Raw genomic sequence first — 288,358 nt, forward strand, 5'->3', positions numbered from 1 at the left:
TGCAAAAATATCCAGTTTTAGGGCAAGAGAAAGAGATTTCTCAGGTTTGCTAAGAAATGTAATGTTTCGGTTATGATTTCTGAAATCAGAATCCATGCTGGGGACAGCACACAAACAGAAATGAATATCTGAGCTATCTTCTACTTTTTTATTTATTTATTTATTTGTCAATCATATGAGTCCTTCGGGAGAAGGGCGGTATAAAAATTTAATAAATAAATAAATAAAAAATAAAAATATATAAGATAACAGGTAAAAATCTAAATATAATTTGGATACATGAAAAGAGTAAGTAAAAAGGAATATTAGGACAGGGACGGTAGGCACGCAGGTGCACTTATGCACGCCCCTTACAGACCTCTTAGGAATGGGGTGAGATCAACAATAGACAGTTTAAGCTTAAAGTTTTGGGGGTTTGGGGAAGAAACCACAGAATCAGGTAGTGCATTCCAGGCATTGACCATTCTGTTACTGAAGTCATATTTTCTGCAATCGAATTTGGAGCGGTTTACCTTGAGTTTGTATCTATTCTTTGCTCGTGTATTGTTGTGGTTGGAGCTGAAGTAGTCATTGACAGGTAGGACATTGTGGTAGATAATTTTATGTACTATGCTTAGGTCAGACTGAAGTCTGCTTAGTTCTAAGTTGTCTAATACAAATTAGATACATTAATTGGGGTGGAGGCAGGCCCATGTTTGCAGCAAGATTGTATTGCTCTAGTTCAGAAGTCTTCAAACTCCACAGCTTTAAGACTTGTGGACTTCAACTCAGCTGGAAAATTCTGGGAGTTAAAGTCCACAAGTCTCTAAAGCTGCCAAGTTTGAGGACCCCTGCTCTAGTTCAATGGGAGAAAAACCTTGGCAGGGAAAGAAAAAAAAGTTGCCATTACAAGTGTGCTTTTTTCCCTTCAGCCATGCACTAATCATAATAAACAGAATATCTACCCCATGGTATTTTACAATGCCGTAATTCATTGCCGAGCCTGATTAGAGCTTAACCTGCTGATCTCATGGTGCATTTTCTCGATAACTATTTTCATGGCTGCCACTCCTTCCAGCTACAATGTTTTTCAACTCCCTAAAGTAGCCTACATTTCTACTCTTTCTTGCTACTCTTCCAAGTATTAATCAGGTTCAGCTGAGGCTTAAAGACACTTAAAAATGGAGTGCCCCACCAACACAGCAAGCCACTTGAATATAAACAGATGAATTGCCTGTGGTCAGATTCAGAAAGCAGAAGCAGATGAACTATTGTAAATCTTCCCAAACATTACATTTCTCAGGATTGGAGTATTGTTCCTTGCTTGTTTGTCTGATATTACCCCCCACCCTCTTCAGCATGGATGGTGTTACATAGTTGGGTAATAAAATATCTGTGTGAGATGATAGGCTGCCTGCAAAATAGTCAGCACCTGAGGGCGATTGTATAGTTTTGAAGTTTCCATAGTTTGTAAATCACCAGGAGTCAGCAGGAGATACATGTTAGAAATGAAATAAATGAATGAAATTCCAGATTATGTTCCCTTCCTGCAGGATGGGAAAACAAAGCTACTGTAGCTGGTATGTTAAAGCAGGGGTCTGCAAACTTGGCTCTTTTAAGACTTGTGGACTTCAACTCCCAGAGTTCCTCAGCCAGCAAAGCTGGGAGTTGAAGTCCACAAGTCTTAAAAGAGCCAAGTTTGCAGACCCCTGTGTTAAAGCAAAGTGATGGCTACCAAGTAAAAGGCATGACGGGATACAAATTAGGGTCTGGCCATATTTCTGAAAGGATTGGAAGAAGATTTTTGAACTTCCCACATCTTTATTTATTTATTTATTGAAAAATTTTATTAGATTTAGAAACAAACAAAAACAATGGACGTCGCTCCACGTCTCTGGTTTCTAACATTTACGTCAAGTTCAAGTTACTATATCATATATTCCTCAGTCTATATACAAATTTACATATCTCCTAATTCCTTATATATCAAGTTTATACTATATTACTACTACTCCTACAACTATATACATATTTTATAAATCTATTATACCCTCACAAGTACAATATGCATTGATATATACATTTCCAGACACTCATTGTCTCTTGTTTTGGGCATTTTTCCTCCAAGCCATTTGTAGAATTTACTCCAGACCTCATAGTACCTTGATTCGCTTTTATCTTTGAGTTCTAGAGTAGGTCTGTCCATCTCTCCACAGAATCTTGTGATTCTTGATGCATTTATCACGTTTTTCCCCACACTTCCACACAAGAGGGTCAAAAGATGCAGATGCATTAAGAATCACGTTAAAGATGTCTCCTTTCATTATTTTATTCATTTAAGATGACTCTTGTTTTTTGGGGTTTTTTTAGGTTTGGGCAGATGCCTGGGAAAAAAACCCATAATTTAATGAGTAACAGAGGGGTGCTATATTTGCGCGAAGCCTGAAGCACATCTGCCTAATTGTCCTCCAAGTATACAGTGTTATATTACCTGATAACACTCTTCAAATATTTGAAGAGCTGTCACACAGAGGAGAAGAACAAACTTTAGCCATTCCCCGCATCTAAATTTAATGTTTTGTTTTGTTATTCAGTCATTCGGTTGCTTCTCACTGCTTGGTACTAGAGTTTCTCCACCATTGTCTCTAAGTCAGGGATCTCCAACCTTGGCAACTTTAAGCCTGGAGGACTTCAACTTCCAGAATTCCCCAGCTAGCATTGCTGGCTAGGGAATTCTGGGAGTTGAAGTCCTCCAGGCTTAAAGTTGCCAAGGTTGGACACTCCTGCTCTAAGTTACTGGTTCTCTGAGTTCTTGGTCCCTTCACACTTCCTTCATTAGTAGTCCCACCAAGTGATTCCACCAAGCTTTGTCCTGTTGGCTTCTTTTTCAATAGCCTATAATTTTCCCAAGCATCAGGTCTTCCCCAAGGAGATTCATCTTTCATATTATGCACATCCAAAATGATTAAGCTGTATTTTCACCGTTAGTGCATCCAAAGGACCAGTCTGGTTTTACTTTCACATCAGATGACTCTTTCTATTTGCAATCCAAGGTATGTTCTCCAGCACAATTCCAAGGCATCAAAATGTTTCTTCATTCAGTCTTTCTGATGCTCCGATTTCCACAGCAGTGTATTTTAACATCTGGGGTGAAATCCAGTAGGTTCTGACAGGTTCTGGAGAACCAGTAGCGGAAAATTTGAGTAGTTGGGAAAACCGGAAGCGGAAATTTTGAGTAGTTCGGAGAACCGGTAGCAGAAATTTTGAGTAGTTCGGAGAACTGGCAAATGCCACCTCTGGCTGGCCCCAGAGTGGGGTGAGAATGGAGATTTTGCAATATCCTTCCCCCAGGAATGGGGAGGGAATGGGGATTTTGCAGTATCCTTCCCCTGCCATGCCCACCAAGCCATGCCCCAAAACCAGTAGTAAAAAAAATTGGATTTCACCACTGAATACTACTTCTTAGGCAATATATACTTCTACTTTCAGTGGGATATGTCTGTACTTTACGAGATGGTAACTTTCAGCAGAAATATTAGGAAAAAATATTAAGCACAGTATGAGGATGAAAGAAATGGTGGTCTCTCTAAGACTCTAAGTATCTTTAAAAGTTGGGTGGTCACTTGGGATGCTATAGCGCTGAGATTTTGGTACCCATAAAGGATTCAAGGAGAGGACTTCCAATGGCCATTTATGCTATTTTTATTTTATTAATTTGTTTCATTAATATCTAAGCTTTGGGGGGAAAGAATACCAGTCAAAGCGAGTGAATATCAAGGCAGTGTGTGCATTAAATCAGGGATGAAATCCAGCAGGTTCTGACAGGTTCTGGAGAACCGGTAGCGGAAATTTGGAGTAGTTTGGAGAACTGGCAAATATCACTTCTGGCTGGCCCCAGAGTGAGGTGGGAATGGAGATTTTGCAATATCCTTCCCCCAGGAGTGGGGAGGGAATGGGGATTTTTCAGCATCCTTCCCCTGGAGTGTGGTGGGAATGGAGATTTTGCAGTATCCTTCCCCCAGGAGTGGGGAGGGAATGGGGATTTTTCAGCATCCTTCCCCTGGAGTGTGGTGGGAATGGAGATTTTGCAGTATCCTTCCCCCAGGAGTGGGGAGGGAATGGGGATTTTTCAGCATCCTTCCCCTGGAGTGTGGTGGGAATGGAGATTTTGCAGTATCCTTCCCGTGCCATGCCCACCAAGCCACGCCCACAGGACCGGTAGTAAAGAAATTTGGATTTCACCACTGCTTCACATTTTATTAATAGATGAAGAAAGTAAGATTTCTGTCAAAACTCAAAGCAGCTTGACGTGTGAATGAAAAATAGCTTTTGACAAAAATGCACCGGTCTAGTCAACTAATAAACAAGGTGCGAGGTAATAACTGTGTTCCAAAACCATCCAAGAATGCATTAGATATGAATGTTGGCTTGTTTTGTGTAAATGAAACAAAAACACTGTTTTCAAGGAAGGTAAGAAGATTTGCATATTTTGCTTGCTAATGTAACAGGATAGAAAAACAATTCGAAATGCTGAAAACTGAATTATCCAGTTCAAGGATGATAGGTACACAAGCTCCTGTTTTAGCAATGTCAAAATCTTTTTCATTAAAAGGAAAAAAGGTTGCTTAAATCAGAAAGACTCTATTGCCAACTTCATTTACTTGACGTTACAATTGTTTTTTCAGAAGTAGAAAAGAAACTCCTAGAAATAGAAGTAGAAAAGAAACTCCTAGATGTTTTTTTTTTCTTAATGGAAGCCATGCTTAGAGTTAATTAGCCCATTAATGGATTAATGTAGTGGGCGTAAGAGTCAATAACATAGGCTATCCTAGGTAAACTGTCAAATAGTTAAGTGTAAATGAGAATCCAAAATAAAAATAAAAATGAAAGCAAATGATATGGAAACAAAAATAGGTGGTTTACAGGTGTGTAGAGACCTCTAGTGTCCTTTAAAATATGAGATTCAAGGATGCCTCATTGCTTTATAATCCAGCTTTTATATTATTACAGGAAACTATAATGATCTGTCTGAAGACAAATGGAGAAACACTTGTGTTGAGGTTCTTTTCCTTCTTTCTTTTTTGTTATATTTTTTTCCACTTCTGAGATGCTACATTAATCAGACCCAAAAGGGACGGAGAATGGAAAATAGGCCCACAGCAAGGTTTACTCAATCCTAGTCTGTTGAATAAACCACAATGTTTGCAAGTCAGAAACTAATATGATTTGTTAGCACAGCCAGTAAGCCCAATCTATGGTTTTCTCTAGTATTGCATCCCAGAAGAAGGGGTCTCCAACCTTGGCAACTTTTAAGACTTGTGGACTTCAACTCTCAGAATACCTCAGCCAGCAAAGCTGGGTGAGGAATTCTGGGAGTTGAAGTCCACAAGTCTTAAAGTTGTCAAAGGTTGGAGACCCCTGTCCCAGAATATCTCTTCTTAAAAGCACAGTTATAACACAGCTACCAACAAATGTTAAGGGGGGAAAATTGTTTCGTATAAGTTCTCCTGCTTGATCGGGGGCTGGACTAGAAGACCTCCAAGGTCCCTTCCAGCTCATTCTATTCTATCTTGATCCTGGATGAATTAAATTCAGGTTTCCCATCTACTTCAGTTAATAATTATCTATCTATCTATCTATCTATCTATCTATCTATCTATCTATCTATCTATCTATCATCTAATTTCTTAATCACCTATCTCCCTCATTATTGGGTATCAGAAATGACAAATTCTAAATAAGAAACTTCATAAAACCATAAGACACAGATTGTTTTCTGTCACACAAACAAAAACGTCCCTAATAATATCTCTCCAATATTTCATTCAGACCTTTCATGAAATATTTCCAATATCAAAACAAAGGCCAGTTGTATCGCAAATATCATGCAGCCTTGCCACAGCATTTTACTTAAAATAAATTTAAATTAAATTAAAACAATTAAATTGTCCCAAAGACCAAAAATACTAGAAATATAAGGCCCCCAAATTACCCACATTACTCCCCCTTCAACCAATTTCTATCAACTGGGCCATTCATGCCTCATCGGCCATTTTGTCTAACATTAGCCCACCTGAGGAAATAAAAGTATTATCAAACTCTGAGGTTTCTCCTTACCTTGAAAATTCACTTTTTTTTCATTTCTGAAGAGACCCACATGAGCTGGGAGAATTAAATCCCCAAAGTCAGTCTTTAATTTTTGTATTCAGTGACTAGGTTTCAGAAAACTTTGTCCTGACCTAGCTTTGTGCTGTTAATAGCTATTTGGTAATCAGAAGGTGAAACTGTTCACAGCTGAAAGCAACGTCTTATCACCTACAGACATCTCTAGAAGAAGCTGATGTTAAAACCTGGGAACAGAGCAGCTTTAAAAAAATAATAATAATAATAATAGAAAACTAGGCAAGCCTGCTTAGAGCATTAAAAATTGCTTTGCTGAATCAAGCAAAGGATTATCTAATTCTTAAATCTTATCTCAAGGGCTATCCTCAGCTGCTGGGAAATATGCCAAGAGAACATGAAGTTGATGGCTTGACTTTATCTTTCATCCCTATTTCTTTTATTCCAAAGAGCATTCTGGTTGTACCGAGATAGAAGCAATGCTTATGACAGAGTTTAGTGCATTTATTGCCCTAACCCACTGCAATGTATAAACCACAGCTTATGGTTTGCAATGTTCTGTGAAGACAGTTTCTATGTTGAACGGAATATGATTTAATAGAATAGAATAGAATAGAATAGAATAGAATAGAATAGAATAGAATAGAATAGAATAGAATAGAATAGAATAGAATAGAAAATATGGAGTGGAGTGGAATGGAATAGAATAGAATAGAATAGAATAGAATAGAATAGAATAGAATAGAATAGAATAGAATAGAATAGAAAATATGGAGTGGAGTGGAGTGGAGTGGAATAGAATAGAATAGAATAGAATAGAATAGAATAGAATAGAATAGAATAGAATAGAATAGAATAGAATAGAATAGAATAGAAAATATGGAGTGGAGTGGAGTGGAGTGGAGTGGAGTAGAGTAGAGTAGAGTAGAGTAGAGTAGAGTAGAGTAGAGTAGAGTAGAGTAGAGTAGAGTAGAACAGAACAGAACAGAACAGAACAGAACAGAACAGAACAGAACAGAATAGAATAGAATAACTCTTTATTGGCCAACTGTGATTGGTGCATATGCTCTCAGTGTACATAAGGAGAATAAAATACATTCTTCAAGAATAAAAAGATACAACACTTAGTGATAGTCAAGGTTACAATAAGCTATCAAATCGTACTAGGAAACAAATAAAAACAATATAATTGAAAGATACAAGCAACATGGTTATAGTAATAAGTGGGAAGAGATAGATACTAGTAAAGAAGACAAGAATAAAAGTAATAGTCTTCAGTAAATTATTTAAAGAAGGGTTTGAATCACCTGAGTCTTATTTGCATTGGGAATTCTATTTATTTATATCCTGCCTTTATTGTTTTTATAAATAAGGCAGCAAACATATTCAACACACCTTCCTCCTCCTATTTTCCCCACAACAACAACAACAACAACAACCCTGTGAGGTGGGTTGGACTGAAAGAGTGAATGTCCCAAGGTCACCCAGCTGGCTTTCAGCTTAGGTGGCTTGGTGGCTAAAACACTGAGCTTGTCGATCAGAAAGGTCGTGGTTCGAATCCCTTGTACAGGTCTCCTGCGCGAGCAAGGGGTTGGACTAGATGACCTCCAAGGTTCTTTCAATTCTGTTACTGTTACATGCTTTTTGATGTCGTGCCCTGAAACTTGCAACACATGACATAGAAGCACCTAAGAAATGGAGTTTACATTGCTGTGGGCAGCATTCGTTTTGTTGCTCCTCTCTCACCATCGTGGTCAACTATTGGGATCATCAAATCACATATGGTAATAGGAACATGGTTTGCTCAATCCAATTTTCCGGTTTCACACAACCAAATGAGCCATTATAGGGACTGAAACTTCTGGGAATACCATTAGAAAATATTCAACGGATATAGAAAAATGCTGCCTTTCCTGCCCTCTAGTGTTTCGCTGAGGTTTTGCAACCAGGTAAAATAGAACCCTGTTTGTTAAATAGGCAGTCGCTGACAACTTATTAGAAATTCTCTCTCTTTGCCATTTCCTTCAGTAGGCTATATGTAATTGAGAGATAATTCTACCTTACTACAAGTAAACCTAGCAGAAAGATTGAATAGCCCACTGTAGTTGACTATTTCAGGGTCTTGTCGAAGTATTTCAGCTGAAGTATTATCAAATTGAACTCAAAAGATACTCAGCCAGCTCTCTAGGTTTCCCTCTCTGATGTAAGCTAAATTTTTTTAGAATTATTACTAATAGTTCCTGGAGAAAGGAGCAGTTTGTCAAATATGTATATTTTAACAAGTATTTCAAGAAACTGTTCCCGGTCTCCATCACATTTGCTACAGATAGTCTCACACTAGTGAGACTAGACTGCCACCTACTGTTTTTCAGTAAAATAACTTTAACAGGAAGGGGGAAAATCAGTTTTAAAACCCTTTTAGTAATATCTAGGGTGAGGAGGAGAGGGGATTGGTCTTTATGTATCCAATAGGAAAACAGATCTGGTCTACAACTCCTCTGGAGCTCTATTTAGTGTTTCAGATCTAATATTAGAGAAAGGGTACCCCTATATTCTTTTAAGCCTCAAATTGAAGATAGCCCTCTTCATCTCATTTTTTAGCCCATGATCACCATAAACCTGTGTTTCTCAGCTCTCATCAACTTTAAAAGCTATAGATTTCAGCTCCCATAAATCCCCAGCCTTGCTGAGGAGGGAGAAAACTTGCTAAATCCGAGTAATAAGCAATCCTTGACTTCATTGCAACTATTAAAGTATCAGGATTCATTAAAAAAAAACCAAACAGCCAATTAACAGACTATTGCTTGCAAACAATAGTCTGTTAAGAGGATTGAGGGTGCATTCCGGTCATAGCGGAAAATGACCAATTCTCATCCTCAGAAAAAAATTCACTGCCGTTTTTACAGGCATGTTAGAACCTTTACAAGACAATGTATTGGAAAGAAATATCCCAGTGAAGCAAGGAGAGCTCCCAGCCTGCAAACCATCATCATCATCATTGATCTTTAAACGATGCTTTTCTACCTTCTACATATCCCTATTTGAGGGAACAGTATCATAATTAACACTCTGTTGCTTCCAAACACTCAAGAGTTTTGAGAGTATATCTAATATCATGAAGGTCCCATAGTGAAAAGTTATTTGTCTTCCTTTGAAACCCATAGTCAGATATGGTGGTGGTGGGGGAGATGTTTAGCTATAATGCCCACAAAGTCACCTCTGAGCATAGAAGAGCCCTTGACTGAAATTCTCAATAAGGGAAGAAAAGAAAGCAAGCTGAACTTCATTACATCGGCTCACTCTTCATAAAGAAGCATTTTCAATGTCATGAAATATGTCACTATGCTCTAGTAACAAGAACTCTACAGCTTCATGACCCTCCTGAGTTTTGTGGAAAGAGTCATTTGGAACAGTTACCGCTTACTCAAAAGAAACATGAAGCATAACTCCATCCGTTTAGTGAATTATTCATTAGAAGGAATACATAAAAATCTGTCTGTGGTTGAGAAACAGAAGATCTACACGTGAGAGGGGTGGGTGGAAAGAGTTATCACTGAGTGCTTTTTTTCTGGCATTGGTTTACTACTTCTTGTATTTTAATTTTGTGTGGAAAGTTCCTGTTGTGGTCCATCAGTAGCCTACGGAGCTGGCAATGGAGTCAGACAGCGATGAGGCTGAGGTGAGGCCAGGGCCATCGGGGAGTGAGGTGTGGACTCCAGAGCCTCCAGAGGCTGATAGTAGTGAGGCAGAGAAACAGGAGGAGCCTGTTCCTAATGTACGCATGTGAAGAGCTGCCAGAAGGCAAGAGCAGCTCAAGCAGAGAGGACGACTTGGGAGTAGGGCCAAGAGATGATTGGCCTCTCCTATAAGGCTTAAAATAGACCAGCAGCAGCGTTTGGCTTTGCCGGAAAACAACGTTGTAGCTGCATCTTCTACTTCGTCTTCTGCTTCGTATACGTCTTTGTTTTTGTGGCTTCTGGACGTTTGCCAGGAAGGGCCTTTGGCAGTTTGCCTAATTGGGCTAGGGTTTGTGAAATAACTGAGGAATTTGTGTTGGGAGATTTGTTTTACTTTGAGTTGAACGATGCTGGGAATAAAGTAATTCCCAGCTGTTCGAATAAAGTTTGTTTTTCCACGGACTAAGTTTATTACTGCCTACTTGGGCCTGGGTGATAACAGTTCCTTTCTCTTTACTGACAGCCATCATTTAACAAAAAACCAAAGATACAGTATGCAAACCCCAGACATTCAGGTTTTCCTGGATGAGTAAGCTCCCTTCTTTCGATTTTTTTTAAAATTATTATTATTATTATTTTAACAGGAGGTTAAAACATGCCTTTGAAAACACACCGAGAGTAAATAAAAAAGCCAGGAGAGTGAGTGGAAATTATTCAAGGGCTGGAGGAAAAATTGCTGCAGGCGACACTTTTCACACATTGTTGCTCAAATCAGGATTACAAGATGACAGTTCTAACTCTCCTGCCGACATTCATGGTGACTCTATTACATTATTTACTTCTCGTAAAATAACATTCTATTACAGCTCCGGCAAGTTGCTATTCTGAGTTCAAGGAGAAAAGATTGTCTTCGTCTGTAATTTGGGGCTCCCAACTCACTAAGATAGATCTGTGGAGACCTTTATTAAGAAGATATGTGTACAAGTCTCCATTTTACTGCCTCAGGAAAAAAAAACAAAAAAAGGAGGGGAGAGACTAATTCTCAGATCATTGGATCCTGCTAGCTGTGATTAAAATTGGTTCCTATGTCAGAGGAAAGTCACTCGTGCCCTAGTCATCTCTCAGCCAGATTACTCTAAGGTGCTGTCCTGGCCAGAACCTTCAGCTTGTTCAAAATACAGATGTGTGGGCAGTTATATGTGCTTGTAGAAAAGCACAGATTGGTTGCCAACATGCTTCCGGACAGGGGTGGGCCTCAAGAATTTTAGCAAGGGGTTCTCTGCCCGGTTGCTGGGTGGATGTGGCCATGGTGGGTGTGGCCTAGTCAGCCTCCTGCACCATGCGGGGTGGGGGGTGTTCTGCCTTCCCTGGGCTCCAGAGGCTTTTCTTGAGCCTCCGGGAGGTGAAAATGGCCTTCCCAAACTTCCAGTAGGCCTGTTTTTTGCCCCCTTCTGAGCCTCCATGAGCACCCTGTTCTTACCTGCATCCAAAATGGGCCACGTGGGGACTCTTGGGAGGGGCAGGGTGGGGAGGGCAGGGCCAGCTGGGAGTGGGATTTGGGGGTTCTCTGAACTACACATAATCTTAGCTAGAGGTTCTCCCAAAGCCCTGCAAACTCCCAGCAGCCCACCCAGGGGTGAAATGTTGCCGGTTCGGACCGTATCGCGCAATCCGGTAGCGATCGTGACCAGTGGTTCGGCAATCCAATAGCGATAGTGGAGCAAAGTTCTGCCCACCCACCCGGGTGCCAATACTTCCTGGTTTTAACCAGAAAGTAATGTGTTTTTTACCTTATGCGCATGCGCAGAAGGTTTTGTGCATGCACAGGTTTTGCGCATGTGCAGAAGGTTTGCGCACCCATTTGACGCATGCACGCGCACTTTCTAAGGAAGGTAAGTAGATATCACCCCTGAGCCCACCCCTGCTTCTGGATCCTAATTAAGGTGCTGGGTTTGACCTTAAAGCCCTACAGGGTGAGGGACCAGGAACTCTGGTCTGAGTCCTTCGGGAGAAGGGCGGTATAAAAATCAAATAAATCAAATAAATAAATAAATAAAATAAAACTCGTTGTTAATTGGTTCCAATAGGCACAAAGAAAATAACGAGTACCAAACACACTACTTGACTAAGGGGTGACCCTTTGTTTTGGCTTGAAAGGGTAATGAGTCATGAGGCAGCTGACGGTGACAAGTTCTAGCCTCTGTGTCGAGTACCAAACAAACAATGAGTACTGGGACAAAATTATTGCATTAAAATGCATCAAGTACTACATTTGATGAATTTCAAAGTGATCAAGTAGTGAGGTACCATTATATTTGAGGCACATGATTATATCTGCCCATTCCTTCAGATCTGGAAGAAGAAGGCATGCTACCCCTGAACAAACTGGGTTAATGAAACACCCCTTGTGCCCTTTGCTGAATGGGCTACCCCTGAACAAAGAAACTAAGCTTTTGACTTCTTGTGATGGCCTAGCTCCGTGATGGCAAACCTATGGCATGTTGGAAGTGGCACGCAGAGCCATCTCTCCAGGAATGTGAGCTGTCACCCATTGTTCTTCTAAGTTCCGGTGCACCAGGCAGCTGGTCTTCATGCGCACGAGAGGGCCGGAAACTGGAAGAGCAGCTGCCCAGCATGCATGCATGTGCCAGGAAGATGATCTTCCAGTTTCCGGTGAGCGCATATACACCGGACTGCTGGGAGTGCTGGAAACAGGAAGAGCAGCTGCCCAGTGCACATGCGCGTGCCAGGAAGATGATCTTCCAGTTTCCGGTGAGCGCGTATACACCGGGCAGCTAGTCTTCACACGCATGGGAGTGCCGGAAACCGGAATAGCAGCTGCCCAGTGCGCATGCGCATGCCAGGAAGATGATCTTCCAGTTTCCGGTGAGCGCATACATACCAGACTGCTGGGAGTGCTGGAAACAGGAAGAGCAGCTGCCCAGTGCACATGCGCGTGCCAGGAAGATGATCTTCCAGTTTCCGGTGAGCGCATATGCACCAGGCAGCTAGTCTTCACACGCATGGGAGTGCCGGAAACCGGAAGAGCAGCTGCCCAGTTTGTTTGTGCATGTCGGGAAGATGATCTTCCGGTTTCCAGTGAGCGCATACGCACCGGGCAGCTGGTCTTTGTGCACACGTGTGCCAGAAACCCGAAGACCAGGTGCACATACGCACCAGAAATTGGAAGATCATCTTCCCAGTGCACGCGTGCACACTGAGTGGCTGCTCTCCTGGTTTCTGGCACGCGTGCGCACGCACCCTCCGTTTCGGCACCCAAAAAGGTTTACCAACACTGGCCTAGTTCATATCTCATGCTAAGACAATAACTGGATTTCTCATAACATGATGAGCTACAAACTGCCTCATCCCATTTTAGCCTAGCCTGGCATTTTGTGCAAACCCAGTCATTAAGTCAGAATGAAACGTTGAATGGATTCTGATACGTCCTTGACAAGAGATGGGAACTCGCCTGCATGGCGCACTTTAAAGCACATAGAATTGACTCTTGGCTGAAATGATTCAGAATGCATTTGCAGAATTCGCTAGAGTGAGATGCCATGAGAGGCACCCTAGATACTCATTACCTCCCCTTCCTTTTCCGTCATTGTTATCTGACTTGTTCTCTTGAGTAGCAGGCATTTAGAAAGGAGCAAGGTTGAGAAGCAGCTGTTCCCATTTCCTCCTGTCTTTCTGGGTTTTTAATCCATTCATTTTTAATACACTCTGTTTGTGGGGTGGTCTACATTACCCAGTGGCATGTTTATCCCTTGATAACTGCTGCCAGATTATAATTAGCTGGAGAAGAGACAGAGCGGGGAGGACAGAGCTGAGTACAAGAAGTTTGGGTGACAGTTGTCATAGCATTGCCTGGCCTTCATGATCTGACATACAAGATGAATTCCAGCCTTCAATAGCACTTTAGACTTCACAGTGCTGTACTGCCCTCTCTAAGCAGTTTACTGAGTCATCAGCCTATTGTCCCCAACAATTTGGGTCTTCATTTTAACCACCTCAGAAGGATGGAAGGCTGAGTCAATCTTGAGCTGCTCAGAATCGAACTCCTGGCAGTGGACAGAGTTAGCCTGCAAGGCTGTCTTCTAATCATTCATGGATGAATGGTTGAATGGATGGATGGGCAATAGCACTTAAACTTATATATCACTTCACAGTGCTTTACAGCCCCTCTCTAAGTGGTTTACAGAATCAGCCTCTTGCCCCCAACATTTTGGGTCCTCATTTTACCCACCTCGGGAGGATGGAAGGCTGTGTCAGCCTTGAGCCTAGTAAAATTTGAACTGCCAAATTGCAGGCAGCCGGTGATCAGCAGAAGTATCCTGCAGTACTGCACTCTAACCACTGCGCCATCTGGCAATATTTACATAATTTATTTTATTTATTTATTTATTTATTTTTCGCATTTTTATACCGCCCTATCTCCCTAGGGACTCAGGGCGGTTTACAGACAGATAAAACATACATATAAATACAGAATAAAACCACAGTTAAAAAACTTATTAAATAAGGCCGAGTATTTAAAATACAAATACAAATAATAAAACCCCATTAAAAACCAAATTCAAACTTTAAAATTCTAGTCCAGTCCTGCGCAAATAAATAGATGTGTCTTAAGCTCGCGGCAGAAGGTTCGAAGGTCAGGAAGTTGGCGAAGTCCTGGGGGAGTTCGTTCCAGAGGGTGGGAGCCACCACAGAAAAGGCCCTTCCCCTGGGTGTCGCCAGTCGGCGCTGCCTGGCCGATGGCACCCTGAGAAGTCCCTCTCTGTGAGAGCGCACGGGTCGGTGAGAGGCAATCATAATAATTTTTAGATTGATAAAGATAGCCAAATCAAAAGACTCAAGATCAGGAGCAGATGAACCTCCTAGGAGATGGTAGATGACAGGAACATGTTGGCATGGATTTCTGAAGTTGAAGGATAAGCCCATATGGGTTCACAATACTTAAACCAGAGGTGGTATTCAGCAGGTTCTGACCAGTTTTGGAGAACCGGTAGTGGAAAATTTGAGTAGTTCGGAGAACCGGTAAATACCACCTCTGACTGGCCCTGCCCCCATCTATTCTCTGCCTCCCGAGTCTCAGCTGATTGGGAGGAAATGGGGATTTTGCAGTAACCTTCCCCTGGAGAGGGGAGGGAATGGTAATTTTGCAGTAACCTTCCCCTGGAGTGGGGAGGGAATGGGGATTTTGCAGTATCCTTCCCATGCCAAGCCCACCAAGCCATGCCCACCAAGCCACGCCCACAGAACTGGTAGTAAAAAAAATTGAATCCCACCACTGAGTTAAACCCAAGGCCAGGTCATACTTTTTCATTAATTCTAGCGAAGGACTAGATGACAGTCTTCTTCTTTTCATTTCATTTATCCTCAAGGTAATAGAAATGTGAGAGAGCATAGAAGGATAATTTGTGTAGCATATATTGTTTTATGGACCAACAACAAGGAGACAAGCTAAGAAGAAGACTTCCTTCTCTATGGTCTCGGGACCGTTGCAGTTCACTTTATAGTCTGCATTCATGCATCATGCCACGCCATAAAGGAGTTTTTGTTTATTTGGGCTGTGAACCCAGCCAGCTTCTTTTCAAAATGATCATCCGTCATGATAAGTTACACCCTTTGTATCTTTATATATTCAAATTCCAGTTGCAACTCTCACAAATATAATAGGTAATGTAAATTCATGGCGAGGGTTTAAAAAAGCCTGCTGAATAGTGATACTGTAGACAAACCTGCAAATAACATTTATGTAATTCGATATGTAAATGCTAGCAACAGGAATCCTTTTTTATTATTTATTGCAAGGGTTAGCACATTCATCAACTTGCCTAATTAAAATTTAGCAATTAATGAGTAAGGGGCCAAATGGCACAGTGAAGTCAGAAGCCGCCTAAGCAAACTTATCATCAATGTGGAGTAGAGTGGAGTTTCTAAAAAGTTCAGACTTTGCTTAATTAACCAATCTAATTACAGCCTTGACATCACCAAATGTAAAATGTTCTCATCAAAAGACAAAAAGTCAAAGGTTTAATAGAGCAAACAACCTTTTTTTTCCCCTCCCTAGGAAAGCAAGACAAGTAACTCTTGAGTGGATGGCAAGAAGCTTTACCAGGCAATCAACTGAATCGTTGCAATATTTTTGACAGAAATTAAAGCTAAGCAAGAGAGAAGAATCCCAGCGCAACAAAGGAACTATAAGGGAATAAAAACTCATGCATATCCTGGGACATGAACTAACACCAAGTCAAGGCATTTAATAATCATCGTTCTTCGCAAGATGTTAGTTTTTATTCCGTGGCCTCAAGCGGCTAGTTGTGAGGGGGGAGAAAAACATGTCCATCTACAAAGAAAGCAAGCTTTGGGATTATCGTTTCATTGATCCAAAACGTAAAAAAACCCAAAACAAAACCCAGAAGCAGAAATATTGTTCTTGCTCTCTTTTCTGTATTAAATAAAGAATTACTGGGGACTGGGGCAGGGGCAGAGGAGGGGAGCACTGATGCTTGCCGACTACAAGGATTCAAAATCTCATTCCAAAAGAGATTATAGGATATTCAGTTTTGTCCAGATTTAGCTGTACGGTCTGGGAAAGAGAAACAAAATGCTGGTTGAAAACGGTCAGAATCAAGGAACGATCTTTGGTTGAGTTGTCTTCGTACAAACCAGGCATATAGATGGAGAGAGACAGAGAAAAAGATGATGGATGGATGGATGGATGGATGGATGGATGGATGGATGGATGGAAGGAAGGAAGGAAGGAAGGAAGGAAGGAAGGAAGGAAGGAAGGAAGGAAGGAAGGAAGGAAGGAAAGAGAGAGAGAAAGCGAGAGAAAGGAAGGAAGGAAGGAAGGAAGGGAGGGAGGGAGGGAGGGAGGGAGGGAGGGAGGGAAAATCAGAACAATGAATATAATGGAAATCTGATGGTTGGTGATAAATCTATAGGTTGGTTACAAACCAATAAAACCTATTTCATGACCAAGCTATTTCTCTAAGCTTTTTTTTTTTGGAGGGGGGGTATCAAAAGACTGGCCAATTAATTCGACATGATTGAATTCCTAAGAAGGATTCCAGCAAGAGAATGTCGATTTATCTGACAAGCATAAAATTGCCTTTTAGCCTCCTCCTCCTCCTCCTCCATCATCATCATCATCATCATCATCATGGTAATCTTTCTAAATTAGGTAGTGAATTGAAAACCCCACTGTGGTGATTTAGTTCTCTAAAGATAAAGATTTTTTGTAGAGAGAGATTGTTTGTAAAAGGTAATTTATTACCTTTTTTGGCATTTATACACGGGCGAGATTTCTTGCCAATTCTCAGACAAGAGGAGAGCCAATGAGAGTATCACATTGGTAAATCCATACACATCCCTCGTTTTTTAAAGGGAATATTTAATAATGAGTACTATTTAAAAACATCAGATCAAAATGTTGTAATGGAAACGCCTTGGGAACAAAGAAAAAAAGTCTCAGATCATAGCAACATGGTATTCAAATGAATCTCCTTTTGGAGAACATCCTATAGTTGAGAAGCCAAAGCAAGTACAGTAGTTGCATTATTTCATATAAAAATACAGAGGAAAGTGATGCTTAAGAGTCCAGAGGCCACAATGTGTTCCTATTCACTTTCTCTGTAATTGTGGCGACAGGAAAAATAGACAGATCTCTTTTTTGAAGTTACACCAATTTTCTTTTCCCTATCCAGAGCCCAAAAGGAGATTCATGCACATGTGGTCTGCCAGCAGCCCGCAGAGCTGGCAGTGAAATCGGGCAGTGAGGAGGCTGGGGAGGACCATGGGCCAGTCCTGGACTCTGGGGAAGGCCCAGACGAGGGCTCTGCATTGGAGGCAGAGATGAGGCCAGGGCCATCTGGAAGCAATGCACGGACTCCGGAGCCCCCAGAAGCGGACAGCAGAGAGCCAGAGGAACAGGAGGAGCCTGTTCCTAGTGCATGTATGCAAAGAGCTGCCAGAAGGCAAGAGCAGCTAAAGCAAAAAGGACGACTCAGGAGTAAGGCCAGGAGATGATTGGCCCCTCCCATAAGGCTTAAAAGAGCAGCAACTGGGTTGGGTTCTTAGTAGGAAAGCAACATTGCTACAATTGTTTCTTGTCGGCGTCTCCTGTGTCTGAACTTCGTGGGGTTCTTGCCAAGAAAAGCCTTTGGCAAAGTGCCAAAGAAGACAAAGGTTTGTGATAAGGCTGTAGGACTTTTTCTGAAGGACTTTGTTTTGGATTTAATTTGGACTAAGCTGAGTATGAAGTAATTCTCAGCTGTTCTAATAAAATATGTTAGTTTAGGACTGATTGTGTCTGGTAATAACTACTTGGGCCTAAGTCACAACAGCACACACCCAAAGTCTGCAATTTTGACGGCATAATTTCTATGGTTAATGTATGAGTAAATAAACTATGTTTTTGATTCGTGGCTAAGAAGTCCTTCCTTAATCACAATAGAACATGGTTTGGTCACAGACAATACCATATGCCATGTGGAGATTGGGGTAGCAAAACCTGCTAATGTTGGAAGCTAGCCCATTGGAGATTTATCTGAGTCCAGTACTATCCACTTTCCAGAAAAATCTGAAAACAGTTTTTGTGAAAGGTTTCTGCGTCCTGATGACCTCTCATTTGTATTATTATGTTTCCCTATTTCCATAGAGTCTTATGATTGCAGCAGAATACTGTTTGAACAAGAACAACAACAGTATTCCTCAAATGATTTTGCATTTTGTGTATGTGTGGGGGGAGAAACCAGCACTATATCCAGGAATCTGTGATTCGTGCTTGAATTATTTTCCTTCAAATATCTGAAAACTATCTGAAGGTGCTAATCATGATAGTTATAAATCTAGGAGAACAGCTGTTTGATATCTCAAATTTCTTAAAAAGGGAAAAAAAAAATAGCTAGTGTTATCCTTTCTCTCCCCCTCTCTTTTTCTGGCTTTATTTTCTGGTACTAAAGAGTTTTCAATCTTCAGATAAGATCATTTATTAATAGTAATCCAAACAAGCAAAGTTGTTCACCATAACGTATTGCCCAGAAAGGGTATAGGAAAGGGCAATAAATTAGTCTTTGATGAAAAAGTACCAAAAGAGCAAGAAGAAAATCTTCACATTTAATAATCCAGCAGTTTTAGCGCTTGAAATTTATATACTGACTTTGGGCAATAAAGCAAAGATAAAAGATTCGGTCTCTTCATTGACAATCCCTTTTGTAAAGATGCAAACAGGGGGAGTACAGAAGAAGGTACAGAAGAATGAAATGTATTGTTCGTTTTTTTTTTCATTTTTCTTTTGTTTCCCCCTGGAGAGTAGAAAAACAGAGAAATGGAAGGCAGGCATAGAATGCCTTCTCAAAAACATCACCTTGATTTTAGGACTCCTTATCCTTGCATTTGAATGCCCAAGACAGAACACGTGCAAGGTGTTTTTTGTCTTGACAAGGTGTGCATTCTTGTAAAGAAAGAAGACAGAACAGTCGAGCCTTTCTAATTTTTTTTCCTATTATTTCTAATTCCTCCAAAGCATTACAAATTTGGTTGTTATAATTGCCCTTGTTCTTGAAGGTGAGAATGGGCAGAAGGTGTCATGAACTAATCAGGAATTGTTTCGAGACAACTCTTTTGTTCTCTCGTTCACTTGATCTGCTCAATCTGTATCTCGGCTAGCTCAGCCACAGTTGTGTCAGACTCCGTGAGAAAAAACAAGCCAACTTGGTTTTCTTTCCGATAGTGACTTCGTTTATTGGGTCTGCTACAAACTGGGTCTCAGTAAAAGTTGAGGTCTCTCTGTATAAAGTCAGTGCTGAGAGCTTCTGCCTCTCAGCCCCTTTAAACATCCTGCGCTGCTCATGCCCCACCCCATGGCTGAACTGCTCCGTTGATTGGAAGCCCGGCCGCTCTCTCCCTCCTCGTCTGACAGCCTCAGCTGCCACGTTATCTGCTAAATCCCGGAACTAAAGCAGCTCTTCCCAAAGTCCAGCCCTCATCTCCCTCTATCCTGGCCACCAGTATGCTGATTCTTTTCTCATGCTTGCCAAGGGCAGATCCCTGCAGCCCTCAGACAAGTCCTTGATATGTCATCCCTTTGGATTTTTGGTAAGGGGCTGCTCCCATGATCCGTATCCCTGCCGGAGCTGGGCTTAACACTGTACTTTGGATCGGGGTAAAATTTACTTACCTTCCCTACCAGTTCGCCAATGTCCACGTGCCGCGCAAGTGTTCACTCCACTCGCACATGCCATCATCTGTGTATGCGCAAGGCCTTCTGCGCATCCGCAGAGGCTTAAAATGTCACCCAAAAGTGATGTCATGATGTCCTCGCAGGTGGGCGGAGCCTCCCGCAGCTGCTGCTACCGGTTCGCCCAAGCCGGATAGAACTGGCTGGATTTCACCCCTGCTTCGGATTCTGTGAATGAGAAGATGGTGCAACAACAGTTCCTCTTCTTCCATACAGTTGGATACAACTGTGTGCAGAGCTCAGAGGTGAGTGATCATCAGCGCCTTCGAGGTAGGAATTACCAAAATCTGATGCCATTGTCTCCCGTCTACAATGCAGCCCTTTCAGCAGGTCCAAGAAAATTCCACAACCAATTGCACCCTGATTCATGTGACCATGAGGGTATAGACAAACCCCCAAATGGCCTCAACAGCTCTCAGAGAGAGTGCCAACAACCAGATGACTACAAAGAGATACAATCCTTCCACACACACAAACAAACACTGCCCGCACCATCCTATCAGACCCACACATCATTTCACCATCAGAACTTATGAAGGTTTTTGGATGAGAAGCAAAACATTTTCTTCTCTCCCCTCAAGGAAAAACCAGTCCAGTTGCCTTTGGAAAAAGCACTTTTGAGATACCAGTTCAATCAGTTGGATATGCTAGGTCAGGGGTCTCCAACCTTGGCAACTTTATGACTTGTAGACTTCAACTCCCAGAATCCCTCAGCCAGCAAAGTTGGCTGAGGAATTCTGGGAGTTGAAGTCCACAAGTCTTAAAGTTGCCAAAGTTGGAGACCCCTGTGCTAGGTGACCCAAAACACTGAACACCATCTCAGTTCTTCAAACGTCTACCAAAGTGCGTACCCAATATTCTACTTTTTTAAATAATATTTTTATTATACAATTTTCCTTCATTTTACATCACAATTTCTATTTTGGAACAGCAATATACTGGTTGCGTTGGCACCTTTTTAGATATACATGATGTTATACATCCAAATTATGACCATTTTTCTCTTATTCATGCAGTATAGTCCATTAAAAAAATAGTAACTTGATATTATACAACATAAAGGTAAAGGTTCCCCTCATACATATGCTAGTTGTTCCCAACTCTAGGGGGTGGTGCTCATCTCCGTTTCAAAGCCAAAGAGCCAGCGCTGTCTGAAGATGTCTCCGTGTTCACATGGCTGCCATGACTAAAAGCCAAAGGCGCACGGAACACTGTTCCCTTCCCACCAAAGGTGGTCCCTATTTTTCTACTTGCATTTTTTGCATGCTTTCGAACTGCTAGGTTGGCAGAAGCTGGGACAAATAACGGGAGCTCACCCCGTTACGCGGCACTAGGGATTTGAACTGCTGAACTGCCAACCTTTCGATCGACAAGCTCATTGTCTTAGCCACTGAGCTACAGCTCAGTATCACAACATACTTATGTCTATTATTTCCATGGTTATAACATAACTTTCTATGCATTTATCACTCTATATATTTTGATTTACAATTATGTACAGTCTAGTACTAATATTGCTTACCATACATATTCTTCTATGTAGCTTTATACCTATATTTGTTTCTAGCTTGTTGATCCTCTTTCATCATTAATTTTCTAATCTTTGCATCTGTTTTCTAGCCTTTTATACCATAGGTCCCATATTAAGTAATACTCTTTTCTCCTTCATCTTTAATTTCCATCGTTAACCAGTCCATTTATAGAATAGATCGAATTTTTTATTGGCCAAGTGTGATTGGACACACAAGGAATTTGTCTTTGGTGCATACGCTCTCAGTGTACATAAAAACAAAAGATACATTCGTCAAGAATTCTAAGGTACAAGACTTAATGATAATCATAGGGTACACATAAGCAATCAGGAAACAATCAATATCAATATAAATCATAAGGATACAAGCAACAAAGTTGCAGTCATACAGTCATAAGTGGAAGGAGATGGGTATGGGAATGAAGAGAAGACTAATAGTAGTGCAGACTTAGTGAATAGTTTGACTGTGTTGAGGGAATTATTTGTTTTGGCACGTTCTAATTTTTTCTTTATCACCATTTCCTCTGTAGGCATACTTCCGGGGTTTTTTTGTGTGTTTTTTTGCACACCCAACATTCTACTTTGTGAGTTATCTTTGTCATTATATAGTATATTTTACAATTTCATTGATTTCGGACCAGCATGCTGAGAAACCGTCTATGATACGGAAGTTTTTGTATCACTTTTAGTGCAGGAAAAAGGAATCCATTTCATTATGCTTTGTTGTTAGTGTTTTATTTCCGGCGCAGATCTTATTTCTTCTTTTCACTTTCTTTTTTTAATTTTTCCTCCCGCTCCCTTCTTTTCTTTTCCACTTAGTTTTAGGCAGGCAAAGCCAAAAGTTGTCACTCTTTCAGCTAAGCTTCTCCCTCACTCTTTCTCTCCTCTCTCTGCCTCCCCGAGACAGCCTCAGGGCGATGACACATAAAGGAAGAAAATGACCCAATGGACCCAATGAACTTATGGACTCTGATGTAGAACTGCTTTGCCATTTAACTGCAAGTGTTACAAAACAGAACCAAAAATAATCTCCAGGAAAAAGCAGCATTGTTTTGCACTGCCCTTGTTCCTTTATCTTCCCTAGCCGCTGTTCAGAGTCTTCTTCCAGGTGCAATTTAAAAGAAGAAGAAGAAGAAGAAAGATCCACAGTGTTATGACATTTAAGCTGAAAAAAAAAGAAAAGAAATAACAATGACACCTTTGTTCTGTCTCTCCCAACCATGATCTTGAGCAGAGTGTAGAAAAGGCTACAGGCTGAAGATAAAAAAGATCAGAGTAGAGTTTCTCTTTGTCTACCCATCCATTCATTTTATTGCTCCAGTCCATCTGTCTTTTAGCGGCTTCCTGATTGTATCAGATGTCACTTTAAGTGCTGTTGCTAAATGCCAAAGAATCCTTTCTGCATAGGACTGTGCTTGCCTTACATTGTTTTTGCACTGACGTTAGAGGAGCTGGTGGATTTCAGTGTATTAAGCCACAACTCTAAATATATGAACAAAACAGTTCTGGGGAACTTAGTGTTGTGGTCCGCCATTTTGTGGCTACCAGTCAGTGGTGAAATGTAAAATTTGTTACTATCGGTTCTGTGGGCGTAGCTTGTGTGTGTGGGGGGGGTAATGTGACTGAGTGGGCGTGGCCAAAGAGGTTGTAGAAAAAATGCTTTTAAAAGGCTCTGGTGATCCCAGCTGAGCAGCACAATCATCAGAGGCTTTTTTTTTTACTTTTAAAAGCATTTTTTCAGCCGAAGAAAAAATACTTTTAAAAATAATAATAAAAAAAAACCTCTGATGATCGCGTGGCTCAGCTGGGCATGGGGGAGGGCAGGGATTTTTGCTACCGGTTCTCTGAACCACCTTCACTACAGGATCGGGCGATCCGGCCCAAACCAGGAGCATTTCACCCCGCTACCGGTTCACTGACCACACGCACACTCGCTTCGTGCATGTGCACACCCGGTTTGCATACATGCGCCCTGCCTTCTGCACATGCACTGTGCTCATGCATGCACCTTTTGCGCATGTGCGCGGCCTAAAAAACATGCCTAAATAGAATGGCATAGAGCTGGGGTGAGTGGGCAGACCTACCTGCGATTTCTGCTACCAGTTCAGGCGAATCTGTCCGAACCAAACTGAATACCACCTCTGATCTGCAGGAAAATAACCAAGCCCAGAGAATACCAAGAATATAATAGTGAATCAATCTCCTTAGCTTGCCCTTACAAAAAAATAAAATGTATTTAGGACTGTACGAATCTCTGGAAAGATTTGGGTTAAGCCATCTATTAAATAAGATCTAAATATAAATATGACCTCACGGAAATGTATCAAAGATGTGATCCTATTGTCTGAATTGCATTGAAGCGCAATTCAAGAACTCATCCAACTTCTACACATGGATCAAAAGAGCATCATTTCCTCTTGGATTACTGAAGTATTATGTCCTTATCCTCCTCTTCCTCATGTCTCAGCCTTCCTTTGTAAGCAAGTGAAAGGAGTGGGGAGAATGCCTCTACTCTTCCATCAAGTGAATGTATGGATCCAGCCAATGGTTTTGTGATTGCCATGCAGACTTGGTTCTCCTTGCCTTGTACTCCTATAACAGAACCTTAAGAACAAGCCTGATTAAGTTACAGTTTGGCACGAAAGCATTGAACAGATGGACACAGGTAGCTCGGGGCTGCATAGAGGGGTGAATCAGGAATATATATGAAGGTTGCTTTGGGTTTTGAGGACTTGCTTCCCATACGAAAATGCCAGCGCATCTGTCTGGCTCTTGTGGGCTCAAGAAAGAAATGTCACCTGTAATCTAACTCCAATTTGCTTTCACTGGTATCAGGAAAACAAAAAAGTAAAATAGCATCTGCTATAACATAAGACAGGCTATTCACCCTCCCCGAGCCAAGGAGAGTGAATGGAATGAATAGAGAGAATCAACGTTCCTAGCAAGATTAGCAGTTGTTGGAACTGGATGGATTGTGTGTAGAACTGAACCTGGGGACATCAAGCAGAATTTTGCACCTTTGGGAAAAGAGGCAAAAACACTAAAAAGGAAGGTGAAGGTAGCACTAATCTGTTTGCTGCTGCTCTGACCTAGGCTCCCTTAAAAAACAAGAAGCAGAGTCTTGTTGGGACTCTGGGAAAACCTCTTTTATTTACATGACTGTGAATTACTTTCATTCACAGTCAGCAAGGCTTGTCCAAACAGTTTTTCAAAGGAATATTTATCAACACATCTTATCTTGCTCACTGAAGCTCTGTTTGGGTTTTTTTTTTCTGAATCTCTGTTTTGAGGCTTCTTTTCTGAAGCTTCGTTTTTGATGCTTTTTTCAGCCTCTGAAACCTCCATTTGAGAATCTACATTCGGATTATAAGACACACCCAGATTTTCACCAACTTTTTTTTGGGGGGAAGGTGCATCTTATACTCCGAAAAATATGGTCCCCAATGACATTTGATCTATCCACTTGAGCTTACATCATGCATAGTTCTTGTCCCCTCTTAAAACTGTGCAACCTATCATAAGTTCCCTCAGGACTTACTTACTGGCTCTAAAAGTTGCATAAGCAGCATCTTTGGTTCTATAAATACCATGAAAGTTGCACACATAGTTGGTAATCCCAAAGGGATGGCAGGCATTCTAAAAATACAAATTGTAAAGTTATGTCTTAGAATACTCTGATCAGTGTGCGACAAAGACAGTATGTATCTGTATAGGAATGTAATGCTGATCACCTGCAAATGATGGTTGGATTAGAACCATCCTGCATGCAATTGGCCGACAAGCTTCTTACTTGATCTGATTAGTTTGTTAATATATTAATGACTATATATCTAAGGCAATAAGGAGCTGCCTTTTTAAGTTTGGTGGTCAACCTTGCAAATATTATGATATTATATGATGCATTTGTACCCCAGGCAACCTGAAACTATCGTCAGTAATTTTGAAACTTATGGAAGGGCTTGAACAAAATGTTATGTTTATTTCTGGAACAAGTAAGCTCTCTTGAAAATAAATAAATAGTGGGGGATAACTGAATGGTTTTCTGTAACCTATAGTGATTGCTAAAGGGGAATTCTGTCATTAAGAAATTGCCAGAAAACATTTTTTTCTGAAGAAAATGTCTATTTCTCTGCTCACAAATGTGAGAAACAATATGAGCAGAGGTGGGTTTCAGCAGGTTCTGACCAATTCTGGAGAACTGGTAGCGGAAATTTTGAGTAGTTCAGAGAACTGGTAGTAAAAATTCCGACTGGGCCCACCCCCATCTATTCTCTGCCTCCCGAGTCCCAGCTGATCGGGAGGAAATGGGGATTTTGCAGTAACCTTCCCCTGGATTTGGGGGGGGGAGAATGGAGATTTTACAGTATCCTTCCCCTGGAGTGTGGTGGTAATGGAGATTTTACAGTGTCCCCTACCACACTCACCAAACCATGCTGCACCCACCAAGCCACACCCACAGAACCAGTAGTAAAAAAATTTGAAACCCACCACTGAATATGAGATATAATTTGTGTCCACTTCTAATTTGTTTGTTGTTGTTGTTAGTTGTGAAGTTGTGTCCGACCCATCGCGACTTCATGGACACCTTTCCTCCAGGCCTTCCTGTCCTTTACCATCCCCTGGAGACCATTTAAGCTCATGCCGACTGCTTCAGTGACTCCATCCAGCCACCTTGTTCTCTCTCGTTCTCTTCTTCTTTTGCCCTCAATCTTTCCCAGCATTAGGCTCTTCTCCAGTGAGTCCTTCTTTCTCATTAGGTGGCCAAAGTATTTCAGTTTCATCTTCAGGATCTGACCTTCTAAAGAGCAGTCAAGGTTGATCTCCTCTAGAACTGACTTGTTTGTTCGCCTTGCAGTCCAAGGGACTCGCAGGAGTCTTCTCCAGCACCAGAGTTCAAAGGCTTCAATTAGTGATGATCATTGTCTCAGGGGAGAGATATATGTGTCCTATGATTCTAGATTACATTTTCATCAATTAGGTCAAAAGTTCTAATCAAGGATGAATTTTTTTGGCACTGTTGAATTCTCAGTATTCTTTTCAAATACAGCTGCAGGTAAAAATTCCTTGCTGTTATTCCTTAACATGACCACATGATAGCAGCCTAGGAAAACCAATGATTCTTATCCTAAACTGGAATGACAGTGAATGTTTTAACTTTTGTTTTTTCCAGTTATACAGTAGAGGGCAGCAAATGAATGGACTGCAAATAGAGACTATGCTCTCACATGGGCAATCCTTGACTTACGACCACAGTTGAACGCAAAATTTCTGTTGCTGAGACATTTTTTGAGTGAACTTTGCCCCCACGTTACGACCTTTCTTGCCCCAGTTGTTAAGTGAATCACTGCCGTTGTTAAGTTAGTAAACATGGTTGTTAAGTGGATCTGGGATTCCCCATTGACTTTGCTTGTTGAAAGGTTGCGAAAAGTGATCACATGACCACGGGACATTTATGCAGCCGTCATAAATACATGCCAGTTGCCAAGCATCTGAATTTTGATCACGTGACCATGGGGATGCAGCAACAGTCATTAAATGTGAAGATGGTCATAAGTCATTTTTTTTAGTGGCATTGTAACTTTGTTTGTTTGTTTGTTTGTTTGTTTGTTTGTTTGTTTACATTTATACCCCGCCCTTCTCCGAAGACTCAGGGCGGCTTACAGTGTATAAGGCAACTTTGAATGGTCATAGGCTTATATATTGCTGTTTGACCTTAATAAGCAAAGCGGAATATTCAAAACTTTAGTACATAAGGGTACAGATGTTCATACATGGATATGACAGGGACATATGCAAGTTTATATAAAAATTCAGAAGGAACAAATGCTATTTCCTTGGATCCTTATTTTAGCTGATGGTTCCACTCAATATACCTACTAATTCATTTAGGAATTTCTTTCAATGAGTTGCGAAAAATTAACACCTGTTTCAAAATGTAAGGAAGGTCTTCTTACACTATCAGCAATTTAGATGGAATTCCCTAAGAATATTAATAATTGAATCAAATGATTCCTCCGGAGAATACAACTTCACAATTTCTTATGTCTCATTAAGGAACACTAAGCAGGCGGTTAGCGGTTACTAAGCAGTTGCAATGTATGGCTATGAAAGTTAGACCATAAGAAAGGCTGTGTGCCAAAGAATTGAGGCCTTTGAACTCTGGTGCTGGAGAAGACTCCTGCGAGTCCCTTGGACTGCAAGGCGATCCAACAGGTCAGTCCTAGAGGAGATCAACCCTGATGGCTCTTTAGAAGGCCAGATCCTGAAGATGAAACTCAAAATACTTTGGCTACCTAATGAGAAGGAAGGATTCACTGGAGAAGAGCCTGATGCTGGAAAAGATTGAGGGCAAAAGAAGAACAGAACGAGAGAGAACAAGGTGGCTGGATGGAGTCACTGAAGCAGTCGGCATGAGCTTAAATGGTCTCCAGGGGATGATAAAGGACAGGAAGGCCTGGAGGAAAGTTGTCCATGGGGTCACGATGGGTTGGACACAACTTCGCAACTAATAATTACAACAAAACAGGCAGTCATGTCTGGACCTTCAGTGAATAGTGGATAGGATCATAACTAAGAAGAAGGCATGACCATCATATTAATTTAATTTAATTTAATTACTCCCTGAAGTCTCCTATAGAATTTTCAAAAGCTTTCTTCCTCTCTACAACAGGCTTTTTGGTTTTTCCCCTACCTTATTCCCAGAGTATTTGAAAAATTGCTTAGGAGCCCTTCTTTGGCCTTTAAAGATGACAAACAGCATTGGCAGCTATTTTTTGTTAAATATTTTTACATCACTCCAAAACTGTCCAGCTGCCCTCACCGAAAAATGGCAAAAGGAACTCCTTCCTTAAGTCTTTCTGTGAGATTTTAAACATGGAAAAACCAAGGAGGAAGCAGTCAGCTGGAAAACAGGAATACAGTGAAATATACTTCTGCATAACCCTACTGTTTTCTGAGTTGAAAGTCACCAAAAGAAAGAAAGAAAAAAAAGAGAGAAAGAAAGAAAGAAAAAGAGAGAAAGAAAGAAAGAAAAAGAGAGAAAGAAAGAGAGACAGAGAGAAAGAGAGAGAAGGAAGGAAGGAAGGAAGGAAGGAAGGAAGGAAAGAAAGAAAGAGGAAGGAAGGAAGGAAGGAAGGATGGATGGAAAGAAAGGAAAAAAGAAAGAAAATAAAGTTCATTTATCATATAAAATAATTTTCAAAAGTAAATTATCTTTTGTTAAATCAAATGAAAACCTATAGAAAAAATATGTAGGATCATTTTTCTGCAGAGCATTGCTATTGGACATTGGCTTTTTTTTTTTTTTAAGTTGCACTACTCACAAAATACTGCTATTCTTGGCCCTAAAGCCGGTGAATTTATGTGAAAAATTAAGCCATTGATAATGCAGTTGATTAAACCCTTCTGAGACATCACTTGAAGGAAATGTTTTCTCGGAGGAGTCCTAAGATATGTTCTCAATCTTCCTCCTCCCTCATTAAAGACGACTGAAGAGCAGCTAGCGAAGCAAGTCTTAGACAGAGCTTGAAGTTCAGAAGGTAGCGGCTAAATTGTTGTTTCTAAAGCTATATATTTGGAAGCAGGAGAGTTTGCCTGTCAGAGTGAATTAAGGCAGGCTTGGGAATAAAATCTTTCCCAAGAAAGAAAGAAAGAAAAATGTCTCAGTGAGGAACAAGGCAAAGGAAATAAAGAGAGGAACCCAAAAAGAGCTTCACTATCTATTTAAAATATTTTGCAGTGGGAATTTTTTTTTTAAATTTATATCCCGCCCTTCTCCGAAGACTCAGGGCGGCTTACACTGTGTTAAGCAATAGTCTTCATCCATTTGTATATTATATACAAAGTCAACTTATTGCCCCCAACAATCTGGGTCCTCATTTTACTTACCTTATAAAGGATGGAAGGCTGAGTCAACCTTGGGCCTGGTGGGACTTGAACTTGTAGTAATTGCAAGCAGCTGTGTTAATAACAAACAGACTTAGTCTGTTGAGCCACCAGAGGGAAAAATTTGGTTATTGGGCACAAGTCAACAGTGAAATGCACTTCCCTTCGCTACCGGTTCGGGAATGTGAGCGTGCGCGCCTCTTCTGTGCCTGCACAGAGCCTTCTGCAAATGCTCAGAGGGTAAAAAAATGGGAAATAATGATGTCTCAGTGGGTGGGTGGAGCCTCTTGCCACCAGTGCTACCGGTTCGCGCGAGCCGGATAGATCCAGCCGGATTTCACCGCTGGCTCAAGTGCATGTTATCATGAAAAATACTCTACTAAAGGGAAGTCTATGCCTTTGTAAGTGTATTTTTTTAAAAAAACAAGTTTTTATTGATTTTTTAATTTCCCCCCCTACACATATACATAGTTTATGGACAGAGTATTGGCCATATCATATCTTATACAATTTAACAAATACATTTCATTTCATTTTATTACAGTTTCTGCCAAAGTATTCTTTTTCCATATTTTGATCATGTCTTAATATTTCCATGCTCATTTATATAAATCACATCATCCTTCGCCCTCCAGTTCTAATTTCTCCATTTTTACTAATATTTATTCTCTTTTATTATTTTTTAAGCTATTTCAATTTTTATCCTGATATATTCAAACATATTTGAGGTTGTCTTTCTTCCATTTCATCTTTTCCATTTTACAGCAATCTTTCTTCTCCTTCTCATTCCTCTCCCTCCCTTCTTTTATCCTTCCTACTTTCTTCTCTCCTCTCCTACTCCTTCTCTGCTTCCTCTTCCTGTCTCCCCCTCCTCCATTCTTCCTCCCTATCTATCCTTCTCTCCTACTCTTATTTCCCCTCCCTTTCTTCCTCTTCTCTTGCCTTTCTTCTTTCTCTCTCCCTCCTTCTCCCTTTCCACCTCTCTCCTTCTTCTTATCTCTCTCTATTGCTGTATTAATTTTCATTTCAATATTTTTAACTATGGTGTCCAGACAACCCCAATTTTCCCATTTATTAAGTATTTTTCTCAGCATTCCCCTCATATGTTTTAATTATTAACACTGTCTTCATCTTATTCGATTTTTACCTTACAATCTTTTAATTACTACAACTTTATAAGTGTATCTTATGCGTAAAATAGAGTGTTTGAAAAGCCTGGCATGATTCCAATCAACATTTGGTTCAGGAAATTTTAAGACAAAAAAAAAATCAAGAAAAGACATGTATGAAAACCAGCCTCAAGAATAACAAACTTCTCCAGCTACGTTCCAACCAACTCAAGAAATGAGAAACGGTTACCATCTCAAAATCAGGGAAGCAGGGTAATTAAATAATTTCCGAAGAAGGAAAATATGGGATGTTAACAAAGAGATAAGAGCTTTGAAATCTTAATTCTATCTGTTTTTAAATAGACTCATTTTAAGGAGCCAAGAGTTTTGTACACCGCATTCCTATGGAGGGTTGGATTCCCTTCCCTTCCCTTCTTCCCTTCTTTTCCTTTCCCTTCGTTTCCTCTTTCCCTTCCCTTCCCTTCCCTTCCCTTCCCTTCCCTTCCCTTCCTTTCCTTTCCTTTCCCTTCGTTTCCTCTTTCCCTTCCCTTCCCTTCCCTTCCTTTCCCTTTCCTTCCCTTTCTTTCCTTTCCTTTCCCTTCCTTTCCTCTTCCTTTTCTTTCCCTTCCCCTTCCTTTCCTTTCCTTTCCCTTTCCTTCCCTTCCCCTCCTCTCCTCTCCTCCTCTTTTGGTTTTCCTTTTAACTACTTTTCAGCATCAGGACCACAGTCTCTTTCTTGGGCAGGTGGATGTCTAGAGAAAGGGGGGAACTTGGAATAGTGATTTCAAGAACAACTTTAATTCCTGGGGATGCCCTGTCTTTCTCTCTAATGTTCATTCAAGCTCCATTTATATTCTGGTAGTCCAAATCCTATCCTGGAGGCTGGATCAAAGAAGCTTTTAAGGGCAGGCCATCAATGGCAAACTGACTCTCTCTCTGCTGGGCCTACGAGCTTTAGTGCCTGCTGAAGAGAAAAACAGGAAAGAAGGTAGCCAAGGCATCACCATAGGAATTGAATTCTAAACTAATCAGGGCAGAGAAAAGGAAGTATTTTTTTACACAACGCATAATTAAATCTTGGAATGCAATACCACAAGATATGGAGCTGGCTACCAGTCTAGCGGGCTTTGGAAAAATGGTTTGGACCAATTCATGAAAGCCACGGGAACCTGTGGTATTGGCCTTGATGGCATTGTGATTGGGTCAGAGTTTGCAGTGGCAATCACATCCAGAAAGCACACACCAGTAGCTGTTTAAGCAGGATTCAATAACTTCTCTTTATATATAATATACACATGAAGTATATATACAATACCAAAAGCAGGTTTTCCAACATGGTAGTAAATACAAGCAAAACAATACAAGCGGAAGAGTTTCAGTTTCAGTTTTAGAGCTCAGCACAGCATGCAGCTTTAGTACAGAAGCTAAGCTAAGCCACGCCCAGGCTCCTTGCTGTCTGAAACAGCAAACAGCCCCCATTGGCTGATCTGTTGCCTATGAGTATTCATACTCTGGCAGATTGCCTCTGCAATGGTCACCTGTTGGAGATTAGTAGGCTTCTTTTAAAGATGGTTGGCTACTGTGAAAATGAAATGATAGACTGGATGAACCAGGAGTCCAATCCAGCAGAACTTATGTTTTTATGTTCTTATGAGGTCTCATCCCTTCTGTTTGTCTGCCAATGCTAGACAAGACTTTAGATTACAATGCTGTGACCACTACCTTGCTTGTTTTCTCCCATACACCAAACAAAGCTGCTGCTTGTAAGGGGACTTAAGGTTTGTCTTACAAATTTCTACCACCAGAAATGTAATGTGCATTAGGCTTACCGTACATTAATATTCTACCCTCTGAATCATTTCTGACTGGTTTATAGAATTTATTCAAAGAAGCAGATGAATAGATTGATTGGATTCACTGAACCGAATCAATTCAATCACCTTCTATATATATCTCTGCATACATTTAATTATTGGAATGGATGGAACTGGAATAGAGGTGGAGATCTGTCCAAATCAATTCAGATTTTTGGATTCAGTTAATTGTAAGAATCAGTCTGAGCAGTCAAACTGGACAGAGCATTCATATTTATTTGAATCTTCAAACTGAATTATATACCTGGAGGTTTTCAAACCCCCGGTTTCTAGAGTTGTATTCGTTCTCCTTCATGAAGGGCAATTTAATTTTTTTTAAAAAGTTCTTCAAAGAACTATCAATATTCCGGAGGTGGAGGTAGATATCAGGAGGATCTTTAGATAATCAAGGAGAGATCCAACCTAGAAACAAGGAGAAACTTCCTGACAGTGAGAACAATTAACTGTTGGAACAGCTTGCCTCCAGAAGTTATGGGTACTCCATCACCGTAAGTCTTGATGAAGAGACTGGACAGTCATTTGTTTGAAATAGTATAGGGCAGTGGTGAAATCCAAATTTTTTTACTACCAGTTTTGTGGGCATGGCTTGGTGGGCATGGCAGGGGAAGGATACTGCCTCTGGTGGCTCAGCAGATTAAGTCTGTTTGTTATTAACACAGCTGCTTGCAATGACTGCAGGTTCAAGTCCCACCAGGCCCAAGGTTGACTCAGCCTTCCATCCTTTATAAGGTAGGTAAAATGAGGACCCAGATTGTTGGGGGCAATAAAGTTGACTTTGTATATAATATACAAATGGATGAAGACTATTGCTTAACACAGTGTAAGCCGCCCTGAGTCTTCGGAGAAGGGCAGGATATAAATTCAAAAAAAAAAAAAACCTCCATTCCCATGTCACTCCAGGGGAAAGATACTGCAAAATCCCCATTCCCTCCCCACTCTGGGGGAAGGATATTGCAAAATCTCCATTCCCACCCCACTCTGGGACCAGCCAGAGGTGGCATTTGCCGGTTCTCTGAAATACTCAAAATTTCTGCTATTGGTTCTCTGAAATACTCAAAATTTCTGCTACTGGTTGTCCAGAACCTGTTAGAACCTGTTGGATTTCACCCCTGGTATAGAGTCTCCTGCTTGAGCAGGGGGTTAGATTAGAAGACCTTCAAGGTCCCTTCCAACTATTCTGCATCTAGAAAAAAAAATGGCTGAAGAGAAATACAGATGACAAATTAAGAGAGTGACTTGGAGAGTTTTATCCTATTGCATTTATCAAAGAGGCTTGTTAAAACCTTAAAGAACTCTGTGTGATGGGAGAAAGAAGAAATGAAGATAAATAAACCCAACAACAAATCTGAATGAAAGATGAAACAGTTGAAGAAAAAGTGATCTAGTCAAAGTCACAGATCTCTGCAAATGTTAAATATAACTTACCACATTGATAGATGTGTAATTTTAGATTATTTTTTTCCAGGGAAAAAAAACCTCTAGTATTTTAGGAATTGACAGGGGGGGAAAAGCCACTTATAATAAAATGGGAAGAAGAACACTTTATGCACGACTATATTTAAGAAATCTGAGCCTCTAGGTGTGGTTTTTGTGTATACCAGTTACACTTCCACTAAACATTGTTGGTTTTGATAATAATGGCTGTGCTTTATTTTTAAGAACAAACTTGCATGGTTATTTGTTCTTTAACGTACTGGTGACACTCCCTTCCATGTGTACACAGCATCAGCTACAGAAAACAGGGCCACAAAGTAAGGTTTCACAATTTAAGGCAAGGCACCGTCCCTACTTGTGGGATATGTAATTACAGTGGTGTTCTTTGAATGGTTGTCTTGAAAGTTAAATGCCAATTAATGAATGCCAAATTGGAAGGGTGTGGCAGAGATGATAGAGGGGATTGGGGTTGGGTTGTTCAAGAAGCCAGAGACACAAATGAACACATCTCAATTTCTTTTCTTTTTTTTTTAAAGAGAGTGTCAGCGTTCCAGAAAAACCCCTCCTGCAGAAAAGACTCTGAAGCAAACATCTTTCAAAGTTCTTTTACTAGCATAGGTAAACTGGCACAGCTGGATAAACTCCGAATCTGGGGATCCGGGTTTCTCCCTCAGTAAGACAAACTCCAAAATCCCCATCCTCATGACCCCTCTGCCGATCACATGCTCCAATCGCCAACCGTCCCATCTCGAGACATCACTCCAACCACTCCTTCTCCAGATATAGGCACGGCCTGACCTTGACCGGTAGGAAGAATGTTATTATGTCTAATGGCCCCTTCTACCAAATCCCCCCTCCTACTTTCCCACATATTGGAAGGTCCAAGGTTGACTCAGCCTTCCATCCTTTATAAGGTAGGGAAAATGAGAACCCAGATTGTTGGGGGCAATAAGTTGACTTTATATATAATATACAAATGGATGAAGACTATTGCTAAACACAGTGTAAGCCGCCCTGAGTCTTCGGAGAAGGGCAGGATATAAATTCAAAAAAAAAAAAAACCTCCATTCCCATGTCACTCCAGGGGAAAGATACTGCAAAATCCCCATTCCCTCCCCACTCTGGGGGAAGGATATTGCAAAATCTCCATTCCCACCCCACTCTGGGACCAGCCAGAGGTGGCATTTGCCGGTTCTCTGAAATACTCAAAATTTCTGCTATTGGTTCTCTGAAATACTCAAAATTTCTGCTACTGGTTGTCCAGAACCTGTTAGAACCTGTTGGATTTCACCCCTGGTATAGAGTCTCCTGCTTGAGCAGGGGGTTAGATTAGAAGACCTTCAAGGTCCCTTCCAACTATTCTGCATCTAGAAAAAAAAATGGCTGAAGAGAAATACAGATGACAAATTAAGAGAGTGACTTGGAGAGTTTTATCCTATTGCATTTATCAAAGAGGCTTGTTAAAACCTTAAAGAACTCTGTGTGATGGGAGAAAGAAGAAATGAAGATAAATAAACCCAACAACAAATCTGAATGAAAGATGAAACAGTTGAAGAAAAAGTGATCTAGTCAAAGTCACAGATCTCTGCAAATGTTAAATATAACTTACCACATTGATAGATGTGTAATTTTAGATTATTTTTTTCCAGGGAAAAAAAACCTCTAGTATTTTAGGAATTGACAGGGGGGGAAAAGCCACTTATAATAAAATGGGAAGAAGAACACTTTATGCACGACTATATTTAAGAAATCTGAGCCTCTAGGTGTGGTTTTTGTGTATACCAGTTACACTTCCACTAAACATTGTTGGTTTTGATAATAATGGCTGTGCTTTATTTTTAAGAACAAACTTGCATGGTTATTTGTTCTTTAACGTACTGGTGACACTCCCTTCCATGTGTACACAGCATCAGCTACAGAAAACAGGGCCACAAAGTAAGGTTTCACAATTTAAGGCAAGGCACCGTCCCTACTTGTGGGATATGTAATTACAGTGGTGTTCTTTGAATGGTTGTCTTGAAAGTTAAATGCCAATTAATGAATGCCAAATTGGAAGGGTGTGGCAGAGATGATAGAGGGGATTGGGGTTGGGTTGTTCAAGAAGCCAGAGACACAAATGAACACATCTCAATTTCTTTTCTTTTTTTTTTAAAGAGAGTGTCAGCGTTCCAGAAAAACCCCTCCTGCAGAAAAGACTCTGAAGCAAACATCTTTCAAAGTTCTTTTACTAGCATAGGTAAACTGGCACAGCTGGATAAACTCCGAATCTGGGGATCCGGGTTTCTCCCTCAGTAAGACAAACTCCAAAATCCCCATCCTCATGACCCCTCTGCCGATCACATGCTCCAATCGCCAACCGTCCCATCTCGAGACATCACTCCAACCACTCCTTCTCCAGATATAGGCACGGCCTGACCTTGACCGGTAGGAAGAATGTTATTATGTCTAATGGCCCCTTCTACCAAATCCCCCCTCCTACTTTCCCACATATTGGAAGGTCCAAGGTTGACTCAGCCTTCCATCCTTTATAAGGTAGGTAAAATGAGGACCCAGATTGTTGGGGGGGGGCAATAAGTTGACTTTGTAAATATACAAATAGAATGAGACTATTGCCTTATACACTGTAAGCCGCCCTGAGTCTTCGGAGAAGGGCGGGATATAAATGTAAACAAAACACACAAAAAAGTGGCAGCGCCGAAGTCTTCGGCCTAATATGGCTTCCAATGCTGACAGAGAGATTTAGATAAAATTAAGAAGAGACTTTGGGCTCTCCCTCAGTACAGATTTTTATGAAAAACAAATGGATAGCAACCTATATATAGGAGCAGAAGAGAGGGTGGCATTAAGAGAGTTATCAGTCTAGAGTCAATATGTTATCACAAGCAATCCCCCTTGGATTCCATTGATTCTTATCTAGCACCAATTTAGTACAGGCTGTTAGTTGACTGTATTTTTATATATAGGCTTCAGCAATAAATCAACTGAACCACAACTTCATGTATGCACCTGATTCTTTGTCCCTGATATTATAGGAAGTATAGTAATAAGCTCTGTATTTTTGACAAAATTGCAAAAATAAAAATAAAAATGGTGTACTTCTGTTAGTCTGTTGTAAGCATCATGAATTCTATTTAGGTTTTCATTGGAATTCTTTGTCCCACAAGATAGATAGATAGATAGATAGATAGACAGACAGACAGACAGACAGACAGACAGACAGACAGACAGACAGACACACACACACACACACACACACACACCACATACAAGACATATATATATATATATATATATATCTTTATATATATATATATATATATATCTTTATATATATATATATATATATATATATATCTTTATATATATATATATATATATATATATATATATATATATCTTTATATATATATATATATATATATATTTGTTTTCTGAGGTTTTCACGGGTGTTTGTATATAGGTCTTTGGTTGTTCGGGTTTTCTCCCGTGTAAAATTGGAAGTGTCTTGGCGACGTTTCGACGAAGTCTCATTCGTCATCTTCAGGCTTCAGCTTCGTGCTTCTGGGAGCAATGTGTGATCGCAGCTGTTTCTTCCTTTTAACTGCTAGTGGGGGTTTGAACTCCCCCTGCAGCACAGATTAGACTGAGCACAACCAAGCCCCCACCAACACAGGACACACCCCCATCCAATCAGAGCACAGAAAAAACCCCATCCAATCAGAGCACAGCCAAGCTCCCACCCAATCAGTTCAAACCCCCACTAGCAGTTAAAAGGAAGAAACAGCTGCGATCACACATTGCTCCCAGAAGCACGAAGCTGAAGCCTGAAGATGACGAATGAGACTTCGTCGAAACGTCGCCAAGACACTTCCAATTTTACACGGGAGAAAACCCGAACAACCAAAGACCTATATATATATATATATATACTGTATTGTGGTCTGCCAGCAGCCTGTGGAACTGCCAGCGGAGTCAGACAGCTATGAGGCTGAGGAAGAACATGGGCCAGTCCTGGAGGCCAGGGAAGGCCCAGATGAGGACTCTGCGCCAGAGACAGAGATGGGCCCAGGGCCATTGGGAAATGAGATGCGGACTCCAGAGTTTCCAGAGGCTGACAATACAGAGGCAGAGGAACAGGAGGAGCCTGTTCCTAGTGCATGCATGAGAAGAGCTGCCAGAAGGCAAGAGCAGCTAAAGCAAAGAGGATGACTCGGAAGTAGGGCCAAGAGATGATTGGCCCCTCCCATAAGGCTTAAAAGACCAGCAACGGCTCTTGGGCTCTTTGTCAGAAAACGTTGGTAGACTTGTTTCTTTTCTTGCTGCATTTATTTCTTGTCGCCACCTTCTGCTTCTGAACTTTTGCCAAGAAAAGCCTTTGGTATTTTGCCTAATTAGACCAAGGTTGGTGATAAGACTGAAGAATTGTGTTATGAAGAATTTGTTTTGAATCAGTTTGGACTATGCTGAGAATGAATTTAATTCTCAGCTGTTCTAATAAAGTCTGTTTTTGAACTGATTGAGCCTAATAATACCTATTTGGGCCTGGGTCGCAACAAACAGCCACATAAAATCATTTTATCAATACCAAACAATTAACATTTGTACTGGAAGAGACAACTCATTTGAACTTTTTTTTTTTAAGTTGCATCTCAGCATCCTGGAGGTTTGAGGTTCCTTTGTTCCAAGGGGTTTCTTTTACCATGGTAGAAAAGGTATAAAGTGTATTGTCATCCAAGGTGTATTATCATCCAAAAGAAGGCATGGTAAGCAAAAAATGTATACCCATCCATTTGAGAGAAACCTCTATTATTAGTTTCCTCGTGTTAATACAATTTATGTAGTTGAAGTTATGGATTGCTGCTTCTTCATAAACTTCAGAAGTTTCATTTATTAAGCCTGGAGCCAATGTTCTTGTTTCATCTATTATTTAAATGGTTTGTTTTAAGTTTTAAAAATACATGTAGATTCATTGCTTCAAAGCAACGTGCCATCTTCCTCCCCAAATACACTATGAGCAGCTATCATCTAGTTCTTCCTTTAGAAGTACCATCAACTTTCCCACCCACCAAAAAGAGATAATGAGAGATAATCTGATAATTCTGGGGAGCAGTCTCAACAGTCATATAGTAAATTGGACTGGCTACACCCAGCATTGCAGTTCTTGGGTGAGAAAACCTTTGTGTCCTCTGTACCAAATAGCAATAGCACTTAGACTTATATATCGCTTCACAGTGTTTTGCAGGCCTCTCTAACCAGTTTACAAAATCAGCATTTTGCCCCCAACAATCTGAGTCCTCATTTTACTGACCTTGGAAGGATGGAAGCACGGGTGGGATTCAGCAGGTTCGAACCGGTTCAGGGTAAACCGGATGTTAATTTTAATCTGGTTCGCCGAACTGGTTATTGCAAGGACTGACTGACCCCTCCCACCACCCTCCCCCGCCCCTCCCAGGAATTTCCATGCAGCCCGTTTTGGATGCCAGGTAAGTGCAGGGCCCGCACAGAGGCTCTTGGAGGGTGAAAAAAGGGCCTGTTTCAAGCCTCTGGAGGGCCTCTAGAGCCCGGGGGAGGCCGTTTTTACCCTCCTAGAGGCTCAAAGAAAGCTTCCAGAGCTTGGGGAGGGCAAAACAGTGGACCTACTGGAAGTCTGAAAATAGGGCCATTTCCGGCCTTTGGAGGGCCTCCGGAGCCCGGGGAGGGTGAAAATGGTCTCCCCCGGGCTCCAGAGGCCCTCCAGAGGTCCAGAAAGAAAGCCTCCGGAGTCTGGGGAGGGCAAAAAAGGCCCCCCATTGTGCAGGAGGCCAAGTAGGCCATGCCCACCATGACAACATCCACCCAGCAACCGGGCAGAGAACCAGTTGCTAAAATTTCTGAATCCCACCCCTGGATGGAAGGCTGAGTCAACTTTGAGCCACTCAGAATCGAACTCCTGGAGTGTGCAGTGAGTTAGCCTGCACTAGCAGTACTGCATTCTAACCACTGTGCCACCACAGCTATTACAAAAGAGACCACTGGCTAATGCAAGTTTTAAAAGCTTATCAAAGGCAGACCCTCCACAGCAACAGGCCAGAACACTAGAGAATTCCATATACTGATTCCAATATGGAGCAAAAACAAAAGCACAAAGATCTGAAGTTGGACACAAATCTCTGGGAGGTGCTCTGATATAACCCTGGGTGCTGGCAAAGCTTGATTAAGGATGTTACTGTCCTCTCAAGAAGACATGCTAGTCATCTTTGTTGCTGCTGGTTTGTTCATGGGCTGGGCAACCTGTCAGAATCCCACTCTCTTTATCTGAATTGGGTCTTATCTGGGTCAAGCTCTTTGTCTCTTGAAGCTGCAACAGATATCTGACTGCACTAAAGGAGAATATTGGTATTTCAGGGTTGAAATGAGGGGTCTTTGGTCAGGGGTGGGCTTCAAAAATTTCAGCAACGGTTCTCTGCCCAGTTGTTGGGTGGGCGTGGCCATGATGGGTGTGGCCTAGTTGGCCTTCTGCACCATGGAGGGGGGGGGGCATTTTTGCCTTCTCAAGGAAGCTTTCCTTGAGGGCGAAAACTGCCTGTCCTCGGCTTCGGAGGCCCTCCGGAGGCCGGAAACAGGCCTATTTGGGTCCTTGAGTGGCGCAGACTGCTAAAACAGTCTGTTATTAACAACAGCTGCCTGCAATTATTGCAGGTTCAAGTCCTACCAGGCCCAAGGTTGACTCAGCCTTCCATCCTTTATAAAGGTAGGTAAAATGAGGACCCAGATTGTTGGGGGCAATAAGTTGACTTTGTATATAATATACAAATAGGATGAAGACTATTGCTTAACATACTGTATTTATTTTATTTATTTATTTATTTTATTTAAATTTTTATACCGCCCTTCTCCCGAAGGACTCAGGGCTGTGTACAGCCAAAGATAAAAACAGCAAGTATACAAAGTTAAAATATCAATTTAAAATACCTATTCCACAATGGCCGAATTAAAACCGTCAAATTGACCTAACCTAAAATACCCCATATAAAATTACAAAGAATTAAAACTTTAAAATTTAGAATTTAAGAAATCAGTCCAATCCCGCTTGAATAAATAAATGAGTTTTTAATTCCCGGCGAAAGGCCCGAAGGTCAGATATTTGGCGCAAACTGGGGGGAAGGTCGTTCCAGAGCGTAGGTGCTCCAACAGAGAAGGCCCTCCCCCTGGGGGCCGCCAGCCGGCATTGCTTGGTGGACGGCACCCTGAGGAGACCCTCTCTGTGAGAGCGTACGGGTCGATGGGAGGCATAAGGTAACAGCAGGCGGTCCCGTAAGTACCCGGGCCCTAAGCCATGGAGCGCTTTAAAAGTGGTAACCAAAACCTTGAAGCGCACCCGAAAGACCACAGGTAGCCAGTGCAAACTGCGCAGGAGCGGTGTTACCCGGGAGCAACAAGGAACTCCCTCGATCACCCGCGCAGCTGCATTTTGGACTAACTGGAGTCTCCAAGTGCACTTCAGGGGTAGCCCCATGTAGAGAGCATTGCAATAATCCAGGCGGGAAGCAACGGTAAGCTGCCCTGAGTCTTCAGAGAAGGGTGGGGTATAAATGTAAATAAATAAATAAATAAATAAATAAATAAATAAATTTCCAGCATTCTGGAACTTCTGGGAGGCCCGTTTTTCCCCCTTCCTGAGCCTCCACATGGGCCCTGCACTTACCTTGCATCCAAAATGGGCTACATGGAGACTCCTTGGAGGGGTGGGGTGGAAGGGGTGCGGTGAGGTGGGTGGGGCCAGCCAGAAGTGGATTTGGAGGTTCTCCAAACTGGCCATAACATTACCCACGGGTTCTCCTGAACCCGGGCGAACCCGTAGCAGCCCAGCCCTGTCTTTGGTGCTCTCCAAGCTCTTAGCTAGACTAGCACTGATGATGTTACCTAGTTTGAGTGATGAAAACATCTGTAAAAAAAACAACCAAGCTCAGAGAGCACCAAGGATCCCTCACATCTGATTGCTTTCTGGCTTTACAATCTGGTCGGCCTCTTTTGTCTCAAAGAGGTCAACAAGACCTCAACACCATGATATGTTCTTTGAATTAGAATATGTTTCTATCAAACATTTGTGACCTAGGGTACTTTTTTTGTACAATGTCATTATCTGCTTTCATTAGCCGTTAACTCATCATTAGCTTCACAATGCAACAGACATTGTGCTTTCTGTGGCTCATTCAAGCAAGATGAAGGTAACGTTCCTCAGTTTTGTAGCTAACACTGTCCTCTTCTGCTAATTGGTAGCCTGAAGTGGGTAATTCAGAGATCAAACCGTGATACTTTCTAAACAGGATGTTCAAACCATCCCTTTTTAATGAGTTTCTTACACTGAACTTACTTATTAAAGGCATACAGTTTCCAACAAAAATTAGGGCAAAAACACTCCAGAAGAACTGACTCACTGTCAGTTTGATTTATCACTAGCTTTCAAAATGATGGAGTAAGGGGCATAATCTTGAATATGCTTTCCTCACCTCTTGAGAAGTTTGATGAAATTCATGAGTTTTTTTAAAAAAATGAGCTAGCTTTCCTAATTTGGTAGAAAATATAGGAACACTGCTGAAACTGAAACATTAATGGAAGGGAACATAAAATGATGGTTTGCTATGCTTATTGGAAGATGATTAGATTATTTTTTTGAGTCCTACATTCGTCTGATGGAGGGTAGAAAGGTAACCCTGAATTTTCCCTCAAAAAGAAGAATAGAAAAAAGAAAAACACAGATTTTTTTTAAAGAAATCCCAAGACATACCTATTACCTTTTGCAAAGTATAATTTAGACCGTTTCCCCTAAAATAAGACATCCCCTGATAATAAGCCCAATCGGACTTACACACACACACACACACACACCTGAAAATAAGCCCTCCTCGAAAATATTTAAACGCACGCACAGCCGGTCCCCACCATTTCCCCTCTTTTCCTCCATGCACCCCAAAATAATAAGATCTCCCCGAAAATAAGGCGAAGCGCTTATTTCGGGGTTCAAAAAAATATAAGACAAGGTCTTATTTTCGGGGAAACGTGGTAGACATACTAAAACCAGAGCTGAAGATTTCTTCTTCTTTCCAATAAATGTGTTACATTACAGCCTAAGTATACTTTGTTTCCCCAAAAATAAGACTTGGTCTTATTTTCTTTTGTGTCTCAAAATAGGCACTAGGGATTATTTTTAGGGAGTATCTTATTTTTTTCCAATGTACAGGAGGCCCAGTACTTCTACTTGCTCATGTTGGAAGAAATATCCATCTGGGTTCAGTTCCAAGTGGGGACAAAGACACTGGAAACATGGAGACTGCTTGGAAAGATGGTTTAATGGTGGTCAGGATCACATGGCTTGAGTTCCTGAACAGAAAAAGGGCTGAGATCCTGTGTGCTCCCTGGCTTTATGCTTTTTCTGAGCTTTGAACTTTCTGGGGCACAGGAAGAGTATCCTGATTGGTTGTCAGACTCCCAGGTGGTCTAGGGGTCTTAGCTAACATTGTAGATTGTCCCTCTAGCTTGCCTGAGCCTTGCCATGTGGTGAGTTTCTGTTCTATTGTGTTGCAAATGATGGTCCATTGACGAAGGTGGGGGGATTGAGTGAGCTTGGCTGAAGCCTTAATTGCCCATTGACAAAGGTGGGGAGAATGAGTTTCTACCTTTGACCCATTGACAAAGGTGGGGGGGTGGCAGGAAGTTGCAGTGAGCTGCTTTGTCTTTAAAACATGTTTCTCCATTTCTCATCCAGGGAAATATATTCTGCCTTTTAAATATTTTCTAAAATATTTCATTCTTCTAGGAGTGGGGTGGATGCTAAATTCCTACACTCACAGTGGGGCAGGAGGCTGGCTGTGCAGGCTCTTAAGTAGGGCTTATTTGGAGGATAGGACTTATATTAGGCACATACATAAAAACCATGCTAGAGCTTATTTGCAGGCTAGGTCTTATTTTCAGGGAAACAGGGTATGTACACACACACATTGCCAGCCTATGTAAGTATTTCTCTTTCTCTCTCTCTCTTTCAGAAGCAGAATTCAAGCAAGGGGCAGAATGAAAGGTAAATAATTACAGCTGAAAACTGCCTTTAAACAAGATACCCAATTTAAGAAAAAAAATAATTTCATCCCATCCCAATAATTCCATATCTTTCTCTCATACCCAAATGACTCATGCTCAAACACATATCCGTATATAGCCTGTAGAGCTTCTCAGTCATCCAGGCCATGGATGTCCCAAAGGGTTTCTTTTGAAGACGTTTTGCTTCTCATCCAAGAAGCTTCTTCAGCTCTGACTGGATAGTAAGGAACGGGAGGATTTATATTCCTGGCAGACATCTGGTAATCTGCATTCTTTTAGATTTGGATCTGCATCTTTTTAGATTTAGATCCCTTTTAGAGGGTTGTTGAAGCACTTGGAGGTTTATCTGTGTCCTCAGGGTCACCTGCGTAGTGATCCTGGTTACTGTATTACTAAGTTGACCCTGAGGGCACAAATAAATCTCCAAGTGCTTCAACAACCCTCTAAAACAGGGCTTGTCAAATTTCCGGCCCGTGGGCCGGATGCATCATGTGCTGGCCATGCCCACACCCGGTTTAGCGAAGGGGGAAAAGTCCCGATAAGTCATGTGATGCCACCGTCACAACCTGAGTTTGACACCCCTGTTTTAGAGGGTTGTTGAAGCACTTGGAGGTTCTCTCAAACCCCTGCAAACTCCCAGCAGTTCACCTTCGGTCTCTGGGCCAGAGAAATAAGTTAAAGGGAATTTAAAGTTTCCTTTCATTTCCTGCATTTTAAACAACAACATAAATCTTTCTGAAATTGCTATCAGTATTTTAAACAAAGCTTCCTTAACGCCTTTGGGAGTTTTCTATGAAATGCAAACAGCAGTTTTGAATGAAAAATTTAATCAGGACAGTGAACGAGAGAAAAGGATGAATTTCCCCTCTCCAGAGGTCTGCTAAGGTTCCATTCGCAGAATAGCAGTTTAACCTCCCACTGTGTTTGGATTCAAAATCATAAAGTCAACCCAATGTGGAATTTCATCATTATCCCTTTAACTTTAGATAGGATCTAAGAAATCAAGAGAGTTTTGATTTGTTCTGTGTGGTGATAATTGATTAACTACAAGGTTGAAGGCTGAAAGGAGTAGTAAGTTACCCTGATTAGTGAAATTGGTTCAGTTTGTTTAGCACACATTTTTTTTCCCCTTAAGCTAAATTATAACCTTTTTGGTGGCATGTAATAAATAGCTTTGTCTATAAACCAATATGGTTGGAGGCTAAATAAAGAAGGAAGGAAGGGCATGGTTCCCCAGGGCTGTGGTTTCCTGACCATGTTCTGAGGCCAAAAAAAAAAAAAAAATTGTAACTCATCATGAATATTGGAACAACTATATCAGCAGAGAACTCAAAAAAAACCCCATCAATGTGTGGAAATTAACTGCTCTTTGCCCTAGAGGTTGAAAATTGAGACTATTAAAAGTCTCAATTTTTAAAATGTGCTCAACTGAGCAGGTTTTAAGCCCTCGACTTACAACCACAATTGAGCCCAAAATTAATGTTGTTAGGTGAAACCTTTGCCCCATTTTGCAAATGTTAGTAACACGGTTGTTGAATGAATCACTGTAGTGGTTAAGTTAGTAACACGGTTGTTCAGTGAATCACTGTAGTAGTTAAGTTAGTAACACAGTTAAGTTAGTAACACGGTTGAATCTGGCTTCCCCATTGACTCCACTTGTCAGGTCGCAAAAGGTGATCACATGACCCTGGGACACTGCAACCATCATAGATATGAGTCAGATGCCAGGCGGTTCTGAATTCTGATCATATGACCATAGAGATACTGCAATGGTCGTAAGTGTGAAAAACTCTTTTTTTCAGTGCCGTTGTAAATTCAAATGGTCACTAAACAAACTATTGTAAGACAAGGACTAGCTACACTGAAGTAGCGCCCCCAACATGGGTCAAAACCTGACACAGAATAGGCTGGGCAGAGATCCGATTAGTAAACTTGTTATTTTTTCAGTGACTCACATTTTTCAGTTGGACTGATGATTCAGGTTGAATTGTTAAACCAGATGCATTCATATCGTCTGATGATTTAGAAAGACCTTTGACCTGAGAAAAATAGAATGACTCAATTTTTGGAAGCAAGTTGGAATGATCAAACCAAGCAATGATCTGAATCAAACCATTGGTCTCATCTGAATAGGTCCGAAACCAGGGGTGGGCTTCAAAAATTTTAGCAAGGAGTTCTCTGCCCAGTTGCTGGATGGGCGTGGCCTAGTCAGCCTCCTGCACCACAGCGGGCGGGGGGGGATTTTTGCCCTCCCCGGGCTCCAGAGGCTTTCCTTGAGCCTCCAGGAGGGCGAAAACAGCCTCCCCAGGCTCCGGAGGCCCTCTGGAAGCCGGAAACGAGCCCATTTTGGGTCTTCCCAAACTTCCGGTAGGCCTGTTTTTCACCCTCCCTAAGCCTCTGCGCGTGCCCTGCACTTACCTGCATCCAAAATGGGCCACGTGGGGATTCCTGGGAGGTGTGGGGTGGAAGGGGCCAGCCAGGAGTGGGATTTGGGGGTTTTCTGCACGGAATCTTAGCTAGAGGTTCTCCTGAACCCCTGTGAACTCCCAGCAGCCCACTCCTGTCCGAAACCAGCTTGCAAACCTTAGCAAAGCCTTTAAGAGGAGGGGGGGCGGAAATAAGACACATACCTTAATTGATGGCATCGTAGAGGAGCGAGATGTACTACAGGGAGTTAAATCAGGGTTTGTTTAACAGAAATCTGATCCCGAGAGAACTTTGCCTGTCATTACAATAGTGAAGATGCTTGAACAAGTCATGCATTCTTCACTCACATTCATAATATATGCGTTATTGTTAATTGACTGATATACAAAAAAAAAGTAGGAAAAAAAGCACAATAAAAAAAAGACTACATTTAGATTTAGAAAAATACTTTTTAAAAAAAGATAAATCGCTTTCTAATGATGCTTCCAATCACTCCCTTCCATTTATATCACCAACCTCTAACCATTGTTTAAATATTTAAGCTTTGCATTAAACATTAAGTAACGATTGCTAGTTTCTATTTAAAATCTTAGAAACCATATTGCAGATGTCTAAATCTGCCTTGCTCTGTGATATATTTTACCCTGCTTCAAATTGGGTGTTTTTTTTTAAAAAAATGTCGTGGACATATACTATCAATTTTGCCATTGTAGCTTAGGCTCCAGTCTGATACAGTAGGTAAAGTATCTCTTTTCCAACTGGTTTAAAATATGGGCCATTAATGGTGTGACGTGGGACTGCAACATGAAAAAGTGCCATGATTTGATACTCTATGAAATAACCAGTAAGGCTGAAAAAGCACAAGATCACAGATATGCAAATAACATCGAGTACAGCTTCCATAGTTTATTCAAGACTTTTACAGGTACCAAAACATAATGAAATAGAGTATTTTTTATTAAAACTTATAAAACAATTAAATAATACAATTTATGCTTTAAGTTTGTTCATTTTTTTTTCCTTTTACATCACAATCTATACTTCTATGCAACATTTCCTTGCATTGCCATCACTTACTTGGGAAGCCAGTGATAAAATTAAAAAGAAGGGAGAGCTATGCATTAATAAATTAATATTTTTTACATCAAATAATAAAATAGGACAGTTGTAGAACAAAAATTGGTCAACACCTTTTTGGAGAGAAAGATCTCTGTCTCTCTCTCTCTCTCATTTTAAAATGTTCAAGGAAAGTCTACTCAGAATTCAAGATCGTTGGAATAATCATTTCTTAATGCATCGCATTTCATGTTGTTCCTTGCAAAAGAGGAACTGCTAATTTTGACTGACCACTTTCTGACATTAATGTTGACATGTCTAATTTTAGATCAGAAATGATAGTTTGGAGAGCCATAAATCTGAAACTACATTCATCCGGGGATGATGTGGGATTGGCTGGAATGAGGACAAAAATGTCCAGTATAGCCATACCCCAGAAAATTCCATCAAAATATAAGCTTCTTTAACTGTATTGGTTTTAGCGAAGAGATCTCCTTGTACTCTAGTTTACCATTTGAGCATTCACAATCTATTCTTTCCATAATGGATACAAGTTGTTTCTACTTATTCCACGAATGGTGAATCCACTAATATCAGTTGTACTGCAAACATGGGCTGTGACTGTATTTATGTGCCAATTGTCCTAGATCAGGGGTCTGCAAACTTGGCTATTTTAAGCCTTGTGGACTTCAACTCCCAAAGTTCTTCAGCCAGCTTTGTTGGCTGAGGAACTCTGGGAGTTGAAGTACACAAGTCTTAAAAGAGCCAAGTTTGCAGACCCCTGTCCTAGATCAAATGGGGGAAAATATTTTCCAGCAGAGAAACACAAGTATACAGGACCACCAGTTTGACTAATTAATACAGAGCTTCTTTTTCTGATAAACACATATATTTTTTTAAAAAAAGCAACAACCAGACAGCTATCCCTAGCTCAATTGTCATGTTCGTCAATTTCCTTTAAGAACAGGTTTCTGACTTATCATGGTAGACTTAATAGCTATATTTGCACAATGCTTAACATGACTGTATGGTATGATTAGTTTATGGTTTAACGTGTTCCATAAAGAGGTTGGGTTTGTATTATATAGCAAATAATAAAAAGAACACAAGACAAGGATAAAATTAACCAGACATAGCATGTTACTGTAACTGAATGCAGTTGGTAGATCTTTAAATAACCTGTTCAAAATGTTATACAAAAATAGGCAGTGCACTTAATCCTTGAACCTATAAATCCGTAACTGTGTTTGTGTTTAGCATGACTGATCATATCTGGAACATAGAAAAATGCAGGTTTGTTTTCTGGCCCTGTTTATATAAATGAATCCATAAAGAAGGAAATTTCTTTCAAGTGGTTTGCAGATGGAATGGATAAAAAAAAAAAAACACTATTTGTCTGCATAAAAGTTCAAGTAATAGCAGTTTGCATTTATGTTTGAATTCAGCAAGATCTGTCTGAAATGGTTTAATGCATTTCATGCAATTCCTACTATTTCAGCCATAGTTGCAAATTTCCTTTTCATTTCTTTTAATGTTTGAATAGAAAAAAGGTCTGGTTTTTACAAGGGACACCCAAGTTCTTAAACAGTCAGCAAAAATCAACTTCAATGTTTAATGTAAACAAGAAGATGGTGGAATTTTTGAATGCCTGTCAACGTGAGCGCTAATAAGGCAAAGCCCATATATAAGTGGTGAAATTTTCACAATTTCATTCTACTTTGCTCATACAACACAGAAATGCTATGTTAAAAAAAAAAAATCAATGGGGGTTTTGTTGGATGAATACCCCAAGGAATGCCAGTCCATTCAAGTAGCTAGTAAACTATGACTGATTTATTGCTAAACGTGGAAAGAGTAACACGATAAAGCAAGGAATTCCATTTTGATATGGCCCTTAGTTTCCCAGAAGCACCTGAAATAGAAAAGCACCTTTAGTCTTGATTGCAGCATAGTGTTTGTCTAGCTATCACACTTCTGTTGTGTATAGCAATTCACAGTCTCAGCAACCACCATTGTAATAAGCCTAAAGGACATGGTCCTTCTTATGAAGGACTCTGCTGACAAGCACAACATTAGCTAACATGTCTCCATAGAATGTTCTACTTCTCTATTTTAGGCTCTCTGTCTTGACTCTATAGTGAAAAAGTTGGACCATCGTGTCAATATGCCAATCCAGCCATGAAGTGGGAAGATTTCTTAATCTTATTCCATCCTACGTTCAAAATCCAGTCCTAGAAGATTCATTGTAAGGTTTACCACCACGATTACTGCTCCATGTTAGAAAGTTACTGTTTTCCTTGACAATCTGGGTGACGTTTGGTTCTCTGGAAAACTCAATCTTGACAAAAAAAGAATCAACCTGTTGAAGCCTCAGCCTGACATGTTTAAGTCAGTTCTTCCACGTGCAGGATTTGCAACACTGTTTGCCATAAAATTTATGGTTGCAGACACCATGTTGAGGAACCAGATGGCACCAAGCGAAGAAGTCCACACAAGAAGGATCGTCTGTTTTGATGAAATCACAGACAGTAGATTGAGTTTGCAATTCAGATTAAACACAATTAACATTTCACTCAGTGTGCTGTATAGCCTTCACGTTCTATCAGATTTTTTTAAAAATTGATGAGAACTGTTTGAGAATGTTTCAGGGACTTTGGATATACAACGAAGCTGTTTTCTGTGGATTTACGTGCTAGAAAGAATCTATCAGCTAACAATTTCCGAAATTAGTATTTTGCATTATATAGTTATTTAGCAGAGTAGTGCTGAGCTAGTTGAGGAATGGAAAGAAAAGGACTTCCATATGCAGTACACAAAAAGAATGCCCACAGACTGTATTTATTTTATAAATTATCTTTTCACCTCAAATCAGTTGTTTTAAGATACTGCACAGCCAAATAATTGATTTGTGGTTCATGTTCTCTTCTTAAAGCATGTAATCATGTAGGTCCTATATATTAAAAAGCAAGCTACATGAGCATTAATGTGCTGAAAGGAGTTAGGAAAGACTGCAGCAAAAGTCAGCTGTTTCTGAAATAAAAAACCACCTTTCAGTTTCTTGTTAATAAGGTAAAGGTAAAGGTTCCCCTTGCACATATGTGCTAACCAGGAGTGAAATCTACTTACCTTGCCTACCAGTTTGGAAGTGCACATGCAGCGCATACCTGCCCGCGTGACATGTGCATGTGCATGCGCCGACCCTCTGTGCATGCACAAACCCTTCTGCACATGCGCAAGGGTAAAAAACAGGTTACTTCCTGGTTTTGTGACAGGTGGGCAGAGCCTCAAGCTGCCATCGTTACCGGTTCTCCAAACCACCGGCCATCATCGCTACCGGTCTGGCCAAACCAGGCCGAACCAGGAGCATTTCACCCCTAGTGCTAGTCGTTCCCGACTCTAGGGGGTGGTGCTCATCTCCATTTCAAAGGCAGCATTGTCCAAAGATGTCTCCATGGTCATGTGGCCGGCATGACTAAACCAGCCAAAGGCGCACGGAATCCTAGTCCCTTCCCACCAAAGCTGGTCCCTATTTTGCTACTTGCATTTTTTACGTGCTTTTGAACTGCTAGGTTGGCAGAACCTGGGACAAGTCACAGGAGCTCACCCTGTTACGCAGCACTAGGGATTCGAACCGCTGAACTGCCGACCTTTCAATCAACAAGCTCAGCGTCTTAGCCTCTGAGCCACCACATCCCTCTTAATATTCTTAATAGCTTATAGCGAAAAGGCAGAGGAAATTGCCAACATAATACCAGAACATCTAGTTTAGTATTGTCTGTGCTAGAGATGGGGGCTCTTCTGGACTGAGAGATACCCCAACAGTTATGAGAACGAAAGAGCCTCTGGATGATGATGGATGTTGATTAGGGTATTTCTCTCCTATCCCACACAGCCCCTTTTCCTGGGCACTTAGAATAGGTTTGACCATTTTCCTTCTTACCTCTGATTTCATTAAGTTCCAGTTCCCCAAAATGGTATTGGTTTTTAGCCAAATGTAGTCAAAAATGTGCTATGGTTCCAAAAGTGGTGGTGTGCTTTCCTGGGGCCACATTATGTCAATTTCTGCTTTCTAGTAACCAATTCCAACTTCCCAGAGTTGCGGATTAAAAGCAAAAATTAGCCTTATCAAGATTGGCATTGACCCCCCACCCCCACCCCCGACAAAGCAGAGGTAACATAATAAATATAAATAGAATGAGACTATTGCCTTACACACTGTAAGTCGCCCTGAGTCTTCGGAGAAGGGCGGGATATAAATGTAAACCAAAAAAAAAAAATGTATAACTTTCCATAGTTTTTTGCTTAGAGTCTCTAAACTTTAGAGAAAGAGAAGAAAAACCCTTGGCTGATAACAGCTTCTCCAGGGGAAAAAAGCCAGACATTATGAATTCATTACAACTCATCTTCCACATAGGAGCATCCTATAGGACTGGAGAATTGAACCATTTCTGCACCCAAAACTGTTTGCTATTTGTGTTCAATTCTGGAGGAGCAGCAATGAAATCTGAAGCTTGGTCTTCTTTGTAAATAGCTCAGCCAGCCACACCATGCATGGTTTTCTTCCAAGAAGACTAAATTGACTTATAGTTTTGCAGTTTGCAGGACAAAACAAGATACTCCAGATGACCAGCTGAGCAGACCAGCTTGTCTAGGGAAGCATGTTCATTCTCCCTAAAAAAAAACCCACTCGGCCCTCCTCTCTTTTTGCCCCCATCATCTCTCCCTAATGTTTCACGGAGCAACGTGGTGGGTGAATGAAAGTGTTTGGCTTCAGTGCCGCTCAAGCACAGCTGGCCTTATTCGCCGGTGGAAACGAATTAAAACCACAGTGAGGAAATAATTGATCTCTGGAGTCCAAAGATCTAGTTGTGAGAAAGCAAAAAAAGAAAAAAAGGAAAAAAAAAAGCTTTTTGCAGCTGGGAAAGGAGAAGGCTAAACCAAAAATGAGTAATAGGATCCATTCAGAGGGGTTTCATTTTTCTACTTTTGCTTCCTTGTATTAGATGGAAATTGTTTCGGTGTGTATAAAAAGGCTCCCCTCACACATATGTGCTAGTCGTTCCCGACTCTAGGGGGCGCTGCTCATCTCCGTTTCAAATCCAAAGAGCCAGCGCTGTCTGAAGACGTCTCCGTGGTCATGTGGCCGGCATGACTAAATGCAAAGGCGCACGGAACGCTATTACCTTCCCACCAAAGGTGGTCCCTATTTTTCTACTTGCATTTTTTACATGCTTTCGAAACTGCTAGGTTGGCAGAAACTGGGACAAGTAACGGGAACTCACCCCGTTATGCGGCACTAGGGATTTGAACCGCTGAACTGCCAACCTTTCGATTGACAAGCTCAGTGTCTTAGCCACTGAGCCACTGCATCCCTATATCAGTGTGTATAGGGCAAGGCTAAAAATGGGTAAAAGGAACCGCATTAATTTACTGGAATAATACTTTTTTCAAAGGTCCATGTTTCTGTGCATATTCCAGAAAGGCAATATTCAGGAAAGAATCAGGCAGAATCTGTAGGAGGAAAGAAGTTCCGGAAGGAATAAGAAAGCCATGACTTTGGATAGAGAATATTTCTTTCCTAGCTATGATGCAGAAACTTTTGATGGCTTAGAGCCGTGATGGCAAACCTATGGCATGCGTGCCAGAGATGGCATGCAGTGCCCTCTCTGATGTCACAAGAGCCGTTGTCTCAGTTCAGCTCTGCTGCGCATGTGCATGAGCCTCCTGCCGGCCAGCTGGTCTTCGGGTCTCTGCCGCGCATGTGAGTGGCTGTGCACCCATGCACAGGGTGGCGTTGCATGTGCAGGGGGCTGCATATGCATATGCAGGGGTGGGGCATGTGGGGAGGTGCATGCACATGCATAGGGGTGGGGTACATGCAGGGGGCCGTGTGCATATGTGCATGGGGAAGGGCACATAGTGCATATAGTGCATGGCTTAGGGCCTGGGTACTTACGGGACCGCCTGCTGTTACCTCATGCCTCCCACCGACCCGTGCGCTCTCACAGAGAAGGACTTCTCAGGGTGCCATCCGCCAAGCAATGTCGGCTGGCGGCCCCCAGGGGAAGATCCTTCTCTGTGGGGGCTCCCACCCTCTGGAACAAACTTCCCCCGGGTTTACGCCAAATACCTGACCTTCGGACCTTCCGCCGCGAATTGAAAACACATCTATTTATTCGCACGGGGCTGGCCTAAATTTTATTGGTTTTAAATTTATTACTAATTTTAATGGGGTTTTTAGTTTTATATATTTTTAAAGTTTTTAGGCCAATTATATAATAAGTTTTTTAATTTGTATTTTAATTGTACATTTTTGTATCGTTTTGTTTTATTTTGGCTGTACACCGCCCTGAGTCCTTCGGGAGAAGGGCGGTATAAAAATTGAAGAAATAATAATAAAATAATAATAATAATATGTGGGAGTGGGCCGCATGTGCAGGGGTTGCATTTTGGAGGTTTGGGTGCATGCGCATTGGGCACTCGGTACGGAAAAGGTTAGCCGTCACTGGCTTACAGGAAGGTTCTGACAAATCCACCCTTCAAAAGCCACACTGGGATATACAAAGGTGGTAATCCACTGGTGGGATTCAAATAATTTAACAACCGGTTCTCTGCCCTAATGACCGGCTGGATGGGCGTGGCCATGGTGGGCGTGGCCAGGGGGTGTGACAGGCAGCACTCGGCCTCCTGCAGCCCCCTGGAAGCAAAAATGGGCCGCGGAGGGGACGTGCTGCCCCCTCCCCCCTGTGCATCCTGTTTTGGGCTCAGTAGGCCTTCCTGCAGCCTCCTGGGAGCAAAAACGGGCCATGGGGGGTGCATTTTGGGCCTAAGAGGCCTCCCTGCACTTACCTAGGAGCCAAAATGGGGCATATGGGGACTCCTGGAAAGGGTGGGGTAGGAAGGGATGAGGCCAGCCAGAAATTTAACAACCGGTTCGCCCGAACCGGCCCAAACCGACTGAATCCCACCACTGGGTAATCTCACCCTTCAAATTGGTTACAGTGAGCATGTGTTAGAAATGACCGTACACGGAGGCCTTTCTTTGCTGACTCTTCCTGTTCCTGCAGAGGCAAGATGAGTAGGAAAGAAGACCTCATTCCATTGGGTGTTAGTGGCAATGGTCAGAGGTACTCTGGTTTCCTTTGTAGAAGTTTAAAAATATTCATCTTCCTGGGCATTTGTTGTTGTTGCTGTTTTAGTCAGAATAACATGACAACAGAATAACAGAGTTGCAAGGGATCTTGGAGGTCTTCTAGTCCAACCCCCTGTTCAAGCAGGAGACCCTTATAGCATTTCACACAAATGGTTGTCCTATCTCTTCTTAAAAACCTGCAATGCTGGAAGACCCACAACTTCTGGAGGCAAACTATTCCACTGATTAATAGTTGTAACTGTCAAGAAAAAAAAACCTTAATTCTAGGTTGGATCTATCCATCTATTTTTCCATCCATTGCTTATGGTTCTGTATTCAGATGCTTTGGAGAATATGTTGACCCTCTCTTCTTTGTAGCAACCCCTTAGATATTGGAAGACTGCTATCATGTCATCCCTAGTCCTTCTTTTCATTAAAAAGGTAAAGGTAAAGGTTCCCCTCACACATATGTGCTAGTCGTTCCCGACTCTAGGGGAGGTGCTCATCTCCGTTTCAAAGCCGAAGAGCCAGCACTGTCCAAAGATGTCTCTGTAATCATGTGGCCGGCATGACTCAAAGCCTGCTACCTTCCCACCAAAGGTGGTCCCTATTTTTCTACTTGCATTTTTTACGTGCTTTCGAACTGCTAGGTTGGCAGAAGCTGGGACAAGTAATGGGAGCTCACCCCGTTATGCGACACTAGGGATTCGAACCGCTGAGCTGCTGACCCTTCAATCGACAAGCTCAGCATCTTAGCCACTGAGCCACCACATCCTTTTCATTAAACATACCCAATTCCTGCAACCATTTACTAAGTCATCTCTGACTCTTCGTGACCCCGTAGACTATAACACACCAGGCTCCCCTGTCATCCCGATTCCTGGATACCTACATTAAATTGCCTACACCTCTAATCAAGGCTATTGAGGTGGCCACATTTTAACAACTTGGTATGTATCAGGCAACTCTGTGGATGCCTTGGGGATAAACCGTAGCTCAGGTAAAGGACACCTGCTTTGCATGCAGACAATCCAAAATCAAGGATGTTCACCTTCATTTAAAACAAATGTGCCACCTGCAGGCCTGTGGCTATCTCTGGCCCCTGAAATCCAGCACATTGTAATTTGTACAGGGCAGAACGGAAAACATGACTGGGAAAGCATTCATACAAACTGTAGTGAATTCTTAAGAAATGCAATCCAATTGAGTTTTTGACCTGGTCTCAAACATCACTTTTGGACAGCAAATTGGCTGAGTTTGCACAACACACTCAATTCAGCTATTATATTAACACTGTGTGTGTGTGTGTGTGTGTGTGTGTGTGCGTGTGTGTGTGTGTGTGTGTGTTACATATATCACCACACCGTAACAAACCTAACAGGTTGGATTCACATAATACGCTCAGCCAAAAAAGTTAGCCAAAGTTAACATTAAGTAAGCTTTGCAAGTTATGAGAATGAAGCCATTAGGTCTTTAACTGGTCCAATGGTTGAAAACCCCGTCAGTGTTTTAGATTTTTGGTAAACCGTTTTTTTACCTTTCTTCTCAGGAGCAAGGCAGAAATTAGTATTGCAGGCTTGTGACATTGCAGGTTTCTGATGAAGCAGGCACCCAGATGCTGGCTGGCCTTGAAGAAGACACTGCACACTCCTCATCTGTACTCCCCCACCGCATGTCACTGTGCACTGTACGTGGGATGCAGGAAAAAGCAATTAAACCTTCACCCATTCCCCATTTTCTGTACACAGGCAGTCCTCAACTTATGAGCACAACGGAGCCCGGAATTTCCATTGCTAAGTGAAGAAGTTGTTAAGTGACTTGTGCCACCTTTTTACGATTTTTTTCTTTTTTTTTTGGGCCACAGTCGTTGAGCGAATCTCTGCCATTGTTAAATTGATCGTGCTGCTGTTAAAGCAACTCTGGCTTTTCCCATTGACTCTGCTGGTCAAAAGCCATCTGGGAAGATTACAAATGGTAATCTGGGGTAGTGCGATTGATGAAAATACATGTCAGTTGCCAAGTGCCTGAGTTTTGATCAGGTGACCATGGGGATGCTGCAACTATCATAAGTGTGAAAAATGCCCATGACATTTTTTTTTTTTTTAGTGCTATTGTAACTTGGAATGGTCACGAAACAAATGCTTGTAAATTGAGGGCTGCCGGTAATCTTTAGGCATACAGTTGCAGGTTTTACCTGGATCTAAGCAAATACAATTTAAAGTTCCCTATAACCAGGGGTCTGCAAACTTGGCTCTTTTAAGACTTGTGGACTTTAACTCCCAGAGTTCTTCAGCCAGCTTTGTTGGCTGAGGAACTCTGGGAGTTGAAGTCCACAAGTCTTTAAAGAGCCAAGTTTGCAGACCCCTGCCCTATACAGCAGTTGAGTTCATAGGATGAATTTGGGCCATTGAGTTTCTCCATACTCATAAACTCCATAGAGTGGTTGTTATGAAAATAAAGTGAAAGGAAGGCACACTTACATCATTTTGACCTTCTCCAAGGGAAGCTACAACTTATATACAATGAAAGCTTTAATAAATTCTTCTCTTTTCAATGATCTCTTTATAGAGATTATGACTATCTCCAAAGCTACCAAAATGTATTTTGGCTGAATTCAGGAACATTTCAATACTCTTTAAAAACAAAAAAACAAATAGTTGCCATAGAAATTACTCTCCATTCCCATGTCTATTTATAGTCAGTGATATATTAAAGTTAATACCAGTTCATTAACAGTTTGTTTTAGGTTGTAGACGTTGTGCTCTATAATTGATAATTTTCAATAAACATAGGAAGTTATTTAGTAAGATATACCTACTTTGGTATTTTTTTCCCCTCTATGGACTTAATTATTATAACTGAGATTAAGCCAAATTTTCTCCCTAGTTAGCACAGTTTCTAGTTAAGACTTGAAATCTAGAGACTTCAATCTAGATTTTAGTGATCCAAGTATTAACACTATACTATACTTGCTCTCCTTGGAACATGACTCCATCTAGAACTTTCAACATCGAATAGGGTTAATAATAGGGTTACAAGAGACCTTGGAGGTCTTCTATTCCAACCACCTGCTTAAGCAGGAGACCCTATATCTGTGATGGCGAACCTATGGCATGCGTGCCATAGATGGCATGCGGAGCCATATTGGTGGGCACACGAGCTCAGCTCTGGCATGCATGCGCTCGCCAGCCAGCTGGTTTTCAGGCCTTCTGGGCCCACCGGAAGTAGGGAAACAGGCTGTTTACTGCCTCCAGAGGGCCTGGTGGGGTGGGGAAGGGCCGTTTTTTCGCTCTCCCCAGGCTCCAGAGTCTTTCTAGGAGCCTGGAGAGGGCGAAAACAGCATTCCGCACCCCCCGGAGGCTCTCCGGAGGCCAGAAACAACCCATTTGCTGATGTTTCAAGCCTCCAGAGGGCCTCCGAGGGGTGGGGAAGGCTGTTTTTGCCTTCCCCAGGCTCCTAGAGAGGCTCTGGAGCCTGGGGAGAAGAAAAAAGGGCCTACTGGGCTCACTGGGCCATCGCTTGCCAAAAGCTGGGGGAGTGCGGGGGGTCATGCATGCATGCGCGGGGACGGGGCACCTAGAATTATGGGTGTGACACCACCACACATACACACACACACCGCTCCCGTTGCTTTTGGCACGTGATGGCAAAAAGGTTAGCCATCACTGCCCTATTTCTTTCTTTCTTTCTTTCTTTCTTTCTTTCTTTATAATTTAATTTCTATATTGCCCTTCTCCCAAAAGACTCAGGGCGGTTCACAGCCATATTAAAACACAGAATATACAAAGTATAAATCACAAATTTAAAACGAAATATTTAATAGGCCCAATTAACAAAAACAGTCATAGACCGATAAAATTTAAAATTTAAAATTATCAATAAATTAATGAAAACACACTTAGGCTAGTCCCGCCCGATTAAATAGTAAAGTCTTTAATTCCTGCTTGAAGTTTCGGAGGTCGGGGAGTTGGCGTAACCCCGGAGGTAACTCGTTCCAAAGGGCTAGTGCTGCCAAAGAGAAGGCTCTCCCCCTGGGGGCCACCAACCAACATTGTTTGGATGATGGCACCTGGAGCAGGCCCACTCTGTGGGAGCGCACAGGTCGTTGGGAGGCTATCGGTGACAGAAGGCGGTCTCGTAGATAACCCGGTCCTAAGCCATGGAGCGCTTTGAAGGTGATCACTAACACCTTGAATTGCACCCGGAAGGTTACTGGCAGCCAGTGCAGGCCACGCAGGATAGGTGTTATGTGGGAGCAACGTAGTGCTCCCTCAATTACCCGCGCAGCCGCATTCTGGACTAGCTGGAGCCTCCTGGTGCTCTTCAAGGGGAGCCCCATGTAGAGAGCATTGCAATAGTCCAAGCGAGAGGTAACGAGGGCGTGAGTGACCGTGTGTAAGGAGTCCCGGTCAAGAAAGGGGCGCAACTGGCAAATCAGGCGGACCTGATAAAATGCTCCCCTGGCGACTGCTGTCAGATGTTCTTCTAGGGACAGCCGATCGTCCAGGAGAATGCCCAAGTTGCGCACCCTTCCCCTGGGGGTCAGAACTTCACCCCCAACAGTCAGCGAAGGCGTAAGCTGACTGTACCGGGACGCCGGAACCCACAGCCACTCTGTCTTGGTGGGGTTGAGCTGGAGCCTGTTCCTCCCCATCCAGATCTGCACGGCCTCAAGACACCGGTCCATAACCTCGACAGCTTCGCTGGGGTGGTTCGGGGTGGAAATGTACAGCTGAGTATCATCAGCGTACAGATGATAATCCACCCCTACATCATTCCAGACAAATAGCTGTCCTGGCTCTTCTTTAAAACCTCCAGAGATGGTGCAGCACAACTTCCGCAACTAAGCCATTTCATTCAGTAATGGGATTCAAATCCCGGCGCTACCGGTTCGCTATTGGTATTGTGTGGTGCTTCTGCACATGTGCAGTAGTTTTTGTGCATGTGCAGAGCGTTTTTTATTATGTTTGGGCAGAGCCTCCCGCTGTCACCACTACCGGTTCTCCTAAACCGGAGTGAATCAGGAGCAACCCACTATTGGTTTCATTAATTGTTCTGATTGATTTCTTCTTAGTTCTAGGTTAGAGTTCTTTTTCAATTATCTTTGTCAGGAAACTGTTATTTGCCTAACTAGTTGGCCGGGCAATATATAAACTAACTATGTATGTTTGTAGAAAGGCATGATATTGCTTTAAGGCTGTGCTGCATCATTGCAAGCATCCTGATTGGTTGAGCTCTGTAGCCAATGTACAAAAGGACTACTAAATTATGGCTTGTGGGGAATCTATAGGGACGCTATAGCATTGTAACCTAATGACATGCTGCAACTGTATATTTGAGCTTTATGATCGTTGCTTGATCATGGCTAATTACTGATTCCTCAAGATACTGACTGTTGTGAATTGAACTGTGTTTTGCCGAACTGAAAGAAGACCTTGTTTGTTGTCCAAGTCTACGTTGGTAAGATGACTTGGAATTAACATCCCTGACTGACTGGCTTTATATGTGTATGACATAGCCGCTCGTGGCTCCCATGTAACATCACTGCTCCGCAGTCTGCACTGGCTTCCTGTGGTCTTTCGGGTGCGCTTCAAAATTTTGGTTACCACCTTTAAAGTGCTCCATGGCTTAGGACCCGGGTACTTACGAGACCGCCTGCTGTTACCTTATGCCTCCCACCGACCGGTACGCTCTCACAGAGAAGGTCTCCTCAGGGTGCCGTCCGCCAAACAATGTCGGCTGGCGGCCCCCAGGAGTAGGGCCTTCTCTGTGGGAGCAGCGACGCTCTGGAATGAACTTCCCCCTGGCCTACGTCAAGTGCCTGATCTTCGGACCTTTCGCCGTGAGCTAAAAACATATTTATTTATTCAAGCTGGACTGGCATAATGGTTTTTTAACATTTTAATTGGGTTTTATTGTTGTGGGGTTTTAAATTTTTAAAATTTAAAATTTAAATTTTTAAACATTGGCCTTTTTGTAATATGTTTTATTTTAAATTTTGATTTTAATTGTATATATATTGTGTTTTATTTAGGCTGTACACCGCCCTGAGTCCTTCGGGAGAAGGGCGGTATAAAAATTTGATAAATAAATAAATAAATAAATAAATAAATAAATAAATAAATGACCTGGATTGTTTTTGGACTATGTCTTTGCCTTTTCCCTAAAAGTAAATGTCTCAAAGTGACTGTTATTGTATACAACCAGTCTCAGTTGTTTTCATGCATAGGGTACTTTGCTCAACAGTCCACAATCTTGGTTGTGAACCCAGATTACCCTTAACAATCTTCTACCCCCATTACTTCTTGCCTGCCCCTCAGTTACTTTGTAGGATACGTTGAGCTCTTCTTCTGTGTTAGAGCCCCTTAAGCACTAGAGTTTTTTTTCAGTCTGGTTCAATATTATCTTCTCTCTTGACATCGGAACTCCAAAGATACAGAAGTACAAAAAGTGGCCTTTTAACATTTTTTTTTACCTCTTTCATCTAGAGTCACTTGATAGCAGAGAATAACTTTTTGTGGGCAAACTGTCTGCTGTCCCAAAAACTTCTCATCTGCTTTTGCTCACTGCCAAATCTGAAAACCCCATCAACTAGGCTGAACTTGCTGAGAGATAAGCACACTTTAAATTATTTCTTCTTTGCTTCTTTGTTGGAATTCACATTGCCATGGGCAGTTAGGAAATTTGAGGAACTTGCTCTGCTATTCTATGCAGGAACAAATAATGAGTTACTACAAGTCTACTTAGAAGAAATTCCCTGAAGCGCTGGGGATGTATGTGAATTTGTCTACCAATGCTGTGTCCACCAGACAAATAACAATCATTTCCATCAGATTATTAAACCTGAGCATCCTCTATGGCCTGTCAAATGAATCCAAGAGACAGGTGACCCATGCAATGCAATAAGTTCCAAAATACAGAAATTGTTTGCAAGGCAACACACTAATCCAGACATCACAGTAGTTAGGGAAATCCAGACAGCCTTTGTTGATCCTTCAATACATGGATTGTGCCTGAAAACCTAAACGGTTCAAGTACAGTGCAAGTTTTTGAAGAATGTGTTGGGGGAGGGGAAGGAATAAAATGCATAGGATTACAACTGCAAGGATTTGGTGAACTAATGTTGTGGTCCATCAGCAGCCCACGAAGCTGGCAATGGAATCGGACAGCGCTGAGGCTGAGGTGGGGCCAGAGCCATCAGGAAGCAAGGTGCAGACTCCAGAGCCTGAGAGTAGTGAGGCAGAGGAACAGGAGGAGCCTGTTCCTAATGCACGCATGAGAAGAGCTGCCAGAAGGCAAGAGCAGCTCAAGCAGAGAGGACAACTTGGTAGTAGGGCCAAGAGATGATTGGCCCCTCCCATAAGGCTTAAAACAGACCAGCAATGGCGTTTCAGCTTTGCTGGAAAACAACGTTGTAGCTGCATCTTCTGCTCCATCTTCTGCTTCGTATACGTCTTTGTTTTTGTGGCTTCTGGACGTTTGCCAGGAAGGGCCTCTGGCAGTTTGCCTAATTGGACTGAGGTTTGTGAGATAACTGAAGAATTTGTGTTTGGGAGGCATTTGTTTTACTTTGAATTGAACGACGCTGGGAACGAAGTAATTCCCAGCTGTTCGAATAAAGTTTGTTTTTCCACGGACTAAGTTTAATTACTACCTACTTGGGCCTGGGTCACAACAACTAAGGGACAATCTTCAATTGCAACAACTTACTTAGCTCACTAGTATAATTTACAGGTAATCCATAAATTACGATGGCAATGGGGCATGCCCACCATGGTCGTTAGTTGTGATAGACGTAAACCAGGACAGCCTGATTTTATTACTATTAGATAGAAGTTAAAAATTGTGAAAACAAAGTCTCCAGATCTATCTATGGGCCTCCTGGAGGCATCCCATGGTGGTTGTAGAAAAGGCAAGCTTGATCCAAATGGACATTTAGTTGATTCTCATGTATCATCTTATATGCCTATTGCTTTTAATTATTACTCCCTTCCTAGCTAGGGAAGTACCCAAAGGTCCTTTTTCAAAACATTTGCCCACAACCCCAAATTTGCAACGAAGAAGCTGGCATGATTATAGGCGTCTATATGTTGGCCCTTGTACAATGATGATACATTTAGCTCTTTATTTCCCAGTTAAGTTCAAGGACTTCTTTATTCATAGCCTCTTGATCTGCTCCTGAACATCCTTACCTGCTGCCAAGGTGAAGAATACCACCCTGATATCCTATTGTACAGAGGATGCATAGGACATGGTCCTTGGTGGCATACTTCTTCCAAATCAATGCTTGCCTTCTTAAGATTTCGACAGCGGCGCAATGGGAAAGTGATCAATTTGCCACCAATGCTTTTCTCAATGCACTGCATTTCTCGCCTCCTAATACCCGGCCCACAGGTAGAGGAACACTGGGAATAATAAGAGACATACACAGGTTCATTTAAAGCTGGTTTGCAAACATTCAGCCCACCACTAGACACATTGCAAGACTACAGATCAGTGGTGAAATCCAATTTGTTTTACTACCGGTTCTGTGGCCTTGGCTTGGTGGGCGTGGTGTGGCTTGGTGGGCGAGGCTTGGTGGGCGTGGCAGGGGAAGGATACTGCAAAAATCTCCATTCCCACACTACTCCTGGGGGAAGGATATTTCAAAATCTCCATTCCCAACCCACTCTCAGGCCAACCAGAAGTGATATTTACCAGTTCTCAGAACTACTTAAAATTTCTGCTACCGGTTCTCCAGAACCCATCAGAACCTGTTGGATTTCACCCCTGCTACAGATCCTTCCAAAATTGGACTTTTTGTGGAAATAAGAATATGAATTCTTTCAGAAGCTGGGGGAATCTATTTTATCCTTACAATCCTTACCAATGAGGCTCCCATTGGGTTCTGGACTCATCAACTTTTGGAATATGGCTCTTGACATGTTAAATAAAGCCCACAATGGCTCTTCAGTTGCCCAATAGTGCATGTGTCTGATTCCAAAGGTATGTCCATTTCTGGTGATTAAGACCACTGGATATTTTCAAATACCTCACATCAGGTTATACTATCGATCCAATCACACCCATTTTGTCTACACAAACCCCATTCACATGGCAAGCTCCAATTTCTTAAATCAACCAGTATCACACCTCTAAAAAGTTTTGCAGATACATGCAGTAATTATGACTTCTTTGACCAATACTTGGGGTTTTTTTTCTCTCTTTCCCTAAAAAAAAATGCTATCTTTGGAAACTTCTGGAAGCTTCCTCATCGCCAATGTTAAGTTGGGCAATTGAGGAGGCAGGAGACAGGTCGTGTGTAACAACAGCTCTTTATTGTATGGTGTGAACCCAGCAAAAGAACTCCAGGAGAAGCTCTCCTTATATACTATTCTGGCTGAGGCACCAGCCAATCATTAACGAGTATTTTCCCTCCAAAAGTTCCCTCCAAAAGTCAGATACATTACAGATTAGTCTTAAAAGCTTGGACAAGATGCTCATGTGTGCCTTTGGGTCAGTCTTGTCTTCTGGCAATTTTGGTGACATTTTCAGAAGTGGCTTGTCATGATCTTCTTTCTAGGTCTGAGACAGTCACTGGTCCAAAGCTATCCACGTGACTAGGTACCCATGGTGGCAGGACAAACTCACTAACCCAGTGCTTTTAATCACTATTCCAAATGGCTCTCTAACATAAGGGTCTCCAACCTTGGCAACTTTAAGCCTGGTGGACTTCAACTCCCAGAATTCCCCAGCCAGCAAAGCTGGCTGGGGGATTCTGGGAGTTGAAGTCCACCAGACTTAAAGTTACCAAGGTTGGAGACCCCTGCCGTAACACATCCTACTTAATGTCTTTACTGATGATGATAGCAAGTTGCATTTTCCATGTTTTGCATTCATTTGCTTCAGCTCTTTATTCCCCTAAATTTAATGTCCCAAATCTTTGTTAAATAGGGTGCTTCTTCTGTTTGCCTTTATCTATTAGGTTGTAAATAGCTTCTTAATGCAAGAATAATGAGAAATAAGAAAATAATCCCTGAGGCTTTTCTCAATGACTCCTAATATTAACCATGGACCAAGTCTTAAGTTAGATCCAGCAAAGTTCCAAGATTCCTAAATCTATAAAAGGGTAGGTGGGACATTTTTAACAACCGATTATGTATTGTTGTACATTTTTTTCATGTTGTGTTTTATAGACAGGTTTCATGACACGGCTCAAAGAAGCATCGTTGCTCTACCTCACTCCAAGCGGAGATCACCCATTGAAGGCGCTCGTTCTTAGGGCATCGTCCCAACACGCAGGTCTCTTGCATTTCTGGCTTGGTTTCACTGTTGCACAAACTCTCTGGCACGATTTTTAAGACGGATGTTCCAACACTTTTGCAGGAAACCTCACGTTTCATTGTGCCTCGTCCACAAGTTTTGGAACACTATGGGATTGGGAGAAAAATCTGAGGTTAGTGACCTTAAAACTGAGCCTGTACTCCTGTCATAGGGCAATAAATCAAATAAATTTCATCCCGCCCTGAGTTATACGCTACATATATAATCTCCAATCTTCCCTCCAACATATTAAATTCCCAGAAAGATTTCCAGTGCAGCTAATTATTTATTTTATTTCCATCCTACTTTTCTGTTTCTTCAACAACTGTAGTAGTTTAAGGTAAAGGTTCCCCTCACACATATCTGCTAGTCGTTTCTGACTCTAGGGGGCGGTGCTCATCTCTGTTTCAAAGCCGAAGAGCCAGAGCTGTCCGAAGACGTCTTCGTGGTGTGACTAAACACCAAAGGCGCACGGAACGCTGTTACCTTCCCACCAAAGGTGGTCCCTATTTTTCTACTTCCATTTTTTTAACGTGCTTTTGAACTGCTAGGTTGGCAGAAGCTGGGACAAGTCACGGGAGCTCACCCCATTACACAGCACTAGGGATTCAAACCACTTAACTGCCGACCTTTCGATCGACAAGCTCAGCGTCTTAGCCACTGAGCCGCCACATCCCTTTTATTGTAGCAGTTTACAATGCCTTAAACCAGGATCCTTTAACTTCATCATGGATCTTAAAGCTATGCTCCCATTATATCTATCTACCAAGTTTTCTATCCGGCCAGATGAAATTATAGTCATAATTTCATGGGCTTTTCTAAAACAAGGAGAGTGTCGACCATTTTCACCCCACTCAATATACTCCAGCAATTAGGCAGCTTTTGTGAGTATTTGGCAGGAATTAGCTACCAGTTTAGAACCACCGACAGCCCTCCGATTCATCCGCAAGCTCTCCAAAAAGCTGACTTTTCGATTGCATTTTGCAAAACAAACAAACAAACAAACAAACCACTGCATCTTCGTCCTGCAATCTCTACTGTATCCCAAACACAAAACAACTATTTATTTTATTTTATTTTTGCTAGTTACTTCTAGCCTATAACTCGGGCTAATGATAGATGAAGTGATGTGTTTCAGAAAAGTAAGATAATACTCTCCTGAGGGGGGAGGGGGGAGAATTGGAGGGAGGGGTGGAGGGAGAATTTGCAAAAACTTTGTAAAACTTTTTAATAAAAAAAAAAAACTTTTCAGCTTTGCCCCTTAAAAAAAAAAAAGAATGTTCATTAAGAGAAAGAATTTGACAGGGGGTGCTTTCATAGTTGGAGCTCCCCCTCCCCCCTCTCTTTCTCTCTCTCTCTCTCTCTCTTTTTCTAGAAGAGGCTGAAATATTTTTTGCAACAGCATATTCGCTTAAATGAAATCTGTGATACGTCTGTCTTGGCAAGTGTACAAAACAGCAAGATTTTGTTTCACTCCAGTGAAAAGGCTGTTAGACATTTCATAACTTTCAGAGAAGGGCTGTGTGTGTACCTATTGGAATTTGCCTGAGGCCCTATGGTACCAACTCTGCTTTTAAGAGCAGGTTTTTACTATATTATGATATTAGATTGCTTGAAATGATACATTATCTAAAGGGGAGGGGGAAAAAAACACATCCTTCATTTTGCTCTGTGCTGCTAATCATCACTGAACATTGAGCGTCTACTTTGGAAAAATGAATTGACATGCGCTTAGTGAAGTAATTAATAATAGCTATCTATACCTTATTTGGTTGGTTTCTTTAAATTATTCGCTCTTAGTACTCTGCTACGGAAAGTTTAATTTTGCCCAGCTATATGTCCTTTGTCGCCTTACCTGAGGGGTCTACGACAACTCAGCAGGGCCAACTCGCTTCAGCCAACTCACTGTGGGGTGAAGCTTGCCGTAGCCAACTTGCCGTGGATAAAATGAAATGTATATGACAAAAATTAAAATATTTTTTTTAAAATTATTGTAAATACCTAAATTGAATTGTTGGATTGTCCTGCAGAGAGTTGTCCCAGAGAGTTGGCCATGGTGAGTTGGCTGCATGAAGTTGTCCCATTCCACTACCTAGAGCATGCAGAAATTGTGAAGGTAGCCCAAGCTCATATCATCATTTTTCTCAACGGCTGCAGTGAGCTTTGTACGGAGCTACCCATGAAGATCATCTGGAACCATAAAGTGTCACAACCCAATGGAAAACTAGGTGAAACTACAAGACAATATGATCCTGTGCTTCAGGCCTTCCAGTGGTTTTCTGTAGGCCCCTTACTACAATTCAGAGTGCTGGTTTTACCCTTTAAATCACTATTGGTTTGGCATTGAGGCATTCTGATCTAATTTTGACCCACCTGACATAGGTTAATGCAATGATTCAGTGGCTAAGACGCTGAACTTGTTGATCAAAAGGTTGGCAATTCAGCAGTTCGAATCCCTAGTGCCGCATAACAGGTGAGCTCCCATTACTTCTCCCAGCTTCTGCCAATCTAGCAGTTCGAAAGCATGTAAAATGGAGGACATATATAGGATGATTTCATAATCAAAAATGGACAGTCCATTCTTCTTAGATTATATGGTGATTGGCTCCCAACCATTTTTTTTTTAGACTCAATAGAAGATTGTGGCAACTTTAAGAAAAAAATTACCTGTGACCAAGGCCCAGGATTCCATTCCGGTGGGCAGTCCTGGTTATTACATGCCTGTATTTGTGCCGGAGTGGTTACTGGGCAGAGAGCATGAGCCACAACCTCTTCCTTATGAAAAGCCTTTTTCTGGACACATTGGATATGGCGGCTTTGCTGTCCCCCACCACAGGACTGGCTGCAAATGCTCCATTCACCTGCTGACCAACTGAAAAATAGATAGACATATATGACATATCCCCCTTGTGATCCTTATTAGTAACAGAAGTCTTCCTCAATTGCAGATCTTCCACCAGAGCTCTGGGAATTTGAGGATTCTGTGCATAATCTTAGCTATTCCTAACACTGGAACACTCTTCAGGATAGAGAGCTCTGATGTTCTTGGAATCTGTTGGGAGTCACTTTCCCAGCTTAAGGGTCACAGCCTCAGTTGCTCCTACCACCACTAGGATCACTTTATTTTCAACATCCTCCCCAGTTCTTCCATCAGGGCCTGGGACTTCTCCAGCTTCTCATACACCTTCTTCCTGAAATTGCTGTCACTTGACACCTCTACTTCTATCACTACTGCTCGGTTGTTGTTGTTGTTGTTGTTGTTTTGCTCCTTGTCTAGTGCCACAATGTCTGGTTGAGATACATGTATTCTAATTCTGAAGCAGAGGTTGAAGCTGTAGATATCATCTCCATATGGGCAATTTTAGACAACTTAAGACAATTTAGAACTATGCTGCCTTCTGTCTGACCTAAGCGTAGTTCATAAAATTATCTGCTACAATGTCCTACCTGTCAATGACTACTTCAGCTTCAACCGCAATAACACACGAGCACACAATAGATGCAACCTTAAGGTAAACCGCTCCAAACTTGATTGCAGAAAATATGACTTCAGTAACAGAGTGGTCAATGCCTGGAATGCACTACTTGACTCTGTAGTTTCTTTCCCAAACCCCCAAAAATTTTAACCTTAGACTGTTGATCTCACTCCATTCCTAAGAGGTCTGTAAGGCATGTGCATAAGTGCATCATCATGCCTACCGTCCCTGTCCTACATTTATTCATATCCTGATCCTGTATTCATAATCATGTTTATACATTTCATGTATTCATAATCATGTTTATACTTTTATCTGTAATCTTATATATGCTTGACAAATAAAATAAAATATAAAATAAGAGTGCAGAGAAGAGCAACAAAGATGATAGGGGACTGGAGGCTAAAACATATGAAGAACGGTTGCAGGAACTGGGTATGTGTAGTTTAATAAAAAGAAGGACTAGGGGAGACATGATAGCAGTGTTCCAATATCTCAGGGGCTGCCACAAAAAAGAGGGAGTCAAACTATTCTCCAAAGCACCTGAGGATAGAACAAGAAGCAATGGGTGGAAACTAGTCAAAGAAAGAAACAATTTAGAACTAAGGAAAAATTTCCTGACAGTTAGAACAATTAATCAGTGGAACGACTTGCCTGCAGAAGTTGTGAATGCTCCAACACTGGAAATTTTTAAGAAAATGTTGGATAACCATCTGACTGAGATGGTGTAGGGTTTCCTGCTTGGGCAGGGGGTTGGACTAGAAGGCCTCCAAGGTCCAATATAACAACTCTGTTGTTATATTATATTAAAATAAATTTGTGGCTCTTGGTCTATTTTCTTGCAATTTTCTGAAGACCTAAGGAAGATGTGAAGCCAAAACTCTGGAAATAATTCTTTGTCCTTTTTTTTTTCCCCAGCTGAGGAGGGAATAACGAAGGTGCTAAGCACTGATTGCTTTAGACTCATTTAAAATTATTCCTGGGCTATGTTTTTAATTAGCAAAATTATTCAATCCAGGAGCCAAATAAAAGTACCTACATACGTTTTTGTCTAGTTTATATTCTATTTTATATGCTCTGTTCAAAAAGGAGGAGAAATCTGTTGGGACAGGAAAAGACAGGGAAAAAATACACTATAACTTTACTTTAATAAGCCATTGGGGGGGTGGAATGTCCATTAAGCCCAAATGTCTTTTCAATCTGAATGCATGTAATTGAAGCCGTGCATGACATTTGCATAATGGCATGCTTGATGTTTTTATATATTTTGATGCCACTTGCATCAAATTAAATAATCTGATGAAAATTAGATATAAAACACCAATTATGTCATTACACAGATAAGGTAATTGGTGGAAATGATGAAGACTTCAATTAGGTCATTACAGAAATGATGTAAATAACATTAATTGTTTGGATAGACTTCAGAAACAAAGGACTTTGTTATTTTGTGGGGGTAAATTTTGCATGCAAATCTAGCCTGTTGCATTCAAAGTCCATTAAAAAGAGGTCATTGAATGGAGATTTTACTTGAAGTGCATTTTTTTTTCACCATAAATGCGATCATTGTGATCTTCAACTCCTCCGCTTTAGAATTTTGCTTTTGGTAAATATACATGATGTAAAAATTACCTGTTTTAAAGATATGCAAACTGTTTTGAATTCAAACTACTTCCAGTTATAAATGGTTTGTATATTTTTTTTTTCATAATTGTTGTAAAACACTCAGTGGGTTGAGATTGGGGTGGAGAACAAAGTGAATTAGGAGAACAAGTAATAAATAAAGAAAGCAATTACATAAAATGGGCTGTACAGATCTCACTCAAATTCATATTTGTACTATTTTGCTTCACTGTCTCCCCTCCCCATTTTATCCGGTTTGCATGAATTTTGATTTTTACTAGAGATTCCATCTATGGCTGTTAAGGTAAATAATTTGGACAATGACATTGATTTTTGCACATTAGTCTAAGGATTGTGATATGAATGTTTTGTGTCTGATATGTTGAAAATGTTAGCGTTTTGTAATCTCGGGGCAAAACAAGAAAGTTAAGCCAATTAAAATTGAATCCTTACATTATTAACTCAGGCATAATTAATTAATGCAGGCAAACGTGACTTCCTCAGAATTAAGGGACACTACTAAAACCCTCTTGCCTTGGCAAAACTCTTCCCAAACTTCATTTGAAATGCTCACTCCTGAAGAACTTCTTCAGTCCTATTACAAGCCATGACCTACAGCCATTCCCCTATCTACAGGTATATTGTACCTGTCAGGCCTGGAAGCCATCTTTTGCCTTGGGACTTCAGGCTCGCTGCACTTACTACTGTGGGAAATTGGGAGGGAGATGAGTGATATGTAGTCATAATAACATTCCTTTCTTAGAGAGTCAAGGACATCTTGCCCAGCAACTGGACGGCTGGAACTGGGAGGCATCTCTAGTTGGGACGGTGTCTTGATTGGACCACATGATGGATACGTGGGTGCTGGGCAGGGACTTGGACTTTCCTTTCGGCAGGGAAAACCTGGAAGCTTTCAGATTCGGGTTTTCCCAGATGTACCAATATGGCATCTCTAATAAAATGGAACTTTGAGGAACTTCCAGCCTCAGAGCCTTCTTTCGTTTGGGCTGTTACTTGGAACCCTGACAATATCTTGAAACTGGGAAGGAAGCCTGCCTCCATGATGTATTAACCACATGGAAGAAAAATCAAATTATGAAATGCACATGGCAGAGATGCAGTAGATGTAGTTCATGGATTTCAAAGGATGTAAAATCATGTCGTTCTAACTAAAGCCTCTCCTTGACCTGCTTCCCTTTCTGTGGCCAACAGAGCTGGACAAGCCAGCCTTGTCACCAAAACATCACGGTTGGAAAACAGTATCTTCTAATGATACATTGAAGATTCATCCACCAGCTTCAAAGTACAGCTTGTCTCTGGCACCATAGCTGAGGCATGCCACGATAGCTACTTGTGTGGTTCTTTCACCAATTAAAATAAATGCTCCGTTTTAGAAGCTTCCAGCCACAATTAAAAGGCAAAACACAAACATCTTACAGGGAAGGCTGAAGGAAACTTAGTGGAAAGCTTTTCTCTCTGAGAGAAAGCAGAGCCCTGGGTACAGAAATAAGCCTTTGGCAGAGGATTAGTCACACCCAGACAGAATCCTTGGCTAGTGAGATTATCTCAAATTAGTTGTCAGGCAATGGCATGGCTCAAAGCAAGGCAATAAAATTGCTAAAACTATCACATGATACGTTACCCTAATTAAACCTTATCTCTGCCTTTTTGTGATTCTCTTACAGTTTCCTCTGTATCTCCTGCGGTGTGTGTGTGTGTATCTGTGTGTATCTTTGTGTACATGTGCATATGTGTCAGCTCCAGACTCCTTATTACACAGGAGCAGAATGTAAGAATGCCAATGTAGCTTGGTGCCACAGAATTGGAAGTCATCAGGTTACTTTGTTTTGACCTTAATGTTAAGTATTAACAATAATCTCCACCACTCTTTACACCTACTCTTACTTTTTTCTGGCTGATTTTGGAGGACACCACACCCCTCCCCTTGAGAAAGTCACTGAAAGGTCCAATATGGCTCAGAAAGTGTGGGTCATGATGACAGGAAGGAGCATTGTGACTAGGAATTTGTGTGCAGTGTAGAAACGCCATTGGTGGAGACTCTCAAGTAACAATTTGTGGAAGGTGCAAAATAATTACCACATAGTAAAGGTAAAGGTTCCCCTCGCACATATGTGCTAGTCGTTCCCGACTCTAGGGAGCGGTGCTCATCTCCGTTTCAAAGCCGAAGAGCCAGCACTATCCGAAGACATCTCCGTGGTCATGTGGCCGGCATGACTCAATGCCAAAGGCGCACGGAACACTGTTACCTTCCCACCAAAGGTGGTTCCTATTTTTTCTACTTGCATTTTTTACGTGCTTTCAAACTGCTAGGTTGGCAGTAGTTGGGACAAGTAATGGGAGCTCACCAGTGGTGGGATTAAAGTAATTTAACAACCGGTTCTCTGCCCTAATGATTTCTTCCAACAACAATTTTACCAAACTGTTCAGAAAGTTAGCAACCGGTTCTCCCGAAGTGGTGCGAACTGGCTGAATCCCACCACTGGAGCTCACCCCGTAAGGTGGCACTAGGCAGTCAAACCGCTGAACTGACGACCTTTCGATCGACAAGCTCAGTGTCTTAGCCACTGAGCCACCACACCCCTAAATAGGGCTGGGAAAATCTTCACTGTACAGTGACGCTGAATTTACAAATGGTAAAACAGAGCAGCTCCCCTGATTCTCTTTATTGGGTATCTTGACGCATGGATCGTTCTGGTGGTTTCTCCACAAATCACCTTTAACTATAGAAGAACCTCTTTAAGAATTCAGAGCTTTCTCCGTCTGGCCTGCAATTGTCCAAATTTACTGAAATTGTTCAGCACAAGACACTCGTTATCTAGAGATGCAATCCTCAGAAAGGTTTGCATACAGGTGTTAACCATATCAAGGTTCAACTGCAGCTTGATTTCTGCTGATTAGGACCTTGTTTATTCCACAAGCTGAACATTTTATCAATTCCTTGCTCTTATCTAGACCAAAGATCCCTTTCTAAATTACTACGGATTTAGGAATACTGAATTTCAAGAGAAGCACTTTCGCTACTCAGTTTGCCTCTTGATGCTTCCACTGGCAGCAATTCTCTTAAAGCATTTTAAAGGAGAGGTTTCCACCAATGTTGTTCCCATGACTCTCTTTTCGATTGTACTGCCCCAAATTGGTAACTTGGTGACAAAATTAATGACTTCTAGTTTAACAAAAAGAAGGACCAGGGGAGACATGATAGCAGTGTTCCAATATCTCAGGGGCTGCCACAGAGAAGTGGGAGTCGGGCTGTTCTCCAGAGCACCTGAGGGTAGAACAAGAAGCAATGGGTGGAAACTGATCAAGGAAAGAAGCAACTTAGAACTAAGGAGAAATTTCCTGACAGTTAGAACAATTAATAAGTGGAACAACTTGCCTTCAGAAGTTGTGAATGCTCCAACACTGGAAATTTTTAAGAAAATGTTGGATAACCATCTGACTGAGATGGTGTAGGGTTTCCTGCCTGGGCAGGGGGTTGGACTAGAAGGCCTCCAAGGTCCCTTCCAACTCTGATGTTATGTTATGTTATGTTATGTTATGACTTCTCAAGGAGGAAGGGAGAAGGAAAGAAGGAAGGAAGGGGAAAAAAAGGAAAGAAGAAAAACAAAGGTATGTTCAGCAATTAGATCTCAGAGCAGATAACAATAGCCCTGTTTGCTTAGACATCATCACACCTGTGATGCTTTCACCAAGCTCATAATATTAAAAAAGTTAAGTTTCCTCTCTAGCTAAAGTATACTAAAGTACATGTATTTAAAGCAGGGGTGACATTAAAATAATTCCCCTACCGATTCTGTGCGTGTGGCTTGTTGGGATGAGGTCATGTGACTGGGTGGACATGGCCAACTCAACATCTCTTACATCGAGGGATTCCTCACCGGCCCCTCCCCCCAGCCACTCCTTATTGCGCACGGCAGGAAAATGGGGAGGGGAATATTCCTGCCTACCATCCTTCCCTCAGTCTGTGCTGAGATTGAGGAATGGATGACAGGCAGGAAAATCCCCTTCCCCATTTTCCTGCCTTTCACAAAAATGGCTCCATTCCAGCTGCTCCCCCATCCCCGTCCCCCACCCTCCTGGGGACTACCTTAAAAGGGACAGACTGCAGCAGCTCCATTGTGAATGGAGGGAGAAAAGTTAGCATTTTCTGTTGTGCCTTGTCCTCCCTCCTCTCCTCAGCCGGGCCCCTCCCATCTCCTGCCCGGCCTGCCTTGTCCTCCCTCCTCTCCTCAGACAGGCCTGCTATCAGATTCAGAGACTGATAATGAAGAGGAACGGCCTGGCATGCCTCCAGCCCCCAGCCCTGGCACCATGCCCGGACAGAATGTCAGGAATGCACAAACAAACCTCACTCCTACAGCGTGTGAGCACGAAGCCAGCCACGTGTTAGAATTGCCGGCAGCAGATCCAGAGGAAGAGATCCCACAGTGGACGGATCCCCGCTTCCGGAGAATTGAGAGGCCTGGATAGTGCTGAGTCATGGAGCCACACCCCATGGCCTATATAAAAGACCAGCTTGAGTCAAGCAATTTGAGTCAAGCAAAGTCTCATCTGGTTTGCTGAAGTCACACCTTGGATTCCTGCCTGCCCTGAGACATCTGAAAGGAATTTGGCAAAGCTGCAGAGGTTTCGTGGCCACGCTTGATACAGACTTCCCAGACCCGGTCGTTGGAGGGGGAGGGGGACACAACATTCTCTCTGCTGCATTTAACATTTAATTCTGTGGAATATCAAGCCGCCGGAAGAGGTGAGCAGCAACCAGCCGGCCGTGGGTGGGGCCAAGGAAGGGTAATTATTACTGGTTCAGTGAACTGATGCCCATAATCCCAAACCATTCTGAACCGGTAGGATTTCATTCCTGCTTTAAAGTATACTAAAGAAGATTATAACCCTTTACAGAACACAGAATGCAGAGAAACAAGAGTTGGAAAGGACCTTGGAGGTCTTCTAGTCTAATCCCCCTACTCTGTATCATTCCAAACAAATGGTTGCCCAATCTCTTCTTGCAAACCTCTAGGGATGGCGCACTCTTTAGTGCAGTAGTTTCTGAAGGCAAACTACTACAACAGTTCATTGTCCTCACTGTCAAGAAATTTCTCTTTAGTTCTAGATAAAGATGGAGCAAGATGGGGCTCCTCTTGCCATCTTACCTGATTTCCAGCTCTGCGTTTAAATATTTTTGGTGAGGGCTTATTTTCAGAGGAAGGCTGATTTTAGTGCATGCGCTCAAAAGCCCGATTGGGCTTATTATCAGGGGATGTCTTATTTTCGGGGAAACAGGGTCAGATATTGGAAGACGACTATCATGTCACCCATAGTCGTTCTCGTCATTACACTGGACAAACCCAGTTCCTGCAACCATTCATCTTATGTTTTAGCCTTCAGATCATTTATCATCTTTGTTGCTCTTTCTCTTCACTCTTTCTAGAGCATCTTACTTACTTGTAATTGTGTTGTATTATGTTGGTCATTGTATTGTACTATACCTCTAGTTTCTTCAGTGCAGAGACAGTCTAGGAAGGTCAGGTTGCTCAGATTATGCCTACTGAGATTCAGCTGCTCCAATCTGAATCAGAATTCAAGCTTTTTGCTCTACTGTTCATCTGTGCAAGCAGCACAGCTAAATCTTCAGAGTTGCTCCACAGCCAACCTTAAACTCTAGTCACATTTGAGGATTGTCAGCTAAAGTAAAAAGTCTATACTTACTAGGCTGGGCAAGGATTTGCATTGCAAATCATTGTTTCTGTTAAAGGTTTTGTCCTTGGGCCGCAAAACGAAGAATTTACACGGGTTTGATGATCCTGTAAACACACAGCTTTGGCTATCAAGTGCCCTGCAAGGAATTTTGTGGGGGGGGAAAAGACAATTTAAAGGAAATACAGAAGATACTAAATAATTATCGCAAAAATATAAAGAGTATTGATATTTGAGTGTTTTACCATTGGTTTAGTTCTTTCTTCATGCCTATTTTTTCCCCACTCTCATTATTTAGATAGTGGTAGATAACATTGTCCTAATGAATCCCATTCTCAAGCTTGCTGGTTCTTTATGTTTATTCTTCTAATGTCAAAATGTTATACCAACACAGGTCCCATGGTGCACAGCCAAGCCGGACTGGTACTTCCAACAGTGCTTCTAAGAGGCCTCAGAGGCATTCTTAATATATATATATATATATATATAAATACTGGGTTTCTGATTACTTGTTTAGAAACATTATAAAGGTATGCTAGAGTGGCCACAAATATTCTAGTGGGAACCCTGAGGAGCAATCTCATTAACTTGTCTTCTGGTAAATGGATACGCTGTAATTGCCCATATCCATCATGGATCAATTTTATGAAGAGGCAAGCCCCCACATGATAACCATTTTGTGAGAAGCACAACCTGACCTCATAATTGTATCCAATATCTCGCCGTAAAAGTCTCCCTCCCCATCAAGTAGGAGGAAGTGTTGATGCATGCCTGCCTTTTCATTAAAATAATCTTTTAATAAAAGAAAGAAAGCAATAGAAAAGTTACATGGGGAACAAAGAGTGACAGAGCCAAAGATACAAAATGCCTATCTCCGAGTTAAAAGACAATACTAGCAATTCCAGAAAATTGTTGTTTTTTTTAATGTGGTCTTTGGCTGTAAACCCAATGCCAACAGCTACGGGCTTTCTCACAGGGAACTGTTTTTAATATTACCAACAATGGACATTCTTCAAACTCCTGATTTTATGAGCTAACAGGAGGGGAGTTAACTGACTGAGGAAATCAGGTTTGTCAGAAGGAATTCAAAAACAGAAAACCAAGAGGCAGGAAGGGAAAAAAAGAAGCAGTCTAATTCCAGGAACTAGAAATATAATTCCTCTGCTTTGATTTATATTAGACTGACAGACAGATAGATAGATAGATATGGATAGATGGATGGATGAATAGATGGATGGATGGATAGATAGATAGATAGATAGATAGATAGATAGATAGATAGATAGATAGATAGAGATGGAGAGATGGATGGAGAGATGGAGAGATGATGGATGGATGGATAGATAGATAGATGGATAGATATGAATATAATGGATGGTGGATAGATAGATAGATGATGGATGGATAATGATGGATGGATGGATAAATGGATAGATGGATACAGATGATGGATGGATAGATAGATAGATAAGGATAGATGGATGGATGGATGAATGGATGGATAGATGATGGATGGATGGATGGATAGATAGATAGATATGGATAGATAGAGAGAGAGAGATGGATGGATAGATGGATAGAGACAGAGATGGATGGATGGATGGATGGATGGATGGATGGATGGATGGATGGATGGATAGATAGATAGGTAGATAGATAGATAGATAGATAATGGATGGTGGATAGCTAGATAGATGATGGATGGATGGATGGATAGATAGATGATGGATGGATGGATGGATGGATATGGATAGATGGATGGATAGATAGATAGATGATGAATAGATTGATTGATAGATAGATGATAGATAGATATGGATAGATGGATAGAGAGAGAGATGGATAGATGGATGGATGGATGGATGGATGGATGGATGGATGGATGGATGGATAGATGATAGATAGATAGATAGATAGATAGATAGATAATGGATGGATAGATAGATGATGGATGGATGGATGGATGGATGGATGGATGGATGGATAGATGATGGATGGATGGATGGATGGATAGATAGACAGGTAGGTAGGTAGATAGGTAGATAGAAATTCTAGGCGGTTTACAACAGTAAAAATGGGGAAATGAAAAGAAATGCACATAACAGTAGCAAAAAAAATGAAAGAAACAAGGAAAACACAGCAAGATGAGATTAAAAGATGGATGGGGGAATGCTGGGGTGGGGTTGCTATCAATCTAGTAGATACCTCTGGTGTAATGACTGCATCTCAAACCAAAGACTGACAACGATCAGCCTTTATAAAATATCCTCTGAGAAATCCAATAGACTCCAATAAGTAAGTAAGTAAACCTTGTTTTAAGTTAATAATACAAACATGTAATACTGGTTTTATGATAATAATAAATGCATTTAGAGCTCCTTAAAACCTGAGGGTGTTCCTACTCCAAATTTCTTGGATAGTCTTTGTGTGTATTTCAGCCTAGTTGTTTAAATTGTCAATAAAATGTAAGCTTGGTCTCTAAAAATACTTTCTCTAACACATTCAAACCTGTAGGGGTTTCTGAGGCAGCCAACACATCTGCTCCTAACAAAAAAAGTAACAAATGCTTAATATACTTCCATTCAGCTCTTTTTGGCAAATCATATTCTCTGAAAAAAACAAAAAATGTAAGAGATTTTCTGCCTCAATCTATGAAAATTCTGAAGGCATCTTAGTGAAAGACTTGTTAGAAAATTTTGTCCCTCGGTATGAAGAGTTGAACTACGTACATACATCAGTGGTGGGTTTAATTTTTTTTTACTACTGGTTCTGTGGGTGTGGCTTGGTGGATTGCCATGGCTTGGTGGGCGTGGCAGGGGAAGGATACTGCAAAATCCCTCCCTACTCCAGGGGAAGGATACTGCAAAATCCCCATTCCCTCCCGATCAGCTGGGACTCGGAAGGCAGAGAACAGATGGTGGGGGGGAGTCAGAGGTGGTATTTACAGGTTCTCCGAACTACTCCAAATTTCCACTACCGGTTCTCCAGAACTGGTCAGAACCAACATCCTCTCATTCAGTGATGTTATGATGGTGTTGAAAAAGGGGGACTTAGAAATAGTCTTCAATTTATTGATTTTTTTGCAGCCATTGTAGTGCTCCCCGTAGTTGTGTGATCACAGTCTGACTGCTCAATTGTCCAGTTTACAATTACGATGGTCGCACAATCTCACAGAGGCAGAATTATGACTTGCAACCTTCACCGCTGGCTTCCAACAAGCTAAGTCAAAGAGGAAACCTTCAAGAGATTGGAAACGGTGATGCGACATTGCCCTTAACAAGAGAGGAAATGGTTTTTCCATGGGAAGAAAAATATCGAAGTAATCCAAGCATTAGAAAACAGGGAATTTAACCGGAAAGGAATGAATTGAGGGCCAATAATTCAGTAAATTCAAATTAATACACAGTAGATTTCAGTGTTAGATTCTGCCGTTTGGTACAGTCCTAAATAAATAGGAAAAAGGAAGATATATTTTGGGCACATTTGACATACTCACCCCTACCACAGGTCGCTGAGCAATCTGACTGCACCATCACCCATGAGTAGCTATGTCTTTTTGTGAATATCTTGTTCTCGTTATTCAGGTTAGATAAGGTATACCGCCACAGAATGCCAGGATTTTTCCCTTGTAACAGCACCTAATCACCATAAGAGGGGGGGAAAAATGATGGAGCACCTGTAACTTCAGAAGGCAATTCATTCCACCGATTAGTTGTTCCCACTGATAGAACATTTCTTCTTAATTCTGGTTGGATCTCCCTTTAATGAGTTTTTTTTTTAATTGAAAAAGTTTTAACAAACAAAAACATTTTCCCCACTTTTCCCCCTCCTCCCCCCCTCAAAACCCCCTTCACCCCTCCCTTCACCCCCCCCACCCGGCTTCCTGGGTCAATCACAAGGTATTGTTATACATAAACCAAACATAGAATAAAATTTTCCCTTCTAATCCAATTAACCTCATCCAAGTCTTTTCATTTCCTAACTCCCCCATTACATAAAATAATACATCCTAATTATTCAAAGGCAATCTGATATCTCTTAATCTGATATCTGTTTTGTAAATAATCAATCCATTTCCTTTAATGAGTTTTCACCAAGGGTGAAATGCTACTGGTTCATTCCGGTTCGGGCGAAATGATAGTGATAAAAACTAACGGTTCAGGTGAATCAGTAGTAAAAAAAAAAAAAAAAAGTTCCAAAAATCTCAGCTGTGCCACGTACTTATATAAAGCATTTTTTTTATTACTGGTTTGGGCAAATAGGTAGTAAAATATGCTTTAAAAGTTTTTTTAAAAAAAGTTGGCCACGCCTACCCAGTCACATGACCACCCCCACCAAGCCACGCCCACAGAACCAGTAGCAAGAAAGTTTGCATGTCACCACTGATTTTCACCCACGGTCTTTTCTCCTGCAGTTGGGTTCCTCCTGAACTTTCATCCTAGGAATTTGGTACAAATGGAAAAGGAAACATAGCCTATTCCTGGTTTTGCCCACTTCACTCCCTGTTCATAAAGGCAGTACAACCGGTTCATTTTGTGGACTACCCACATCTGTCTTTTTCATAATGACCATGTAATTAGACAGATGTCAATTATGAACATACTAGACAACTAACGGGAGGTAGGGGTCTACTCATTTTCAGTTGTGGCTCTTCCTGGAGAGAGGCTCTGGCATCCATAAAACTGCCTTGATTGCCTTCTATTTAGATTACTGCAATAAATTCTATAGGGAGCAGTCAACTAGGGTATTTTCCTGTCAATGAAAATTGTGATCTCAGGTCTTGACGTATTACTATAATTTCATTAAGTATACGGACTGTTATAGTTCCTGCTTTGGAGTGAGAGCCCTTTTTATTCACACTTGTCCATCTCAGATGTTACAGAAGAACTCAAGAAAACAAGTTAAGATTTTGGTGATAATAAGTTTGAAATTAATGCATTAAGAGTGTTTAATGATATGCATTGATGCAACAGATCTTTTTTTTAAAAGAGCCAACAACAAGATGTTTAAACAGGTTTAAACAACAAGATTCTGCAAAAGACATTTGTGTTCATTTATAACCTAAATGTAAACAATGGAAGTTTTTGTAAACACAATTACTTTAAATTAGGGACAACTCTCTTTCTCATTTCTTTCCCATATGTTCATTCATAATTCTTATTTCCATTATTCATGAATGAATTGATAAACAAATCCACTAAATCTTAGGTAAAGGTTCACAGTAGTGACCAAAATTGTGGAAACCTTTTGGGGGAAAGTGTATTTTCTAAAACTAGCTAATAACACCACTTTTTGGAGGGGAGTAGTAGCATAAAATTATATATCAATGGAAAGATAATTTAATCAAGAATGGAATGCAATAACTTGTATGAAGGATTTGCTATTAGAATAGCAGTTACAGTATAAAGAAAAAAATGAAACATAGAAAAAACAAAATATACAAAAATTATCACCATAGAAAAAACGTGATATACAAAAATTATCACATCAGTTAATACTTCAACCTTTCGCATGAATTACAGCCTTACAATGTCTTCCCATGAAGTGAACCAAGTCTTTTAGTTCTTCAGCTGTTATAATGTGAAACCAAGACTGAAGGATTGCTTCTATTAATTAGGTTTTATTGCTGGGTCGCTTCTGACTAACAAGTTTCTTTAGTCGGCTCCAGTGGTGGGATTCAGCCAGTTCGCACCACTTCAGGAGAACCGGTTGTTAACTTTCTGAGCAGTTTGGCAAACTGGTTTTTGGAAGAAATCATTAGAGCAGAGAACCGGTTTTTAAATTACTTGAATCCCACCACTGGTCGGCTCCATAGATTTTCAATTGGGTTAAGGTCTGGGCTGTTCCCAGGCCATTCCAGCAGTGGAATAGGATTATCAAAAAAAAAAAAAAGTGGCGTTATTAGCCACCAAACCTCAAAAATACTTTTCCCAAAAGGTTTCCACAATTTTGGCCACTACTGTAAGAATAATTTATTTGCATTGTATTTTTCTTTTTAATTGCTTTATAAAACTATAGGATTTACTTCCTCGAGAGAAAAAAAGCTATAATATCAATATTTTAATATTCAAGCCTCCCCATTTGATTAATCTGTGAAAGGTTAAAGTATGAATTTCAATGATGTCTTAGTTTTGAAGATGGATCTAATGGACAGAAACATGATCCATTGCCAATATCAATGGGACTAAATCTATGGAGAGATGCAGGACGTAAAAGAGAATGAATAAGGAAACGTTTCATAGGAGAAAAATCAAAATCAAAATCAATTAACATTTTTAAAAGTCAAGACATTCAGACTTGAAAAATCTATCTGGAAGTGGAGGTGGAGATCACAAGTGGGGGAAATGGTCTAACTCTAAAATAAAGTCAATTGTTACTCCAAAAAAAAAAAAGTGGTGTTATTAGCCACCAAACCTCAAAAATACTTTTCCCAAAAGGTTTCCACAATTTTGGCCACTACTGTAAGAATAATTTATTTGCATTGTATTTTTCTTTTTAATTGCTTTATAAAACCATAGGATTTAGCTACTTCCTCGAGAGAAAAAAAGCTATAATATCAATATTTTAATATTCAAGCCTCCCCATTTGATTAATCTGTGAAAGGTTAAAGTGTGAATTTCAATGATGTCTTAGTTTTGAAGATGGATCTAATGGACAGAAACATGATCCATTGCCAATATCAACGGGACTAAATCTATGGAGAGATGCAGGACGTAAAAGAGAATGAATAAAGAAACGTTTCATGGGAGAAAAATAAAAATCAAAATTAATTAACATTTTTAAAAGTCAAGACATTCAGACTTGAAAAATCTATATGGAAGTGGAGGTGGAGATCACAAGTGGGGGAAATGGTCTAAAATAAAGTCAATTGTTACTCCCCCCCAAAAAAAAGGAGGGGGCGTCCATGTCCAGAAACACTGAACATATAACATCTGAGTAGTTTGCTATTGACTACTTGTACAGCAAATTGTGTGGTTTGGGATGGGAAAAGGAAAAAAGAAAAATTGGAAGAATGATACGTTTTCCAGTTCTATTAGCCAGCTTCTATTTCTATTTCAGTCCATGAAATTCTGGGAGAACTCCAACATGGATATTCATGACTTAGTCCAGCAGTATACTGTATATCCATTCCGAAAAACTAATAGTTTGGCTTTCTGATTTATTGCAAGACCCAGAATTGAGAAATCAGGCAGAGGTAATGTAACATACGAGGGTATTATTATTATTATTATTATTATTATTATTATTATTATTATTATTATTATTATTATTATTATTATTATTATTATTTACACAAAATGACAGTATACACAGCAAACGAGATAACTATGCTGGATTTCGTATCACAGATCACTAGTCGAACACTTCCCAAGCGTTTAGGACTGCGTGATGTATCGGCGAATTATGCGAGCAGATCCTAGTAAGGTGGCCTTCTGCAGCTGACCATTGGTGATCTTGTCAGCGCCAATTGCTTTTAAGTGCTTGCCTAGGTCTTTAGGCACAGCTCCCAGTGTGCCGAGTACCACTGGAACCACCTGCTCTGGTTTATACCAGTGTCTCTGCAATTCGATTCTCAAATCTTGATATCTGGTGACTTTTTCAAGTTGTTTCTCATCAATTCTGCTGTCACCAGGTATAGCAATATTTATATATTTATATATATTTATACATACATACATACATACATACATACATACATACATACATATATATATTGTTTTCTGAGGTTTTCACAGGTGTTTGACCTACATACATACATACATACATATATATATATATATATATATATATATAATAAAATTATTATTATTGTTGTTGTTTTATTATTATTATTATTATTATTATTATTATTATTATTATTATTATTATTACTACTACTACTACTACTACTACTACTACTACTACTACTACTATAAAAAATGAATGCTTCTCATCCACATCCACCCTCATAAGGGGCTAGCCTAGGTGACAATACAGACTATAAAACATTCAAAAGTGGTTGATTATTAATTGCATTTCAAGGTTATGAAATATAGATTTAGATGGTATAAAGATAGATGTCGATGTAGTTTAAATATAAATATGAAGAGGAAGTTTGGTGCAGTTGTTAAGGTACAAGATTAGAAACCTGGAGACTATGAATTTTAGTCCCATTTTAGGTATAAAGCCAACTGGGAAACCTTAAGCCAGTCACTTTCTCTCAGTCCTAGGAAGGAGGCAATGGCAAACCACTTCTCAAATCTTGCCAACAAAACTGCAGGGACTTGTTCAAGAAGTTACCAGGAGTCCACATTGTCATCACAAAAAGATTAATAGATATAGATATTGCTATAGATAATTTAGGGATGCGGTGACTCAGTGGCTAAATGCTGAGCTTGTCGATCGATAGGTCGGCAGTTCAGCGGTTCGAATCCCTAGTGCTGCATAATGGAATGAGCTCCCGTTACTTGTCCCAGCTTCTGCCAACCTAGCAGTTCAAAAGCACATAAAAAATGCAAGTAGGAATGGGTTGATTATATGTTTCACATCTATCATAAAAGACTAAATATTTGGATTTATATTGGATTTTGACGAGGAAGGACTAAAGTTGAATAGATACTGTAATTTCTTGTATTGAAATTATATAATGTGTTGTGTTGAATTGCAAATAGAATATTTTTGAAAGGTCTTATGTAAGAAAGATTTGGGGGGGAAATTATATGGTTATAGAAACTATAACGGAGATATTTTCTGAATTGGATTGGATTTTTATGTATTAGCTGGTTTTAAATACTTTAGGATTAATTTGTTTTATTGATTTATATATTTTATTACTGTTAATTGTTAATTTTTTATTTTTTTTGAAGGATTTTGGTTATGTAAGGAGGAAGTCAGAGTTAGAGGGGGAAAATTGGTATAACAGTTTTGGGGGGGGGAATTTTTTTAGTATATGTTTATTTTATTTTTAACTATACCTTGTGTTTGTTCCGGGAAGTCAGGGGGAAGGGGGAGGGGGGTTTGGGAAGGGAGATGGGAGGGGGGCTGGGGGAAAGGAGGGGGGAAAATTTTGTAAAACTTTTTGAATAAAAAAAAAAAGACTTGTAAAACCCAGAGCACTTTGTAAAGCAGTTATAAAATATTGCAACTCAAAAAAAAATGCAAATAGGAAAAAAAGGGACCACCTTTGGTGGGAAGGTAACAGCATTCCATGCGCCTTTGGTGTTTAGTCATGCTGGCCACATGACCAAGGAGACGTCTTTGGACAGCGCTGGCTCTTCAATTTTGAAATGGAGATGAGCACCACCCCCTAGAGTCGCGTACGACTAGCACATATGTGCGAGGGGACCCTTTACCTTTACCTTTATAGATAATTTGATTCAATAAGATAGTGCTTAATTTTTTTATGAGAAGCATCCTGGATATTACAGTGTTGTGTCTCGCCCGCTTTCACCGCAGCCGGGGCCTTCTTATCTGCTTCCGAACGCTGAGGAATGTCCTAGTATGCCTCCCAGCCCCAGCCCTGGCTCCATGCCCAGACAGGCTGAGGAGGAAGAAGTACCTCCAGCCCCCAGCTCTGGCTCCATGCCCAGGCAAACAGAGCAACTAGACCCCTCCCCCTCCCCCTCCCCCACAGCATGTGAGCCTGAGGAAGGTCAATTACCAACAGCTGCAGACTGGAGTGACTCTCGCTTCAGAAGAATTGATAGGCGGCGGCGACAGAAGGAAGGGAGGGGCAGGCCTGGATAAGTGCTAAGTCATGGAGCCACACCCCATGGCCTATATAAAGGATCTGCTTTCTGGCATTCTCTGAGTCAGGCAAAGTCTAACATATCTTGCTGAAATCACTTTCTGGTCTCCTGCCTGCCTTGAGAACTTTGCTAGGACTTTGGCAGAGCTGCAGAGGCATACCTGATTCGGATTTCCCTGACCCGGTTGTCAGAGGAGGAGTGGGACACAATATCCAGCAGCTTTTAATATAATCCATTTTTAAAGTCAAAACTGGGGGTTGTGATTCTGTCATAGTTTTACTCAGGGGTGAAATCTACTTATCTGTCCTACCAGTTCGGAAGTGCGTGCATGCTTGGACCCTCTGAGCATGTTTTAATCAAAAACAGGATACTTCCTGGTTAAAATCAGGAAGTAACGAAGTCCGGACAGGTGGGCGGAGCCTCATGCTACCGGTTGTCCGAATCACGCATCACCGCTGCTCTCCAAACCACACACCACTGCCGCTACCGGTTCAGCCAAACCGGTCTTAACCGGTAGCATTTCACCCCTGGTTTTACTCCTATTTCACAAATAGTAGCATACCTAAGGGCAGTAATCCTGGGGGACCACTTCAGTATCAAAGTTTGAATTGGACTAGAAGACCTCCAATTCTGTTACTCTATTATTCTATTATTTAATGTCTTAGTAAGTCTGCTGGGAGCAGCAGGAATTGCACAGGGCTGGGTCAAAACTTTATGCGGATTACTCTTTTTATCTTCATCCAGAATGCCTGTTTCCCTGATTGGCACCATCTGATACTCGATTGCAGTCTAAATGAAATCTAACCAATTAAAATTTAATCCAGACATCTAAGCATTGGGTGAAGGGAGTTCAGGATCAGAGATCCTGTGCTGTTCCTGAACACTCAGAATAGGGGTGATGGCCAAGAACATTTATGATTCCCAACTACACCCTGTCTCCAAAGGCTAACTCTTTTCCTTACATTGTTTACTCCCTATTTAGATTTGTAGGAGCCTCCTCATCGAGGTATCTTTAATTTGCAGTGGGTTCAAAATGTGGCAGGAAACCCTCTGTCGGGGGTCTAATGTTAGGAGTGGCTAACATTTAATTTGGCTAGCAAGTGCATCAGGAAATCTATATTATTTTCTTTGGGTTCTGATGTATTTGCTGGTTCTATTGTTTAAGGGCTTCCCTTCAAGTTCAGAGCACGGGGGTATAATTGAGCAAAATGAAGTCACATCAGTTAAAAAAAATAGAAAATTAAAGATTGCCACAGAAAGAGATAACCAGGCCCTTCTAAAAGCCCACTTTTTAATTTTATTTTTTTTTAGTCTTCCAGCTTCAGCAAGAAGACATAGGAAAGCCCAGTTGCAGCTATGGAAAGTTTGCATGGCTACAAAACAAATACTCTGGCTTGATTCTGAATGACCACGAAACTACGAAGCACATCATGTTCACGTTCCTTTATTAAGACAGGACTACCATCAAGCTGCCTTCTACACAGAAGCAAGTTCCTACAGAATACCTCAACCTAAACGCTGGGCATACATCTTGCATGTTGCCATTCGTGGTGACACAAGCACATTTGCTTTTGGAAACATTTACTAAACGAGAAGAGAATTTCAGTGAAATTTTCAGGGTTGGGACATAGTGTTCTGGTACTTATTTACTGATCAAGTGCCCAAAGGCGAGAAAGGAAAAATAGCCTGTCTTTCATTATACAAGCATCACTCCCAGGAATCCATTAAATCCCAAAAGGGAAGACATCCACAGAAATCTATTCCCAAAGGCTTTATATTTCTGATTTCCGAATTGTGGGTGCTGTGAGATATTTCAGAGGGAAGATTCGTCCCAGGAAGGAAAAGAAAGAAAAAAACATCAAAATTCCAACAGCAACCTTTCCCAGAAAAGCAGCTTAACATGGGAAAAATGGCCAAGAGAAATGCAAGAAAATTGTTTCAAATGAGAAGAACCTTTAGAAACAGAAGCCTCTTTTTCAGGAGGAAAAGAAAGAAGGAGGAAAAACAGCTTCTGTCGATTTGCAAGGTCGATTTCATCACAGCATTAGATAAAATAACTCTGGCTACAATAGTGTGAAGTGTTGAAGTTCCAAAAACAATCCCCTTTCTGGTAATACAATACCCAAGGTTGGCAAATACTGCCGTGTGACAAAAAAACCAAGAGTTTTGGAAAGGCTTCCAAGCACTTGCATCTACTTATCTGGAGAGATTCCAGGCAGAAACATCCCTGCCAACTGGCATTAGTTCTTAAATTTACAGCTGGCAAACAACCTCCTTAAACATTTCCAGGTTTTCTACATAACTGTTTAAGGTCTACCTTTTAATACACCAACCACCTGACTTCAGGCACAGTGCTCAACAGCTCTGACCACAGGGGCTTTATATGCTCAAAAACCACAGACTTAGCAGAATAAGAATTTGCCAAACCTGTTCATAAGAATACATCTTTTGCTCAGGGATTCAGGAAGCTTAGACAATGGGCAAACTAAAATCTCTTACCAATAGAATATTTGTAGCTCAGAGCTGAATTGTGGGGGCCTTGATGCTCTCTAAACTCTCCAAAATCTCCAAAATTAAATACTTTTTTTTTCTTTTCCTGCCAATTTTGATTTGATTTGAGACTTCAAGCAATAAATATCCTTGACCAAATAGGTATCTATTTCTTTCCTCTTCCTCAGTATTTACCAAGGTACAAATAGTTATGTACATTGGCAAGCCAGTTGAGTAGTCCTTTTAACACGTATGTCAACACTTTCTTTAGTATGTCAACCTCTTATAGAGATTTTAGTGAGAATTATGCAGCTGGGTCTGACCTGCCGGTCATTAAACTGAAGCTATATTATGAACTCGTGTTCTGAGATATGCTGCACCAGCAAATACAGAATTAAAACTACAGAGCAATTACGGGCATGAAGAATAATTTTACACATCCCACAAACAAAGCCAATGAATGAGAGAATAGAAGAACGATAGACAGGTTGGAACACATTTGAGGAAGGAAGAAAAGAAGGAAGAAAGCTGAAACCACTGAACATGTTATGAGTTTTGCCCCAAATGATTTTAGTGCAGTTTCTGAACAATTCAAACTAAGGAGAATTGGTTTGCAAAGTGAGTAGAGAAAGGTATAATATGCATCTGTAAGGAACTCAGCCCTCATCAAAAAGATATGAAACATAGTTTCTCAGACAGGGGTGGGTTCTACTTACCGTTACTACTGGTTTGCATTGTGTCCGCATGTGCTTTTCTGTGCATGCGCAGATCACTTATGATAACGTTCAGGTCAGTGGGCGGAGCCTCCCACCAGTTTTATTACCAGTTCTATAGAACCGGTCCAAACTGGGAGCAACCCACCACTGTTCTCGGAGTTGTATTATGAGGTTGAATTCCTAAATGTTTATTTCCCCAAAAATAGGTTTTTTTTCTAATGCATGCTTAGGTTAGTAGAGGGTAAGGGAGTCACATAAAAAATAAAAATATGGGCATGTAAAGTTGAAATTATATACATGCACTTTTCCTTACTGATGGCTAGTGGGACAGAGGATTTTGTATCTCATCTGGAACATGCATGAGGCATCCTATAGCAAGTATACCATAGTACTTAAGTGTTTTGGATGGGGGTCACCTGCTCACTTTCCTGAATGGTCTAGTGCTATTTATATTTCACAGCTGGGATGGCCGTGAAATGCTGCATTTAAAATACTTTCCAGTGACCCAGATAATACTGCAACAGAGCAAGGTCAAAAAGTCAAAATGACAGGCCTTTCACCCCATCCCACTGTAACAGAGAAAAAGAAAACATTTTGGATGATGATGATTTCCAGAAGTCAGACAGCACTGTAATGAAATTTGCCAAGAACCTTTCTGAATCTGTATGTTGTTGTGGTTGTTAGTTGCGAAGTCGTGCCCGACCCATCGCGACCCCATGGACAACGTTCCTCCAGGCCTTCCTGCCCTCTACCATCCTCTGGAGTCCCTTTAAGTTCACACCAATTGCTTCAGTGACTCCATCCAGCCACCTCATTCTCTGCCGTCCCGTTCTTCTTTTGTCCTCAATCATTCCCAGCATTAGGCTCTTCTCCAGTGAGTCCTTCCTTCTCATTAGGTGGCCAAAGTATTTGAGTTTCATCTTCAGGATCTGGCCTTCTAAAGAGCATTCAGGTTTAATCTCCTCTAGGACTGACCAGTTTGATTGCCTTGCAGTCCAAGGAGCCCGCAGGAGTCTTCTCCAGCACCAGAGTTCAAAGGCCTCAATTCTTTGGCGCTCAGCCTTTCTTATGGTCCAAATTTCACAGCCATACATGGCAACTGGGAAAACCATAGCCTTGACTATATGCACTTTTGTTGGCAGGGTGATGTCTCTGCTTTTTAGCTGTCTAGATTTGCCATAGCTTTCCTCCCCAGGAGCAAGCGTCTTTTAATTTCTTGGCTGCAGTCCCCATCTGCGGTGATCTTGGAGCCCAGGAAAATAAAATCTGTCACAACCTCCATTTCTTTCCCATCTATCTGCCAGGAATTGAGAGGGCCGGATGCCATGATCTTAGTTTTCTTAATGTTGTTTCAAGCCAATTTTTGCACTCTCCTCCTTCACCCGCATCAAGAGGCTTTTTAGTTACTCTTCACTTTCTGCCACTGAATCTGCATGTTAGGTAGCAAATAGGATGTCGGGATCAGCCCATGATCTTGCTTTTATCCACTAAAGTTGAATCAAAGATAAAACTTGCCAGGAAAGTTCAATTGTTTCCAGGGCAGAATGGGAGATCAGCTAACCAGAAGTATAAAAGAAAAGGGATACAGTATTTCCCTACAATCTTTATGGAATATTTTCTATGAAACCAGATTCATATGCATGAAAAGGATTTTTACCCAAAAAGATTTCTTGAAGTAAGAAGGGGTTACACACCTTATTTTGTGGGGAAGACTTTTCATTGCAAACTTTAAAAACAATACGAACAACTCAGAATTCACATCACCCTGTACAGTGCATTAAGAAAAAAAGTAACTTTTAAAAAGTTTCTCCCTTTTTAAAAGTTTCTCGTTTTTCTTTCTCATGAAATGCATTTCTCATCCTGTCTTCCTTTATAAGCACCATGTGGTAAATATTTTATTTATTTATTTATTTAGTCAAATACATATTAAATAATATAGATAAGTACAAGCATGAATTGAATACATAAAATGAATACAACTAAAGGGAACATTAGGATAAGGATGGTAGGCACGCAGGTGCTCTTCTGCACGCCCCTTAAAGACCTCTTAGGAATGGGGTGAGGTCAACAGTAGATAGTTTTTGGTTAAAGCTTTGGGGATTTGGGGATGAGACCATACAGTCTGGTAGTGCATTCCAGGCATTAACAACTTTGTTACTGAAGTCATATTTTCTGCAATCGAGATTGGAGCGGTTCACTTTAAGTTTGTATCTATTGTGTGCTCGTGTATTGTTGTGGTTGAAGCTGAAGTAGTCATTGACAGGAAGGACATTGTAGCAGATGATTTTATGAGCTATGCTCAGGTCATACTGAAGGCGGCATAGTTCTAAATCTTCTAAACCCAGAATTTCAAGTCTGGTGGCATAAGGTATTTTCTTGCGAGCGGAGGAGTGGAGGATATATACTTGTTTAAGGCATGGAGCACATCTAACCAGTGATGAAATCCAATTTTTTTTTTACTACCAGTTCTGTGGGTGTGGCTTGGTGGGCATGCTGTGGCTTGGTGGGCTTGACAGGGGAAGGATACTGCAAAATCCCCATTCCCTCCACACTCCTGGTTCTCTGAACTACTCAAAATTTCCGCTACCAGTTCTCCAGAACCTGTCAGAACCTGCTAGATTTCACCCCTGCATCTAGCCTCTTTCACTGAATTGGGACATTTTTATCCCTTGCAATGAATTTACATCTGTGTCTCATAAATAGACTCCTGCTCTGACCAAAACACATTCTCTTTAGGGAAAATCAAAACTAATTTGTCAACCAGAAGCTAACAATAAAAGCAGAGCTTTGAAAGCCCACATTGCATTTTACTCAGTAATCGCTAAACTATCAAAAAAAACGTACTTCTCCCAGGTTGCCTTCTTCCCTCTTGACAAGGGGAGAAGTCATTGGAATGATTTATTGATTTTAATTAGCCAAACCTTTCCCAGTTTGAAAGTAAATTCTTTTTCTGTTGAATGATTGCCACTTTAAGCATCCCATCCATCTCTTAACAGGTTACAGTAGAGAACACACTTATTTTATGGTGGATTTTGTAATTTCCTTGTTCAACAGTGGACAGGTTTTTGAAGCTAAGATGCACATATTAATTCTGTGAGATGTCATAATTAAAAAAAACAAAAAACTAGTTGCCTCTGCATATGGCAGCAACATCCGGAAAGATAGAAACAGATGGTTTGATTAAATCAGCCATATAATTACCTCTACAGTGCCTGCAGAAACTGAATATTCAGTATAAAGGAATATGATATAGGTAACACCATATGGCTCAAAAGAGGCTCTGACATAAATTTCATTTCCATAATTCTTTCTCTGATTGTGTTTCTCATATAAAGCAGGGTGCGACAGTCTAAGTTGCCTTATTATCTTTTCTTCTTTCTAAGATCTTAATTTTGAAGGCTGGAGTGTAATACAAACAGTAATAACTTCCTGTCCAGCCAGCCTCTAGCCCACAATTTTTAGAACAAGTACTAAAAATTAAAAACAAATGACCTTAAATTACCTTCACCAGAATCCCTCCCCCCCCCAAAAAAAAAACTCCACTTAACTGGATTGCAATAATAATAAAAATATTTCGCATGTCTTCACTTAAGAAGACACAACTATATTACCAAAACCATATGCCAAAGACTGGTATTACTTACATTGCCAGATTATAGCTGCTCTAATTTAGCACATATCCATAACACGACTTCTATTTTCTCCTCCAGTCATAATCATGGATTTTGGAGTTTTAGAAAGAAGCTATATATCAGTTTCCCATCTTTAGTAAACTCATATTGTCTGCATGTTTGCATCTTTAGGAATGATGGGCAAGAAAATTGTTTCCTGGGTTTATTGATTGTATTTACATCCAAATTTTCCTCTGTGAGATTAAGGTAGCTTGCATGGAAGTCTTTCCTAATATTTTTCCCCACACACACAACAACCCTGGGAGGTGAGTTAATTTTTCCAGTGTTGGATGCTTCCCAGGTCTTCTATGCTGTGATTAATCAGACAACAAATATCACAGGAGAAACTGTCCCATCAGGCTTTTTCTGATTAGCAAACTACAGCAGCCAGGGAGGTCTTAGGATGAAAATGACAGAAAACTACACCAGTGCTCTTCAGCATTTCACATGATAATTGGCTTGATTGATTTTATTACATTTTATTTGCTCAACCTACAAGCTCCTCCAATTATCCAGATGGCTCTCGGTGATATGCAATGTATGAACATTCTCAGACAAGTAGAAAGAAATTAATAAATAGCAACGACAATGGCAGTCCTGTTTATTATTTCATGAGAAGAGACCGAGAAATGAAATCTCAGGGTCAATGCAGTTTCAGAAAGCTCCTCGACCCAAATTGTAAGACTTATAAAGCACTATCTTAAAAAAAAAAAAAAATCTGGTATCAACCCCTTTTTTGAAGCTTAACTGATATACCTGAAATGTCTGCAAGACCAAAGCTTTCAGACATATCAGTTAAGAAAATAGAGGTTGCCCATTGTCAATTTTTTAGAAAAGCTGTATGATTTTTCTGTTATACCCAAAGAAGGATTAGCATTCCTTCTGCCAACAATTCATTCTGCAGGGTCCAATCTGGGTCGGTAGCGCAGAGTGTGAGTGTAACACTCCACTAGGGAGAAGTTCGCTGAGGATGGGCTCCAGAATAAGTCCAAAAACTTTGATAACTAAACTTCTGGTCCTGGTGACTGACTGTTGTGCCTCGCTCGCTCCCCCCGCCGCAGCCGGGCCCCTCTTATCTCCTGCCGGATGCTGATAGTACAGAAGAATGTCCTGGCATGCCTCCAGCCTCCAGCCCTGGCACCATACCCGGACAAACGGAACAAACAAACCTCCCTCCAATAGCATGTGCGCCTGAAGCCAGCCACGAGCTGGGATTACCAACAGCTGGAGACGAAACGATGCAATGGATAGACCCACGCTTCCGGAGAATGGAGAGGCGACGTCAGCAAAAGGAAGGGAGGGGCAGGCCTGGATAAGTGCTGAGTCATGGAGCCACACCCCATGGCCTATATAAGGGATCTGCTTTCTGGCATTCTCTGAGTCAGGCAAAGTCTAATCTGGATTGCTGAAGTCACACCTTGGATTCCTGCCTGCCCTGAGGACTCTGATAGGACTTTGGCAGAGCTGCAGAGGCACGCTTGATACGGACTTCCCCGACTCGGCCGTCAGAGGAGGAGTGGGACACGACACTGACCCAGATTGGAACCTGAAACATTATTCTGGTGCATATTCAGGGTGGGCTTCTGGGGGTTCGGGAGAACCTTTCTAGTTAAGATTCTGTGCAGTTTGGAGAACTCTCAAATCCCACTCCTGGCTGGCCTCACCCACCCTGCCCCTCCCAGGAGTCCCCACGCGGCCCATTTTGGATGCAGGTAAGTGCAGGGAGCACATGGAGGCTCTGGAGGGTGAAAAAAGGGCCTACCGGAAGTTTGGGCCCGTTTCCGGCCTCCAGAGGGCCTCCAGAACCTGGGGAGACTGTTTTCGCCATCCCAGAGGCTTGAGGAAAGCCTCCAGAGCCTGGGTAGAGCAAAAATCCCCCCCCCAACTGCAGTGCAGGAGGCTGACTAGGCCATGCCTGCCATGGCCACTCCCACCCAGCAACCAGGCAGAGAACCCCTTGCTAAAATTTTTGAAGCCCACACCTGGACATATTCGCTTTCATTCATGACAATTTACTCTAGTGGACAATTGCTACACCAGACTAGATTTTTTCAGGATATTTCTAAAACAAACTTCAAGAAGAAAATAAAGAGTAGTACACTTACTTCAAAGATGAGAGTCTCGTTAGTTGGGCCAGCTGCGGACAGCTTCTCTGGATGGCTAAAAGGCCGCTGATAATCAAACATTGTTCCGGCAAAGTAAAATTTTCCAGGCCAGTCAACTGTCCAGTCCTTGGTTAGGTAATATTTCTTATTCAAATTGCGGACTGCAAGGTAGCTGTTAGAGATTAGCAATTCTTGGATTTCAATACTGCGAGCTCCTGCCGGAATGGTTACAATGGGATAATAATCTAGAAATAGAAGAAGGTCAGTTGGCTACAGCTGTGTCTGAAACGTTACCAGATTGTTGGGGACAATATGCTGACTCTGTAAACCGCTTAAAGAGGGCTGCAAAGCCCTATGAAGTGGTATATAAGTCTAAGTGCTATTACTAGTTCAACAGTGGAACCTCTGTAGAGATTCTCAGTCATCCAGGTCATGGTTGTCCCAAAGGGGCTTTTTCAGGAGGCACCAGGTTTTTTTCTTTGAAAAAGACGTTTCACTTCTTATCCAGAGAAAAGGAGATGAAGAAGCTTCTTGGATGAGAAATGAAATGTTTTCCAAAGAAAAAACAAGAAAATCCAGTTGCCTCCTGAAAAAGAAACTTTGGTCAACAGTGGAACCCATTTCCCAAAAAGCTGGTGAGTCACCCTTTGCTGGATATCTTCTAGAAGAAGTATGGCCAAACAGCATTAGTCAGAGAAGTGTTAAACCAATGCCTTTTCTAAACAAGGGACTGCAAGGTTAAACAGTACTTCCAACTTTAGAATTCTATCATTCTAAGACCGCCAACTGTATGTGCAAAGATTTTATTTTTCCTTGCAAGCATTTACAATACTTATTGGGACATTTACTTGATCTGCAGGATATCTGGAATGGTAGCTACTGTTGTGACCCAGGCCCAAGTAGGTAGTAATAAACTTAGTCCGTGGAAAAACAAACAAAACTTTATTCAAACAGCTGGGAATTACTTCATTCCCAGCTTCGTTCAACTCAAAGTAAAACAAATGCCTCCCAACACAAATTCCTTAGTTATCTCACAAACCTTAGCCCAATTAGACAAACTGCCAGAGGCCCTTCCTGGCAAACATCCAGAAGCCACAAAAACAAAGACGTATACGAAGCAGAAGATGAAGCAGAAGACGCAGCTATAACCTTGTTTTCCAGCAAAGCTGAAACACCGGTGCTGGTCTGTTTTAAACCTTATGGGAGTGGCCAATCATCTCTTGGCCCTACTCCCAAGTTGTCCTCTCTGCTTGAGCTACTCTTGCCTTCTGGCAGCTCTTCTCATGCGTGCATTAGAAACAGGCTCCTCCTGTTCCTCTGCCTCACTACTATCAGCCTCTGGAGGTTCTGGAGTCCGCACCTCACTTCCCGATGGCCCTGGCCTCACCTCAGCCTCCTCGCTGTCCGACTCCATTGCCAGCTCCGTAGGCTGCTGATGGAGCACAACACCTACTACACCAGTCTCCCTCCCAACTTGTGTTTTCCAAATGAACATTTGGTGGAAAGCATACAAAGACTGTTACAGTAATGGAAGGGGGGACAGTTATGAAAAGCACTGACTTAATTACACAGGGAAATTATTTTCTTACTGTTAGTTTTATGCTGGGTTAAATAATGGCCTGAGTAGAATGTACATGAAGAATTGTCTCCTTTGCAAACTCCACAAGCATCCAGAGCAGCTTTGGATCCAAGGCGATGATCACACCCCACTTGCTGCAACAACAACAACAACAACAAGGGAGAATGAGTGAAAGAACAGCAGGTAGAAGAAAGCTGTTGCCTGTCTTTCTATCCATCAATCTGTCCGTCCGTTTATGAAAGGTCTGCTGCTCCTTTACTTGAAAAAACAGCTAGTGGGTTCATTCAACATCTAAACAGCCTAAACAGTGGCTGTTTAAAGCTTACTTAATATATACTGCCCCCAAAACACATATGATATTCTGACTTGGTTCACACAACTTGTTAAGACATCAGCTGACTTCTATAAAAGATTTATATGCTGATCCTTAAACTACCCAACTTTGTTTTATGTGAGTCTACTGTGCCTATTCTGCTAATCCATCAGAAGCAGCTCTATAAGATGTCCAACAGAGAATTGTTTAACGTAGAGGTCAACAACATTTGCAACAAGCACAGGATGATGTTGCAAGCAAAGTATATATCAGTGATGGCTAATGTTTTTGGCAACGAGTGCCGAAACTGGAGCATGCATATGCACATGCTCCAGAACCCGGAAGAGAGCAGCTGGCCAGTGCTGGTTCCAGTGCTGCTATTCCGAGTTCCATGCCGCGCATGCGCAGCGGCTAGCTGGTCTGGCATATATGCGCAATGGCCAACTGGTCGACCAGCTGTCCGATGCGCACCGGAAGAGAGCAGATGGACAATGTGCATGTGCGCCAGATAAGTTGCCTGGCACACATGCACACCACAGAACCTGGAAGAGCATGTTGTGCCTCGCTCGCCCCCCTCTCCGCAGCCGGGCCCCTCTCATCTCCTGCTATCTCAGCCAGAGACGGATAATGAAGACGAACGGCCTGGCATGCCTCCAGCCCCCAGTCCTGGCATCATACTCGGACAGATCGAGCAAGACGAATGGCCTGGCATGCCTTCGGCCCCCAGTCCTGGCACCGTGCCCGGACAAACTGAGCAAATAAACCCCTCCCCCACAGCATGTGAACATGAGGAACATGAAGCCAGTCATGAGCTGGAATTGCCGGCAGCTAGAGGGTGGATGGATCCACGCTTCCGGAGAATGGAGAGGCAACGTCAGCAAAAGGAAGGGAGGGGCATGCCTGGATAAGTGCTGAGTCATGGAGCCACACCCCATGGCCTATATAAAGGATCTGCTTTCTGGCATTCTTTGAGTCAGGCAAAGTCTAATTTGGATTGCTGAAGTCACATCTTGGACTCCTGCCTGCCCTGAGAACTCTGACAGAACTTTGGCAAAGCTGCAGAGGCTTTGTGGCCACGCTTGATACAGACTTCCCCGACCCGGCTGTCAGAAGAGGAGTGGGACACGACAGAGCAGCTGGTGACAGTGCCACGTCTGGCACTCCTGCCATGGGTATATATGCTTTATAGCCAAGCTAAAAATTTTATACTGAACAGAATGCTGAGTTTCATCTTACTTCACAAACCCCATCAATGCACACGTCTTCTTTATAAAGTGAGCAGGGGGTCCCATCCTTTACTCGGCTCGACATGGCGAAGAAAAAGTCAAAATCTTCTGCTGTACAGTAGAGTTTGCAGCGATCTTCCTCTGAAAAGAGACCAAAATGTCCAATACAATATACTGACCTGAAGACTTAACTGACCAGGCAGCAATACAATGGAAGAAGCAAAACCCCTCTACTGTATTCATACTCCTTTGAACTACTTGGTAATGTAGTCTGCAATATCTTTTAATGTGGGTTGGAATCAGCTTTCCTGATTTCCACTTCCACCAAATCTGCACATTTGATTTATTAATCCCTTCCCAGATTGTAACCGAATATCTGGGATCATTTTTTTCAAGGTAAGTACTTAGATGAAGATCACTTGTGCAAGGCAGCTGTCTTACATAGTTGGGCGGTAAGCATGCAATTATCAAAGACAAATCATTTTCTGTCGAGTTGTTCATGGTACAAAATCATCAATGAGTGTCAGCCTTATTTTTAAACATCTTTGTGAAGTGGTGCATATTTTTAAAGTGGCGCTTTGGTTTGAAGGCTCGTGTTCAAATACCTAAAAAGCTGCTTCACCAAACAATATCAAAGAAAATGTCAAGAAGCAGATGACTGCAGTTGAGTTGGGAACATGGTTGTTGAGTGAATCTGGCTTCCCTATTGATTTTGTTCATCAGAAGGTCACAAAAAAGTGATCACATGACCCCAGGACACTGCAACCAGTGGTGGGATTCAGCCAGTTCGCACTTATCGGTTGTTAACTTTCTAAGCAGTTCAGAGAACCGGTTGTTGGAAGAAATCTTATTTTGTTTTTTTCCACTTTACAGGGCTAATCCTGTAAGGAAGGCAGGAAGGAAACATTCTGGTGGTGTTTCTAGCCTAATCTTTTATTGCCCTGTTAGAGAAATTGCCTCTCTGGTTAACCCTTATTACATTGTAAGAGCTAAGGGAAAGTGCCCATCGACGAAAGTGATGTTGAGTTGGTCACGTCCACACGGTCACATGACCACCAAGGCACGCCTACCCAACTGGTCATTAGGGCAGAGAACCGGTTGTTAAATTATTTGAATCCCACCACTGACTGCAACCATCATAAATATAAACTGGTTGCCAAATGTCCAAATTTTGATCACATGATTGTGGGTATCCTTAATGGCTGGAAGTGTGAAAAATGGTCAGAAGGCATTTTTTTCAGTGCTGTTGTAACATCTAACAGACTACCAAACTAATTGTTGTAAGACAAGGACTACCTATATTTTCTTTTTTGTTTAAGTGATGGAATCTTACTGCATATTGTATTGATCGGCTATGATGGCTTTAAATCAACATGTTTAATGAAAAGAAGGACTAGAGGTTACACGGTATTGTATTGGAGGGGCTGCCCCAAAAAAGAGGGGGTCAATCTATTCTTCAAAGCACTAGAAGGCAGAACAAGAAACAATCGATGGAAACTAAGCAAGGAGAGAAGCAACCTATAACAAAGAAGAAATTTCCTGACAGTTAGAACAATTAATCAGTGGGATGACTTGCCTCCTGAAGTTGTGAATGCTCCAACACAGGAAGTTTTTAAGAAGAAATTGGACAACTATTTGTCTGAAATGGTATAGGGTTCCCTTCCTGAGTAGGGGGTTGGACTAGAAGACCTCCAAGGTCTATTCTATTCTATTCTATTCTATTCTATTCTATTCTATTCTATTCTATTCTTCCATTCCATTCCACTCCATTCTCTATTTATTCCAATCTCTATTCTATTCTATTCTATTCTATTCTATTCTATTCTATTCCATTCCATTTCTATTCTATTCTATTGTATTCTATTCTTCCATTCCATTCCATTCCATTCTCTATTTATTCCAATCTCTATTCTATTCTATTCTATTCTATTCTATTCTATTCTATTCTTCACCAAAATTGATCCTTATTGCATCTGGTTCACCTTCTACTTTGGTGTAGGGTTTCCATTTATAGTACCATCCACGGAAAGGTTTGCTATTATACTCAGCACACTGCTGGGCTCGGAAATCTGGACTGTTTGATGCACAGAGCTGAACGTTGCAAAGTTGATAAATGCGACTCGAGCCTTGGCAAAACTTGCCACCATGTTGAGGTCTGCAAAGAAAAAGAAAATCCGTTTGCAATAACAAGTATGGAATAGATAATTAACTGCTGGATGCATTAGCGTCATACTAGTTTCTATTATTTAATATAAATATAAAGTTAAAAAGTTAAAAAAAACAAGCCAAATCATTTAAATCTATGGTGACCTGCATGGAATTGCGGGTTTTGTTTCATTTGCCTGAACAATGAATCTAGTATAGTTTAAGTTCAACAAAAAACAACAACCAAGAACGATCTGCTATTTAATACCTGATTGCTTGCTGAATAGAATTGCTGATCAACCAGAAAAATTCTCATTTATCAGGCATGTATACATTGGTCTGATTTATCTTATCTCCTGTGTCCGCGATACAAAGGGACCATTGAACGCATGCAAGCATATGAATCAAATCAAAATTTGCTAAACCAGTCTCAGATCTCTCGTTCTCTCTCGTCTTTCCTTTCTTTCCCTTCCCTTCCCTTTTAACTTAAAAGTATCACAGGGTGGGAGGTCTCCATTTGACCAGGGCTTAAATTGAAGTCCTGGTCTGTCATGTCTTCCATTAAAAATTCCCTAAAGCAGCATTGCTAGGCAGAAAATCATGACTTTGACCTGTCGTGGAAAAATCAGAGGTGGGTTGTTGGGGGTTCGCAGGGGTTCGGGAGAACCTCTAGCTAAGATTCTATGCAGTTCGGAGAATCCCAAAATCCCATTTCTGGTTGGCCCCTCCCCTCCCAGGAGTCCCTACACAGCCTGTTTTGGATGCAGGCTGGGGAGGGCGGAAAACGGGCCAGAAACAGGCCTCTTTTCAGCCACCAGAGGGCCTACAGAGCCTGGGGAGGCCGTTTTCATCCTCCCGGAGGATCAAGGAAACCCTCCGGAGCCCGGGGAGGGCAAAAATGCTGCCCCCCCCAGCCATGGTGCAGGAGGCTGACTAGGCCACACTCACCGTGGCCACGCCCACCCAGCAACCGGGCAGAGAACCCCTTGCTAAAATTTTTGAAGCCCACCCTGGGGAAAAATAATGTGTTGTTTGGGGTTTTTTTAAACTGGGATATAGTTTAGTTCAGCAGGAGAAACTGTTCCTAGCATCTTTCACAATTCCAGAGTCATCCTGTAGCAATATCTGGAATATGGCTGTGCCAGAACCGCTTTAGATTCTTTTTTTATTATTATTATTTCCAGATATTTTTCTCCCCTGGGATGTTTTTCTTCTTATTGTCAGGGTACTCGATGATTGCTTTTGAATTTATCTTGTTGCTATTTTTTATTATTATTAATGGAGATGATGGAAGTTGCTACTACAGGTATAGTCTTGCCATGTTGAAACTTTCTTGGGTGCTTAGATTTCCAAATCAGAAAAGGGCCCCATGGGGAAATCTCCTTTCCGATATCATCTCTTGAGTTGTTGTTGAATCAAGGAGAATGTAGGCTAATAGCAATATGACTAATATGGTCCTCAATGACCCTTGGCTACCTACTGGTGAAAATGTGTGGGGAAAACAGTTAGGGATGGACCCTCTTTGCCGTTTTCTTTCTTCTCCATGAAGATATTCGCCAAGTGAACTCTTACGACTGTGAGGTTCCCCCGCCTCGCAGGAATGGCCCTCCGTACTATCGAGGGCCTGCCTTAATGAAGGGTCTTGGGATCCAGAGAGGTGGCATGCCTCTAAGAAGAACCTTTGGGAGTTTTTTAAGGGGGAGAGGGATAAGACGGGCAGGGGTGAATCCCGTCGGGGAGGGGGGAGGGGAGGGGTCCAGTCCCTGTGCCTGCTCGTGGCGTTATTTCATCTGGTCTGAAGGCAGGGAGGAGGGGTACGTTCCAGGTTTAGAGGGTCGTTCCATCTGTACGGTAAGTGGGAGAGGCAGATATGGTGGAAGTGAGGGGCTGTATCGATCTTTGGAAGCATGTGCCCGCTGTTTAAAAGTGATCACGTGCTCCGGCCCCTCAGTCTTCACCCGTTCCCAGGGCGGTCAGGACCCTCAGAGCTTGGGCCTCCGGTTGATGTTGTGCAATGCACGGTCTGTGGTTAACAAAGCTCCCCTGATCTGTGATCTTATTCAGGGGGAGTCCGCAGACCTTATGGGCATTACGGAGACCTGGTTGGGCACGGAAGGGGGTGTTCCCCTTGTCGAGCTGTGCCCTCCAGGTTTCCGAGCATTCCATCAACCGAGGGCCCAAGGTAGGGGTGGGGGGTTGGCGGTTGTTATTAGGGAAAGTCTACAGCCGAGGGAGTCCACTGTGCCTCAAATAGCTGGCTGTGAATCCCTCTTTGTGAGGTGGGGTCATAGGGGTCAGATGGGCTTGTTGATCACGTACCTGGCTCCTTGCTGTGTGACTACAGCCCTGCCCGAGCTGTTGGAGATGCTTACCAGACTGGCGATTGAGACCCCCAGACTTATGGTCATGGGGGATTTCAACTTGCCATCGACCGGCTTAGCATCGACGGCGGCTCAGGAGTTCCAGGCCTCCATGACAGCCTTGGACCTGACTCAAGTAGTTGATGGCCCCACACACATTGGGGGAGGCACACTGGACCTGATTTATATCTCTGGACAGTGGTTAAATGATCTGGATTTAGGAGATTTAGTAACAGAGCCTCTGTCATGGTCAGATCATTTTCTCCTTCGCTTGGACTTTCGGACCGCTACCCACCTGAGCGCCTGATGGACCCTGAGAGGTTCCTGATGGAGCTTGGGCCGTTTCCTGAGGGTCTTGCCCACGGCACCGCCGAAGAACTAGTCACAGCTTGGGAACAGGCCATGGCTGGGGCTTTGGACCGTGTCGTGCCTTTGCGGCCTCTGACCCAGCGTAGATCTCAACCAGCCCCTTGTTTCTCTGAGGAGCTGAGGGAGATGAAACGCCAGAGAAGACGCCTAGAGAGTACCTGGAGATCCAGCCATTCCGAAGCTGACCGGACACTAGTTAGGTCTTATTCTAAGACCTACCTAGTGGCATTGAGGGAAGTGAAGCGTTTTTACGTTTCCTCCCTCATTGGGTCTGCCGATAACCGCCCGGCTGCCCTGTTTCGGGTGACCCGCTCTCTCCTTCATCAGGAGGTGCGGGATGACCCCTTGCAGGGACATGCCGAGGAGTTTAGGGGTTATCTATACGATAAAATCGCTCAGCTCCGGGATGGTTTGGATCAAAATTGGGATGATCCTGGTGAGAGGGCGGAGACTCATCTTGTGGAGATTGTTTGGGATGAGTTTGACCCTGTGGCTCTCGAGGATGTGGACAGGCTGTTGGGGAGGTTGCATGCCACCACATGTTTACTGGACCCTGCCCCTCCTGTTGGTGCTGGCCACACAGGAGGTGACACGAGGCTGGCTCCGGGGGATCATTAATGCTTCTTTGTTGGAAGGGGTTTTCCCTGCCACCTTGAAAGAGGCGGTGGTGAGACCCCTCCTCAAGAAGCCTTCTTGTTACCTCTCGCTTGGATTATTGCAATGCTCTCTACATGGGGTTCCCCTTGAAGTGCACCAGGAGGCTTCAGCTAGTTCAGAATGCAGCTGCGCGGGTGATAGAGGGAGCCGCATGCAGCTCCCTTGTAACACCATTCCTGCGCAGGCTGCACTGGCTGCCTGTGGTCTTTCGGGTGCACTTTAAGGTTTTGGTTATTACCTTTAAAGCGCTCCATGGCTTAGGGCCAGGGTACTTACGGGACCGCCTACTGCCACCACATGCCTCCCATCGACCAGTGCGCTCACACAGAGAGGGACTTCTCAGGGTGCCATCTGCCAAGCAATGTCGGCTGGCGGCCCCCAGGGGAAAGTCCTTCTCTGTGGGGGCTCCTACCCTCTGGAACAAACTTCCCCCTAGCTTGCGTCAACTGCCTGACCTTCGGACTTTTCACCGTGAGCTGAAGACTTATTTGTTTATTCGCGCGGGACTGGCGTAGGAATTTTATATTTTAATATTTTAAGGGTTTGAATTTTAATTTTTTGATACAAATTTTAAGGGGTTTTTAATTGTTATAATTGTTTTAAAATTTGCCAAATATAGAATAATTTCTGAACAGAACAGAATTTCTGTTTTTATATGTACATTGTTTTTTGTTTTATTGTGTCTGTGAACCGCCCTGAGTCCTTTGGGAGAAGGGCGGTATAAAAATCTAATAAATAATAATAATAATAACAACAACAACAACAACAACACTCCACCTGTAAGCATTTCAGTGGATTTCTTTTCCTCTTTGAAAGAAATGTCAGAAGTGACTTCTCTTCCAGCACAATAAACTTTTATAATGGGGGAGAATTTTTTTTGATGCAATACACTAGCCTGGAGGGGGCTATAAAAGCATGTTGAGCCACAGTGGCACAGTGGTTAGAGTGCAGTACTGCAATCTACTTCTGCTGACTGCCGGCTGACTGCAATTTGGCAGTTCGAATCTCACCAGGCTCAAGGTTGACTTAGCCTACCATCCTTCTGAGGTGGGTAAAATGATGACCCAGATTGCTGGGGTCAAGAGGCTGACTTTGTAAACTGCTTAGAGAGGGCTGGAAAGCACTGTAAAGCAGTATATACAGGGGCGAAATGCTCCCGGATCAGACCAGATTGCGTAATCCAGTAGTGATCGTGGCTGGTAATTCAGCGATCTGGTAGCGATGGCGGAGCGAAGCTCTGCCCACCCGCCCGGGTATCATTACTTCCTGGTTTTAACCAGGAAGTAAATGTGTTCTTTACCTTCTGCATGTGTGCAGAAGGTTTTGTGCATGCACAGAAGATCTGTGTGCGCATGTGACGCAGTGCGCATGCACTTTTGAACCAGTAAGGAAGGTAAGTAGATTTCACCCCTGTATATATAAGTCTAAGTGTTAGTGCTATCTTGTATGACTTTTTGTTTTTTTACAAAGCATTGTAAAATCTGATGTTTCGCTGCAGTTTTGAGATATATATTGGCTTAACTAGTTACAGATAGACCTCAACTTTGCAACCGCAACTGAGACCACACACAATTTTATGATCTTTTTTTATTATGGTTGTTAAACAAATCACTACACTTGTTAGGTGAATCGCACAGATCATTGAGGAAATCCAGCACCCCCACCCCCGCCTCATTGACTTTGCTTGTTGGAAGCCAGATGGATGACTCAGGATGCTGCAACCATTGGAAATACATGCCGGCTGATAAGCATTCAGATTTTGATCACATGATGTGGTGATCATAAGTGTGAGGATCAATTGTAAGTCACCTTTTTACTTCAAACAGTCACTAAACAAATGTGTCGGCCCTGAAGCCAGTAGTGGGATTCAAAATCAGTTCTGTGAGCGTGGCTCGGTAAGCTGGTTATGGCTTGGTGGGCGTGGAAGGGGAAGGATGCTATAAAATCTCCATTCCCTTCCCACTCCAGGGGAAGGTAACGCAAAATCCCCATTTCCTCCCGATCAGTTGGGACTTGGGAGGTAGAGAATAGATGGGGGGCGGGGCCAGTCAGAGGTAGTATTTACTGATTCTCTGAACTACTTAAAAGTTTCTGCTACCGGTTCTCCAGAACTGGTCAGAACCTGCTGAATACCACCTGTGCCTGAAGCCATTTTTGGAGCACCTTCAGAGCTGCCACAGCGAGGCCGGTTGGAGCTGTGGGAATGGGAGGTGGGAGGTAGAGATAGCTGGGGGAAGGGATGTATAGCCAAAACAACATTATTTCCCATGGGAGTCAAGGACGCTCCACCAGGTGTTGGAGAGGCATGGACCAAAGCTCACTGGTCCATGCCTCTGACCAAAGATGGGACTGTGACCTGACTGGACCCCCATGATGGACATGTGACATGCAGGCAATAACTTTTTGAGTTTTGATTTGGGTGGGGAAAACCTAGGGGCCCTTCAGAGTCGGGTTTTCTCCAGATGTTCCAATATGACAATCCTAATAAGTCGATACTTTGAGGAACCACCAGGACTCTTACAAAATGATATGGCAAGGGCATGGGTGAAACCCAGCAGGTTCTGACAGGTTCTGGAGAACCGGTAGCAGAAATTTTGAGTAGTTCAGAGAACCAGCAAATACCACCTCTGGCTGGCCCCAGAGTGGGGTGGGAATGGAGATTTTGCGGTATCCTTCCCCTACCACGTCCACCAAGCCACACCCACAGAACCGGTGGTTAAAAAAAATTGGATTTCACCACTGGGCAAGGGCTACCTATATTGAATTTCGACTTGTGACATAAGTGGTTCTACACTGAGCAAAACTGAGTTATGGTTAATGGCTCTGTATCACTGATCATTTATTCAGTAAAAAAGAATTGTCCAGATTTTAGAGCTACGTCATTTTTCACCTGCACACAACTCCTAAATATACATGCCATGAAGTTACCCCTGGGCTAGGTTTAGTTGAGTTGATCCAGGATTTCTTTCCTTGTATAAAATTGCACGGATACATTATGAAGAAATGTTCAGATCAACACATAATATTTATCTGAGAAATGATGCCTAAATCCTTATATTGTTAGTCATCACTAGAAGCTAAGCTCATTACAAACCAATTGCCATCATCTCACAATATGCTATTCAGTTAAATCCATCATGGGAAGAACTTGCTAACATGTGCAAGATAGGAACCCAGGTGCCATTTGCACAATCTAAGACTCATCTATTTGCAAAACAAGATGGAACTTGTTGCCCTGGTGTGCAGGAGTTTAATGCTGTAACACTGATTTGTTGAAGAGAAAAGAAACTTTCTTCCTTTTTGCTAAAGAATTTGGGAAAATATGCTGTCCCCTAGACAAGGGATAGAAAACAATGAATTTCCTTTTTGGATAGAAATTGTGAACTCTTTGCGAACACAGCAACCTTCAACTGAATAGTCCAGTCTTAAACTTCTTGGACAAGTTAATAGAATAGAATAGAATAGAATAGAATAGAATGGAATGGAATGGAATGGAATGGAATGGAATGGAATGGAATGGAATGGAATGGAATAGAATAGAATAGAATAGAACAGAATAGAATTCCTTATTGGTCGAATGTGATTGCACACACAAGGAATTTGTCTTTGGTGCATATGCTCTCAGTGTACCTAAGGAGAATAGAATACATTCATCAAGAATAAAAAGATACAACACTTAATGATAGTCATAGGGTACAAATAAGCAATTGAATCATACTAGGAAGCAATCAATATCAATATAAATCGTAAGGATACAAACAACAAAATTTCAGTCATGCAGTCATAAGTGGGAGGAGATGGGTGATAGGAACAATGAGAAGACTAATACTAATAGTAATGCAGACTTAGTGAATAGTTTGACAGTGTTAAGGGAATCATTCGTTTAGCAGAGTGATGACGTTCTGGAAAAAACTGTTCTTGTGTCTAGTTGTTCTGGTGTACAGTGCTCTATAGTTTCGTTTTGAGGGTAGGAATTGAAACAGTTTATGTCCAGGATGTGAGGGGTCTGTAAATATTTTCACAGCCCTCTTTTTGACTTGCACAGTATACAGGTCCTCAATGGAAGGCAGGTTGGTAGCAATTGTTTTTTCTGCAGTTCTAATCATCCTCTGAAGTCTGTGTCTGTCTTATTGGGTTGAAGAACTAAACCAGACAGTTATAGAGGTGCAAATGAACCCTAATTGTAACTAGTATTCAAAAGAGGTTGACTCTTCTATTCTGTAATACATCTAATGTATGTCCTAAAAGACACTGTATACCCTGTTTTCCCCAAAATAAGACATCCCCTGATAATAAACCCAATCGGATTTTTGAGTGCATGGTAATAAGGCCAAGCGCTTATTTCAGGGTTCAAAAAAATATAAGACAGGGTCTTATTTTCAGGAAAACAAGGTAGATGAGAAATGTAGAAAAAGGAACAACCAAAGTGATCAGGAGGCTGTAGCTACCAGAAAAGCAGCATTTAAGGCTGTTTAAGTTTATTTGTTTGTTTGTTTGTTTCTTGAGTACATATGAGATAATATATATAAGTATAACCATGAATTGAATACATAAAATGAATACAATTAAAGGGAACATTAGGACAGGGACAGTAGGCATGCTGGTGCTCTTATGCACGCCCCTTACAGACCTCTTAGGAATAGGGTGAAATCAACAGTAGCCAGTCTAAGGTTAAAATTTTGGGGGTTTTGGGATGAAACCACAGAGTCAGGTAGTGCATTGCAGGCATTGACCACTCTGTTACTGAAGTCATATTTTCTGCAATTGAATTTGGTGCGGTTTGCCTTAAGTTTGTATCTATTGTGTGCTTGTGTCTTGTTGTGGTTGAAGCTGAAGTAGTCATTGACAGGTAGGACATTGTAGCAGATGATTTTATGAGCTATGCTTAGGTCCTACCGAAGGCGGCGTAGTTCTAACTTTTCTAATTTTAGAAAATTTAATTGTGAGCAGAGGAGTGGAGGACTCTTCTTGTGAAATATCTCTGGACTCTCTCAATTGTATTTATGTCCGATATGCAGTGTGTGTTCCAGACAGACGAGCTGTATTTGAGAACTGGTCTTACAATGAAGTAATTCATTTTACTAAAAAAAAAAATTAATATTTTTTTAAAGTGAATTTTAAAAATTCACTTTACAGTGAAGTGAAAATTTAGAAGTATTTTATACAGTTACAAAAATAATAAAGATAGGGTGTGCTCTGATTTCTAATGCACCCAGTGCAGAAAGATTCAGGACTGATAAAAGATTAAGATTAAGCTGTGAATTCAATGCCTTTAAATGTGGTGTCAGCTACCCACTGGAGAAGAAGAAGAAGAACACACAAGAAGAAGGAGAAAGAGAATCAGAATTGGCTACAAATCTTAATGTTTTTGAGGTCTGTCAACTGCCTCCTGAATCATGGCCAGCATATTTTACCTATCAACTATAGGAGAAGAGGAGAGAAATAAAAAACAGCTGTGAACTTCGCAAACGCACCTGGCTGACCACAGTGGATGAAAATGATAAGCGTGACCTGATATTGCCTCAGGGCCCTTTGTGTGAGTAATTATATATTTGAAGATGCCACAAGGCATAGTAGCTTTTTCAGCAGTGGATGACACAGTTATTTTTCAGATAATTTATGGAGGGCAGATTTGCTTGATGATTATTATCCAAGTTACAGGATGATACTGAACACAACGTTCCGCATGTAATATGTGAAAGCCACAGGTTTCCTGTGTTGCTTATGGACTTCCCAAGAACATTTGTTTAACTGCTGTGTGAAACAGGTGGTTGAACTAAACAGAGCTCAAGTAAAATCTAAGTAAGAAATTTAAATCAAAGCCAACTGTAGAAAAAGTACAAATTTAAATTTCTACTTTTGCAATATTGCAAATATTGCATTAATTTTACTTTTAACATGCTACCACTAATGCATTTATTAAAAATAAGTTTTAAAAAATGCTATGCTTAGAGGAACATAGCTATTAAAAGGGATGATTAATTTTTAATAAAATTCTTTGTATTCAGTATATGTCTTTGCATATGTATGTATGTATAAATGTATGTGTATGTATAAAAATTAATATATATTAAAGAATATGGAATTCTTTAATCTATATATTAAATATTATATATATATATTCAGATAGATAGATAAATAGATAGATAGATAGATAGATAGATAGATAGATAGATAGATAGATAGATAGATAGATAGATAGATAGATAATGGATGGGAGAGAGAGAGAGAGAGAGAGAGAATCGATGGATCGATGGATCGATGGATCGATCAATGGATGGGAGAGAGAAAGAGATGATAGATAGATAGATAGATAGATAGATAGATAGATAGATAGATAGATAGATAGATAGATAGATAGATAGATAGATAGATATAAATAGATGATAGATGATAGATGGATGATAGATAGATAGGTAGATAGATAGATAGATAGATAGATAGATAGATAGATAGATAGATAGATAGATATAAATAGATGATAGATGATAGAAAGACAAGACAAGACAAGACAGACACGTTAAAAAAAAGAATTCCATTGTCACCTACCAGAATTACACATAATGAGAGAAACATCAGATCTTTTCATAGCAGGGCCTTACTTGGGATTGTTGCAATGTCTCTCTTGGTATGTAACTCCTCCGCCACAAGTCCGAGAACAGTCTGACCACCTAGACCATGCTGACCACTGGCCATTCACAGGTTTGGGGCCATGGTCTCCAAATAGTACACACTGGCCCCTTCGACACCACTGCAGGAAAGAGGAATAGAGAAAACATGTTTTGTTAGGATGCTGGCTATCCATGAATCAAAGCATGAGTTAGAAGCAAACGTACCTTTCAGGGGAAGGGAAGGGAAGGGAAGGGAAGGGAAGGGAAGGGAAGGGATGGGTGGAAAAGACAAGTGATGTGTGATACAAACAGGTAATGGGAATTAAGGATGAGGAGAGAAATGGCAGAGTAGTAAATTGCAGTGTTTCATTATCTCTACTCATTCCCCATACCAAGGAGGAGCAGGAGGAAGAGGAGGATCTACTTATCAGCTCTGATTTTAAATATAAATACTTAGGTACAAGCACTTTCATTACAGATATACATAAATCATAACATCACAAAGTTCCCTACTTCTGTAAGGAAATGGTAGCATCTGTCTGTAAGCATAACTATGTACATACTAGCTACCCGGAGTGAAATCCAGCAGGTTCTGGAGAACCGGTAGCAGAAATTTTGAGTAGTTCGAAGAACCGGTAAATGCCATCTCTGGCTGGCATTTGCCCTGGAGTGGGGTGGAAATGGAGATTTTTCAATATCCTTCCCCCAAGACTGGGGAAGGAATAGAGATTTTGCAATATCCTTACCCCAGGAGTGGGGAAGGAATAGAGATTTTGCAATATCCTTCCCCCAGGAGTGGGGTGGGAATGGAGATTTTGCAATATCCTTTCCCCAAGACTGAGGAATAGAGATTTTGCAATATCCTTCCTCCAGGAGTGGGGTGGGAATGGAGATTTTGCAATATCTTTCCCCCAAGACTGGGGAAGGAATAGAGATTTTGCAATATCCTTCCCCCAGGAGTGGGGTGGGAATGGAGATTTTGCAATTTCCTTCCCCCAAGACTGGGGAAGGAATAGAGATTTTGCAGTATCCTTCCCCTGCCATGCCCACCAAGCCACACCACACCACCAAGCCACGCCCACAGAACCGTTATTAAAAAAAAATTGAATTTCACCACTGCTAGTTATGATACTGATGCTGGGACTGCTTGCTTCTGCCCCATCTGATGTGCCTCATCCGATCTGCCCCATCTGCCCCATCTGATGTGCCCTCCACATCCACCAAGAAGGATCTGGAACCTGGATTTTGCAAATGCCTTTCTCATCTAGGGCATAGCATTCTGTTAGATTCCATGTTCAAAAGAAGTAACTACCTACTACCCCAAAAACATGCATTTCAGCCTGGAAGAGATGTGCATTCTATTCCAGTTTCTGTAACTTACCATGTTTATTCCACACAGTGTCCCTTCTGCAGCAGGCATAAACTTCGTCTCGCATCGATGGCCAACTTTATGGCACCAGAGTGATTTGCATATATCCTGAGTATATTTTTGTAAGAGAGAGAGGGAGAGGGGGAGGGGGGAGAGGGGGGGAGAAGGAGAGGGAGAGGGGGAGATGGAGGGAGGGAGGGAGAGAGAGAGAGAGAAAAGAGAGAGAGAGAGAGAGAGAAGTTGTAAATGCCCCAACAATGGAAATTTTTAAGAAGATGTTGGATAATCATCTGTCTGAGATGGTGTAGGGTTTCCTGCCTGGGCAGGGGGTTGGACTAGAAGGCCTCCAAGGTCCCTTCCAACTCTGTTGTTGTTGTTGTTGTTGTTGTTGTAGGCCTCCAAGGTCCCTTCCAACTCTGTTGTTGTTGTTGTTGTTGTTGTTGTTGTTGTTGTTATTATTATTATTATTATTATTATTATTATTATTATTATTATTATCACTTTTAGCTTTCATATTCAAAGTAAACCAGCACTTTCATTCCAAGAGTTTCGTTCTTCTAGATACAGTATGACCCATGCAATATATATTGTAAAATGTTTTACTGTTTCTACGCTTTTATTCTTCGGTTTTTCATAGGTTGTAAGGTTATAATTTTTCCAAGTGGCTGAGCAGGTGGCAGCACCTAGCTGACCTTGGCTGATTTCGAAAGCTAAACTGGATCAAAACTCATTAGCCCTTGGATGAGAGGCTTCCTGGGAAACTGTTTGTTGGCTAGACCAAGAGTGGAGACAAACGTATGTAATTTTGTTAAGAAAGCTACCCAAATGCCCTGATCAGGAGTCAAGCTGGACTGAATAGATCTTCATCATGACCTCCTTCCAAGTTGTACCTAAAAGGTAAAGGTTCCCCTCGCACATATGTGCTAGTCGTTCCTGACTCTAGGAGGCGATGCTCATCTCCGTTTCAAAGCCGAAGAGCCAGCGCTGTCTGAAGACGTCTCCGTGGTCATGTGGCCAGCATGATTCAACACCAAAGGTGCACGGAACACTGTTACCTTTCCACCAAAGGTAGTCCCTATTTTTTCTACTTGCATTTTTACATGCTTTCGAAACTGATAGGTTGGCAGAAGCTGGGACAAGTAACAGGCGCTCACCTGGTTACACAGCAGCACTAGGGATTCGAACCGCTGAGCTGCCGACCTTTCAAGCGACAAGCTCAACGTCCTAGCCCCTGAGCCACCATGTCCCTGTTAAGTTGTACCTACAGATCCTCAAAACTGAGCTCTGTTCCCACGATTAATAGATGCCATGAATGAAATGGGAAACTGAGGCATTCCTATTCCCCAAACTTCATCTTCCTCCACAACACAAGGACACACAGTCATTGTATACTCTCTACAATTACAATTGTCTTCCTGTAAGCCCGCCTCTTTTTTTTTTATTGAAAAAGTTTTTACAAAAAAAAGCTTTTTCCCCCACTTTCCCCACTCCCCCCCCCCGACTTCCCGGAACAAACACAAAGTATAGTTAAAAATAAAACAAACATATGCTAAAAAATTTTCCTCCTAACTCAATTATACTCCTGCATTTCTCATCAAATCCTAACCTCCCCCAATGCAATCAGAAATAATACATCCTAATCATTCAAAGGCAGTCTGATATCTCTTCATCTGGTATCTGTTTTGTATATAGTCAATCCATTTTTTCCATCCACTTAAGTATCTTTCTTGCGTATTGTCTTTCAAAAAGGCTGAGATTTTTGCCATCTCAGCCAAATTGGCAACTTTCAATATCCATTCTTCTATTGTAGGTAATTCTTTTTTCTTCCAGTACTGTCCTATCAGTAATCTTGCCGCTGTTATTAGATTTAAAATCAATTTAGTCTCAATTACTGTACAGTCCGTGATAATTCCCATTAAAAAAAATTGCGGCAGGAACTTTATCTTCTTTTTCAAAACATTTTGTAAAATCCACCAAATTCTTATCCAAAAAGCCTTAATATTCTTACAAGTCCACCAAATATGAAAATATGTAGTGTCATCACAGTTACATCTCCAACATTTTGCTTGCATATCTGGATACATACACGACAATTTCTTAGGATCTAAATGCCATCTATAAAACGTTTTATAAAAATTTTCCCTTAAATTCTGTGCCTGCGTAAATTTAACATTTCTAACCCAAATTTTTCCCCAAGTTTCCAATAATATTGGCTCCTGAAAATTTTGTGCCCACTTTATCATACAGTCCTTCACCAAATCCCTTTCCTGTAAGCCCAATTCTTTTCCTGCAGTTACAGTGGGCCCCTTCGACTTCCAACCCAAAGCAAAGGGCCTCTGGTGGCTCAGACTGCTAAGACAGTCTGTTATTAACAGCAGCTGCTTGCAATTACTGCAGGTTCAAGTCCCACCAGGCCTAAGGTTGACTCAGCCTTCCATCCTTTATAAGGTAGGTAAAATGAGGCCCCAGATTGTTGGGGGCAATAAGTTGACTTTGTATATAATATTCAAATGAATGAAGACTATTGCTTGACATAGTGTAAGCCGCCCTGAGTCTTCGGAGAGGGGCGGGATATAAATGCAAATAAAATAAAAAAATACCCTTCAAACAAGCCATGGCTTTGCCCAACTATTTGAAGATTTAGAAACCACGAAGACCCTGGAGCTGCTTGGAACCCCTCCATTCATTCATAAACCTCTTGCTAAGATCTCATTGTTCTTCTGCGGTGCAAGTTCTAACATTGTCAGGAAATTGCAATTTAAAAAAAAAACACAATAACCCACATTTAAAAGTTACCTTCACGAAACTCAAGTTGCAGAGTTTTGCTTTTGCTCCAAACTGCCACTTGCATTGTGTGTCGGCATCATAGATCTGTCCTGGGAGTTTATCGGGATACTTGTATTGTCCAGCTTGTTTGGGCTCATCTATCAGACAAGCTGCCTGAGCAGTGCTGTTGAAAAAGAGCAGCAACCACCTAAAAGCTTTGCTCTTCCATAAAAACTGGCTCCAGATTTGAAAAAAAAAATGCAATTCTCTAGGCTTGGACTTACTTGAGAAACTTGTTAAGGTACTGCCGGCTACACACTGACCATGAAAACACTCCGTTGTTGCCTATGAGAGTGGGAGACATGATGTTACCTTCAGCTTTTCGACAAGGGTTTCCTTCTCCATCATGAATCATGCCAAAACTGGGCACCCCAGAAAGAAAAGAAAGAAAAAGAAAAGAAAAAAAATCAATTTATTACAGCACCAAGGCCAGATACCATAGAATAGTTCATAGCAGAATTGCTGCCTACTTGTAATATATGTGCAATAGAAAGACAAACATAGTCGGTTCTACAAAATAATGAAGAACAGCTCTATGGAATGAGCTACCTCCGGGGTTACGACAACTTCCCGACCTCTGGGCCTTCAAGCGTGAACTGAAGACCTTATTATTTCATTGAGCGGGACTAGCCTAAAGTATATTTTTAAACGGAATTTTAAATGGTTTAAAATCGGTCTTTGACCGTTTTTAGTGATTGGGCCATTAATCTATTTGGTTTTAATTGTTTTTAATATTATTTATTATTTTGTATTTATCGTGTATTTTAATATGGCTGTAAACCGCCCTGAGTCCTTCGGGAGATGGTGCGGTATAGAAATCTAATAATAAAATAAAATAATAGTAAATAAAAAGAACAGATGTAATGAAATAAAACAGGAGAAAAATAAAATTGTAAGATGTTTCAAATTTAACGGTACAGTGCGTTGTAAGGGATGGTAGCGCAACACTGGGAAACTTGAAAGAGGTTTAGCACTCACTAGATAAGACAATCCATAACTGGAATAAAAACTTACTATACTTATGATACTAAGTGGTCATCATGACTGAGAATTCTGGAAAATGAATGGGGCAGATCTGGAGGACACCACCTTATAGAAGCTTCTCTGGGTAATCTAAGACCACAATATTTTAAGATCAGAATTCTGCCTTGTGAACTAACTTACTGACTTAAAACACCAAAAGGATCTATTAGTTAAGTCTTTGAAATGGTTGTGAAAAACTGAAGTTCAACCCAACCATTCTTTTCTCTCTCTATTTTTTTGTATATATTTTTTTATTTTATAGACAAGCAAACATACAATACATAGTCAATCATTCAGTGTATCATCTAGGTGTTTATTCTGTGTATTATTATTATTATTATTATTATTATTATTATTATTATTATTATTATTATTATTATTATTATTATTATTATTATTTTTACACGAATGACAGTATGCACAGCAAACGAGATAACTATGCTGGATTTCGTATCAAAGATCGCTAGTTGAACACTTCCCAAGCGTTTAGGACTGCGAATTATGCGAGCAGATCCCAGTAAGGTGGCCTTCTGCAGCTGACCAATGGTGATCTTGTCAGCGCCAATTGCTTTTAAGTGCTTGCCTAGGTCTTTAGGCACAGCTCCCAGTGTGCCGAGTACCACTGGAACCACCGGCACTGGTTTATGCCAGAGTCTCTGCACTTTGATTCTCAAATCTTGATATCTGGTGACTTTTTCAAGTTGTTTCTCATTATTATTTTATTTACACAAAATGACAGTATATACAGCAAATGAGATAATTATGCTGGATTTTGTATTATTATTATTATTATTATTATTATTATTATTATTATTATTATTATTATTATTATTATTATTTCTCCTATCTTCATCATTTCTTGATTTTTCCCTACTCTTTTATTATAATCCTCTCCCCATAATACATTTATTATGTCATTTTCTTATTCACTATTAATACATTTATCTATATCTCTTCTCTAACCAATTATAAAATTGTCTCCAAACCTTATACTATTCCGACTCCTCTCTCTCTATAATTATCAAGGTCAATCTATTCATTTCTACACATTCTAATATTTTCTTAATTATTTCCTCTTCCAAAGGGAGAGGAAATAATTCTGCTTTCCATCTTTGTGCAAATATTATCCTTGCTGCAGTTATTACATGTATAATCAAATATATCTTTTCTTTACTGATTTTCTCTGGTAGGATACCCAATAGGATCATCAAAGGTTTTAACTCTATTACGTTGTTCAAGCATTTCTTCTAACCAAGTGTTAATTTTGATCCAATAGTTCCTCGCTTCAGGGCATGTCCACCACATATGATAATAAGATCCTGGAATCTGTTGGTATTTCCAGCATTTAGCCGATTTGTCTTTAAACATTTTAGCCAATTTTTCAACCCAACCATTCTTGATGTTTCAAAAATAGCAGTGGGGGTAATGGAGGCCACAGTGAAATTCTTTGAAAGAAGAGTGATGTGTGAAACTAAATAAATGCTTATTTGAAGACTAAGCATTTATTTATCTTTAAATGCCCTGTGTTATTTTGCAAAGCCGGTGGTGATTATTGACACAAAACAGCTATCTCGGTGATGGAATCTGGACTTTAGCATTTCCTTGCCCCATTAATCTTTTGCCATTTAAAGCCATTTAACAGGGCAAGATCTTATGGCGGCAAAAGATATTTGGGACAGAGATCAATTGGCTTATATACTCATGTACAGCATTAGATTCCTACTGTTGTTAGGGAAATACTCACATTCTTTTAGCGCTATTCTATATCTTCTCCTTTCCCCCAAACAGCCTTGTCAAAGTTTTAGAGATGGAAAAGTTGGAAAGAGGGGAGTAAATGAATGGGCTTTGATTTTTTTTTTAAAAAAAAAAATCATGTGCTTTCTTCTGTTGCTACATCTATAGATCATTGCTTCCCAGAACTTTCCCCTCAAACTCTTGGCACTGCCTGTTTCTCCAGCATGGTTTGGCCTCCGCGTTATTATGCCTCGGCACTTTGGGCCATGGCCCCTCCATCCCAGTCCCTTCGCCGTGGCCCATTTGTCGCAGCATAGTTTATGTCAGGTTTTTGGATCCACAGGAGAGTTTGAAGCCAGCCAATTGGTGCAGGGGCTCAGGGGCTTTGTTTTTATTTGTTTTTATTTATTTTTATTTATTTTTATTTGTCACAACAATATACACAAGCATCACACAAAAGATTATATAGTATATAAACATATGTATGAGGAAATATAAGGAGGTATAAGCATATATATATATAAGAAGAAAAAAGAGAAACAATAGGAGAGGAACGGTAGGCACGTTTGTGCTCTTATGCACGCCCCTTATGGTCATCTTAGGAATGGGGTGAGGTCAATAGTAGAAAGTTTTTGGTTAAAGCTTTTGGGATTATGGGAAGAGACCACAGAGTCAGGTAAAGTGTTCCAAGCACTGATGATTCTGTTACAGAAGTCATATTTTCTGCAATCTAGATTAAAGCGATTAACATTGAGTTTAAATCTATTGGTTGCTCTTGTATTATTGCAATTAAAGCTGAAGTAGTCTTTAACAGGAAGGACATTACAGTACATGATTCTATGAGTTAAACTTAGGTCTTGTCGAAGGCGATGGAGTTCCAAGTTTTCTAAGCCTAGGATTTCAAGTCTGGTGGGATAAGGTATTTTGTTGTTTTCAGAGGAATGGAGAACTCTTCTTGTAAAATATTTCTGGACACGCTCAATTGTACTGATGTCAGAAATGTGGTATGGGTTCCAGACAGGCGAGCTGTATTCAAGGATTGGCCTAGCAAATGTTTTATATGCTCTGGTTAGTAGTGTGGTGTTTTTGGAAAAGAAGCTACGCAAGATTAGGTTTACAACTCTTAGAGCCTTTTTTGCTATGTAGTTGCAGTGGGAGTAGAACGAGGGCTGCAGTTCAGAGGGAGGCTCTGTCAATTCAGAGCTTCGAACTGTCCTGTGCACCCAGAAGCCCGACACAAACTGTACTGCGACGAATGGCCATGATGAAGGGACCAAGATGGACGGGTTGTGGCCCAAAGTGCCGAGGCATAATAACACGGAGGCGAAACCCTGGTGGAGAAACAAGCAATGCCAAGAGTTTGAGCAAAAAGTCCTAGACCCTCCCAGACTTAGTTCAGTGACTTAAAAGGGATCTGTGGAGCCCTTGGTGCTCTCAGAGCTTGGTGGTTTTCTTGCAGACGCTGCATTACCAAACTAGGTAACATCATCAGAAAACCACCAAGCTCAGGAAATCCCAACAACCCCACAGTTCAATGCTTAATTAATTATTTTCTCAGGTATTGGTTAAATGGGAACTGCCTAGGAATGATTATTTCTTTTACTATTCCTTGGTCCTATGAAAAAGGAGCAGAAAGATATAGGGTGAATCTCTTCCAGGACTGTCCACAGTGATGCTGACCCACCAGAAATGGAAAAAAAAAAGATACAAAATGTTGAATAAAACTGTGTCCCAGCCTCCCTGCCAACAGCTTCTATGACTGAAAAATAAAACCCGACATCCTCATCCATCTCAGATCATGCGTTATTTGCACTACCAAAGACAGTGTTTCTCAACTTCATCAACTTTACGATATGTGGACTTCAACTCCCTAAATTTCCATGCTGGTTGGAGAATTCTGAGAGTTGAAGTCCAGGCATCTTAAAATGGTTGAGGTTGAGAAACACTGATTTAAGGGAAGGGATGGTGGCCTCATTCATTCCAATAGATCCACCGTTACTGCCATTTACTAAGAGAATAAATCATTTTAATTATGGAAACTCCATCATTCTCTCACCCTGGTCATCACTTCTTTACCCTCCTACCATCAGGAAGCAGATATAGAAGTATAGCCAGCAGCACAAACAGGCTGAAGAACAGTTTTTATCCGTGGGCTGTTCAGACTCCCGAATGCGAAATAATATCATAACTACGTAGTACGATGGACTGCAACATGTAACAAGTTCACACGGGTGCAATAGGACTGGATGTTTTGTTGATATTATTTATTGTGTTAGGGATTTTCTGTCTTCACCGTGAGTTGAGTTGTGTTGTGTTGTGTTGTGAGTGGTGCACTGAGGGAGCTCAACCAATCTCATTGTAGATATGTTGTGCACTGACAATAAAGATTTGAAATTTGATCAATGTTATCCACCCCCACAAATTGGATACAGAATTTGGGGATATTTAGCATAGCATAGCATAGCATAGCATAGCATAGCATAGCATAGCATAGCATAGCATAGCATAGCATAGCATAGCATAGCATAGCATAGCATAGCATAGAGAATGGAATGGAATGGAATGGAACGGAACGGAACGGAACGGAATGGAACGGAACGGAACGGAACGGAACAGAACAGAACAGAACAGAACAGAACAGAACAGAACAGAATAGAATAGAATAGAATAGAATAGAATTCTTTATTGGCCAAGTGTGATTGGACACACAAGGAATTTGTCTTTGGTGTATATGCTCTCAGTGTACATAAAGAAAAATAAAATATTTTCATCAAGAATCATAAGATACAACACTTAGTGATAGTCATAGGATATTAATAAGCAATCAAATCATACTAGGAAACAATAAAAACAATATAAGTTGTAATATTACCAATGCTCCCCTCCAGTTTTTCCATTTTTAAGCCTCTGGCTTCCATAACTGACATCAACCTCATTGGTGATATCCTTCATTTCCAAATAAGGATGGAATCTATTAAAACTTACAAGCTTTATTTAAAAAAAAAACAAAAAAAACTACCTATATTTTTTTCAAACAACGTTCTCTCCCCTCCACAATTACTATCTGACTACTAATAGGATCATTAGGCAGCACTTCTAAAGGATTGTCTGCCTCTAGGCAAGTGAAGACCATTGCTGCCAATTTCCCATATTATTCAGCTGGAAAGGCGCACGCTTGGACAAACGACAGTGGGGGAATTTCCGAGCAGTTATTGGCAAATGAATGAACCTCAGTCTTTCCAAGATGCTCTTAATTTTGGGAGGGGGGGGGAGAAAGGCATTTCATAAAGCCTTCCTGTCCGGATATATCAACAATGATATGAAAGAGGAAGTTAGGAAAAGGAGAAGAAAAAAAAACTCAGAAAGAATGTCATTTACTATGCACTCATCAAACCAGAAGATTATAATGCAAAATCATGGGGAAAAATGATCGCATAATTCTTTTTTATTCTCACTGAACTCAGTCTACTATCTATACAGAGGACATCTGTCTCCTGAAACTCTCATTAATTTTAATAAGGGTGTTGAAGGATAATAATGTAATATTGTTATGTCAAAATGGCACCACCTGGGAGCAGTGATTCGCTCTCAAGGGAAATGCTGTGGTCCGCCAGCAGCCTGCGGAGCTGGCAATGGAGTCAGAAAGCAATGAGGCTGAGGAAAAACATGGGCCAGTCCTGGAGGCTGGGGAAGGCCCGGATGAGGGCTCGGCGTCGGAGGCAGAGGTGGGGCGAGGGCCATCTGGGAGTGATGTGCAGACTCCAGAGCCTCCAGAGGCTGACAGTAGTGAGGCAGAGGAACAGGAGGAGCCTGTTCCTAGTACATGCATGAGAAGAGCTTCCAGAAGGAAAGAGCAGCTCAAGCAAAAAGGACGACTCGGGAGTAGGGCCAAGAGATGATTGGCCCCTCCCATAAGGCTTAAATGACCAGCAACGGCGTTTGGGCTCTTTGCCGGAAAACAACAGTGATAGCTTTGTCTTGTTGCATTTGTTTCTTATTGATGTCTTCTAACTTTTGCCAAGAAAGGCCTTTGGCAGTTTGCCTAATTGGACCAAGGTTGGTGATAGGACTGAGGAATTATGTTCGGAGGAATTTGCTTTAATTTAGTTGGACTATGCTGAGAATGAGTTAATTCTCAGCTGTTATAATAAAGTTTGTTTGTTTTTACACTGACTGAGTTTCCTACTTGGGCCTGGGTCACAAAAGGAAAATGGAGAAGGGTATATGATGGACATTGACTTGATCTTCTAGAGAAAAGCTAGTTTCTTTTAACTCTTTTAAAGCAGGGGTCTCCAACCTTGGCAACTTTAAGACTTGTGGACTTCAACTCCCAGAATTCCTCAGCCCCGCAAAGCTGGGTGTTCTGGGAGTTGAAGTCCACAAGTCTTAAAGTTGCCAAGGTTGGAGACCCCTGCTTTAAAGCCAACATACTTCATTGTTGGCAACAAAAAAAATTCACCATTCTGCACACAGAATTGGATGATGTGAGAAGTAAGCAATCATTAACAGTATGTCTAAAAAAAAAGAAAAAAAGAACCAGACCATCTATATAACATCTGCAAAGAAATACGATTGTAAAGAAGCTTGATTGCAAAGAGATATAATTCCCACCCACCACCACCATCCATTCAGAAATGATGAAGCTTGTTGGATAAGAAGCGAAATGTCTTCTTCCTCAAGGAAAAAAACATAATCTAGTTGCCTTTTGGAAAAGCATCTTTGAAACAACCCTGACCTAGAGATGACTGAGAATCTCCATAGACATCTTATTTATTTATTTATTAAATTTATATACCGCCCTTCTCCCGAAAGACTCAGGGCGGTTTACAGCCAGATAAAAACACAATTGCACAAAAATTAAAACACTTTTAAAAAACTGATTCAATTAAGGCCGAAACAAAAGTTAAAACTTTAATTAAAACCATAATAACCCCTATTAAAATTACTTTAAGCCAGCTCTGCGCGGGAAAATAAAAACGTCTTCAACTCGCGACGGAAGGTCCGGAGGTCAGGGAGTTGTCTTATACCTGGAGGCAGCTCATTCCAGAGGGCAGGTGCCCCCACAGAGAAGGCCTTCCCCCTGGGGGTCACCAGTCGACATTGTTTGACTGACAGCACCCTGAGGAGGCCCTCCCTATGGGAGCGCACAGGTCGATGGGAGGCTATTGGTGGCAGTAGGTGGTCCCGTAAATAACCCGGTCTTATGCCATTTTCCAACAAAGTGGATATCCATACAACTGCATAAAAGGCATCTGATCACTCAATCCACTATAGCTCAACTAACACAAGCTATAAAAATGTTAATGCCGCCATACAGCAAAACCATCTCAAAAACAAGTCTATTACAATCATATCACCAAGCCATACGAAATAATTCAGGCCCTCCAAAACATCTTAAGCAAACCAAAAGAGCCAGTAGCCCCAGAATTTAAAAAAAACAAAAAACAGGAGTCATCTAAAACATATAGCAGGGGTATCAAACAGACTGGCCGGGGTGGGGGGTGGGGGGGTGACAGAACAGACGCCTCCTACAGCATCTTGCTGGCCAAAATGGGGCATGGGGAGCCTGTGTGGCCTCCCCGTCAGAGGTGGTATTCAGCAGGTTCTGACCAGTTCTGGAGAACCAGTAGCGGAAATTTTGAGTAGTTCAGAGAACCAGTAGTAAAAATTCTGACTGGCCCCGCCCCCATCTATTCTCTGCCTCCCAAGTCCCAGCTGACCAGGAGGTAATGGAGATTTTACAGTATCCTTCCCCTGCCATGCCCACCAAGCCATACCCACAGAACCGGTAGTAAAAAATTTGAAACCCACCACTGCTCCCCATGCCCCATTTCCGGCCTGGACAGCCTCCTGCAGCACTTTGCTGGCCAAAACAGGATGCAGGGGGCCACGCACTTCCCCTCCATGTTCCATTTTGGCTGCCAGAGGCTTTGCTATTTCCAGGCCGGTCACATGGGACAGATTTAAGCACCTCGTGGGCCGGATCCAGCCCGCAGGCCTTGAGTTTGACACACCTAGCATAAAGACTATAACAAACACTAATAGGCAGAAGACTAGCAGAGCACATCCATGAGCACCACCTAACAGTCAGTAGACAACTTCTTAATTTCACAACGCATGGACAGATTTAAGCATAGTTTCAAACTGAGACCATCCTACTAAATTAAAAAAAAACAACCACTAGGAAAGTCCTGGAAACTTGGTACAGACAAATCAACCATCTACAGGCACATAGAAATAAACAACATTTACATAACGTTCAAAATAGGTAACAAATTATCTAAAAAGAAAACAAAAAAGGACCAGAACGCTTCCTCTCCAGCAATTCACACCTGAATAAGCAGGGATTAACACCAGACAAACAATGAAGGAGTAAACAATAGCCTACTCAAGCAACCACTAAGGAGAAAAAAACATTCCCATCAGTTCTGTTAGGATAAATTACTGTATATAAATAATAAACCATGTTACGTCCACAGGCATCCAATTGCTACCCTTTCTGGTATTTACTACAAGTGTATAAAAACTGGTCCTCAATCAAACTATTTTTAAAAAAGGAATATGAGTTAAAGAAAAACTACATATAAAAATGTCCCAGCCTCATTGCTATGTAGGTCATTCCTTTAACAGCATACAAATTGGATACATAGAGAACTACATGGCTGAATCTGTGGATAATCCCTGTTGTTTCTGACCTTGCCTCTGGATTAACATCTCTCTTCACTTTCCCTCACCCTATGATTGTGTCTCATGGTTTTGGCCTGTCGGTTTGTTTTGCCACTTATCTACTTGGTGATCTGATCCAGAGACCAACCAATCACTGTCATCATACTATTACTCTGAGAATAGAAGGCTAGAATTATATCACAACAGGATTAACCAATCTGTGCTGATTAAGCGGACTTTTGAAACAGGAAAAAAAAATTGATTCTGAGATACTGAGAGGAAGGTTGTGGGCATGCCTCAATTGTAATGAGTGTGTGTCCCCCAGAGTTCTGCCCTCCCTACCCTCCCACCCCCCTCACAAAACAGTGCACATCTCAATTCAAAAGGACCAAGGACTGAATTCCGACACTCATTTTTTATGGTTCGCTTCCCACCCGCCAACCGAGACAACGCCTGGCAAAAATTAGCACTGGGTTAGGATTTAGTCTTTTAATTCCTCATTTCCTTTCAGATGAAGAGGAATCAGTCAAAGGGCCACTCATGCGGACATGAGGTCAGAGCTAGTTTTTCACCGTGTGTTTACAGAGTCAGGACTGAATAGCTTGGAACAGCTCATGCAGAATTGGGGATTCACCTAGCATGTGAAGACTGCAGCTTGGCTGTTGATTAAAAAAAAAAAAAAGGGGGGGATGAGCTGAATGGAGCTGTCAACCAACAAAGAAGAGTTTCTGTGTGGGAGACATTTCCATAGAGCCTCCTCACAAAAGGACATTTGGGTTTAATCTTGATACCATGCTCAAAGCCATGGTTAGATGCTACAGAACCGATGGGAATGCAGGGGTATGAAGAACCTTTTCTTGTTTGAATATGTCCCTTGCTGGTTCTTATTATAAATGCTAAGTGGAAAACAATAGATGTTAAAATCTCGAATGTGTAATAAAATGCATTCTAAATAGCTGTGTGGCTGCAAGGACTACAACACAACTCTTCCAATAAATGCAACAAGGAAGCACCTATTTGTTAAATCTTTGTTAAATAAGCTTCAATCAACTTGGGATATTTTTTTTAAAAAATAGCCTAGGTCTATTCAGAAAAACAGTTAAACAAACATTCCAATATTCTAAATAATAATATAACAATTTTTTTTTCAATAAGCATGTATGTTGTAAACCAAATCTATCATTCAGATCTGATACTCAGGTCTATAATTCACAGTTTTATTCTTATCAAACGCTTGGCAAATCAAGGGAATGCATATCAAATGCATTCTCTATGTTCCTACAGAATCAAATTCGTAATGCAAAGACCAAGCCATTGCATTTGTGAGAAAGGAGTCCCAGGTGACTTTTCTTTAAAATTGGGGGAGGGATGCCCATATGTTTCCAAATGTTGATGCCTCCGCCAAAGTCATATCAATATTTGGAGGCAAAGTGCCTCCTTGGGGCAGCCCTCACCTAAATATTATGCTTGACTTTCAAGTCTGAGTTTTAACCAGAGGTTGGCTTCGCGTACTGTAGCAACCAGTTCGCCTAGCACCAGAAATGTGAGCAGGCGCCATCCATGCATGTGTGCGGTATCACAAAATACGGCAATTTGCTCACATGCACCGTCCGTACATGTGTGCAATGTCAAAAAGGGCAATTCACTCACAAGCACCATTCTGTCGTGTCCCACTCCTCCGCTGATGTTCACACATGTGTGCGGTGTCAAAAACACAGCAATATAGGATGGGATTGCGCCTGGGCGGGTGGACAGGCGACCCACCCGTAAGTCGCCACTATCGGTTCACCCAAACCAGTCCAAACCGTCTGAAGGCCAGCTCTGGCTTTAACTATCTCTCACATTTCTCCGTAACTTTTGGGGATTAAAGATACTGCCTTCTCCTTCTCTTATAATGCTACTATAAGAGGCAATAAAACCCTACAACCAGATCTCCAAAACCAAAATTTATATCAAACTGGGCATTAATAGCCCAGAGCACCATGTTAAGATCACAATGATCTTCAAAGCGCTTATCTTTGATGCATTCGGTAGGGATAAAAATGCATGAGAAATTGCTTACTTGTGTCCAGATTCATGGGCAATAGTAAACGCCAAGCCAAGGCCAGTATCTTCATTGATGGTGCAACTCCGGTATTTGCTGCACATTCCACTGATCGGCGCAAAGCCTGCCAGGAAATTATAAGAAATAGGAAGCTTCGCGGAGGAAAAGAATGAAATTATGAAAAGAATTCCATTCTGCTGCCTAACTTTGTGGAAATGGAGGGCCACGTTTTAGAAGCTGGACATTCACAGCATATTTTGTTTCCTTGTGTAAAAGGAATAGACAGACACATGGAAATAACGGAGTCAATCCAAGATAAATGCAACTTGTCTGCAACAGCTGGCCTGCAAAACTAACACGAGCTCATTTTCTCTGCTGACTCAACATCAGTCTAGGTCAGCTGGGAAAAGGGTTTTTTAAAAAGAGATGCCAATTCTTTTCTGAAAGCCAGCCAGGAGGAATTAAGAATGGTTGGCTTGCGATATTTCCAAAATCTAAAACAACAGAACTGGGAAGCTTCCTAAAGCACCGCAGCCATTAAAAAGGGATGTTTCTCTCACTCAGGTAATTCTTCTTTTGAGGATGTCATTTACAATGCCCCAAATCCTGCTGTTACTATTGAAGGAATAAGTAAAAGATAAGAGATCAGTATGATTTTTCATAATCTGTATTTTCCCAATGGTCTGCCTTTGAGCTTCGATTAGACATGCGTAGAGAGGTTTAATGTTTCCTCATGTATATAACATAACATAACATAACATAACATCAGAGTTGGAAGGGACCTTGGAGGCCTTCTAGTCCAACCCCCTGCCCAGGCAGGAAACCCTATACCATCTCAGTCAGATGGTTATCCAACATTTTCTTAAAAATTTCCAGTGTTGGAGCATTCACAACTTCTGAAGGCAAGTCGTTCCACTTATTAATTGTTCTAACTGTCAGGAAATTTCTCCTTAGTTCTAAGTTGCTTCTTTCTTTGACCAGTTTCCACCCATTGCTTCTTGTTCTACCCTCAGGTGCTTTGGTGAACAGCCTGACTCCCTCTTCTTTGTGGCAACCCCTAAGATATTGGAACACAGCTATCATGTCTCCCCTAGTCCTTCTTTTTGTTAAACTAGACATACCCAGTTCCTGCAACCGTTCTTCATATGTTTTATCCTCCAGTCCCCTAATCATCTTTGTTGCTCTTCTCTGCACTCTTTCTAGAGTCTCAACATCTTTTTTACATCGTGGCGACCAAAACTGGATGCAATATTCCAAGTGTGGCCTTACCAAGGCATTATAAAGTGGCACTAACACTTCACGTGATCTTGATTCTATCCCTCTGTTTATGCAGCCCAGAACTGTGTTGGCTTTTTTAACAGCTGCTGCTGTTAAATATGTGTGTGTGTGTATTCCCTTCTCATGTAGTCCTGAGCCTAATACTCTTCTCTTCTCTATATTCAGAATATTTAAAAATATTGAAACAATAGATAATAACATAAACATTAAATTTAACAAAATATCAACATTAATATCATATATAGTTTTGAACATGATCGTGGGAGTATCTATAGGAGCATAGACGTATAGGACTGTCCAGAATAGATGGACAGAAAGTTATCCAGAACAACAATCCTTAGTACCAACTAAGCCAATCACATTTCTCCTTCTTCAAAATATCTACATGTTTTGGTATTGATTGGCTAATAGCAACAGCAACCCCTGTTAATCTACGAATCATATTTCAGTGTTCAGTAAAACAAGGTTTGGCTGATGAATTCTGAAGCCAGTTGGTTACGGTATTTATAACACATCATTTGGGGGTCCTTGGTGCTTTCTGAGCTGGGTTGCTTTCTTGCAGACATTTCATTGCCAAACTAGGTAATATCATCCATGTAGTGGTTGAGTAATGAAATGTCTGCAGGAAAACCACCAAGCTCAGGGAGCATTAAGGATCCCACAGTTGAACCATGAGCTACAAATATTCTCTTCTGCCAATAGATCATTTGCCATCCATTTTCCCATGTTTCTCTGTCTTACCTAAAGTGTCACAAGGCTCGTTCTTCCAGGAGCAAATATCAAATCCAGTAAGCAAGATAGCATGATCGTGCCTTTTCCCATTCTTTCCAACCAGAGCTGATTGCCATTGGCAAAAACTGTTCAGTGACTGGTCTGCATGGTGGTTGATCACTAGTCCCCCCTGTAGAAAAATTACAGATGATCACACAGCTCAATCCCCAGTAACGAAAGAAAAGAAGATCTAGGGAGGCAATAAAAAAGTCGATGGAGAACAACGTGAAATTTACATTTGCTTTTTCATTGTTAAGAACAATGCCGTTTAGGATTCAGTGTTCTGAAAGCCACTTTTTAGAACATAAGACTCATAAGGCTGGAAGGGATCTCAGGTCTTCTAGTCCAACCCCTTGCTCAAGGCAGGATACCTTATATCCGTGTTGGTGAACCTATGGCACGCATGCCACGGGTGGCACGCGGAGCCATATCTGTGGGCACGCGAGGGTTGCCCTAGCTCAGCTCCAGTGCGAATGTGTGCGCCAGCCAGCTGATTTTCAGGCCTTCCAGGCTCACTGGAAGTCAGGAAACAGGCTATTTCTAGCTTCCGGAGGGCCTCCAGAAGGGTGGGGAAGGTCATTTTTGCCCTCCCCAGACTCCTAGAAAGTCTCTGGAGCCTGGGGATGGCAAAAAACGGACCTACTGGGCCCACTGTGCTATCACGTGCCAAAAAGCAGGGGGAGCATGGGGGGTTGTGTGCGCACGCGTGGGGGGCAGAGCGCTTTGAAGTATGGGTGTGGGCATGCACGCGTGTGACACTCCCCCCACACCCGCATTCCCCTGCATTTGGCATGTGACGGCAAAAAGGTTAGCCATCACTGCCTTATATCATGCCAAACACATTGTCCAATCTCTTCTTGAAAACCTCCAGTGATGGAGCACCAGTGGTGGGTTGTTCCCAGTTCCGTCCGATTCTTGTGAACCGGTAGTAATGGCGGTGGCAGGCTCCGCCCACCCGCCCTGACATCATCATGAACAATCTGCGCATGCGCGTGCGCTCCCGTTGCAAACCGGTAGCGGAGGTAAGTAGAACCCACCCCTATGGAGCACCCACAAATCCAGGAGGCAAACTCTTCCGTTGATTAATTGTTCTCAATGTCAGGAGACTTCTCCTAACTTCTAGGTTGGATTTCTCTTTAACCGGCTTCTACCCATTATTTCACGTCCTGCCCTCTGGTGCTTTGAAGAATACGGTAAGTCAGTCACGTTTCCCTTTTTCATTTGTTTAGATTTAGCTTATGCTACCTTGTCTTAGTTCCTTATCTAACAAAAACCATTTTGAAATATACTTGAAGGGCTGCCAAATTAATTATCAACTGTTATCTCTGTCACCTATTATGAGAGTCAAATTCAATTATATATATACTATGATACCAAGGCATGCAGCCAGAACATACATGCATCTCTCTAGTATAAAATTAAACAGAAAAAGAGCTTGCTACTTGAGCATTCTGAAGAAAAATCTTTTCTGTCTAGTATTTTTAGTACGAATTTAAGAACCTTATGAAAATATAGCAGAAACCAGTAGCACTCCTTAGACAATAGAGCAGTGATGGCTAACCTTTTTGCTGATGCATACCAAAAGTGTGGGGAGTGTGGGGGGGTCATGTGCGCATTTGCCCACACCCATAATTCAATGCCCCTTCACACCCCATTACCCCACGTGACCCTCCTGTGTCCCCCTCCCACTTTTGGCATGCGATGGCAAAAAGGTTACAGGTGGGTGTGGTAGGCTCGTTTTTTGTCTTCCCTCTAGGCTCCAGAGGGTTTCCTGGAGCCTGGGGAGGGCAAAAACAGCCTCCACCACCCCTGAGGCCCTCCGGAGGGTCTCCAGAGGCCGAAAATGGCCTGTTCTCGACTTCCGGTGGGACCGGAAGGCCCAAAAATCAGCTAGCCGTGGCATGGATGTGCGACGGAGCTGAGCTAGGGAAACACTTACATGCCCATAGATATGGCTCCGCGTGCCACCTGTGGCACTCATGCCAGAGGTTTGCCATCCCGGCAATAGAGCATGGGCAACCTTTTTTTTTTTAAAGCCATGTAACCTTTAAAGGCAAATTGTTGAATAAAGCTGAGTAAAACATGATCTTCAGCCACTGCAGAGAAAATATGCAAAGACCTATATATATATATATATATATATATATATATATATATATATATATATATATATATATATATATATATATATATATATATATATATGAGATATCTTACTTAAATAAGGAACAACGTCACACAAACAATTTTTTTTCTCTCTCTCTCTCTCATCTGTGTTAAACTGAGTCCCAGTTTCAGTCCTTTCATCTTTCTGGAGCCCTTTATTGATCTGATTTTGAAGAAGACCATTAGCCTATCATCCTTAGCACAATACAATGCCACTCACATTTTTCATATTTCATTTCCCGGTACCTGGAAGCCATACGGGTCTGGATGGGGAGAAACAGACTCAAGCTCAATCCCTCCAAGACGGAGTGGCTGTGGATGCCGGCACCCCGGTACAGTCAGCTGCAACCGCGGCTGACTGTTGGGGGAGAGTTATTGGCCCCAAGGGAGGGGGTACGCAACTTGGGTGTCCTCCTGGATGGACGGCTGTCTTTTGATGAACACCTGGCGGCCGTCTCCAGAAGGGCCTTCTACCAAGTACGCTTGGTTCGCCAGTTGCGTCCCTTCCTTGACCGGGATGCCTTATGCACGGTCACTCATGCTCTAGTCACTTCTCGTTTGGATTATTGCAATGCTCTCTACATGGGGCTGCCCTTGAGGTGCACCCGGAGGCTGCAGCTAGTCCAGAATGCAGTTGCGCGAGTAGTAACGGGAGCCACTCGTTGCTCCCACGTAACACCACTGCTACGCAGTCTGCACTGGCTTCCTGTAGTCTTTCGGGTGCGCTTCAAGATTTTGGTTATCACCTTTAAAGCGCTCCATGGCTTAGGACCCGGATACTTATGGGACCGCCTGTACGCTCACACAGAGAAGGTCTTCTCAGGGTGCCGTCCACCAAACAATGCTGGCTGGCCTTCTCTGTTGGAGCTCCTACACTCTGGAACGAACTTTCCCCTGGCCTACGCCAAGTACCTGATCTTCGGACCTTTCGCCATGAGCTAAAAACACACTTATTTATACAAGCGGGACTGGCATAATAGTTTTAAATTTTAATTGGGGTTTTAATTGGGGTTTTATTATTATTTTAGGGTTTTTAAATTTTAAATTTTTATATGTCGGCCATTTTGTAATATGCTTTGTTTTAAATTTTTGTTTTAATTGTATATACATTGGGTTTTTATCTTTTGGCTGTACACCACCCTGAGTCCTTCGGGAGAAGGGCGGTATAAAAATCTAAACAAATAAATATAATAAAAATAATTTCAATAAGGGCTGAGGCAGCACAGTGGTCAGACTGCAGTACCACAGGCTACTACAGCTGACTGCTAGCTGCAGTTCGGCAGTTCAAATCTCACCAGGCTCAAGATTGACTCAGCCTTCCATCCTTCCGAGGTGAGTAAAATGAGGACTCAGATTTTTGGGGGCAATACACTGACTTTGTAAAACCACTTAGAAAGGGCTGTAAAGCACTATGAAGCAGTATATATGTCTAAGTGCTATTGCTATTGCTATTGCTATTTGGGGAACAAAACAAGGGAAAAGGAGAAACAACAACATATGGGAACATACTATTGAGAATCAATGGACTCCAATCTAAAAGCCTAAGAAGGATAAAGGACATTTTCAAACATCATAGAAGAAATACACATAGTTATTCCCTTCCATTTCTAAACAGGGAAACAAGTTTCCCCTTAAAGCAAGGTAGTGTTAGAAAGAGAATTAAGAAGGGCCCCATCTTAATGTACTCCTGATAAAGGATGAATTAAAATATGTACAAATCCAGTTTCCAAGATTCTATAACCTTATCCTTGCAATCTTTGTTTCCCCTTGTAATAATTCTGGCTAAGCAAAACTCTCTGAGAAACTACTTTTCTGGGTTACTGTTATGGATTTGACACTCATTGTGTTATTGCATATGGTTCACAAACTCAAGAGAATCACCATGAAAATAAATTCTTCAGAGCAATTTCTTATATAACAGGCTTGTGTGAGAGCCTCAGTGCCCCAACCCCTAGCTCTATGCAAAATACATTCTGACCAGTGGTGGGATTCAAGCAATTTAACAACCTGTCTTCTGCCCTCATGATTTCCTCCAACAACCAGTTTGCCAAACTGCTCAGAAAGTTAACAACCGGTTCTCCCAAAATGGTGCGAACTGGCTGAATCCCACCACTGATTCTGACCAAAAAGGATGACAAATCACTCACAGGTTCTTGCTCCAAAAGAAGAAGGCTCACGACGACGATATTGATGTCACTTCCAATTGTACCATCCTTGAAAAGACTTGAGACCTGTGAAAAGATTTAACATGGCAAAGAAGATAAGGAAGAAAAAAACAACTGGTTGGCAAGTAAAACTGATAGGAAGGTGACACTGATAGGAAGGTGACACTCCTGACACAACGATGAAATTAAAACAGAAATGGACAATTGAAGGCTTGAGGGACACATGGAAGGCATCCTCTCTTTGTTTGAGCCTCATCAAAAATTGTGCAGGAAAAATAGTGTGGTAAACCAGTACAGGAGTCTCCAACCGTGGCAACTTTAAGACTTGTGGACTTCAACTCCCAGATATCCTCAGCCAGCTTTACTGGCTGAGGAACTCTGGGAGTTGAAGTCCACAAGTCTTAAAATTGCCAAGGTTGGAGACCCCTGAACCAGTATATTTCAAATACCCTACACTTTGGGGTAGGGTGGGGGCATCAGTGAGAAAATGTGAAAATATCTCAACAATACTAATCTAATCAACTAGACACAAGACTGACATATTAGCATTCCTAATTCTTGACGAAAACGCTTAACAGACCATGAAAATATGGACAATTGAGGACAACTATTATGGGGCCTGGAATTACACAAAAAATATTTCCTCTCTAGTTTTGCAAATTAGAGCAGTCGATTAAAATAGCCTGGTTCCTACTACACATTTGATTTTGATTTAACGTGTTATGGATGCCCCAACTACTGCATATGTCTATCCAGCTTTAGAGTTTTGGTTATCATATAACATATTTTTCGCACTATAAGACACACCAAACCATAAGATGTGCCTCGGTTTAGAGGAGGAAAACAAGAAAAAAAATCAGGCGGAGCATTAGAGGACCACAGATAGGTGTCCTCTCATGTACCAGCTCTGCCTATTGACTCCTGCACTGGAAAAAAGAGACAGACAAGGCAGGCAATGACAAAGACAAAGAGGCAGGGTTCAGCATTGTAAAAGGATCCCACCACCACAGGCCGGCTGCTGTTCACTAAAGGATCTGCACCCTTTCCACTCACTTTTTTTTTTGGGCGGGGGGAGTGTGTCTTATGGAGCGAACAACACAGTAAATTACCTAACCAAAATGGATGAAGACTATTGCTTAACGCATTGTAAGCCGCTCTGAGTCTTCGGAGAAGGGTGGGATATAAATTAAAAAAATAATAATCAGTGGGCAGAAGAACAGCTAGAGCCTGTTCCCAATGTGCACATGTGCAGAGCTGCCAGGAGAAGAGAACAGCTAAGGAACAAGGGCCAACTCAGGAGTAAAGCCACAGGTGGCTGGTGAATGGCCCCTCCCTTAGGGAATAAAGAGGAGCAAAAGGGGAGTGGAGTTTTCAGGACACAATTAATTCGCTTAATTGGTTTGTGACCCTCAGAGACTTCTTGCCAAGTTTTGAAGATATCGGCCTGGCAGCTCTCCAAGACAGATAAGGTCTGTGACTGAAAATTCTCCCTTGAAAGACTTTGCTGGATGTGCAGTAGGGGAATTCACAGTAACTTAATAAAAAGGGTTTTTTGTCGGGACAAGGAGTCTGCTTCATGCTCTCGGGAAGCCTAGGTCAGAACAGAATCAACTGCAGAAAATGTTCAGAAGATGGTTTTGAATAGATAAATTCATAAGGCAAAAGACAGTGGATCCTTCAGAAATCAGCAAGAGTGTTATAGCCCGAGACCAAATTTTTAAATTCCTTCTGCAAGGAAATGATATACCTTGGTATCTCCTCTGTCCTGAACGTCAGGCTCTGTGCACCCTCCTCATTAATGAAGGGTTCAAGTAGCTGTGTCTACTGCCAAAGAAGCAAACATGCACTCCCACTCCTGCTAACACAAGCGAGGAGAAAGGTCAGGAGGAGAAAGAGGGAGCAAGTTCATAACCTCATTTCCTTCCTCACTTTGAAGCAAAGTGTAAACACTCAAGCAAGCCCACAGCACTGATGGCATTGTGCTGTTTAATCTAACGTGACAATGTGGCCTGTTTGTTATCAGTGCTGGGCATGGACCCAGTTGAATCCTGTGGCAGAAAGAAATGGCTTGCGAAAGCGCTCCATCTTTTATCTATCTTTGTCGCTGCAAGACCATCAGGCAAATGCTAAATCGAGACTCTTTCAAGGAGTCTTCCCTGCTTGAATAGTAGTACATTGGGAACAGATAGATGAATAAATGTTCTTGTCAGCATTCCAGAAAACCCTCCTTGCAGAAAAGACTCCGAAGCAAACAACTTTCAAAGTTTTTTTATTAGCATAGGTAAGCTGGCACAGTTGATGGAAATCCGAATCTGGGGATCCGGGTTCCACCCTCAGTAATACAAACCCCAAAATCCCCACCATCATGACCCCTCTGCTGTTCACATGCTCCAATCATCAACCGTCCTATCTCGAGACATCACTCCGGCCACTCCTTTTCCAGATGCGAGCCCAGCCTGACCTTGACCGGCAGGAAGAATGTTGTTACATCTAATAATCCCTTGTACCATCAATCCCCACCCCTACTTTCCCACACAGGAGAAAGTGGCAGCGTGTGGAAGCTTTCGGCCTAGTATGGCTTCCAAAGCTGACAGTTCTTCCTACTAATAACAATATTCATAGGCGCCTTGTGTCCTAGGCACTTTCCAGGTGGACCACTGTAACACACCATCAGTTGGCTGCTCTTGAGGAGTATTCAGAAGCTTCAGCTGCTGCAAAATGTAGTAGCAGGAGCAGTTATGTATGCTTCAAGAATGACATGCATTAGACCTCTGCTTTGCAAGCTGCCAGGTTGGTTCTGGATCCAATTCAAGGTGTTGGTTATGACTTTTAAAGAACTATATGGCATGGGAGGTTTTTTGAGGGACCGCCTCTGCCCAGTAACATCCACCCATCCCGTCAGGTCCGGCAGAAGAGATGTCAGCCTGGGAGTTTCATCAGGAGAATTCTAGGAGGAAAAACTTCCTGCTGTAATCTCTGTCCTGATGAACATCATTGTCCCAGATGTGAAGCTGGCCCAACCCTGTTAGCCTTCCAGAAGTGAACTTCGGGATATCATGATAGAGTGGAGCATTTGGATGGTTATACGATCATTAACGGATGCATGCTACCACTTTGTCCCTTTTATGTATTTTGTTTTAGGACTACCACCCATAGTCACTATGTCAATAGATTAGAGAGAGAGAGAGAGAGAGAGACCGTATTTTTCAGAGAGAGAGAGAGAGAGAGAGAGAGAGAGAGAGAGAGATACCATATTTTTCAGATAGAGATAGATAGATAGATAGATAGATAGATAGATAGATAGATAGATAGATAGATAGATAGATAGATAGATATCTATCTGAATATTTTTCAGAGTATAAGACGCACCTTAGTTTTTGGGGAGGAAAATAAGAAAAAAGCTGATTGGCAGGTGGATTGGCCTCCCGGAATACCCCCATTCAGCTGTTTCCAGAGGTGAATTTTAGCAACAGGTTCCTTGGTTGTGAGCTCTGTGCCTTTTTTTATATATATATATATTTTTGCTTTTTTTTTCTGCCTCTGAAAGCCTCCAAAACAGAACTTCAGAAAAAAAAGCTCTGTTTGGGAACTTCTTTTCTCAAGCTCTGTTTGGGAACTTCTTTTCTCAAGCTCTGTTTGGGAACTTCTTTTCTCAAGCTCTATTTGAGGGCTTTTTTCTGAAGGTTCTTTCAGCCTCTGAAACATCCGTTTGAGAAGCTGGATGGGGCTACATCCAGAGTATAAGACGCACTCAAATTTTCACCCTCTTTTTTGGGGGGAAAGGGTGCATCTTATATACCAAAAAATTAGATAGATAGATAGATAGATAGATAGATAGATAGATAGATAGATAGATAGATAGATAGACAGACAGACAGACAGACAGACAGACAGACAGACAGACAGACAGACAGACAGACAGACAGACAGACAATTAACATTATCAAATTATAATCATTCTCAGCATCCCTTTGTTGAGTACTCTGATGTTATTTGTGCATAGTTTCTTGAGTCCCATCATCTCTGTTAAGTTACATCCTCATTTGCAATTTGTATATGCATAAATATATAAAACATATGAAGAACGGTTGCAGGAACTGGGCATGGCTAGTCTAGCAAAGAGAAGGACCAGGGGAGACATGATAGCAATCTTCCAATATTTGAGGGGCTGCCACAGAGAGGAAGCAATTTCCAAGCTATTTTCAAAAGCACCTGAAAGCCAGACAAGAAATAATGGATGGAAACTGATCAAGGAGAGATTCAACCTGAAAATAAGGAGAAATTTTCTGACAGGGAGAACAATCAACCAATGGAACAGAAGTTGCCTTCAGAAGTTGTGGGAGCTTCATCACTGAAGGCTTTCAAGAAGAGATTGTCAGAAATGGCATAGGATCTCCTGCTAGGGCAGGGTCGGCTTGGACTAGATGACCTACAAGGTCCCTTCCAACTCTATTAATCTAATCTAAATATACATCTCTTTGTGAGCTTCCATTAGGGAATACCTGATTACCATAATGCTAGACTAGATAAGTCTTGGGCCAAGCCAAATTGGCTCTATCCTGTTCAAATGGGCAGAGATGTGTTGATTCTCTTGATCAATAATGCAAGTTGCAAGCCATTTTCTGGCTGCTCATCTCAAACTGCAAGTACATTGGGATGTGCAAGGCAAGCTGAGGTTCCTCTCAGCAGAATGCTCTGTGCCATAGAATGACATCATTCTCCTGATTGAGGCCCAGAGGCAGGCAACCCAATTTGCTTCATTGAAGTGCTTGGCTTCAAAGCAATGGCACTTTCATTAGTTGGGAGAGATTTTAGGCACGTGATATTCAGCAACATAAATCTCTTCCAGTTCCTGAAAGTGTTGGATGGTTGGATCTATTGATTATATCTTGGAAAAGCTTACTTTCATACTATTCCCTTTTTTATATTTTGCCATCAAAATATGGAGGACCGATTCCACAAAATTTACAGAGAAAGAAATTGCCCTTGTCAGTCTGGGAATAGTGAATCACTGACCCACATAGAGATACTCATAGTAAGCTGCTAACACCCCTCATTAGGCCATTCTGTCAAAGACCAGATTAATTTTACATGAAGCTTCTCTTGGCAGACAAAGAGTCTAAAACAACACTAGCTGAGGGCTGAATTTGCATTTGTATCTTACAGAATTCTGGCTTTGTTAACCATAAATTAGCGTGGGACCGATTACTACTTCCATGAACCAAGTTTTCGTATTGTTCTTATGCCGCTTTACTATATTTTATTGGATTCTACATTGATATGCATGGTAGTCTGGGACTGGTTATAAAAATAAGAAAGAAATAGTGGATGAAGCATTTAAGCCTGAGCAACCTGAAGCAACCTAAGATGAACACTCCACTTTGTTTCTAGACAGCAGATGTTGTGGTCCGCCAGCAGCCTGCAGAACTGACAACGGAGTCAGACAGTGATGACGCTGAGGAAGAGCATGAGCCAGTCCTGGAGGCTGGGGAAGGCCCGGATTAGGGCTCTGCATCAGAGGCAGAGGTGGGGCCAGGGCCATCAGGGAGTGATGTGGGGACTCCAGAGGCGGACAGTAGTGAGGCAGAGGAACAGGAGGAGCCTGTTCCTAATGCATGCATGAGAAGAGCTGCCAGAAGGCAAGAGTAGGTAAAGCAAAGAGTAGGGCCAAGAAATGATTGGCCCCTCCATAAGGCTTAAAAAACCAGCAACGGCATTTGGACTGTTTGCTGGAAAACAACATTGATAGCTTTGTCTTGTTGCATTTGTTTTGTATTGGTGTCTTCTGAACTTTTCCCAAGAAAGGCCTGATAGGACTGAGGAACTGTGTTGGGAGGAATTTGCTTCAATTTAGTTGGACTACGCTGAGAATGAGTTAATTCTCAGGTGTTATAATAAAGTTTGTTTGTTTTTACACTGACTGAGTTTCCTACTACCTACTTGGGCCTGGGTCACAACAGAAGAGTCCCTACAGAGATTTAAGCTTAATGTTAAGCGCTCCAATCTTGATTGCAGAAAATATGACTTCAGTAACAGAGTTGTTAATACTTGGAATACATTACCAGACTCTGTGGTCTCTTCCCAAAATCCCCAAAGCTTTAACCAAAAACTATCTACTATTGACCTCACCCCATTCCTAAGATGTCTGTAAGGGGTGTGCATAAGAGCCCAAGCGTGCCTACTATTCCTGTCCTAATGTTCCCTTTCATTGTATCCAATTAATATAGTTATTACATATTTATGCTTATATATATGCTTATATATCGTATAGTTATTTCATGCTTATGCTTATATATACTGTTGTGATAAATAAATAAATAAAAAAAAAATAGAAACTTCCCCAAAGCAAAGAATTCTCTTGAAACCCTGAAAATCTTAAGTGTGCATTTTTAAACCAGCATAGCCGCAATTCAAATACGTTGCCTTTCGAAATGTACACCGCATTTTCCCTGCGACCCAGATGCTAAGCTGAATTTCACCACTGCTACCCCTCTTAACCTTGAACCACCTGTTTATTTGTCAAACGTCTTGCCTTACCATGTTCATCACTGTTAAGATATAGGTGGTAACATTCTCCTTGCTGTGCTTCTCCAGCATCTTCCTATCTGCCACCACCAGAGTTTCAACGTTCAAAGTTCCACCCTTCTGATTTTTAATGGGAGATCTTTTCAACCTCGCTTGGCTCCCGTATTCGTCAGATAAGATGAATGTATCTTCAATGGGTGGCTTAGGACTATCTGAAATGAAACAGAGCAAAAATTTGGAAAAGATTCAGAACTGATTTTGTTTTTGTTGTTGTTGTTGTTGTTGTTGTTCTGTCCTAGGGTGTCGAGTAGTATGAACCCTGAATAAATCTAGCAGAGTATAAAGGTAAAGGTAAAGGTTCCCCTCGCACATATGCTAGTAGTTCCCGACTCTAGCGGGCGGTGCTCATCTCCGTTTCAAAGCCGAAGAGCCAGCGCTGTCCGAAGACGTCTCCGTGGTCATGTGGCTGGCTGACTAAACACCAAAGGTGCACAGAACGCTGTTACCTTCCCACCAAAGGTGGTCCCTATTTTTTCTACTTGCATTTTTACGTACTTTCGAACTGCTAGGTTGGCAGATGCTGGGACAAGTAATGGGAGCTCACCCTGTTACACAGCACTACGGATTCGAACCGCTGAACTGCCAACCTTTCGATCGACAAGCTCAGCGTCTTAGCCACTAAGCCACCGCACCCCCACTTAGGAGAGTATAGAAAAGGCTAAATGCCAATAAAAAGTTATCGTCAGAGTCCTTTTCAAGATATAGTTTGCTCAGTTTTTTTGGGAAGTGAATGTGTTAACCCTTTGTCTTTGCAACACAAAGAAAGGTGAAAAATCTTGAAATCAATATCTCTTGTCTAATGATTTTTGGAGTTGCCTACAGGAAACACGCATTCATCAGCCTCCAATAATTTTCTTCCCTTTTGTTTGCAACAGTGCTTTTCAATCTCAGGAACTTTTTAAGATGTGTGCACTTCAATTTCCAAAATTCCCTAGGCAGGATGCTGGGAATTGAAATCCACGCATCTTAAAAGTTCCCGAGACTGAGAAACACTGTTCTACTATATCTAAAAACCAGTTCAAATGATGGTGCTGTGTACACATCCAGTCCTCAGTTGGGTTGCAGACCAACCCCAGAAGCAACAACTCCAAAACAGAGGTACTGTACTGAGGGATAGTAGAGAATTGTGATAAGAAATAACACTGCAAGTAAGCAAAGTTTTAGGAGGCTAAGGAGAATAATGCTGGAAACATGTTTGCTACAAAATAAAACCCATCTCGGCCAAATGAATAGAAATGCAAAGCATTCATGGAACTGGACCTCATATTTGAGAGGCAGGTTTTGCAATACTCCGTTAAACATCATATTAAAAAACTAGCATCAAAACTCCTGTAAACTCTGCATTTTTCTAAAGAAAACTGATCAGGTTCCAGAACTAGACCAAAAAGACTTTGTTTCCATAGGATACTGGGTCTTTACTGTTACCCCTATAAATGCTTTTGGGAAACAGATTTTTTATTATTATTTTTTTTTAGTCAGGAGTGCCTCTATATATAAAGATGCAGACATCTGTTGAATTTGCATTAACAGTTGTATGCCTAAACATAACTACAAAAAAAAAAAAGAATAAATTGAAACACACACACACTTTTTCCAAGGTTTCTAGAGAGGCACAGAAGAAAGCAGAGGGCAGAAGGATGGAGAAACAGCCTAGAGATGACCTTCTACTCTCATAGCTTTTAAAATCAGACCCTAATACTAAAGTTAGGCCATAGACACTAAAAGCACTACGGCTTATTTTCAAAGGCATAGGCTTAAAACTCTCTTCAGCTGGAAATATAAGATCAGGGAACGGTATCAATTTATGTTATATTATTATATAATTTATTAACAAATTTTCCAGGCCACCATCTCTTCAGATTAGACTTGCCTTTGCTTTTAAGAAGCAAACCAAAAAAGAAATAATTAAAAAGAGAAAATAATAATATCAAAGCATACATTGTACTGCTAAACATATCCCTTTATACCTGCCTGTTTTATAGAAAGAAAGAGAGAGAGAGAGAGAGAGAGAGAGAGAGAGAGAGAGAGAGAGAAAGAAAGAAAGAAAGAAAGAAAGAAAGAAAGAAAGAAAGAAAGAAAGAAAGAAAGAAAGAAAGAAAGAAAGAAAGCTTTGTTAATTTTATATTGAGAATCTTAAACATCTAGGACAGGGGTGTCCAACCGTGGCAACTTGAATTCTTGTGGACTTCAATTCTCAGAGTTCCTCAGCCAGCAAAGCTGGCTGAGGAACTCTGGGAATTGAAATCCACAAGTCTTCAAGTTGCCACGGTTGGAGACTCCTGATCTAGGAAAAGCCATCTTCACTATATGATTGGGGAAACTCATTTCACATCTTACAACCTAGTTTTCATAATCATATTTTAGAAGCATCCTTCTGTGGAATTCATAGCAGGAATAAAAAACATTCTCCTTAGGTGTCCTTTTTCGTATCTCTGCCTTCTATGTATGTGCCTAAAACCCCTATTTTGATCTGATATTCTTGATCCATACCTGTCATTTGTCCAGAACCCTAAACTGTACATATAAAAGATTAGCCATATAATTTTATCCAATAGAAGTGGAAGTAGAATCAACTGATAAGACCCTGAATCGTGATTTAATTTCTATACAGGAATCTATACAGGCTTCAGTCAGGAATTACAGTATTATAACGAGGAATTCTTAGGCTGTGATCTACATTAACCATATACTTTTCTCCATGTCGCTGTAAATCTCATCAAGAAAAGATTTCATAGAATATGGAACAAATGATAAGCAATAACCTACTGCTGTATGAAAGCATCTCTACAGGGAAAATGTACAGGGCCTCTGGTGGCTCAGCAGACTAAGTCTGTCTGTCTGTTACTAACACAGCTGCTTGCAATTACTGCAGGTTCGAGTCCCACCAGGCCCAAGGTTGACTCAGCCTTCCATCCTTTATAAGGTAGGTAAAATAACAAAAAATGTATGCCTTCTGTAGTTGTAGATTGCCGGTATGAAAACATCTGATTATCTGCAGTCAGATCATGCTTTAGCACAACTGAAATTACACTACTTGCAACTTGCTGCTGAAAGTCAGGAGGGGAGGGATAGTAAACATTTGTGCGTTATAGGAAATTTAGCACAATCTTACAAGAATGAAACAGAAAAGTCACTACTTCAAATATATTTAATGGGAACCACCAAGTTAAGTGTTACGATGCTGGTTGTGATAACACCATCAACTTTTGCTGTGTTCTTCAACACACGTATCTCCATATGTCTAGAATAAGCTTCCGTCATTTGAAACAGGGGTGAAATCTGAAAATTTTCCCTACCGGTTCTGTGGGCGTGGCTTAATTGGTGGGTGTAGCTTGGTGGCTTGGAAACATACCGGTCTACCAGGCTTGCTTTAGTCTAGCAGAGCCATACTGGTCTATTTGTCTTTTTTGGGAGTGCACTGGTCTACCTTCTTTAAAAATAGAGGCACTGGTTTACTAGCCGCCTACAGCACTGATCAGCTGTAGTGCAGCCCTTTGAAGCACCGTGGCAGTCATTTAAGGCTGTTTGCAGCTATATCACCACAGAGAGCTTCAGGGACAGAGAAGAGGAACAGCGAGGTATGGGCAGTGTGGGGGGCAGGGATTTTTGCTACCGGTTCTCCCAACTACCCACCCCCATCGCTATCGGATCATGCGATCCAGTCCAAACGGGGAGCATTTCACCCGATTTGAAACCTTCTATAGGAGCTGGACTATAACTTCCATCTCATTCTGGATGAAACACGGTGGAAGTTGTCATCCAACATGTGCAAAGGACATCAGGTTGAGAAGTTTGGGATAGTATCTACTATTAATGTATGGACCCATTAGCATCTTAAAAAAAAAAAAGACCCAATTATTTAGTTCTTCATGTGCTCATTAGATGCTTACATGGACCAATTGACACTAGCACTCTATCCTACTTAAAGATACTCTGAACATTCTTTTCTTAAGATGGCCATATGGCATATAACAGAAATGACTAATTTCCCAAAACAGACCATTTCAAATGGCCTATGTTGGGTTTGAAGTGCTTCAGGTTTAGGTCATTTCGGAAGTTGTTGGGAATGGTCCATTCCAAGATAAAAAAACTTATCTTGTGACAGGCTCTTTGGATACTTCCACATCTTAATCAAGCCTGCAAACCTTGAGCACCATAATAAGAGCCTAATATTCTTAGGACCGTTATGTCAAAGAGAAAGAGAAACAGAGACACAGAGAAAGAGAAAGTTTCCTTACATACATTTCTTGCGCCGTCCACAAAAATGCTGCTTTTGAAACCTTCCATGGTTGTAATCGTTAGCTGGAATGTGATGCTTGTGGCCAGTGAGATTGCTGTGATGTTCAGGGGGAAAGTGGTAAAGATTTGGATCTACTTTGTGCCGGTGGACTTTCTCTTCAGCTGTCCGTTTATACAATACATGAGGATGGTGTCCAGCAGGTGGCATATAGTGAAGTTCCTGTGCTAGGTGTTGAGGTAATGGCGATATAAGGAAGTCATTCTCCTGTGTCCTTATCAAACCTGACTAAAGACAGAAATAGAAAGGAAAGCAATGGTTATAAACAGATTCACTAAAAAAAAAGTCACAAATGATAGCTTAGATCTTTATTTGAGGCTGTGTTGACCCAGGCCCAAGTAGGTAGTAGTAGACACAATCGGTTCAAAAATAAACAGACTTTATTAGAACAGCTGAGAATTAACTCATTCTCAGCATAGTCCAAACTAAAGGAAAGCAAATTCTTCCTAACACAATTCTTCAGTCTTATCACCAACCTTGGTCTAATTAGGCAAACTGACCCAATGGGCCAGTCCTGGAGTCAGGGGAAGGCCCAGACGAGGGCTCTGCGTCAAAGGCAGAGTTGAGGCTAGGGCCATCTGGGAGCAATGCGCGAACTCTGGAGCCTCTGGAAGTGGACAGCTTAAAGGCAGAGGAAGAGGAGGAGCCTATTCTTAATGCATGCATGAGAAGAGCTGCCAGAAGGCAAGAGCAGCTGAAGAAAAAAGGACGACTCAGGAGTAAGGCCAGGAGATGATTGGCCACTCCCATCAGGCTTAAAAGAGCAGCAAAAAGCCATTGGGTTCTTTGTAGAAAAGCAACGTTGATTCCATTGCTTCTTCTCAGCATCTCTTGAACTTTGTGGGGGGTTTGCCAAGAAAAGCCTTTGGCAGGTTGCCAAAGACAACAAAGGTTGGCAATAAGGCCGAAGAATTTGTTTTGGACTAAAGTTGAGAATGAATTAATTCTCAGCTGTTTTAATAAACTAATTTTTTTCAGGACTGAATTGTGTTTGGTAATCACTACTTGGGCCACGGTCACAACAATTCCCAAGCTGGCTACCTTCATTACAGATCGCAAGTTTATTTCAAGCCACATTACTAAACAGCCTTTCAACCAGCAGCACAGAAAGCTAGTAGAAGCCTTTCATCACGACATTGGCCAGAAGCAACAAGCTGAACAAATTCAAGCACATCTATGTTACTATGTCCTTAGTGGATGGTAGTTTAGCCTCTGTTTCAGAACCCCAAGACATCTAGATTCTTCCATCTGGGGCCCAAACCAATAGGTCTGATTAAGACCCTGTTCCTACTATGAAGCCTCATCTGCCAAACCACAGCTAAAGTCCAGTTTGAGAGACACTGCATTCACCAATATAAATGTTTAATTATACAGCAGTAGCCAAAATTGTGGAAACCTTTTGGGAAAAGTGTATTTTCTAAAACTAGCTAATAACGCCACTGTTTTTTGCATTAGTACCATAAAATTATATATCAATGGAAAGGTAATTTAATCAAGAATGTAATGCAATAACTTTTGTGAAGGATTTGCTATTAGAATAACAGTTACAGTATAAAGAAGAAAAGTGTAACACGTAGAAGAAACAAGATATACAAAAATTATGATCATAGAAAAAATGAGATATACAAAATTATCACCATGTCAGTTAATACTTAGTTGGGTAACCTTTAGCCTGAATCATGGCCTTACAATGTCTTCCCATGGAGTGAACCAAGTCTTTTAGTTCTGTAGCTGTTCTAATGTGAAACCAAGATTGAAGGATTGCTTCTATAAACTGGGTTTTATTGCTGGGTCTCTTCTGACTAACAAGTTTCTTTAGTCGGCTCCATAGATTTTCAGTTGGGTTAAGGTCCGGGCTATTCCCATGCTATTTCAGCAATGGAATAGGATTGTCTTGAAACTCCCCCCAAAAGGTGGTGTTATTAGCCATCAAACCTCAAAAATACTTTTCCCAAAAGGTTTCCACAATTTTGGCCACTATTGTACATAAAAAATGCTTCAGTTACATTCTGTATCTACATTTAAACTAAACTGCCTAGGATAGAAAATCAGTGGAACCATATTTGAACCTCTGCCCAAACCAAGGCAAGCTTAAATAATTTAGTGCATGCTGGTACATCTAAATGCGCAGCCACTAGTAGAGTCTACCCTTTAAAAAATGTTGCATGCAAGCAACGATACATATTCCTCCTTTAGTTTAAAGGAGGCCCGAAGTCTTTGCCTTTGTTTTTTTATTTAAGTAGGAAAACCCACTTTTGTGCATTCAATTAGAAGACCTTAGAGGAAAGGAAAGTCAGTTGCATAAAACCATAAATGAAGGCAGCTGTCAACCAAACTGGCCTTTTCAAACTCCTCATCCATTCTTTCCATACAGCATGGAAAGAAAGTCTTATCAGCCATCTTCAGCCAATAGTCTCTCTTTTCTTGGGGTAAAACTGAGGACTCTTGGTTTATCGTACTGGCTGGGGAATTCTCGGAGTTGAAGTTAAAAGTTGCCAAGGTTAAGAAACATTGGTATAACTTCTAAAGGTCTACTATTAGCAGGGGTGGGCTGCAAGGATTCGGGAGAACCTCTAGCTAAGATTCTGTTCAGTTCGGAGAATCCAACTCCTGGCTGCCCCTGCCCACCTCACCCTGCCCCTCACAGGAGTCCCCACGCAGCCTGTTTTGGATGCAGGTTAAGTGCAGGGCGCGCACGGAGGCTCGGGGAGGGCAAAAAACAGGTCTACCGGAAGTTCGCAGACGCCAGAAATGGGCCTGTTTCCAGCCTCCAGAGGGCCTCCAGACCCTGGGGGGCCGTTTTCGCCCTCCTGGAGGCTCGAGGAAAGCCTCCAGAGCCCGGGGAAGGCAAAAAAGCCCCCCCTGCCATGGTGCAGGAGGCCAACGCCCAGCATGACCAAGCCCACCCAGTAACCAGGCAAAGAACCCCTTGCTAAAAATTTTGAAGCCCAGCCCTGACTTTTAGACCCTACAAAGACATAGAGGACGATCAGAAGGGAAGCGGGAACTAAAGAAGGTGCATGCATTTGAGTCTGGGAGTAAGAAAGCTAACAAGTTTAGCCTCTCTGCAAAATAATGAACCGGCTCACATACTCGGTCCCAGTTTTTGCAAATGAGCGTGCCAAAGTCTGCCCCATAAATTTTCAATGCTAATATTTTGATTTCTGCTTTATAGTTGCTTCTGTTTTTCTCACCGCTAAGCAAATATTCTGCTAGACCTGTTTATTTTACGAGAAGGATACTGATCTTGTGCATGCCATGTATTAAACTCATGCTACAGCCACCATGACTAATGTGGTACCATGCAATTTTCCCCCGATACAGAAGTTTACTGATTTTCTAATTTATTGTTAGAATGCTGGGGAATTGTTTTCATCTTTCTCTTAGCGTTTGTTTATTAGTCAATTTGAGAAATTTGCTGATGATTGTTGTGTGAGATGTGTGATTTTACTACTGGGCGTTACTGAAATTATTTTCTAGCAGACCTCTTCCCACCATTCTAAAGAACTCCAGTGACAAGTTCTATGAGATTTAATCAAAGCTATAAACATTTATTGACTGTGTTTATAAATATTTGCACATCTTAGTTGGATCTTCCAAAATGATTCTTGGCAGGAACAAAAGCAACAAAGAAACATATTCTCTGTGCTGGCAAACCTGGACATCTTGAATAGATAGTTTGCTCTCCTAGTTTGTTTTAAATAACCTAAACTGGAAAATTGTGGAAAGTGGAATTAGCTCTGCCACTTTCCTATAATGCTACCTAATACAAGAAACATTAATAGTCATAGATGTTATCAATAGATCTGCCTGCAGGAAAAACTCTAAAGCCCTCATTTTGCACAAAAGATGGGAAGTTCCTCTCTGCCAATGGAGGGGACCACTGCTCAACCCAACTTTGTTTTGGAAAAAATATTCTCTTAAATAAAGAGTTTGGGGGTGGTGGTCCAGAACGATTTAGGATATATTTTATAAAATACAAAAATGCATTATGCAGCTGTAAAAATTCTCTGGTATGTGTTCTCTCTCCCCACCCCCACTCACCTCTCTCTCCCTCCCTCCCTCTCTTCCTCCCTCTCTTCCTCCCTCTCTTGTGTGCACGTACACACACGCACACAAACACAGAGAGCTATGTCCTTACTGGTATTAGTATATCCAGCTTCCTCAACTTCAAAGAGCTGGCATGATCTTTATCAAGGTCAGCACCAGCACTTAAATGTCTGTTAATCACTTATCAGCTTCTGTGGTTTCCAATTCTGTGGTTTCATTCAAACCAGATGTGTGAAGAAGATCCAGGTTTTGTGCTAAACATCTCCCAATAGGAAGGAGGGAAGGAAAGAAGGAAGGGAGGGAGGGGAGGGAGGGAGGATGTCAAACTGTACAATCTTGGCCTCTATAAACTACTGGTCTGATTCAGTAAAAAGTAGCATGGTGTGTTTATATAGATATTATGCAGATGTAGACTCTTGGCCAACAACAACACCCTTCTTGTGGGCTTTCCTGAAGCATCAAGCAGCGCTGTTTGGAATAGGATAAAGGATTAAGTGGGCTCCCAATCTCATCCAAAGGGCTGTCTTTACGTTTTTAAAAGAGCGATGATGTGATAGCTCTAGTCAGAATTTGCATCAGCATCCAGTGTTCTTGGGCAACTGTCCAGACCCCAGCGCTCTGAAAGAGCCTACTGTTGGATGCTTAACCTGAGTCCTCCTTCATCTATTTTTGCTAGCTTGTATTTCAAGGAGACTCTGCTGTTATCTAGCAACCTTCCAATTAACCACCATCCCTCTGAAGCAGATTGCTGTTGAATTCTGCAGATTTTTTTAAAAGACGGACACATTCCCTGTGTGGTGGGTGGGTGGGTGGGTGTACATTTTTAGATGGGTTTGGTAGACATCTAAGGGTGATAATGGATGCATTTGTCTTCCTGAGGCTTCCTGTTCCCACGCCTGCCATAGTTTCAAGAGGGAAAATATTTGGGTGGTTTTTGGGGAAAATCAGGGATGCTATTCAGCAGGTTCTGACAGGTTCTGGAGAACCGGTAGTGGAAATTTTGAGTAGTCTGGAGAACCAGCAGTGGAAATTTTAAGAAGTTTGGAGAACCAGCAAATACCACCTCTGGTTGGTACCAGAGTGGGGAGAGAATGGGGATTTTGCAGTATCCTTCCCCTGCCATGCCCACCAAGCAACACCCACAGAACCAGTAGTAAAAAAATTTGAATTTCACCACTGGGAAAAATCATTAAGATTAGGAACTGGGAGAATTTTATTTTCTAGAACAAGGACATCCAACCTCGGCGACTTGAAGACCATGGCTGGCTGAGGAATTGTGGGACTCGAAGTCCCCAAGTTAAAGCCACAAATTTTAAAGTTGCCAAGACTGGACAACCTTGTTCTAGACTAGATTCTCCCCTTCACATGTTAATCCATATTTGAGACTGGGAAGGATCACAGGATCAGAAGAACTGGAATGTTCTGCCACTCAATGTCAGGGCCATTGATCTCTGAGAACCAGGGAACCAAAAAGGACAACAAAACCCTCAAACAGCAGGCAGATTGCAGGTTATCCGCTTCCTTAATGAAATCCAAATAAATAAATTCTCTCTTTTTTTTAGAAGAACTCAAAACGAACCTTGCAACCACATTTTATTTTTATCCCATATTAATTTCGTCATCTCAAGTGAGACGGTCTACAACTTTCTCGCTCCAATGAACAGTTAGCTCCCCTTCTCAGTAAGTATTGAATATACCAGTGGAATGAGACAAAGTTATCCCCATAGAGGGAGGAAAGAGGGGGAAAGGGGGGAGGGGGAAAGGGAGAGGGAAGAGAGAAAGGGAGAGGGAGGAAGAGTAAGGGAAGTAGGGAGAGGGAGGGAGAGAGGGAGGAAAAGGGGAAGGGGGAGAGGGAGAGAGGGAGGGGGAAAGGGAGAGGGAAAGAGAGGAAGGGAAGGGGAGAGGGAGAGAGGGAGGGAAGGAGGAGAGGGAGAGGGAGAGAGGGAGAGGGAGGGGAGGAAGGAGGGAGGAAAGGGAGATGGAGAGAGAGGAGGAAGGAGAGAGAGGAGAAGGAGGGAGGAAGAGGGAGAGGGAGAGCAATAGAGAGGGAGAGGGATGGAGGGAGGAAAGGGAGAGGAGAGAGAGGGAGGGGAGGAAGGAGAGGAGAGAGAGGGAGGGAAGGAGGAGAGAGGAAGGAGGGAGAGAGAGGGGAGGGAAGGAGAGAGAGAGGGAGAGAGAGAGAGAGGGAAGGAGGGATGGGGAGAGGGAGGGAGAGAGGAAGGGAGAGGGAGAGAGAGAGATCAGTATTTATGATTTAAGTCATCAGGAAAAGATGATACCATCATATGATGATACCATCATGCGTAATCTGCACTGGCTCCCAGTGGTCTTCCGGGTTCACTTTAAGGTACTTGTCATCACCTTTAAAACGCTCCATGGCCTAGGGCCGGGATATTTACGGGACCGCCTACTGCCACCATTAGCCTCTCACCGACCAGTGCGCTCTCACAGAGAGGGCCTCCTCCGGATACCGTCAGCTAAACAATGTCGGCTGACGACCTCTAGGGGGAGGGCCTTCTCTGTGGGGGCCCCTACCCTCTGGAACGAGCTCCCTCTAGGGCTTCGTCAATCCCCGATCTCAAGTCCTTCCGCCGCGAGCTGAAGACGCTGCTGTTTCGAAGAGCAGGACTAGCCTGAATGTAGTTTTAAATTGGGATTTTTAAAAAAGGGGTTTAAATGAGGTTTTAAATTTGTATTTAAAAGTTAGAGCATCAACTGAATTTAACTATCTATTCTTTAGCTGTTTTTTATCTATTATATGTTTTCTGTTGTTTTTTGTCTGTGAACCGCCCTGAGTCCTTCGGGAGATGGGCGGTATACAAATATAATAAATAATAATAATAATAATAATATGCAGTTATGGGGATCTCACCTTGGTAGCCAGTATTTTGCAATAACAGCTCATCTACTGATTTGCCTATCACTTACTGAGGGATGGGGGGATGGGAGAGAAACTCAAGAAAACAGTAAATCTGTTTTAGATTTTGCCATTTAAAGGATTTCCAACATCTGAAATTATTCCTACAGGATTCATTTCATAACTGATTTGAACCATATGAAAAAGAATGGCCTGTGTCTCCTTTTAAAAAAAAAAAATCAATCCATGATGGACGCTTAACTGTAAGTTTGCTATTGAAAAGTCATATTGGTAGGCAAAGATTTTCAGAAATGTATTACGAAAATTGTTCTGGTTAGGGCTGACCAGCAATTTTAAAAAAAACACATTTTGGTAATTTATATTTATCTATTATTAATAATTAATAAGGGATGTGGTGACTCAGTGGCTAAGGCGCTGAGCTTATCGATCGAAAGGTCGGCAGTTCAGTGGTTCGAATCCCTAGTGCCGCGTAATGGGGTGAGCTCCCGTTTCTTGTCCCAGCTTCTGCCAACCTAGCAGTTTGAAAGCACGTTAAAAAATCCAAGTTGAAAAATAGAAACCAATTTTGGTGGGAAGGTAACAGCATTCTGTGCGCCTTTGGCGTTGAGTCATGCCAACCACATGACCACAGAGACGTCTTCGGAGAGCGCTGGCTCTCCAGCTTTGAAACGGAGATGAGCACTGCCCCCTAGAATCAGGAATGACTAGCATATATGTAGTCTTCAACTTACAACCACAACTGAGCCCAGAATTTATGTCGCTAAGTAAGATATTTGTGGAGTGAGTTTTGCCCCATTTCACAATTTTTCTTGTCACATTCGTTAAGTGAATCACTGCAGTTGTTAAGAGAGTAACATGGCTGTTAAGAGAATCTGGCTTCCCCATTGACTTTGCTTGTCAGAAGGTCACAAAAGGGGATCACATGACCCTGGGACCCTGCAACCATCATAAATGTGAATCACTTGCCAAGTGTCTGAATTTTGATCACCTGACCCTGGCGATGGGGCAATGGTCATAAATAGGAAAAATGATCCTAAGTCACTTTTTTTTCCAACGCTGTTGTAACTTTGACCAGTCACTACAACGAACTGTTGTAAGTCAAGAACTACCTGTAGTCATTTATAGACATGTCACGGATTGCATGCTGATAATGATAATAATATTATGATGATCTGATCATCATAATAATGTGACGGTGATGGTATCGTATTTTAAATGCAGGACTGAACACATAGAGAAGGAATTGCCCTTCCCCAACTCTATATTTTTCCCTCTTAGTCTGAAAAACCTAACAGGAAGAAGACTTTTGAAGGCCGCATCCATCCACTTTGGTAGGATGGTCAAGAGAACTTCATGGGTATGTCCATCAAGTCATCAGCAGTTGAACTGGACTTGGAAGAGACTTTGCATGTGAGTACATCTGGAAGGCTGCAAACCTCTGGAAAGAGGACTGTACTATGGGGGGAAAAAACAAACATTTGCACACGCACAGCCACATTTTACTCACTTCTTAGCCATCTGGTCACACGCTAATTATAAGCACAGCGTACCCATGAGAGTTTCGCTGAAATTCCCTTGTCTTTTGGAAAGATAGTCAATTTCCTTTCCATCAGATTGAACAACTTGGCCGAATGTTCTCTACGATGTTAAACATTATTCGTGAGCATATAATAGGGGTGTGTCTGTTATTGGAGTATGTAATATTCGAAAGCAGCTGAGGAATTCACATCTCAATTACTTAAAAATAACTTTGCCCATGTTGCATTAAAAAAAAAAGAAAGAAATATTTTCTCCTCTCCCTATTACACCACATATGCGTGAATTTCATTCCCGTGAACCTTAGTTTCATGATACGTTCATGCAGTTGTGAGGAACAGCTCATCAAAATGTGTTTAGGACTGAGAAATGGTCAATCCGTATGCAAATCCTGAATTACAATTTAGAGCAAGATGAAATTCCATACTCGGGATAGAAGAAGACAATCAGACCAATGGTGTGGGCTCCAGACTAAACAAATCAAGATAATTAGCTTTGAGTTCTAGCAATGAATATATCCTAAACTGCATTAAATGCCAACGTAAGGGAGGCCAATAACGAAACCAGATAACATGTGGGAGTTGTATAATCAGATCTATCCTGATGTTGCCTGTATTTTTTCAATGCAGCTCGGAAGGGACAAGCTGGGTCAAGGATGCTGCATGGGTGAAACCAGAGTTCCATCACTGTCCCATTCAAATGGCTTCTTCTAAATGCTGCTATTGGGTACCTTCTCAGTGGGCAGGGATTAACAGTAACTTTTGAAGATCAAAAGTCATGTGCCCAGGGAGTACATCTCTTTTGTGCTAGGTAGGCTCAAAGGATCTTTTATATTCCAAAGATTTAATATTGGCTTTAAAAATTGCTTTAGGAAGGAAGGTCATTAAGGGAAAATTGATTAATAAGATATTAATAGCTTCATAGGACAGAACTGAAAACTTATTCATAGCTAGAATATGGGAACTGAACCCAAGGTATTTATCAGAGGTGGGTTTCAGCAGGTTCTGACCAGTTCTGGAGAACCAGTAGCGGACATTTTGAGTAGTTCAGAGTACCATCTCTGATTGGCCCTGCTCCCATCTATTCTCTGCCTCCCGAGTCCCAGGGAGGAAATGGGGATTTTACAGTAACCTTCCCCTGGAGTGGGAAGGGAATGGAGATTTTATAGTATCCTTCCCCTGCCACGCCCACCAAGCCATGCCCACCAAGCCACACCCACAGAACTAGTAGTAAAAATTATTGAATCCCACCACTGATATTTATATATGATTCTAAAAGGTTCAACTTATACATTAATGTTGTGGTAAAGGTACATCTTTAGCTGACAGCAAAGCAACATTTAGTCTTTATTAAAAGGCCTGAATTCTTTGGGGGGGGAGAAAGGTGCTGTCATTTAACTGCCAGAATGAAAATATGAACAATATCAAAGGGAAGGAAGTATTCAGTCTCTGCCTGATTATTTTCCTACTTCCTATATATTAAGCTGTTAAAAACAGGAGCAACTTTTGAAATCCTCGTTATCGTCTCATTCAATCGTCTTGAGCAGAGCAAATCCAGTTGTTCACCAACTCAGACAAGACACGTCAATAGTTCTGAGCTGAAAAGCAAGCTCTAGAACTCTGACCTTCTACGGGGGGGGGGGTTGTCCTTAGGTTGAGAGGTTCAAAAATCTGTACAACCAGATTTGCTGCCATTTAATGGTCTGGATTTTGGCAGGTCAGGTGTGAAACTTCCTGCTCCTGTCTCTACCAACTCATAGCCAATGAACGACGACTAGATTGGTGTCAAAGGTCTAGGTCAAGAAAATAAAAATCATTCTTCGGATGACATATCCGAAGTTATGGTTTAAAAAGGTAAAGGTTCCCCTCGCACATACATGCTAGTCGTTGCCGACTCTAGGGGGCGGTGCTCATCTCCGTTTCAAAGCCGAAGAGCCAGCGCTGTCCGAAGACGTCTCTGTGGTCATGTGGCCGGCATGACTCAATACCAAAGGCACACGGAACGCTGTTACCTTCCCACCAAAGGTGGTCCCTATTTTTTCTACTTGCATTTTTATGTGCTTTCGAAACTGCTAGGTTGGCAGAAGCTGGGACAAGTAACGGGAGCTCACCCCATTACAAGGCAGCGCTAGGGATTCGAACCGCCGAGCTGCCAACCTTTCGATCAACAAGCTCAATGTCCTAGCTCCTGAGCCACTGCGTTTACATATCCCATATTCATTATGTAAGACTGTTTGTTCCTCTAAAAAATTCCGCAGATAACAGTAGAGAGTCCAAGGGGACACGACATAGAATCTTTGTGTTTTGACAGTTTAGTGACTCTTGGAAAACACCTCCAGATGATCTGACTCCATTCTATGATGATGCAGCTGTTTCATTCATTACCTGGAATTTTTTTCCCCTAATTTTGGTTAAAACTTATGTTGTTTCCATTGGTTTTGTATTTGTTTAACAATATCATTGATATGCACCATTTCAGGAGATCTCTTTCTAACGTAAAATACAGAAATAAAGAATTCATGTTCCCCCCCCCAATATAATATTATCCCCTCCTTTTAAAATATTTTCAAAACCCCTTGCCCATCTTCTCCACACTACAGATTTACCAACAGCACAGTTGAAGAGCAGATGTTAACTTATTTCATAATAACAGACTTGGAAGGGACCTTGGAGGTCTTCTAGTCCAACCCCCTGCCCAGGCAGGAAACCCTACACCATTTCAGACAAATGGTTATCCAACATTTTCTTAAAACATTCCAGTGTTGGAGCATTCACAACTTCTGCAGGCAAGTTGTTCCACTTATTGATTGTTCTAACTGTCAGGAAATTTCTCCTTAGTTCTAAGTTGCTTCTCTCCTTGATTAGTTTCCACCCATTCTTCTTGTCCTGCTCTCAGGTGTTTTGGAGAATAGTTTGACTCCCTCTTCTTTGTGGCAACCCCTGAGATATTGGAACACTGCTATCATGTCTCCCCTAGTTCTTTTTTTCATTAAACTAGGCATACCGAGTTCCTGCAACCGTTCTTCATATGTTTTTGCCTCCAGTCCCCTAATCATCTTTGTTGCTCTTCTCTGCACTCTTTCTAGAGTCTCAACATCTTTTTTATATCGTGGCGACCAAAACTGAATGCAATATTCCAAGTGTGGCCTTATCAAGGCATTATAAAGTGGTATTAACACTTCACTTGATCTTGATTCTATCCCTCTGTTTATGCAGCCTAGAACTGTGTTGGCTTTTTTGGCAGCTGCTGCACACTGCTGGCTCATATTTAAATGGTTGTCCACTAAGACTCCAAGATCCCTCTCACAGTTACTGCTGTTGAGCAAGGTACCACATATATGGTACATGTGCAACTATAGCCATCCTTTCACTGTAGGGTATTCTAATAAAGCTAAGTATAGTTGGGTCTGGTGACCACTTGAGAAGATGGCCCCCCAAAATTGCAAAGCTGTAAATTAGACTAAGAAGTCAAAAACAATCCAGAAAAAAAAAACCAAGAGCAATTTCACTTCACTTCTATTCCAAAGAAAAGTACTGGAATATTTCCAAAGTTTGAAGGAGTCCAGTTCAGTTCAATGCAGAAGAAATGTCACCTTCATTGACTTCTCAGCAGAAATTGTGTCTCTAGCTGTTTTTATGATCACTGGAAGAACAATATGATCCCCCCCCCCCAGAACATACATCTTTCTGCATCGGGCCATCAAATCTACGTTCCAAGTCAAGCAAGATTTCTGCAAGTTCAGGATAACAGACTAAATACTTTATTCAGAGTGACAGTTCCACCCAGCATTGCAAAGCAAACGGGAAGCCACAGGATTAGAGAGGAATTCTCTAATGCTTCACTAGTTTTACCGTGAAAGAAGGCAGTGCTGTTTGAACAACAACTCATGCACCAACAAGTAGCTGATGAAAGGTTAAAATATAGGTGAGTGATAGGAAAATTTTGTCAGAAGTGGGAGAGGGATAGTCACACATCGGAAAATCAAACGGCTAATCAAGTCATTTGCAAAAATAAATGTGTAGTTAGTGCAAATAGCAGGAAATCTCTTAAATCAGTAATATTATTTCCTCAAACAATGAAGACAGATGGTAAGGCTGATAGATATAGATCTACTCACGTCTGTTGAGTAATAAGAGGAATTGCTTGGGGAAATTACAGTTTGCAGAAACTTATCCTTCTCTTCCTCCTTTCTTGCCTTCTTTCTTTCTTTCTCTTTCTTTTCTTTCTCTCTCTCTCTCTCTCTCTCTCTCACACACACACACACACACACACACACACACAAAGGTAAACAGAAACCAGAAAGGGTAGTGCTCAAGAAAATTAACCTCAGCGGCAAAAGAAACTATAACAGGGCCTCTGTTATTAACACAGCTGCCTGCAATTACTGCAGGTTCTAGTCCCACCAGGCCCAAGGTCTTCCATCCTTTATAAGGTAAGTAAAATGAGGACCCAGATTGTTGGGGGCAATAAGTTGACTTTGTATATAAATATACAAATAGGATGAAGACTATTGCTAACATAGTGTAAGCCACCCTGAGTCTTCGGAGAAGGGTGGGATATAAATGCAAATAAAAAAAAATAAACACTTTCATAAGATTATAACACTTTCTGTTTTGCTACTGGTTCAGAACATTCAAGGAACTGAATTTCCCACATGTGAAGAATGGTATTAGTCATGAGAAACCAAGTTCTGAGAACCTACCAAGGGGACTATCAAAATCAGGCACAAAGGTCTTATACAACATGGGCAGAATGACACAATTCTATCCTGTCTCAATTTTACCACAAAGAGCCGTTTCTCTTCTCTTTTTCATCATGCCTTGCAAATGATGAAAATGGTGGACTCCATGGTCACCATTGTTGAATCCATTTTTGATCTCTACCCAGATCTTCAGATCAACAGCAGCAGATCAGAAGAAAAGGGCATTGCTATTCTGAAATCTCCTGCCCCGTGGTTTCCATAAACAAATGGTGATCTCTGTTGTTCCTTATATGTTCTTTCTGCGCCAACTCAGTAAGCTCAAACCGCCCAAGGAGCTGCTGATTCAGTTCTACAGAGGAATTATTGAGTCTGTCATTTGCACCTCTATAACTGTCTGGTTCGGTTCTGCAACCCAACAAGAAAGACACAGACTTCAGAGTATAATTAGATCTGCAGAAAAAATAATTGCTACCAACCTGCCTTCCATTAAGGACCTGTATACTGCACGAATCAAGAAGAGGGCCGTGAAAATATTTACAGATCCCTCATATCCAGGACATAAACTGTTTCAACTCCTACCCTCAAAACGACGCTATAGAGCACTGCACAACAGAACAACTAGACACAAGAACAGTTTTTTCCCGAAGGCCATCACTCTGCTAAACAAATAATTCCCTCAACACTATCTAACAATTTACTAAATCTGCACTATTATTAATCTTCTCATCGTTCCCATCACCAATCTCTTTCCACTTAAGATTGTATGACTGTAACTTTGTTGCTGGCAATCCTTATGATTTATATTGATATACTGACCATCAATTGTGTTGTAAATGTTGTACCTTGATGAACGTATCTTTTCTTTTATGTACACTGACAGCATATGCACCAAGATAAATTTCTTGTGTGTCCAATCACACTTGGCCAATAAAAATTCTATTCTATTCTATTCTATTCTATTCTATTCTATTCTAATATTATAATTCCCCCCCAAAAAGTATTTATTACATTTTTAAAAAAAAACGTAGAGACATTTATAGCATCTCTTCTTCACCTTCACCCAATTCTTTGAAAGTAAATCTATTTGGCATGTTTGAGGGAGTCAACACAGGAAGAGATAGGAAATGTCATCCTTTACCATCAACTACCCAGTTAAGAAATTATTGGGCCCATCTGAACCCCATAAAGGGTGATAAAGTGTACAATTTAATTCCTCCTTGGCTACAATTCAAGTTTTGTTAACTCTGAATTCCAGAAGAGCTATAAACATCAAGGTTTCTTTTTTGTCCCAAAGTTTCCCTCAGAAGAAATGGAGTAGCCTTCATAATCAATAAAAGAGTAAGGACTCACTGGAGAAGAGCCTAATGCTGGGAACGATTGAGGGCAAAAGAAGAAGGGGACAGCAGAGAACGAGGTGGCTGGATGGAGTCACTGAAGCAGTAGGTGTGAACTTAAATGGACTCCAGAGGATGGTAGAGGACAGGAAGGCCTGGAGAAACGTTGTCCATGGGGTCGCGATGGGTCGGACACGACTTCGCAACTAACAACAACAACATTGAGAAGTCTACAGTATTAATAAAAGAACCTGATGATGCCTGGTCAGCAGGAACACTAGGCTGTTCTAGGCAAATAAATTGGAAAGATTATAAAATTACTTCCTCTGACCTCATGAATTATCTCAAGTTATAAAAACAAAATGGTGAGAGATTTAGGAGAAGAGGTAGAGCCTGAGGGCGGAGTCAAGAAAGGACTCAGTCTAGAATCATTTCTCTCCACAAATGCTCCGCACTCAGCCTCCCTTAAATTCCATTGACTCTTACTTAGCATCAATTTTATGCTGGTCAATTTAGTGCTGACCGTTAGTTGACTAGATTCTTGTGATATAGGCTTGAGAAATAAATCTTAACTGCAGTTTAATGTGTGGTGTTGATTCTTCACGTTTGACATAGCATCTGTGGCTCTACCACTTGAAGATGCTTTCTCTCAATTCCATATGGGGTAAAATCTCTTGTGAGCACCCAGTGTGGAAGAAAATACATTCTCTACCTATTCCTGGGAATTGTTCTGACCTAGGCTTCCCCAGCAGCATGAAGCTGAGTCCTTGTCCTGATAAACCCCTTTTATTTAATTTACAGTGAATTCCTCTCCAGCAAAGTCTTTCCTCTCCCACAGTCTTTCAAGATAGTTCATAATTACCGACCTTTATCAGGCTTGGAGAGTGGCCAGGCCGATATCTTTCAGATGCCCGCAATACTTGGCAAGAATGCAGGAATGAACTAATTGTCTCCTGCAAACTCCACTCCCCTTTCACTCCTCTTTTATTCCCTTGGGAGGGACCATTCATCGTCCATCTGTGGCCTTACTCCCAAGTCGGCCCTTGTTCTTTAGCTGTCCCCTTCATCTGGCAATTCTGCGCATGTGTACACTAGGAACAGCCTCCAGCTGTTCATCTGCCTCACTGATGTCTGATTCCAAAGGCAGGTGATAATTGGCATACGGCCCTGGCCCCCACTCTGCCTCCGATGCATCAGAGCCTTCCCCAGACTCCAGGACTGGCCCATGCTCCTCCCCAACCTCCTGACTGAATCTGTTGCAAGATCCGCTTGACGGGTCATAACAGGCATTTCTATCTGGTGTTGACAATATATGAGGGTCCTCTGAATGAGCTTTTCCATCATAAGAGTGCACCTTCTTTAAGCATCGCAGCCTTTTCTTTTTTTTTTCCAAAAGAAAAAATGCTCCCTTCAGCACCACACATGATGTGCTTCCAATTCGAGCATCCCCTCTAAAATCAGCTACACACTGTGACTTTTTAGGCACACGCATCTGGTTGAGAAAGGCTGTCTTGCAAACTGCTCACTGTATGGAGATCATTTGTCATCTGCAAAACAGATCCAACATTGGCTGCCTGGCAGAAACTTAAAGACTGCAGTCATAGAGGAAATTAAAAGAGTTACATGGGAACTAGGAAGCACTCCCATCTCTACCCCATCCCCACCCCAAATAGGTTTTTTTTTTTCAGATGTTTATAAACAAGTCTGGGCTGGGAAGTCAAAGAAAAGGCAAAGAGAATGAAGATTGTTCACATTTTCGTGCCATATGGCAGGCATGTATTAGATTTTACTTGCTTGGTTTCAAACTTATGAATATCATTTCTTGATGAAAACCTTCGCAGAATGGAAGATGTCCAAAGTTTGCTGCCTAGAACAGCGTGTTCCCCCCCCAAAAAAATGGTCTCAAGGACCACCAATAAACTGGCGTGTTCTTTGATTAGCCTCGAAAAGATCATGGCACCAAGAAGAGTCACTTAAGGATGATCTGAGTATTTTTCCAATTTATCCATTTAAATTCATGACAGATCTTAAGCTACAAAATTACAGCTCTAAATTGTAAGGAGTGGGACTGCCTTAGCTCCACTGGCAAACTGCTTCTTAGGTTTGGTCACTGGCGAAGCAGAATTCTATCTTAACCATCCCTTCAGCTATGATGAGGATGTGCAAAGATACCTAAGAATATGGGATGTACTCAGGGGTGGGCTGCTAGGGGTTCGCAGAGGTTCCGGGAGAATCTCTAGCTAAGATTCTGTGCAGTTCCGAGAACCCCCAAATCCCACTCCTGGCTGGCCCCACCCATCCCACCCTGCCCCTCCCCTCCCCTCCTAGGAATCCCCACATGGCCTGTTTTGGATGCAGGTAAGTACAGGGTGCACACAGAGGCTTGGGGAGGGTGAAAAACAAAAGTTCGGGAAGGCCGGAAACGGCCCATTTCCGGCCTCCAGGGGGCCTCTGGAGCCTGGGGAGGCTGTTTTCACCCTCCCAGAGGCTCAAGGAAAGCCCCCCAGAGCCTGGGGAGGGCAAAAACAACCCTCCCCACCATGATGCAGAAGGCCAACTAGGCCACGCCCACCATGGCCATGCCCAACCAGCAACTGGGCAGAGAACCCCTTGCTAAAATTTTTGAAGCCCAACCCTGGATGGGTATAGAATTTATATGAATAATGAAGCATGAGGTCAAAAGTTAACTTAGTCCAGTGTTCTGGGACAAAGAGTGATAAACCAGATGTGTCTGAGACTCACACTACTGTTATTTTGTGCAATTCAGACATACAATAAAACACAAATACTATAAATCAGAAATAGAGACAGGGGTATCCACCCCAAATTTAGCATAGATAAATGTATGGCTCAGTGGCTAAGATGCTGAGCTTGTTGATCGAAAGGTCAGCAGTTCAGCAGTTTGAATCCCTAGTGCCGCATAATGGGGTGAGCTCCCGTTACTTGTCCCAGCTTCTGCCAACCTAGCAGTTCGAAAGCATGTAAGAAATGCAAGTAGAAAAAATAGGGACCACCTTTGGTGGGAAGATAACAGCGTCCCGTATGCCTTTGGTGTTCAGTCATGCTGGCCACGTGACCATGGAGACGTCTTCGGACGGCGCTGGCTCTTTGGCTTTGAAACGGAGATGAGTACTGGCCCCTAGAGTTGGGAACAACTAGCACATGTGTGCAAGGGGAACTTTTACCTTTACCTTTAAATGTATGGACTCGAAGGTAATCTGAAAGAAATATTTGTGTACCACCAATAAAGTGCACAAAAAGAAAACACAGATCTGTATGAAATGCACATTTGTTTATTTAAATGCATTAGATGCAGATTTTGAAAGAATGCACTAATTAGAATAACTAAGCTATCTTCCTAGTGAAGAAGGAATTAGAAATGCTGAGCTCCTCACTTTTCTTAGGAACTTCAAATGCCGTATTCTCACTCCTACAATTATTTAGTTTTAAATCAGACTTGACAAGGCAAATTGAGAATGTCAAAAAGAGACTGGACACTGAACTAAAACATTAAATGTGTTTCTGATTGTAAAAACTAGAAAGAAGAGCTTAACCTGTGGTCTTCTAGATAGTATCAAAATACAGCTAAGTAGCCTTCACATTTGATCAAGTGTTGGGAGTTCAAGTTCTGCAACATCTGAAGAGCCACAGATTTTGCTCAGACCCCTGATCTGGCACATTTGAACATGACATCTGATTGAGCAAGTATGTCACAGCATGGAATTCTCTGCAGTAAGCAACACTGTGTGGAAGTTAAAAAAGTAGCATTCTAGGGAAAGGAAATTCTTCAGTCTGAGCCTTGTTATCAGCAAACATCCTATCTTCATACAGTAGTGGCCAAAATTGTGGAAACCTTTTGGGAAAAGTGTATTTTCTAAAGCTAGCTGATAGCACCACTTTGTTTTGGAGCAGTACCATAAAATTATATATCAATGGAAAGATAATTTAATCAAGAATGTAATGCAATAACTTTTGTGAAGGATTTGCTATTAGAATAACAGTTACAGTATAAAGAAGAAAAGTGAAATGTAGAAAAAATGATATACAAAAATTATCACTATAGAAAAATGAGATATACAAAATTATCACCATGTCAATTAATCCATAGTTGGGTAACCTTTAGCACGAATTACGGCCTTACAACGTCTTTCCATGGAGTGAACCAAGTCTTTTTTTTTAATTTGCATTTATATCCCGCCCTTCTCCGAAGACTCAGGGCGGCTTACACTATGTCAAGCAATTCTTTATTTAATTTAATTTAATTTAATTCTGCAATTGTTCTAATGTGAAACCAAGATTGAAGGATTGCTTCTATTAACTGGGTTTTATTGCTGGGTCACTTCTGATTAAGAAGTTCCTTTATTTGGCTCCATAGATTTTCAATTGGGTTAAGGTCTGGGCTATTCCCAGGCCATTCCAGCAGTAGAATAGGATTATCTTGAAACTCTCCCACCCAGCCAAAAAAAGTGGTGTTATTAGCCACCAAACCTCAAAAATACACTTTCCCCAAAAGGTTTCCACAATTTTGGCCACTACTGTATAAATGAAGTTTTACTTAGTTATAAGCTGCACAGCATTAGTTATATAAATCCTTCAGATTTTGCATGGAGAATTACTAATGAGAATTGCAGTACAAGAAACCATGTAACTATATTAACATGAATTCCAATGTTTCTAGCTAAAAAAAAATCATATCTTTTTACAGGATTCATCCTTTCAGTGTTTTCTCTGGATTTAATGCATAGTTACAGAAGGCAACATGCTAACCCTCCCACCTCCTAAAAGAGGTCATCAAAATATGTCATTAAGCCAAAAACATGTGTCAAGGATTGGAAATTCTCTTCAAGTATTCAGTTGAATAAGTGTAGGGTTTCACATTGAGCGAAGCAGAGAAAATAAGAGACCCAGAAGTATAAATGAAGTATAAGAGCAGGACTAGCTTGAACGTAGTTTTAAACTTGGGATTTAAAAAAAAAAAAGGGTTTAAATGAGGTTTTAAATTTGTATTTAAAAGTTAGAGCATCAATTGAATTTAACTGTCTATTCTTTTAGCTTTTATGTATTATATGTTTTTCTGTTGTTTTTGACTGTGAACCGCCCTGAGTCCTTCGGGAGATGGGCGGTATACAAATATAATAAATAAATAAATAAATAAATAAATAAATATGTTCCCGGAATTATCTATTGGTAAGTACCAATTTCATTGCCCTACTTGTCTAAATAGATAGACAGGACAAACAGACACTACATAAAGAGTTAATGGCTATATTTGTACAGGAGGGACTCTAGTAAGGCTCCATTCATAACCGCAAATAATTCCCTCAACACTGTCAAACTATTCACTAAGGCTCCATTACTATTACTATTAGTCTTCTCACCGTTCCCATCACCCATCTCCTCCCTCTTATGACTGCATGACTGTAACTTTGTTGCTTGTATCCTTACGATTTATATTGATTGTTTCCTATGCTTATTTGTACCCTATGACTATCATTATGTATTGTACCTTATGATTATTGACGAATGTATCTTATCTTTTTATGTACACTGAGAGCACATGCACCAAAGACAAATTCCTTGTGCGTCCAATCACACTTGACCAAAAAAGAGTTCTGTTCTATTCTATTCTATTCTATTCTAGGCTAGGCTAGGCTAGGCTAGGCTAAGAACCATTTTCTCAAAACCATTGGTGAAAAGCACCAGCACTTATTTATTTTATTTTTTATTTATTTATTAGATTTTTATACCGCCCTTCTCCCGAAGGACTCAGGGCGGTGTACAGCCAAAAAGATAAAAAATCAGAATATATACAATTAAAACAAAAAATTTAAAACAGAGCATATTAGAAAAAGGCCGACATTAAAAATTTAAAAATTTAAAAAATTTAAAAATTTAAAAACCCTAAAACAATAAAACCCCAATTAAAATTAATAAAACTATTAAGCCAGTCCCGCTTGAATAAATAAGTATGTTTTTAGCTCACGGCGAAAGATCCGAAGATCAGGAAAGGTCCGAAGTCCCAGACATAGAAGCTGCTGTAATGATATATCAAAAAGAATCATTTCGAACACAACCAAACCAGCTCCTTGACTTTCCAAGATTGCTCCTCTCAGTTGGATCTTGTGGTAGTTTAGACCAGGGGGCTCCAAACTTGGTCCCTTTAAGACTTGTGGACTTCAACTCCCAGAGTTCCTCAACCAGCTGAGGTTAGAGACCCCTGGTTTAGACAGTTTTCATATTCACACTTCCTTAATTATGATTTATTTTGGCAGTATAAAATATGGCTTTTAAGTGTGTCTGAAATTACATCATTTCACCAGCTTGGAGATGAAAGGTGATAGAAAGATGAAGGGAGGAGGGAGAGCAAAGGAGGGAGGGAGGAAGGGAGAGGGAGAGAGAGAGAGAGAATAGTAACTTTAACAAGTAAGTAAACACATCTATATCTTGATGAACACATCAAAACTTTGCAATGTATCAGTCAAGGGCAACAAAATACAACGTAACTTTTATAAACTTCATTTAAAGATTCCACAGTCAACACGTCAAAGTGTTACACAAGGCTGGGCAGCCCTGCTGCGGATGCTGTATTTCTGACCTCTGCAAAATGATATACAAACATTTAGGCTTCAGCTGGGAGATTCACACCATATATCGCTGGATCTGTTTTACAAGTCACAGTTCAATTTTAAATAGTTCCAACACAGCAGGATTGAAAGACAAGATGTTAAATTGTCCAACTTCCTAACACAACAGCCCAGGAAGAAATCCCCCTATATCTTCCATTCTCTGTAAAAAAAAAAATCTATTTATACTTCGCCAACTATTTTGTGTCCTGTATTGCCTTGTTATTTTCAGCTTTCCACCAAAAGAAATATATTCATTTAGTTATTTATTGTATGGCATAGAGTACATGGATAATAATAGTAAAAATGTATAAAAGGAGCATACAGTATGATACAATGGTACATGTATGATGGAAATATGTAGTCAATTTGGTAAGGTATGATGAATTCAAGAAGTTATAGGTAATATAACATATATATATATATAAGTATATATATATATATATATATATGTATATGTATGTATGTATGTATGTATGTATGTATATATATATATGTATATATATATATATATATATATATATATATATATATATATATATATATATATATATATATATATATACATACATACATACACACAAACATACATACATACATACATACATACAAGAAACAGACATTCTGTGAACTCCGGAACTAAAATAATTAAAATTTTATTCTACTAAGCTTTCGTCAGCCATCTGCTGACATCGTCAGAGTATTAAACTATCATTACAGAGATCTCTGCCTTTATATGTCATTAATCAATTTGGCCATTGCACATGTAATAGGCCCTTCCAGCCATCTCTCACTTGTAATTAGCTGTGTTTAAAATAAAATGTTAATTATTCTAGTTCCAGAGTTCACAGAATGTCTGTTTCTTGTTTTACAAATATACTTGGAACTCGTATTTTTAGAATAGTTTGTAATATATGGGTGTGTGTGTGTGTTCTGTATATAAGTTATAGGTTATATTGTGAAATAGGTTGGTTCGTGAGAGTGGAATAAGTGTTCTATATATTAATATCAAGGTCATTTGTCCAATTAAGTGCAGTATTGGTTAGTTGGAGAAAATCTGGTTTTCTTCCTATATTAGCCCTTAAACTGAAATTCCTTGAGTGTAACAGGTGCAACACTTCTGAACTTCCCTCCTTAATCAAGGAATCTTTCCCAGCCTTCTCATCTGTTACACTTCCCAACTACTGGCAGACTTCCCACCTAATTGTGATTTTTTTTAAAAAAAAAAAACCTACCTTCCAGAAACATTTTCAATTACAATATTAACTTTAAACAGTTCCTGCTATTCGGACTAGGCTAATCGAAAGCATATGCCATGGGAAGTAACATTCCATACAGCTGCCTTCTTTGAAAGTGGGGAAAAGTGCAGAAATTGGAAACATGGCTGTACGGTCCATGTGGGGGGATTAAGGATGAAAGCTCCACTGTTTCAAACATGTGTTCAAAGATGCACAGCAAACTTTTTCACCATCCCATACATCATTATATAATAAGCCACACACCTTAGACCATGACGTTGTGCGGTGACTCTGAAGAAGCGAAACGTTTTCAAAGTGGAGGGGGGAAAACCCCTAGAAAATCCAGTTGCCTTTTGGAAAAGCACCTTTGGGACAATTGATACTTTAGAATGCAGGTGGATTTCATGGAAATCATACTGAGCTCCAAGAATTCCCGGCATTTTTGAGCACTCGGCAAAACCCTTTTCAAGATGATGAAGTTAAGGCAGGCAAGTGCCGTCTAAGGGCATTGATTTTTAGCACTGATATCCTACTGAGCTCCAAATATTCCCAGCAGTCTTGAGCACTTGTCAAAATCCTTTGCAAGATAATAAACATAAGACAGGTTGGTGCTGTCAAACGGCACTGATATTTAGCACTGATATCACCTAGACAAGTCACATAAGGGCAGAAAATATATCTCCCCCAGGTCATCAGTGAAAGTCTGAGATTGATGGTTATCAGCTGAAACCTCAAATGCAATTCCTACTTGACTATTTCTACATCCATATGACTTCCATCTACCCATGCAGCGTATCTATGACTTAAAGGACATAAAAGGTAAAGGTTCCCTTCGCACATACGTGCTAGTCGTTCCCAACTAGGGGGCGGTGGCTCATCTCCGTTTCAAAGCCGAAGAGCCAGCGCTGTCCGAAGACGTCTCCGTGGTCATGTGGCCGGTATGACTAAATGCCAAAAGCACACAGAATGCTGTTACCTTCCCACCAAAGGTGGTCCCTATTTTTCTATTTGCATTTTTTACCTGCTTTCGAACTGCTAGGTTGGCAGAAGCTGGGACAAGGAACGGGAGCTCACCCCGTTATGCAGCACTAAGGATTCGAACCGCTGAACCGCCAACCTTTCGGTCGACAAGCTCAACGTCTTAGCCACTGAGCCACCGCATCCCTTATTAAAAGACCTATCCTACTGTTTAAAACCCAAACTAATTTTGCTTTCAGCAGTCCCTGAGCAGAGCTAGTCAAGCCAAGGTCAGGATTATCTGCTGTGTCTGCTATGCGGTTCAAACCTACAGTAGGCCTGCCAAAAAAAAAAAAAAAAGAATTTGGCAAGAAAGAAGCAAGACCCCTTTTCACACTTGAAAGGCAGACAGTAATCTAATCAGCAAATTTCTTATCCAAGAATTCTCTAACTAGGTCATATCTATACAATTGTTACTTCATTTGCACACATACCAGGCTGCTAGTTAGCCAAGGACTTTCATTATGTTGACACAGCAGCCTTGGACTAGATCTGTAGCAGGGAAGTAATGAGGCAACAAAACTCCTCAAAAGGGAGTCTAAGATATTGCTGACCAATTAGATAAATGCAGGTTTCTCAGTCTAAATTCTTGAAGTCTTCCAAGTCCATATTTTCCAGTGGCTGTATTGTCATCCTTATTATGAGTTCTTTCTTGATGGCAATAGGAATTTTCTTTTGAAGGAATCACCAATGGCTCTCCTTTAGGAAGCCAACCTGGTAATAAATTTGAACTCTGTCTTAGCTTGGAAGGTCCAACAGGCTAACTGCATAATTGAAGCCAACCAGGACCATCACATAGTTGAAATTCATAAGATTCTGGCCCCTATTTCATATAGACCTCCTGTCATATAATCAAACACTTTATGGGGAATTTATGGGGAACTCAGCCAGCAAACGGGCCACTCTGCTGTGTCCCTCTAATGCAGAATCTGAAGACTTGAGATTCTTTGAGTCACTAAGTCCTTCATTACTAGACTCATCTCACGAATGGGATCAAAACTCTTAAATGGAGTGCTGAGGGAGGGGATTAATGAGTATTTTGGAGAATTGGAGGTAGTGGTTCAAGAGTAAAATGATAAATCAGAATGAGATTCCATAAAGTAGGAGTTCTGGTTGGCAAATTTGGAAGGCCCAGATAAATTTAATATACTCACCTAAACAACAACCACCTTATTAAATAAGACATTTAGGTGTCATAAACCTTTGAAATATTTGAAGAACTTAAAATTGAGGTTGGTTTTTCCTTAAGATATCCTAAACCCCCAAAACCTAGGTTAAAAAGATCAGCCAAAGCCACCATTGTATCATCATGATTGGCCACTGGAGAGACCCAAGATAAAATATGACTAATTTTGCTCCATAGATTAGTTAACCAGTTAACTAATGCTTCTAGTACAGGGATGTCAAATTCGATTTCATTGAGGGCCGCATCAGGGTTGTGTTTGACCCAGGGGTGAAATCGACTTACCTTCCTTACCAGCTCGGAAATTCACACACCCTGTGCGCGCATCACATGCATGCACAGAAGGTAAAAAACACATTACTTCCTGGTTAAAACCAGAAAGTAATGACACCCTTTTGGCGGATGGCGCCAGTGATTTGGCGATCGCTACCAGATCACCAAACCACCGGCCATGGTCACTACCAGATCGTGAGATCTGGTCAGAACTGGGAGCATTTCACCCCTGGGTGTGGCCAGGGTGGGTATGGCCAGTTAGACATCACTTGTGTCGGGGGTACCTGTGGTCGCCAAGCACTCTGCCAGCAAAAACAGGCTCCCGAGCTCTATTTCTGTCAGCCTTCTGTAATCCTCTGCTAGTGAAAACAGAGCTCAGAGATCCATTTTCAGTGGCAGAGGCACCGCAGACTGGTCCCTCACTTTTTAGAGGGTGGCCCTGTGGGCCACATCTAAGCACCCCATGAGCTGGATCCAGCCCCTGGGCCTTGCGTTTGACACCTGTGCTCCAGTAAAAGTAGGCAACCTGTGGTCCTAAGTCATACATTTGCAGCCCCCTGGAAAACAAACAATTCTCTAGCAAGAATGATCTCTTTTTCTCAGTGGGGAGCTACAGAGCCACATTTTGGCAACTTATGACCCACAACTGACTAGTGACAGGATGCAGAACCTCCTCTGGTGCCGATTTCATATAATGTCAACTTAAGAAGCCTATTAAGTTCATTGCCTTAGCTTAGCTTCAGCGCGCATGCGTGCACCAGCCAGGTGATTTTTGGGCCTTCCAGGGCCACCGGAAGTCAGGAAACAGGATGTTTCTGACATCTGGAGGGCCTCGGGGAGGTGGGGAAGGCCGTTTTTGCCTTTCCCAGGCTCCTTTAAAGCCTCTGGAGCCTGGGGAGGGTGAAAAACAGGCCTATCGGGCCCACCGTGCCATCAGGTGCCAAAAGCAGGGGTTGCGCAGGGGGTCGCGTGTACATGCGCGGGGGGGGGGCGAGGCGCATTGAATTATGGGTGTGGGCACGCAAAACATTAGCCGTCACTGGCCTAGCTGTTCCCTTAAAGTCTTTTTGAGTTGATCTCTGGACATTCATCTGTTGGTCAAATACAACCAACAGGGGTGGGTTTCACTTACTTTTGCTACCAGTTCACTCACTTCTGCGCATGCGCAGATCGTATTTGATGACATCCGGGTGGGTGGGTGGAGCCTCCCGCTGCCACTGCTACAGGTTCGCCCGAACCGGGGCAAACCGGTAGCAACCCACCACTGAATACAACTCTGTCCTAAACAAGTGTTGTGTTCTTAGCCTCAGTACTGACCGCATGAGTAGGATTTCAAGAAAGCCACAGTTCCTTAATTATTCATTTCTAGTGCTAAATAGATGTGTTCTGTCTTTGGTCTCTCCCGTTAAGTTTTCTACATAGGCAAGAGCAGCAAAGCAGCAGCTGAGGGACGAGGTTTTTCTGAACTGCTCACACATAGACTCCGGAGCAAGCAAGATCAAAGGATGCCTGCCGTCCATTAAAACGCCATTGCTTCCAAATCCCAACGTGATGTTTCGGGTTTGAAAGAATAGGCCACTGCACTTGCATTGTGGGGCGGCTACTGCGAATGAAAGGAACAGCCGGATGATTAGTGCCGCCAACCATGTAAAGCAATGCAACTGTTCGTCTAATTGCCAGGACTAAAATGAATAGGGCAACCTAATTGTGGAAAAGGGAGGAGGCATTGATGGTGGCAGTTACAAGCACCACATTGGTAGCAGAGATTGGCTTCAACACATCACATCAAGGTACAGATCACTTGTTTACTAAGCAATGACTGACTGGATACATACAAGTCAAAAACCCTGCACATACAGATGTTCCGAAAATTGAACCTAAGACCTAAGAGCAAAGATGCATCTACCACAAAACTATGCTGGTTTTCTCATCCAAGAATCATTGACAATATTTTTCAGCAACAGTCACCATGTATGCACCGGGGGGGGGGGGGAATCTAAACCACCAATTTTTTTTTGTCTTTCCACTCAATCGTGTCCAATTTAGAGACTGCCTAGACAAGACCCAGGAGATTTCTTGGCAGATTTCTTGGCAAGAAGTGGTTTATTATTGCCTCCTTCCTAGGGCTGAGAGAAAGTGACTGGCTCAAGGTCACCCAGCTGGCTTTGTACGTAAAGCAGAACTAGAACTCATAAGTTTCTGGTTTCTAGCCTGGTGCCTTAATTACTACATCAATCTGCTCCCCAATGCCAATAGGGGGCAGCAAAGTGGGATTTAAAAAGGTTGCCACCTAGTGGTCATCTGAATTTTTAGCCCATATTGAAAGCCTCCTTAGAGCATTCATACAGGTACTTCTGAGTACTTTATTACACTGCTTTACCTTGCCACTTATATTTTCTGCTGTTTTCACCCCATGGAATTGTACTGGAACAACTACGGTAGCAATTCTATACCCAAAGAGCTTTTTACAGCCTGATGGTGGTGGAGTTCAAAGAGATCTCCTCTAGCACAGTAGATACCCATATTCCATATTCCAAGTATTTCAAAGTGAACTTATTGTTTAATCCAATCAACTGTAGACTTTCCTTTAAAGAGGAGGTCTCTGAAGGCTATATAAAGGTAAATCCTCCCTTAAACCAAATATGGTTTCTGATCACTTCATGCAAATGAATTATGCCATTTTAAATTCGGGCAAACCGATAGTAAAAAAAAGCTACCAGCGAACCGATAGTTAGCTACTGGTTCGATTGAACCGGCAGTTTAAAAAGCTACCGGGTCCTCTGAACCGGTATTTCCGATGATCAGCTGTGCAGTGCGATTTAGCTTTGCTAAAGCTAAATCGCACTGCACAACTGATCCCTCCTCGCTGTTCCCTCCTCGCTGTTAAATCGCACTGCACAGCTGATCCCTCCTCGCCATTCTACTTACCTTCCCAAGCTTCCTTTTGGTACGTACTTTGCATGCATGCACATGATGCACAATTTAGCTTTGCTAGAAAGCAGGAAATCCTGCTTTCTAGCAAAGTTAAATTGCGCACCACAGCTGATCCCCCCTCGCTTCTACTTACCTTCCCGAGCCTCCTTTTGGCGTGCATGCACAGCCAGCAAACTGGTAGCAAACCGGTTTGGATTTCACCACTGTGTTTACCTATATACAGAATCTTGCCAGACTAAAGCAGTGATCTGCAAAATTATAGATAAACTCAGTGAATTGCTAGGGAAGGTCCATCTTTGCTCTCTTCCTGCTCACCAGACATTCCAGGATTCATTGTCTGGGAACAAGCCCCTCCTTCCTGGGATTCCAGACCACATCCTACCATAGTATTATTCCATTACTTTTTTAAAAAAAAATTCCTCCAATTTTCCAATTTAACCTCTAGTCCTAAAATTGCCTGGACATCCCTATCTAAGAACTAATCAGTTCTAATCCTAATTTTTAGCGATCAGCTAAAATGGACTAGATTGTGGATTGGTGCATCCTATGCCAATTCAAAGCTTGAAGTGCAGTTACAGAAACTCTCCAAAAATGCCATTGAGTTGCAGGATTTAATTGTACAGAAATTAAAAAAAAAACAAAAACCGAAGTATTAAATACACAGGCCTTCATCCGATTGAATTATGTTTAGATTTAATTTGGTCAACTTTTGTTGCTTTTTGTCACTTTTTGAAACAAGCCCCTTCCAACATGTCCCACTGCTACCCTCAACTAAAAAAAGTTGTATGTATACATACCTACATCTATGCATCCCTGCATTTCCCTTGTACAGCAAGTGAAAATATATCAATCCCATTCCACCATGCCCAGATTTCAAAGAATGCATAACAAAATACATGATGGGCTTTTCTACAGAACAGAGGCTCAGCCCCCTGAATCTAAGGTTAGCCTGTGGAAAACTCATTTTTTTAATTACAATATTTGGAATTCATTCCGTAAATGTTCATATAGGTATAGGCAAATGAGTAGTAAGACTGAGAAGATAATATCTACAGTACGTAAACCTGAAATTTTAGTAAAGTATGGCCCATCACTGTGTCAAACATACATCTGATATATCTGATGCAGAAAAGGAATTCCCATAGATGAACATCTGTCCTCCAAGTGTTCCCACTGCTCAAGAATCAATTTGGAGAGACCACTGTTTCTCATGCAGTGATATCATCTCTATCTAAAACTCTTGCTGAATGCTGAGAAATTAACGGTGAGGTGGGGTGGAGGCAAATGTTGCGAGATTTTGATAAACGTTAAGTTTTTGATAAACGTGCCAAAAAAAAAGATCTCACCGCAGTTGTCTGGAGAATTTTGACAGTGGATTGGCTTCCCACATTGCAGTAAGCAATGGTTTGCTTACATGTAGCCTACCAACAAATTGCAATTCGTCGAGTTTACAAAAATCCACCAAGCCATAAAAAGCATGGCTTATGAACACCACAGAAGGATTCGCCCATCTCGCTAAAGCCAAAATGTATCAATCACATGATGATTTAGCATGATGCACAATCTCAGACTGAACCTGGCCTTCATGTCACAAGATAGAACTTAATTGGCTACTGAACAAGATTATATACCATATTTTTCGGACTATAAGACGCACTGGTGTATAAGACGTACCAAGATTTTGAAGAGATAAAGAAAAAAAAAGTGTTTGCCCTCCCCAGCCCCTAGGAGCACTTTGCAGGCCACCCAAACCCTCTGTGAGTCCTGTTTTTGCTAAAAATGGGCCCATTTTTCACAAAAATGGGATGGGCAGAGGGTTTGGAAGGTTTGAGAGGCCAAAAATGGGCTCATTTTTCACAAAAACAAGACCTGCAGAGTGTTCCCGGGGGCCAGGGAGGGCAAAAATGTCCCCATTTTTGCGAAAACTGAGCCCATTTTTGGCTTCCCAGTCCCCCATGCATCATGTTTTTGCCCTCCCCGGTCCCCAGGAGCTCTCTGCAGGCCTCCCAAACCCTCTGCAGGCCTCCCAAACCCTCTGCAGGCCCCGTTTTTTGCAAAAACGGGACACGTGAGAGGCGGTTTCAGGAGGCCAAAAATGGCTGTATTCGGTGTATAAGACGCACCATTTCCACCCTCTTTTAGGGAGGAAAAAAGTGTGTCTTATACTTCAAAGTACAATAGATATCATCAGGAAAAACTCATCTCAGAGACTTGAAGGAAGGACTCCTGCTAAAGTGTCAAGCAGACTTCTCCAGCACTCTGCGTGAGGGAATTCCTAGGGGACACTTAAACAGCAAAGCACAGGAGTCAGTTCAACCAATCATCATACAGGATGCGCGCTCCACACAACGTACATATGGGATCTAGGAGGCGTTTGTGCAGCCCATCTTCTGCACTTACCCATCAACCCCTCTCTCTATGGGGATTGTCAATTATCCAGGTCGTGGTTGTCCCAAAGGTGCTTTTCCAAAGTCCTTGGACTTAAAATCAAGGAAGTCCAGTTGCCTTTTGGAAAAGCAGCTTGGGGATTTAGCAGCAGCGGTGGGATTCAGCCAGTTCGCACCACTTCGGGAGAACTGGTTGTTAACTTTCTGAGCAGTTTGGCAAACTGGTTGTTGGAAGAAATCATTAGGTCAGAGAACCGGTTGTTAAATTACTTGAATCCCACCACTGCATATTATGTATGCTCTCTGCCTTGAGTTATTTTAAAAACAATAAAGGTGGGATAAAACCAAATAAAAGTAAACAATATAAAGTCGTGATACAATCTCCAATGTTTATGATGCTGAATTATAACTGAACTATAGCTATGGGCAGTGACAGGCAACTTTAAATCAGCCTTAAGCCAGCAGGAGAGAACAAGCGTAGCAGAAGGGGGAAAGAGTCTGAAAACCGAGCAACAACACATAACACTTACCAAACCTGCGCACGTGGATATGGCAACGGAAGAAGAACTGTAGTTCCTTATAAATCCCTGATAGAAACACTGTTCAATATCACGAACCTGAGAATCTTCAATGCCATCTTTCCCAAGCACCTGGACAGTCACATTGTGGCTCAGAAAGTCCGAGGGCTTCAGCTCGAGATGCAGTTCCTCTCCAAAGGCTGAAAATCTGTAGTGCAAGGAAGCTTTCGAGCTCACGGTGGATCTCTTTCTCCTGGCACTGTGCAAAATGTCATGCGAGAGATAGGATCCGCTGGAGTCCACTTCGACAGGAACGACAAAGGTATAATCTGGAAGAAGGTTGAGACTGGGGTTAGCCACCAGGCTTCATTTCCCATATGTATTTTTTTGGGGGGGAGGGGATGTCTTTCTTGGGTCTTATGCAGGGGTGAAATCCAGCAGGTTCTAACAGGTTCTGGAGACCGGTAGCGGAAATTTTGAGTAGGTCAGAGAACCAGCAAATACCACCTCTGGCTGGCCCCAGAGTGGGGTGGGAATGGAGATTTTGCAATATCCTTACCCCAGGAGGGAAGGGAATGGAGATTTTGCAATATTTAAATAATATTTTGCAAATTTAAATAATAAATTTAAATAATAAATAAAAAATAATAAATATCCTTCCCTTGCCACATCCACCAAGCCATGCACACAGAACCGGTAGGGGAAAATTTTGGATTTCACCCCTGGTCTTATGGATCCCTCGTTGGAAGAAACAGCCATCTGGTTCAGTTCCAAGCTGGGAGAAAGACATGGAGGCTGATTGGAAAGATGGTTTAGTGATGGACACACCAGGAGTCCTGGGTCAGCTGATCAATTGTTTTGACCAGTACGTAGATTTTTCTACAGTTTGTTCCACAGCATTTTGTAATTTGGAGGCATGTTTTGTGCATTTTGTTACATGATTTTAATTAGTTTGTCTCAGGAAGGCCAGCAATGAGTCTAAAGGGCTGGCTTCCTTGGATTTTTAATCTTGTTTAATAAATATAATTAATCCTAGATGCTGGCTTCTTTGAGGTTTTAATCAGGGGTGAAATCCTCCCGGTTTGGACCAGATTGCTCAATCTGGTAGCGATGGCGGTGGGTGGTTCGGAGAACTGGTAGCAAAAATCCCTGCCCTGCCCTCCGCCCCCAAAGCCCAGTTGAGCCTCGTGATCATCAGAGACTTTTTTTTTACTTTTAAAAGCATTTTTTCTTTGGCCGAAGAAAAATGCTTTTAAAAGTAAAAAAAAAAAAAGCCTCTGATGATCACGAGGCTCAGCTGGGATCATCAGAGCCTTTTAAAAGCATTTTTTCTACAACCTCTTCAGCTGAATCGATCAGCCACGAATGCCCAAATTCTTTTGAAATGTGAGCTTGGAGGCTGTTAGCTGGGAACACAGTCCTTTTAGATTGCAATTAGTTTTAATATGGTATTACATTTGTATTACCTTGTAAGTCACTTACAGACATGTTTGAATTATAACTGAAGCCAGTAAAATAAATTGTTTGGGACCAAGCTCCCCACCCCCCAGCTCCACCCCTTCCCAGGGCAATAGCAAAAAATTGTAAAATCTGGTTTATTCCTTCCCTACTCTTGAAATAGTCCAGAGGTGGATTTCAGCAGGTTCTGACCAGTTCTGGAGAACCCGTAGTGGAAATTTTGAGTAGTTCAGAGAACCAATAGTAAAAATTCTGACTGGCTCCACCCCCATCGATTCTCTGTCTCCCAAGTCCCAGCTGATCGGGTGGAAATGGGGATTTTACAGTATCCTTTCCCTGGAATGGGGAGGGAATGGAGATTTTACAGGATCTTTCCCCTACCACGCTCACCAAGTTACACCCACCAAACTATGCCACACCCACCAAGCCACACCCACGGAACCGGTAGTAAAAAAAATTTGAAACCCACCACCGGAACAGTCCTGCTAGGAAAGACAGAATGCCACAGCTGCAAACTTCCCTGGTCATTCTTGAATCATTTGTTTGTCATTTATTTGACGGCAAAGGATCACCCTTGTCGGAAACCAATGATATAACTCTGCTAGACAATCTTCTTAGCTTAGCCCTTCCCCCACCCAACGGGGTCTAGTAGGAAATTCTGGAGTGCATCAACAGTATGCCCTTTTGAGCTCCTGCAGGAAATCTAATAAATAATGAAACTCATAAAGATTACCCCTAGGTAGAACCAGATATTTCTCTCTCTGGGGACACTGGGAATATATCTGTTGAACAAAGCTCCACATTGGCGACAGGAAGGGCATCCGGCCATTAAAACCGTCTGCTACTTCTGCTGATCACCGACTGCCAGCAGTTTGGCAGATCGAATCTCACCGGGCTCAAGGTTGACTCAGCCTTCCATCCTTCCGAGGTGGGTAAAATGAGGACCCAGATTGTTGTGGGCAAGAGGCTGACTTTGTAAACCACTTACAAAATGTGTGTAAAGCGTCATGAACTGGTATATAAGTCTAAGTGCTATTGCTATAATAAGATTACCCCTCTCACTTTGGGCTTCAAGATTTCTGGTTGCAGATTCCTTTGCTGGCTCTTCTGTTCTGCCATCAGGCTATATCATCCATGGTCCTCCAGGGGGTTGGACTAGAAGACCTCCAGGGTCCCTTCCAACTCTGTTATTCTATATAAATATGTCTATATAAATATGTTCTATATAAATATGTCAAGCAACAGAAAGTTGCTCCTCTCTTCCCTTTCATTTCCCAAAATCCCCCACATTATTATCCAATCAAGGGCCTTGTGGGAAGTTACCAAGATGGCAGATCCCATCTGTATTGCGCTAGGTAGAATCAAGAAAGGGCAGGATAGGGTTGCCCTGAGTAAATAGCCAAGGATACCAAGAGTTGCTTCTAGTTCTGGATTCATTGCAGAAGGGCTTCTAGTGAAAATCATTGGTATGGAAAAAAATCTCAAAGATGGTCAAATTATGAAGATTATAGGATAGCAAGTGCCAAGTACACCTAAGGAGTGGTATGAGCTTTTATGTGGTTTTTATGTTGTAAAGTTTTAATGTTGCAAACCACCCGGAGTCACTAATGTATGAGCTGGGCAGCCATGTACATTTGTTCAATAAATACATTTACTTTGACTGTACCCTCTGTTGCTTCCATTTCTTTATCCCTCTATTTCATAAAACTCTAGCCATGAGGACTTGGAAAATGCCATAGGTACCTTGGTTGTGTGTCATCAACAACGATCGCATTTGAGAAGCAGTGTCCAAAGCCAAAAAGAATAACAGAATAACAGAGTTATGGAAGGGATCTTGGAGGTCTTCTAGTCCAACCCCCTGCTCACAAAGGAGATAGGCCTGGTGTCACGTCTTTTAAATTCCAGATTCCAGCTTCAAAGTACAGTACGTCTAACTGAAGCACTCGGCTGAACTCCTACAGTTTTCTGATCTCTGATAACAGCTTGCATTTTAAGTTTGTAAGCTTCTTAGGGGTTTAAGTCAGCTATTTTTAGAGGGCCATTATCAAATTCTTTGGGGTTTTCATTAAAAAAAATTCATCTGATATGGTCATAAGGCTAATAAGCTATCCATCTATCCTTCATTTGCATTTATTAATAAGGGAATTTAAATTCCTCCTCGCGTGGGACTTTTTTTTTTTTTTTGGTTATCTCTGGAAAAGAAATCGAAGAAACCAATGCAAGCAAGCAAGCTATACTGTTTTTCTCCGTTTTGTAAGTTTGGGCTACTCTTTCCTTCCACCCGACACCCCTTGCGTGGAGAAACAAAAGATAGAATCATCTGTTACAATGTCCTTCCTGTTGAAGACTATTTCAGCTTCAATCACAACAATACACAAGCACACAATAGATTTAAGCTTAATATGAACCGTTCCAATCTTGATTGCAGAAAATATGACTTCAGTAACAGAGTTGTTAATGCTTGGAATAAACTACCTGACTCTGTGGTCTCTTCCCAAAATCCCCAAAGCTTTAACCAAAGACCATCTACTATTGACCTCACCCCATTCCTAAGAGGTCTGTAAGGGCGTGCATAAGAGCACCAGCGTGCCTACTGTTCCTGTCCTAATGTTCCCCTTGATTGTATCCAATTTGTATGGTTATTTCATGCTTATACTTATATATATATATGCGCTTATATATCGTATAGTCATTTCTTGCTTATGCTTATATATCCTGTTGTGACAAATAAATAAAATAAATAAAAAATAAATACTTTTGAATGGAGTATTTTATTATCTCATCTTCACAAGGTTGCAAATGGAGGCATCATTGCTTGCCACTTCTCACCCCCCCCTCACCCCCCACCCCACCCCCGAGAGGGGAAATGTTCTGTCGAGAGCATCTCACTTTTCACCAGCAGCGCTAAAACAGAATTTCAGGATGCTAAGCAAGGCCGGTAGCCAAAAATACAAGCAGCTGCTGGAGAAGGGAATTCCCCCAGGGTGAGCAAAGGCTCCGCTCTTTTTTTTTTGCCACGAAACAGGGCTCATTAGCATGCCTAGTGAAGATATCCTACTTCTTCCCAAACTTGACGGGGATATCCACAGCCCTGTAAGGATCTCTTCAAGCAGAAATAGAATGCTACCGGTTTAAAATGCTTCCTTGCAGCCTGCAACTAGAATGGAACAAGCATTCTGTGGAAGTGCTTGAAAGCCTCTGCCTATTTTCTTTTCTTTTCTTTTTCTTTCTTCTTTTTCTTTCTTTCTCTTTCTTTCTTTTCTTTCTTTCTTTCATTTTCTTTTCTTTTTTCGTTTCCTTTCTTTCTCTCTCTCTCTCTCTCTTTCAATCAATGATGCCTCTCCGTTTCCAGCTCTCTTTGAAATCTAGGAATCCTGCTTTGCCTGTTCACACACGTTTTCCTAAAGTGCGACTTCTCACTGGCTTCCCATCCCCCCCTCCCTCCGCAAAGGGTTAGAAATGCTGGATTTTCAAGTAATTCTTTCTGGTGGCTATGCTTTAACTTTTCTTTTTTCTTTTCTTTTTTTTTAGTGAGATTAACCTTTTTCTTTCTTCCTCTTTTTTTTATTAAGGTATTCCTCTGCAATTTCTTTCTTCGCGTTCGTGTTATGAGGAGGGTGGATTGAGAAAGAAGTGGCCCCTAGTATTGAGCTATAATTATTTTCCCCCTGCCTCTTGTTCCTATCGAAGTACATTTTTTCCCCCTGAATAATTCCTGTAATAAGAGCAGTTGCAATCTTGGATTATGACACGGGAAGTCTGGGTTCAAATCTACTCTTAGAGAAGTAGCCCAGTAGCCCTCTTAGCCCAATCTACCTCGCAGGCTTGTCGTTGAGGAAACACCAGAAAAGTGAGCATTATGTTCATCCCCCTTAAGTTCCAGGAATAATGTTTAATCAGGAATTAAGTACACTTGCTTCAAACAGATCTTTGAAACTCACGGCAACAAATGGACCTGTTCAAAGTAGTCCAGACCAGGAAGGGCAGCTACAAGTGCTAACTCTATGTTTATTGTAAGATTCATTAACACAATCTTGCAAGCCTAAAAGTACTTCCCCCTTCTTCTCCTTTTACTCCCTGGAAAACTAGCTGCTTCCCGGTCTCCTCTCTTCTGCGGACGCAGCTATGTTTTACCTAAAGGTTGTCCAATTTGAGGCTCTGCTTCCTCAGGCTCTCCCAGAGCCATTCTCACATATCCTTCCACCTAACATTCGTTCACCGCTACATAAAGTGACTCTGCTGTGTGAGTGCAAGTTTGCAGTTCCCGTAGCTATTCCCCCTTTAGGATTCAGAGTATAGCAGTTGCATTTCTAAAACATCTGGAGTCCAATAAAGACCTCGGCTTCTAAGTAGCTCTCTGTCAGAAGTTCCCAGGAAGCACACAAGTAGAATAATGCTCGGCTCAAAGCATCTATATAGAGATTCTCAATCATCCCAGATCATTGTTGACTGAAATGTGTTTTTTTTTTTGTTTTTTTTTTTGCCAAAAGACAATTGGACTTTCCAAAACAAAAAAGCACCTTTGGGCCATTACTCAAAGTGTATCCTCAGTGCTCTTCCAATTGACAGAATAAAGAGAAGAGTTTACACCCCAGGGAGCTTACAGCAGAAGGAAGGAAACACACAAGCAGGGGTAAAGACTACATTGTCCTTTCATTTACATGCCTTTTAGATTTTGTTTCAGGAAGGGATTAAGGGATTGTGCCAGCAGACCAGACCAGCCTCCCAACCCCGGCTAAATCTCAGCATCTGATATAACCTGAGGTAGGAACACGCCATAATCCAATAATACACCAAAGGTTTACCCAGTACTGTAACATTTTAACACACCTGGTCTGCAAAGTTTAGCCTTTCCAAGCGGCTCTTCTCCATTTCAGCACCTCAAGGCGATGCTTCACTGGAAAAAACCCCATTTTTTTTTTTAAAGATGAGCCGTACAGAGGGTCTCTCCTCTGTCCAGGACCCACTTGGTTCAATCACGGCAGGTTTGAAATGGGAAACTTAGCCAGGACACCCATGGGGGGGGGGAGGAGAGGGTGTGTGTGAGAAGATCTCCTAACTCCCTTTCCAACAACTGCCTGCCTGCCTGTCGATTTCCAACAAAACAACCTTGCAATGTTGTCCACACAGTAATAATAATAACAATAACAACAAAAATGACAACAATAATAATATACATCATATAATAATAATACACATAATATACATCACACAGTCCTAAACGCTTGGGAAGTGATGTGTGACACGAAATCCAGCATAGTTATCTCGTTTGCTGCGTATACTGTCATTTTGTGTAAACAATAACAATAACAATAACAATAACAATAACAATAACAATAACAATAACAATAACAATAACAATAATAGGCTTCCGAGCCAAATTTGAAAGGCTTCCAGCCAAATCTGGCTCTCCTGCCATTCCCCCACCCCTCTCTCTCTGCTCCCCAACCCCAACCCCCAGCAAGACCAGAAGGAGGATTCCTTTGGATGCCCCGTTGGAAACTTGGGAGCTCAAGGAAAATACCAACCCTGGTTGAAGGCGCCGGGGCCACCGCTGTCACCGGGTAACGCTGCCGCCACGACCCCGCAAGAGAGGCAGCACCACTGGAGAATCTGCAGAAAAAAAGAATGAGAGAGAGAGAGAGAGAGAGAGAGAGAGGAGAGAGAGGAGAGGGGATGAGAAAAAAGGGGGGGAAACACCCCCACCCCAAAAAAAACAGGCAGAATTTTTTTTAAAAAAAAAAAAAGCAGAGAAAGAGAAAACTCCCAGGAGGGTTTGCTCGCCAGGGACGACGGAGAGACCCGGCCGGTGTGTGTCCCCCCCGCCACCCACTCACTCACTCCCTCCCTCCCTGGAAGTGGAGGCGCCCCCCTCCCCGCGCTTACCTTCGCAACGCTGCCCAGCCAGAGGAGGGTGAGCGCGTGCATGGAGGGGCTCTTGCCAACCGCCACGGGCAAAAGCCGACGGGGAGAGCTGGAAGCAACGCCTGGGTGTCTCCGCGGGACATGGGGGGGGGGAGAGAGAGAGAGGGCGGAGGGGCGGGGGAGGACGGCTCTACCTGCCGCCGCCGCCGCCTCCGTCACCGCCGCAGCCACCGGCAGCAGCAGCACCACCACCACCACTACCACCACCACCAGCACCAGCAGCCGAGCCGTGCGGCGGGAGCTCCACTCCCCACCGCATGTTTACAGCGCCGGGGGCATCTCCCCGCCTTGGCATCCCTCCCCACCCCCGCTGCAACGCCCCCAGCGGCGGGCACCGGCGCGGGGGGGCAGCCCTCTTTTCTCCCCCGCCGCCTCCGCCCCCGCGCGCACCGCCCGGGCGGGGAAAAGGCGCACGAAGGGAAGCGCGAGGCGCAACTGCCCGCCTGGCTGGCTGGCTGGCTGCGCGGCGAGCAGAGGGATTTCCCCCTCCCGCTGCTGGAGGGGAGGAGAGAGAGAAAGATGCCGGGGGTTGAAGCCGCGGAGTCGCCAATCAGGAAGTGCGCGCAAGAGAGAGAGAGAGAAAGAGAGAGAGAGAGGGAGGCTTTTCCCTCAGGTTGGGGGAAAGGGCGCCATTCGGGCGCTTTCGCCCCGCAGTAAAGCCGCCTGCTTTTCTTCCACGGCCCCCCCCCACCTCTAGTCCGGTCCGGAGCCGTCAACTCTGTCAGAGCTCCTTCCTTCCCCCACCCCACCGCCTCAGGCAATCCAAGAGTCGCCCCAGCAATAGCCCTTAGACTTATATACCGATTCATAGTGCTTTTATAGCCAGCCTTCTCTCTAAGCGGTTTACAGAGTCAGCCTCTTGCCCCCAGCAACCTGGGTCCTCGTTTGACCCACCTTGGGAAGAGGGAAGGCTCAGTCAACCTTGAGCCTGGTGGGATTCGAACTGCTGGATTGCAGCTGAAGTAAGCCTGCCGTACTGCCCTCTAACCACTGCACCACAATCCACAAGGGCAGCAGGTGCTATGGGAAAGGGGAAGGGAAGGGAAGGGAAATAAGAAGAAAGGAAAGGAGGAAGGTGAGAAGGAAGGATATGAAATGAGAGGAAAGGAAAGGAAGATAGGAAAGGGAAGGGAAGGGAAGGGAAATAAGAAGAAAGGAAAGGAGGAAGGTGAGAAGGAAGGATATGGAAATGAGAGGAAAGGAAAGGAAGATAGGGAAGGGAAGGGAAGATAGAAGGAAAGGAAAGGAAAGGAAAGATAGAAGGAAAGGGAAGGGACGGAAAGGAAAGGAAAGGAAAGGAGGAAGATGAGAAGGAAGGAAGGAAAGGAAGATAGGAAAGGAAAGGAAAGATAGAAGGAAAGGAAAGCGGCCCTTGTTGCAAAGACAGCTAGCTCCCAGGTGGGCAAATCCAGGAGGGAGGCAAAGTCAGCAACTCCGAGAGCATCTCTCCAGCTTTTTTTTTTTTTTGCTGAGGCTTTTTCGTTCAAGCCTCAGCCAAAAAGAATGAAAATAAAATACCAACCACACGAGTAGAAACCCCATTTCACTGTAACTGTTTCCCTTGTTACCTGCTGGGAGAAGGAGGAGGCTTCCGGATATCCGAAGCAGAACGTCCAGATTCAGTACCAGTTTTGTTCCATTTAGAACATCAACCTTGTGAACTCTTCCATTTCCTCTTTCCGCCACGTATTCAAAATGAACAGTGATTTATATAGTGCAGGCATATATGTATGTACGTAGCATGTGTGTGTACATGTGTTATATGTGTTTGGGTAGATATCCACTTGTCTTGACAGCAGGCAAAAGAATTTCATTTTTAATGTGGGCCAGTATGCTCACAGAAAAAAAAAGGGCAATAAAAGTTATCTTATCCTCATCTCATCCCATCCTTCCTTCCCTTCCCTTCCTTCCCTTCCCTTCCCACCTCACCCCATCCCATCCCATCCCATCCCATCCCATCCCATCCCATCCCATCCCATCCTATCCTACCCTACCCTACCCTACCCTATCTTATCTTATCTTATTAGAAGGATGGTGGAAAGAAATCCAAGCACTAATTGTAGCCTGCTTACATATTTTTGTTTGTTTGTTTGTTTACATTTATACATTTCTCCGAAGACTCAGGGCGGCTTACAGTGTATAAGGCAATAGTCTCATTCTATTTGTATATTTTTACAAAGTCAACTTATTGCCCCCCCAACAATCTGGGTCCTCATTTTACCTACCTTATAAAGGATGGAAGGCTGAGTCAACCTTGGGCCGGGCTTGAACCTGCAGTAATTGCAGGCTGCTGTGTTCTAATAACAGGCTTCTTACCAGCCTGAGCTATCACGGCTTTATGTCTCACGTAGCAACAGAAATTTGGGGTTGAGTTAAGGTCATAAGTTAAGGACTATCCCCCCCTCTTTTCCTCCCCCTAAATCTTCGAAAGAAAAGCAGGAGGGAGACAGAAAGCTCCTTTAACTAATATTAGGCTTGCAGATTATCCAATTCAAGAACATATGAACTCCTTTCCCCTTATCTATCTATTGCCATTTCCTTCAGTGGGTCAAAACCTGACTCAGTTTGGCCTAGTGGTTAAGCCACCAGGCTAAAAACCAAGAGACTGTGAGTTCTAGTCCTGCATTAGCAATGAAAGCCAGGGTGACTTTGGGCCAGTCACTCTCTCAGCCCAAACCACCCAACTGGATTGTTTATTCTGGGGGAAATAGGAGGAGGAAAGGCGTATTGGAGGAGGAAAGACTGTTGGGGGCGAATCATTGGCCCCAATGGAGAGGGTGCGCAATTTGGGGGTTCTCCTGGATGGACGGTTGTCCTTTGAAGATCATTTGGCGACCGTCTCCAGGAGAGCTTTTTACCAGGTTCGCCTGGTCCGCCAGTTGCGCCCCTTTCTAGACCGGGATGCCTTATGCACGGTCACTCATGCCCTCGTCACTTCTCGCCTGGACTACTGTAACGCTCTCTACATGGGGCTCCCCTTGAGGTGCACCCGGAGACTTCAGTTAGTTCAGAATGCAGCCGTGCGGGTGATAGAGGGAGCCACTCGTGGCTCCCATATAACACCGATCCTGCGCAGGCTGCACTGGCTACCTGTGGTTTTCCGAGTGCACTTCAAGGTGTTGGTTACCACCTTTAAAGCGCTCCATGGCATAGGACCGGGATATCTTCGGGACCGCCTTCTGTTACCACATGCCTCCCACCGACCGGTATGCTCTCATAGAGAGGGCCTCCTCAGGGTGCCGTCAGCCAGACAGTGCAGGCTGGCGACCCCCAGGGGGAGAGCCTTCTCTGTGGGGGCACCTACCCTCTGGAATGAGCTTCCCCCAGGACTTCGACAACTTCCAGACCTCCGGACCTTTCGCGAGCTTAAACATATCTATTCTTTCGAGCAGGACTGGCTTAATAGGGTTTTAAATATGGATTTTATTGGGGTTTATTTTATATTTCGTATTGTATTTTAAATTTAGGCTATTGGAATAAGTTTTTTAAATATTGTTTTTATTGAAATGTATTGTTTTTATTTTATCTGCCTGTTCACCGCCCTGAGTCCTCCGGGAGAAGGGCGGTATACAAATTAAATTATTATTATTATTATTATTATTATTATTATTATTATTATTATTATTATTATTATTATTATTATTATTATTATTATTATTATTATCAGTGGTGGGAATCAACCAGTTTTCAACACTTCCGGAGAACCGGTTGTTAACTTTCTGAGCAGTTTGGTGAACTGGTTTTTGGAAGAAATCATTAGGGCAGAGAACCGGTTGTTAAATTATTTGAATCCCACCACTGCGTATTATGTATGCTCTCTGCCTTGAGTTATTTTAAAAACAATAAAGGTGTGATAAAACCAAATAAAAGTAAACAATATAAAGTCGTGATACAATCTCCAACGTTTATGATGCTGAATTATAACTGAAATCCCCAGATTACAATTCTCCCATGCAATAGAAGCTCCTCTTGGGCATAAATCATAATCTGTAATTGGTTTATTGTAAAAACACAATGGATGGAGTCACACAGGACCCAAAAGTCATAAATCTAAAGGCAAAATCAAATTAACCACCTTGGATTTTGTATGTATAGAAGCCAGGCCAGTCCTTCTTCAACAAGTCATGATTCTTTAAAAAAAAACTGGCTTAAACATATGTGAACCAAGCACTTTCTTCAATTATTTTATTCCCGCCCCCCCTCCTATGCAAACAGTCCTCTTGTCTTTTCCCACTAGTCTGTATCTCTGCTGAATTTCATCCAGGGCTGTGCTTGTTCAAAGGATAAAAAGTTAGAAATGTGGTCTCAGAGGTGTTTGCATCAAGCTTCTAAATGGAGTGATGCAGTGGTGAAATCCAATTTTTTTTACTACCGGTTCTGAGGGCGTGGCTTGGTATGGCTTGGTGGGCATGGCAGGGGAAGGATACTGCAAAATCACCATTCCCTCCCCACTCCTGGGGAAGGATACTGCACAATCTCCATTCCCACCCCACTCCAAAGGAAGGATACTGCAAAATCCCCATTCCCTCCCCACACCTGGGGAAGGATATTGCAAAATCTCCATTCCCACCCCACTCTGGAAGCCAGCCAGAGGTGTTATTTGCCAGTTCTCCAAACTACTCAAAATTTCCACTACTGGTTCTCCAGAACCTGTCAGAACCTGCTGGATTTCACCACTGGAATGATGCCCAGGCGAAGAAGTGGAAGTACAAGTTAGTTTTACTCCGTTGGGCATCTTTGCATTCACTGTAAATCGCAGATCCAGTTTGACTGAAATACAATTCTTGACCAGCATGCCTATTGCTTCTCAACGGAGTTGTCGATTTGGAACAATGCCTTCTATAACCTTTTAAGCTTCGCCCTCCTTGCTAAGAAAATGTCTCTTTGATCATACTGTCAAAAAGGGTTTTCTGCTCTTCTCATAAATATGAGAAGTCCTTGTCAAGCATTACCACTGAGGTGAGCTTAATTCTCACCGAGGTGCTAAACACTGTATCTCAGCCGTCATGCTTGGAGAACTTGCAGATGTGCTACTCCTAGAGTCAATAAAGAAAGAACATTTTCAACCCATGTTCATTTACCATAAAAGATCACCCTGATAAAGAAAACTTTAAAAAAAAAACAGATACAGGTAAATGCTTAATATTTTTTAAAACTTAAATCTTCCTCACACCACAAAAAAATGAGCAGGCTCACACAGACAGCTACAAAAACTTTTATTTCCTGACAATCCGTAATCATCAGAAATAATCATCATCCTTATAATATCCCCTTAGAATTTTCAGGTATTTGTTGCAGGTACAAATCTACAAATGATTACTTTATTGAAAATGAAGTCCAAACACGAATGAGTTTACACCCAGTTACAGTTGCCCATTGTGCTAAGCTATACATGATGGTTTAGAAACCACAATGGGTAGATTCATACGGCATAAGAAATCTCAGGATGGCTTAGGATGATGTATGTATTCAGCAACGTCTTCCCATAATGGGGAAAGACTGTAAGGAGGTGGTCAGTCCATAAACTCCCGCAAACAATTCTCTCCCCAGCTTCTGCTGGAACACTGCTAGTTTCCTCCCGCCCCCCCCCCACAAACACACCCTAATTCCCCCCAGATTTTGTTTTTAAACTGTTCCTACTGTATATCCTAGGGATGCGGTGGCTCAGGGGCTAAGACACTGAGCTTGTCGATCGAAAGGTTGGCAGTTCAGCAGTTTGAATCCCTAGTGCTGCCATGTAACGGGGTGAGCTCCCGTTACTTGTCCCAGCTTCTGCCAACCTAGCAGTTCGAAAGCAGGTAAAAAATGCAAGTAGAAAAAATAAGGACCACCTTTGGTGGGAAGGTAACAGTGTTCCGTGCGCCTTTGGCGTTGAATCATGCCGGCCACATGACCATAGAGACGTCTTCGGACAGCGCTGGCTCTTCGGCTTTGAAACAGAAATGAGCACCGCCCCCTAGAGTCAGGAACAACTAGCACATATGTGCAAGGGGAACCTTTACCTTTACTGTGTATCCTAAAGTTCCTCCTAAAAGAGCACACATCATTTGCTGGAAATGAATAAATACTGCCAAAATCTTTCCTGGATGGATGGATGGATGGATAGATGGATGGATGGATGGATGGATGGATGGATGGATGGATGGAAAAGATCGATCTGTGAAATGCATCTGATAGCGTTTGACTGAATGTAATTCAAACCTTGTTGAGTCTCCTATTTTGGCTCACTTTAGGAAAGGTTTGATATCCTTTATGTAGTGTATAGCTTGCATTTGAGATTTTCAAGGGTAACGTCCTTCATCTAATAATTTTGGCATGGAGAAAGGTTGGGAAATTTGGCACCGGTGGAGGCAGACTCTTCCACTCACTAGAACAGGGGTCTCCAACCTTGGCAACTTTAAGCCTGGAGGATTTCAACTCCGAGAATTCCAGAAAAGCTGGCTGGGGTATTCTGGGAGTTGAAGTCCTCCAGGCTTAAAGTTGCCAAGGTTGGAGACCCCTGCACTAGAAGGTTAAGGCAGAAGCTGGAAGTGAGCAAATCACTAGCAACTCTGCATAGATGTGAAGGGAGAAAATACTTGCTCATGGAGTCAAAAGCAATGCCCATTCGCAGTTCATCTGAAATGGGTTTACAGTGGGAAATTACAGACACAAATCAAACAAATTTAGTCAGTCAACCCTGTTTCCTGACCATAAATATTTAGTAAATTCTTGTTGGGGGGGAAAGGTCATTTCTCTCTGTAGATCCTTATCTGTTTGAGATAAGATGGCCAGATAGAGGATGTTTGTGTGTGAGGGAGAGAGGGAGGGGAAGAGTGAAGCAAATATATCAGCAAAACAGGATACAAATTAACAGTTTTTGCAAACTCCCAACAGGTTTGGTCTCTTTTGTTCTATTTGTGATTTAATTTAGGGACTCTGAACCTAAGCATCAAATAAACAGGTACTTAGGCAAAGAAGAAATTAACTTCACTTTCATTCCAGACTCTTCCGGATTTTTTTCCCATAAGCCACTTCCTTATGAACATTGGCTGGACTGACAAACATGAAAATCAGCACATCTTCTGTCTAAATATCTGCTCATATGATTACTTGGTTTTCATGAGCACTCTTGCCCATGCAAACATTTCCTGAAACCAAATGTTTATGGCCCAAAGTTGTGAGTCTTATCACTTTAATCACCAACATCAATATCTACTAGAATCCTCATTAACCTTTATCTGTTATTTGGTAAGACTTGATACTTGAAGTTGGAGAACTAGCATCTAGATTTGATCATATTATTAACTTTTATTTAGATTATTTGGTGTAAACCGAACAGGGCAGATTTCAGCCTTGTGAAATTGAATTGCCTTTTAAGACAACTCCAATATCTTCAATCAGGGCCTGATTCAAAAGATGTGAATTTAGAGCTGATAATTCTGAATTCAGGAAAGTACTTAGTATCTCCATTCATTTACTTTCAATGAATGGAGATCATACCCTGCTTCATTTTAGCAATATAATTTATGGTATAAGGAAGCTACTACTGTTATTACAAAAGAAAATATCAGGAGGCAGAAATTCATCCGTATCTATCACAGGTTGTTGAGAGATCTGCCATAAAATTATACCTATTCTCTGTTCTTGTCTAATATACAACTTTGACGGGATGCTGTTTTTGTTAGCCTTTTATAAAGTGAATCAAAGGCTGAGTTTACACATGTATGTTTATTGTTCAGGAGCTGCAACTTTTATCTGATGACATGCCAGTGAGAAATAGCAGACCAAGATCAAATACTGTGGGAGAAACAACTACCAAAACAAACCAGGATGAAGGAGAAAAGCGATAGGTAAGTTTGGTCTTTTTCTTGGTTTCTGTTATAATTTTAACCCTCAGACCACCACAAGGGGCCTACAGCAGTGATATCATCAGCATTGATTGGGATGAATTATTCAGCTTCAAAGTGTATTGCCTGTTCAATCCACCAAAGATAAATTAAGATGTATCTAATTTAAGATTAATTAGAAGAGTCAGTTTGTTGTAGTAGTTAAGGCACTGAGTTCTACTTTCATCTTGGGCAAAAAAGCCCCAAAACCTTGGGCCAGTCCTTCTCTCTCAGTGAAGAAAACTGCAGAGACTAGGCTAGGCAGTTGCTAGTTCTCATAAAAGGGAGGGAGGGGGAGGGGGATGTGGAGAGGAGAGGAGAGGAGAGGAGAGGAAAGGAAAGGAAAGGAAAGGAAAGGAAAGGAAAGGAAAGGAAAGGAAAGGAAAGGAAAGGAAAGGAAAGGAAAGGAAGAATGTTAAAAGATGATCATCATCAAAATAATCCCATTTTACCACTGGATTTTAGTGGCATGAGTAAAAACTTCGGCTTAGATGAGATAGTGCTTATTAAAATTAGAAATTACTAGGGAACCCCAAAACTTTGGGCCAGTCCTTCTCTCTCAGTGAAGAAAACTGCAGAGACTAAGCCAGGCAGTTGCTAGTTCTCATAAAAGGGAGGGAAGGAGGGAGGGAGGGGAGGGGGAGGGGTTTGTGGAGAGGAGAGGAGGAGAGGAGAGGAGAGGAGAGGGAAGGGAAGGGAAGGGAAGGGAAGGGAAGGGAAGGGAAGGAAGAATGTTAAAAGATGATCATCATCAAAATAGTCCCGTTTTACCACTGGATTTTAGTGGCATGACTAAAAACTTCAGCTTAGATGAGAAAGTGCTTATTAAAATTAGAAATTACTAGGGAAACTCTCAGGGATCTGTTTTTCACTCATTTCCTTATTGGGGATGCTGGAGGTGGCAGTTCCTGGTCTATTTCTATATTAGAAAGGGAAAATGTGATGCAGACCACAGAAACAGCAGCACAATCCTAGGAAAAGACAACTTTGGTTTAAAGAGCTGCTGACGGATAAAATTTGCACACCCACGCATGTTCCAAATCGGCTTTTTCCCCTTGAATCCAGACGGCTGCAGAATCCAGGTTATTTTTTTTCTCTCCCTTTATATACTTTCCAATAATTCTGAAGCCTCCCAGGTTGCTTGTATTGAAGAAAGGCCCTTGGGAAGAGTTTCCTCTTCATATCTTACTTTGGGATTTAATGGAATGTGTTACAGACCCCTGGAAAGAATATTGTGTTTTAAAAGATAAGGACGTTTTTTTAGAAAAAAATTCCTTGGACCACTTAAGAGCTATAGAAATGTAAGAAGACCATGCTCTACTGGTGAGAATTTCACTATTCTGTTCTTTGAAAAAATGGACTGGAACTTAGAGCAAGAGTTTGCAAATGCTGGATTCATGCCTTCAAAGGTACCGTATTTTTCGGAGTATAAAACACACCTTTTTCCCCAAAAAAAGAGGGTGAAAATCTGGGTGCATCTTATACTCCGAATGTAGCCCCACCCAGCTTCTCAAAACGAGGTTTCAGAGGCTGAAAAAAGCATCAGAAAATAAGCCCCCAAACAGAGCTTCAGGAAAAAAAGCCTCCAAACAGAGCTTCAGAAAAGAAGCCTCCAAACACAGCTTCAGAAAAGAAGCCCCCAAATAGAGCTTCAGGAAAAAAAAGCCTCCAAACAGAGCTTCAGAGGCTTTTTTTCTGAAGCTGTTTCAGAAGTTTCAGAGGCAGAAAAAAAAGCAAAAAAAAAAAAAAAAAAAGCAAGGCACAGAGCTCACAACCAAGGAACCTGTTGCTAAAATTCACCTCTGGGAACAGCTGACTGGGGGTATTCCGGGAAATGTAGTTTCGTTAATTTTTGCAAACCTTTCTAATCAAAGGATCCCAAACTGAAAATCCATTTCAGAGGGGGGGGGGAAAAAAACCCTCCAGCAAAATCAGAAGGGACCAGAGCTCTCCTTTCTAACTGATCCAACTTGTCTGATCCAAGAGATTCTTTGGATTACTGATATTTAAATAGCAATGTTCTGCTTATATGGTTTTACAATGCCATTCTAATTTGATTAGGTTTACTCTCTGGATATTGTTGAATATCCTCTCTCTGGGGGTACCATAAATGAAGTTTTTGCTGACATTCCTGTCAGCCACAAGCAGCCAGAATTCCTTGGGGAGTAGTCTCAAGCAGAGGCTTTATTACTAGATGCTTATGTTACAAGAATCTCACCAGATTGACTGCATCCCCTAGGGCAGTGGTTCTCAACCTTTATAGTGCTGCCACCCCTTTAATACAATTCCCCATGATGTGGCGACCCCTTTAATACAATTCCCCATGATATGGCGACCCCAACTGTAAAATTATTTTCATTTAGAATTTATCGCGCCTGAAGCCGTATTGGCTAGCGATCTGAACTGCTTGTGATTGCCTTGAGGATGGAGGCATTAAAGCGGAGACTCCTCCCCTATTAAGTTTATCGCGCCTGAAGCCAGATTAGGCTAGCGATTGGGACTGATTGCATCTGGCTTGAGAGGGAGACATCAGAGCAAAGATTTCTCTCTTTTTTTAATTCATCGTGCCTGAAGCCGAATTCGGCTAGCGATTTGAAGAGCCTACAGGTGGCTTGTGGAGTCAACCATTGGAGCGCGATTCTTCGACTCACAAGTATACTTCCCATATTTCCGATGGTCTTAGCCTGACCCCTGGCAAATCGTCATTCGACCCCCAACGGGGTCACGACCCACAGGTTGAGAACCGCTGCCCTAGGGAATGGTCAGATAAGGCTTCAGGGATTCCGGAAATGAACAGGCCTGTGCTGCTTTCTGCAGTGCAAGGAGTCTAAACTCAACCCCCTCTTAACAACTTCCTTCAATCTAACTGGAGATTCCACCACATCACTATATTTTATTGTGCTGTGCTGTGCTGTGCTGTGCTGTGCTGTGCTGTGCTGTGCTGTATTGCATTGCATTGCACTTCACTGCACTGCACTGCATTGTACTGCATTGTATCCAGGGATGGGATTCAAAAATTTTAGCAACCGGTTCTCTGCTCGGTTGCTGGGTGGATGTGGCCATGGTGGGCATGGCCTACTGCACCATGGTGTGGGGGCGGGGCGTTTTTGCCCTCCCCAAGCTCCGAAGGCTTCCCTTGAGCATCCAGGAGGGCAAAAACAGCCTCCCCCAGGCTCTGGAGGCCCTCCAGAGGCTAGAAACGGGCCCGTTTTTGGACTTCCAGAACTTCCAGGAAGGCCGTTTTTCTCCCTCCCAGAGCCTCCGTGCGGGCACTGCAGTTACCTGGCATCCAAAACGGGCTGCGTGGAGACTCTGGGGAGGGGTGGACAGTCCTTGCATCAACCGATTTGGCAAATCAGATGTAAAATTAGCATCCGGTTTTCCCAAATCAGCTGAATCCCACCCCTAATTGTATCCAATTGTACTTTTATTTCATTCTCCTTAAAATCTAGATTTCAAGACAGAAACAAATGCTGCATTTCCATGCTGAGTGCTTTAGAACCCGTATTCTGTATCTTGAAAACTTTTTCAATCTGTCTTTGCTAAAAAAAAAACAAAAAACCTAATGCTTGGATTTGAAAAAAAAAAGATTAACAGACCTTTTTCCCCCCTAGCATCACCAATAAGGCATTAAAGAAATTGAAAAAGAAAACGACTAGAAAGGGGAATTCCAAGTACAGAAACCAAAGCAGAATACTTTTAAAATGCACAAATACCTACAATTTTTTTTTCTGGACCACTTCCAAATGCCATGATCTTCTGTTATCATGCACCAGAAAAAATGAGCAAGAAAGAAGCTGCGACAGACCTCTGCCTTCTGTCCACAACAGAAAAATTAATAATGATGGGTATCATGATAAAATTCCCATTATTTAGCAGATAAATGTGGGGAAGGGAGTTTGACAGTGGGTGGTCAAATTTATATTTTTAAAGGGTTATATTTTATAAGTGTTTCCTGGAAGCTTGCCAGGATTAATTTTTTTTTAAAAAAATAGATAACTCTGAATGTGTAAAAGCCACCTCTATTTCACTCCCTCTTTAAAAAAAACCCATGCTAGAATCACATACCTTGAATTGTCAGAGATCAGAATTTTAAAGGTAAAGGTAAAGGTTCCCCTCGCACATACGTGCTAGTCGTTCCCGACTCTAGGGGGCAGTGCTCATCTCCATTTCAAAGCCGAAGAGCCAGAGCTGTCCGAACACGTCTCCATGGTCATGTGGCCGGCATGACTCAATGCCAAAGGCTGTTACCTTCCCACCAAGGTGGTCCCTATTTTTTCTACTTGCATTTTTATGTGCTTTTGAAACTGCTAGGTTGGCAGAAGCTGGGACAAGTAACAGGAGCTCACCCCGTTACACGGCAGCACTAGGGATTCGAACCACTGAGCTGCCGACCTTTCGATCGACAAGCTCAACGTCCTAGCCCCTGAGCCACCACGTCCCTTCATCAGAATTTTACTTCTGTACAAAAATGTCCGTGGTTTTCCAATTAAGACTCCTGGAATCAACAAACGAATAAATAGAAAGTTTTATTGTTGAATCTTTATTTTTAAATCCTCTTTTTAAGCTGAAAAAGTATTTAGAGTAACTAAAATATACTGTAGGCAGCCATTTCTGACATGCAAAAGGCTTTTTTTTCCAAACGGGACTGAACAGCACACGTGTATGATGCTATTTGATGCATACGGTTATATCCTCTTGATGTCTTCCGGATGATTTCAGATATAACTCCCATCTATGACAACCAGCAGGGCTTTGAAAACCATTTAAATCCACATAAATTTAAAACATTTAAAAACTATTCTATTTTTATTTTATTTATTTTATTATTCGAATTTATATACCGCCCTATCTCCCAAAGGACTCAGGGCGGTTTACAGGCATATAAAACATCAATATCAATATACAAATTAAAATAATCCTTAAAAAACTTATTCTAGCGCCCGAATTATTAAAAATAGAAATATAAATATCAAATATAAATATTAAAATCAATTTAAAACCCCTCTAAATTTAAAAATCTAAGCCAGTCCTGCACAGATGAATAAATGTGTCTTGAGCTCGCGACGGAAGGTTCGAAGGTCAGGAAGTTGACGGAGTCCTGGGGGGAGTTCGTTCCAGAGGTGGGAGCCCCACAGAGAAGGCCCTTCCCTGGGCGTCGCCAACCGACACTGCCTAGCTGGCGGCACCCTGAGAGTCGCTCTCTGTGAGAGCGCACGGGTCGGTGAGAGGTATCTGGTCGCAGTAGGCGGTCCCGTAGATAACCCGGCCCTATGCCATGGAGCGCTTTAAAGGTGGTCACCAAAACCTTGAAGCGCACCCGGAAGGCCACAGGTAGCCAGTGCAGCCTGCGCAGGATGGGTGTTATCACGGGAGCCACGAGGGCTCCCTCTATCACCCGCGCAGCCGCATTCTGAACTAACTGCAGCCTCCGGATGCCCTTCAAGGAAGCCCCATGTAGAGGCGTTGCAGTAATCCAGGCGAGGCGTCACAAGGCGTGAGTGACCGTGCAAAGGGCCTCCCGGTCCAGAAAGGCGCAACTGGCGCACCAGGCGAACCTGGTAGAACGCTCTCCTGGAGCGGCCGTCAAATGATCTTCTAGAGACAGCCGTTCATCCAGGAGGACGCCTAAGTTGCGCACCCTCTCCATCGGGGCCAATGACTCGCCACCGATGGTCAGCCGCGGATTTAGCTGACTGTACCGGGATGCCGGCATCCACAGCCACTCTGTCTTGGAGGGATTGAGCTTGAGCCTGTTTCTCCCCATCCAGACCCGTACGGCCTCCAGGCACCGGGACAGCACTTGATAACCGTTGGGGTGGTCCGGTGTGGAAAAATACAGCTGGGTGTCATCCGCGTACAGCTGGTACCTCACACCGAACCCACTGATGATCTCACCCAGCGGCTTCATGTAGATGTTGAACAGAAGGGGCGAGAGGATCGATCCCTGCGGCACCCCACAAGTGAGGGGCCTCGGGGCCGACCTCTGCCCCCCTGTCAACACCGACTGCGACCGGTCGGAGAGATAGGAGGAGAACCACCGGTAAACGGTGCCTCCCACTCCCAATCCCTCCAACCGGCGCAGCAGGATACCATGGTCGATGGTATCGAAAGCCGCTGAGAGGTCTAATAGGACCAGGGCAGAGGAACAACCCCTATCCCTGGCCCTCCAGAGATCATCCACCAACGCGACCAAAGCCGTCTCCGTGCTGTAACCGGGCCGGAAACCGGACTGGAACGGGTCTAGATTCTAGCTGACTTTCATCATTACAGCTGTTGGGATCAAATTGCGCATTTCCTATATGAGAAAAAGTGTTTCCTTCCTTCAGTTGGTCCTGGATCTTTCTGCAATTGAGATCCAATGACTGACTTTGAGATCAGAACTTGTGTGACAGGGAGAACACCTTTCTGTAACATGCTATCTATGCCATGTATGATGTAATGGCTTGATTATATACTACGTTCAGTTTGAAATACTTTATTTTTTATTTATTTATTTATTTATTTTGTCACACAGTATATATAAGCGTAAGCATGAAATAACTATACAATATATAAGCATATATATAAGTATGAGTATGTAATAACTATATTAATTGGATATAATGAAAGGAAACAATAGGACAGGAACGGTAGGCATGCTTGTGCTCTTATGCACGCCCCTTACAGACCTCTTAGGAATGGGGTGAGGTCAATAGTAGACAGTTTTTGGTTGAAGCTTTGGGGATTTTGGAAAGAGACCACAGAGTCAGGTAGTGTATTCCAAGTATTAACAACTCTGTTACTGAAGTCATATTTTCTGCAATCAAGATTGGAGCAGTTAACATTAAGCTTAAATCTATTGTGTGCTCGTGTATTGTTGCAATTGAAGCTGAAGTAGTCTTCGACAGGAAGGACATTGTAATAGATGATTCTATGAGTTAAATTCAGGTCATGTCGAAGACGGTGTAGTTCTAAATTTTCTAAACCCAGGATTTCAAGTCTGGTGGCATAAGGTATTTTGTTGTATTCAGAGGAGTGGAGAACTCTTCTTGTAAAATATTTCTGGACACGTTCAATTGTACTGATGTCAGAAATGTGGTATGGGTTCCAGACAGTTGAGCTGAATTCAATAATTGGTCTAGCAAATGTTTTATATGCTCTGGTTACTAGTGTAGTGTTTTTGGAGAAGAAGGTACACAAGATTAGGTTTACAACTCTTAAAGTTTTTTTTGCGATGTTGTTGCAGTGGGCTTTGGCACTTAGATCATTTGATATGAAAACTCCAAGGTCTTTAACAGGTGGGTCATCTATAAGGTAACGTCCATCAAGCTTGTACTTAGTGTTTAGGTTCTTTTTTCCAATATGTAGGACTGAACATTTGCTGGTAGAGATTTGGAGTTGCCAAGTTTTAGTTAGTTAGTTTAGTTTAGTTTATTCAAATTTGTATACCGCCCTATCTCCCTAGGGACTCAGGGTGGTTCACAGGCAGTTAAAATACATATAAATACAAGATAAAATGTCTGTTAAAAAACTTATTAAATATAGCCCGATAATTAAAACAATATATATAAAACCCATTTAAAATCTAAATTTAAAAATTTAAAAAACCTAATCCAGCCCTCATGAACAAATAGATATGTTTTAAGCCCGGGGCGGAAGGTTCGGAGGTCCGGAAGTTGACGAAGCCCTGGGGGGAGTTCGTTCCAGAGGGTGGGAGCCCCCACAGAGAAGGCCCTTCCCCTGGGTGTCGCCAGACGGCACTGCCTAGCCGATGGCACCCTGAGGAGTCCCTCTCTGTGAGCGCACGGTCGGTGAGAGGTATTTGGTAGCAGCAGGCGGTCCCGTAGATAACCCGGCCCAATGCCATGGAGCGCTTTAAAGATAGTTACCAGCACCTTGAAGCGCACCCGGAAAGCCACAGGCAGCCAGTGCAGTCTGCGCAGGAGAGGTGTCACGTGGGTGCCACGAGGGGCTCCCTCTATCACCCACGCAGCCGCATTCTGAACTAACTGCAGCCTCCGGATGCCCTTCAAGGGGAGCCCCATGTAGAGAGCATTGCAGTAATCCAGACGAGAGGTCACGAGGGCGTGAGTGACCGTGCATAGGGCATCCCGATCTAGAAAGGGGCACAACTGGCGAACCAGGCGAACTTGGTAAAAAGCTCTCCTGGAGACGGCCGTCAAATGATATTCCAAAGACAGCCGTTCAGCTGTTTAGACCATTCAGATACAAAGTCAAGGTCTTTTTGGAGGGTAGCTGTATTGTTGGTGGTGTTAAATAGTTTGACATCGTCAGCAAAGAGAACACAATTACTTGTAATTTGGTCACAGAGATCATTAATGTATAATATGAAGAGTGTTGGTCCAAGAACGCTGCCTTGAGGAACACCACTTTTGACAGGAACAGGATTTGATATAGTATTGCCAATTTTGACCACTTATCTGTTTGACAGGAAAGTTGTTATCCAATTGTGGAGGGGTCCTGAGATGCCATAGGATTTTATATACTGCATTCAGTTTTGGTCGCCACGATGTAAAAAAGATATTGTGACTCTAGAAAGAGTACAGAGAAGAGCAATAAAGATGATTAGGGGACTGGAGACTAAAACACATGAAGAAGGGTTGCAGGAACTGGGTATGTCTAGTTTAATGAAAAGAAGGACTAGGGGAGACATGAGAGCAGTGTTCCGATATCTCAGGGGCTTCCACAAAGAAGAGGGAGTCAACCTATTCTCCAAAGCACCTGAAGGCAAGGCAAGAAGCAATAGTGGAAACTAATCAAGGAGAGAAGCAACTTAGAACTAAGGGGAAATTTCCTGACAGTGAGAACAATTAATCAGTGGAACAACTTGCCTCCAGAAGTTGTGAATGCTCCAACACTGGAAGTTTTTAAGAAGAGGTTGAATAACCATTTTTCTGAAGTGGTGTAGGGTTTCCTGCCTAAGCAGGGGGTTGGACTAGAAGACCTCCAAGGTCCCTTCCAACTCTGTTATTCTAAATTCTAAATTGTTATTCTAAATTCTGATTGTGTCTCTCCTTAGCCTCCTTCATTCCACACAAAATGATTACTATAGACTTTCTTCGTTGATGATAATCAAGGGAGTAGAGAGTCAGATGACAATAGTGTATCACAATATACTGATGATGTTACTTCTGCAAGCAAACAACCAAACTTAGAGAGCACCAAGGACTCCAGAATTCAACCCTGAACTGCAGATGTTCTCCTTTGTTAGGGAATGAACTCTACTAGTCACTTCTCCCATGATTGCAACAAGATGGAAATGTTGACAGCAAATGACAGTTGAGGGAAAGGAGAAACCATATGGAATCTTCCTCTGCTTTACAATAAAATACATATTATTCCATAGAGGATAGCATAGCTATTTACAAATGCATTTTAAATCCTATTTGCAAATCTTGGTTGTAATACTATTGAATGCAGCTGGAAAATTGATGTTGATCCCTGCATTGGAAGAATCAGCCATTTTCAGAACAGGAACATAATTTCATTTCCTGATTGAATTTTGGCTCTTGTGAAATTTTCAAATCTCCCAGTTGTTGTGGTATGCAAACCCAAACACGTTCCACCGAATGCAGACACAATAAGAAATTAAGTATGTGCTGTTGCAGCAGCCTCTAAAAACAATGGTTTATAAAATAACTAGAACATCTTCAGCATGGCGAAATGTTTCACTCTGGAATGGTGTACAGTAAACCCAATTGTCAGTTTTGTGGCATACCAAGAATTTTATTCCCAAACAGGGAAAACAATGTGGTTAATTGAGAAATCAAGAATTGAAAATTAGAAACAGACAGTATGCATTACAAGGTAAGCTTGTATATTTCACTGCAGGTTAGTTTGGATAACTAAAGGATAGCACTACTGAAGGTGCAACTAGCTGTATTATGCAAGTTATAGAACTTAACTGCTCCTTCGTTTCATTTAACCATCTGGTTTAAAACAATATTTAACATGATGCTACTGCCAATGAGGTGTGGGTAGAGCTAAATTCAAAACAGTGACATAGCAGCGAGATGAGCAACAAACATATTTAATAAATAAATAGTTCTAATATGAAAAATTATAAATAATGCAGATGTAAATATGAAAATTAGTTACCTGCATCCAACTTCTTATACTACTAAAGTCTTTTCAACATAAAAAATTACAAAATTATAAAAACAAATTGTCTCAAGGAAAGTAGTTTGCAAAAATAATGCATGTTACATTTACTTTAGACCCCTTGCCTGGGTTGAAAATGTGATTGAATTATGTGAAGCAAAATCAAAGATCGAAATCTATCTCCACCCGCCCACCCAATCTCATCCTGTTATACGCCATCGATAACCCACAATAATGTCATATTTTTCTTTCTTGCCCCCAGATCTCAGCTTCCAACACTAGGAGACATCAACGTTACTAATCATGTGAATTCTACCATTCTATAGACTTAGAAAAGGTAATCGAGTGGTATGAAAAGTATTTTTTCCCCTACATATGTTTTTTTTCTCGCATGAAGATGATGCGATGTGAAAGCATCTTAGTTTGGATAGGAGCCAGCCATCTGGGAACCCTTTGCACGTACCTGAAATAGAATCAGAGGAGGGCATAGAGGATAGCATAGCTATTTACAAATGCATTTTAAATCCTATTTGCAAATCTTGGTTGTAATACTATTGAATGCAGCTGGAAAATTGATGTTGATCCCTGCATTGGAAGAATCAGCCATTTTCAGAACAGGAACATAATTTCATTTCCTGATTGAATTTTGGCTCTTGTGAAATTTTCAAATCTCCCAGTTGTTGTGGTATGCAAACCCAAACACGTTCCACCGAATGCAGACACAATAAGAAATTAAGTAAGTGCTGTTGCAGCAGCCTCTAAAAACAATGGTTTATAAAATAACTAGAACATCTTCAGCATGGCGAAATGTTTCACTCTGGAATGGTGTACAGTAAACCCAATTGTCAGTTTTGTGGCATACCAAGAATTTTATTCCCAAACAGGGAAAACAATGTGGTTAATTGAGAAATCAAGAATTGAAAATTAGAAACAGACAGTATGCATTACAAGGTAAGCTTGTATATTTCACTGCAGGTTAGTTTGGATAACTAAAGGATAGCACTACTGAAGGTGCAACTAGCTGTATTATGCAAGTTATAGAACTTAACTGCTCCTTCGTTTCCTTTAAACATCTGGTTTAAAACAATATTTAACATGATGCTACTGCCAATGAGGTGTGGGTAGAGCTAAATTCAAAACAGTGACATAGCAGCGAGATGAGCAACAAACATATTTAATAAATAAATAGTTCTAATATGAAAAATTATAAATAATGCAGATGTAAATATGAAAATTAGTTACCTGCATCCAACTTCTTATACTACTAAAGTCTTTTCAACATAAAAAATTACAAAATTATAAAAACGAATTGTCTCAAGGAAAGTAGTTTGCAAAAATAATGCATGTTACATTTACTTTAGACCCCTTGCCTGGGTTGAAAATGTGATTGAATTATGCGAAGCAAAATCAAAGACCGAAATCTATCTCCACCCGCCCACCCAATCTCATCCTGTTATACGCCATCGATAACCCACAATAATGTCATATTTTTCTTTCTTGCCCCCAGATCTCAGCTTCCAACACTAGGAGACATCAACGTTACTAATCATGTGAATTCTACCATTCTATAGACTTAGAAAAGGTAATCGAGTGGTATGAAAAGTATTTTTTCCCCTACATATGTTTTTTTTCTCGCATGAAGATGATGCGATGTGAAAGCATCTTAGTTTGGATAGGAGCCAGCCATCTGGGAACCCTTTGCACGTACCTGAAATAAAATCAGAGGAGGGCATAGTGAGGTGAGTAGCTTCTTGGTTTTACCTGAAAGCTTTGTTGGTGGCTGGAGGCACTTGAATTGCTGCCAAATGAAACACCTGCCTCAATTTGGATGCCTGCCAGTTTAATATCAGATTCTATTACTTGAGTTATGGTGTCTGCAGACCTCTTTCATGCCTTATTGTTGTACATCTTTTTTCAAGCTAACGCTTCACTGAAAGATGTTTGAAATCTGAATGCTTGCATGCCCACCCGATTCCGTCCACTCAATCCAGCTTCCTACCACATTCATTGCTCCGACATTGCCACATTAGATCCAAGAAATAATTTATCTGAAGATTTCGCACCCATGGGCTTGAAAGATAAATGAGCAAATAAATACAACTTACAAATTAACTTCATGCTAATCATTCCACAAGAATCTACTGATGCAGGTATAACTGTCGTGGAAGTTATTCCCAGATTCCTTTCTTCAGAATATAGAACCAGATCAAATGTATGTCTGAGATTGCCACGAGAACAACTAAGGCAAATTCAGCCTTTATGAAACAATGCTTAGCTCCCACAGGTACATTTTGCATTTATCATTTACTTTCTGACAAGAATTAGAGAATAGCTATATATTTTTTTCACTGACTTGCAACAAAAATCTGGTATACTTTGGTATTCCTGTGGATCAGAGAGCTGATGATAACATCTAAGGATACAGGAGCTGACAGGTAACAGCATTTCCGTTCCATTCTACAATCAACCCCTATAAAATTATTGTTACTGCTATGGTGGCCATGAAATCCTAAACTTCACTCAATAGTGTAGGAAGTTAGCACCCACCCTTCTCCTAGAAGAATGAAATATTTTAGGAAATATTAAAAAGGCAGAACATATTTCCCTGGATGAGAAATGGAGAAACATGTTTTAAAGACAAAGCAGCTCCCACCTTCCTGCTTCCCCCACCCCCACAACCTTTGTCAATGGGCCAGAGGCAGAAACCCAATCCTCCCCCCCCCCATTTGCCAATGGACCATCATCTGCAACACAATAGGACTCAACTAGCAACAGAAACTCCCCACATGGCACCTGGGAAGATTACATCAGCCAGCAAGGCTAACTAAGACTCCCACCCCCTGGGAGTCTGACAACCAGTCAGGATACTTTTCCTGTGCCCCAGGAAATTCAAAGCTCAGAGAGGGCATAAAACCAAGGCACACTCAACATCTTGCCCCTTTTTCCCCCCAGGAACTCAAACCATGTGATCCTGTCCACCATTAAACCATCTTTCCAAGCAGTCTCCGTGTTTCCAGTATCTTTTTCCCCACTTGGAACTGAAACCAGATGGACATTTCTTCCAACAATAGTACACAATACAGACTTTGGTGTGAAGACTTGACTCCTCCAGGACAGTAAGCTCTAAGGACCCTAACATTTAAGAAGGTGGCATCCAAACAAAATGTTTTGAAAAAGAAGATAAAGTTCCTGCCGCAATTTTTCTTGTTGGGAATTATTACGGATTGTACAGTAATTGAGACTAAATTGATTTTAAACCTAATAACAGCAGCAAGACTACTAATAGGACAATACTGGAAGAAAAAAGAAGTACCTACAATAGAAGAATGGATATTGAAGGTTGCCAATTTGGCTGAGATGGCGAAGATATCAGCCTTTTTGAAAGACAATACGCAAGAAAGATACTTAAAGGAATGGAAAAAATGGATTGACTATATTCAACGTAGATATCAGACTAAGAGTTATCAGACTGTTTTTGAATGATTATGATGTATTATTCTTGATTGTTTTTGGGGGAAGTTAGGAATTGATGATTGTAGGGGTATAATTAAGTTGGGACGAAAATTTTTTAGCATATGTTTGTTTTATTTTTAACTATACCTTGTGCCCATTCCGGGAAGTCAGGGGGGGAGGGGGTTGTGAAGGGAGGGGAGAGGAGGGGGGGAAAGGGGGAAAAAATTTTGTAAAACTTTTTGAATAAAAAAAAAAAAAAAGAAGGTGGCATCCAGCACAGGTTTTAATTTATTTATTTTTTTGCAAGTCACATAAATTTAATAAATAAATAAATAATAAAGTCTTCATTTTGCTCATAAACTTCACCATCACTCATCATACCAATAGCTCCTAGACTTATATACTGCTTTACAGTGCTTTACAGCCCTCTCTAAGCGGTTTATAGAGTCAGCCTATTGTCCCCAACAATCTGGGCCCTCCTTTTACCCACCTCGGAAAGATAGAAGGCTGAAAACTGCCAAATTGCAGGCAGCTGGCAATCAGCAGAAGTAGCCTGCAGTACTGCACTCTAACCATTGCGCCACCGTAGCTCATAATATGCCGAGGATTACAAAATAATGTGAGGAATGAGGATTCCAGGGGTACAGACACCCATACAGACAAACACATCCCTAACATTTTTTTTAAGAAAGTGCAATCATCGTTTCATCGCTTTTCAGCTAAGATATGTGTAGCAGGTATTGTGTTACAAAGGCATCTGGAGCTTAGATTTCTCTCAGCCTTTTTTGCCTGGAGCAATGAACTCCACATCCTCTGCTGGTGTGAATTGACAAAATACCGGGGAAATAGAATTTCAGTTTGGTTCAGGGACACAACAACTTCAAGTAGCCGTAATATTTGTCTACCTGATTGGGTGGTTGGACTATAAAGGAAGATCAGGCCAAAATTATATGGATTTAGGACTAGATTCATTTTTTCCTCCAGACAAGTAATGGAATCATTTAAGCAACAGTCCCCAAATCAGGAAGGCAGAGTGATCTTTTCTATATTTTTTCTTCAGGCAAAAAGAGAAAAACAATTCACAATGACAATCAATTTTGTTAAGAAAAATACTGTTTTGCTATTCTAGAAAAACATTGTTTTTCATTATTAAAAGTTAAACATGAAGCAGATGACAGTGAAATCTGTTTTTATTCTTCTGGATGCCCTTCCACCTTCTTAAAAGATGGAAGACTGAATGAAAGTAAACCAGTGTGACTACAACATAGAAAAATTAAAGAATTGCATAATTAAACTACTATACAATGAATGAAGCAGGGGTGCTATTCAGCAGGTTCTGACAGGTTCTAGAGAACCGGTAGCGGAAATTTTGAGTAGTTCGGAGAACTGGCAAATATCACCTCTGGCTGGCCCCAGAGTGAGGTGGGAATGGAGATTTTGCAATACCCTTCCCCCAGGAGTGGAGAGGGAATGGGTATTTTGTATTATCCTTCCCCTGCCATGCCCACCAAGTCACACCATGCCCACCAAGCCATGCCCACAGAACCGGTAGTAAAAAAAATTGAATTTCACCACTGGAATGAAATAACATGCAACATACATGACATCATAAGAACTAGATAGCATGATAAGCATACTTAGCCTCCCTAATAAAACAGAAGCATCTTTTACAAATAATTTAATCTTTTTGCAAAGAAATTGAGTTTCGGTTAAAAGAGATGTCAGCATTATAGCAAAATATGTGTTGTACTCACATAAGTATCTTCGACTTAATTGAATCCTTGCGTACAAACCTTTGAAGCAGATCTTACCACCACTTCTGTCAAAGATAAAAACCCTAAACCAATATAATGTGAAAGCCAACTTCAGATGGTTGATACAATATGAAAGTACCACAAGGTCTTATTAAGCTGTACAGTAAAGTTTTATTGAAAACGTTCAATTTTTTAAAAAATAATATTTATTGAATTTTCAAAAGTTAAAATGCACAATACAAAAAAAGCCCAATACACACACACAAAAATATAAAACACACACAGAGAAATGCATCAAAATTACATTACTCTTAACAGCTTATCCTACATCGCTTTCTCTTATCCCATTTAACCTCTACATACAGATTCTACTTCTAAGTATCTCTAAAAACCAACATTCTTATTTACATTATGTTAACCTCTATTCAGAATTCAGTCTCATGACAAAAATCTCCCTTAAGTTTTATGCTTACCCTCCAGCCAGGAATACCATCTATTCCTAAATTCTCTAGAAAATAGACTTCCAAATTATATTAGTTGCAATATCTCCTTAAAACTTGAACATTTTCCATATGAGTACTATCAAATATGGAAAATGTTCAATTTTTAAGGAGATATTACAACTAATATAATTTGGAAGTCTATTTTTTTAGAGAATTTAGGAAGTCTGCAATATTGCAACCTATTGACAATATTTGCAGTTATGTGGGCCCTCTGGTCTGACCACAATCACTAATGTAGATATCTAGCAACCAATGAATGTTCAACTCTATGCATTAAAAAGAGAAGCCTTCTGGAAAAACAAACAATATTCCACTTTCTTGATTTCAGATCGAACAACCAAATGAACTGGAAAAATTATGGAAAAGATGAAAATAAAATAAGTGACAACTAGGTGAATGGTGGGGAAAATCTGCAGTTTTCCAAGGCAGGATAATCAATAATTGCCAAAATAATTCAATCTAAAAAAAAAGAATTATCAGTGACATTCTTTCACATCAGATTTGTTCAGCAATCTATCATAAATCTCAGAAAGCCTCTTTTTATTTTTATTTATTTAATTTTTGCCCTTATGTAATAGTGATTTGCAATAGGTTGCTACAGTTTGGGATGCCAAGCTTGCAATTTAAGATTAAGAGAGTCTCAAACTGTCTGGGCAAATGAGAGATGTACTTTATGAATCTGGCAAATCTCCAAGACAAAGAGAGACTCTTATTATCTTTTGTGGCCTCTGTTGCCAGAATAATGAAGAAACTCTGAGAATCAGCATGACAAATTAAGAATTAAGAAAGAAAAACAACAAGAAGACAGACAGTTTAGCACTTCTTCATGAAACCTTCCTGCTTAGATTTATTTTCTCCAACATACAATTGATATAATTAACTACTGGACTATCAGAGAGCTTAATAAGTTTTTGTTTTTAAAAAGATGCTTTAAGAGCTTTTAATCATTTGTTTTTTAAAAAAATTGAGTGAATAGTTTTAGAAGTTAAAATGGTAAATACATTCTCAAACTGAGCTTGACTTCTAGCGATTTCATGGACTTCAAAATGATTTTTTGCTTCTTCCTTCCTTCCTTCCTTCCTTCCTTCCTTCCTTCCTTCCTTCCTTCCTTCCTTCCTTTTTCTTTCTTTCCTGCCACTCAGCTTTTCCCAATGGTCCCTCCTTTCAAATACTAATCAGATTCAAATCCTGCTGATCTTTTTCAAAACCAGCTAACCTGGATTTATTTAAAGTATTGAGAAATAATTGTCTGAACTCTATTTGCTTTTCCCTTTAGACACAAAGCCTTTTCTTTTAATCTTACGTTCCAAGGTAAAATTTGAGAAAACCTTCCAACAATTGGGCCTTCAGAACTTAGATGCTCTTTCTATATAAGGGAAAGGGGGAGATCTTTAACAGTTTTAAAATGGCAGGTGCAAATGAGCGATGGAAGCACTCCATCACTTTATAACACGCACCATATCCATGCCAATAAAAGGGGTGGAGAATGATTTCACTCCTTGGGTTCACTGTTTTGATAATATTGGCCCCTTCTGTAGATGCTGAAAACGATAAAATACCCTATCCCACCAGACTTGAAATCCTAGGCTTAGAAAACTTGGAAATCCGTCGCCTTCGACAAGACCTAAGCTTAACTCACAGAATCATCTATTGTAATGTCCTTCCTGTTAAAGACTACTTCAGCTTTAATTGCAATAATACTAGAGCAACTAATAGACTTAAACTTAATGTCAACCGCTTTAATCTAGATTGCAGAAAATATGACTTCTGTAACAGAATCATCAGTGCTTGGAATACTTTACCTGACTCTGTGATCTCTTCCCATAACCCTAAAAGTTTTATCCAAAAACTTTCTACTATTGACCTCACCCCATTCCTAAGAGGACCATAAGGGGCGTGCATAAGCGCACAAACGTGCCTACCGTTCCTGTCCTATTGTTTTTTTCTTTTCTCCTTCCTATATATATGCTTATACCTCCTTATATTTACCCACATATGTGTTTATTTACTATATAATCTTTTTGTATGATACCTACATATATTGTTGTGACAAAATAAATAAATAAATAAATAAATAAATAAATAAATGCTTCTCATAGCAGGTAACATCTTTTTCTGAGGTTGTCTGATGTCATTGTTGGGGAGATTATTCTGTGATTTAGACACATATTTTGCCTGGAATGTTTTATTTTGCTTCTGAGAATATCAGCTTTGATATCCGATGCACCAGTTAAACAACGGGAGAAGAGATGTATCTAAATTTACGTGGCGGGGGGAGGGAATCACAAGTCAAATGTGTCACCTGTACAAGGTGATGCCAAAGAAAGTGGAGATTTGGATTTACTTGATTTGAAGTAAATATTTTGCAGCTTGTTGTTCAGTTTGCATGAAAAAGTGGGTGGTATCGAGAAGTAGAAGATTATTGTGGTTAGAAGAACACAATTTGAGGTTTAGGTGGTGTGGTGATCTATGGTACAATAAGCTAAGGCTAAATAGGGCGTTGAGCTTGTCGATCGAAAGGTCGGCAGCTCGGCGGTTCGAATCCCTAGTGCTGCCGTGTAACGGGGTGAGCTCCCGGTATTTGTCCCAGCTTTGGCCAACCTAGCAGTTTCGAAAGCACGTAAAACTGCAAGTAGAAAAAATAGGGACCACCTTTGGTGGGAAGGTAACAGTGTTCCGTGTGCCTTTTTCATTGAGTCATGCCGGCCACATGACCACGGAGATGTCTTCGGACAGCGCTGGCTCTTCGGCTTTGAAATGGAGATGAGCACCGCCCCCTAGAGTCGGCAATGACTAGCATGTATGTGCGAGGGGAACCTTTACCTTAATGTAGAGTACAAAAATGATTTTGTCAGATATGATATGTAAACCAAGGTTGGGTGTAAAATATGTCTCTGACTTTCATCAGAAGAAGCATATTATAGAAGACATTTTTGATTTTCTAATCTAGCCAACATCCCATACTATTTTCTGAAGACTGTCCTACAAGCAAAGCCGAGTTCTTTATGCTTCATGACTATCTCATGCTGTTTCTGTTTGATTTCTTCAGGGTTTCCAGGCTATTTCTCACAATCCTGAAGCCCTAGTATTTCATGGCAGCCTTCTACACCTACACTAAGTCAGATCCTCCTTAACTTCTGAGCTCAGACAAGGTCAGCCAGTGAGAAAAGTGAAGGAGATCATGGAGGTGGATAACAGTGGTGAGATAGATAATGGCTTCACTTTGTCCCCCCACCCTCCATATAAAATGAAGACTAGGGTCTCATGAAGCCCACTAAAGCCAGGGGTGTGAACCTTAGAGATGCTCTAAAACTTTCTGTTAAAAATAATTGTTCATATCAGAAATAAAACAATGAAATATATGGAAAATAAAAATATGGGCTTATCTGTAGCACTTAAGGGATGTGTTGGCTCAGTGGCTAAGACACTGAGCTTGTTGATCAAAAGGTCGTCAGTTCAGTGGTTCGAATTCCTAGTGCCGCGTAATGGGGTGAGCTCCTGTTATTTGTCCCAGCTGCTGCCAAATTAGCAGTTCGAAAGCACGTAAAAAATGCAAGTATTAACAATAAGAACCACCTTTGGTGGGAAGATAACAGTGTTCCATGCGCCTTTGGTGTTCAGTCATGCTGGCCACATGACCATGGAGAGGTCTTCGCACAGCGCTGGCTCTTTGGCTTTGAAACAGAAATGAGCACCGCCCCCTAGAGTCAGGAAAGACTACCACATATGTGCGAGGGAGACCTATACCTTTACCTTTTTACAGCACTTAAGTTTTGAAGGGGGAAATGAGTTTTAGACAGTATAAGGGTACTTGCATAGCATTTGTCAGCCTGCATTATTATTGCAACTGGATTTAATTTATTTATCATCAATGAAATGCACTTTTGATCTTCTTTTACTTAGCTTTGCCCACTTTGGGGAGTGTGGCCTCTGGTCCATTACTCAAAGTTCAAATCCAGTCTTTAATCCCAAAAGATTGTGAATCACTGGTTGCCCCCTCCGGTCTGGTGGAGGAGTCGGTTGAAGTCAAATTCAATTGCCTTCTCAATTGGCACCTATACACAGAGAGAGAAGGAGGAGAAACGCCTCCTTCTCCTTCACCTCTGCACCATCCCTCGTATCCTGGATCCCTTTGAAAAGAAGTGATGATTTAAAAAATATAGGTTAATGAAAAGAAAATCCTAACCCAGAAAGTTTAATCAGAACCATATTGGATTTTACCTCCCTTTAGCATTTATTTTTTTTAAAAAAAAAAATCAAAGCCCATGAAAATGTAATCTTTTGTGCTCACATAGAAGAATGTGGCGGTCTCAAAGAGCATGTTTATTTTTCAAACAAAAGAGAGACAAGCCACCGGTGAAGCTCTACTCCTTCCAATGTCTTCATTGCGGTCTAATTAATCAAGTCAAAATGAATTTTAGAAAACAGTAACCTTTTGCCAAATACATAAAAGAGATGTCTACTGTTGACATTTAAATAAACAATGCATTTAAGGCAAGGTTTGCTTGGGAAGAGGAGGGGGGGAGGGAAGAGCTTTTGCTGATTCAGAGATTTTTTTGCAAAAAAAAATAAAAAATTCCCACCCATCATTTTCTTACAGAGACTAAATATAAATGTATCAAGTACTTCATCATCAACACTTCAATCTAAGAGGCTGGTGAGACGCTTTTGAACCAACAGTTCTTGTCCCGTTTGGACTTAATTGTGTTTCCGTCCCATGGGTTTCAGACCCAAAGGGACACGGTGGCTCAGTGGCTAAGTCACTGAGCTTGTCGATCGAAAGGTCAGCAGTTCAGTGGTTTGAATCCCTAGCTACGCATAATGGGGTGAGCTCCTGTTACTTGTCCCAGCCTCTGCCGACCTAGCAGTTCGAAAGCAGGTAAAAAATGCAAGTAGAAAAATAGGGACTACCTTTGGTGGGAAGGTAACAACGTTCCATGCGCCTTAGGCGTTTAGTCATGCCGGCCACATGACCACGGAGGCGTCTTCGGACAGTGCTGGCTCTTTGGCCTTGAAACGGAGATGAGCACCGCCTGCTAGAGTCGGGAACGACTAGCACATATGTGGGAGGGGAACCTTTACCTTTTACCCATGGATTTCAATGGGTGCACACACACTTAGAGAGACATCTATATTCACACAGAAATTGCAGCAATCCTTGATCAGTTTTGGAAATGTCTGAGAACACTTTGATAAACAGTGACAATCTGCACAATTCCGTTCAGAAGGTTTATTCTCACACTGTTGACATTAAATAGCCATCTTTGTTAACAACATTAGAATCATCAGATTATTTATTGGGATCATACTGCTTTTTAAAAAAAAACAAATACTATTGACGGTGCTTTATTTCTGATAAGGATGACAGAATCTATCAATTTTGATCCATCCCCTGGAGAGGAGGGAATTCATTTGTTTGTACGCTAGTTTACATTTAAAAGAAAAGGACAGTGCTATTTATACATGTTATTGTGCTCCTTGTTTATTCAAACTAGAGCTTGATGGCGTTCTAATTTTACTGAAAAAGCACTTTTTTTTCATGAAGCAAAAAGTTGCACCTAAAGTCGCGGTAAACCAAAAAGTGGTTTACCACGACAGGGGGCATGGTGGCTCAGTGGATAAGATGCTGAGCTTGTTGATCGAAAGGTCGGCAGTTCAGCAGTTCGAATCCCTAGTGCCGTGTAACAGAGTGAGCTCCCGTTACTTGTCCCAGCTTCTGCCAACCTAACAGTTCGAAAGCATGTAAAAAAATGCAAGTAGGAAAATAGGGACCACCTTTGGTGGGAAGGGAACAGCGTTCTGTGCGCCTTTGGCATTGAGTCATGCCGGCCACATGACCACGGAGAAGTCTTCGGACAGCGCTAGCTCTTCGGCTTTGAAACGGAGATGAAGACCTCCCCCTAGAGTCGGGAACAACTAGCACATATGTGCGAGGGGAACCTTTACCTTTAGTGTAATAAAGCTAGCTTATCAAGAGCCAAACCCTTGAAACTTTTTATGAAAGATATCTAGTTTCAATATCAGTCTGGGAGAAACCTATCTCTACGTATTAAGACGATCAGAGCAGGGCCTTCTCTCATCTTGCCAGTGTTAGAAATACGTTTATTAACAACGAAGCAATTTTTCACTGATTTCACCTTGAATTTCCCTTCTTAAACAAAAACGGCCTTTTTTAGACGATAGATTGTTTTCTTCTGGAATTGGGTGGGTGGGGGATGATTCCAAGTCAACTCTTTGACATGCGGTGATAATCTCTCAATTGCCTTTCATTATTATTTTTTTTGTAATTTTTGCATTCTTTTTTTACTTGATTTGGCTGTGGAAAGAAAAGACAAATTAATTTAAATAACAAGTAAATAATATGGAACATGCCTCCATCAGTTTAGTATCACTGCAGATTGGTATTGACTGGATCCTAAAGAATTGGACCCAAATACCAATTGCCTAAGTAGATTAAGTTTCTTAAATGGAGGGATGAGCTGTGATGGATGATTTAATTCAATGTGAACTTGGACAACCTTTTGGCTCATTATAGGCTCATAAGAATTTCTTCCAAAACATACAGCCAAATTACTCCAAGTCAGTAATTACCAGAAAGATCCCACATGGTATGCATATGGTCCCACTGGAAAAAAGGGGGGAAAGAGATTCATGTTGCTCTTTCCAAACGTGGTTTGAAATGTTTGGATATTTTGAGCAGGCCACAAAAGAAGAGCAAGAGAAAAAGGCCAGCATCTCAACAAACGGAGCCTGATAGAACTGTGGAGGCATCTTTCCCATTCTTCAGAATTCCCTCAATTTAATTTGAGCACAGATATTTTGTCTTTTCTTTCCTTTGTTGTTGTTAGTCGCAAAGTTATGTCCGACCCATCGCAACCCCATGGACAACGTTCCTCCAGGCCTTTCTGTCCTCTACCATCCTCTGGAGTCCATTTAAGATCATGCCTTCAGTGACTCCATCCAGCCACCTCCTTCTCTGTCGTTCCGTTCTTCTTTTGCCCTCAATCTTTCCCAGCATTAGGCTCTTCTCCAGGGAGTCCTTCTTTCTCATTAGGTGGCCAAAGTATTTGAGTTTCATCTTCAGGATCTGGCCTTCTAAAGAGCAGTCAGGGTTGATCTCCTGTAGGACTGACTGGTTTGATCACCTTGAAGTCCAAGAGACTCGCAGGAGTCTTCTCCAGCACCAGAGTTGAAAGGCCTCAATTCTTTGGTGCTCAGCCTTTCTTTCCTAGGCTATCCTATTACTTTCCAAAGCACAATATGACTTCGCAGTACTTGAAAACCATCTCATTGGGTGAAGGTTCTCAGAGGCCAGCTTCATTTCTCAATCATCTACTTAGTTAAGGTGTGTGGGTGTGAATCTGCAACTGTGTTTTAATGCATTATTTCATATGTTACAGGTAAGAGTGTTATAGTTCCAGTTAGTGAAATGCTGAGAATGAGAAAGAGGTTTGTTGAACCTTCGGTTTTACAGAAAATAAGATTATTGCTTATACCGTATATAATATAAACCACAGTTTTATTGGAAACCAACAATAAATTACACCTATCACTTCAGATGGAAATTAACAATAGTCTTTGACCTGCGTCTACAGCTAATTGTTTGAACTGTCTACCATGGCTGCATTAAGCCATATTATTAAACCAAAAGCCATGGTTTATTAATCACAGTGGGGAGAAGCATGGCAAAGATAAAGAAAGTGTGTTGTGACTTGGCTTGATAAATGAGCTCTGTTATTGATGAACAGGAGTTCAGACAAGGAACTAAGCCTGACAAATTTTCATGGATGGTTTGTGATCTCTTACTCAACCTGCAGTCTCCTTCTTTCCAGCTCCCACCTTTAGAGTATCATGGTTCTCATCAAATCTATTCTTTAACAAAAGGAAACTAACAAAGAATAAAACAAAAGGAGGGAGGGAGGGAGGGAAGGAAGGAAGGAAGGAAGGAAGGAAGGAAGGAAGGAAGGAAGGAAGGAAAGAAGGAAGGAAGGAAGGAAGGAAGGACTCTACATTCTTCCTCACTCTGTCAAGGACCTTGGAGTACTCATCTCTAATGATCCAAGTGCCAGAGCCCTCTGTAATTACATTGCCAAAAAGGCATTAAGAGTTGTTAACCTAATCTTGCATAGCTTCTTCTCTGGTAATATTGTACTACTAACTAGAGCATACAAAACATTTGCTAGACCAATTCTCGAATGCAACTTATCTGCCTGGAACCCGCACTGCATATTGGACATTAATACAATTGAGAGAATCCAGAGATATTTCACGAGAAGAGTCCTCCGCTCCTCTGCTTGCAACAGAATACCTTATGGTACTAGGCTTAAAATTTTGGGCTTAGAAACTATGCTGCCTTCAGTCTGACCTAAGCGTAGTACATAAAATCATCTGCTACAATGCCCTACTTCAGCTACAACCACAACACACAAGTACACAATAGATAACAAACTTAAGGTAAACTGCTCCAAACTCGATTGCAGAAAATACGACTTCAGCAACAGAGTGGTAAATGCCTGGAATGCACTACCCGATTCTGGTTTCTTCCCCAAACCCCCAAAACTTTAACCTTAGACTGTCTACTGTTGACTTCACCCCATTCCTAAGAGGTCTGTAAGGGGCGTGCATAAGCGCACCAACGTGCCTACCATCCCTGTCTTAATGTCCCCTTTTATTCATAACCATTTCATGTATTCACAATCATGTTTATACTTTTATATATAATCTTATATATGCTTGACAAAATGAAGGGAAGGGAAGAGAAGGGAAGGGAAGGGAAGGGAAGGGAGGGAGGGAGGGAGGGAGGGAGGGAGGAAGGAAGGAAGGAAGGAAGGAAGGAAGGAAGGAAGGAAGGAAGGAAGGAAGGGGGACAGCTACAGCAGAGAAAGCCAAGGAAAGAATGGGAAAGACGAAAGACGAAAGAAAAATGGAGAAGACTGGAGATAGTGGGAAGGAAAATGGGAGGGGGAAGGGATAGGTAGAAAAAGAAAGAAGGAGATCTAAAGAGCAAGAAAGAATTCCTATTGTTTAATGTATGTGGTCTTACTGAAATGAGAGCCCAGGAGAAGGAACTGGGAACATTCTTTGAAGCTCTGCCTCATTGTTTACATGTCCTTTCCAAATTAAAGGTGGGTTGCCTTGTGGTAGGGTTATTCTACATTCACAATAGCCCTGGGGATCTCCTTGACACAGGCAAGGCTGGAATTTGCTTCTTAACGTAGACCAGGTTTTCCGACCATTTCTGACGACTCTCACAAATCCACATGGTGTTGTTTTGGTTCATTTAGGAGAAGCAGGACAGAGTTCCAGAGGGGAAACGTATAGTGTTCTCAAGAATCTTTGGTTTCAAAGCTGGGCAGGTCTCTTGAATTTTGGGGTGGCTCTTCTCAAAGACCTCCTGTGGTGGACACCCTCGAGTAGCCCGTGAGCTGCTTCAGGAGACCATTTGTTTTTGTAACGTGATGCAAATAAAGATTTTTATTAAAGAAAATAGAGGAATAGAAGCCCAAGGGGTCTTGTCCTCCAACATCAATGGACAGTGAAATCTGTTTAACTTGTAGGGTACTGAGTCAAAGCTTTGACCATAGAAAGCTTATAACATTCCTTGTTTGCTTTCTGCTGTTGCCCATTCTTGTTCCAGTTAGAAATCTTGCTTATTTTGGGTGGTGAGAAAACATGATCTTCTAATAACAATCAAGTAATGATGTTTATGATGGAAGCAATCTGCTGACAATTAATATAACAAAAATCGAAATAGAGAGTAGAGGCATCTGTCCCAAAATGTTTGGCAAAGCAATATGGCACCTATAGCAGTCATCTGCTATGGAACTTCTCTTCGGGCCTATTGGCTTTCTTGCATCTATAACATTTGTCATCAGATCGGATAAAAGATACAGCAAATTTTTTTTGCATCATTTTTATATGAGCCACTTTCAGAGGTGGTATTCAGCAGGTTCTGACTAGTTCTGGAGAACCGGTGATGGAAATTTTGAGTAGTTTGGAGAACCGGTAAATACCACCTCTGACTGAACCCGCCCTCATCTATTATCTGCCTCCCAAGGCCCTGCTGATCAGGAGAAAATTGTGATATAGAATAGAATAGAATAGAATAGAATAGAATAGAATAGAATAGAATAGAATAGAATAGAATAGAATTTTTTTATTGGCCAAGTGTGATTGGACACACAAGGAATTTCTCTTGGTGCATATGCTCTCAGTGTACATAAAAGAAAAGATACCTTCATCAAGGTACAACATTTACAACACAAATGATGGTCAATATATCAATATAAATCACAAGGGTTACCAGCAACAAAGTTACAGTCATACAGTCATAAATGGAAAGAGATTGGTGATGGGAAGGATGAGAAAAATTGGAAGTAGTGCAGATTTAGTAGTAGTTTGACAGTGTTGAGGGAATTATTTCTTTACCAGAGTGATGGCCTTCGGGGAAAAACTGTTCTTGTGTCTAGTTGTTCTGGTGTGCAGTGCTCTATAGCGTCGGTTTGAGGGTAGGAGTTGAAACAGTTTATGTCCAGGATGTGAGGGATCTGTAAATATTTTCACGGCCCTCTTCTTGATTCGTGCAGTATACAGGTCCTCAATGGAAGGCAGGTTGGTAGCAATTATTTTTTCTGCAGTTCTAATTATCCTCTGAAGTCTGTGTCTTTCTTGTTGGGTTGCAGAACCAAACCAGACAGTTATAGAGGTGCAAATGACAGACCCAATTTTGCAGTAACCTTCCCGTGGAGTGGAGTGGGAATGGAGATTTTACAGTATCCTTCCCCTGCTGTGGCCACCAAGCCACGCCACACCCACCAAACCACACATACAGAACCTGTAGTAAAAAAATTTGAATCCCATCACTGGCCACTTTGGTGTAGTAGTTAAAGGCACTGGGCTAGAAATATAAGTCCAGGAGACCTAGTTCCACCCTAGGCACAAAACCAGCTGTATGCCCTTATGCCAGTCACCCTCCCTCTCTCTAGGGAGGAAGCAGTGGCAATTCCATGAGTAAATCATTGTCAGGTCACCACAGGATGGTATAAATGTGGGCTAGTTGCCCAACTCCCAAAATGGCATCATGTGACCATTTGGGATGGAGGGCTGGCCATTGGAACCTCAAATCTGAGACATAAGGTACCTTTTTTGGTTGTAACTTCAAACAGTCAACTGATCTGAGGACTACCTACAGTGTGAACATATTCCTTATCGAGGTTCCCAAAGTATTTTTCTTTCTCTGAAGTATTTCCATTGAACCTTCCATTGTGGACCTGTATACTGCACGAGTCAAAAAGAGGGCTGTGAAAATATTTTTTACAGACCCCTCACATCCTGGACATAATTTGTTTCAACTCCTACCCTCAAAACGACGCTATAGAACACTGCACACCAGAACAACTAGACACAAGGACAGTTTTTCCCGAATGCCATCACCCTGCTAAACAAATAATTCCCTCAACACTGTCAAACTATTCATTAAGTCTGCATTACTATAACTAGTAGTCTTCTCATTGTTCCTATCACCTGTCTCCTCCCACTTATGACTGTATGACTGTAACGTTGCTGTATCCTTACAATTTATATTGATTGTTAACTAGTATGATTCGATTGCTTATTTATATGCTATGACTATCATTTAGTGTTGTACCTTATGATTCTTGACGAATGTATCTTGTCTTTTTATGTACACTGAGAGCATATGCACCAAGGCAAATTCCTTGTGTGTCCAGTCGCACTTGGCCAATAAAGAATTCTATTCTATTCTATTCTATTCTATTCTATTCTATTCTATTCTATTCTATTCTATTCTATTCTACTCTACTCTACTCTACTCTACTCTACTCTACTCTACTCTACTCTACTCTATTCTATTTTACTCTACATTCTATTCTATTCTATTCTACGCTATATTTTAGGCTAGGCTAGGCTAGGCTAGGCTAGGCTAGGCTAGGCTAGGCTAGGCTAGGCTAGGCTATTCCATTCCATTTCACTCACCCTGAACATGTTTTTGAATTGCTATGTATGTTTTTTGATCATGAGGACAATTCCAAAAGAAGATGGATCGACTTCAGCACCATTATGGTGAAAGCTTGCAAGTATGATGTATCAGGCTCTTGATGGTCCCTCACCTTCTGACCGCTTCGGATAATTTATAGCTTTGGTCCTAGAGAATTTCTGTCTGGAAACAACAGTAACTATAACTATGGAACAGGCATTCTTCTCCTTGCTAAACAAGAGCTGGTGTGAATACACGAGTTTCTTCATTCAGACATCTGCTAATCAAATATTTACTTCTGGACGCCAATATGAAAAGATAACTAACAAGTCTGACTGAAGTCTAAGCAATTACTTTGCTTGCTTTGTGGCTGTTAATTTGGTGTTTCAACAAGGGGAAGCCATCAATTCATTTGTTAAAAAAAAAATTAAATGGTTTTATATAAAGATTTGCATCTTGTCAAAAGTTCCCATTACAAGGTTCTGTTTTCCCCCTCCCGCCCATTCCTAATGTTATAAAACAGCTTTTGAGGGCTGTTTGCTTATTCTTTTTTTTTTAAGTTCTGGACATAAAGCTTATCTGCAAAGTTCAGCCCTATGCTTTATCAGCTAATGGATGTAAACTACAGCCTAGTATTGAAATGACTTACGCACACATAAACATTGTCTCCGTAAGAAAACCAGTGGTTGAGGCCTGAGTATTATGCTACATGTTATCTCACGGTACATTACTGAGTTGAATGAAAACATATCATGTATGAATGCGCAAAAGAAAACAACTCAATAGTGTTGGTCACCAGCCTACAACAATATCATATAAATCAAAATATAATAACCAGCCGATCTGTGGCTTATCAGACATGACCAAACTACACAACCAGTTGAACTAGAGAAATTGAAATGTATAGGCGTCAGACAAGGAGAAAGACTTCAAAATACAAATATATAAAGATGGGGGGGGGAAGAGATTTGGGCTGTAAAAGAATTAGGGTAGCTACACTGGTAAAGGTAATATTACTCATCTAAGGTTGGAGCTTCTATATCCAATACATTTAGCTACATAATTAATGAGGTGTAATATTTTTAGGAAGTCTCCCAGCCTAATACAAACAAGTACTTACAAAATAATTACCGTATTTTTCAGAGTATAAGACACACTTTTTTCCCTCCTAAAAGAGGATAACAATTTGAGTGCGTCTTATACTCCGAACGTAACCCCACACGGTGCCCAAAATGGCTACCTGGAAAAGCTGCTGCCTTCTCTTACCCCTTCTGTGCTTTGCCTGCTTTAGTTACTGGAGCTCCCTTCAATGATCAGCTGTGCTTTTGAAGCTGTTTTTCAGCCCCAACGCAAGCAAAGTGATCTTCCATGCTTTGCCTGCTTTTCTAACTGCTGCTCCCACCGACAATCAGCTGTGCTTTAGAAGCACAGCCCCAACCTCAAAACCAGTGAGCGAACTAATGTGCTGAGACTAGCCAGATGAATACCTGATAGGCAGAATTCCCCCCCCCCAATTTTCCTCCCCAAAAACTAAGGTGCACCTTATACTCTGATACGTCTTACAGTCCAAAAAATACGGTATCTAATCAATTCACACAGTTTATATAACTTGCTTCATAGCATCTATATGGACAAGTCCATACATTTTCTTGGGAACAATTTCAGAAGTGGTTTGCCACTGCTTTTTCCTAGGGCTGAGAAGGGATGACAAGCCCAAGATCACCAAGCTGGTTTCAGGCCCAGGACTGACCTATACCTCAAGTCACCCAGATTCAGTCCACTGCACCAACTTGGATAGTTAACCTTTGCCAGGAGCGCATCATCTAAGGCCGCAGGAATTTCAAAGCCCTTTCAAAACTGGTCACCCAATTTTACTTTTTTAAAACAGAATAAATGGAACACTGATTTCCAATTTGATAACTCACAAAAGATCCTCATCCTTAATGTTCATACCTAAAAAAAATTTTTAACATTCTTTTTTTTTTTCACTTTGAATCTCCAGGTGTGCAATAGTTGATCTCCCAGCCTGATCTCCTTTGCATGGTGGATGAGTAGGGATCCAAAATGTTACATTTGTTGATCACCCTCATTCATTATATTTGAGGGCATGTGATGTGAAGAAATAGGTCTCCCAATAAGAGTTCAGTGTATGAAGGCTATATCTAATATATAGAAAGTTCTTTTTTCTGAGAAAGTTCTATTACAAGATTGGGTGATGTTTTCGTGTTATTTCTGGACCATTCACAAATGTAAGTATGTGGTATGTGTTGGCATGTGTCTTTATATGAAGGTTTCTCTTCCTTCACAGCTGTGGAGTCCAACAACAATAGACTCTAGAAAGAAAATAATTCAGATATTTCAATTTTCACAGCCTATGAAGAAGAGGTGAGGACCAAAACATCTGGGGTATCATCCAAGGAAAGATGTTGTCAAAGAAAGCTGACATGATCGTCAAGTTAAGAAAGATTTTTATCTGGCACATTGCCACTAGTAGCTCCCTGTTAGAGGCTAAAAAAGAAATAATGGGAGAATTTTTAAGTGCATCTGAAAGTCAACGGACAAATGCCAGAAAAAAGCAAGTGGAAACTTTCAAAGGGAATATTGTTGGAAGGTTAAGGGCGGAAAGCATTAACCCTAGCAGCAATCCTTCTTTAAATCTCTCCTTCTCTGAAAGGAGATTCACTCAGCTACCCACAACACACACACACACACACACACACACACAGAATGTATGAGAGGATTACACAGTTGCATACTGAAAAGACCACCCATGCTGTTGATATATAGTACACTCACTGGCTGTGTTTTCAGTGACCTTAAGAGTGGCAATATCTTGATCATTCACTGGTGTGAACATAATGCCCTTTCTTCTGCTGCTGACAACGAAGATAGTGAGGGAACCATTCTGGAAGGGTTCAGGCCAGTGGATAAATTCAAATTTTTTTATTACCGGTTCTGTGGGCGTGGCATGGGCGTGGTGTAGTGTGACTTGGTGGGCGTGGCAGGGAAAGGATATTGCAAAATCTCCATTCCCTCCCCACTCCTGGGGAAGGATATTGTAAAATCTCCATTCCCACCCCATTCCTGGGGGAAGGATATTGTAAAATCTCCATTCCCACTCCACTCCTGGGGGAATGATATTGCAAAATCTCCATTCCCATCCAACTCCAGGGGAAGGATATTGTAAAATCTCAATTCCCACCCCATTCCAGAGGAAGGATATTGCAAAATCCCCATTCCCACCCCACTCCTGTGGGAAGGATATTGCAAAATCCCCATTCCCACCCCACTCTTGGGAGAAGGATATTGCAAAATCTCCCTTCCCACCCCACTCTGGAGCCAACCAGAGGTGGTATTTGCCGGTTCTCTGAACCGCTCAAAATTTCTGCTACCGGTTCTCCAGAATCTGTCAGAACCTGCTGGATTTCACCCCTGGTTCAGGCTATCACATTCAGCCACAAGCCTGAGAAGATTCTGTCCTTGCTGGTTTTGAACATGCCTTAGAAGCAATATATAATTAGTGTCAGCTCAAAAAAAAATATATGTATGTTTTATGTACATTATTGTCATTCAGTTTGATGGATCAAGACATGCTTTCAGCTTCCTGTGGAAAAGAAATCATTTTGGAATGCTTCCTCCTTGTGATTTTATTAAAGCGTGGGAAGCCAATGAGCCTGCCCACCACTGGGGAGGTACCCAGAAACCTTTCTCAGCCATCTTGTAACAAAAGTAAACACGAGGCAGGCAAGCCATCCAGGAGAATTTCATCAAAATGTTGAGCAGGAATTTCATTTCCATCCAGCTGAAGAAAAATAGGTTGAAAAATACAAGAATATGTTTTAGTACAACAGACTCTCTTTGTTTCTAAACCCGCCCCGCCACACACACACACACACACACACACACACACACACACACACACACACAAACCTTAGTCATTTTTGAAACCTTCCCATACAGGGGTGGGTTTCACTTACGGTTCAATCACACGCGTGCCACTTCTGCGCATGCGCAGGAGCTTCTGCACATGCGCAGATCGTATTTGATGACATCTGGGCAGATGGGCAGAGCCTCCCACTGCCACTGCTACCAGTTCGCCCGAACTGGGGTGAACCAGTAGCAACCCATCACTGTCCCAGTATTGAGACAGGTCACATGTGAAAACACATAAAGTAGTATCAAATATGTAGAAATGAGTTTAATAAGCTGCCTATTCCATCTTTTTCAACTATGAAACTTCTTCTTCTTCTTCCCCCTCCTCTTCCTCCTCCTCCTCCTCCTCTTCTTCTTCTTCTTCCTCCTCTTCCTCCTCCTCCTCCTCCTCCTCCCTTCCTGACTTCCTCCTCCTTGTCCTCCCTTTATTGGTACTCAGTTCATACCTAGGGCTGCCCTAGAATTGTTCTCTGTGTTCCTGCTCCAAACCATCATATTCTAAGGCTTTCTCAAAAACTCTGCCTTAAGTGCCTTGACCACTTGAGGACTAAAGTTCAAGAACCCTATGAGAATGTGCTTAAACTCATCCTCTTCTTACTTGAAAGAAAAAATACCACATAGAATTTTATAAAAGCATTTGCTTTATAAAAAAGAAAAAACACAAAACAAGCTTTTATTACTTTTTCCTACATCACTTGATCCTGGAGCAAAGCCTCCAAAACTGCTTTGTTCTGAAGATTGCTATCTCAACGTAACAATCTCAAGGCATAAGGAAAACACTGGTTTGGATCTATGAAATCAAGCAGAAAGATTTATTTTTCATAGTAATTAGAAGAGGCTTGTGACTATGTGCTACGTGTACACAGAAGTCTGTTTTGGCTCTTTCTGTCAGTTTGTGAAGGCAAAGTCAGAGTAGTGCAAGCAATGGTCTTTCCAGGTCTAATGTGTAGTGTGTAACCTGGGTGTTTAGAAAAAGTGAAAGTAGGAAGATTGATGCTTTTGAATTATAGCTTTCAAAACAGTTAGTAATGGAACTCAAGTGGGAAAAGAAACAACCAATCAGTTCTGGAAAACCTAGACTGATCTCCTTAAGGAGATGATTAGCAAGCATCCAATCCAGGGGTGAAATCTAGCAGGTTCTGACAGGTTCTGAAGAACTGGTAGCAGAAATTTTGAGTAGTTTAGAGAACTGTCAAATACTGCCTCTGGCTGGCCCGAGTGGGATAGGAATGGGGATTTTGCAGTATCTTTCCCCTCCCATGCCCACCTAGCCACACCCACAGAACCGGTAGTAAAAATGTTGGATTTCACCACTGATCCAATCGTATGTTTTGGAGATGCTCTGCATGGAGATAGACTAGAAAAGATAGACTATGCTTGGCAAGGTTGAGGAAATTGAAGGAGGGAAAGACGATAGATGAAATGAGTAGCTGGGAGGACGAAGACCATTAGAATAGGTCTGGAGGAACTCAAGATGGGTCAAGAAAGAATATAAAGTCAACATGAGTCAGTCTGATTCCATAGCGTCTAATTAACTATTTTAAGTATTAGTATGCAATATTTCGGGGGACATGGTGGCTCAGGGGCTAGGATGTTGAGCTTGTCGATCGAAAGGTCGGCAGCTCAGTGGTTCAAATCCCTAGTGCTGCCATGTAACGGGGTGAGCTCCCCTTACTTGTCCCAGCTTCTGCCAACCTAGCAGTTTCGAAAGCACCTAAAAATGCAAGTAGAAAAAATAGGGACCACCTTGGTGGGAAGGTAACAGCATTCCGTGCGCCTTTGGCGTTTAGTCATGCCGGCCACATGACCACAGAGACGTCTTCGGACAGCGCTGGCTCTTCGGCTTTGAAACGGAGATGAGCACCGCCCCCTAGAGTCGGCAACGACTAGCAGGTATGTGCGAAGGGAACCTTTACCTTTACCTATGCAATATTTCAATATTTTTTTCTGGAAATGTATAGAAACCATGCTTTAAAATTGCTACTGCCTATATTACAACATTTAGAGGATTTGCATCTTCAAAACATTGCCTAAAGAATACAACAGGGGGGGAAAATACACATCCTCTCGTTTTTATATTTTGACCATTTCCCATAGTCAAAATTCATAAATATAAATAGAATAGAATAGAATAGAATTTTTATTGGCCAAGTGTAATTGGACACACAAGGAATTTGTCTTGGTCCATATGCTCTCAGTGTACATAAAAGAAAAGATACCTTCATCAAGGTACAACATTTACAACACTTAATGATGGTCATAAGGTATAAATTTAACACTTTATGATACAACACTTAATGATAATCATAGGCTACAAATAAGCAATCAGGAAACAATCAATATCAATATAAATCATAAGTATTACCAGCAACAAAGATACAGTCATGCAGTCATAAGTCGAAGGAGATGGGTAATGGGAACAATGAGAAGATTAAGAGTAGTGCAGATTTAGTAAGTAGTTTGACAGTGTTGAGGGAATTATTTGTTTAGCAGAGTGATGGCACTCAGGAAAAAACTGTTCTTGTGTCTAGTTGTTCTGGTGTGCAGTGCTCTGTAGTGTCATTTTGAGGGTAGGAGTTGAAACAGTTTACGTCCAGGATGTGAGGGGTCCGTAAATATTTTCACAGCCCTCTTCTTGACTCATGCAGTATAAAGGTCCTCAATGGAAGGCAGGTTGGTAGCAATTATTTTTTCTGCAGTTCTAATTATCCTCTGAAGTCTGTGTCTGTCTTGTTGGGTTGCAGAACCAAACCAGACCAGAGGTGCAAATGACAGACTCAATAACGCCTCTGTAGAACATTAAAAACTTAAAAAAAACTTTAAAAAACTTAAGTACAATTGTTTATATCAATACCATAGCTTTTTATTTCCAGATCTTTTTGGGGAGGGGGAAAATTTTGATCTGGGAATAACGAGCATTGGATGCTAGAATTCGTGCTGCTGGGAAATTTGGTAAGACAAAGCATCCAAAACCTTCCTGATGGAACCCATAATGAATTGCTTTCATTTCCCTTTTAGCAGTATTGCACGCGCACGCACACACACACACACACACACAACCACAAGCCATCAAATAGTTAGGAAAAAGGGTGAGAACCAAAGCTGTGAGAACACATATGTCAAACAGCACTGAATATTCATAACTATAAGGCACATTTAGAATTAAGGTTAGGAGGACAGGAAGTTACAGATAAAGCTAATTAATTATTCCATCCAGTATTTTCTATTCCCAATAGCTACAGTTCCCAGAATTATAGGAAAATAGCTTTCATATCACTTCATAGCCGAATCTTTGCAATCGCAATATCAGGGACTGTGAAATTCTACAGGCCAATTATAACACTCTTCAGCCTGGTTGTTTGTGCATCAAGTCTGGGCTGAAAACTAATCCATATGTTTGTTTTTGTGGCTATCCCTGGAATATTCAGAGGTCTTCTCCAACATCAATGTTCTAAAACATCAATATTCTTCCTATCCTGCTCTTTCAAAGACCAACATTCATGTTCATAGAGTATCAGAAGGAATATCATTATCTACATGGTTCTGTTTTTTTTGTAGAAATAGCATCTGAATATCTGTTCCAAGACCATCATGGCTATTCTACCTATTGTTCACCTGTATTGCATTTCTTGACTGTTGTTTTTTTTTACTTTGATGGCTAAAAGGCAGAAACTTCTAAACTACAGTTGCCTCCTTATCAGTACTAATACTCATTTCATCTTGTGAGTTTGGTGTTCTTTATATATAATCCTAGTCCCATTTTTCCCCCCACTGTATATGCAGTAGGTTAGAATTCTTTGGACAGTTGCTTCCTGTTAAATGGACAAAATATTTAAATTCATTAATTTTCAACTCAAGAAGCAGTACCAGTTTCTTGGAAGAGGGTTGCTTTCTGGTCTCCATGATATAAAAAAGATATTGAGACCCTAGAAAAATTCAGAACCAAACCAGACAGTTATAGGGTGCTATGATAGCAATCTTCCAATATTTGAGGGGCTGTCACAGAGAAGAAAATGTCAACCTATTCTCCAAAGCACTTAAGGGCAGGAGAATAAGTAACAGCTGGATTAAAGAGAGATCCAACCTAGAACTGGGGAGAAATTTCCTGACTGTGAGAACAATTAATCAATGGAACGGGTTGCCTTCAGAAGTTCTGAGTGTTCCATCGCTGGAGGTTTTCAAGAAGAGACTGGACAGACACTTGCCTGGAGTGGTATAAGATCTCCTTCTTGAGCAAGGGTTGGAGTAGAAGACCTCCAAGGTCCCTTCCAACCCTATTATTCCAACTTCTATGTTTTGAATGGTTGACGGTAGGGCTCTTCCATAAGAATAGCCTCCACCCCAACCACCAAGCACCAACCACCTAGCCCCTCATTTCTTTGCTTTTATTACAGGTGACTTCATCTCGCTCTTTGTTTTCTTGGACAGAACAGGTGAACAACAAAGAACAGCATCACTCAGTCTTTCCTTAGCTTTAACCGCCTCAATATAAATATTTTCCTATAAAATTTACCTCATAAGTTTCAACACAAAATTTACTGGGTTTGTGTTTAATTCCACCACCATCACCATTGTTCTCCACATGCCAAGGACATATTTCAAAAGCTTAATGTTACTTCTCCCCCTGTCTCCCCCACCCCATGTGGTTATTTTAAACGGAGTCTGCATTGCTGACACCACAAAGTTGTAAACACTCCCGCGAAAGAAATAAAAAAGCACAACCCCATCAAGAAGCGAGCTTTGCTCCCACAAGGACTATAAAGTAACTTTTGGGTGTTGCAATGTTAAAAGCATTCTTCTCTTCAGACTGTTGAACTTGTTCTAACAAGGGCTTGAAAATGTATGGTAAGTGTTTACTGCACAATATGTGCCCACCGAAAACCACACTGTATATGTAGTGGACTTTCTGAGTAATACTTCAGAACTGCAGAACTGCAGAAATATATATATATAAACACACAGGGCGTTGGTGCTCAAATTAAGAGAATAAAAATTCTCTGGCTCCCTGACATTTGGAAACACCTCCTTATTTATTTATTTTTTAAAAAGTGCCCTTTTGTTTTGACTAAAAGGGAAAAAGAACAGAATGGTAAAACCTGTAGATATCCTTGAGTTCCCCTGTCTGAAGTGTTACAGTTTCATTTTTCTCTGATATGGATGCCTCTAATTTATGGTCCTTGTGAGTTTTCCTTGAAATCCCTCTGAAACTTTGTGACTGTGCAGAAGGCCAGAATATTCTAGTTATTTCCAGATTCAACTACCACCTCTAACTCTACCTTGAAAGGGCATTCGGTTTCCTAGACTTCTGAAGCTGGCTGAATTTTAAATGGTCCCTACTGCGGGATTGATCTCACCTATATAAATATATAAGCATAGGCTACATGTCAAGTACAGATAATGGATATAATAAACACAAAACACTGAAATGCTATCGTATAAGGATTCTGCCTTAAGTTGCATAAAGATAACAGTGGCATCCAACTGACATGGCTATTCTAGTATGAGTGAAAAGAACTCTGAGGATTATATCATCATATTTTATTTCATATAAAGTATTGTGGTCTAAAGTCTGTATATCTAAACTCAAGATTTGCATAGTACTTAGAACTGTTAAAAGTAAACTCTGCACAACAAATTTCTTCACCCTGTTAATCGCTTAGTTATGCAGATATTTTCTGCTGTTCAGCTGCATTTTATCCCTAAATTGCTATTTCTTTCTTCTTCCACTATTAATCATTTAAGAACAATACCAGCCAAATCAGGGATCCTACCCATGAACAGGTCACAGCAGTAACTAATAAAATAATAAAATAAATAAAATAATAAAAATAATAAAATAATAAAATACCTTATACCACCAGACTCCAAATTTTGGGCTTAGACAACTTAGAACTACGCAGACTTCAGTCTGACTTAAGCATAGTACATAAAATTATTTACTACAATGTCCTACCTGTCAATGACTACTTCAGCTTCAACCACAACAATACACGAGCAAATAATAGATATAAACTCAAGGTAAACCGCTCTAAACTCGATTGCAGAAAATATGACTTCAGTAAAAGAGTGGTCAATGCCTGGAATGCACTACCTGATTCCGTAGTTTCTTCCCCAAACCCCCAAAACTTTAAGCTTAAACTGTCTACTGTTGATCTCACCCCATTCCTAAGAGGTCTGTAAGGGGCGTGCATAAGTGCACCTGCGTGCCTACCGTCCCTGTCCTAATATTCCTTTTTACTTACTCTTTTCATGTATCCAAATTATGTTTAGATTTTTACCTGTTATCTTATATATTATTGACCCAAAAAAAAGCTACCCAAAGTTATCTGATTACTTTGTAGTAGGCTGGGTCAACGTTCACCAATATTTGGGAAGGGGATGTACCTCAGTGGTAGAGCACATGCTTTGCATGTATGAGATCCCAGGTTCAATCCCCAGCATCTCCACATTTTAATTTTCTGACAGTGAGAACAATCAACCAATGGAACAGAAGTTGCTTTCAGAGTGGTGGGACCTTCATCACTGGAGGCTTTCAAGAAAAGATTGGACTATTGATTGCACAATACTGGAAGAAAGAAGACTTACCTACAATTGGAGAATGGATTAGTAAAGTATCAAATTTAGCAGAAATGGCAAAAATTTCTGCCTACTTGAAAGACTGTACACAAGAAAAATATATTTTGGAATGGAGGAAGTGGAGTGAAGTTAGGAATTGCTATGTATTAGTTTAAGAAAGAAGGGAACTGATAGTGTGATGGTGTGAAATGGAATATGTTTTATGTTATATTTTAGATTATGTTTGTTAGTTACAATACCCTGTATTCTGTTCTGGGAAGTCTCGGGGGGGGGGGAAATGGGGGGGGGGAAGGGGAAGACTATAAATTGATTGGTTGCCATTGTACAGGAATAATGGTAGAATTAAACAAGTTGGAATGGTGTAAAGTCGGGACTGCTCGGTAACCACTCCCGAAGGGAAAGGGTAAGGAAAGAGGAGTAAAGAAGGAAGAAAGTAGGTAGGTAGGTGGGTAGGTAGGAAAGAAGGGAGGGAGAAGAAAGGATAGGAGGAGAAGAAGAAGGAGAAGATAGAGGGTTAGAAAGGATGGTAGTGAGAAGTGGGAAAGAGGTGGGGAAGTAGGAAAGCGAGGAGAAGGATGGTGGGAAAAGTTGAAGAAGGATGAGAAGGGTAGAAAGGATTAAGGGAGGGAGTGGCGGTCGAGCAGCCCTGATTAAGTATAATTTGAGTATAGGATTGATTGTTGGATAAGTGATTGTATTGTACCATGGTCATATTGTGGGAATTATTATGGAAAATAAAACTTTTGCCATAAAATAAAAAAAGATTGGACTGCTTGGGGGGGAGGGTTGGACTAGGTGACCTACAAGATCTCTGTTAATCTGTAAAACCTGAAACCGTAAGACAAATTTTTCATAACGCTGGTGGAATTTCTTTACAACTGGAAGGCCATTTTTATTTAACACTGTGAATGTTGATTTAGTTTTATCCACCACAGATAAGATTTAATTTCTGAGTTGTTTCATCATGTGCAAATAATTTTTTTTTTCTGTGATCTGTCTCTGTCCCCTCCTCCCCCCTCCCTCCGATCTATCATATGAAAAATGCCGAAAATGAAAATCTCAAAATCCTGCATCCATTGCAAGACCAACCCTACCCATTGAATATCGGCTGGTCCATCAAGACAATCTCCATGAAGCCTCTCAAGTCACAGTTCCCATCAATATGAAAACCGCATCTTTTCTGCCACTTACCAGGTTATCATTCCTGAAATGTCTACCATACTTTCCCACCGCCAAGAAACCCAGCCCTCCCTTCTCCCCAAAAGTCAATCATCCCTGCCACATGCATCATTCAGTAGAGGCTGGTTCTTCTGCATCTTTGAAAGTTGGCTTATCCACTAAAGCTGCAATTAGTTCTTATAAATGATTACATATTTTCCCCCTCTGATCCCAGCTTAATGCCGAATCAAGGCAATGGGACCAGCGACATGGAAAATCTGTAGCGCTGAGACCACAAAGTCTTCAAATTCCATGGTCAATTACTGAACAAGTCATCAAACCAGCTGAACTTATTTCTCTTCTACAAGAGTCTTAATCGCCATATCTTCCAGCTTAAAATGTAAGCATGCGTTTCAAATCACTTACTAGGTCCTATTTACCTTACTTTAAGGAGAGATACCACCTAGAATATTAGGTTTCTTGATTAGTCATGTCGGCTTTTGTAAGACCATCCTTTTAAAAAAAAAAAGCTACATTTTAGTCGGTGTGATTTATTTTGGAGTAGGGCTGCATAAAAATGCCTTCTTGTAACTTCTGTGTCAACAACTTTGGAAATCTAGCAAAATACAGCACCCGTAGCCCTTCAAGAATTTGGGTTAAAATATTGCTATTCTCTCAGTTCCATATCTGAATCCTCCTTTTTTCTGGGAGCTGTTCCAAAGTCCACTCTACTTTTGATAAATTTGTACTTTTATACGAGTGGGCACAGCAAATTCTTACCCCATTTCAATCCTGTTATATCAAATAATTTATATTCCTTCTACAATAGTAATCATAGTCTAAATATTTATGGAGCCCCAACATGACAAGAGACAAAAAAAAAAAGCTTTAGGATGCATTGTCACTGGAAGTAAATCATCCATTTGAAAAAAAACCAAAAAGAATAGTCAGAATGAAATAATATCACAAATAAAATTGATTAAAATATAAAAAGACAGGTGTGTTTTTCATAAAACACAAGCATTTGGTTTAGCTTTGTCTACAGAATTTATGTACACTTGTCCAAATAAGCCATTATCAAAGAAGCATGTTGTATTTATTTGGAGTTGTGTGGGATACATTATTTATTACAAGATTCCTTCCGTTTCTTTGGCGGTTTTATCTGTGCTGTAACTTTATTTCATCTGCCATCCAAAACTTAAGCCTCATCCTTAAAGTAATGTTTATTTATTTTATTTATTTTATTTATTTTCTCATAACAATATATGTAGGTATCATACAAAAAGATTATATAATATATAAACACATATATGAGTAAATATAAGGAGGTATAAGCATATATATATATAGGAAGAAGAAAAGAAAAATAATAGGACAGGAACAGTAGGCACGTTTGTGCGCTTATGCACGCCCCTTATGGTCCTCTTAGGAATGGGGTGAGGTCAATAGTAGAGAGTTTTTGGTTAAAGCTTTTAGGATTATGGGAAGAGACCACAGAGTCAGGTAAAGTATTCCAAACACTGATGATTCTGTTACAGAAGTCATATTTTCTGCAATCTAGATTAAAGCGGTTGACATTAAGTTTAAAGATCACATTCTACCAATATTCATATTTTTATTCATAAGGATGCTGAAGAAAATGTGAAACCTACCAAATTCAAATGCACAAGGAGGTAAAACTGATAATTCCATTCATTGAGATGGATGACTTTGAATGTTCAACTATCATATTTGGATTCTTTGGATTCCACCATATTTCTGTACCAAATTGGCATCAGGTGGACTCTTAAATGTTTAATGCAATCAGATAATGATGCAAATTTAGTGGAGCTTCCATATAATGCAGTCTTTATTTAAGTCTTTATTTATTCAATTGCAGAATAAATCCAGTCGTATCTGACTCTAGCGGGCCATCTCATCTCTGTTTCTTAACCAAGGGAGCTTGTATCCTGGGAAGATACTTCTGTGGTCATGTGGCCAGCATGACTATATGCTGCAAGGAATAGAATAGAATAGAATAGAATAGAATAGAATAGAATAGAATAGAATAGAATAGAATAGAATAGAATAGAATAGAATAAAAAAAAATTATTGACCAAGTGTGATTGGACACACAAGGAATTTGTCTTGGTGCATATGCTCTCAGTGTATATAAAAGAAATGAGAGAGAGAGAGAGAGAGAGAGAGATGATAAATAATGGATGGATGGGGTGATGTGGGGTGGGGGGAGAGAAATGAAGTTATTACACAAGAGCATATTTAGATTTATTATTTAGACCACCCATAACTCAGTATACAAAACAAGGTGGTACTTTCATTAGCTGGAGGAGACAAGGAGATTAACTTACTTATTGTTTCCTGTGTTCCTTCCTTCCAGAAATCTGAAAAGATTCCCTATCAATTTATTTTTCACAACACCCCATGAATCAGAGGAAGGAAGAAAAAGGTTAACTTTTCAAGAGTATTTTCAAGACCAGCAACCTCTTCATGATTTCATTAAAGGGTTTTAATATTCAAGAGTAGCTATCAGAATTGTTGTTAAACATTACTGTAGCTTTACCTAAAATAATAGATAGAGGGAAATTATTAACTTCTATTCTTTTTTTTTCTTTTTTCTTTTTTTGAATTTATATCCCGCCCTTCTCCGAAAACTCAGGGCGGCTTACATTGTGTTAAGCAATAGTCTTCATCCATTTGTATATTATATAAAAAGTCAACTTTTTATTGCCTCCAACAATCTGGGTCCTCATTTTACCTACCTTATAAATTATTCTTAAATTAAGGGGGCGTGGTGGCTCAGTGCTAAGATGCTGAGCTTGCCGATCAAAAGGTTGGCAGTTCAGCGGTTCGAATCTCTAGTGCCGCGTAACAGGGTGAGCTCCCATTACTTGTCCCAGCTTCTGCCAACCTAGCAGTTTGAAAGCAGGTAAAAAATGCAAGTAGAAAAATAGGGACCACCTTTGGTGAGAAGGTAACAGCGTTCTATGCGCCTTTGGCATTGAGTCATGCCAGCCACATAATCACAGAGACGTCTTCGGACAGCGCTGGCTCTTTGGCTTTGAAACAGAGATGAGCACTGCCCCCTAGAGTCAGGAATGACTAGCACATATGTGCGAGGGGAACCTTTACCTTATTAAATTATGCAAAGTTTTGCCCAGCAGCTGTTGCTGCAGCAAACCTGAATATATCTGACTGTTTTAATGCAAACACCTACAGTACATCAGAGCATTTTTTTTAATTGCTACATAAGCATATATCTCATTCTTCATTTGCCCCCTGTGACCATCATATTTACACCTACCAGAAAATAATTCTTCTGGATCTAAGAGAAAAATATAAACATTCAAGGCAGAGCACTTCGGAGGATTATCTGGCAGCCCAAAGCACTTAAAGGCTCGCCTAATTCTGAGCTATATGATACACTCAACTCTTCACTTACTAACTTGTAATCTACAGAAACTACATTTCCTGCTCTTTTAAAGATGTTATTGCAGCTTTACCTAAAAATAATATGCGGGATGGGAGGGTGAGATATATCCTTGTCCAAAGCCTATAGACCGACTTTTTTTTTCTCCTGCTCATATTCATTGATAGGCCTTTAGTGAGTTTAAGGGAAAACATTACCCTTAACGGAGATATACACCCAACGAGACCTCTCAAGACAAGAGGCTTTATTGTTCCAAAGGAAAACACCGTTAATTGAATGAAAAGAGTCAGATTATATTTCATGCCTCACCAAGGGGCAGATAATGGAAATCTTTTGCTTACACACCCCAGAGACACATTTCTCAAATCAAGGAAGAAGAAATGGTTGAAACTTATCTTTGATAAGCCTTAAACTTCAGGGTGGTTACCAGAGGCAAAGAAAGGACAAAACTCAAACGTATATTTAGCACACAAAGAAATGGTCCAACTCAGGGGTGAAATGCTCCTGGTTTGGACTGGATCGTCTGATCCGGTAGCGATAGCGGCGGGTAGTTCGGAGAACCGGTAGCAAAAATCCCTGCCCCCCCCCACCATGCCCAGCTGAGCTGCGCGATCATCAGAGGTTTTGTTTTTTAACTTTTAGAAGCACTTTTTCTTTGGCCGAAAAAAATGCTTTTAAAAGTAAAAAAAAAAAAAGCCTCTGATGATCGCGCTGCTCAGCTGGGATCGTCAGAGGCTTTTAAAAGCATTTTTTTCTACAACTTCTTTGGCTGAAGATGTTGTAAAAAAAATGCTTTTGAAAGCCTCTGATGATCCCAGCTGAGTTGCCTGATCGTCAGAGGCTTTTAAAAGCGTTTTTTTTGCAACCTCTTCGGCCGAAGAAGTTGTAGAAAAAACGCTTTTAAAAGTTAAAAAAAAAGTTGGCCACACCCACCATGTCACATTACCTCCACCACCACCAAGACACGCCCACAAAACCGGTAGTAACAAATTTTACATTTCACCACTGGTCCAACTCCATTCAGGAATGATGGTAAACAGATACCCTGTTCTCAAATACTGAAACACAAAGAACAATAAATACTCCGATGAAATATACAAGGTTTATACACACATGGCTAGCTTAAAGTGGCTAACACTAAAAAGTGGTGTCTCTCATTGGAAATACAGCTTACCGTAGAATCAGGATACCTTTTAGAACAGTCATCCTTCAACCCTAGTTGTTTTTTTGGTTTTGTTGTTTTTTTTTGCTGGCAGGGAATTGTGAATTTGTTAGTGTGAAACAGCTAAAACATGCACAATTTATTTTCACTGTTAACAATGCACAAATAACACATACCCATCCCATTACAAATCACTGTTCTACTTGGAACTCTCCGATTCTCCATTTCTCAGTTAAACTTCGAAAACCTGTCCAGTATTATTTTTCCTCGGTTCAGTATTATTATTTGTGAATCTTATCAGATTTGATTCAGCATAATTGAAGTTTCTTTTTAAATAGTGCATGCTAAAGTTTGTTTGAGTTTTGGCACATGCTTCCCCAAAAACTGTACTTTAAAATTTTGTCTAACATACACAGGGCTTTCCTTACAAGTAATTATTAAAACATCATGTATCTTAATTAATCCACCATATGGTTTATTTTAATTGTTTACAGTATTGTATAATCATCTGTCTGTTGTAAAACGACATGGGAATCCTGATTTTGAAGGGCCGCCTAGAAAATTTTACAGAACGTTTCCTGCAAAAGACATTATTATTATTATTTTCATTTTCAAGAATACAGGTATAAACCTGTCTTGATATTCACGTACATGTGCTCTTATCAGTGTATTACACTGCAAATTTCAACAACGTGATACATTTGTATGTGAAGTAAAGTACATGCAGTTGTTAAAATATGAATTAAGTAAGTTTGTACTGAAATGCAAAGTAAACACATTTCTTCCCATCTTACCTTAAGAAAAATGATCTGAGGATGGAAACTGTTCTTATGTGGAAATTTTGAAATGTAACATTGTACAGGCAGGAGCTTATCCAGTAGAACATTGAGAGTTTTGTTCCATAACTGGATGATGGTGAGAATAAAATGAAATTTTCCTCTGAATCCCCCCCCCATCTCCTCCTTACAGAGTTTACAGATTAACAGAGTTGGAAGGGACCTTGTAGGTCATCTAGTCCAACCCCCAGCCAAGCAGGAGACTCTATACCATTTTTGACAGATGGCAGTCCAGTCTCTTCTTGAAAACTTCCAGTGATGAAGCTCCCACAACTTCGGAAGGCAAGCTGTTCCATTGTTTAATTGCTCTCAATGTAAGAAAATTTCTCCTTATTTCCAGATTGAATCTCTCCTTGATCAGTTTCCATCCATTATTCCTTGTCTGGCCTTTGGGTGCTTTGGAAAATAGTTTGACCCCTTCCTCTCTGTGGCAGCCCCTCAAATATTGGAAGACTGTTATCATGTCTCCCCTGGTCCTTCTCTTCACTTGACATGCCATGCCCAGTTCCTGCAACCATTCATTGTATGTTTTTAGCCTCCAGTACCCTCATCATCCTGGTTGCTCTTCTCTGCACTCTTTTTAGAGTCTAGACATCTTTTTTATAGTGTGGTGACCAAAACTGGATGCAGTACTCTAGGTGTACTCCTCCTCCTCCTCCTCTCCAGACTGTACCTATATCGGGAAAACCTGAACAGATCCACCATCAGCTAACACTAAAGTAATGCGTGTGCAAAATTAAAGCCAGTGTTGAAATTTCTCTGCTTACAATTCCAAATGGTTTTCCAACCCACTGGAAATGACACCTTCCTAAAAAATTATTTTGTGATCCTCTGTGATACTTCTGAGCTGACTTGATGACTGAAGTTGGCCCAATGTCCCCTTTGATTGTATCCAGTTCATATAGTTATTTTATACTTATGCTTATATATATGCTTATATATCGTATAGTTATTTCATGCTTGTGCTTATATATATATACTGTTGTGACAAATAAAATTAAAATTAAAATTAATTTAACCCGCATAGGGCCGGGTTACTTACGGGACCGTCTGCTGCCACCGAATGCCTCCCACCGACCCGTGCGCTCCCACAGGGAGGGACTCCTCAGGGTGCCGTCAGCTAGGCAGTGCCGACTGGCGACGCCCAGGGGAAGGGCCTTTTCTGTGGGGGCTCCCACCCTCTGGAACGAGCTTCCCCCAGGACTTCGTCAACTTCCTGACCTTCGGACCTTCCGCCGCAAGCTTAAGACACATCTATTTATTTGCGCAGGACTGGACTAGATTCTTAAATTTTAATTGTTTAAATTTTAGATTTGGTTTTAACTTGGGGTTTTATTATTTATGTCTATTTTAAATATTCGGCCTATTTAATAAGTTTTTTAGATTAATGTTTTACTGTGTATATTTATGTTGTTTTTAGATGGCTGTACACCGCCCTGAGTCCCTAGGGAGATAGGGCGGTATAAAAATATGAATAAATTAATTAATTAATTAATTAATTTAAAAAAAAAACTAGTCCTGCTAGCATTTTCCCCCTTCTTAGGCTTCTTTTCATCATTCTGAAGCTCCCTGGTTGCTGTCTTTGGGAAGGCCAGGAGAAAAGCTACCTGGGGAGTTTTAGCATTTTAATGGTTTCGGTATTCAGTTTGCATGTTCTTCAGCTGGTTTTAGAACTTTATATGTCCATTTATATGTTTTTGCAAGCCACCAAAAGCTACTGCAATGGGTGGCATAAATATTTATCAGTTATAAGTAATGGAAAATGCCTACCCATCAGATTCAATGCAGTAGTGGGTTTCAAAATTTTTTACTACCAGTTCTGTAGGTGTGGCTTGGTGGGTGTGGCATGGCTTGGTGGGCATGCCAGGGGAAGGATACTGTAAAATCTCCATTCCCTCCCAATCAGCTGGGACTCGGGAGGCAGAGAATAGATGGGGGCGAGGTCAGTCAGAATTTTTATTACCAGGTCTCCAAACTACTCAAAATTTCCGCTACCGGTTCTCCAGAACTGGTCAGAACCTGAGGAAACCCACCTCTGATTCAATGGAAGCCTAGCAAATCAGAGGCATTGAAGATCGCCAGAAATGACTGTAAGATGCTCTTGGTCCTCTTCAATCAAAGTGAAGCTCTGTTTATCCCCTTGAGAAAGAAAGAAAGAAAGAAAGAAAGAAAGAAAGAAAGAAAGAAAGAAAGAAAGAAAGAAAGAAAGAAAGAAAGAAAGAAAGAAAGAAGGAAAGGAGGGAGGGAAGGAGGGAGGGAAGGAGGGAAGGAGGAAGGAAAGAAGGAAATAAGGGAGGAATGAGGGAGAGAGGGAGGGAGGGAGGGAGGGAGGGAGGAAGGAAGGAAGGAAGGAAGGAAGGAAGGAAGAAAGAAAGAAAGAAAGAAAGAAAGAAAGAAAGAAAGAAAGAAAGAAAGAAAGAAAGAGGACTAGTACAACTTCACTGTCATTGAGACTCACTGAAGACCATCTTTTCCTTAGAAAACAAATTCTTTTAGGATCCAATCTGGGTTGGTCACCAGGACCAGACCTTTACTCCGAGCCTTCAGACTTGGGCTGGAGCCCATCTTCAGGGAAGTGTCTCTCACCAGAATGTGTGTGAGAGAAGTTCCCTGATGATGGAGTTTTGGTGAGACAGAAGTTCCCTGAGGATGGGCTCTAGCACAGATTCCGAAAACTCGGAAGACTAAACTTCTGGTCCCGATGACTAACCCACATTGGATCTTGCAACATTATCCCGGAATGCCGACATTTACTTTCATTCACAATCCAATTCTTTCATCAAACGTATTGAGAAAATGTAATGAGAAAGAATTAAAGAAAGCCAGAGAAACATCTGGCAGGTAACAAAAGGTTTTTATCAAAAGACAAGAGGTTGGAAACGAGTATTCTGGCTTGGTTTGTGATCGTAGCACATTCTCTGAACCTGTATTTATTCTGAAATCCTAAATCATGCAGAAAATGTGACAATAAATTACCCAGAGGTCTTATACCTTCGCTAATACTTTACCATGTGTTCCAGTGTGACACCTTCCTTCGAACAATATAAATCGTTCTGGTGGAGGCCATTACATTCTTGTTTCCGAGTCAGACTGCATTGGAAAGTCTGTTTAATTGTTTAAGTGGAATGGAGAAACATTTGCTGACTGTTCAAGCACATTATTTGCAAAGATAATATCAGTGACTGACATTTAGACAAGGTCCAGGGCAGCACTGATATGCCTGTTGATTAACCAGAAAACATAGAAGTGATTCAGACTTGTCTGGCCTGTTACAAGATCAGACACAAAACTTCCACCCTCCCTCCCACCGCATTGGCTACCTCCTCAGAACCACATCCTTACATTTTTGGAGGTATTGCCTCTGTCAGGTATTGCTTAGCAACCTCAGACATCACTTTACAGAAGTTTCTGTTTGTTTGTTTGTGTTGTGGCTCTGGCCTCTGAGCCTGTCCTGAGCCTGTCCTGAGCCTGTCTGAGAGTGAGGGGGAGGAGCTGACAAGGCCTCCCTCTCCAGGACCCTCCTCCTCCTCCCTGGCAACGCCCCAAGCTCCAGCTGCTGAGGATCAATCCTGGATTGACCCGAGGCAGTGACAAAGAGATAAGCATGCGCAGCAGAGGAAGAGGTGTGGCAGGCTCAGAGAGTGCTGAGTCACGGAGCCATGCCCCACAGGGGATAAAAGTGGGTGGAGCTGCCATTGGGCTTCATGATGGACAAAAAACTACCCAGCGTGTGTTGCAGCTCGGTCGCTCTGGAGTTAAAGGCCTTTCTTTCCTGTAAGCTTGGCAACAGGACTTGGACACGAGTGCTTTTATCTCTGTCCGAGATAAAGACTTCACAACTTGGCAGGTTTCTGCACAGTCGCTGCCAAGTCTTGTGCTTCCTACCGAAGAATCAGGTCTGTGTCAATAAAAGGACTGTGAAACTTGCGTTTCTCCGTGAAGTGGGAGGGGGGACAGAACAGTTTGTCTGTCTGTCAGTCAGTCTGTTTGGATAAATTCTGGTGTGGCTAGTTTTAGTCCAACATTCTGCCAGGGTTGAATCATACCAATTCCGACAACTTCCTAAAGGCAACTGTTTCACTGTAGTTCACATAGTCAGTTCACATAGTCAGTAGTTCACATAGTCAGAAGGGATGTGGTGGTTCAGTGGCTAAAACGTTGAACTTGTCAATCGAAAGGTCGGCAGTTCAGCGGTTCGAATCCCTAGTGCTGCGTAACGGGGTGAGCTCCTGTTACTTGTCCCAGCTTCTGTCAACCTAACAGTTCAAAAGCACGTAAAAAATGCAAGTAGAAAAATAGGGGCCACCTTTTGTGGGAAGGTAAAAGCGTTCCATGTGCCTTTAGCATTAAGTCATGACTGCCACATGACCACGGAGATGTCTTTGGACAGTGATGGCTCTTCAGCTTTGAAACGGAGATGAACACCACCCCGTAGAGTCGGAATGGAATGGCATGTTTTAGAAAGGGACATCAGTTGCTGGCTGGAATATTGAATGAAACTGCACTGTTTTGCAATATTTCATTTGTAAGTCCCACTCATTTTAAAAAAAAATATACTTCCTTGATATGATCACTTATCTAGCTTGAAATAATTTAATTTAATACAATTGAGCGAGTCCAGAAATATTTCACGAGAAGAGTCCTCCACTCCTCTGCTTCCAACAGAATACTTTATGCCACCTGGCTTGAAATTTTGGGCTTAGACAACTTAGAACTACGCTGCCTTTGGTCTGACCTAAGCATAGTACCTAAAATTATCTGCTACAACATCCTACCTGTCAATGACTACTTCAGCTTCAACCACAACAATACACGAGCACACAATAGATACAACGTAAGGTAAACCTCTCCAAACTCGATTGTAGAAAATACGACTTCAGCATCAGAGTGGTTAACACCTGGAATGCACTACCTGACTCTGTGGTTTCTTCCCCAAACCCCCAAAACTTTAACCTTAGACTGTCTACTGATGACCTCACCCGATTCCTAAGAGATCTGTAAGGGGCGTGCATAAGCGCACCTACCTGCCTACCGTCCCTGTCCTACTGTCCCCGTTTATTCGTATCCTTATCCTGTATTCCTAATCATGTTCATACATATCTGCTTTCTTATACATGATAAATACATAGAATAGAATAGAATAGAATAGAATAGAATAGAATAGAATAGAATAGAATAGAATAGAATAGAATAGAATAGAATAGAATAGAATAGAATAGAATTTTTTATTGGCCAGGTGTGATTGGACACACAAGGAATTTGTCTTGGTGCATATGGTCTCAGTGTACATAAAAGAAAAGAAAAGATACGTCCATCATACATACATACATACATACATACATAATTTTTTTAACTTAGTATATAATACAGTGCAGGCAGCCGTTGGATCAAGATGATGACTTGAGACTGTAGGCTGAAAATTGATATTTGAGCATCTGCTTTTAATCCTGGCAGGTCTCTTTTCCTAGATAAAGGCAATAGTTGTTCTGCATATGCTTTAAATGCCTCTATGGGGGAGGCCATCAGTTTCAGTTTTCCCATGTCACTGTCTTTTCCTGCTGTCAGGATGAACTTCATTCTGTTCCAAACCTCTTTTAAGTGTATTGTCTTGGCTTCTTCAGACCCATTCTTTTCTTTTCTTTTCTTTTTTGCTTTGCGATTCAGCATGTGGTATTACAGATGCACATAGAGAACAACTGGATTTGCTTCCTAGCCATCTGTAAGCTAGAAAACATTTCCTTAAATTTCAGTGGGGAGAGAAAAAAAAAATAGACCCTGCTTGTGTTGGAAGTTATAAACAGGACGGTGGTTGAGAAGGTTCATTTAGTAAGTTCAGACCCTATGCTAGACGTCTACCTTACAGTTGTTGAAAATAATCAGGGAAGACAGACAGTGTTAATCACTTACTGATGCTTGTTCCCTTCTGTGGTTTTGGCAAGTGCAAAAAGACAAATTCCCATGGTTTAAGAAAGAAGGAAATATATTTTGGAAGATTAAAAGGCCTCTTATTAACAGCCCCGATCCTTAACATCCTCTGTAGGCATAAATGCTGTTTATTGGGAATAGGCAATAGCTCAATGGTACAATCCAGGGGTGATTGTACCATTGGTACAATTGGTACAATCCAGGGGTGAAATCTATTTACCTTCCTTACCGGTTTGGAAGTGCATGGGCCACGCGAAGTCATGCCCAATCCATGACGACCCCATGGGCAGCATTCCTCCAGGCCTTCCTGTCCTCTACCATTGTCTGGAGTCCATTTAAGCTCACGCTGACTGCTTCAGTGACTCCATCCAGCCACCTCGTTCTCTGTCGTCCCCTTCTTCATTTGCCCTCCATCTTTCCCAGCATTAGGCTCTTCTCCAGTGAGACCTTCTTGCTCATTAGGTGGCCAAAGTATTTGAGTTTCATCTTCAGGATCAGGCTAAACTCAATAATGATCACTCCATACTTCTCAAATAATTCAGCAGCGAAGTCTTAAAACATACCACTTTTACCCTAATCACCCAAGAAAGTCTATTGTATAGATGTAGCAAAGCAAGACAGATTGTGGAAAATATAGATTGAACTGGAAAAAATAACAACTTATAAATTCATCTCATGAAAGCAGAGAAACATGGTTTTCAGATCGGAACCTTTGGATTTTAGCAGAAGAACCAATTCACTGAAGGTGCAAGGAAGTTCAAAAGGATCAGTCCAAACATGGATATATTTCATGCTTTGTAGAGATTTCAACCCAAGCGAAGGTAAAAAAAGAAGAAGAAGAAGCAGCTTTTTAGATCGTAATCTGCAGTTCCTCATAATCTGGAACAGATATATTGAGATCAAATTATTTGTTCAATGTCACCCAAGATATAGGCAGGATTACCAGACAATGTACTATGTTGGGGATTTGCCAGTATAATAGGAAATGACTTAGATGTTGATTTTTGAGATGCCCCTTGATGAAAACCTGAAGACTTTGTCTGATTTTTCACATATGCATCCAGGATAAAACTGGGAGAACCCTTTCCAATATATATATGCAATTGTGTGGTTTGTTTGGATCTGATGTGCTTCAGCTTTCCATCTGACTGAGCGTGATCTGCAAGATTGAGCTTGTTCCGAGACAATAGCAAACCATAAATGGGAATTTTATAAGAGGAACCATTAAATTTAATATCCCTGAGGGAGATTAAGAAATACCCTTTAAAATCAGTTGGTTTCATTACTTCTGAAAGAATGGCATGTGTCCAATGTTACAAGGCCCTATTGAGCATCTACCATTGCTTTTCTGCTATAACACTCAATAAAACTCAGTACATCTTTTTTATTATCATTTTCTTTGCTTTCATATTGCAGGGAATGTTGTTATTATTATTATTATTATTGTTTTTGTTGTTGTTGTTGTTGTTGTTATTCTAAACAGTTTGGACTGTTTTTCACTTCTGAATCTGACTATTACTCTCATTCAAAACTGTCTTTAAGAATGAAAGTCACACCATATTAAATTAGCTGGGGGTGCAATAATTTAACAATAGCATTAAAAGCAGTGCTTTGCACGTTTTTTTGCTTTGCACGGTCATCATCAATTTCTCTCTCCAGTTCACTGATAGCAATCATTAAATGCTAACTGCAGGAGAGGTACAGTGGAAGAGGCTTTTTTAAAAAATCTTCTAATCACATCCTTCTGAATTTCCTGGAAACGTCTGCTTGATTCGAAGGCATGTGGTAGAAGAAGGAACACTGATGTCATGCGAAAGACATCATGGTATAAACATCACACATTGCATAATTCCAGGGGTGGGCTGCTGGGGATTCGCAGGGGTTCGGGAGAACCTCCAGCTAAGAGTCTGTGCAGTTCGGAGAACCCCCAAATACCACTCCTGGCTGGCCCTGCCCACCCTACCCTCTCAAGAGTCCCCATGCGTCCTATTTTGGATGCAGATATGTACAGGGTATGCTCGGAGACTTGGGGAGGGTGAAAAACGGGCCTACAGAAGTTCAGGAAGGGCCTCCAAAGCCTGTGGAGGCGTTTTTACTCTCATGGAGGCTCAAGGAAAGCCTCCGGAGCCAGGGGAGGGCAAACCCCACCCACCCCATGGTTCAGGAGGTTGACTAGGCCACGCCCATCATGGCCATGCCCACCCAACAACCGAGTAGAGAACCCCTTGCTAAAATTTTTGAAGCCCACCCCTGAATAATTCGTGTCAGCCACGTGATGCAATCATGGAATTTGTACAGTGATGTCATATTGCCTAAGATAGCACTCACCTCTTACCAAGAGCCATTCTTTACTATTTGTGACACAGGAAAAGTGCTTTGGTTCTCTCCGTGCCATGCTAACAGAGCTTTTATTTATTTCACTTCAAAAATCAGTTTAGTCAAAGCAATTCCTCTTCCAATGATAGGAAAGAGCTGGGATAGGTGGATATTTTTTTTTTATTTGTCACAACAGTATACGCAAACATTCACATAAAAACAACAACATATCATATAAACATATAAACATATATATAGGCTAAAATATATATAAAATATAAAATATAGGCTAAAATATGTATATATATAAGCAAAAATATTAATTTGATATAATGAAAGGGAACAATAGGACAGGAACGGTAGGCACTTTTGTGCTCTTATGCACGCCCCTTATAGTCCTCTTAGGAATGGGGTGAGGTCAATAGTAGACAGTTTTTGGTTAAAGCTTTGGGGATATTGAGAAGAGACCACAGAGTCAGGTAGTGATTTCCAAGCATTAACAACTCTGTTACAGAAGTCATATTTTCTGCAATCAAATTGAAGCAGTTAACATTAAGTTTGAATCTATTGTTTGCTCTTGTATTATTGCAATTAAAGCTGAAGTAGTCTTTAACAGGAAGGACATTACAGTAGATGATTCTGTGAGTTAAACTTAGGTCTTGTCGAAGGCGATGGAGTTCCAAGCTTTCTAAGCCTAGGATTTCAGGTCTGGTGGGATAAGGTATTTTATTGTTTTCAGAGGAATGGAGAACTCTTCTTGTAAAATATTTCTGGACACGTTCGATTGTATTGATGTCAGAGATGTAGTGAGGGTTCCAAACAGGCGAGCTGTATTCTAGAATTGGTCTAGCAAATGTTTTATATTCTCTGGTTAGTAGTGTGGTGTTTTTGGAAAAGAAGCTACGCAAGATTAGGTTTATAACTCTTAGAGCTTTTTTTGCTATGTAGTTGCAGTGGGCTTTGGCACTTAGATCATTTGACGTGAAAACTCCAAGGTCTTTAACGGGATGGGGGTCGTCAGTAAGGTAATGTCCATCTAGTATGTACTTAATGTTTGGGTTCTTTTTTCCTATATGTAAGACTGAGCACTTGCTGGATGAAATTTGGAGCTGCCAATTTTTAGACCAAGCAGTTAGATGATCAAGGTCGTTTTGAAGTGTTGTCTGTGGTATTAAATAGTTTGACATCGTCAGCAAAGAGAACACAATTACTTAAGATGTGGTCACAAAGATCATTAATGTATAGTATAAAGAGTGTTGGTCCAAGGACGCTGCCTTGAGGAACACCACTCTTGACAGGAACAGGATTTGATAAAGCATTGCCAATTTTGACCACTTGTTGTCTGTTAGACAGAAAAGCAGATATCCATTTGTGAAGGGGTCCTGAGATGCCATAGGATGTTAGTTTTAGGAGAAGTTTATCGTGTACTACTGAGTCAAAAGCTTTGCAGAAGTCTATGTAGATTGCATCTATTGATTTGCCTTGATCAAGATTTGTAGTCCATATGTTTTTACAGTGGAGAAGTTGTAAGTTACATGATAATTTTTTCCTGAAACCAAATTGTTTATTGGAGAGTAGGTTGTTAGTTTCTAAGTGTGAGGTAATGGATTGGTTGATGATTGATTCCATGACTTTGCAGGTGACGCAGCAAAGAGAGATCGGTCTGTAATTTTTGACTAAGCTGGGGTCTCCTTTTTTGAAGATAGGGATGACTGTGGCTAGTGACCAAAGTTTGGGAAGGGAACTGGTAGTGAAAGCTTTATCAAAGATAATACTTAGGGGTTCAGCTATATTAATGGAAAGTTTTTTTATGCTCTACCCAACTCCGTTGTTACATCCTCACATCTCCAAAGCTTCAGCCTTAAACTGTCTACCGTAGACCTCACCCATATTAAGAGGTTCATAAAGGGGGGCGTGCATAAGCGCACCAGCACACCTACCATCCATGTCCTACTGTCCCCATTTATGTGTATTCACTTCCTTTGTTCATGTCCATGTTCATATTCATACCTGCTATCTTGTACATGTTTGACAACTAGTAGATAGAGATAGATAGATAGATAGATAGATAGATAGATAGATAGATAGATAGATAGATAGATAGATAGATAGATAGATAGATATGGATTATCTCTTGGAATAGAACAAGATAAATTTGCTCATGGTCCTCAACAGTTAGATCTGCATTGATGGCATCTGACTGACTAATACTTGCTTGCTTTGCTGAATTCTGCTTGGTTTCAAGCCATTTTTTTAACATTTTCTGTTCTTTAACTTCCTTGAACTAAATCAAAACATTTTAGAAGTCAAAATGTTTTGCATTCCTACCTGATACGATGCAGTAATTATTATAAAAGGAATGATTAGATACTCAGATTTTGTATAAATTCTTTTCAGGTATACACAGTTATTTTACACACATTGGCAAAAAGTGAATCAAAGCAATCCATCCCTCTACAATGAGGGATTTCTAATTCAAAGCATAAAAACACAATTTTGATAAAAATCTCATTCTTGTAGAGTATGTGGAGTCTTGTGGAGAAAAAATACTACATGTTGTTTTTTTTAAAAAAAAAAACTGAGAATGGCTGCCTACATTTTTATTTTAAAAATATACAGTACAAACCACCTATCAGGAAACTTCATTTTCTTAAGATGGGTTTCACTAAATGCCAAGTTGGAATTGGTCCATCACGCTCATTCCTGTGATAAAAAATATTGCTCTTCATAGCAAATAATCCCAATAGCTGTGGAGAATAGAGTTAACTAAATAAAAAGTTGTACTAGAAAGATGAATATGATACCTATGAAGTTCAAGGAGAACCATGTCTTTCTTAGGTCCAAACAAAATACGTCCCTGTCTTTCATCAACATTAATTGAAATGATTTATGACTCCTCCCTCTCCTCACCAGCTTTTCTACATATTTTGTGAAAAATGTTCATGTACTGTCTAAATCAATATCATTTAATTACTTCGTGTTGTAGGGAGTTAGCACCTACCCCTCTCCAAGGAAAATGAGATATTTTAGGAAATATTAAAAGGGCAGAATATTTCCCCTAAAAGGGAGGCAGAAACTCAGCCCCCCCCCCCTTTGTCAATGGGCCATTAAGGCCTGGGCCAGTCTATTCTACATAACAGACAGTGGTGTGTGATTGTCCAAGCCTTTCTTTTTACCTTTTAAAAGCACTTTTTACAACCTATTCAGCCAAATAGGTTGTAAAAAAAATGCTTTTAAAAGTAAAAAAAGGCTCTGACGATTGCCCACCTCATCTGTGATCATCAGAGCCTTTTTTTAACCTTTTAAAAGCAATTTTTTACAATCTATTCGGCCGAATAGGTTGTAGAAAAAAATGCTTTTAAAAGTAAAAAAAAAAATACTCTGACAATCGCATGGCTAAGCTGTGGTCATCAGAGCCTCTTTTTTTAACCTTTTAAAAGCATTTTTTTAAAAGAAGTGGCAACCGGGCAACCGGGCAATTAGGTGGGTATGGGTGTGGGGGCCTGGGATTTTTGTTACCGGTTCTCCGAACCCCCTGCCGCCATCACTACCGGATCGGCCAATACAGTCCGAACTGGGAACATTTCACACTTGATAACAGAGATTTACCTCCTTCAGGCAGAGCCATAATAGGAATCCCAAAACCCTTTCATTACATCATCACCCAGAAAGAGTCAATCAAGTCTGGGACTCAGGACAGCCTACAGAATTGCCCTTCCATGATCCCATGGCAGTCATGGACAACCAATCAGAACACAAGCATAAATTCAAAAGCCCAGAGAGGACATAGAACCGGGGCACTCTCAGCATCTCTTCCCTTTTCCCCCCCAGGACCTCAAACCATGTGGTCCTGTCCATCATTAAAAAACATCCTTCCAAGCAGTCACCATGTTTCCAGTGTCTTTCTTCCTCGCTTGGAACTGGACCCAGATGGACATTTCTTCCCACACCGTTGAATTACTATGATAGATTGTATGGATAGCTCAATTTTTTAAAAACCCTTGGATTTAAAATAATTGAAAGCTAATCAATTAATTAACCCATTCCGAAAGAAAATTAACAACAACAACGTATAACACATGCACACATAGAAGAATCATAGAATCATAGGGACTGGTAGGGAACTTGAGAGTCTTCTACTCTAACCCCCGGTCCAAGGGAAGAGTGCTTACATATGAAACCCTAAATAGGTACTGACATAAAAAGCCAGGAAAAGTAAGATCTGGGAAAAATATGAACCACAACTCTATCTTCAAATTACAGAACACCTTCTTCTTTTGCAAAATGGAATAAGTAGGACTTTGAAGTTTAAACTATGCCATCCACTTTGGTTATATTTGGGAGAGGGGAACCATTCGCACACGTGGAAAACCCCACTTAATGTTGTCATCAAGTAGGAAACACCAACACAGAGATATGCTTAAAATGAAGCTCAACAGGAACAGCCCTTTGTATTGAAGATTTAACTCTAAGGTTCAATTAATGTCCATAAATAGAATAGAATAGAATAACAGAGTTGGAAGGGACCTTGGAGGCCTTCTAGTCCAACCCCCTGCCCAGGCAGGAAACCCTACACCATCTCAGTCAGATGGTTATCCAACATTTTCTTAAAAATTTCCAGTGTTGGAGCATTCACAACTTCTGCAGGCAAGTTGTTCCACTGATTAATTGTTCTAACTGTCAGGAAATTTCTCCTTAATTCTAGGTTGCTTCTTTCCTTGATTAGTTTCCACCCATTGCTTCTTGTTCTACCTTCAGGTGCTTTGGAGAATAGTTTGACTCCCTCTTCTTTGTGGTAGCCCGTGAGATATTGGAAGACTGCTCTCATGTCTCCCCTAGTCCTTCCTTTCATTAAATTCAACATACCCAGTTCCTGCAACCGTTCTTCATATGTTTTAGCCTCTGGTACCCTAAGCCTCTTTGTTGCTCTTATCTGCACTCTTTCTAGAGTCTCAACATCTTTTTTACATTGTGGCGACCAAAACTGAATGCAATATTCCAAGTGTGGCATTATAAAGTGGTATTAACACTTTATGAAATGGAGAACTGATTTCTGAATTGGAAAAATTCTGTCTATCTTCTTGGGAAGAGAGTTTACGTTCTAATCAAAAGATGTAAGCATGTGAATGATTCAAAATCCTACTAGGATTTGCAATGCAATCTGAGTTGCCAATCAAGTTTAATTCCACATATTCAAATAAAGATAGAGAGAAAAAAACATCCTTGACAGAACTGAATTTCTAGGAGGTCTTAGCTTAGCTATGTTATTTTTTTTTATTTAAGAGATTAGAAAGAAAGAATCTTGACAAGGAAGTCCTTAACTCTCAAAAATTTCATTGTAAACCTACACAACCCAACGGAAATAGATGAATCCTCTCTTTGCTTGCTCAAGCATCAGCAATCAGATGTCATTCATTTTTCTTCCATTGTTGGCGTATGTCATATTTATTTCTCTTTACTAGATGGATTACCCTTTAAAAAGTCTTTTAGGAATGTGTTTCAAATCAGTATAGTGTGAGCTGTAAAATATCTGAGCCCAAATTAGGCTAACAAGCTCCTAGGGAAAACTAAACAAAATATTCCAGCATTTTACTCAGCTTGAGTATTGCCCAGCTTTTCTACATTAGATACAGTGTTTTGAAGAAAAGTACAGGAGGTTTTGTTTTTTTGTTTTTGTTTTTTCCCTACACTGCAACATCTTAAATGGTTTGGCACGAATTTATACAGAAGCTGATGTGGAGATTCTTAAGAAAGGAATTTCCAGAGGCATGAGTATTAAGAAAGGCAAGGCAGGTTTCCAACTCTGGATTGAAAGGGAATGGTATTCCAAAATGTTCTAAAAGAGAAGGAAAGATGAATTTAAAAGACACATTTTAGAAAGAAAAGGATGGGTGCCCTCACAACCTCATAACAGCAATAGCAACAACATTTAGTCTTATATACCGCTTTACAGTGCTTTACAGCCCTCTAAGCTGGGTCTTCATTTTACCCATCTTGGAAGGATGGAAGGCTGAGTCCAACCTTGAGCCTGGTGAGATTCGAACTGCTGAACTGCAGGCAGCCGACAGTCAGCAGAAGTAGCCTGCAGTACTGCGCTCTAACCACTGTGCCACCTCCGCTCTAATACAGATAATTGAGGTAATCCTTGATTTACAACCAGGTGCTTATTAGCCATTCAAACTTATGCCAGACTTCTTCAGAGCGAGTTACAGTCTAGTTTTAATGTTCTGACAGCTGCCCTTCCATGGTCATGTGATCACCATTTCGGTGCTTGGCAACCAGCCCACATTTATGATTGTGTGCAGCATCCCATGGTCATTGGGCATTTTTTAAATTTTTTATTTTTTTTGGCAGAAACCAGTCTTTACTTTTGGTTTGGGGTCAACTTAGGATTCATTTTGGAGTTAATGCCCTATTTTAGACTTGTTCTCTAGCAATAGCAGGGAATTCGAAAGTCCCACAAGATCTTCACCTTCTCATTTTCTATAACTTTTTCCCCTTCCAACTTTTTGCAGTCTGTCATTTTCCAATTATTCCTTGTTTTCTCATTATTGCTTTTATTTTATTATATAAAAGTGTATACACTAATATTCCCCCTTCTCTTATTTCGATCTCTTATTCTAACTTTTAATCATATCACCCAGTGGTGAAATCCAAATTTTTTTACTACCGGTTCTATGGACATGGCTTGGTAGGTGTGGCAGGGGAGGGATACTGCAATATCTCCATTCCCACCCCACTCTGGGGCCAGCCAGAGGTGGTATTTGCTGGTTCTCCAAACTGCTCAAAATTTCTGCTATCAGTTCTCCAGACCCTGCTGGATTTCCCCCCTGATATCACCCTTTCTTTAAAAAAACGTTTTCTTTCTATCCTACCTAACTTCTAGTCGTAGTAGACCTCTGCATAGCCCCATGGGAGCCTGACAACCAATCAAAACACAAGCTCAAATTTGAAGCCCAACAGAGGGCATAAAACCCAGGCCCTCTCCACATCTCTGTCTTTTTTGCCCAGGATCTCAAGCCCTCTGATCCTGTTCATCAATAAACCCTCTTTCCAAGCAACTTCCATGAATCCAGGGTCTTTTTCCCCACTTGGGACTGAACCCAGATGGACATTTCTTCCAACACTTGCAAGAAATAAATATGGAAAAGATGTGGCTTTTTTTTTTTGTCCATTTGCAAGTAATTAAAAAATTACTTGCCAAAGCGAAGAACAAAACAGTTGTTAATGAGAATGGAAACAGACTATTGAGGGACCTTGGCTGCTAATGATTTAATGTGCTGATATCATGGAGGGCCAAAATAATCATTTTCCATGAATCACAACATTTACATAACTCATGTAAAGGAAGAGAAACAGGTACATCTTGGGTTTCGAATTTCAGGCTATTAACAACTCAACCGTTTTGACAGGAACGCACCACTTGGACTTTAGAGCCCATCAAGTAAAAAATGGCCATAGTGTACAGACACATTATGGGATCCATGAAGTGAGTGATGTAGACTATCATCATGGTTATGATTAGGAGCCATGTGCCATCAAAGCTCATGAGGAGGTAGATACGGGGAACAAACGTGCTTTTCCTTCTTCAGCCTTCTTAAAAAGGGAGGTCTAGTTTGAATTACAAGGTTGAATTACTAGTTTGAATGGACATGGTGGCTCAGTGGCTAAGATGCTGAGCTTGTTGATCGAAAGGTCAGCAGTTTGAATCTCTAGTGCCGCGTAACGGGGTGAGCTCCCATTACTTGTCCCAGCTTCTGCCAACCTAGCAGCTTGAAAGCATATAAAAAATGCAAGTAGAAAAATAGGGACCACCGTTGGTGGGAAGGTAACAGCGCTCTGTGCACCTTTGGCATTGAGTCATGCCGGCCACATGACCATGGAGATGTCTTATAATAATAATATCAGAGTTGGAAGGGACCTTGGAGGTCTTCTAGTCCAACCCCCTGCCCAGACAGGAAACCCTACACCATTTCAGACAAATGGCTATCCAACATTTTCTTAAAAATTTCCAGTGTTGGAGCATTCACAACTTCTGCAGGCAAGTTGTTCCACTGATTAATTGTTCTAACTGTCAGGAAATTTCTCCTTAGTTCTAGGTTGCTTCTTGATTAGTTTCCACCCATTGCTTCTTGTTCTACCCTCAGGTGCTTTGGAGAATAGTTTAATTCCCTCTTCTTTGTGGCAACCCCTGAGATATTGGAACACTGCTATCATGTCTCCCCTAGTCCTTCTTTTCATTAAACTAGACATACCCAGTTCCTGCAACCGTTCTTCATATGTTTTAGCCTCCAGTCCCCTAATTATCTTCGTTGCTCTTCTCTGCACTCTTTCTATAGAGTCTCAACATCCTTTTTACAGTCTTCTTACAGTGCTGGCTCTTAGGCTTTGAAACGGAGATGAGCACCACCCCCTAGAGTCAGGAACAACTAGTACGTATATGCAAGGGGAACCTTTACCTTTAGTGTAATAAAGCTAGCTTATCTTACCTTACTTTGAATTCAGGTTTCCAAATAGGTTGGGTCTAGAGAAAAACAGACATCCCATCATTCTTGGCCCAAAGCATGCTTTGGAACCTATGTGAATAATCTGTCCCTTTGCTTCTAAATCAAAGGCAATAGCCAGGGAGGAAACGATTCACCGCTGATTATTGCACAATAACGAGTGACTATATAGGAGACCTGCATTTGCTGCGAGGAGAATGGTCACGCTGTATTTAGTCCCACTGTTTTCCGTGAAAGGCTGGAACATATGATGCCCATGACATATGAAACCAAAGTCTGGAGAAAGCTTTTGGCTGTTTCCAGCAGCTAAAATCACACAAGCCTCATATTATGACTGTGAGGTCCATAGTCCTTTGTTTGGCTGGCTGACAGGATGATTAGTCCAAAATGATTAGTAGATAATTAATGGCAACTAAGTACAAGAGATAGTCTTCTCATGATAGCTGAGGATTTATTTTAAAGTGCCTGATATCCATCTCAAGACAGCCTTTAAGTCAGTGGTTCTCAACCTTTATAGTGCTGCGACCCCTTTAATACAATTCCCCATGATGTGGTGACCCCAACCGTAAAATTATTTTCATTTTGAATTTATCACGCCTGAAGCCGTATTGGCTAGCGATCTGAACTGCTTGCAATTGCCTTGAGGACGGAGGCATTAAAGCGGAGACTCCTCCCCTATTAAATTTATCGCGCCTGAAGCCAGATTAGGCTAGCGATTGGGAGCGATTGCAGCTGGCTTGAGAGGGAGACATCAGAGCAAAGATTTCTCTCTTTTTTAATTCATCGCGCCTGAAGCTGAATTCGGCTAGCGATTTGAAGAGCCTGCAGCTGGCTTGTGGAGTCAACCATTGGAGTGCGATTCTTCCACTCGCAAGCATATTTCCCATATTTCTGATGGTCTTAGGCGACCCCTGGCAAATCGTCATTCGACCCCCAACGAGGTCGTGACCCAAAGGTTGAGAACCACTGCTTTAAGTAGTCCCTAGCATATGTTTGCAAGTGTTGTTGTTTTTTTTACAGTGGCTACTATCCAGAACAGAGTAAAATTATTTTACTCTGTCCTTTGCTATCTTTTAGAAACAATCCAGGGAAATTTTTTTTATCGTGGCGAACACTTGTGGTCAGGGATGAGTTTGGCATTCTTTTGATGAGTTTTGGCAGGACTAAGCCCGTATGTCCTGGCCTGCTTAATATTATTGTCATCTTTCTCCAATGTTGACTTTATTTTTATCAACATAGGTAGATTTGGAAAGTGATAGGTTAGCATCGTTCAGATAGAGAAGACTGTGAAAGACAGGATGTGTCACTCCTTATGAAGCTTTGATGATACCGAACCACAGAAAATCCAGCTATTAAATATGTATATTCTGTGGCTTTTGTTTCATGAAATCAATAAGATATGCTTTGTGTCCTTTTGAACCTCAAGTGGAAGAAGAGAAGGTGGGGAAGGTAAAGAGGAAGAAGAAGAAAGAGAAAAGAGAAAGAAAGAGGAAAGGAGAGGGGGTAGGAGAAGGAGGAGAAGGAGAAGCAAATAGACAATAGACAATAGAATAGACAATAGAATTCTTTATTGGCCAAGTGTGATTGGATACACAAGGAATTTGTCTTTGGTGCATATGCTCTCAGTGTACATAAGAAGAATAAAATACATTCATCAAGAATAAAAAGGTAAAACACTTTGTGACAGTCAAGATTACCAATAAGCTATCAAATCATACTAGGAAACAAATAAAAACAATATGATTGAAAGATATAAGCAACATGGTTATAGTAATAAATGGGAAGAGATAATAGTAATACAGTCTTAGTAAATTATTTGACAATGTTGTGGGAATGAGTTGTTTAGTAGAGTGATGGCATTCGGGGGAAAACTGTCCTTGTGTCTAATTGTTCTGGTGTGCAGTGTTCTATAGCATCTTTTTGAGAGTAGGAGTTGAAACAATTTATGTCCAGGATTTGAGGGGCTTGTAGATATTTTCACAGCCCTCTTTTTGACTCATGCAGTATCCAAGTCCTCCATGGAAGGCAGGTTGGTAGCCATTGCTTTTTCTACAGTTCTAATTATCCATTGAAGTCTGTGTTTGTCTTATTTGATTGCAGAGCCAAACCAGACAGTTATGGAGGTGCAGATAACAGACTCAATAATTCCTCTGTAGAACTGGATCAGCAGCTCTTTGGGCAGGAGAAATAATACCAAATTCACACCCTGGTATATCCTTTCCATTTGTTCAGTACTATGTAAAAATAAAGTTTGGGTTTTTTCACCTATCGATTTCATTCTAAACCTTGCAAATTGCATGTAACATTTGGGTTTCAAAGGACCATGCCGATGTGCAAAACAGCATTTAAAAAAACAACAAGCAAATTAAAAACATGACTGAAAATGAATTGACATTGTCATTGCCAATATCTCTAACAACTACAGCCACATGCAATTCTCTCACACAAGTTTGCAGACATTTGGTAAAGAATGTTGAAATGGAACATATCTGAAACCTCCAGTCAATCAATCATATTCTCTCCCCCCACCTCCCCTCTCCCTCTGTCTTGCTTTCTCGGATGTCCCTACAGGCATGCCTTCCGTCAGATGAGTTTGATTGATAGGAGGGACCATTCATAACTTTTCCCTACCAACGATCTGTTGCTTTCCTTATCTGTTCCATATATATTCCACATAGCTATATCATTAATCTTTTTTTCCTATGGACACTGTCTGCCCACAAATCAACTCCATCTTAACAACTGCAAGAACAGTCTTAGCGCTGATGCAGAATTCGGTCTAAAAAAAGTATGTTGCTGAACATCAACTATGCAATGAAACTCAGTTTATACATCTTAGGAATAAACCCATTTGAAGCAAGCCACTTATTTAATATATAATATAATATAACAACAGAGTTGAAAGGGACCTTGGAGGCCTAGTAGTCCAACCCCCTGCCCAGGCAGGAAACCCTACACCATCTCAGTCAGATGGTTATCCAACATTTTCTTAAAAATTTCCAGTGTTGGAGCATTCACAACTTCTGCAGGCAAGTCGTTCCACTTATTAATTTTCTAACTGTCAGGAAATTTCTCCTTAGTTCTAGGTTGCTTCTTTCCTTGATCAGTTTCCACCCATTGCTTCTTGTTCTACCCTCAGGTGCTTTGGAGAACAGCCCGACTCCCTCTTCTTTGTGGCAACCCCTGAGATATTGGAACACTGCTATCATGTCTCCCCTAGTCCATCTTTTTATTAAACTAGACATGCCCAGTTCCTGCAACCGTTCTTCATATGTTTTAGCCTCCAGTCCCCTAATCATCTTTGTTGCTCTTCTCTGCACTCTTTCTAGAGTCTCAGCATCTTTTTTACATCGCGGTGACCAAAACTGAATGCAATATTCCAAGTGTGACCTTACCAAGGCATTATAAAGTGGCACTAACACTTCATGTGATCTTGATTCTATCCCTCTGTTTATGCAGCCCAGAACTGTGTTGGCTTTTTTAGCAGCTGCTGCACACGGCTGGCTCATATCTAAATGGTTATCCACTAGGACTCCAAGATCCCTCTCACAGATACTACTACTGAGCAAGGTACCACATATCACATATTTCTGGTGCTTATCTCTTTCTGCCTTTTCATTCAGCCTTTGCATAAAATTTAGACAGAATAGATAGATATGTTTTGTGTGTGTGTGAGAGAGAGAGAGAGAGAGACAGACAGACAGACAGACACAGACAGACAGAGACAGAAAAATAGGACAAGTGATGTTTGTTGTATTAAAACATTGTCGTGTTAATGACACAAATTTTATACTGTACATTGTAGTCATGTTGACTTAACTCCTATGGATATACAGATGTATATTTGTCAAAAGGGGTGTATGGCATTGTATTTTCTTTAAATAGTGCTATAATCATAGTACAAGCTGTATGTTTTTCATCATTCCAACACACCAGTGGTCTATCATACTTAACAAAAACAACCCCTTCAGGACCATTCTGATTTCCATGAGTATATGCATTTCATTAACTCTTCTTCCTTTTGCTAGTTAATTCCTGTAATTGCTCAGTGGTCCATAGTCTGCTTGATTTGAGATTATTTTTGTTATTCATGATGAAGATGATGGGGTTTTTTTTTCAAACAGGAAAGCCCAACATAATTTTATTAGGACTGTGCAGCAATTGAGAACTGGCCTCCTCAAGGCGCTTCAAAGAATTCAAAAAAAGGTATCATCACCTTAAAAAGTTAAAATATACCCGTATTTTTTGGAGTATAAGACGCACCTTTTTCCCCAAAAAAAGAGGGTGAAAATCTGGATGTGTCTTATACTCCGAATGTAGCCCCGCCCAGCTTCTCAAACAGAGATTTCAGAGGCTGAAAGAAGCTTCAGAAAAGAAGCTCCCAAACAGAGCTTCAGAGGCTTTTTTTTGTGTGTGTGTCATGTTGTGGTGTTGTAGTAAAATTAATAAAAAAAAATTGGACAGGGAAGGTTGAACAAGAATGACACTCTAGAATAGCATCAGAGCGAGAGAAGGTAACATTCAGGCACTTGACACTGGGAGATGACTCCCTGGAAGGCAGGAGAGTGATAAAAATTGTGTGACACATTTGGCAAGGATGGAGATCTTTTTAGGTCTTTTCCCTGGGGCATGGAAGAATCGAGGTGGGCCTTTGTTTTATAAAGCAACATTAAACTTTAAACAAGTTTCGTTGTTTCGGGGGCTGAAAATAGCAGGAAACCACGCCAGCAATTTTCAACTATATTTGAAACTCATCTAGGGTAGAGAACCAAATGTGCAAAAATCTGGATGGCCACCAGAGGGGAGCAACTCCCCAAACTCTGTTGCCCCCTAGGTTGTCTCCAGATTTCTATAGTCCAGAGCAGTGATGGCTAACCTTTTCCGAATCGAGCCCCCAAAGTGCAATGCGTGTGCGGCACCCTTGCATGCACCCTTGTCCACACACCCCTGTATGTGCCCTGCCTCCCACACATTTTTTTTAAAATTTGAATTTATATCCCGCCCTTCTCCGAAGACTCAGGGCGGCTTACACTGTGTTAAGCAATAGTCTTCATCCATTTGTATATTATATACAAAGTCAACTTTTATTGCCCCCAACAATCTGGGTCCTCATTTTACCTACCTTATAAAGGATGGAAGGCTGAGTCAACCTTGGGCCTGGTGGGACTTGAACCTGCAGTAATTGCAAGCAGCTGTGTTAATAACAGACAGACTTAGTCTGCTGAGCCACCTGCTCATGCCTCCTGCCTCCCGTACATGGGCACACACACCCCGCATGCACCCTGTGCGTGGGTGCCCCCCCCCCGCATGCCCCCCACCTCCCACACATGCATGGCAGAGACCTGATGACCAGCTAGCTGGCAGAAGGTGCACGCTCATCCCGGCAGAACTGAACTGGGGCGATGGCTTGTCTGCCCACAGAGAGGGCGCTGCATGCCACCTATGGCATCCGTACCATAGCGTCGCAACACGGTCCAGAGTCAGCAGCATTAGTACAGGAGTGGCTAAAAAGGGGGAATTTTGTTGGGTGTTGCTAAGGATTATTATAGACCAGGGGTCCCCAACCTTTCAGAACTCAGGGACCCACTAAATTCATAATTTTAAATCCCGTGAAACACTAATATCATCTGCCTAATGACCAGCTGGGTGGGCGTGGCAAGGTGGTCATGTGACTGGGTGGGCATGGTCAACTCAATGTCACTCACGTCGAGGGGTGCCTTGCCAGCCTCTATACATTACTTCTCGCCTGCCCACCCAGGCTCTTTAGGGCCCCAACAGGAAGCACTTATTAGAGCTAAGCAGCTACCACAAGAAAGAGTTGGCAAAACAGCTGGCTCAGTTCAAATTGGATCTAACGGAGAAGGACGCTTAGTAGAAGCACCTCACTGAGGACTACGAGCACAGGCTTTCCAAGCAGAGGGAAGACCTGAGGGAGTGCAAGGCCAGGTACCAGCGACTGGAGGCTCAGAGGGCTGAGATGGTCAGCCAGTTCCAGGCCATGAGGCAGTCCCACTGGAACGAGACACTCCGGCTCTTCACCACCACCAACACTTCCCTCCAGCCTTCACCCAAAGCCCCACCCCAGGAGGATGAAGCAAACCCCAAGTCAGATTTTCTGCCCCACTCGGACCCACACAAAAAGATCCCAAAGGGGGAGACTCTCTGCAGCAACACAAATGTTCATAGCGTGTATTCGGCCCACGGGCTGTAATTTGAGGACCCCTGATTTAGTGCAATATAAAAAAAGCAAATAATTTTTCTCGCAGACCGTCAGTGGTCCATGGACCACCGGTTGGTGACCGCTGCTATAGACAATCCATTTGTCTTCTAGCAAAATGATCGCAACCACGACATGTTCTCCTAGTGCAGGACAGAAAAACAACCAGCCTGATGGGCAAGACAAGGACATAATTCAGCTTCCTAGAGCACTTTCAGGCAGTTCTGGCTTCCTACCATTTCTTCTTTACCCTGTACATATGTGGTATTGCATCCCTTCCCCAAAAGGGCTGTGTAGTGCTGCCAGGACAAAGAGTCACTGGATGAGGGAAAAGGTCAGAGTGTGTAGAAACAATATTTTCTGAAGGCACCCTCCTCCCCTCTCTTTTATTTGTCATGCTTTGCCTCCCTTCAATTCTCTGCCCAGAAGGAGCCAGGTGAAAAGAAAGCTGCCATAAGACCTCCTCCGTAGGAAGAAAGCTATATCCTTGTTTGCAAAGTGAGGAGAGCAGTTAATTTGAAATGAAACAGGATACAAACACTTGAATTAAAGGGCTTGCTAGGGGAAATTTCGGTTCATAGCCCTATATCATTTCAGTGATCGAAGGAGATACTTAGCCACTCTGTTCCACCAGAATGAGATATATAATATCCTGTGGAACTCTTTCCAACCCAATCCATGCCCTTCCCATTTCCAAAAACGCAGTTGTCAAATTACCAGATATAAGCTTACATTCATTCATTTTTATTAGATTACAGTTCATTTATCCCAGCCTTATTGATCCGTATCAAAGCAAACAACTAGCGGCCCTATTGGTTGCCTCCAGCTTCCCTTAATTTGTCTTATCACAGTTTTCATGACAACAGAGATGGCGGGCCAAATGGGATATGAATTGCGGCCATATTTATGCTAGTGGCATAGTCCCCCATCTCCCCCCGAGACCCAGTTTGGTCTTCCTGCATTTATCTGCTTGATCTATATAACTGCAAACATCTTTGGCAGACTATATTTATCTGGGTTTTCCCAACCTCTGTTCAAAAAGCTAAGACAATTATATCTATGCTTCTATGCATTTCAGCATTCCACTGCCATTGATGGCTGTCCCAGCTCAGTGGCTTTGAGGCCCAGACAGCATTCTGGTAACAGTAAAACTAACTCCATGTACCCAGCCAGTTCTATGCCGGCACGGAGAAGAATGCTTCAGGAGCATAGGTATGAAACGTTGTCCAGTTCCAAAACCATGGAAGAAATCCACCCATTTGAATATGCACATGAACAGAAAAATTAAGAATTTCCGATCTGATGGTTTGCATTCAAAAAGTGCCAGCTTGAGCATGAATAGCTTTTGCCCAAAAAATGGAAGAGCAAGGAAACCCCCTCAGAAGAAGAAGTGCTAACTAAAATCTTCAATTGTGCAGAAATGGACAGACTTCAGAGGTGGGTTTCAGCAGGTTCTGACAGGTTCTAGAGAACTGGTAGTGGAAATTTTGAGTAGTTCAGAGAACCGGTAGTAAAAATTCTGACTGGCCCCGCCCCATCTATTCTCTGCCTCCCAAGACCCAGCTGATTGGGAGGAAATGGGGATTTTGCAATAACCTTCCCCTGGATTGGGAAGGGAATGGAGATTTTACAGTATCTGTTCCCTGGAGTGGGGTGGGAATGGAGATTTTACAGTATCCTTCCCCAGCCACGCCCACCAAGCCACGCCCACCAAGCCACACCCACAGAACCAGTAGTAAAAAAAATTGAAAGCCACCACTGACGGACTTCCCTTGTAGCTCAAGGATAAAAGTGAATCAGTGTATTACGAAATCTGGACTAAATTTTATGAATGGTTGGACAGGAAGAGGAATGCTAAAATGAAGGTATAATGAATGTCTAGAAATGGTTATGTCAATGTATCTTAAACTTGTATATGAGATATGATTATATTGAGTATGGATGTAGCTGTTTAAGAGGAATTAACCTACATTCTTGACATGAAAGAAGTAATGTAAATCTGTACAAAGATAAAAGATTCATTTATTAGCTTAAATTTGACGACAATGTTTAAAACCAGTGACACTAAACCATGTCCATTGTTTTTAATTTGAATTACTAATAAAAAAACTTTTTTAAAAAAAAAAAAGTGCCAGCTTGGATCTCCGGCAGTGACATCTCAAAAGATGCTTTTCAAAAAAGGAACTGGTCTTTCTTGTTTTTTTTTTCTTTCAAAACATTTCCACCAAGAATCTTCTTCAATTCTAATGAATGGGTCAGGAATGGAGGAACTGAATGCTAATGACCTGATGACTGTAATGAATATAAATCATTCCATTTCCCACCAGTCATTTAGAACTGAAGAAACTTCTTGGATGAGAAGTGAAATGTTTTCAAAGAAAAACAATAAAACCAAGAAAGTCCATTTGCCTTTGGGACAACCATGACCTGGATGATTGAGAATCTTCATAGACGTTCCACAGTGAAATCCTTGACAGTTTTCTGCCAGCCAGTCGTGAGATAATACCGAATTAGACAGACTAGAAATCAGACTCAGTGGCATTTTTGCATTATAAGATTTTAGCTTAGCTGTGGGCTAAGCCACAATCGCACAATGTTATCAGATGGGTGAACTCAGATGTAATCTATAATAAAAAAATGTTTATCCCCATTTGCATCTCAGCCTACACAAGTAAATTCAGAATAGAGCTGAAAAGGACTAGTCCAACCCTCTGCTCAAGCAGGAGACCCTACACCCAGCAGTGGGATTCAAGTAATTTAACAACCGGTTCTCTGCCCTAATAATTTCTTCCAACAACCAGTTTGCCAAACTGCTCAGTAAGTTAACAACCGGTTCTCCCGAAATGGTGCGAACTGGCTGAATCCCACCACTGTTGTGTCTCGTCCGATCTCACCACCACAGCCGGGGTCTGCTTATCTGCTTCCGAACGCTGAAGAATGTCCTAGCATGCCTCCCGGCCCCAGCCCTGGCTCCATGCCCAGACAGGCTGAGGAGGGGGCATCTCCCGGCCCCAGCCCTGGCTCCATGCCCAGACAGGCTGAAGAAGAGCAAGTATCTCCAGCCCCCAGCTCTGGCTCCATGCCCAGGCAAACGGAGCAACTAGACCCCTCCCCCTCCTCCACAGCATGTGAGCCTGAGGAAGGTCTATTACCAACAGCTGTCGATTGGAGTGACCCTTGCTTCAGAAGAATTGATAGGCGGCGGCGTCAGAAGGAAGGGAGGGGCAGTCCTGGATAAGTGCTGAGTCATGGAGCCACACCCCATGGCCTATATAAAGGATCTGCTTTCTGGCATTCTCTGAGTCAGGCAAAGTCTAAACATATCTTGCTGAAGTCACTTTCTGGTCTCCTGCCTGCCCTGAGGACTTTGCTAGGATTTTGGCAGAGCTGCAGAGGCACACCTGATTCGGATTTCCCTGACCCGGCCGTCAGCGGAGGAGTGGGACACGACAACCACTGCCTACACCATTTCAGACAAGTGGCTGTCCGGTCTCTTCTTAAAAACCTCCAGTGATGAAGCACCTATGACTTCTGAAGGCACGCCATTCCACTGGTTAATTGTCCCCATGATTTCTGGAGGCAAGCTATTCCACTGGTTAATTGTTCTCACTGTTAGGAAGTTTCTCCTTAATTCCAGGTTGCGTGTCTCCTTGATTAGTTTCCATCCATTATTTCCATCCATTGTTTTTCATCCATTGTTTCCTGCCTTCTGCTGCTTTGGAGAATAGTTTGACCCCCTCTTCTTTGTGGCAGCCCCTCAAATACTGAAATGCTGCTATCATGTCTCCCCTAGTCCTTCTTTTCTCTAGACTAGCCATACTGAAATCTTGCAACCATTCTTCATATGTTTTAGAGCAGGGGTCTCCAACCTTGGCAACTTTAAGATTGGAGGACTTCAAGCTTAAAGTTGTCAAGGTTGGAGACCCCTGTTTTAGAGTCACCAGGCCTTTAATCATCTTACTTGATCTTCCTCTTATATGATTTAGTTACCTACCTACCTGTGTTACTTTATTTAATTTATTATTTGTACGCCTCTCTCACACACACCTTTCCTTAAGAAGCTCAAGAGGGGCATTTATAGCATTCCTTTTTGCCATAGTCTTCCTTCCTCCCATTTTCCCTATAGAAACAACCTTCAGAGGTAGTTGGGAAGAGAGAATAATTGACCCAAAATTACACAGGAAGTTTGGATGAGAATTTTAATCTCTCCAGTACTAGTTCAGACAGTCTGAAAGGACAGGAATAGCCTTAAAAATTGCTACTGCTGAAGCCACATATGTCTGGTAAAGTTTCCAGTAATTTTTCAATCAATCCCCCTAATGCAATAAAGAAGGCAAGAGGAAGCTTTATTTGAGACAAGGAGGACATCTGCTGGCCAGCTGAATATTCAACTCTTCAGTTTCAGTAAAATCTTTCTACCAGGCATCCTGGACCAAGAAAAATGCATTTCCAAAGATCAGCTGAATTTGAATTTGCTATCCAAATCGATTAAGTAAAATCAATCCAATTTAGATATCTAACTTAAATAATTCAGATAGCCTATTTAGATTGACTTAACTTCTGGATTGCCTTAGATAGCAAATTCAAGTCAGGTAAAAGGTAAAGGTAAAGGTTCCCCTCGCATATATGTGCTAGTCGTTCCTGACTCTAGGGGGTGGTGCTCATCTCCGTTTCAAAGCCAAAGAGCCAGCGCTGTCTGAAGACGTCTCCGTGGTCATGTGGCTGGCATGACTCAACACCAAAGGCGCACGGAACGCGGTTACCTTCCTACCAAGGTGGTCCCTATTTTTCTACTTGCATTTTTTACGTGCTTTTGAACTGCTAGGTTGTCAGAAGCTGGGACAAGTAACAGGAGCTCACCCCCGTTATGCAGCATTAGGGATTCGAATCGTTGAACAGCCAACCTTTCAATCAACAAGCTCAGCGTCTTAGCCACTGAGCCACTGCGATACCCTCTCAATTCAGGATACCCTATCAGTTCTGAAGAGCGTGTTTTGGCAGAAATTATATGTTGTCAGTCTTCAGAACCCTCCATGCATCATGCACCATAGCTGGGCCTTCTTTTTCTAAGCAATAGAGCAGAACAGCTGCAAAATTTGCCTTGACTGACTCAAATATGAGCATTGGCCCCATGTTTTAAGGTGAGGCCGTGCAATTCAACCCCATTCAATATGAAACAGCCCTCTTCAGTACTTTGCAGAGCAGCGCACCTCACCTTGACCATGCCAAATGAAGCATCAAGATGGACCAATCCACCTCAACTGTTGGGAGGCAATGAAAGTGATTTCTACAGAATGCAGTGCATCTACAAAATGTGCTCTCCTTCATTCAAGGAGAAGCTGATAGTTAAAATAGATCAAGCATTTTGAGAGTTGGGGGTCTGTATTTTGCAAAGCAAAACCATCGGAAGGAATAAGCCCTCTGTAAATGCATTCATGCATTTATACTCTCTTTTTAGGTATTGCGCTGACTGTCCTTGCAACCTGAATAACAGAGTTGGACTGGACCTTGTAGGTCGTCTAGTCCGACCCCTGCCCAAGCAGGAGACCCTACACCATTTTTGACAGATGGCAGTCCAGTCTCTTCTTGAAAGCTTCCAGGGATGGAGCACCCACAATTTCTGAAGACAACTTCTGTCCCACTGATTGACCATTCTAACTGTCAGGAAATTTCTTCTTAATTCTAGGTTGGATCCAGGGTGGGCTGCTGGAGGATCGAAAGGGTTCAGGAGAACCTCCAGCTAATATTCTGTGCAGTTCGGAGAACCCCCAAATCCCACTCCTGGCTGGCCCTGCTCACCTTGCCCCACCCAGGAGTCTCCACGCGGCCCATTTTGGATGCAGGTAAGTGCAGGGCGCACACAGAGGCTCGGGGAGGGAGAAAAACGAGCCTACCGGAAGTTCAGGAAGGCCAGAAACAGATCTGTTTCCAGCCTCCAGAGGGCCTCCAGAGCCTGGGGTGAGCGTCTTCACCCTCCCAGAGGCTGAAGGAAAGCCTCTAGAGTCTAGGAAGGGCAAAAACACCCCCTCTGCCATGATATAGGAGGCCTACTAGGCCACGCCCACCATGGCCACACCTACTCAACAACCGGGCAGAGAACCCCTTGCTAAAATTTTTGAAGCCCATCCCTGGTTGGATCTTTCTTTGATAAGCTTCCGTCTGTTGCTTCTTGTCCTGCCCTCAGGTGCTTTGGTGAATAGGTTGACCCCCCTCTTCTGGCAGCCTCTCAAATATCAAAACAAATATCACATCACTCCCACTCCTTTTCATTAAACAAAAGGTAAAGGTAAAGGTTCACCTCGCACATATATGCTAGTCGTTCCTGACTCTAGTGCTCATCTCCATTTCAAAGCCAAAGAGCCAGCGCTGTCCAAAGACATCTCCATGGTCATATGGCCGGCATGACTAAATGCCAAAGGTGCACAGAACTTTGTTATCTTCCCACCAAAGGTGGTCCCTATTTTTTTACTTGCATTTTTAAAGGTGCTTTCGAACTGCTAAGTTGGCAGAAGCTGGGAGAGGTAACAGGAGCTCACCCGCCGCGGCACCAGGGATTCAAACTGCTGAAACTGCTCAAAAAGCTCAACTGCCCAAGGAGCTGCTGATACAGTTCTACAGAGGAATTATTGAGTTTGTCATTTGCACCTCTATAACTGTCTGGTTTGGTTCCGCAACCCAACAAGACAGACACAGACTTCAGAGGATCATTAGAACTGCAGAAAAAAACAATGGCTACCAACCTGACTTCCATTGAGGACCTGTATACTGCACAAGTCAAAAAGAGGGCTGTGAAAATATTTACAGACCCCTCACATCCTGAACATAAACTGTTTCAACATCTACCCTCAAAACGACGCTATAGAGCACTGCACACCAGAATAACTAAACACAAGAACAGTTTTTTCCTGAAGGCCATCACTCTGCTAAACAAGTAATTTCCTCAACATTGTCAAATTATTGACTAAATCTGCACTACTATTAATCTTCTCATCGTTCCTATCACCCATCTCATCCTGCTTATGACTGCATGATTGTAACCTTGTTGCTGGTATCCTTAAGATTTATATTGACTGTTTCCCTATGACTATACTACCATTGTCTTGTACCTTATGATTCTTGACAAATGTATCTTTTGGACGAATGTACACTGAGAGCATATGCACCAAGACAAATTCCTTGTCTGTCCAATCACACTTGGCCAATAAAAAATTCTATTCTATTCTATTCTATTCTGAACTGCTGACCTTTCAACTGACAAGCTCAGCGTCTTAGCCACTGAGCCACTGCATCCCTCTTTCATTGAAGTAGGCATACTCAATTCCTGCAACCGTGCTACTGCTTTAAAGAAGAGAAGTGTGGTTTTGAGGAGATCACAAGCCAATTAGAGAAAGAACCAGACTCCGTAACATTTCCTGGAAGCATCAAAGAGAAGATTTGCAGCCATTCTTTATGCAGATGACTTCAAAAATGAGAGTGAATAAGTTTCATTTCAATTTTTTATTGAGTGCTCATGTGGCCACATGGGTCTTTGCTTTAGATTCATTTTATTTTTTAATCTAAAGCCCTTATTAGCAACTCATTAAGGTAGCCACAGGAGTTTCTTAGATCATGGTGGTAGCGATGTGGAGAGATTTCCATTGCAACTACCTGACCTTAGAAATGTTTTTGCTTTAATGAATTGCAAAAAAAAGGGGGGGGGCTGTGTGTTTTGCTCCTATGAAACATCTTCATCAGATAGAATCCAAAGCATCCATACCAGGGGTGAAATCCAGCAGGTTCTGAGAGGTTCTGGAAAACCGGTGGCGGAAATTTTGAGCAGTTCAGAGAACCGGCAAATGCCACCTCTGGCTGGTCCCAGAGTGAGATGGGAATGAGGATTTTGCAATATCCTTCCCCCAGGAGTAGGGAGGGAATGGGGACTTTGCAGTATCCTTCCCCTGCCACGCTCACCAAGCCACATCCACCAAGCCACACCACACCCACCAAGCCATGCCCACAGAACCGGTAGTATGGAACCCATACCTCATTTCGGACATTAATACAATTGAGCGTGTCCAGAAATATTTTACAAGAAGAGTTCTCCAATCCTCTGATTACAACAAAATATCTTATGTCACCAGACTTAAAATCCTGGGTTTAGAAAATTTAGAACTACGCTGCCTTTGACATGACCTGAGTTTAACTCATTGAATCATCCTTTACAACGTCCTTCCTGTTGAAGACTACTTCAGCTTCAATCATAACAATACACGAGCACACAATAGATTTAAGCTTAATGTGAACCGCTCCAATCTTGATTGCAGAAAATATGACTTCAGTAACAGAATTGTTAATGCCTGGAATGCACTACCTGACTCTGTGGTCTCTTCCCAAAATCCCCAAAGCTTCAACCAAAAACTGTCTACTATTGACCTCACCCCATTCCTAAGAGATCTGTAAGGGGCGTGCATAAGAGCACAAACGTGCCTACCGTTCCTGTCCTAATGTTCCCTTTGATTGTATCCAATTTCATATAGTTATTACATACTTACGATTATATATATACTTATATATCGCATAGTTATTTCATGGTTATGCTTATATATACTGTTGTGACAAATAAAATAATAAATAAATAAAATAAAATAAAATAAAAACATTTGGATTTCACCACTGATCCATGCCCAATTCCTGCAACTGTGCCAATGGTTAAGGCCCCTAGAACAAAATCCAACTCCTCTCGTTGTTGAATCTGGACCTCAGCTCTTTCCCCAAATGTCTGCATCTGTTCCCTCCAGGCATGTTTTCCCCTTTCTCCCAAATTAAGGTTTCATGGGAACATTAATCTGTTATCAGTAGCCGCCTCTTCCCTTTGAAGTGCAGTTTCCAAAGCAGCTCCTCTTCCCGCTCCTCTTCCCTCCCCTCCCCCGCCACCCCCAGGTTCTGCATGGACTTGCTAAACGAGAAATTCTCTGAGGAGCAGAGTGTAAACATTTCACACAGGCATGACTGGAAAGACACTAATTACAATAAACTCTGCCCCAGGTGTGTGTACAGCAAAGGGGATTAAAGAAAGTTCTCAATGAAAGGCATCTGTAATAGTGATGATAACTCATATAATGGTGTAGAATGCAATCCAGGGCTCAGGATTACATTAGCAAGATCAAATGAAGGGTAAATCCTTCATTTGAGGAATGATACCGTTCAGGCAGTACTTACCAGTTATACATTTTTAGCCACGGATGATTGTTGTTTTCTTTTCTTAAAAGAGGAACATGAAAATGTGTTGTCTCATTTCATCCCCACCATAACAAAACAGTGGGGTGTGTTACGCTCAGAGACAGAAGCATCTGTCACAGTCCTCCATAGAGAATATGTCATCAGGCAAACGGCAACCGTTGAGTGCTTGTCTTATGAGGTCTAATTGTTAGTCATGGCATTTGCATGATGATGCAATCATTTCTGTGTCATCATTTGTTTCCCTTCCCCTTTGGACATGAGAAGCCAGGACTGCCCCCAAAGTGCCCAGAGGGCTCCAAAGTTGAGTGATGACTTAAATCTGGCTCTTAACCACTTCACTATACTGAGTTACAAATCATGTACTATCTGAAAGTTAAAGTATCTCTTCCCACCCAAGACGATCAAGGTTGTTCCAAGATATAAACCTAATCTTGCGTAGCTTCTTTTCCAAAAACTCTACACTACTAACCAGAGCATATAAAACATTTGCTAGACCAATTCTTGAATACAGCTCGCCTGTCTGGAACCCACACCACATTTCGGATATCAATACAATTGAACGTGTCCAGAAATATTTTACAAGAAGAGTTCTCCACTCCTCTGAATACAACAAAATACCTTATGCCACCAGACTTGAAATCCTGGGTTTAGAAAATTTAGAACTACGCCACCTTCGACATGACCTGAGTTTAACTCATAGAATCATCTATTACAATGTTCTTCCTGTCGAAGACTACTTCAGCTTCAATTGCAACAATACACGAGCACACAATTGATTTAAGCTTAATGTTAACCACTCCAACCTTGATTGCAGAAAATATGACTTCAGTAACAGAGTTGTTAATGCCTTGAATGCACTACCTGACTCTATGGTCTCTTCCCAAAATCCCCAAAGCTTTAACCAAAAACTGTCTACTATTTACCTCACCCCATTCCTAAGAGGTCTATAAGGGGCGTACCTACCATTCCTGTCCTATTGTTTCCTAACCAGTAGTAAAAATTCTGACTGCCCCTGCCCCTGCCCCAATCTATTCTCTGCCTCCTAAGTCCCAGCTGATTGGGAGGAAATGGGGATTTTGCAGTATCCTTCCCCTGGATTGGGGACAGAATAGAGATTTTACAGTATCCTTCCCCTGCCACGCCCACAAGCCACGCCCACCAAGCCATGCCACACCCACCAAGCAACACCCACAGAACCAGTAGTAAAAAAATTTGAAACCCACCACTGGATTGCAGAAACATCTCTAGAAGTTCTCAGTGAAAATGCCAAGCAGAGAAATCTCTCTGAATTTCTCAAGATGAGGGAGAACAATATCTCAAGGACAGGATTCCCTTGTTGACAAAAAAAAACCCCAAACAAACAAACAAATCTTGGAAGAGTTTCTTCCTGATGTCTTGGAACTGATTTCAAACATGAGAATCCAAGGAGGAGGCACACTTTTGATAAAAAGAAGATTGTACAGTAAGAGCCAGGAAATTCACACGTACTATATAGCTAAATAATTGCACTATTGCGCTATATCACATCCAAATTTTCTTTGATCAAATCAAGAGAGAATTTGTTTAGGAGGAAAGGGGAATACAAGACAATTGGGACCAAAGAATAAAGTTGAGTTGGATCAGAGTTGGCCATCGTGGCTCTCATAATCGCATAACATTTTTATGAGAATGAAACGTTTGCGCCAGAGTCCCCATGTGGAGAACACATGTATTGTGTCTCTGGATCACACTGAAGTCTCTCATTATCACCTTCAAACACTATACTGCCTAATCAGTATCCAAGTCAGCCATTTTACTTGTCGTTGGTTTTGTGGAAGAAAAAAAAAAGCGTCTTAAACCAACAGGATGAAATGAAAAGCCTTTCATATGATTTCATTTTGGAAACAGCCTATGAAAAAACTCTGACAGTTTTTACGTCATATGGCTTCCCCCGTATTTTTAAACAAATAACCCAAAAACATCTTTTTTTTATAATGCCGCATATGGACTTATGGGAGAGCAACATTACTGAAAATATCTTGTCAGGTTCCTATGTTTGCTCATAGGGAACTGGGTATGTCTAGTTTAATGAAAAGAAGGACTAAGGGAGACATGATAGCAGTGTTCCAATATCTCAGGGGCTGCCCCAAAGAAGAGGGAGTCAAGCTATTCTCCAAAGCACCTGAAGGCAGGACAAGACGCAATGGGTGGAAACTAATCAAGGAGAGAAGCAACTTAGAACTGAGGAGAAATTTTGTGACAGTTAGAACAATTAATCAGTGGAACAACTTGCCTCCAGAAGTTATTAATGCTCCAACACTGGAAGTTTTTAAGAAGAGGTTGGTTAACCATTTGTCTGAAGTGGTGTAGAATTTCCTGCCTAAGCAGGGGATTGGACTAGAAGACCTCCAAGGTCCCTTCCAACTCTGTTATTCTATTCTATTCTATTCTATTCTATTCTATTCTATTCTATTCTATTCTATTCTATTCTATTCATCATGGGCAGAATGTTCTCCATTTTTGTTTCTCCGCCTGAGTCCTTGTAAGATGGTGATAGTACTCATTTTAAAGAAAATAATAAATGCACTACAAGCCCATAGAATCAAAATCTCCAAACAGACAGCTAGACATCATGCCAAATATCCTTCTGCATTTTTTTTCCATCTCAATTTTTCAATCTTATGGGAGGAAAATAACTTTCAGAATTATTTTGCAAAGGAGAAGAAAAAAATCAGTAAAATCCCCTTTAGTGAATTTTTTGAATTTATCTTACCTGCAACGTGGTCTAGGAATGTGTTTCAGAATTCAGAATTTTACAGAGCAGTCATTTCTTCTTAGGCTGCAACCTCTTTGTCTTTCCAGATCTGTGTGTTTTTTCTCCTATGGTCAAAAGTCACAAACTAGTAACAGATTAGCCCATTACCAATGCAAAATTGAATATTTTATCTCTTACCCCAAAAAGAATTTATTTTAGTCTTGGATGTTGAGTGAGCGAGGAAAAAAAAAGATACAAGAATTTGAATCCTGATTATTATATAAACCAAACTTGCATTTGACACCCAGTCATGGAAGGAAGGGAGGGAAGGAGGGAGAGAGGGAGGGAGGGAGGGAAGAAGGAAGGAAGGAAGGAAGGAAGGAAGGAAGGAAGGAAGGAAGGAAGGAAGGAAGGAAGGAAGGAAGGAAGGAAGGAAGTTTGATGAAAAACACCCAGATGCTATAAGAGGTTACCTTATTTAGGAATGCCTCAACTCTGCCCGTACCAATATATCAAGAAAATATATGTGATGTTACGGCTTCCCCACACTTTTTTCAAAGGCAGATTCATAGTTCACAAGCATCACTTTGCATGGAAATGCCCCAAGTTCAATTATTGCCATTTCTAGATAAAAGGATCAAAAGAGAAATGATATAAAATCTTCTGCTTGACACTTTTAAGTACAGACTTATAAATTTGACAGAGAAACAGTCTGGCTTGAGACAAGGAAATATCTTATATTTCTAGTAGCGATTTTCCTACTTTTGCCAAAATGTCTCTTTAAAACCAATCGAAAAGCTTGCATTCCTGTCTAGTCTAGATGGACTATGGCGGTGAACTTTTCAGGAGGAATCCTCTATGGAACAATTAGGGTGTTTTGGTTTTTTTATTTGTTGTGTTGCTTTTTCAGAGGGATGATGTGAAACCCAACATATGCCTGAAGATGTGTTGATTTTTCTGGCTGCTGAAGAGATCTGCAGATTGCTTACAGCTGTGCGAACCACATAAAAGGAGTCAACGTTCACTCAGAGCTATGTTTCACAGCACATGCATTGGATGAGTGTTAAGATTCCAGACAACGACATTCATTATAATGAATATTTGGGCTTCCCCCTCACCTATCCTGAGATGCCCTGAACTTTCATCCTCTTAAATAACATCACTCTTGTTCCTGCTCTAAAGGAGGGAAAACACAGTTCCTATTCCCACGGGTACCACTAACCCTTACATGATTTTGAAAAAGTAGACTAAAAGAATGCAACTGGGAAAACATCGCATTTGAAATGGACAGGCCTTGTTTTGGATGGTGCAAGAGATGGTGTCACCTTTTTGCTTAAAACAGTGGTTCTCAACCTTTATAGTGCTGTGACCCCTTTAATACAATTCCCCACGATGTGGCGACCCCAACCGTAAAATTGTTTTTGTTTTAAATTTATCGCACCTGAAGCTGTATTGGCTAGCAATCTGAACTGCTTGCAATTGCCTTGAGGATGGAGGCATTAAAGCGGAGACTCCTCCCCTATTAAATTTATTGTGCCTGAAGCCAGATTAGGCTAGCGATTGGGAGCGATTGCAGTTGGCTTGAGAGAGAGACATCAGAGCAAAGATTTCTCTCTTTTTTAATTCATCGCGCCTGAAGCCGAATTCAGCTAGCGATTTGAAGAGCCTGCAGCTGGCTTGTGGAGTCAACCATTGGAGCGCGATTCTTCGACTTGCAAGTATATTTCCCATATTTCCGATGGTCTTAGGCGACCCCTGGCAAATCGTCATTCGACCCCCAATGGGATCGCGACCCACAGGTTGAGAACCGCTGGCTTAAAAAATGGGAAACAGAGCAGAGGGAAGGAAGGGGGAGAATCTTGCTTGGTTGGTTTTTTTTCATTGTTGGGCTCATTGTTGGAATTGACTGGTTTTGGCAATGGCATAGAAGTAGGAGTCCAGGAATTTGGCTTAGAATTTACAAGTAGGACAAAAGAACTCAATATTAACAATCAAAGAAAGCAAAACCATTTTATTCCTCTCTCATGAAAGATGACCAGGGTTGTTTTTAAAAAAAAACTTTTTTATTGTTTTATTGTGATACACAATTGGACAAACACCACAACATATAACATATAAATATCTCCTATTTTTAAATGTCATTTCTTAGTGGTCTTCTTTCACTTTTATACCTTTTCCCTCATATCTCATTTATTCTTTTATTTTCTTCCTTATCCCATTTTCTTTATTTACATTAAATTATCTAATACTAGTAGCTTGACTTTTCCAGATTCTTATATATTTATTATTTACATATTGTACATTTCTAATTTCTCCCCTTTATTTTTTCCCCCCTTTATTTCTAGCCTCAAGCCATTCATACCGTTCATGACCAGGGTTTTATTCATAAAATCAGCTTTTATTCCCATATGGTGTTCAAGAATATGAATATTCTGCATTTTTAAAGGGGATATATTTATGAAGTTTATTGAATCTACAAAAAACAAGATTTTAAAATAACTCATGCTTCGTTTAATAAATTCTAATTTGTTAGATTCATACAACATTCTAAGCTACCCTCCATTGTTTGCACACTGTAAACAGTATAACATTCTTCTGAGAACTGTGATTGGATGCTTCTGAAATGAAAACTGGATGACGTATCAGAGTTATGAATGTTGATATTGTTTGACAACTTTTCCGCTGTTCCAAAAATGAATTTGGTGGTGTGTTCTGACCTTGACTGTAGTAGAAAATATAGTCCACAACTCACATTAAATTTTCATTGTAATAAGGACTTTTTTGTTTTTAGCCTTTTCTGAAAGCAAGTTCAATGCAAAAAGTGGGATTTACTTAATACCTACATCCAGGGGTGAAATCCAGCAGATTCTGACAGGTTCTGGAGAACCAGTAGTGGAAATTTTGAGTAGTTCGGAGAACCGGCAAATACCACCTCTGGCTGGTCCCAGAGTGGGGTGGGAATGGAGATTTTGCAATATCCTCTCCCCAGGAGTGGGGAGGGAATGGAGATTTTGCAGTATCCTTCCCCTGGAGTGGGGTGGGAAGGGAAATTATGCAGTATCCCTTCCCTGCCACGCCCAGCAAGCCATGCCCACAGAACTGGTAGTAAAAAAAATTGAATTCCACCACTGGATTAAAGCTATCAATGATATCAAAGTGATGGGCAGAGAGTAAATCCACTCCAAAGCAAAGAAGGAAAATCTAAACAAAATTGCTGGAATTCAATGATAATATAAAGAAATAATAAGCAGATAATACGAGCCACTGACAATTCCGTGTAATCACCATTAAATTTACAGCTCATGTATGTACTGTATATCCCACTGCACCTTCCCCATTTGGGAGATTCATTTCTAGAGCTAAACGTCTATGGAGATTCTCAGTCATCCAAGTCATGGTTGTCTGAAAGGTGTTTTGTTTTCGTTTATTTATTTATTTATTTATTTATTTGAATTTATATCCTGCCCTTCTCCGAAGACTCAGGGCGGCTTACAATGTGTTAAGCAATAGTCTTCATCCATTTGTAAATTATATACAAAGTCAACTTTTATTGTCCCCAACAATCTGGGTCCTCATTTTACCTACCTTATAAAGGATGGAAGGCTGAGTCAACCTTGGGCCTGGTGGGACTTGAACTTGCAGTAATTGCAAGCAGCTGTGTTAATAACAGACTGTCTTTAGTCTGCTGAACCACCAGAGGCCCATTTTTATTTTTATTTTTTAAAAAAGGCAACTGAAGTTCCTTTGTTTTCTTCCTTGAAGACCAGGGGTGAAATCCAACAGGTTCTGAAGAACCGGTAGTGGAAATTTTGAGTATGTCGTGTCCCACTCCTCCGCTGACGGCCGGGTCGGGGAAGTCCGTATCAAGCGTGCCTCTGCAGCTCTGCCAAAGTCCTATCAGAGTTCTCAAGGCAGGCAGGAGACCAGGAAATGACTTCTGCAATCCAAGTTAGACTTTGCCTGACTCAGAGAATGCCAGAAAGCAGATCTCTTATATAGGCCATGGGGTGTGGCTCCATGACTCAGCACTTATCCAGGCGTGCCCCTCCCTTCCTTTTGGTGACGTCGCCTCTCCATTCTCCAGAAGCGTGGATCTATCCATTGCATCGTTTCGTCTCCAGCTGTTGATAATCTCAGCTCGTGGCTGGCTTCAGGCGCACATGCTATCGGAGGGAAGTTTGTTTGTTCGGCCTGTCCGGGCATGGTGCCAGGGCTGGGGGCTGGAGGCATGCCAGGACATTCTTCAGCACTATCAGCGTCTGGCAGGAGATAAGAGGGGCCCGGCTGCGGCAGAGGGAGCGGGAGCGGGCGAGACACAACAGAGTAGTTCAGAGACCTGGCAAATACTACCTCTGGCTGGTAGGATGAGAATGGAGATTTTGCAGTATCCTTCCCCTGGAGAGGGATGGGAATGGAGATTTTGCAGTATCCTTCCCCTGCCACACCCACCAAGCCATTACCATGCCCACCAAGCCATGCCCACAGAACCAGTAGCAAAAAAAAAAAGTTGAATTTCACCACTGTCTACATCCAGGTATAACGGAAAGATGTGAAAGAAAGGGGAAAGACTGGATTAATTATGCAGACATAGGCATCTATAAGAACCTACAATAACATCAAAGTGATGTCTTTCACAATAATGTAGTATGCATCATTTGTGTGATAGTGTCATTACTTTATTGGTTTTCCTCCTTATTCCTACCAGGAACATCTAAGTAAGTAGATTAAGTTATTTCCAGTGTGAATTGCTTTCAAAGGTATTCCTCCACAAATCCTGTCAGCCCTATTTCCAAAATAAAATGTTTAATTACTGGTACCTGCATGACATTTTCTACTTAAATTAAGATTTTAATAAAATCATAAACCTTTTTTCAGTTCCATAACTGGTTCTTCTCAGAAGGTATATATTTCAGTAGAAATGTTCCTTTTTTAAAAGAAAAGTCACTTGGGCTACATGCCAATTAATACATAGTTTATTTATTTTATTTATTTATTTGTCAAACACAACAGTATATATAAGTATAAGCATGAAATAACCATATGAATTGGATACAATCAAAGGGAACATTAGGACAGGAACGGTAGGCATGCTGGTGTTCTTATGAACGCCCCTCTTAGGAATGGGGTGAGGTCAATAGTAGATAGTCTTTGGTTAAAGCTTTGGGGATTTTGGGAAGAGACCACAGAGTCAGGTAGTGCATTCCAGGCATTAACAACTCTGCTACTGAAGTCATATTTTCTGCAATCAAGATTGGAGCGGTTCACATTAAGTTTAAATCTATTGTGTGCTCATGTATTGTTGCGATTGAAGCTGAAGTAGTCTTCGACAGGAAGGACATTGTAGCAGATGATTTTATGAGTTATACTCAGGTCATGCCAAAGGCAGCGGAGTGCTAAATTTTCTAAACCCAGGATTTCAAGTCTGGTAGCATAAGGTATTTTGTTATGATCAGAGGAGTGGAGAACTCTTCTTGTAAAATATTTCTGGACACTCTCAATTGTATTAATGTCCGGTTGTGTTTCCAATGACCACTCCATACAACCTAATGCTTGAACTACAACTCCCATTATGCTTGTGTTGCTAACCCAAGTAAAATAAATATAGGTAAAAGGTAAAGGTAAAGGTTCCCCTCGCACATACATGCTAGTCGTTCCTGACTCTAGGGGGCGGTGCTCATCTCCGTTTCAAACCGAAGAGCCAGTGCTGTCCGAAGACGTCTCCATGGTCATGTGGCCGGCATGACTCAATGCCAAAAGCGCACGGAACGCTGTTACCTTCCTACCAAAGGTGGTTCATATTTTTCTACTTGCATTTTTTACGTGCTTTTGAACTGCTAGATTGGCAGAAGCTGGGGCAAGTAACGGGAGCTCACCCCGTTACACAGCAGCACTAGGGATTTGAACCACTGAACTGCCAAACTTTCGATCGACAAGCTCAGCGTCTTAGCCCCTGAGCCACCGCGACCCTATAAAATAAATATGGAGAATACCAATTCAGTGTAAGAAATGTGTCATGGTTAGACTCTTGACTGAGTGATGTTTGCTGTTTGAGTGATATTTGAGGTTGAGATTCAAATCTTCCTTTGGCCATAAAACTTCCTGACATTTTTCTAGTTCCTATCAGCCTACTTTGCAAAAAAAAAGTTGGGCAGAAAAAAGGGGGAGATGGAACAAGAAAAAAAAATTCACCCTAAACTCCTTGGAAGAAAGGCAAGCTATAAATAGAAGAGACCTGTGACCAAAACAAACAAGAAGAATATAATTTTTATTGTTGAGAAAGGTTATGAGAATTAGACCATGGCTGTCTGGGTTGCAGAAGGCTTCCACCAATGAGATTGGCCAAAAAGCAATAATTTAGTTGTTATCATGACTATCTGCAGCAGCTATTAGAGTTCTGATAGTTAGATTCAAACTCCTTCCATGGCCTTTGAAGTAAACTTTATCAGGGGAAAACATACTGTAACAATCAAAGGGAAGAAAAGAGGAGTGAACTTGGAGGCATGTTAAAACACCCCACAAATGGAAGCTGTCATTCCAAATCTGGAATCTTCTTTGTTTCTTTCTTTCACATCATAAGGGTGTGATGTGAAGCCAGGACAAATACGTGGCGATGAAAAATAGGACAGGATATAAAACTTTTGCGTTAGAAGTCCAGTAAGTTTTATTGATGCAAACACACACACACACACACACACAAATTCCACTTCCCAAGACCCCAGTTAATTCTCAGTTGCACAGGAAAAAAACACTTGTTTCAGGAATACTGTTTTGTTATGATGTGTTTGCTTTTCTCTTAAATAGAAACTGTCAGGTGCAAGAAGGCAGAGGTCAGGGTAGAGTTCAAGGGACTATGAGTTCACTTCATGATACCTATGCACAAGAATCTGAACTACTAACAGTCAAGGCAAGTTGTGCCGGATAAGAGTGAATGGACGTTATCAGAGTTTTGTTGCAAAAATCAAATCCAGAAAGCACACACAGGCAAACTGATTCAGCAGGATTCATTAACTTCTTTATATACATAATAATACATGAAGTAAATTTACAATACCAACAGCAGGTTTCTTCCAATGTGGTAGAGAGGAGAGATTGCTTTTAGTTCCAGCAGTTCAGAACAGACTAGACTAGTTCAGACTTGTTTGCAGCTTCAGAGTTCAGAGCTTAATGCTACAGGGCTAAACTATGCCCAGACTTCTTACTTCTTTTAAACAGCTCCCATTGGCTGACCTATTACCATGTCTCTCCAAAAGCCCCATTGGTTGACTTAGTTGCTATGGCTATTCATTGGCTGATCAGTTCCAGTCTATGAATATTCATACTCTGAAAGATGTCAAGTGGGGATGGGCTAAAGTCTCTTACAAGGGCATAGAGACTCCAAACTGATGATTCATTTGACCCCACCTTCAGGCTCAGGTATTAATGATGCTGACCCAAGGTTTATAATCTTTCTTCTTCTTGCCTCCTGGACAAACATTTATCTCCTGTCGTCTAAGACTTATGGGCCCTCAAATGAGCTAGAAGTATTGAAAATCTTAGTTAATTAAAATCAATAAAACAAAAAGGCAGGTCATAAAAACATCAGAAAACGTACTGATGCAGCTGGTTGACTATTTATTGCGATTCTATAAACCTATTGTACTTGAAAGGATTGCTTTAATGCAGCAGGATCTCAATTCAGCTGACAGCTTATATATTTAAGATAATTGTTGCAACAAATGAATAAATATTAATTGAATGTTTCTTATTGTGAAGTTCTGGTGATTCTCTTTAGAAAACAAGGGATTTCAAACACTAGTTTAATGAAAAGAAGGACTAGGGGTGACATGATAGCAGTGTTCCAATATCTCGGGGGCTGCCACAAAGAGGAGGAGCTATTCTCCAAAGCACCTGAGGGCAGAACAAGAAGCAATGGGTGGAAACTAATCAAGGAGAGAAACAACTTAGAACTAAGGAGAAATTTCCTGACAGTGAGAACAATTAATCATTGGAACAACTTGCCTCCAGAAGTCGTGAATGCTCCAACACTGGAAGTTTTTAAGAAGAGATTGGATAACGATTTGTCTGAAGTGGTGTAGGGTTTCCTGCCTAAACAGGGGATTGGATTAGAAGACCTCCAAGGTCCCTTCCAACTCTGTTATTCTATTCTATTCTATTCTATTCTACTATTTTTAGCAAATGGAGAATACTTCCTGTTTCTAAAGGGTCAAAGAAAGAGATTTTTTTCAGAAGAGTCTTCTGAAGGAATATACAAAAATGTCTATCCTATTGACATCATTGGATTAAGACCTAACAAATGCTTACTATTAAATAGCCATTCAATTCAGTACATGTCACATCATCTCCAGTGCATTATGCTTGGTATGCCAGTTTCCACCAAATCTAAGCTGCTTGAATTTAGCCTCCATTACCTCCAACTTGCTCACATCCTGTCCCTACATGGGATTATCCTTTAGGAATGTCTAGAAGTTCACTTAATGCACAATATAGCAATTCGGCGGCTAAAATATTTGCAGCAAATCTATACTAGTTGTCACTTGCTTTCTGGCCACAATTTACAATCTTGGCTTTAATCTTTCAAGGAGTAAACAGCCTGACTATCTGAACGATGATTTACGTCAGTATGAACTGATCTGGAAATTAAAAACAGTAGGAGATCTTAAACTCCATTTTGAAGATGCCTTCATTTTCTGAGAATCATTTTTCAAGCACAAAGGTGAAGTTCTTCTACTATGTTTCCTTGGGAAAGGAATCAGGTTTGCCTAGTAGTCTATAATACTTGTGATTGTTTTCACGATATTGTTAAAGACAGGGGTGAAATGTTACTGGTTCAGACCGGTTCAAGTGAACTGGTAGTAATAAAAGCTACCAGTTCAGTTGAACCAGTAGTTAAAAAAAAATGCTACGGGTTCGGATGAACCGGTATTTCCGACGATCAGCTGTGCGGCGTGATTTATATTCGCTAAATTGAAATCGTGCAGCACAGCTGTTCCCCTCCTCGTTGTTCTACTTACCTTAGAAACGGCTTCTTAATCCTCCTTTTTCAACGCTTTATGGTAGTGCATGCACTGGACTGCTTTTTAAATTTTGTTTTTGTTTTAATCTTTTGCTCTGTGTTCAATTTGATTAAATGAAAAATCAAGGGAAAAGAAGAAGGAAAGAAAGAAGGGGAAGGTTTTTCAAACCAGGAAGCAATTAAGTTCTCTTAAAGTTCTTCCTAACTTATTTTTCTTCTTCTTCTTCAATTCCAAAGAACAAAAGATAAAATGAAAGGATACTACAATGTTTTTAATCTTCTTGTCTGGTCTCAAGTTTTGTTTTGGTTTTTTTTTGTTTCTTCACTTAAAAGCAGTTTCGGCCTTCACAACTGTGGACAGAATGACAGGCTACGAATACTTACACAATAAAAATCTCAAGAAAATGTTACACATGTAGTATGATTAGTCCCCGGAGAGATAAATATAAAGAATATGTGCTTTGTGCATCTTGCAAAAATTATTTGTTTGACTGAATTGCCTTTCTGTTTCGGGTGAGCACTCAAGACTTCCAAAAATTGTGTCATGCCATTATTGTTAGATCAGGCTATGGTCTGGTTCATGCTCATAATGTGATTCTAGGTTGGGCTTTTGAACGTAAACCAAACTTGGCCAAACATTTGGAGAGCTAAGAGCACCTCAAAACATCTCTAACAATTACTGCAGCAATCCTGGTCATGGTGTCCACCTTATGCAATTTTAAACTGTTTTAAAAGAATTTAGAACCACTGGTTTTATTAATACTTTTACTTATTTATTTATAGCATTTATACAGCTGCCCACCTTCTCCTAAACTCTGGGTGGCTCATTAATATGAAATATGATAATGATATATGCACATGCACAATTAATCACACTTAGTAGTTGCCAAGCTGTTAAACTGTTTACCCTGTCTGATTTTAATTCCTTTTTTTTTCTCCTTTGACAACTGCCAGCTGTTTTTCTTTTATGAATTGGTTTCCTCACTTACCATAAAGTTTTGCAAAGTCTGTTTTTAGCCAAGAGAGAATTTGTAGGCCCCCATAGCCACAGCTGTAATCCCTCAATAAACATAAAGGTAAAGGTTCCTCTCACATATATGTGCTAGTCGTTCCTGACTCTAGCGGGCGGTGCTCATTTCTGTTTCAAAACCAAAGAGACGTCCGAAGATGTCTCCATGGTCACGTGGCCGGCATCACTAAACGCCAAAGGCGCACGGAACACTGTTCCCTTCCCACCAAAGGTGGTCCCTATTTTTCTTCTTGCATTTTTTACGTGCTTTCGAACTGCTAGGTTAGCAGAAGCTGGGACAAGTAATGGGAGCTCACCCCATTACGCGGCACTAGGGACTCGAACTGCTGAACTGCCGACCTCACTTTTCCCACCTGAATGGTAGGAATAGGTTGTAAAAAATGCTTTTAAAAGGTAAGAAAAGGCTCTGAAGATCACAGCTGAACTGTGCGATCGTCAAGAGCTTTTTTTTTAATTTTTAAAAGCATTTTTTACAACCTATTCAGCTGAATAGGTTGTAAAAAAATGCTTTAAAAAAAGTTTTTAAAAAGGCTCCGACGATCGCATGCTACAACTGATCACTCCCCCTGCATGCGCTATTCTACTTACCTTCCTTCCCATGCCTCCTGTTCTGTCTCCTTCCCCACCTCGGAGTAATGAGCTGGCCTTCAGCCAGTGGATTCACGGCTCTTATCAGTCCTGGCAGAGAAATCGCAGCTGCCTGCCAAAGTTCAAACAAATGACTCCCAGAGTAAGACTTCAGCTCTCTTTGAAAGAGTTCAGCTAATCTTTTGCTCCCCGTGGAGTACGAGCAGTACCAAAGTTTCTTATATATTCCCTTTGATGACGCCGCCTCTCTAATCTTCTGAAGCGTGGGTTAATCCAAGCTTGATTATTATTATTATTATTATCAGCTGGATCTGAAGGCGTAGCCTGAGGAAGGGAGGAATCAGGGAATGACGGCCTCATTATGTCGTCCGACTGGCCTGGTTCTGGCTCCTGGAGCCGGGCCAAAGGCATCGGTGCTCCCAAGGTAAGCCTTACCGGCCCTTCCCCCTCACTCTCGGAGTCACTTTCGGGCATGGGGCCAGGTTCGGGGGCTGGAGTCACAACACCTCCTTTTGATGTGCACTGCGCGTGTGCGCACCTCGCATTTGGTGCATGGTGCACACTGCATATGCATGTGCACAGAGTGCATTTGGCACACAGAGCGCATGCCCAGCCACTGAACCGGTAGTAAACCAGTTCAGATTTCACCATTGCTGGATTTGGTATTTTGGTCCACCTATCGAGTCCTTCCCAAGCAACTAGACTAAGCAGTTGGTGCTGTTTCCTGGTGCTAAAGTTATTGTTGCAGGATGTAAGCCATTCCTAGTTAAAGCTGCCTTTTGCAATTGACTGGTGGTGATTTTGTCAATGCCAATGGTGCTCGTGCAGTGTTCCAGATATTTTGGGATTGCACCCAAGGCTTCAATTACTGTTGGCATTCATCTTTGCTTTCTTTTGACACAGCTGTTCTACTTCTATTTGCAGGTCTTTGTGTTTTGCCATTTTCTCCAGTTCTTTTTCTTCTATTGTGCTGTCTCCAGGTACAGCTACATCCGCCATCCAGACTTTTTCTGTCTTTCTTATCAATTATTATGGTTCACTGCACAGTCAGCCAGACTGGATTTGGCATTATTATTCTTCTCACTAACATTCTTTCAGATATTCTTACAAATTTCTTTAGAAAACCGATTTGAAGTTGCTGAAGTTTCTATGATTATGTGTGTCTTTAAAGCAGCTTTAAGGAGATTTCATTAAACGCATTAACTAACACCAATGTAGTTATATTAAAAACAGGGGTGAAATGCTACAGGTTTGGACCGGTTCGGCCGAACCGGTAGTGATGGCAGCAGGTGGTTCGGAGAACCAATAGCAACAGCAGTGTGAGGCTCCGCTCACCCGCCTGGTGGTCATTACTTCCTGGTTTTAACCAGGAAGTAACCTGTTTTTTACTCTCTGAGCCAGGGGTGAAATGCTCCCAGTTCAGACCGGATCAGCCGATCCGGTAGCGATGGCAGCGGGTGGTTCGGAGAACCAGTAGCAAAAATCCCTGCCCCCTACCCCCATCCATGCCCACCTGAGACACGTGATTGTCAGAGCCTTTTTTTTTTACTTTTAAAAGCATTTTTTACAACCTATTCGGTCAAATAGGTTGTAAAAAATGCTTTTAAAAGGTAAAAAAAAAGGCTCTGATGATCACAGCTGAGCATGTGCAGCCAGAGAACCGGTAGTAAACTGGTTCAGATTTCACCATTGCTCTGGGCATGCCCAGAGAGTCCACGCGCCCACGCGGCGCGTGCACGGTAGGGAAGGTAAGTAGATTTCCCCCCTGATTAAAAAGTAATCCAAGATTGCTGCACTAAAGTATCTGATATGATATATTCACACATACCAAATTCACTCACTATTGTCAAAAGCAATGAATATCCCACATAAAGTCAAGATATATATTTTTTAATCCAGACCTGGAGATATAGAACAAAAAGAGAACAGAAGAACAGATGTATTAACAGGGCAGATGTCAATTCTTACTTTTATTTTCCAACAGATTATCTCTCTCGAAAGTTATCAATAGTCAACATGCTGGTAATTCCCTCTTATCAGGTTTTATATTATGAGTTTTAGATGCATTAAAACTTTCAGAGCTATATTTATTTTTGGGATTTGCATGTTTGTGCTATGAAACAAATTACCCTTGAAGACAAAAACAACAGAAATCTTTTCACAAAATACATGTAATGAGGCAGAACAGACCCAACAGTTTTACAGTCACCTGGCTGGTGAAATTTGCTTGCTTCTTTCTATTGTGTACATAAAAATGAACAGGTTCCTTATAAGAATGTGTCAAATTCAGAATTATGAAGTTTGTATGAAACTTTTATTTCCCACCAACTGGAAACTATTCAGGTATGAAATATAATAGAGATATTAGGGCTAGTCTTTCTTATTCTCAGACTCAACCCTTCTAAAAAGGTAGTAATTGGCAAGAAAATATAATATCAATAATAGTTACTACTGTGCTATGTTATTGCTTATGGGACAGTGATGACTACTTAAGGAGTTTAGGTTCTGGTAAGATAAAATTATTACATTTTTTTTAAAAAAATGGATCTAAACTAAGAAAAATATTCTAGATATTGTTGTAATGTGCAGAAGTTTCTAGGTTGGATGTAAAAAGAAAAGGGAATGTTAGACTTACCCATTCCCTAAACTTTTAGAATGTTTTCAATAAAGCAAAAATAAAAATAAAAATCAATCAGGAATGAGGAAATAGAGAGGACGGGAATTAATTTGCTTAAAACCATTACAATTTGTAGAGCTGAAATTTAGGGTTTACCTCGAGTTTTACTTTTTAAAGACTATTGGCTATGAAAATGTCTTCTGGAACCTTATAGTTTACTCTGATCCACTGATTTAACAGAAAGACAAGAGTTGGAAGGGACCAGTGGTGGAATTAAAGTTTTTTTACTACCGGATCTGTGGGCATGGCTTGGTGGGTGTGGCAGGGGAAGCATACTGCAAAATTCCCATTCCCTCCCCACTCCTGGAGGAAGGATATTGCAAAATCTCCATTCCCACCCCACTCTGGAGCCAGTCGGAGGTGGTATTTGCCGGTTCTCCAAACTACTCAAAATTTCCGCTACTGGTTATCCAGAACCTGTCAGAACCTGCTGAATAGCACCCCTGGAAGGGTCCTTAGATATTTTCTAGTCCAACCCCTTGCTCAAGTAGGAGATCCAATAGCATTCCGGACAAATGGCTGTCCAATTTCTTCTTAAAAGCCTCCAGTGATGGAGCACTCACATCAAGGGAGACAAGCCATTCCATTGATTAATTGTTGTCATTGTCAGGAAATTTCTCCTTAGCTCTGGGTTGGTTCTCTCCTTGATGAATTTCCATCCATTACTTTTTGTCCTGCCTTCAGGTGCTTTGGAGAATAGATTGACATCCACCCCCCTCTTTGTGGCAGCCTCTTAGATATTGGAACACTGCTATCATATCAACCCTACTCCTAAATGGAGGTCCTTTTTAAAACTATCCCATCCAGCAAGTGAAGACTGTTGGTTCTTATCCATAAAAGGAGAATCCAACTCTAGCATTCCTTAGGTTCTTTCTACCTTTGAGCTATTCAAGAAGGGTGGACACTGAAAATATCAGAGGTGGGCATTCATGAAATATAATCAAATTCTTCCCGTGCTTGGCCTCAGCATGCTTATTTATCTCTCTCCCATCTAAATATTAGGGCCTCTGCAGGTAATTTGAAAGAGAAATAGACATCTCCATTATACTGTAAGTAGACTGCCCTCCTCCACATCTTTCTTCTCCACCCTCCCCCGCCTCCATCTTCCCAACTCACAAAGACATCTTTCATGACAATGGAAGGAGAAAAAGCTTCATGAAAATAAATAGCCAAGGAGCAATATGGATTTCATTCTCTGTGCTGCAGCATTACTAAAATAAAACAGCTGTGATCGCATACTGAGATGAAAACCATTGTTCAATAAATATGCCTTATTAAACATTGTAGCAGTGATGAAGAGTACGGCTCTCCAATAGTAAAGTAAGCCTTCTTGGTAGACCACCCATTGCTATAGGGAATAACAGTGGGACCAGTCTCAATGAGAGATATTTTTATTGGGGTGGAATGTTCATTTTGCTATTTGTGTATGTAATGGGACTGTAGTTCACCAATAGGTTACCCTGGTGTAACTTGGTTTATTTACCGATGGATCAAAGCCTCATTCGGCTTAGTCAATTGTCATAAAGGAACTCCTTTCTAGGAGGCTGCTCAAGGAAGGATAATTTATGAATTCATTCTTAAATCCATGTTTAATTCATTCAGGAAGAAATAAAATCCGTATTTTAAAAAAAAAAATCAAGAAAGTCCCGTGATCGACAAAGAAGATAGGATAGAGCGCACCTAAAAAACTGTATTTCATATTTACTGTACATTTTATCTATAAGTTCTAGGGCGGGAGCATAAAATCTGCCCTGTAAGTTATCATTGTTGATAATCGTATGATATAATTGTTCCTCATTATTGGTTATGATGCTGAACAGTCAGAGATTCTAATAGAGCAGCTTATTGGAAGCCTATTAATTAAGTTTCAAAGCCAAGATTGCCTGAAAGAAAAGTAATGCATTTGCTCCAGGCTGAAAATATAGCAATTGTTGTTGTTAGCTGTGAAGTCGTGTTTGACTACTGACCCATGCACAATGTTCCTCCAGACCTTCCTGTCCTCTACCATCCCCCGGAGTCCATTTAAGCTCATGCCAGTGACTCCATCCAGCCACCTCATTCTCTGCCGTCCCCTTCTTCTTTTGCCCTCAATCGTTCCCAGCTTTAGGCTCTTCTCCAGTGAATCCTTCCTTCTCGTTAGGTGGCCAAAGTATTTGAGTTCCATCTTCAGGATCTGGCCTTCTAAAGAGCAGTTAGGGTTGATCTCCTCTAGGACTGACCGGTTTGATCACCTTGCAGTCCAAGGGACTCGCAGGAGTCTTCTCCAGCACCATAGTTCAAAGGCCTCAATTCTTTGGTGCTCAGCCTTTCATATGGTCCAACATTCACAGCCATACATTGCAACCGGGAAAAATGTGAAGCTTCAAAGAAGACTTTATCTTTTGTGGCCACTAGTCTGTCATGCTTTGTTTAGGATTCCTTGCTAAATTTGTTACTTCAGATCATTTTTATGTTCTCAAACTCAAGGCAAGAACGTTGAATTGGACTCCAAAGTAGAGTGGGACCAACACAAGTAATAAAATATGGCCAGCTTTTAATTGTTAGGTATTAGTTAGGCATTATCAAATCTGGGTTGCAAAAATCCAAATTATCTATTATTATTAATAATAATAAAGAGTTCTAGGCCTCCAGGTTTCCTGATCCAAGCTAGGGAACACCAGGAAGTTTGCAAGCCAAATCTGATAGCTCTATGATGGGCTTCTCAAAAAAAGATCCAGGTACTCTGTCCATGCTTACTATCTGATCCTCAAAGAAGTACAATTTCTCCCAGGCAGATTCAACTGGACCGATGATCCAATTGCTAACAGTACTTCCAACTTCTCTGAATTGAGTTTCAGCTTATTGGCTTGTCTCCACTCTGGATGCAAAACAGTGACTATTCCATTCTCACACCTTATCTGTATAATATCCAGCTTCTTATTCGGCTTAACTGTAAATTTCAGTTCTATAGACTCTAAACTTATTCTGGAATTGGCTTACTCAGCAATAAACATTCAGTCATAACTCAAAGAGATTTGACTCTTTATTGCAGAACATGAATGAAACAATACATGCAGAAGATTTACCTAAAGTCACATATGAAAGTCAAAGCTTTTCTCATAAATCTGTATTTTGGATTTAAACTCTAGGCCAGGGGTTGGCAACCTTAAACACTCAAAGAGCCATTTGGATCCGTTTCCCACAGAAAACAAAACACCGGGAGCCACAAAACCCTTTTGACATCTAAAATGAAGATAACACTGAATATATCGTTTTTTTTACCTTTATGCTATGTATTAAAAAAATTATTTATCTATGGTTGGCATACTGGGGGTCGAAAAGCTCAATAAATTGTGTGCCGGTGGGTGTCGCACACTGGCGGTTGTGAAGCATATTTTGAGAGACAGGGAGCCGCAGCAGAGGGATGAAGGAGCCACATGCGGCTCCAGAGCCATAGGTTGCTGATCCCTGCTCTAGGCCCGTGATGGCAAACCTATGGCACAAATGCCCAAAATGGCACACAAAGCTGTGTCGCCCAGCATGGGCAACCTTGCCTGTTTGTCATCTGAGTTTCTGGTGTGCATGCGTGCGCGACTATCAGCTGTCCTTCACACGTGTGGCAGTGCCAAAAACCAGTATGCACATGCACACTGGCCAGCTGATTGTTGGGTGCGCATGCACACCATAACCCAGAAGTTCAGCTTTTCTGGAGCGCAATCCCTTTGTGCGGCAGTGCAGAAAACCAGCTTGCGCATGCGCGCTGGCCAGCTGATCGTCGGGCGTGCGTGCGTGCGTGCTAGAACCCGGAAGTTCAGCTTTTCCAGAGTATGGCCCTGACGAGCGCGCACGTGGTGCCAAAAAGGTTCACCGTCATTGCTCTAGGCTTTTTCTGCAAGTCAACAGGTACCCAACCTTTGAGTCTTGGGAAGCATCTGACTTGTGTTGAAGTTATTTTTACCTGGGCAAGTGCTGGTTCCTGTCTCATGAGCTTCATTCTTCAGAGATGGCAAAATATGTAAAATAAAAATTTAAAAGTCAGTGTGTCAGGCTCTCTGGTAAGCTGCCTGTTTGTTCTCTTTAATAAGATTTATTGAGATGGTTTAGATGGGGTTGCAAGAATTCTGGTGACTGAACTATTTTCCATTTCAAACTATGACATCTGTAATGGATTTCCTGACCCTAAAAACATGAATGGACATTTGCAAAACAATACAGAGCGGGAACAGATGGACATTCCATTCATATCTCATAAATGGTTAGCCAGTCCCTCCCTAAACCCAGAGAAAGTTCAAAAGAGGATAAGTTGCATAGAAGGGGGTCATGTCTTAATAGTGATTGCTGATTATGTGCCATGCACTTTTAGCTATCCCATAGCAGAGGTAGTATTCAGCAGGTTCTGAGCAGTTCTGGAGAACTGATAGAGGAAATTTTGAGTAGTTCAGAGAACCAGTAAATACCACCTCTGTCTGGCCCCGCCCCCATCTATTTTCTGCCTCCCCAGTCCCAGCTGATCTGGAGGAAATGGGGATTTCGCAGTATCTTTCCCCTGCCATGCCCACCAAGCCACGCCCACCAAGCCATGCCACGCCCATAGAACCAGTAGTAAAAAAAATTGAAACCCAGCACTGTCCCATAGACAGATTTTATTCAGGAGGATTCGTCTCCAGCCTGATTTTTGGGATTTTTGTACCCATTGCCATTATACTCAGTCCCTTGACCTTGATGTTGATTGTCCTCTTCTACTCTTCCCTTTTTCATCCATTTTAAGCCCTTTCGCAACCTTATAGACTTCTCCAGAGACCTAGGTATTCGTTAACGTCTTCAAAATATGATTGTTTGAGCTTGGTCAATTGTGTCTTAGCATTCAGAAATAAAGCTGGGATTATAGAATTCTAGTTTTCAAGATTCTGTAACCCAATTTCTTTTTACTTACAATAGATTTGACCCATGGAACTTGTGAAAAATCTAACTTTCCTGGTTACTGCAAGGGAGAGTTGAAAGACTAGACTAGACTAGACTAGATTACACTAGACTAGACTAGACTAGACTAGACTAGAATAGAATAGAATAGAATAGAATAGAATAGAATAGAATAGAATAGAACAACAGAGTTGGAAGGGACTTCGGAGGTCTTCTAGTCCAACCCCCTGCTTAGGCAGGAAACCCTATACCACTTCAAACAAATGGCTATCCAAGGTCTTCTTAAAATCTTCCAGTGTTGAGGATTCACAACTTCTGGAGGCATGTTGTTCCACTGATTAATTGTTCTAACTATCAGGAAATTCCTCCTTAGTTCTAAGTTGTTTCTCTCCTTGATTAGTTTCCACCCATTGCTTCTTGTCCTGCCCTCGGGTGCTTTGGAGAATAGCTTGACTCCCTCTTCTTTGTGGCAGCCCCTGAGATATTGGAACACTGCTATCATGTCTCCCCTAGTCCTTCTTTTTATTAAACTAGACATTCCCAGTTCCTGCAACCGTTCTTCATATGTTTTAGCCTCCAGACCCCTCATCAACCTTGTTGCTCTTCTCTGCACTCTTTCTAGAGTCTCAACATCTTTTTAACATTGTGGCGACCAAAACTGAATGCAGTATTCCAAGTGTGGCCTTACCACACTTGGAGTGGGGAGAGATGGGGAGGCAGGGAGGGGGGATACATAGATAGTACAATAGAAGATAAGAGAATGAGAGAGTGGGAGATAGAGAGATAGAAAGAGAAAGAGAGGGGGGTACATAGTACAATAGAAGAGAGGACAGAGAGAGAGAGAGAGACTATAGATACTTCGATGATACAAGATGATAGAAGAGATAGGCAGGCAGGCAGATATAGACAATTGATACATTGATGGTACAATAGAAGATAGATAGACGGACATATAGTTTTCATACAATTATAGGAATGAGTTTGTTGCATAAGCATACTTACAGGTTTTCAATTAAAATTATTCTATTTCTAAAAACAGAAAGCTGCTTCCGCCACAGAGTATGGTCTACTAACATTGCTATGACTTGTGGTTACCATAAATTTACTATATTTACTTCAAGCATTTACTATATGGTCTACTAGGATAAATACTGTCCTCCAGTGGCCAGATGAGTTATTACTAGCTTTTAAACACCCCCTTTAAATTATGGGCATGACAAAAATGGGGTGCAAAAATGCAGCATTTTCACTAAGATTTAAAAAACAGCCCTTGCGCTGAACCTGTGCTGAACTTTGCTGCTTGTTGCATTTCAAATCATCAACTTTTCCCTGCATTCTACTTCAGAGAAATTCCAATTTAAATCATTTTACAATTCCTTAGTGCTTTTAAAGAACAGTAAAATGGCTTATGCTAGGAAACAGATGAAACAAATTTGCTTTGCTGTAGGACAGCGGTTCTCAACCTGTGGGTCGCGACCCCACTGGGGGTCGAATGACGATTTGCCAGGGGTCGCCTAAGACCATCGGAAATATGGGAAGTATACTTGCGAGTCGAAGAATCGCGCTCCAATGGTTGACTCCACAAGCCAGCTGCAGGCTCTTCAAATCGCTAGCCGAATTCAGCTTCAGGCCCGATGAATTAAAAAAGAGAGAAATCTTTGCTCTGATGTCTCCCTCTCAAGCCAGCTGCAATCGCTCCCAATCGCTAGCCTAATCTGGCTTCAGGCGCAATAAACTTAATAGGGGAGGAGTCTCCGCTTTAATGCCTCCGTCCTCAAGGCAATCGCAAGCAGTTCAGATCGCTAGCCAATACGGCTTCAGGCACGATAAATTCAAAACGAAAATAATTTTATGG

The 288,358-nt window shown here is 41.3% G+C and overlaps 1 protein-coding gene across 1 annotated transcript; it reads right to left on the bottom strand.

Annotated features, from left to right (window-relative positions):
• Positions 1 to 48,265: 48,265 nt before the first annotated feature.
• ADAMTS18 (ADAM metallopeptidase with thrombospondin type 1 motif 18) lies at positions 48,266 to 180,683 on the bottom strand. Its single transcript, XM_058154984.1, has 23 exons — positions 180,574 to 180,683; positions 180,216 to 180,300; positions 173,242 to 173,558; positions 142,502 to 142,784; positions 138,212 to 138,411; positions 131,657 to 131,740; positions 127,314 to 127,473; positions 125,313 to 125,418; positions 114,052 to 114,189; positions 113,798 to 113,951; positions 111,014 to 111,109; positions 109,624 to 109,772; positions 99,473 to 99,645; positions 97,501 to 97,631; positions 95,962 to 96,085; positions 94,373 to 94,617; positions 79,159 to 79,300; positions 75,675 to 75,801; positions 67,516 to 67,720; positions 64,764 to 64,955; positions 62,739 to 62,951; positions 56,084 to 56,231; positions 48,266 to 49,919 (listed from the first exon to the last, which is right to left on the bottom strand). Exons 1-23 carry the CDS (start codon positions 180,613 to 180,615, stop codon positions 49,804 to 49,806), a joined length of 3,630 nt encoding a protein of 1,209 aa, XP_058010967.1. The 5' UTR covers positions 180,616 to 180,683; the 3' UTR covers positions 48,266 to 49,803.
• Between the last annotated feature and the right edge of the window lie 107,675 nt (positions 180,684 to 288,358).

This window comes from Ahaetulla prasina, chromosome 12 (assembly GCF_028640845.1).
Source record: "Ahaetulla prasina isolate Xishuangbanna chromosome 12, ASM2864084v1, whole genome shotgun sequence".
NCBI lineage: Eukaryota > Metazoa > Chordata > Lepidosauria > Squamata > Colubridae > Ahaetulla > Ahaetulla prasina.

Bases quoted from the DNA above. Each gene is read 5' to 3' on its own strand.
- ADAMTS18 (XM_058154984.1), bottom strand. From the start codon at position 180,615: ATGCACGCGCTCACCCTCCTCTGGCTGGGCAGCGTTGCGAAG. The intron at 127,474-131,656 runs GTGAGTGATTTG...ATTTTTCTACAG, and splicing joins TTCTTTTGGAGCAAGAACCT to GGGGGACTAGTGATCAACCA. The intron at 125,419-127,313 runs GTAAGACAGAGA...ATTTCCTGGCAG, and splicing joins CGAGCCTTGTGACACTTTAG to GCTTTGCGCCGATCAGTGGA.